Source organism: Chelonia mydas, chromosome 7 (assembly GCF_015237465.2).
Source record: "Chelonia mydas isolate rCheMyd1 chromosome 7, rCheMyd1.pri.v2, whole genome shotgun sequence".
Taxonomy (NCBI): Eukaryota; Metazoa; Chordata; order Testudines; family Cheloniidae; genus Chelonia; species Chelonia mydas.
Window position 1 is genome coordinate 38,743,293 of NC_057853.1, and position 239,145 is coordinate 38,982,437.

Here is a 239,145-nt window from a genome sequence, read left to right on the forward strand (position 1 = left end):
TGCTGTTATGTGTATAAAGAGCTGTGCGGGTAAAACCTCATATAATCAACAGAAAGAGAATCTCTCTGCTTGGACATGAAATCTGTGTTCTGTTTTCAACGAAGAGCCTCCATTGAATACCCACAGCAGTCTAGTCACCACCTTGGTAGTTGCTGAACTCTTGGTAGCCAGTGTATCTGTCCAGTCCAGTAAAACAATCTATTAAAATGGAACATATGGACAAGAAAAGTCAATTATTAGCAAATAGGTCACTTACCTGTTGATGTGTAACACGCTGTACCACTGCTGTACTGTGCTCTTCCAGAGGATCTTTTCTCCAAGGATCTGAAGGCACTTTACAAGCATTAAGGAGGAAATCAAGAAACTGGGGTTAACAAGGGTGGGATCCTATATCTGAGGCTCTCAGCATATCATAATATTAGACCCCATGATGTAGGGAGAGGAGTGGAAATACAGTCTTTTTCACATGTACCATGGTCTCTTCTTTGTTCTCCGTGGACTGCTGTAATAGGCGTAGAAGTTTAGGTGAGTTGTGATGGTATAGGAATTGTGATTATTGCAAAGGCTTTTGAAAATCCTCTTTGGAAAATAAAACCAACCCCCCCAGGCCTTTCAAATTCACCTCTATTTGGCTTTTTTAGATGTCATTGCTTTTCACTATAGTCCTTGTGTTGGACAGAAACTGTGCTTCTGCAATGTAATAAACATGCCAGTCAGTTGATTGAGTTTTTACATGTACAGGTTGGGTATTACTTGATTTGCTCCAGTGTTGTTTGTGCAGAGAAAATTCCAGGCCCAAATGTAAAGGAGGTTGTTGTAAAATTTGGCCCTTTTCTATGCAGTGTTGCTTTAAAATGTTAAGTACCTGAGTGCTCCAGTTTTTATTCTATCCAAAGACAGATGATTAAGATATTCCATTATGACTAAAGCATCATTGCTGGCAAAACAAATTAATTTCTAGTTCTTGTGACACTGCCTCATCTGTCCAGTCCTTCTCTAAGGCAGTTTTGGCCATATTTAGCACCATCAAGTACTCATGACTCACAAATAATTCACCAGATTACTTCAGCCTTAACAATCAAAATAAGCATGAAGATCTGCTATTAACCCTAATATCAACCACTGAAGAGCTTGGAAAAATGACACCTGCTAGATAAGATCTTTATCTGGTGTAAATGCGTGCAGTTCCAAATTTAACTCAATGCTGCTCCACTGATTTCCACAGGCTCAGGATCTAGCCCATAGCAATAAGAAGTTTACTGGCAGGCCCTCTGGAGCTCTTCATGCTTAGAGTAGACTTGGCTCAAACACTAGATCTTACCTTGCCATTATCACTGACCAGTGGAGCACCCTTGTGAAACTCTAACCCTGAGGGCCAAATTCAACCATACTCTTTTAGTCTCATTTTGTTATTTGTTTAATTAGGAAACAAACGGCCAGGACATGCTTGGCAACCTTCAAGCTGTTCTGAGGTAATATGCCACTTAATGTGCATCATCCAGGCAATGCCCTAATTAGGTCCAGGACAGCGGATTTTCAAAGGGAAGCTAGGAAAACAAGGAAACAAATCAGTTTTTCAGCCAGTAATGTGAGCAGTAGTTACAATACACTACACATGTTCCCCTTCCCTGCAAGGAGCATTCTGGGTGATTGGCCATTTTGCATCTTAGGAGAGAATGCGCTTAAAGATTCAACTTACGTTCTTAATTGATTGACGTCAAGAATTTTGAGTGCTGCCTGCTCATATATTCATGTTGTTCATGGCTAGTGACAAGTCTTACTCCATTTGTGACCAGAGACTTAGCGGAAAATCCCTCCACAGCCACAATCAGGAATGTCCCTAAAATAGGAGGAGGAAGGAGTCAGGATAGGACGATCCTATATTCCCTGCATAAACGTGGCTGTAGTCCACAGGGTTTCTTTTTGTCGCTGTGCACAGGAGGAATTTGGAAGGCGAAGGTAGCAGGGGCCACTGGGTCCATTGCTGTTGCTCTGCTATTCTTGTGATGTCTGGGGTGGAAAGGTTTCTTCCTTAATGAGTTTCACAGGACTCCAGTGTGATGGTGCCACCCATAAGGCTTTATGGAAATAAACTTATGAATGTATATATGACATAACTAGAATGAGTTTTATGTGCTACATATGTGGTGTAACATATCTCTGTAAAGGTTATGATCTACTGAATCTATTAATCCTGTTTGTATGCATGTATCATTTTTGTATTCAAAGTTATGAATATTGGCTGCATACGTGTTTGATTCTGAGTAAGTTTTAGTGAAGCGGTTGGTCAGCTTCCTGAGAAAAGACTATTCTCAGTAAGTGCCCAATCAAGAAGCCCTTAAGCCAACAATGAACTTGGAGACAGCAGTCCACATCTGAGCTTTCCCAGGAATGTGGCTTGGCTGGTAAGGAACTCAGTCATGCATGGACATGTGACTTGCCCAGGTGACGCCAAAACTCCATTTTGTAGCTGGACTTTGCATAGGGGAGAGGAGGGGGTCTCCACCCTCAGGAGAAAGTCTATTTAAGTCCCTGGGAGACCCCTCCATTTTGTCTTCAGCTGGCTAAAGAGAGAGCCTCTCCACCCCCAAGGATACCTGAAAGAAACTGGAACAAAGGACAGTAACTCCAGGGGGTGTGAGTGATTACTGGACCCAGACTAGAAGGAGTCTAGTCTGTAAAAGGAAGCTTACTGGGTGAGGATTTTATCTGTATTCAGTTTTATTACTGTACTAGACTTAGACTTGCATGTTTTATTTTATTTTGCTTGGTAATTCACTTTGTTCTGTCTGTTAATACTTGGAACCACTTAAGCGTTATACAGGGTAAAATTGATTTATTTAGGGTTTGGACCCCATTGGGAGTTGGGCATCTGAGTGCTAAAGGCAGGAACACTTCTTAACTTGCTTTCAGTTAAGACTGCAGCTTTGGGGCACATGGTTCAGACCCTTGGTCTGTGTTAGAGCAGACTGACGTGTCTGGCTCAGCAAGACAGGGTGCTGGAGTCCTAAGCTGGCAGGGAAAGCAGGGACAGAAGTAGTCTTGGCACATCAGGTGGCAGCTCCCAGGGGGTTTCCATCACATCCAGTTTATATGGACTGGGGACAGCATTCAAGATTTAGTCCTTGATCAGTTTTATCTTCCAGTGTTTCCAGAGCCAGAAACCTTTGTTTTTAATAGTGATAATCTCAGTTTTTTACAGTGTAATGCCCTGCATCCACAAGGAGCCCCAAAACATTCTTCAAACCATGGGCCCAGTCCTGTAGTTTTTTCACAAAGAAAACTCCTCCTGATGTGAATGTGACATCTTGCTTGAGTAACGACTGCGGATGTGACCCCATAGACCAAACTTTCAAAACTAATTTCACCTTGCAAAATATGTTTGTGTTCAACACAAATGTCAACCAGTCTACAGCAGCGCTACACAACTAACCAGGATAGGAAATGAAGAAGAATCCTGTATTTATTTAGTATTTCTGTCCAACACAGGTAGTGGCATGTAGAAAATAAAACATTTACTACATGGGGTTAATAAAACTCTGGTTTTGTTTGGGTTTTTGTCTATTGCCATCTAGTCTATGGCTGAGAGAGAACACTTCCATAAGATTATGTTGGGAGTTGGTGTGCTGGATTCAGAGCAAATATGTTTTCCTTGAGATTTTACAAATTTCGAGTCAATGTTGGTAACATATAGAAAGTGCTCTGTGTGCATCATTTTAAGCAATAAAAAAGTATGTTGTTTTGATTTGCTGTGATTTTTAGTTTTCATTATTCAGTGCAATTCATTTAGATTGAATTTCAAAGCACTGATGGCCCTGGGATCATCCAGATAAAACCCTTAGTGTGTCTTCTCCAAACCAAGCCTGTCTGCAATGGCAGTGTGGTGTCTTTGACCATCTCTCTGGATATCAACTGGCACTTTGAAAAATAAATTATTTTAATCCTATGCAGTCAAATCTCGATTAAATCCGCTCCATTAAATTAATTTAAAATGCATGACTTTTTATTTTAAAAATTGTATTTTAAAATATGAACTGTCCAAACTCCATGTGTGTGTGTGTGTGTGAGAGTGAGAGGTGGGGGGAACACGCCACACATGAACTTTGCATTCTCTCTGCCGCATCTAAAAAGTATCTTATTTAGTTAGCTCTATGGCACCCATTATCATAATATCTGAGAACCAGATTTTAAAGGTATTTAGGCCCCTAACTCCGGTTGATTTCATTGGAAGTTAGTGGCAAATTTTTAAAAGTATTTAGGTGTCTGAGTGCCTAACAATCTTGAATGTATTTACCCCTGTAAACTAGGGATTTACTGCTATCTCCATTTTACTGATGTGGAACTGAGGTTCAGAGAAACTAAACCCTGGATCCTCGAAGGACCCTAAGTGACTTGACCAAAATCACAGAGGCATTCTGTGGTGGAACAGGGACATAAGCCCCAGTTTCCCAAGTGATATACTAGTGTCCTAACCACTGGACCATCCTTCCATTCAAAGTATCTATATCTACCAAAAGCAGTGTCTACATGCACACTCCTTTCAGTGATGTGTAGAATACATACACTATACCTTCCCCAAGCATGGATATAAGTAGCAGTAGAGTAGATGGGGAGGCACTGCATAGTGAGTAAAGACACACCTGAACCTTGTGGGTATGTACCCCACACAGCTCTGTATTTGCCCAAGCAGTGACTCCCCTCATCTATACTACTGTTTTTAGCCATGTAATGTCCTCCCTCCACAGCTGCCTCCCTGCAGCAGGAGACTTTCCCTGCTGTGGGGACCTGCTGAAGCCTTTCTTCACTGAAGGGAAAGACTCTGGCAGAGGAAGGGCACCGGGAAAAGGCTCCATCAGCTCCCAGCTGCTTCCTCCCTCTCAGAACCTTTCACTGACACATGTATACGCCACAGGGTGGACACAGCCTGTTTTTCACTGTGGCACGTGGATACACATAGGCTAGATGCCACCACAAGTGGCGTGCAGTGTAGGCGTATCCTCAGTCATCACTGAAAGACCACACCTTCTAACAAAATGCTCCAATGACATACAACTCTAAACTGAATGCTGGGGTTTTGCTCAATGTATTTGTTTTCTCCTACAGAATAAAGAATCAGACCCTGCAAAGTAAATGTAAAACATGAAAATATCAGTATCCGCTGTATCATGTTTAAACTAATTTTTGCACAGAAGACCAGCAATACATACATGAATTAAATCTTCAAGAAAAAGATGTCAGTCACTGAAAGGCTCAAACTCATCCCCTTTAGGCTAACAAAGGCCTTTTCAAATCAAATTGAGAATAGAAATTTCAACAAAGGGGGAAAACCGTTATTACTTTATAAAAATCAGTATACCGTAAGTATTTTTATTTAGTCACAAGTCTTCTGCCTTTATGTCTGAAGAAAGGAAGAAATGTCTCATCTTATTGCATTCTAGGATTAGTTTGCTGGGTTGACTCCTGTATAGCTTAGAAAGGCAAAAGTAAGCCAGACAGGACAGAACTGACAAACATACAGTGCAAATGCTTAGAGGATTAGTCACTCTCATTCATGATTCATTTCATGATTTTAAGGAATGGAAGGAGTGAGAGCAGTAGAATGAGGACAGTGGACTTCAGAAAAGCAGACTTTAAGAAACTCAGAGAACTGGTAGGTAAGGCCCCATACGAAGAAAGGGATAAAGGAGTTAAGGAGAGCTGGCAGTTTCTCAAGGAAATAATATTAAAGGCAAAGCTGAAAACTAACCTAATATGAATGAAAGATAGGAAGAATAGTACGAGGTCAATATGATCCCATCAGGAGCTCTTTAATGACCTGAAAATCAAAAAGGCCTCCTACAGAAAGTGGAAACATGGATTCATTGCTACGGAGGAGTACAATAGAATCGTACAGCCATATAGGGACAAAATCAGAAAGGCTAAGGAAGAGAATGAATTACACTAGCAAGGGACATAAAAGGCAACAAGAAGAGGTTCTTTAAATATATTAGGAGCAAGAGAAAGATGAAGGAATGTGTAGGTCTGCTACTTACCAAGGAAGGAGAGCTAATAATGGATGACATCAAGACAGCTGAGGTGTTTAATGATTATTTTGTTTCTGTCTTCACTAAAAAGGTTAATGGTGACCAGATACTCAGCACAATTAGTATTAATAGAAAGGGAAAAGGTTGCTAGCCAAAATAGGGAAAGAATATTTAAATAAGTCAGATGTATTCAAGTCAGCAGGGCCTTAGGAAATCATCCTATGATACTTAAGGAACTAACTGAAACAATTTCAGCATCATTAGCAATTATCTCTGAGAACTCCTGGAGGATAGGTGAGGTCCCAGAGGACTGGAGAAGGGCAAACATAGTATCTATCTTTAAAGAGGGGAACAAAAAGGACCCAGGGATTTATAGACTCTTCAGCTTAACTTCAATACCTGGAAAAATACTGGAACTAATTATTAAACAAAACTATTGTAGACACCTTGAGGCTAAGAAGGTTATAAGGAATAGCCAGATGGATTTGTCAAGAACAGATCATGCTAAACAAATCTAATTGTCTTTGGCAGGGTTACTGGCCTAGTGAATGGGGGAAAGCAGGAGACATGATATATCTTGATTTTTAGTAAGGCTTTTGCACAGTCCCACATGACATTCACATAAGGAACCTAGGGAAATGTGATCCAGATGAAATTACTTTTAGGTGAGTGTACAACTGAAATACCCTACTCAGAGTAGATATCAATGCTTTGCTGTCATACTGGGAGGGTGTATCTAATGAGGTCCCATGGGGTCAGTCCTGGGTCTGGAACCATTCAATATTTTCATAAATTACTTGGAGTGGAGCATATGCTTATAAAATTTCCAGATGCCACCAAGCTTGGAGGGAGTAAGGGGCGTCAGGCACTTTGAAGGACAGAATTAGAATTCAAAATGACCTTGACAAATTAGAGAACTGGTCTGAAATCAGCAAGCTCAAATTCAGTAAAAAAAAGTGCAAAGTATGTTGTTTTATATTCAAGTAATCCACTAGTCTTAATATTAATTCATGGCTAGTAACTTAACAACAGTCTTTATTAGATATGTAGTGATAACCATCTTAATTCAATCAGTCTAACCTAAAACCAACTGCCTGGAGATTCTATCATTCTCTTAAAGCCACAATAACACCATATCTTCTTTCAACTTTTTAGCACAAATTTATTCTTTTATATATTTATCAGAATTATCTTAACTTTCTATAAGTCTTTTAACAGGTCTTATCTGAGGCAATGACTGTCTAATTTCTATATTTGCTGTGTTATTGAATTGGTTCTTATTGCTTAGTGGAATTATGTCATTTTCATTTTCTTGGTGCTTTTGTTGCTGTACTGTATCATTTCTTCTTTCAGCTGAGTCTGGTCTTCCAGGTAACCATTGCAAATGTCTCCACTTTCGTCTATACACTTGACCATTATTAGTCATGATGACGTAAGATTGAGATGCTACCTCTTTTGTTATAGTAGCTTTCTGAACCCAATTTCTACCATTATAGCTTCATGTTCTATCATTCGGTTTCTAATCCTCAATCATGCAATCCTCTATCATGGCTCCGGATGTCACATTCCTTTTTGAAATATTAACTAATGATTTATGCTCTGTTTCTGCCAGTACAGCTCTACTAAATATTAATATAAGTATGATTTTTCTTTTGCCTGCAAAAGGTAATGCCAAAGCATTTTTTTCTGTTTTGAGTGTGCTGACATTCTGTTTTTGACATAGCTCTAGATTCATAAGCAACTGGTTTCCATGGATCACCATACTTTGGTAGTGGAACTGCTCCTATGCCTTGTTTGGAAGATAGTTTTGAACGTATAAATAGAGTTATACTGGCGCTATTTTTAGTAGTTGCTTAAGCTGCTTAAATTCTTGTTGATGTTGACAGTCCCAGTTCCACTGATTATTTTTACAAAGTAGAGCCATTAAATCTGTTGTTTTTTCTGATAGGCTAGGTATGTATTTTCCTATAAAATTAACTATAGCCAAAATTTTCTGTAAAGTTTCCTTTTCTTTTGGATAAACAATGTTATCAGTGGCTTGTATTCATTGTGGATCAATCTGTAATCCTTGACTGGTCAGTATTTCTCCTAAAAACTTTAATTCTTGCACTCTAATAACATTTATTTCTAATTCTGCTTCTTTTGCTCTAGATAATGCTTTAGTTAATCTTATATCACGCTTTTCTAAAGTTCTTCCTCATTATTATATTATCCATGTACACTTGTGTGACATCTATATTTTCAAAAATCTTTTGTATTTCTCTATGAAATACCTCTGGAGCTGAACATAATCCAAAAGGGAATCTTTTAAAACAGTAATGTCCAAAAGATGTGCTAAACGTACATAGCACGTGACTGTCTTGTGCCAGTGGTATTTGCCAAAATCCATTAAAAGCATCTAAAGAAGAAAAGTATTTTGCTCCTATTTGTCCAAATATTTTTCCCTATGAATATTTTAAAATGTTCCTTTTTAACATACTACCTTAAGTCTTTTGGATCTAAACATAACCGTAAGGATCCATCTTTCTTGTTACTATTATTAATGAATTCACCAACTCAGTCAGCTCTTCCACTCTTTTAGTTATATCTAAATTAACTAACCTTTCCAATTTCTTTTGTAGCCTATTTCTTAATAGCTAAGGGTATTTTTCTAGTTGCATGTATAACTGGTTTCTTTGCTTCATTTAACTGTGTTTTATACATTGTATCCACTTCACCAATGCCAGGGCATAACTGTAAATTAACGTTCTGTTTCCAGTGTTTCAGAATTCTGAATAATCTGAAATCTACCAATTAGATTTAGTGATAAACCTATAATAGAAATTCCTTGTCCCTTAACTACTACAAATCTTATGTTTTCTTAATTATCTTTAGCTTACACCTGTAATTCACAAATTACCTATAAGAGGAAGTTACTCACCTTGTGCAGTAACGGTCGTTCTTCGAGATGTGTCACTGTAGGTGTATGTGTGCCCCTGCGCCTCTAATCAGAGATTTTTGGTAGCAGTGTCCCATTGAGCCTGGGCATGTGCCCTCCCTCCCTCCTTGTCTGCCTCAAGGCTATTTAGCACTCCAGGGCGAACCCCCTTCACTTCCTTCTCTACCGCAGAGCCCTATAGAGAACCCCAAAGTAGAGGGGAGGAGGGTGGGTTGTGGAGCACCCATAGGCAAACACATCTCGAAGAACCATCGTTACCGCACAAGATGAGTAACTTCCTCTTCTTCTTTGAGTAGTGTCCCTATTCTTCGTGTAGTGTCCCTATGGGTGCTCCACTGTAGGTGACTCCCAAGCAGTACCCACCACTGGAAGCTGGGACTTCAGAGTGGAGTGTTTTACTACAGAGAGTACCGTGGAGTCGAGGATGATGTCAGCGGCCAAATCTTCAGTGATCGCATAATGTTCTGTGAACGTATGGGCAGAGGCCCAACTTGTTGCTCTATAGATCCCTGAGATAGGGGTATCCTTATGGAATGTGATTGAGGTAGAAACCCACCTCGTGGAGTGCGTATGGACTCTGGACTGGAAGCAAGTTGCTCCCTTGATAAGTGATTAATGCAACTAGAGACCCATTTGGATAGTCTTTTAGCTGATATCACAGAGCTTTTGGATCTTTCTGTGGACAAAAGGAAGAGTTTAGGGGATTTGCTGAAGTCCTTAGTCCTGTCCAAGTAGAATGCTAATGTCCTTCTAATATCTAGCATATGCACAGTTATCTCCCGGTTGTCACAATGTGGTTTTGGGAAAAAACAGGGAGATGGATCTGTTGATTCATATGAAAAGTGCAGAGAAAGTAGGGAGAAACTTGGGATATGGCCTTAGAGTTACTTTGTCGTTTTTTTTTTTTTTTTTTTTTTCAAGAGAGGCCATGAATGATGGATGTGCCATCAGGGCCACTATTTCTCCTATGTGCCTAGCTGAGGTGATGGCAATTAGTAATGCTGTCTTCATGGACAGGTATAAGAGAGAACAAGTTGCCCTGGACTCAGAGGGAGGTCTAGTCAAAGCCCTGAGAACTAGGTTAAAGTCCCAGGCTGGAGCGGGTGGTGTCACATGCGGGAAGAGATTCCCAATGCCCTTAAAGAACCTACACATTAGTGGGTGAGTAAACACCAAGAGGGAAGCTGATTTCACCATGAGATGAACCTTAAGGGAGCTGAGTAAGAGTTTAAAATGTAGTGCAAAATCAGAGGGAGGAAAGATGAGGTTGGATCTGTGTGTGTGGAGTCGCTTGGAGTCGTTTCCATTTTGTAGATAAGTATGTCGAGTGGTCAACTTCTGGTTGTGTTACAACACATCTTTCAGCTTGTCAGAGCATTCTGCCTCTAAGCCTTGGAACTAAGAAGGAGCCAAGCCTGGAGGTGGAGGACCCGCAGGTTGGGATGAAGGGTCAGCCCATTGTTTTGAGAGAGTGGGTGAGGAATGGACTGAAGAGAACCAGGAGGGCATATTGCCATCTGTGTCAGGTAAGGGAGCCAGACTTGTCATGGTCAAGGGGGGCAATCAGAATAACTCTCGCTATGTCTCGTTGAATTTTCAACAGAATCTTGGATAGAGTAGGAAACTGGGAAAAGACATACAAGTAGGCCCTGTCCCGTGGGAAGATGAGGGCAACTGCCAGTGAATGTTTCCCCAGGCCGGCCCTGGAGCAGTAACAAGGACCTTTCTTGTTCCATTAAGTAACAAAGAGATCGATAGTCAGGATTCCCCAAAGGGCGGATATATGTTGAAGCACCTCTGAATTCAGTACACACTCATTGTCATGAGAAAATTGCAATTGAGACTGTCGGCTGTGATGTTCTGTATCCCTGGTAGATAGACAGCTGAGATGAGCACATTGTGATGGGTGCATCAATTCCAAAGTTTGAATGCTGTCTTGTAGAGGGAGGGAGATCTGGCAGCTCCTTAGTGGTTTATACAAAACATACAGGTCACATTAAGTCCATCATGACCTTTGTGTGTTGTTTTTGATGAAAGGCAGAAAGTGTGCACAGGCACTCCTGACAGCCCTTAGCCCCAAAAGAGTGGTATTGAAGGTCATTTCTGTGGAAGGCCATTTGTCTTGAACCTTGTGGTTGTGTAGGTGTGCATATAAGGGAGACGTGTCCCAGGGTGGTGAATGTGGGTAGCAAGAGGAATGCTCTCACTTGTACTGCATCAAGGTTGGTGCTGATAAAGTCTAGTCACTGTACCAGGGTTAGTATGCTGCTACAATGAAGTGAACCTTGGAGACTACCCTGCGTGGAGCAGTCTGTACCTATAATAATCCTGCCCCAAAGGTAAGCAGTAGGAAATCTCCTGTACGGTGGTTGTATTGAGATATGGAAGTAGGTACCCTGTAGGTTCAGGGCTAGAAATCAATCTCCTTGCTTTAGAGCTGGTCCTAACTGCTGTGAAGTAGGGCAAGGTGACTTCTGAGTGGCATGACAGGTATGCAGATTGCACCTGATGCTGTAAGGTATCACTGTTCAGGCCCTCGACCAGCTCATCAAAAGTGCTTATAAGAGGCAGTTTGAGAAGTCACAGACTAGGTGCAGACTGTTCCCACCTTTGAGCCCTGGTCCTCTTACACTGTGGCTCATAACAGCACTTAGATGGTGGGTATTGAGAAGATTGTGACTTGTCATGTGGTTGAGAGGTAGATCTTCTCTTCTGTCCCACAGGGTAGATTCTTAACATGGTCCGAGAATCCTTCAGGATGTGGAGAGAAAATCTGTCTTCTCTGCAAAGAGTTTGGCCCTTCAAACTGGAAGTCTGTAGCTCTTTGGGTAATCTAGAGAGATGTAGCAAAAAAAAAAAAAAAAAAAAAACCCAAAACCAACAGAACCCTCCTCAGTACCACTGTCATGGAGACTGGACAGGCAGCTGTAACAGCTACATCCAGTGCTGTCTCTAGGACCAGTCTGGCTATTAACTGACCATCTCTAAGAATGGTCTGAATCTGTTCTTTTTGTGTTTCCCAGTAATGTTCCAGAAACACACTGGGTTTCCCATAATTAATAAAATTGTATTTGGTCATGACAGTTTGGTGATTTATGACTCTAAACAGTAATGTTGTCTATGATTACGCCATCTTGCCAAGCCTGATCGTACGGAGTTAACTTGGCATCATGTTGCTTGCTTCGTGCATTAACCACATCCACTATGATGGAGTTGGGTTGCGGATGTTGAAAACAAAGTCTGCCTCTTTGGGTAGAGATGCAGGGGTTGGGTTTTTTGGGTTTTTTTTTATGTTTTGTTTTGTTTTTACACTCTGTTGCTGGGTGGTGCGATGGAGGCTGGTGTCTGCCAGATGACTTTGGTAGGATCTAGAATTGCCTCATTAATTGGGAGAATAATTCTGCATGAGAAGGTGGTGCGCAGAATTTCCACTAACTTGTGATGTGTATCTGCCACCTCCTGTAGGGGAATCTGCAGCTCGTCTGCCACCCTCTTGGTAAGATCCAGAAAGTTCTTAAAATCTTCACCTAGTGATGCGGGGTGGGCAGCACAGCCTCATCTGGGAGAGATGAGGAGAAGTGTGCTGGATGGGTAGCTCAGGTGCTCTGGACAGCCAGGCTGTAGCAAACCATCTGGTGGACTCTCCCTGAGACACCGGGGATGGTCGTGACGTGTGTGTACGTCGCCCAAGAATTACAATATGACCTTTGGGGGGGGGGTGAGGGAGGAAGGCGGGTATGGACAGTGGGCTTACCTCAGGGGGCCTGTACCGCGATTGTAGGTTGGATTGATGGAATTTGGGAGGACCCTTGTAGTGTGACAGTGGGCCACAATGAGGGCCAGGGAAATGATCTCCTCCTGGCCAGTGTCAGATTCGTCAGTGGGTAAGGATGGTGCTGACTGGGGTATTGGCAGTATACAGCCCACTGCCAAGAGCGATTCGGGGTCCTGGTACCAAGTAATGGGGATTGTGGTTCTTCCCCAATCATCAGGTCTCCAGGGTACCAGAGTTCATGCAGTACCATGGGTTCATTTGGTACCACAGAGGAGTGTCTGTGGTACATTGTCAGTACCGATAGTTGGGCAGAGCACTCCCTAAATGAGAGTTTTGTTGTGCAGAAAGTACAGAAAGTTTGTTGGTGCCACTCTTTTAGAGATGGTACGGTAATTGGCTCTCCCTGGGTAATGAGGCCACAGGTCTCCAGAGTACCAGAGCAGGTGTGTTACCATGGGCTCAGGTGGTACCACAGAGGAGTGTCTGTAGTATGTTGTCAGTGTCGAAGGTTGGGAAGGTGCAGAACACTTCCTAGGTGGGAGTTTTGTTGCACTTGGTACCAAAGGGTTTTTCTGTGCCACTCTCCTTAGGGGGCGGTATCGTTGCCTGAGAGCCTGACTGTGGAAGCCCCTCGGTGCTGTGGGGACGGTGCGGCAGCAGAGCTCACAGCAGGGGGCCCCTTGTCAGTGCTTCAGAGCTGCTGGGTCGTCCTACCGAGGTGGCTGCACTGGGGAACCCCACTGGCTGGCCAGCTACTTGGAGCCCATGTGTGGGGATCGGTGCTGACATGGCCGCACTGGGGAACCCCTCTGGCTGGCCAGCTACTCGGAGGAGCTCTTTTTACGAGCCTTTCTGGGGGGGGGGGGGTCTGCTGGTGGCTCCCCCCCCCCCCTTCTCTCTCATTCTTCTCCTCTTCGCCACTCGACCCCTTTTGAAGTGAAGGCTCCGGGGATAATCCGGGGTCAGCACCCACTGGAGTCCCCTGCAGACTGAAGTGTTTTCTCCATAGGGAGGAGTTTTAACTTCAGCTCCCAGCTCCTGTGAGGCTGCCCTTTTAGCTGTGGCAGGAAAAGCACTTCTGTGAGGCTCTCCCAGGCACAGTGAGTGTCAGGCCATGACAGGGACTGACTCCTGGCAGGAGAGGCACCGCTTGGAGCGGAGAGAGCCAGGCAAACCCCTGGACAGGGGGTGTCATGCTCTAGCAGGGAGGAATGAAGAGGAACGTCCTCTTTCCTTTTTTTATTTTTAAATAAACTGAAAATAAAAAATGATGAGTCTACTAGATGTGGAGGGGTGGGGGGGATGCTCCCAGACAGGGCAGGAAACTGAAGTTCTTTTCCCCTCTCTCTCTCTCTCTCTTTAATCCAAAGGAACAAAATAAAATAAAATAAACACTAGCCTAACTACTTTTAAGGAGAGCAAAGGTAACAAAACAAACACTACTTATGCTAATGACACAGATAAGGAAGGGACAACTGCTCCTTCTGTCTGAGGCCAAAGGCGGTAGAGACGGAAGTGAGGGGGGTTTGCCCTAGCCTTGAGGCTGACCAGGAGGGAGGGCGGGCACATGCCCGGGCTCAATGGGACACTGCTACCAGAAATCTCCGATTAGAGGCATAGGGACACACCTACAGTACACTACTCGAAGAAGAACAGGATTTTTTTCACCACTGTACAATCATAAATTAGTATGTATTTGTTCCCTTACTAAAGGCTTTACTTTTCGGTATTTTATAATTTCTTCTGAAATTACATTAGTTTGTGCACGAAAACCTATTACATATTAAATAAATGTTCCATCAGTAGACAGTGAAACTGTCCAGTCCTCCTGGTAGTTCAGAGTATTTCAAAATACCCAGAAATAAATTTTCTTCATCTGTAATGACAGCGCTGTTTTTCTTACTCAATATCTTCTCTGAAACTTTTGAATTTTGAACTGAAGGAATATTTCTAATTTTTTTTCAGATGTCTCAGTTTACAGACAGATTTGAATATATGTTGACTATTATCTAGGTTGGTGCCTCCTTCCACATCTACAACATTCTTTCATATGCTCACATATTTTAACTTTCACTGGTTTCCTCTATAGATTTGTTTTTTACTTTTTCTTATTAAGTTCATATTCACATCAGTTTGTTTTCTTTCTAAAATGTACAGTTGTTGTTGATTAAGTTCAGCAGATTGGCAAATTCTTACTGTTTTTTTCCGGATTTAGATCTAGTTCTTCTAACAAAGTCTTTTTCTTACTCTGACACCTTTTTATACCCATCCCAATTTGATCTCTTATCGTTGACTCAGATTTTGGAAATTACGCATCTGACTTCTTATCTTTAGATCTGAAAAATTATTCAAAAGTCTCTTCATCCATTTGATTTCTGGAGTGAAACTGAAATATTTCCAATGTTTCATGTTTCATATTCCTCAAAATGTTTAGAGACAAACTCATTGTCAGCTTGTTCTCTAACATTTAAGCTCAAATGACTTATTTTTTTAAAATGGCAATTTTATTATATATTGCAGGTACTGAAGCAATCTTTTGTTCAACTTCCTCCTTAGTAGATCCTGATGCCCTCAAAATAAATCAAATTCTTGTTTAAACCTTTTCCAATTTTCTGCAGCATTTCTCGGCATTTTTAGAAGTGGAGGAACTCTTAATTGATCCATCTTATTCCATTCAAACTTGTTTTTCACTTCTGAGTAACTTTCACCTCAAGGTTTTTTGTTTTTAACTTCTGGTTCTTTTTATCACTTACCCTAGTTCTGGTACCATGTGTTGTTTTAATATGCAAGTAATTAATTGCTAGTAACTTAACAGTCTTTATTAACATATATACAGAGCATCTTAACTATCAGTTCAACCTAAAAGCAACCGCCTCCTCCCACTGTCAGCTCCCACACTCTGGAGATTCTATTCATTCTCTTAGAGCCACAGTAGCACCATACAAAAGTACTACGCTTGGGAGGGAAAAAATGGGGCATGTTTAGTCTTGAGAAAAGAAGATTGATGGACATGAAAACAGTCTTTAAATAAGTTAAGGGCTCCTAGAAAGAGGTTGGTGATCAATTATCCTCTATGCCCACTGAATCTATGACAAGAATAAGGGAGATTTAGATTAGCTATTTGGAAAAACTTTCTAACTACAAAAGCGCTGAAACAAGGGAGGGTGTGGAATCCTCATCATTGGAGGCGTTTAAGAACAGGTTGGACAAACACCTGTCAGGAATGGCCTAGATATATTTGGTTCTACCTCAGTGCAGGGGGTTGGACTTGATGACGTCTTTAGGGCCCTTCCAACCCTATATTTCTCCGATTCCATAGGACATATTTATTCTAGTTAAAATAGAAGTGTATTTCTCCCATTACCTACAGCAGTGTCTCTCAACCTTTCCATAATATTGTACCCCTTTCAAGAGTCTGATTTGTCTTGTGTACCCCCAAGTTTCACCTCACTTAAAAACTTCAGACACAAAAGTGTCACAGCACACTATTACTGGAAAATTGTTTACTTTTTCATTTCTACCATATAATTATAAAATAATTCAATTGGAATATAAATATTGTACTTACATTTCAGTGTATAGTATACAGAGCAGTATAAACAACTCATTGCCTATGAAACTTTAGTTTGTATTGACTTGACTAGTGCTTTTTATGTAGCCTGTTGTAAAACTATGAAAATATCTAGATGAGTTGATGTAGCCCTTGGAAGAATTCTTAGTATCTCCAAGGGTACACATACCCCTGGTTGAGAACCACTGGCCTACAGGCTTACTCAAAAGGCATTCTCTTCTGTCTCTTTTATGCTTTCTTCAGATTAGTTGTAGGGAAACAAAGGATCATATTTTCAAAAATAGCCTCTAATTTTTCATACTTAATAATTGACATGTGCAGCCACAAATCAAATACGTACGCATCAGAATTCTATTATTTAAGCATGGAAAACTACCAGAAGAAATCTAGTTGGGGCTTAACAGGCCAATATTGAGGGATACTACTTAAAAAATATTGGATTAGCATTTGCATTGGGTTGAGGAAAATTCGGTCATGGGATTTTTCTCTCTAGCCTGTCAAAAGCATTCATGTTCACACTGATCTTGTGTCAAGAGCTGGTGCAGCTGAGCATTGAGGGAAGGAGATTATTGGCATGCCTAAAGACTGAAAAATGGAAAAGGATAAAGGACTAATTTGATCCTAAGGTGAACTGTGTTTTCCTAAGGTGATATTCAAGCTTCTTTCTGGTAAATTTTCGCAGGGAAGAGAGCTGGCCTACTTGTTCTCTTTAGCACTGGTTGAAAAACTGAGACTGGGGAACCTTATTTAGCAATCTGAAGGTATGTTATTTACAGCGGTTTGGAAGACAAATGATTTTTTTTTTGTACACTTGTAATTTTTCATGAACATTACAAATTTTTTAACTCTAAGTTTTTTTCACTGTTGCTATTTCTCAATTTCCCTGCCTTTCCCTCTGTTTTGCCTCCATTTTTTCCTTTTTTTATTTTGCCACAAAAAAGGAGGGGGGAGGGGAGGAGACAAGGGGGAAAACAATGAAAAATGGGAAATGGTGAAGAAACTTGGAGTAGAACTAGTTGTTTTCCTTCTTATCCTCTATCTTGGTGACCATTTTGTTCCTTTGGTGCCACCCAGGCATCACCAGTGTTTCAGAGCCTTTATTCTGGCTTGGTGAATGTCCCCTTTTGTGCCACTGTGCATACACGGGGAGAACAAGAATAGGTGTAAATATTTACTCATTGAACTACCCCCCTAAACTAATGTTTAAATGTGTGTAAAAATTAACCACTTAACTTTTAGCTTACAGGTGAAAGGGTTCTTAGCTGCTTGTTAAAGAATAGGGGGGCTAGATTCTCCTTTTCACTTTGGTAAGCAAAGCAGAACTGAACTAAACGGAATGTGATTGGCGTGAGGTAGGTTAAAGGCCAGCTGGCTCTGTGGCACGCTTCCTTGCCCTCTGGGATGCTGTTGAAGCCCCATGCCAGGGCTCCACAGGATCCAGCCAAGGATGCCCATTCAGGAGCCTGCAGGCCTATGACAGAACCATAATCAAAAAGATTTGCAACATGCAATGGTGTCAAATCCCAGCTACATCCAAAGTTGTGTCATGGCACAAAAGGGCAGGAGTAAACAGTACAAACAAGTACATAGCACACAGCATTAGCCTCCAGCATCTGACAAGCCTTTGGTGCCTCTGAAAATTGAGTATAGCAGAACTAGAGTTTCTTTTGCGTGCTGTATTAATTATAGCAATGTAACTGAAAGGAAACCTGGCTAAATGCACTGCAGCCACATTGGACTCGATCTTGATAATGCTAAACTGTCTTCACTTAGTGTTTAGCCCATCTAAATAATTGTAGCTGTTGTACTAAATTTAAGGCATTGCATAGAGGGATCTTGTGTTCCCAACACAGATTAGATTTTTTTTGTGGCGAATGCTAAAACACCCAGCATTATTTTAGACTTAAAACACAAGCAGTTCAACGATACTCCTGATAACCAAAGATTAGAAGTTCCTAGGGGGCGTCCTGTAGGGAAGAAGTGACCTTATTTGCATTTTCTCATCCAGTTGCTGTCAGGACAGGGAGAGAAAGTTCCTCTGGAAGAACATGGAAATATCACTCTGCTAACTAGCTAGGCTTAAACTAGAACTGCGCTCCTTGCTCATGGGCAATGCAATCCAATCATTACTAAACAATCATAGAATATCAGGGTTGGAAGGGACCTAAGGAGGTCATCTAGTCCAACCCCCTGCTCAAAGCAGGACCAGTCCCCTCAAGGATTGAACTCACAACCCTGGGTTTAGGAGGCCAATGCTCAAACCACTGAGCTATCCCTCCCCCCTAAACAATGCTACCACCTGCCCGAAATGTAACCTTTGCCATGTGATCTTTAATTTAAAGACACTAGGCCACAAAATACCATGAATGAGAATTAGACTTGGTCAAAATTTTTCAAAAGAAACATGTTTTGGAATGGGGGTGGGGGGGAGAGCCATGTTAGCTTGTATCCACAAAAACAACAAGGAGTCCGGTGGCACCTTAAAGACTAAAATTTATTTGGGCATAAGATTTTGTGGGGTTTTTTTTTTACCCACGAAAGCTTATGCCCAAATAAATCTATTAGTCTTTAAGCTGCCACCAGACTCCTTGTTATGTATGGGTTTGGAAGTTGCCTCCACCCTCTCAAATAAGTTCCATGTTCTGATAAAATTGTAAAATAAAGTCATTTTCCTCCTAGTGTTTTTTTTTTTGTTTTGTTTTTTTTTTGTTTTTTTTAAGTAAAAAGGTGAGGGGGAGAAGGCCAGCATTGGAAAAGGGGGGGAAATGAATTAAAAAAAACAGGAGCATGTTAAGACTCCAAAGCAGGGTTATGGTACACTCATAATGAAGCCAGCAGCAGCCTCGCTGTAGGCCTTGCTGGACTAGGACTAATTGGGGAAGTGCACCTTTGTCAGGGAAGGGAATATATGCACCAGCTTTGAAGCAACTGTTTTTCAGAGACCCAGGCAATGGAGGAAAGCCAGTCCTGGGGTTAATCTTCTCCTGCTTCCAGTCTGGGGAGAGAGGTAGCTGCCAGGCCTCTGTGCATCCCAGACAGCATTTTAACATAAAGCTCATGATAGATTTCAGAGTAGTAGCCGTGTTAGTCTGTATCCGCAAAAAGAACAGGAGGACGTGTGGCACCTTAGAGACTAACTAAATACATTTGTTAGTGTCTAAGGTGCCACAAGTACTCCTGTTCTTTTTGCTCATGATAGAATGCTTCATTCCATTACAAATGGCTTTCCCTTTGAAAATACACACAACAAGGATTGCGTAGTAATCACAAGGGTTTAGCTTTTCAAAGCTGCCTAATTTTAGTGGAGCTTGGTTGTCTAAAGCAGCTTTGAAAATCTTAGTCAATATGTATATATTTAAGGCTTTTCCACAGTTTTTACTTGTGTGGCTTTTTTTAAATGCCTAAACAAGACTGATGCACTCAAACTGTTTGTTTCACTGCCACGTTTTTCATTTGGATTTTTTTTTCTGCCTTGTGTTTCAACTTCCTAATGGATCAGCACCCACCATGAGTATTTTGTTGTTGGTTCATTGTCATCTCTGATGTGGTAAACTCCTGAAATGTTGTTGAAATTCACTGCTGCATCACAGCTGGGAGCAATACATTGCTTTTTGTCAGCATCATAAAACATGATTTGGGGTTTTTTATGGCTTGGCAATGGAATAGTGTTTTATTTACAAAGAGGATCGGGTAATGCAAACCTGATACTTACTTTGGTGAATAACTCTTATACAAGTATATACCTTGGGCCAGATTCTCCATTGCCCTGTAATGTCTGTTGCTTAGGCCTTAATACAGCGAAGCATGTGTTAAAGTCCCTCCCTATTCAGCAAAGCACTTCATCCCATTGCCTTCAGTGCTTTGCTTAATCAATGTCTTATGCCTGTCCACTGTGGATACAAAATGCTTCCTATACAAGTTGCAAGGCAGTGGGGATCAGGCCAACTACATTCCCTGAGAATACTTGGGGAAGGGTTATTTATGGTAGTGAGGTTTCTACTAACTACCAGTAAGGCCGGTTCAGATGATATACATGAATGTCAATTTGTAAATTTATATTGTGTGGTTAGCTGTTGAGTATTAACTTAAAGTATTTATTCCAAATAAAAACCAATAATGGGGACAGTTGTGTGCTACTGCTGCTGAAAGAGACCTGAGATAAACGATTGGTTTGGGAGGGGTTATACAACACCTTTACTGCGAGCCTTGGTTATTGTGTAATTACAGGCAAATTATTGACTAATTTATAATTGCGCCATACTGATGGATAAATACACACATACAGAGTGTGGTAACACTAATTTCTTAAAAGTTTGGAATTTGCTTCATGAGATAAGAAAATAAAGCTATCTGAACAAAACTTGTTTTCACCTAGTGCAGGATATAAAAACAGCACATCATTTAATGTATAATATAGCCTTTATTTTTTTTCTAAACTCTTGGAAAGTTACATAACAACCGTGCTTTAATTATGACACCAAGTATAGACATTTAAAATGCATCTTAATTTATAAATATTTTACATTTGGTCCATAGAACAGGTTGCAATTTACTAAATAATACTGTACTCTTTTAAACAGGCTCTGTATATATTTTAGAATATGTATATATTACATATATATTTTTATATAGAGATAGATTTGCTTGGTGTTCAGAGAATTCCTTATTGCAAAAACATATATGATCATACAATAATTTTTCTTCTTTAGGGCAAATACTACAAAAAGATACAGCTATTCACAGTTTACACACAGTAGTTCTACAACACTATTTTTTGTGCTATATGAGATAAGTTTGTACAGAGCTCTGCTAAAGAGCAGGTCTGCCAAACATCTGTCAAAATTGTTTACAATCAAACATTAAATACTGCATTTTTCTTAGAACAACATGGGACTTGATTACATTAAAGAGAAAGTTGGAATTTTTATCCTTTGTCTAACGAAAATCACAATTATCATGTGTATGTATGATGTATGGGTTTTTTTTTCCCCTAAACCCTGAAAACTTACAAGACTTTTGCATTTAGGTATGAATTCAGCTATAGACATTTAGAATGTATCTTAGATTTCAGAATATTTTTACAGTTGACCTACTGTATGAAACAGTTTAGAAGTTACTAAACAATACTTTGTGATTTTATGACATAAGTTGAAATATATGTATATATATATTTTCTACAATAATGTGCTTGACATTCTGAGAATAATACCTTATTGCAAGAACATATGTTTGTCACCTTCAGACAAAAACAACAAAAAAACCCAACGTTCACAGTTAGTTAATATGTTTTTCACATAGTAGTTCTACATAAATTGTGTGCTATCTAACATTGTACGTTGCACAAAAGTTTGCTGAAAAAGCATGTTTCATTGCACAGTTCTGTCACAGTCATTTACAATCAATCATCAAATACTGCATTTTCCATAACTCTTGCCATCCTACTTTTATAGCTGCCAAATAAGAAACACTGAATAGAGCCTGATCTTGCATTCTCTACACAGGAAGAACTTTTATTAGCTTCAGTGGGAGTTTCAGCTGTGTGGGAAATTCAGAGTAATGGAGCTTTTTGTATTATAGCAATAACCTTGTGCCATCATCATTACCACGAACAATATATATATCAATGAAAAAAAATCAAGAAAATAAAAAAAATTGTCTTCAAAGTGCTAGAGCGGTCCACAACCTATAATTTACTTGTTAGTTACAAACTGTGTTGAAAGACCTTTAAACAGACTGAATACCACAGTCCATGATCTAAAGCCCTAAATTAGAATTATAGGGAGATGGTTCAATATTTAAACTATTGTTTTAGTTTCTATTTTGGTAGCAATACGATATTCTTGTTTATGGTGTAATATAAACAGAAACACTACCTGGCTTCAACTATGAATAGTTTGTACTGCTTTAACCTGGGAATCTTAGTAAGAGCTCATAATAGTTTCATATTATTATGTATTTTGCTAAAACATTATAATGAAACATTGTGCTTCTACAATGTGTATCTGAAATTTATAAATATAAAAATAAAATGTTTTTAAAAGATACAGTGTAGTTCACTATAAGACTATATTATGAGTTTGTGGAAGTAAATGCAGAAAGCTGAAGTGTAGATAATGTATTTAGCTAGTATGTAAGAAATTGTTTATACTGTATTTCTATAAATATTAATCGAACATGTATCAGGAATGGTTTATAACATACCTAAACTTAAGTTGCCTGAAAAATAATTAAAAGAACCAAAAAAAGAATAGTGTTTGCTAATACGAATTTCAGGGGCGAACTTTTCATTGGAAATCTATCTGTGTACAAAATTATTTGTCTGTAAAAAAACACTTTCAAATTTAATTGTACTTCCTGCAAAGTCAGAAATAACAGTCTTGGGATTCAGCTGTAAGAAATATTATCATTAAACTACTAAAAATCATCAGCACAAAACATCAAATTGTTATGCTAAAAGATAGATTAAAAATATCCTGCACCTTAGTTTACAAATTCCAAGATAGTTAACTCTTATTGTGAAAAGAATAAAAACATTAACAGTCTGTGGATTGCCAGAAAACATAACACTTCCAACATCTGAGCCCCCCAAATGGTTTGATCGTACCCCCATCAATTCCATTATAGTGGTGATGGTCTTTTTTTTTTCTTTTGGCCACTAGAGGTAGGTAATTATATTCTCAGACATAAATTTGTGGTCATATTCAACCATTTTTTTTTTTGTTTTTCCAGAGTAGCATGTGTACCTTTCCAATACAGAAATTTAGATATATGCCTCTTTGTTTGCAGAGTTGCTTTGCTGGGCCTGGTCCGGACCATTTTCAGGATGAGTAATGTCTTCACTTGGCTGAATCATTACTTGGATGCGCTATTAAAAAAAAAAAAAAAAGTAAGAAGAAGTCACTGAATATTTCTAAACATCTTTCTCTGGCCATTGCTGTTGAGAGAGACAATCCTGTCCATTCCACCTGCTAATGCAAAGGTTTAAATATCTATGCAGTCACATTTGCTAAACATCTTAGTAACGAACACCATTAAAAGTGAGTATTTGGTCTCCTTAATCATGACAGGAATGGGAATTATTTGTAAATGGAATAAGGTGCATTAACACAAAAACTGAAGCACTCAGTTAAGGATTCTTCACTAAAGTGCTTTAGTGGAATTTGGCTTTATCAAGATGAAAAGGGTTTCTGCTACGCAAATCATACTTTTTTGGAAACAAATCTTGTTCCAATTATTGCATAAGATGCAGCCAGACATCAACGTACTTTGATGGTTTTGATTAGCTTTTGACATTGTGTTAAAGAAAACAATGTTTAATATAGGTACATGACAATGAAGATTTTATTCCCCCTGCCACAATGTATGGCTTTAGACTTAACAGAGCTTTAAACAATTTGTAACTTTAAACAATTTGGCTTACATTGTAGATGATTACTATACTTTTTTCCTCCCTTCATGTTTTTATTACTCATGACATATATAAAAAATAAGGTGTCAGATCCTCAGTCACTTCCTGTTGCTCACTTGAAATCATAATCCTGCACTGGTAATGTCAAAGGTCCTGAGTGAGAATTCTTTAGCAAAAGCCTTGCAGGATTGAATCTGTGATCAGCAAGTAATTTTTAGAGCTGGTCAGAAAATGGAATTTCCATTCTGTGGGAAATCCCAACATTTAGACATTTGTTTTCATTCTGCAAAAAAGTGAAAAATAATCTTGACTAGAAAATGTTGACCCTCTACAGAAGTTCACTTAGAGTTTCGGATAAAGGTTAATATAGTTATAACTTTATCTGCGTTGTTTGCCTATCTATAGTTAGCAGTCACACTCTATATTCAGTTACTACTTATAGTTTATAAAGGGTTAATAAATGATGTTTTAAAAATAGCTAATCAAATGTTATAGATTGTTTGAGTCCAATTTATAACTACATACCGTCTACTGCTATTCTTTTAAACATCTATAATGTCATGTCTGTAATCATTTATCAGTCCTTTCTAAATAGAATTTTAAGATAAAGGGTAACCAAGTTGGTGAACTTCTGTCATGGTATCATATAGCATGGCCGAAAAGCAGATCTGCTCCTAAGGTTCTATTTCCATGTAAATATCCCAGTACTAATACTAATTAGGGAAGAGGGATTCCAAAAATATGACACACCACCATCATGGACTCAAAAAATAGAAAGTTTTTCATAGTCTTCCATGAAACATCAGTGAAGCTTTAAGGCTAAGTAAAGTCAAGTGTTTGGGCAGCAGATTTGAGCAATGTGTGAGACATCACTAGTCAATTGAGCTTAGGGTCATCTGTCTTCTTGCAAGGATTGCTGTTTATAAACTGATTTAAGGAATATTCTAGAAAATCTGACATGAATCTGATAAGTTTTGGCTCCTATAGTCATGAGGGGAGGAAACATATATTCCTGCAATTTTGCTGAAGAAATCTTTCTCTGAAACAAGAATCACAATGTGTCTCCGCACAGAAAGATGTAAAGTATGTGCTCAGATAAAATCTATTTGGTGATGACGTTAATAGTTATATAATATATAACATTTTGCCGTTCTATAGCAGCATCTGTCTAATGATCTCAAACAGCTTTAGAAACATTAATGGCATAAGCCTCTCAACACCTCTGTTAAACTGGAAGTGCAGTGGTTAAGAATTCACTTGCAGAATGAAAAAAAGACCTTTATTCAAGTTGTTTAATTGAAAGACTAAACAGTGGTAAAGCATAATTGTATACAATGTACCTGATTTTGGGGGCTATTTCCCTGCTGCCAGAATAACACTGTGGGGCACTGGGCAGACAAGCATAAATTAAAGCAGCCTCCAGGCTGCTCTACCTATGTCAGGGGCCAGAACAGCTTCAAGACTGGGAGAACAAAAAAATGGGCTAAGGCTTCCTTTGCTGCCCCCGCACCTCCCATCCTACACCACAGCTTAACCACACCACTGGATCTGGGACAGTATGTATGGGGATACTTTTGGGTGGTCTCAAGACAGATTTCTCTCTCTCAGGTTCAGAGATTCAGGCCAAAAGGGACCATTATGATCTCTAGTCTGATTTCCTTCATGGCACAAATGATGAAACCTCACCCAGAGATTTTTGCATCAAGCCCATAACTTCTGATTGAGCTATTGCATGTCATTTAGAAAAGTCTCCCATCTTGAGTTAAAAATCTTCAAGTGACTGAGAATCCATCACATCCCTAGGTTTTCACTTTCCTCACTGCTGGAGGATTTTGGCAAGATCTTTCAGAGTGCAAATAATGATATTGCACAAAGCTTCTCTCCCTCCCGTAGGGAGGGGCCCATTTCAAGAGGCAGAGCTGTCACTCAGATCATGGCCTTGTGTGACATCACTATCCCAGGGAAGTTAGGAGCCTATATATCTTTGAGGATCTAGGCCTTTCTAAATACACATTTATGATGTCACCTTCACACATGCTAAAGGAGCTGGGACGGGCAAAACCAAACACTTTGCATTGGCTTATATGTCGCCGTTCAGTGACTTGCTCAAGACAGCAGGAAGTTTGTGGCAAGCCAGGAACAGATCCCAGACCTCCTGGCAAGGGGTTCTGTGCAACATGCACTGGCCTATCCTGCAGCCTTTGCTCATGAGAGTAGTCTCACAAAAATAATAGGGCTACAGCATGTGGACTCCACTTACACCATGCGTGATTTCCAGTCTCATCAAGAGCAGGGATATAGGTAGGGATGAGCAATTTTTAATTCCTTGTGGGAATCATTATCTGTATCAACTTCTGGGGTTTTTTTGTTCTTCAGCAGCAGCCAAGTCCTTCATGCATTACACAGGGAGAATTCTTATTCAACCTCACTGGGAATTTCGCCTGAGGAGAGTCTGCAAGATAAGGCAGCAGAGCCCAGATTTTCCAGTCTGCTAAGGCCTGTTACATCAATGTAACTGATTTGTGCTGTTACATCAATGGGGCAGGAGGGAAGGAGGTGGTGGGTTGGGGTGGGCTGGGGCCTGGGTGAAGCTGAGCACTGCTGTAAGGGCCGTTATGCCAGCACCACAAGTTAGAGCAGGATCCTGCTCTACATTGTGCTGAGGGCAGGCAGCCACAACCATCTCGCTGTAGCCCAGAGCAGGTTGGATGCAGTGGAGAATTTGGGCCCAGGTCTTCAGTAACGTCACAGCCAGAGCATCAGATGGTGTCCATTTGTCTAAAGCCACTAGAGTCAAGGGAGCTATACTGAATTGCTGTTGTGGATCTGGCCCCCCAGATCCCTAGAACTACGTCAGCCTTATCACTGACGTATTGTGCTGCAGCTGCCTACCGTGTTAGGAGTAAATTGCACTTATTGGGCTAACGCTCAGCCATTTTGTTTGCCATCCTCGTACTTCGTAGCTGGCAGGCTTTCAGAGCCGACATTGTTATGGTAGCAAGCTATGTTAATATCTGATGTCTTCAGAAAGCCTAAACTCTGGACAGGAAGAGTAATCATGGTTTCCACGTTCTTCCATTTGCCGCAAAAGGACTGAGCTAAGACAACTGATGCCAAAGCAACTAAGGTCACCAGTCGCATGTCAAGTATCACGGCATGTATAGCTTACAAAGTATAATCATGCACACACAAATAAAAAAAGACTTACCTGTTTTAAGGAGCCTTTTAAGGTAAGAAACATGTATGCCATGTAACCTGGAATCAGCACCATAGACGAGAGAGCCATGAACCAGCCAACCCCTTGGCCCCATTTTGGGAAAACATAACTGCCCATCTTGAGAGGAGTCATTTGCACAGCGCTGAAGATAAACACTCCCTGAAAAAAAAATGGAAAAAAATAGTGAGACGTCGCTGTGACCTACAGTTGTCTCTGTGTTTTCCAAACCACTCTGCTGGACTTACTGGGCTCAATCCTGAGCCTGCCTCCACCCCCATGGAGAGGGGAGGAAAGCAAGGTCGGCAAAAAGTGTCCCCTTACTTCCTGCATGAGCTGCCCGCATCACCAGACCCTGCTTGGGGATGGGGGCCAGCAGCCACTGCTGCAAGGTGGAAGAACCTTAGCTCGGCCTTCTCCACCCCACCCTGTGCCAGCCAGCACTGCTGAGCCACTGCAGAAGGGGCAGTGAACCGAGGCAGGGGAACAGCTGGCATGGGTCACTTCTCCTGTAGAGGTAGGGAGAATTAGGAACTGCATTCTGGCTGAGTCCTGTTTTTGGCCCTGCTCTGTGCTTACTGGGGTTAGATTACAAAACTCCAGTCCACCCCTGTGAGAAGCCAAGAAGCATTAGTTTGAGGAATGGGAGGCATTTAACTGCTATAGACTTTTTACTGTAATACCCTGGAAAATGTTAAACAGTGTAACAGTTACTAAAAGAGATGTGAATCTGCGATGTCCATACTGGCTGCATTGGGCCAAAGTTTGACTTGTGATGACTACTAGCTCATGCCAGAAACCAACAGCCCCCTGTAGCAAGCTGATGCGGAAGTTGTCTGTCTTTGTCTTTGTTTAGTGTCCCTTCAAAAACCTCCCAGGCAGGGTCCAAAGATGCTCCATGACCAGAGACCATGTTCTGGCCTAGGAGTTCAGCTTTGGTCTGCATGTTTCTGTGCATAAACTCCTTGACCTTTTAGCATCCTCAATGCATATTCCCTAGGCAGGTTATCTCTACTCTTAGGAATAGATCCTGGAAGGTATGCATGTGTGGAACTTAGCCAGAAGACAGAACCATGCTTTTGCAGTATATATGATGATATAATTTATGTGTTCTTTCTCTCAAATTATATTAGGCCTTTTTCAAAGTACCTGTCAGAATTTGGCCTATAGGGTTTTAATTAAACACACTTGTTAAAAGAACAGAGCATCCTACAATTAAACAGCTTTGGCACATATTACAGCTGTCGGCCAGGTCAGCTATAACCATTCACTCAGGTCTAAAGCATGGCAGGTAGCATCTTAGTATACCTTCATTTTGGGGCTATGTTGACAGAAACTAACTGAAAAAGAACCAGAGCTTTGGGCCAGCTACTCGCTAGTGTAAAATTTCATTGCTCCATTTAAGTTGATAGAGCTACACTGATTTATACCCACTGAGGATCTGGCCACTTATTGAAGCTATAATTGCGCATACAAAGAAAACAGGTTAGATTTTTTCACAAGTATGGCCAAATTTTGGTGTTTGTGCCTCCAGGGAACTGCTCATTCCCTCTTTTGAAAATTTGTCCCTAGTTCATTCTTATTTCAGTTGCTGTCTATTGTATGCATTGGATTTAGGGGATAGATATATTGCATGGGATTCTTGTCAAGATCTTACTCCTGTTCAGTTACAAGAACTGAGGCAACAGAGTGCAGAGAGAAGAGATCGTGAGTGTGTGTGTGGCAGTTTGGGTGAATGTCCCAACTCAAAAATGTTTTGAAAGATACCATTTCAACATTTTTGCAATAGAAAGTTTGGGGTTTTTTGAGTTGCAATAACTTAGTCTAACTTTCTTTTAATCCTCTGTTTGTTTAAACAGGTCAAAATCAAAGCAAAAACATGTCAATTGACCTGAATTGAATGCTTTTTTGGTTTAGTGGTTCACAACAGTGACATTTTGACTCTCCATCCTAATTTGGGATGAGAGAATTTTTGAAATCTCTACTTCTCACTGGACGGGAAAACAGTTTTCTGTCCAGTTCTAGCGGGAGCACAATCTACTGCCACTTGAGGCTAAAGTGGAGTTGTTGCAGATTTTTGTCTATATCACAGAACAAAATATGGAATGGAAGGCCAGTACCTCCATTCACCAGGTACAATAGGACTGACTTTTGTTGGTAAGCCAGAGAAAAGTTTTCAATATACTGTGTGTGGAATACCATTTGCTTTGTACCACCCTAATGCCATCTTGTATTAATAGAACTTGCACTATCAAGTGATGTCCATATAATCCCCCATTCATCTTGTTGAAAAAAATACCTTTTGATATTTAATGTAGTCATTTTTCTATAAATTCACCAAACACAAAGTCCTTTCTTTCCTAGCCTGCTGCAAGTGGCTAACACAGCATACCTGAGGGGCAATCTTGTTAACTGAATCAAGAAAGAAAGCAAAGCTCACTTTGCTCACAGGGTCAACCTTTATTTGCAAAGGCCACATGTAGAAAGTTTTACCAAAGAGGGAAATGTAAACTGGCAGCTTTTAGATCACATTATCATCACCTGTGAACTCAACATGAATAATGGATTCCCAGAAATAAAGATTTTTACAATAAAAAGCAATTATGCTCCCCTCACTCCTTCCATTGCAATTTATACAGTTTCCCAAACAATGTTTCTTTAATAATTATTTTCAGAGAATTGAGAAGTGGGTCACTGCATTTGGGGAATGGGTGAGTGCAAGGAACACTCAGAGTACTGTGTCAGTTCTCTTTAGTATTGTTGATTTGTTTGGCTGTGGCCTTCAGCTATTACAAATGATTGCTCATTAATCCTTTAATGAGAAAGGCACAAACTTTAACTGTACACATGCCTTATATATGATTCCAGAATCTGAATGCATGCATCTGTATGTGCGCTGTGTCTTCGCACAACCAAGAGCCAGTTTCGGATTCCCTCACTCACGGTGCGTGGTATCTAAGTAATCCCTCTGGTTTCAAATAGGACCACTGGTGAAGTAAGGTGTTTTTATTTCAATGTAAGGATAGCAGAATCTGCCTCTGAATATGTAATAAAGATCTTCTTTCTAAATAGGTTGTGTCCCTGTAGTGGTGGGGTCACCGGCTCCTGCCTGGAAGGGCTTAAAACAGCCCTGGGAGAGGGCTGGGGCAGGGGCAAAACTGGGCTGATTGGGAGGCAGCCTCAGCTGGGGCCATGTCCCAAACAGACCCAGCTGGCCCTATAAAAGCCAGGGAAGCCAGGAGCAGAAGGACTGTCTCTCTAGCCTGTTGAGAGGGAGGGACCTGACTGCTGGGAGTATGCCAAGGTACCTGAGGTGGAGCAGGGCTGGGGGAAGGCAAGAGGAGCTGGGGAGCTCCAGCCCGGAAACCCCCCAGGCTGCAGGCCTACTGGAAGGCCAAATAGGTACTGGGGTTGCAGAGGGCAGCCCAAGGGGTAGGCAGAGGCAGCAAGTCCAAACCCCCCTTGCCTATGATGAGTGGTGCTTACACTGCAGTCGGCCCCAGGGAACAGGGGCTAGGTGATGACTGGCCGTGGCCATAGACTGAGGCAAGGGGGGGTGGAGGGTTGGGGGCCCCCAGAGAGGGGAGACCCAGATCTGTGCGGGGTACTGCAGGTGGCATCACCCTGGTGTGAAAGGGGGAACCGGGGACCAGGAGGGACTCGGGGCCCAGCGGCAAGCAGGACACCAGCCTGCAGAGGGCGCTCCGGAGGCTGGAACGCTAATTCCCCGGACAACCAGCAGGAGGTGCTGCAGGGGTGAGTCCTGCCCCGCCACACATGGTGGAGAATGTGGGCATAGTCGATCCGCCCCTGATACAAGGGGAAAGTGCAAGGACGGCAGGACTATTGCCCAGACATTAACAGTTGAAACAGGGGATGATGGATCCCGGATACACCGGGGTGTTCTATGGTGAGACCCCAGGTACTATCCCCTGGTGTCATCCCCCTGGAGGAAGGGGGCTGATGACCTGCAGGAGGGCCGGGATACCAAGAACAGACTATGAGAGGTGCAATGGGCCCTCCAGGAACTGATGGCCCAGCTCGCGGAGGAACAGCGGGCCCTGGTAAAGCTCCTCTGGAAGGAGTTCAGGAGGAACTGCTGGGGGAGGAGGCCAGTGCCAAGGTCAGGAGGCCTGGCACAGAACAAAGGGCTTGTTATGGCTGTGGCAGGCATAGACATATAAGACAGGACGGTCCCTACTGGGTTGGGGGCAGGGTGCCTCATCCAGACAAGGGACCGCGGCAAGTCCCTCAGGCAGTCCGCTGGGTGAGGGAACCCAGGCGGCTGCAGGTGTGTTGGGCCTGTGGGCTGAGGGGGCACCTATGGCAGGAGTGCTCTGCCCCAAGGAACACAGCCCAGGGCAACCCAGGGAGGGCTGGCCCAGTGAGGGACAAACCAAAGAAGCCGGGGCCTGGGGCAGCAAAGGGGCGGCAAGCCTGCCGGGAACCGGGCCACACAAAGAAGAACTGCCCCCTTGGAGGAGGGCAAACTCAGCTAGAGGCGGACGAGAGAGTGACTGACCAGCCAGTGGGCCACCCACAAGAGGTAGCGAAGGTCGCAACCTGGATGGAAGGGACCCCACAGGAGGGCGGGACCCAGACCATCACCAGGGAGGTCTTCACTCAGGAAACCCAGACAGACTGGGCCAGGACCCAGGTGGGGGTAGAGTAGGTGGCAGCGGGAACCCAGACCTGAAGGAAGAGGGCCTGGGGGACCCTAACCTGCGTGCGTGACTGGAGGCTGCGGCGGAGGCCCGAGCCTGGGAGGCCTTGGAGAAAAAGTGTGCGAGCCTGGAGGGGTGACCCTGGAGGGATAATTTTGGGGAGCCAAGGGCAAGAGGCCCCCCTACCCCCAGGTGTGGGGGTTTTGGGGGGGGTGTAGTGGGGTGGTCACCCACTCCTGCCTGGAAGGGGTTAAAACAGCCCTGGGAGGGGGCTGGGGCAGGGGAAAAGCTGGGCTGATTGAGAGGCAGCCGCAGCTGGGGCCATGCCCCAAACAGACCCAGCTGGCCCTATAAAAGCCAGGGAAGCCAGGAGCAGAAGGACTGTCTCTCTAGCGAGGGAGGGACCTGGCTGCTGGGAGCATGCCAAGATACCTGAGGTGGAGCAGGGCTGGGGGAAGGCTAGAGGAGCTGGGGAGCTCCAGCCCGGAAACCCCCAGGCTGCAGGCCTAGTGGAAGGTCAAATAGGTACTGGGGTTGCAGAGGGCAGCCCAAGGGGTAGGCAGAGGCAGCAAGTCCAAACCCCCCTTGCCTATGATGAGTGGTGCTTACACTGCAGTTGGCCCCAGGGAATGGGGGCGAGGTGATGACTGGCTGTGGCCATAGACTGAGGCGAGGTGGGGGTAGAGGGTTCCCCGGGGAGGGGAGACCCAGATCTGTGCAGGGTACTGCAGGTGGCAGCACCCCAGTGTGAAAGGGGGCACCGGGATCCAGGGCCCAGCAGCAAGTGGGACACACTAGCTTGCAGAGGGTGTTCCGGAGGCTGGAACGCTAATTCCCCGGACCACCAGCAGGAGGCACCACAGTCCCATAACCTCCAATTTATACAAGAAAACCAGATAGCAACATGTTTGTAAAACAGGCATGGACTCCAGTAGCAAACCATTAGCCTCCCAATTTGTAGACTTATTTCTCAATCTAGGCCTTTGATCCAGCTTCTATGCACATACAGCCAAACACTTTATATTAAAGAATGACATTAACATGATGCTATGCTGAAGCTTAAACCTCTCAGCCGCCATGAAATCCCATTTATTTGAAAAGTAACTTTAACTTCATCTTTTGTATTTATGCATTATGCAGTTGTCCACTACATGTTTACATAACATTGACCAATGTGAGCTAGAGGGCTTAAAAGTCTGATTTATATATTTTTGTAATGAGTATAGTGACTTGTTATGAGCAAGCTAATGAAAAATCCTTTTGTAACTTGTAAAACTTTCAGATTAATTGTTTTTATAACAATTGAAATTAAATGTAAATACATTTAAAATTAGTTTACTGTTTCTCCCTACTATATATAATATATGATGCAATACAATTACTTTATTAATAAAGCTAAAAAATGTATTAGATAATTTTGTTAACATATTGGCCATAATCATAAACAAAAGTCATTAATTTGACCAGTAGAAAGGATTTTCTGAACTAGATGAGACTGTTCCATCAAGTCTGTTTTTATCAGTGGCTTCCATGCAGATTCACATTAGTATAACATCTAGCAGAATTTGGACCATTAACTTCAAATGGGACTTCCTGCATGATTCATGTGAAAATGATGTGACATTTGATTAACTATTTCTGCATCTCTACACATTCAACTCAAATTTTTAAATGTTCAGTATGATACTCCAGCATGTGTCTGATTTTAAGCATGAGAGTAGTTTCAATAAAGTCACAAGCTTAACCTCAGATACATGCTAACATATCTTGCTGAAATGGGGTCTAGGCATTTATTAGAGCTGATCAGAAAACGTTTCCTTCCCTTACCTATGAGAAACATCGATAGAAACAAAATTATTTAAGTCAAAACTGTCAGCAGAAATTTTAAACTTTTCATTAAAAAAAGAAAACCCCTAATGCTGAAAGCTTTTGTTTTTTAGCTTTTTGGGTTTCTAATGAAAAATTCCTAGGAAAGTGGACACTCTTTGTCTAAAATTTTCATTTTAGTCAAAACCCCAATTTTCCATTGACCAGCCCTACTGATCATGCCAGGAAAGGTGAAAACATAACTCATACGTACACAAGTGGGCAATGTTTCAAGGTTTTTCTGCCTTATTTTCGTGGGTTCAAATCTCAAATTTAACACTGCATCAACATTATCATTGTGTTGAGTGCCCACAGAGACAATGAGCTTGGAGATGGGAAGGTTGAGCGAGGAACAGAAAAATGGAGGGCTGAGACACTTCTGACGTAAGGAGACACAGCAATGTTCATTACATGTTTTCTCCTCAGTGTAGCTCTCTATTTCCTCCAATTCGGTTTACTGAAACTCTTTCTAGTTAAAGAAATGCTGCAGTTTGCCTCTCTCTGCTTATGTATTTCTCTGAGAGAAATAAATATGGTTCATGCAGTTAAAGCTACATCTATAGTACATGATGCACAGAAACTTGTCTGGATTTGTCAGCAAAGCAGATACCAGCAGCTGATGACTCAATCTGGTGGCACAGTCAACAGAGTTCCATGAAGGAAGTGACTCCGGCTTGCAGCACTTACACATTCTGTTGTCTCTACTTGTAACGCCTGTGAAGGAATATAGTTTACAGGAAGTGGGCACTTTTGGGGCATTCTAGACTTGGAACAGGACAGCTGTATCAAGTTTAACTGTACAGGATTTGCCATCTCCACCATCGAGCTACTCACCAGTTCTGAAAGCATAAACCCTAGAATTCTGCAAGTCATTTGTTTCTTAGACCGATTCCAAAAGATTGGCATTCCAGGAGCCTGATTCTCCTGTCTGTCTCCTCTCTCTTACATTAGTCTTAACTGTCAGGATTTGCATAAATGTGCTAAGATAGCATGACTATATTCTAGCACATATTGAAGTCATTTATATCCTTCATATCACAGTATAACAATTTTGTTCCTTACTGCCACAATGATAGGAGTAAAGAAAGACCAGCAAAGTTTCCACCAGATGCAGGGTCTGTATCCCACCATCTCCTGGATGTTGTCATAAAATCTGTTAACACCTAGAACACAGAAATAAAAAGAAGAAAGAAATTTTTGTCTGACAGATGATGAAACCACAGCTGGTCTGAGATAATAAAGACCCTTTTAATGCACATTCAGTAATGTGGTCAAGGAGCATTTCTCTCAAAGTCTATATAGACTATGGCAAAACTTTGCAGTTAACGGAACAGGAGAAAAAATGCATGCAGATGCCATGAAAAACAGGACTTTTATATATCGTTCTCATTGCACCACATTGAGAAAGGAGGCTATGGGTCAAATCAGTGACGTTGTACCCGTTGCTGCCAGCCGTCAATTTAGCTCCATGAGTATGTTGAAAAGTTTCTTAACATCATTAGGTTGCAATGACAACACTATCACTCAGGTTAGCAAAAACTCTTCAAGCTTTGTTAGAATATAAGAGATTTAGTCTGAGATTTTCTAAAGAAGCCTTCATAATCCCAGGCTCAACTAGTAGGAGAGGGAATGAGAGGGTTCTTTAATGCCTTATACAGACGCATTAATTGCAAACAGCAGTTTTTGTTTACGTGTATGATCTACCACTATTCTGTCATCCTTCAAAAAGTGCAAACCTGCAGATCTGCACATTGTCCGCATCTGGGATACCTAGTGTTACATTTCTTTCTTATTCATATGCTGGATTCATATGGTGCATTGTTCCTTTCCATCCAAACATGGTTTATTCCTATTAAAGACCTCATCCAAAGCCCATTACAAGCAATGGAAAGTCTCCCACTGACTTCTGCGGGTTTTTGATCAAGCCCACAATGCAAATCAAAGTTGCTAAATTGTTCCTGTCTGACACAGAAATGATGACTGTTGCCGTTCTGGCCTGGACATGAGGCATATGGTAGTCAGCAAAGCCCTTACATCAAGATTCATATATGGACATGACCATGTTTGGCATAAGCATGGAACTGGGGCCGCAACCCAATATCAAGCTCGCAAACACCCCGGGCAGACTAGGGTGTACATTTTGTTGCCTTGCTTATGCACGGGCAGCAACTTTTTTTCAGCAAGGCTTTTAATCTTCAAAAGAAAAAAAATTGGGCCAATCTGTTCTGCATTCCTGTGTATCACTCCAGCAACGAAGAAGCAACTAGAGCTGGATCGGAAGAAAACTTCTTCATTCTAACACAGGATTACAAATAAATATGAAGACACACATGTAACACTTTCCTTCCCACAACTGCTGATATTATTCTCTGGGGTGTTTTAGAGAGTCATACACCATAGACCAAATTCCACACTAAGATGTGCATAACCTTCCGGGCTGTAAGGAGGTTGTACTCATGCAAATGAAAGCAAAATCTGGCCCCATATTTAGATAAACAGATTACTGAACAAAATGGGTCTTAATAAGTGAAACTGGCCCCTCTTTTTCACAAAACTTATAGTCTCACTACCCCATGCACCATGAAGAGACAAACATATCACATACCATAGCACCAGGATATAGAGATACACTCAAAGAATACAAGAAACAATAGGCTCATTCCACTTGCAGAGTAGTAATCAAACAGCTTGAACACATAAATTCCACCCTATGAGATACAAGAAACAAATGACTGAAGTGAGCACATTTCACCTGATATTTGTTTTGAAGACAGGTTAAGATTTCTCATTAATATTTTTGTAACTCTCTATTATTATTGGTTTATTTTTATTATGATTACTTTAAATTTGTAGTTTAATTTTCTGAAAAGCTATATAATGCTTAAGATTGTATTGATTGCCTTTTAAGAGATCAGTAGTTATTGAGAACTAGAATAATGTTAACCAATTAGCTTGCATATGTAAATTACAAACTCCTGATTGGCTCTGCATTCAGTAATTTTTCTGAACTAATTTGCAACCAGTCAATTCATAATAATAATAATGATAATAATAATAATAATACATTTTTGTTTCATAGTGTTGTCACTTAAGGATTTCAAAGAGCCTTAGGAGCCTTGGGTGAGATTCCCAACTGCGGTAAATCAGCATAGCTCTATTGACTTCAATCTGCTAATCTTTGCGTCTTGAGCAAATCTTCAGAGGGTAATGATAGTTTTTGTCCAGCTCCACTTTCTGCCCTCTTTAGTATATTTCCTTATAAATATATTAACCTTATAGCCACAGTGGAGGGTTTTTTCCATTCTTCAGCTTCTTAGTGAACTTGAACGAAACGATAAACATTGTAGGTAAGCTTTCAAAATAAAAATCCCTTTATATAAAACTTACCTGAGTAATATTGGACAGTCCTATCAGATAGGAAACAATGCACACAATAGCAATGAAAATTTCTCTTCGATTGCGTAGTAACTTTGGAAATTCATCCACCAAAGCTGTTATGAATCCTTCCACAGTACAGAACTGCAAGTAGAGTTACAGGTTACACACAACACAATGAAGCTGCAGTGTTAGATTTAAAGCAACATTTTCAAAAGCATTCAGCGCTGCCCCCATTGAAGTCAATGGAAAATTCAGTAGGTGCAACCATAGGCCGATGCTGAACACTTCTGAAAATCCCTTTTACTGGTTATTAAAATCTATGCCAAAAAATTATCCTTTTGGCACAACTCTTACAAATTACCATATGCTTCATTATGATCAAGTGTTGTTCTTTTGTGATGGAAGAAGAAGTGCATACAGCCTAAGCAAACAATTGTGCATGTGCTTGATTGGCATTTCTTACATGAAGAACATTAAATATATGCATAAAAGCTTGCCAGACTGGGCACCTCAACTGGAAGGTGAAAAACTCAGGGTTGGGTCCTTATTTGGTGTATATCACCGTAGCTCCATTCAGTCAATGGAATAATGCCAGTCTACACCAGCTGAGGATCTGAAACCCTATGGGGAAACTTAAGAAAAATTACCAACAGAAAGTTATTTCCGTGATGACAACTGAAATCATGCAAGCCTGCTGTATGTGCAGTTACAGTCATTTTTAGAAGTGAAATCACGACTTAGCCAATATTTGCAGTTCTTCTTATAGTGCATGAAATGTTTCATTAATAACTGATGGAGCAGTTAGACAGAAAAAAGAAGAAAGCCTGACAGCCTGTAGACATATCTTGTTTGTAATAATATTAGAGTATCTTCCTCAGCTGTTACAATAGCCTAGAGACAAGCTCTCTCAAGAATATTTTTGACCCAATTAATTTCACAGTAGTTCCCCAGAGTGAATGTTGTGGTTTATAGTTTTTCAGTGAACTCCAGGCTTGACAAAGGAAATAGCAAAAATAAGAATCTTTGGTTTCTTTTCATATCTCTTGGCAAAATGCCTTGCTTTTCTTTTTTGTTTTTAAACACTTCTTGGCAAGGGCTGCAATCAATCAGTTTGGCTATCAGAAAAACACAGATTTTTGTTCTAATTAATTAAAGACTATTGCAGTACTAGTCATATGTAAGCAGTCCTGCAGGTTATGTACCATCAATGCCATATGATTTAATAATCAAATGGAGAATTGTTATTTGCAAAGGTCCCTTACACTGCAACTGTGTGTATGGATCCCTGCATCGATGATGAACTTCAGAATGGCTTTATACAGGGCTCTTCATGCTCGTGACCAGTGGCAGAATCATGGTCTACAAAGGTATTTTGTAAATTAATGGAATTTAGAGAAAATGAAAATACTATCACTCCTTTGGCAATTAAAATATAAACCACCTAGTCCCTTTCTGTGATGGAAATATGTTCTTGCGGCTGTATGAAGTTTTCCAGTTTTTTTAAGCACTCCAAGTCCAGAAAAGATTTTCTCCAAAGTGTGATTCTTTCGCATCTTGTTTTTCAGTGCGGCAGACTGGCAGAACAGCTAAGCTCTATACTGACTATTCATTCCCAGATGAAATTCAAGATTAAGGTTAACATGTATAAAGTTCTTCCTGGTTTAGGCCCCAGTATCTCAGAGACCTGCTTCCTTTCCACACGCTACCATGACAACTGTGCTAGGCTGTCTCTCTTCTGTTTGTCCCTCAGGTGCCAGAGACAAGGTTTCTCCGTAGTAGCCATTTGCCTCTTGAATTCGCACCTATGGGTTATACTTCCAATCCTGCAATTTAGTACATTTAGAATGAGATGCAAGATGGCCTCTTGGTCCATACCTTCAGCTAGTTGCAGGTTCTCGAGTCTCCTTGCACTTGGTCTACTAGCTAGACTTTTCCAGTTATCAATTTAGCTGTTAAGTCAGGCGCTGCGGGGAGTCATAGCGTATATGATTCCTTTGTCAGGAAATATTTGTTGCGTCTAAACCTTTAAACTGTGTGCAAATATTGCCACAGTGATGGACACCTCAGAAATGTTTATAATCAACAATATAAAATTGTTATTAATTAAGGGGGAGGCCCTTTTGTTTGCAGAGTACACATCCTGCATACTGTACCTACTTTTGTTGCAGCCGCTGACTCTGAGGTTTGGAACTAGCAGTTCCTGTGGAAAGGAAAGTGGCTCAGTACCAGTTGCTGGCCTTCAGAAAATCCCAAACCCTTAGGTCCCCTCCCACAGCTGTCTACCCCATTCCACTAGAAGTGGTCCTGTACTCAATGATAGCTTACAGTGTGAAATGCACAGAAAGAGATACTGTATGTCATTAGAAAGACAAGGGAATCACCAATAAAAGATATTTACCTCACTCACCTTGCCTCTCCAATATCCTGGCGCCAACATGGCTACAACAACACTGCATACTGTGTGTCATGTCATACATACTACAGAAAATAATTACCCTTCCTTAGTAAGTATTTTAAAAGAATCAACAGTAAGCAACATTACCTGGCTGTCAATTCCAAGCATAAGCAACATGGAGAAGAACAGAATTGCCCACAATGGAGAGATAGGTAACTGTGTCACGGCTTCTGGATAAGCTAAAAATGCCAGTCCAGGACCTGGTAACAGAAACAAGAGATGGGTTATTAATTGTATATCTTTCTTTTAGCTTTGATACAATGCAACAGGATGGTCAGGGTATTTGCACTCTATGGTACTTCTGTTTTAGGTTTGTTTGTTAGTCTGAAGACTAATGAGGTGCAACTTGGGGTGGCATAGCGAGATCAGGGAAATAATAGAGAGAAAATAGACTCCTCTATAGAGAAAGAAGTGGTACCTCAGGTTCAAACGTTTTAAATTAGATGTAGTTCAAAATGCTGCTCCTAAAAGGCTGCCTTTATGAGTTTCGATACTGCAAATATGCTTGCCTCTCTGGGATAGAATTTGCATCTTCAGGCTCCTTGGTGAACTCTCTCTGCCTTGAACCTACACTCAAACAGCTGGTGATAGCTGTAACAGCCAGAACAGTCCTTAGGAAATGTGGAGACACTTCCCCTCTGATGTATGCAGAATAATAGATAAAAGGAATATAAAAGATAGCTCTGATGGAGATGCAGATTCACTTTCCAGTATTAAGAATAGGACCATTTGCTATTTCATGGAATGATTTCTATTGCAATATACACTACTCTAACATAAGAAGTGTCTTCTGACAGTCGTCAGGGCCAGATGCTTCAGAGAGAATGAACAGAACAGGGTAATTTTGAATGATCCATCCCGTCGTCCAGCACCAGCTTCTGGCAGTTGGAGGTTTAGGGGCACCCGGAGCACAAGGTTGCATTCCTGGCCATGTGGGTAATAGCCACTGATGGACCTATCCTATATGAATTTATCTAATTATTGTTTGAACTCAGTTCACAACATCCCCTGGCAACGAGTTTCACAGGATGACTTCGCACTATGTGAATAAGTACTTCCTTTTGTTAGTTTTAAACCCTCTGCCTATTAATTTTATCTAGTGATGACTAGTTCTTGTGTTATATGAAGGGGTAAGTAGCATTTTCCTATTCACTTTCTCCAAACCATTCATGATTTTATCAACCTCTACCATATTCCCTCTTAAACATCGCTTTTCTAAGATGAATAGTCTGAGTCTTTTTAATCTTTCCTCATATGGAAGGTGTTCCATGCCCCTTATCATTTTCTTTGACCTTCTCTGTACCTTCTCCAATTCTAATATGTCTTTTTTGAGAGGAAGCAACCAGAACTGCACACTGTATTCAAGGTGGGCATACCATGGATTTATATAGTGGCATTAAGATATTTTCTGTTTCATTATCTATTCCTTTCCTAATGGTTCCGAACATTCGGTTCGCTTTTTTGACTGCTGCTGTACATTGAGCAGATGTATTCAGGGAACTATCCACGATGACTCAAAGATCTTCTTGAGTGGTAACAGCTAATTTAGATCCCACCATTTTGTATTTGTAGTTGTGATTATTGTTTCCAATGTGCATTACTTTGCATTTTTCAGCATTGAATTTCAGCTGCTGTTTTGTTGCCCAGTCACCTAGTTTAGGGAGATCCTTCTGTAATATTTCACTTTCAGCTTTGGACTTAACTATCTTGAGTAATTTTGTGTCAACTGCAAATTTTGCCACGTCACTGTTCACTCCTTTGTCCAGATCATTTATGAATACGTAGAACAGCACTGGTCCCAGTATGCTTGGTCTTTTTACTATGAAACACAAGAAGTGGAAGGTGACGGGGGAAATGACCCTTATTAAAAAAGGAAAGACTGTGTTTTTGTTGTCTCAGCACATTGGGAACTAGCTGTTGGTAGGCTGATGGAGAAACTCATAGTAGTCTAAAGTAATCATAGAAATAAAATTGGAGTGCCTCTTCCTCAAGTGGACATCCTAGTTATTAACTGTAAATTCAATATAATCCTTATTCAGTTTTCACAGAAAATAACTACATCTGTGATAACTGGCAGGGACATACTGTAGCTTTTCGAACAGCGAAGCAGCAAACATTAGATATCTGAATGTTATCATCTTCCAAGATGCTTACCTTCCAATGTCCTCATTGCATATACTTCGACCTTTGCTGATCAGCATTATTAATATGATTGGAATGCCTCCCACATGGCAAAAATCCCAGAAAGAGAAATATGCCCTTGCTTTTGCTGTGTTCATGTGCATCAATCAAACACAAAGCAAAGGTTGTGATGGTAGTGTCTTTAAAACTATCACTTCATACTACTTTTTACAAAATGAAACTGGAGCATTTAGAGAAAATGATGTCAGGAATAAATACATCAAGACTCAAAGAGCAAATATTTCAGATGGCAATTTGCAACCCTGTCAGAAAAGATGCGATGAATTATCAAGCCTACATGTTTAAAAAGAATATTAGAGGTGGGCCCAACCCAATATAGCAGATCTGAATTGCTCCATAATTTTGGGTTGTGGATTCTGAACTAGGATCTGCATCCACATTTGGGGGTTGGTTCCTATCTCTGGACCAGACCAAAAATCCCAGCTTGAACTAATGCGCTTATACTATACAGCGTATGAAATCCACATGTGGACCCAAGCTCCTTTCTAATAATGATGATGCTCTATACCTAACAAAAGGGAGCAAATATTATTCATAGCTTAATCCAAATCACAGTCTGATTATATAAAGGAGGATGTGAACCACATTTTTTCCAGTGTTGCTTCATGAGTTGAGGAGCAAAACAGAGTCTGCTTCCAAAATCAAATCCCAGCAGGAACATGGAACTGCCAAACCAGATCTGGCTATTGCACAGCATCTGTAGTGTAATTGTCAAATGAAATATACATAATATTCCAAAAGCCAGAGCCATAGCAAATATCATAAGATGCCTTTCCCAATTTATGTAGCCTATCTCCTGTCGTAAAATCTAAGGAATGCCATCTGGCTGGTATTTTTCATTACTATTTGCATATTCTATTATACCAACAACACTGAGAGAAGTAGCATTACAGCACTATACAAACCAGAGAGTCATGTGCTCTCTGATTCTACAGAAAGGCTCTTTACAAGAGCAGCTGCTGATAATATTGACTAAAATCGAAGTCCAAAGACAGCCATATCATAGTTTCATGATACTGCATATTACTTTTTCAGAATCAAGGAGATGTGAAGCTCTGAATATGTGGAAGAAAAATTTTTTGACAAATAATACGTGGTACCTGTTTTGGATTTTAAGTATTATATCAACATTAGAAGAGTTTACTTCAAGATTAGAAACCAACACAGCTCTCTGAACTAGTCCACTTCTGTCTTAACTCTCTCTCCACTGTCCAAACATCACTGGGTAAAGTAGTATTTTGGACAAAAAAAAAACTCCAAACATAATTATGACACAAAACAAACATTACTAGCCCAGTCATAATCTCTTAGCAGATTAACTGTGATTTACTTAACATAGAGTCCTTTTTTTGTAAACTGGGCTGAAAGTGGGGGGGGGAGGGGGCTAAATTCAGGAAGGTCATTTAATAATTTCCCCATAAGTGTACTGCTGTCATAACTACTCTGTAATTGTGGGTCACTCTGGTATTTGTCTAATATTTTAAAAATGTAAGAACCAAACTGTAAAGAGAGAATGACCCACGCTGAAAACATTCTTGCTGTTTCTGTTTCCTTTCTGCTCATCTCACATCGTAAGGAAGAGCCCACGAGATTTTGCCAAGAGTTGCTAAATGCACCTGTAAGAATACATAGAGTAGCAGATGCACACTACTATTTTTCAGCATGAAGCAGCTACAGCTGTTAGTTTATCAATCAAACTTACTTTAATAAGTTAAAGTGACTAATTATCCTATATAATAAAATTGATGTAATATAAATATTGGACATATATGCATATTAGAGTCCACTGAACAAAAAGAATGGGCGAGCAGAAGTCGAAGAACATCATCGCTATTAGAGTTGTGCTCGTCTGGCTGCTTTTGCTTCATAAAGGTATGAGAGAGCATTTTTGGTTTTAAATCCTATGGATGTGTAACTTCCAAGTTTTGCTTTGAGATTGTTTGAATTCTTGAACCCATGTCTTTCAAAGCAAAAATCTCAGAAAGTGCACACACACACACAAAGGTGAATACTGTAGTCAATTTTAACAGCTGCAGCTACTCAATGAACTGCTTCACTATTTTTTTTAAACCTTCAAGAACCTGACAATTTCAAAGCAAAATTCACTTGATTTTGAGTCAAAACTATGGAAAAACTGACTCATGCAGTTTCAGTGCAAACCCATGAACTGACCCAGGTTTATTCCATAGAGCATCCAAGTCCACTTGAAACTGACAACTACATTCTTACGATCCTCAAAGGACCTCTGAATTAACAGGGAGCTTGTGTGGCAAATTACTTATTACAAGAAAATTATTATTGAACTGGTGTTACGGCATACGCTCAGTACCACCTCTGAAGATACTACAGTTTGGACTAGGGGTGTGTGAATTGCAGCGTGCACCAAAATGCTGCAGAGTGTGGATGCTGTGAACATGAACTGTTTGAAGAGGAGTATGTTAATGCGAACTAGGAACCTTACAGTCACACCTGCAGTCTCCACATGCGGGAGTTAAAGTGCAGAGCTTTGTTGGACATGGCTTTTCACACCCCCATATTCCAAACTGTGGGGCATAGCAGACAAGTCTGAGGACTGCTCTTATTTTGCAGTCGCATTTTCTCTTTTCTATATCTCTGCATCAGAGATTTTTTCACACACACACACACACGCGCACACGCGCACACACACACACACACACACACACACACACACACACACACACACACACACACACACACACACACACACACACACCTCAAGCCAACCAAGTTTCATGAGGTTCCAGGTTTCCTTTCAAACATTTCACAGATATCTGAACAGTATGAGACAAAGCTGGTATTTCTGTTTAAAATAATTCAGTGCATATTAATTAGTATCCCCCCCAAAATAAAAAAATAAATAAAAAGCTAGATATTAAACCATTTAACTTTGTATTAAAGTTTGATTTATAAATGGTTTATAATGGGTTAATAAATGACTAATAGATTTTATGAGCATGTTACAGACATGAATACTTTGTGTTACAGATCCCTATAAGCACATCAATAGAAGGTGTTAGTAATAAGCCATCTATTGACGTATTGGACTGTATGATGACTGATTAGCAATGTATTAAAACATCTATTAACCCTTTGTAAACTATTTATAAATGGAAGTTGACTGCACAGCTTAACACATTAAACTCTCTTACATTTCCTTGACTATAGAAATGGTAGCCATTTGAACAAAGCCTGGAAATTCAGCTGGCTATCATTTCCTGCTTCAATATTCTATATGTAATATCCATGCCAAATGGATCTGATCAGTGTTTTTCTTATCCCTCGTCTATAAAACCATTCTGTGATATTCCCAGAAGGGACAATTATAGGTGGAATAATCAGAACAGAAACAGTCTTCTCCTGTTATATTGTCTGAACTTCCTGCTGACACACCAACGCAGCCTCCTTTCAGGCTGCACTTAATAAAGTCATTGTTAGCTAGCAGTGGGAGTGCAGGAAAAGGATTATTGTGGACATCTTCGAACTCTTGTTGCACTTGTCCTTGTTGAATCTCATCAGATTTCTTTTGGCCCAATCCTCCAATTTGTCTAGGTCACTCTGGACCCTATCCCTACCCTCAAGCTTATCTACCTCTCCCCCGAGTTTAGTGTCATCTGCAAACTTGCTGAGGGTGCAATTAATCCCATCATCCAGATCATTAATAAAGATGAAGAAAACCGGCCCCAGGATTGACCCCTGGGACACTCCGCTTGATACTGGTGCCAACTAGACATCGAGCTCTTGATCACTACCCGTTGAGCCTGACAATTGAGCCAGCTTTCTATCCACCTTATAGTCCATTCATCCAATCCATAATTGTTTAACTTGCTGGCAAGAATACTTTGGGTCACTATCAAAAGCTTTGCTAAAGTCAAGATATATCACATCCACTGCTTTCCCCATATCCACAGAGCCAGTTATCTCATCATAGAAGATAGGTTGGTCAGGCGTGACTTGCCCTTGGTGAATCCATGTTGACTGTTCTTGATCACCTTCCTCTCCTCCAAGTGCTTCAAAATGGATTCATTGAGGACCTGCTCCATGATTTTGCTGAGGACTGAAGTGAGGCTGACCGGTCTTTCTTCCCTTTTTAAAATATGGGCATTATATTTTCCTTTTTCCAATCATCCGGGACCTCCCCCAATCGCCACAAATTTTTAGAGATAATGGCCAATGGCTCTGCAATCACATCAGCCAACTTCCTCAGCACCCTTGCATGCATTAGCTCTGGACCAGCTTTTCTAAATAGTCCTTAACTGGTTCTTTCACCACTGAGGGCTGCTCACCTCCTCCCCATACTGTGTTGCCCGGTGCAGCAGTCTGGGAGCTGACCTTGTCTGTGAAGACCAAGGCAAAAAAAGCATTGAGTACTTCAGCTTTTTCCACATCATGTGTCACTAGGTTGCCTCCCCCATTCAGTAAGGGTCCCATACTTTCCCTGACCTTCTTCTTGTTGCTAACATACCTGTCAAAACCCTTCTTGTTACCCTTCACATCCCTTGCTAGCTGCAACTCCAATCGTTCCTTGGCCTTCCTGATTACACCACTGCATGCTTGAGCAATATTTTTATACTCCTCCCTAGTCATCTGTCCATATTTCCACATATTGTAAGCTTCCTTTTTGAGTTTAAGCTCACCGAAGATTTCACTGTTAAGCCAAGTTGGTCGCCTGCCATATTTGCTATTCTTTCTGCACATCAGGATGGTTTGTTCCTGCACCCTCAATAAGGCTTCTTTAAAATACAGCCAGCTCTCCTGGACTCCTTTCCCCCACATATTAGCCTCCCAGGGGATCCTGCCCATCAGTTCCCTAAGAGAGTCAAAGTCTGCTTTTCTGAAGTTCGGTGTCCGTATTTTGCTACTCTCCTTTCTTCCTTTTGTGAGGAACCTGAACTCAACCATCTCATGGTCACTGCTCCCTAGGTTGCCACCCACTTCTACTTCTCCTACCAATTCTTCCCTATTGTAAGCAGCAGGTCAAGAGGAGCATGGCCCCTAGTTGGTTCCTCCAGCACTTGTACCAGGAAGTTGTCCCCAACACTCTCCAAAAACTTCCTGGATTGTCTGTGCATTGCTGTATTGCTCACCCAGCAGATGTCAGGGTGATTGAAGTCCCCCATTAGAACCAGGGCCTGTGATCTGGAAACTTCAGTTACTTGTCCAAAGAAAGCCTCATCTACCTCATCCTTCTGAAATGGTGGTCTATAGCACACGCCCACCATGACATCACTCTTGTTGTACTCGCCTCTAAACTTAACCCAAAGACTCTCAACAAGCTTTTCTCCAGTTTCATACTGGAGCTCTGAGCAATCATACCACTCTCTTACATAGAATGCAACTCCTCCACTTTTCCTCCCATATCTGTCCTTCCTGAACAGTTTATATCCACAGCACACGTCCAGTCTGAAGGATGGTCTTTTTTCCTCATAATTTCTTGGGAGTAATTATATCCTTGTTACCCTTCATTCCTTATTATTCTGGCCAGGGCCGTCGTTAGGCATATGCAGCATACGCCACTGCTAGGGCACCCAAAAATTTGGGGCACCCGTGGGTCTTAGTGTCCACCTACCCACTTGTTCCTATCCCTGTTCTGACCCTTCCTGCAGGCTCCCAACACAGCTGGCTGCTGCAGCCTGTTGAGTCTTCCTCCAGAGGGGATCTAGTACTTAAAAGTGAAAAAGGCTTCCAGCCTGCCAGACCTATTAGCACAACACTGAAACTGTTAAAGGGCCATTCAAGTGGTAATGAAGCCCTTTAGCAGGCATTTGCCAACCCCCAGGTAGATACTGTCAGTTTCTTAATTTACTGACAAAAACAGTTGTGCATTACTGCAATATTTAGTTTACTCAGAACATGTTAGTCTACAGGACCTTAGTTTAAAATTTGCTTTAAAAATATTTCATTAGTGTGTTGCTGAAGATTACAAAATCACATCTCTAAAAAATCCTTGCATAGATGTTTAGATGCACAATCTAAGTATTCATCTTTAGCCTTAAATGCTTGTACCGTCAGACATAGTTTTTAAAATAAATCCTTTAAAAGACCACCCTTATCTAAAATACACATAGGAGCCCGGGTTGCCGTCGGGCATATGGGCACCGGTTTAATAATACTGCATAGGGCACCATAAATCCTAAGGATGACCCTGATTCTGGCCCCTGATGATTGCCTCTTTTGGTACACACAGGTTGTGCAAATGTTTGGAACAAAAATGGTGAAACCAGCCTGATTTTGTTGGAAACTCAAAGTAGGATCGTGGAAAACTTTCTCAATATCATAAGTTTTCTGAGTGAACCTGAGATGATTCATGGTTTAGCTCCAAACCAGGTGGAAACATGAATATTTCAACTTATCTTCACTTTTATTTTTAGTTCATTGAAATAAACTAAGCAAAATCTCAAAGGTATTTCCAAAGTTCCCTGTTCCATTGCAACTTTCCACCTGTCTCAACACCTGCTAGTTAGTCCTTTCATATGGCCTTTACTGGATAATGTAATCTGTTATAAATCTTGGCGTTAGTACATTGTAAAATTACATTTCAAAATAGGTTAAGGGTTACTACACAATGAAATTCCATTCTTCATTAGACATATTTATCTTAACTGCAAAGCAGCATGGGAGTTTTTCACTCCAGCAAGCCCTATAATCTTTCTTGGACTATCTTAAATGTGAACAAATAATTAAATGGAATTATTGGATAAAATATATATTGCTGCAAACAGACTAATGGATGCCACTGAATTGCTTAAAGAAATAGGTTGCCTACCTGATGCTGCAACATCTTCAAGAGGCCTCTTTGTGACATTAGCCATGAATCCAACAATAGAGAAGATAACAAAGCCAGCAAACATACTTGTGCATGAATTTATGCAGCACACTACGATGGAATCCCTGAAACAAAGACAGAGGTACATTAGACTAATAAACAAAGTAATATTGATTACCTTCCAGGATTTCTATTATCCTCATTGAGAGATGGTCTTATGGTTAAGGCACTTGACTGGGGACTCAGCACTTCTGGATTCAGTTTTTTGACATACTTTCTCTGTGACCTTGGACAAGTCACATAATTTCTCTGGGCCTCAATTCCCTATTAGTAAAATGGGGATATTACTACTTTGGTCTTTTCTATTTAGATTCTTTGATCTTAGGACCCAGAAATGTTTCTTGCTACGTATTTGTACAGCCCCCAGCACAGTGAGGCCCTGATCTCAGTAGGGATGTCTAAGTCCTACTATAATACATATAACAATACATTTACCTGTAAACATTGTTGTGGAAAGGGTTGTAACTTCCAAGAGCAATCAGTGAACCAAGACCCAAACCATAGGAGAAAAAAATCTGAGTGGCAGCATCGAGCCAGACCTAATTGGAGAAAGCAAATTTTTTTTACTATGTGTAGATGTACACTTTGGTGGCTGCTTAGGTACTTTGTTAATGGTGAGCAATTAGCACTGAACTTTGGTTTACAAGGATTAAATGTTTACCTCAGAATCAGAAAGCTTACTGAAGTTAGGAGTGATATAGAATAAAATGCCTTCCTTTGCTCCAGGCAGTGTCACTCCACGGAAGAACAGGATAACCAGCATGATGTATGGATAAGTAGCAGAGAAATATACCACCTAATAGAAAGAAACAAGGAATTGTAAGCATGGAGTTAGAATGGGCTCTTTGCATTAACTTTCAGTAGCTTTAGCTATCTGCTTCACAAAAATACAGTGATAGGAACCCAGATTTGTTTTTCAATCTGCAATACTGGGCAAGGGTCAAATTTGGTGGGGAAGTGACGGTATACTGCTCTTTATTCCCATACACCAGGTCCAGAATCCTCTACTTACCAAATGTAAATAACATCCCCCTCCAACTGCTCTGCCACCTGCTCTTAGGGCCAGAGGCTGGGGAGAGGGCAGGGTTGCCCCTGAGGCACTGGTTCACACTGCTCTTGTCCTCATTGCTGGCAGTGTGAGCACCAGCACTGCCATGCAGAGCTCAGCCTGGAGGAGAGCACCATATGCCTCTGTTCTTCCCATCCCGTGAGCTCTATCCCTGCTAGCAGGGATCTGCTCCTACATCAGGCAGAGGGGAGAGGTGGAAGACATTTGTTGGTGACAGAATTGCCCTGCAGTGGATCTTGACATCATCTGGCTTCCAAAAGCCCTGGGATAGATTGTTGGGAAGACAGGCCACAAAAATGGATTAGCTGCCTCCTTGGAAAGTATGAAAGGAGGAGGAGAAGGGAAATTCTGGATTGCAGCCATTTTCTTTGAACAGGCTAAATCCAACTATCAGCTTAACCTGAAAGTGGAGCCTGGCTCTTACTGACCAGTAAGAAGGCCTTCAGTTGGCCACATCAAAGTTTATGTGCGAAGTTCACTTAAGTGCAGTATGGTAACATCACTAGAGTGGAGTCTGAATCTGACAACTATACTATGGCTATGTCTTCACTACCGCTGGATCGATGCACCAGGGGTTGATTTAGCAGGTCTAGCGAACACCCGCTAAATTGATGGCAGAGCGCTCTCCAGTCAACCCCGGTACTCCACCTCGAACAAGAAGAGTAAGGTAAGTCAATGGGAGAGTGTCTCCCGTTGACCCAGCGCTGTTTAGACACTGCAGTAAGTCAACCTAAGCTACGTCGACCTAGGCTGACTTACCACAGTAGCGTAGACATAGCCTTAGTTCTCTCTTCAGATAAGTGACAAATCGTTTGCATGTTGTCATCAGTCTATATGAAGGGAGCAGACATACACTTAGCAGTCACTAAATTAGCTCCTTTCAGTTATGTGTATTTTGCTGCCTAATGATAGTGTTTTATATCTTATTGGTGTGCCAAATCCTGGTCCCCTGCACAAAGGCCAATGTCCTATGTGGGGACTGATGGTGTAGAATCCTGCACCCCAACCCAGCAGTAGGCTGCAGCTGCTGCTACAGACAGTGAGCTGCAGCAGCACATACCTCCATGGCACTTCTTCCCGGGACTTGCTAATTTGGGGAGGTGTTTTTTAGTCACAGAAGAGGTAGTGGGCACAACATAAGAACACGGTGAAGCCCAAGGGTCTATGCTAAATGCTGTTCCCAGTCCCAGGCCATCCCCAGGGAAGTAGGGAGGGAGTAGTCTTTACCTTCCCTGAAGCACAATGACAGCAATTTTGACTGGCCCCAGCAAGGACTGTGCAAGGGGGAAAGGCTCTTTGTACCTCTTCCAACCCAGCGTCAGCTGCATAAAGGCCAGGCCTCAGAATTATACTGTAGCTACATTTCAAATTCATGTAGTTAATGTACAGTGAATGTAGTTTTTGGTAAATACACTGAAATTATATTACTATCACCAGCGGATATTCATAGTATAGGTACATAGTAATGAGAATACAGGAGTGTTGGAAAGTGTAAGTCCTCGTGGCAGAGTTAAGGTTTAACATAAGGACTTAATGGTCTAGTATGGGATTTATAAGTATTAATGGTCATAGAAGACCCTGAATGAGAATTTCAAAACTGTTGCATGTTTCAGGGTTTTTTTTTTTGCCTGATTCTCATGTATTCTAAGGCTGTTTTAGCCTGCCCTGGCAGGCTAAAGGGGCCTCAAACTGGATGTTACCAACCTGCTCCCCTTTACACTGCCATTGTGGTGCAAAGAAGCCTTAGGGTAGCTAAGAATCAAGTCCTTAAACTATAACCTCCCCCCCACCACACACACACACAGCTGCTTCATTAAGTGGGCACTTACTTGTTGATCCAAAGTATGAAGTTGTGAATTTCTTCTTATGCACAGGATTTTGTGCAAAGTACAGGTGACAGGTACAGGTAGATTACTAAACATATTGGGCCAGATTCACCAACTGTGGTGCAGGGAGGTGTACATCACATCTACATCCATTTTACATGGTTTTAAATTGACGCATTTTTCGTGAAGCTTTCCATTATTTTTGTATGGACATTTTTAGTCATTGTTTGCAGTGTTGTAGCTGTGTTGGTTCCAGGAGATGAGTGGGCAACTGCCCACTTCATTTTAAGTGGAGTTCTACAACATGTGTGTGTGAACTCTTATGCTGAACAATCTGTCCCATTTTGTATATAGCTTGGACACTCTATTGCCTTCTCCAGAGCTGAGGAAGAGCTCTGTGAAGCTTGAAAGCTTGCCCCTTTCACAAATAGAGGTTGATGCTACAAAAGATATTCCCTCACCCATCTGGTGTCTCTCTCTCATTGTTAGTAATTATCAAGTAATTTTTGAATAATTATCAAAACCCTTCATACACTGTTACAAAGAGATCCAAGGGTGAAAAAATAGAAGATTTTATACTTTATAGTAAGGCAGCATTCAATATCTCAGAGGCATTTTCCAGCAAGATGGCTGTCACTAGTACATCTTACCTTATGAATTTTCAGAATACTTGGTTGAGCAAAATAGGCACAGTTTCAATTTAAAAGCATGTACAACAGTTCTAAATCTTACCTTTCCTGTCCAGCCTACCCCCTTCCAGATGCAAAAATACACTAGAATCCAGGCAATTGCCAGTGTAATCGCTAATGGCCATCGGATTTGCCCTGGCTTTTCCAATCCATCTGTCATTTGGTGCATGTTGCGTCTAGAATCAGCAAAAAGAATGGTGCATTTGACAACTGCTTATTCCAAAGTGAGTATGTATATGTATTATAACAAGCTGAACTATGCATATGCACACAAATGATGTATAGAGAGATTCTGCTCTGCTTACTCCCAAAATTCGACCACAGCACTTGTCATGTTGGTGGTATTTGCTATACTGTAATTGGAGAAACAGTACTCTGTGTTCCATGAGTTTCCACAGTGTCTCCAAGGAAGAGTCTATTTAAAAAGAAAAAATATGAGTCAAACTACTGACAATGTTTTACAAGTAAGAATTACCTCAGTTATATCCTCTGACTAGGAATGACAGCTGACTCGAAAACTAATGTAGGTTGAGTTCTGCACTGCACGTATGTCCCTGGGGGAATGCCTGCCATAAAAGTTATTTTTCTTCTCTATTATATGAATCAAATGTAAAAATGTTTCCTCCTTTCTTCACCATATCAGCCAAAAATGTTTCAGAATCAGCTATGCCTCTCACAATGTGAGAGTGTATTGACAGTTCTTTAAGCTACGGCTGCTCTGGAGAGGACCTCAAGAGTCATTGTTACATTAAAGGTAATGAAATGTGACTATTGTTGAGCACACCATTTCCAAAGGTTTCAGTTTTCCTCTCAGACTGAGGAGGAGAGATGTTTACAGGAACTTGAACTACAGCTGATATTTTCCAGTGGTATTTTATACAACAGTGTTCCTTACTTTAAGAATTGATATTTTGATAAAAACCAGAATCCAATGACTGAATATCTGTGCAAGTAATTTTGGACAATGTTGATCTCAATAAAATATATACCCTGTTGATAGTCATACTTTTGGAAGCCAATGATTTTATATATTATTGCAGACTACTGCACGTTACAGCATACAGAGTGAGTTTATCAGAGACTTCACGGGAATTGAAAATCAAAATACTCCAATTTAGACCCCAATCCTACACTCCCAGCATATACCAGACTACCAACAACTTTGTCTTATGAAGAACATGTTATGTAAAATCCAGAAAATGTTATGTGCAAATAGAATATAGTCACAAACAAACAAACTTGGTTCTTTAGGAGGGCCAATTGCCCAGAGCTGAAAGCAATCTTGAGCAGAATTGAGTGGGAGGAAAAAATAAAAGTGTGAATGATACTTGGGAATTGTTTGAGAACGCTTTAAGAAAATGTTTAAGAAAGCTGAAAGGTATCAATGACAAAAAAAATCTATGGCCAGTAAGGTTAAGGAAAATAGGAAGAAATTCTTTAAATGCATCATCAACAAACAAAATCCTAACATTGGTATTGAATCATAGTCTCACAGAACCATAGGGTTAAGAAGGGACTTTAAGGTTCATGCAGTCTAACCCCCTGCCAAGACGTAGGATTTGTTGTGTCTAAACCATCCAAGACAGATGGCTATCCAGCCTCTTTTTGAAAACCTCCAGTGAAGGAACTTCCATGACTTCCCTAGACAGTCTGTTCCATTGTCCTATTGGTTTTACAGTTAGGAAGTTTTTCCTGAGATTTAATCTAAATCTACAATGCTATAATTTGAACCCATTGCCTCTTGTCCTGCCCTCTGCAGTAAGAGAGAACAATTTTTCTCCATCTTTCTAATGGCAGCCTTTCAAGTATATTAAGATTGCTATCATGTCCCCTCTTAATCTCTTTTCCAAACTAACCATACCCAGTTTCTCCAGCCTTTGCTCATATGGCTTGCACTCCACCATTTTGATCATACTTGTCACTCACCTCTGGATCCTTTCCAGTTTCTCTAAGTCTTTTTTATACAGCGGTGACCAAAACTGGACACAGTACTCCATCTGAGGCCTAACCAGCGCCAAGTAGAGTGGTACTATCACCTCTGGTGACTTGAATGTTATGCCTCTGTTACTGCAACCCAAAATTGCATTTAATTTTTTTTGCAACAGCATTGCACTGATGACTCATGTTGAGGTTGTGACCCACCACAACTTCCAGTTATCCCACATTCTGTATTTGTGCATTTGGTTTATCTTCCCTAAGTGTAGCACCTTACATTTGTCTTTGTTGAATTTCATTTTGTTGTTTATAGCCCAGTTCTCCAATTTATCAAGATCCCTTTCAATTTTATTTCTATCCTCCAAAATGTTTGCAACCTCCCCTAGCTTTGTGCCATTTGCAAATTTGATCAGTATACTCTCTATTCCTACATCCAGGTCATTAATAAAGATGTTAAATAACACTGGACCCAGAACAGATCTCTGTGGAACCCCACTTGAGACCTCCCTCCTATCTGACATCATTCCATTAATAGTTACTCTTTGTTTGTAGCTGTATAACTAATTATGTATCCACTTAATGGTAGTTCCGCTGAGCCCCCATTTTTTCAGCTTACTTATGAGAATGTCACCTGGGACTGTGTCAAAAGTCTTGCTAAAGTCCAGGTATATTATATCCACTGCATTCCCCCTATCACCAAACCAGTTACCTTGTCAAAGAAGGCAATCAAGCTGATTTGGCATGATTTGTTCTTGTTAAATCCATGCTGGCTGCTAGTGATCACCCCTTCATCCTCCAAGTGTTTGCAACTGGAATCTTTTATACATTGCTCTAGTAGGTTCCCAGGTATCAAGGTCAATATTATATTTGTTCAATATTAGATAATGATGGTACAATTGTCAATCATGAGTGAAAAAAGCAGAAGTTTTCAATAAATATTTATGTTCTGTATTTGTAAAGAAGCAGGATGATGTATTCATATCTTACAGCGATAAGGAAATACTTTCTATTCCATTAATAACTGGAAAGGACGTTAAACAGAAACTATTAAAGTCAAACCTTTTAAAATCAACAGGACACCCAAGAGTATTAAAAGAATTGGCTGAGGGGCTCTCTGAATCACTAAAATTGATTGTTAATAAATCCTGGAACACTGCGAAAGTTCCAGAGGACTGGAAAAAAACTTCATGTTGCACAAATATTTTAAAAGAGTTAATGGGATCACCTAGGACATTATAGGCTGGTTGGTCTGACATAAATGCTGGGCAAGATCATGAAAAGACTGATATGGGATGCAAGCAGTAAAGAAATAAAGGATGGTGAAGAAACAAATTTGATGCCTTTTGAGATTACAGTTTTGATTGATAAAGGCTGCTGTATTGACTTAACAGACTTAGACTTTTGTGAAGCATTTGACTTAGTCCCATAAAAAATCAGTACTACACAAAATCAGTATAGTGCAAATTAAATGGCTCAACAACTGGTTAGCTAATAAAAAGAACAGGAGCATAAGCTTTCTTGGGCTACAGCCCACTTCATCGGATTCATAGAATGGAACATATAGTAAGATATACACATTCCATTCTATGCATCCGATGAAGTGGGCTGTAGCCCACGAAAGCTTGTGCTCTAATAAATTTGTTAGTCTCTAAGGTGCCACATGTACTCCTGTTCTTTTTGCGGATACAGACTAACACGGCTGCTACTCTGAAACCTGGTTAGCTGATATATCTCAAAGTAATTACTGTATAAATAAACGGAGAATTATCCTATGGGGTGTTTCTAGTGGGATTCTACAGGAACCTGTTCTTGACTCAATGCTATTCAATATCTTTATCAATAATCTGCAAGAAAATATAAAATCATTTCTAGTAAAATTTGCAGATCACACAAAAAATGGTGGAGAGGTAAATAATGATGAGGACAGGTCAGTTACACATACTGATCTGGACTGTTTGGTCAAGTACACCTTTGTCTGAACAATGTGCACTTTAATACAGCTAAATGCCAGTCATATATCTAGCAACAAAGAACTTGCGTCACACTTACAGGATGGGAGACAATATTCTGAAATGGAGTGACACTGAAAAGAACTTAGGGATAATGGTAGATAGCCAACTGGACAAGTAGGTAAGAGAACACACACAATCTCTGGATGCATAAGAGGAGGAATTTCAAGTAGGAGTAGAGAGGTCGTATTATCTCTGTATACAGCATTACCAAGGCCATTATTGAAATATCGTGTCCAGTTCTTAAGTCCCTATTTCAAAAATAATGTTGAAAAACTGGAAAGGGTTCAACAAAAGAGCTGCAAGAATTATTCAAGGTCTGGAAAATATGCCTCATAGTGAGACACTCAAGAACCTCATTTTATTTAGTTTAGCCAAGAGAAGGTTAAGAGGTAATTTGATTATGATCTACACGTACCTACATGGGGAAGACATTTCTGATATTAGATGTAACAGAAAAAGCATAACAAGATCCAGTGGTTGGAAGCTGAAGCTAGACCAATTCAGACTAATAATAAGGCCCAATTTTTTTTTTTCAGTGGTGAGGGTAACTGACCATTGGAACAACTCACTTAGGAATGCTCAAATAAATTGGTTAGTCTCTAAGGTGCCACAAGTACTCCTTTTCTTTTTGGTGGATTCTCTGTCACTTGCAGTCTTTAAATCAAGACAAAAAGATATGTTATAGCTGAAACAGACATTATGAGTTTGATGCAGAAATTACTGAGTGACGTTCTATGGCCTGTGTTATAGAAGAGCTCAGACTAGATGACCATAATTGTCCCTTCTGGCCTTAAATCTATGAATCATGAAAACACCTTAAGTCCCTAACTAATGAGGTTGTCCAGAAACAAGATGCAAGTTCTGATGGAGTCTGTATTCATTTCAATTTAGTGTGTTTGGAAAGTGGCTTTACCAAATTATTTTTTCTACCCATTTTTTAAAATTTATAGAAAACAAAAGTTTCTTAAATATGAACTATAGAAAATAACGAGAAGCAAAGTAAAGCTTCCTTAGAAAAGCCAAGTCAAAAGAGACTAATGAAAGCTGCATTCAGAATTTCCATTGTGGCATGCACAATACTGAACAACAAAACATCAACAAACTGAGCCAGATTCTTGGCTCTGCCATGGCTCCTTTCAGACACTTCAGTGGCACAAATTAGTCATACAGCTGGTTTAACTGATCTTCTTAAGTTTCCCCCTATATAGATGATTCCTGGGTAGTACAGAACCATGCTTCCTGGGCCTCCGCATTGGTGGGGGGCATGGTTGGAGTACCACTGCACTTTGGCAATCCGTGGCTTCCAAAGGACCTCTCTGGAGTTACAGACTGCCTTGAGGCTGCTCTAAAATGCACTGAGGGGAACTGAACCAATCTCAGGACTGGGGAACCACAAAGGTGCAGAGAAGCTATCTTTGTCCTCCCCCACCCAGTTTTCTGCTGAACAGAGCTTGGCCAGCCCAGAGAATCTGGGCCTCTATCTTATAACAACATGGCAGCATAGAGAAAAATATTTCTAAAGAGGAGTTGTTGTTCTGTGCTGACCAAGTGCTACATTGTTGTTTGTTTCTTTCTTTCTGTTTGGGGGAGGAGGGTGGAGCATCTTTGTAAATAAGGAACACAAGATCAGACCTGTTTTACCCATACTTGCTCTCATGAGAACTAAATGGAAGGCATCTCATACAATCTATAGATCACACATATGGGTGAAATACCACTTAAATTTCTATGAAATTCCATTCAGCATATAGTGGAAGAGAATGAAGATGGATTTAGACTGCGCTCTACAAGAAGTGTGTTGTCCTCAGGCAAAACTCTCATTCATTTTAATAGGAGTTTTTATTGGGTAATAACTTCATAAAAACTGCATGATTGGGTCCAGTTGTACAGCAATGGTGCTTAATACATTATTAATAATAAATATGAAATTAATAAGTCCAAAATTTCAATGGGCCAACTGTAGTTCCAGTTATAATAGACTTTTATTTTAGTGATATTGTTTGTTGACAAAAACAATACTCAACTTTAGAGCTCATTTAAATTTTTCAACTGCAATATTTTTCTGATGAAAAATAGGGTTTCGTTGAACACAATATTTTGCACAAAAATGTCTTTTGACAACATTTTTGGTCTCTAGACAGCATTTTGACAACACTTTTGAAATTTTGAAATGAAACAAAAACTTATGTCAAACTGAAATTTGTTTTGTTTCAGTTTTTGAAAACCAAAAACATTTTGAATTTCCTTTTCCCCGATTTTTCTGCCTTCTTTTTCCCCACTAAGTGCAACAAAATGAATAATGTCTAAAGTTTTTTTCTCCATCACTTTTTCTACTGTATCTTTTCAAAACTTTGTTAACATTGGAAAAGTTACAGAGTGGCAAAAGGAAAAATGAAACAATGCAACATTGTCACTTTAACTTTTCCAAAATGTGAGAAGTTTTGAAAAATTACAGAATAAAAAAGGAGAAAAGGGAAGAGAAAAAAAGAGGTGGGTGTCTAAGGGACCCTAGACCTCATTCATTCCATACAATCATGATTGAAAATAGAGAGAAAAAATCTGAAATTCCCATATTTTGGAAATTTTTGGCTTTTATTAAAACTGAATCCAAATGAAATTTTCACTGAGTTTCATTTTGTAATTTTTTGAATGAAAAACTGTGAATAAATTTTTTTCATTCTAAATTTTTTTGGGGAAAAAGGGAGTTTTTGTGTACTTTGTTTATGTTTTTTAAACTTTCTCTACTTAAATAAAAGAGATTCCATTCAATTTAGTTCTCAAAAAGATTATTTTTTAAATCCACAATGATGTTTACAAGGAGGTGGATTGGATTAAGCGGCTATCAGCAACAAGTTTTTGCTTCTTCTATTAAAACAAAAGTAAACACACACTTACAGTAGTAAATGAATTATATAGGTAATATATGGCCCAAGAAATAATCACAATGTAGTAAATATTTAGCCAAAAGGACAGGACAGCAGCTGCTAACCCCACACCTGCAGGAAAACAAAACAAAACACAGTGAATATTAAAGATTTTTCTACTATTCTTGGCAATGTTTTTAACAACATCAGCACTAATACAAATGGTGGCATACAAAGGGGAAACATCATACGCAGAACAATTACATTGTATTGATTTATTGATCATGCACCAGCTGAAACTCTAGAATTAACATTATAACAAGTGGACACTAATTTTGGGTGATTCATGTTTTGGGTGCCCATATTGAGACACCTGATTCCTGATTTTGTGACATGATAAACACTTGCAGCTTCTATTGACTTCCACTGGAGTTGTGGTGCTTAGCACTTCTGAAAATAACAAAAACAAACATCTCCTAGGTCCCTCTAATTGGCACCCAAAACTAGTGGGTAATTTTGAAAAATGAGGCCCAGTTGTATGTGCAGTACTATGTTTCAATACATATGAAAAGACTTCCAACCCACAACCCCACACACTCTATCACACTGCTTCCTCAAGTAAGTCACCACACCTCAACCTGGTACCTCAGAAAATGCCTGTGGACACAGAATGAGTATCCCGCAGCAGCCAGCAAACTCAGGCTGTGTCGGACCAAAGGCAGGGAGCAGAGTTGTGGGCTATCCACTGAGAATGCCCCACCCTCAGCTCCCCACGGGAACCCCTTGCGGGACTGTATAACATTCAAGCTGATCTCAGAGGTACATGGGACCCAAAGCATAAAAGACAGTCGACCAAAGTCAGTACTTTGAATTGTGCCTGGAGAAGATCTGGTGTACACTGTAGAGCACAGATGTAATGTGTTATCTGGGAAAGACCATTATGTAAGCTGTAACCTGCATCACCTGAATTTTCCAAGATGCTCTCCGGCTGTAGTCCTATTGCAGTAATCCAGACAAGAGGGGGACAAGGTGGGAGTAAGTACAGGGAAAGTCACACACACAGATGACAATGCAGGAAAGCTAAAACGTGTACTGTAGTGTGGAGCAGAACTAACTTTTGAATACATATTTGAAACTTATTTCATTTCAGGTTTCACTACTAACCCAAAGCCCTCACTCTGGGTGCTCTGGTTTCATTTACAACCAAGACAAAACTCACAGTTTCTCATTGTTGGCATCTCAAACCAGGAAAAACTAAGAAGTTTGGACTAAGTTTTGCTCTGAGGTTCAAACTTAAAGTTATTCTATTGGGGCCTCTAGGCATTATTGTAATACAAGTAATAATATTAATAAATAATAGGGGCTGAAAACCCATATGACCCAGGATAAAAGGAGGTTGTCTGACACGGCTATGAACTGAAACCATTATGTTTTATACCTCCTCCACATAGTACTATTCAAAACAATCTTTACTATTCTATATTTTGTCAGAAATATAAAATTTATAAGACTAAGTAAAACATTTATTCTGAGATTTTCAGAACTACTCAAGAAATTTTGATTCCCAACTTCTATTAATTTTACTGGAATCAGTGTCTAAATCCTTTAGATGACTTTGAAAGTTTCAGCCCCACTTCAGAAAATCAGATGTTTCTTTAAAAAAAATGAGCAAAGTAAAAATGAAGGAACATTGTTATCTGCTCTGTAAGTGCTTTGAACAGCTTCTGTGACCTAGAAGTATCAGAACGGTAGATATTAATACAAATCTCATATTGTACCTTTAAACATTGGAGCAAGCTTCCAGACTCCAAGGCCTCCTACAGATGTGAACTGACCAAGGGAACATTCCAAAAGAAATAGTGGAACTCCAGCAAAAATTAAAGTAAGGAAATATGGAATCAGGAACGCTCCTAAAAGGAATACAGTAAGTGGTCCATTACAGTGAAAAGCCATCTTAAATCTACATTTTTATGAAGAGTCCAATACTTCCATAGCTATTATACAGCAGATTTTTTTTCATTTTTATTTTGATTATTCAAAATTGCTAACATGCATGAATGCCTTTCTGAACAACTAGTAGCCCTAAGAGGTAGAAAGTCAAGGAGAAAAGGACTTCACCTAATATAATTTGGATTGCTTGCTTTTAAAATAGTTCAGGTGGCACAAAGGGGAAGGAAAGTAGCTGGATCTGGCTGGATGAGAGTTACCCTGCCATGGGGAAGCTCACAGTTGGTGTAACCAGCCCTCGCACCATCTCCCCACAAATTCGGCCCAGGTGTAGTGGGTGAGGAGGCGGCACTGCAATGTGCTCCAGCTATGATTAATTAAAGTTGCTAGGCCCCAGGCTGCTCTGACCTCCACAGGCCCCACAGCAGTGAAATCCACCCTGAGAATCAAGGAGCTATAACCAGTTCCTTGATGGCACCCTTCCTGCAACACCAAGCAAACAATTTTCTTATTTTTATTGATGGAAAAAAGATTAGCAACAACTTATACTTTAATGTTAAAATGAACATTTTGTGGGGCATTCTAGTCTAAATATATACTGCAGGCTACAAGCATAAAATAAAATGTGTACCTCCACCATTCTTGCCACAAAGGTATGGAAATCGCCACACATTCCCCAAGCCAATGGCATAACCCACACAGGACATAAGAAAGTCAAATCTTCCTTTCCAGGTGTCTCGGTCTGGAATATCTGTTTTCTTCTTCTGTACTTTCACTACCAACGTTTTAGGCTTGTCATTGGTGATGGAAGCATCACTAAGTTCAGTGGAGATTTGTCCATCTGCAACTTTCGTTCCATTCGTTGCCATGTCTCTGGGTTTAGCTGGAGAGGCTCTGGCAGGCAGACGAGAAATTTCAGCACCAGTCCACGTGGACAGCAGCTTTGCGGCTTTTGATTACCCAACTAGGGGTGTAAGAGTTTGGCAAAATAAAAAAATGCTGGAATGGTTTGTGATCCAATCAAAAATCCCAGAATCAGCTTTTTTATTAATCTGTAAGACATAAGATCAAAACAGAATTCAGAGGTGCTTCTACTGTAACCTCTTGTTTGAAGCCTGATCCAAAGCTGATGAGACGATGTCCATTGATTTAATACCCTTTAAATTGAGGCCTTTCCTTATGAAAGCTACTTTTGCTGTATGTTTTATCTAAGGGCTTGATCCTGCCTTATGGGAGGTTTGGTGTTGACTCAATGGTAGCAGGATCAAAGATAAAATAGTGAGAGAGAAAACATGAAACTACATAGTCAGCTTCAGATCTCATGCTTCTCTAAACATGCATTAAACAATTCCAATAGCACAGCATAACATTTTTCAGAAAGTGATGGTACACACTGACTTTATCTTATGCTCCAAGAAAACAGCAGAGTGGTGGCAACAGTCATGAAAATTAAACAAAGGCTCTTCACACATCCCAAGTAATGCCCGTGCTTTAATAAAGATTAGGAATATTTTTGTCAGCTAGAATTTGGAGCACTTTCACCTGCAGAAAATAGGAGTTTAACATCAATTTACAGGTTGGTCAGGGACCCAGCATTTCCATATTCCAGTGCATAATTTTGCTCATAGGCATAAATTGCTGCTTTAAGAGTTTAAAAGAGGAATGTTTTCATTGTTCAAATTTTAACAAATCAGTGACATTGTACATTTACATGTTAAAGATTTATTCCCATGATAATTGCAGGTTCTCTTTATTTGCAGGGAGCCATCATGACTATCCCAGTGTTATTTTCTACAGATAATTGGGGCCCTCTTATTATTAAGATGATGCATTTATAACAGCACCTTTGATCCAGGAGACTCCCAAAGGAATTTGCAAATAGTAGGCTACATTGAACCACAAGGCTCAACCCTTAAAGGCTGAAGTAAAGTAAGGCACACACTTACATATTCTTACAATTAACGGCTAGCATACAGAGCGCAGATGATTCACTCCACCTTGTAATTTAAGGTAACAGGCTATAATGATCACACCATCCTTGCCCTGTATTTTCTGGTATGGGTTACACCCTTGGGCCTTTTAAACAGCATTTGCTAGTACTGAATTAATCATTCTGCACAGCTTTACCATGTCCATGTTACTCTTTTGTGGCCTCGGTACACACAAGACAAGCAGCAGAAAATAGGCATGACTGTACTATAAATAACTTGTGACATCTCCTGCAAAGTGCTAAGCATCTGCAATTCTTATTGACTTCAATGCACCAGTCCCCCTTCATTTTCCATCCAGGTTCCCCCCAGCCAACCCATGGCTTGGACCTTACCACCCACCCCCTCATAAGAGGGTTAAGGTGAGCTATAAGAATGAGGTGGGATTGGCTCTCTGCCGTACCAATCATAGGTGTCCCCAACCCACCTCCTCTGTTCCGTTCCTTTATCCAGCACCTCCTTTTAAGTCCTTTACCAGGCTATTTATCTGGTCACTGGATGCCTTCCCTATGAAGTACCTGCACTGGACTTCTGCCCCTCATTTACAAAATAAGTTGTGACATATAGCCTACCACCTTTTCTTTTTACCAGAAAAGGTCCTCCCTGACACCAGCTGTGGGGAAGGTGAAAAAACCTCACTCCACCGCAGCCAATCTAGTGGTGTGAGAAAAATTCCTTCCCAGCCCCACCTAAAAAGGAGCGACTAGCACAATGCCCACAGGAGGTCCTAACCCAACCTGGTATTCGCCACCTCTAGGGGAGGGAGGGTGGGTGCTGCCTTGCCTGCGTGCGGAAAAAGGGGCTTCCAACACCCAGGGCTTGCACCTTTATAGCCTTCTGACCTCACATTCCTGGGGGGGGAGGGGAAGTCAGCGCTGCAAAGCTGACCACCATTCACCTTTTGCAGCGGTTTCTGACCTCATTTCTCTCCTCTCCCCCCACACACACCATAAAGCAATGCTGCCTTCCCTTGACAAGCCCAGATAACGTTCCCCCCTCTTTAAGTGTCGTGTGGTCATTTCTTCCATCACAAATTCACACAACTTTATCATTGCAGAATGACTGCTTGGGAGTGCGTGGCTTCTCAGATTCATTCTTTATGGTTTCCATGCACATGGCTTTTTTGGGTTTTATTATCCACATAGAGAAAGAAGAAAACTGCCTGTGCCAGTCAATAGAAAAAAAATCAGAAGAGACACTTTGGGCTTATCAACCTGAACATTTGTTTTAAAACTTTCACTTTAAAATAGCAATTATCTGTGCTGTGGATACAATGGTCCAAATTCCCCCTTCGATAGCTCACGTGAAGTCAGGGGAGTGATTCATTTGGCCCAGTATTCCCTGATTCTGGCAAAAAAGAATTGTTGGGGGCTAGTTAAATACACACAAATGGTAAAATATTCACCCTACTCCATTATTTTGTAGGATTAAGGTTGAGATTTTCCCAGGAGCCTTTATGGAGAAAGGTGTCCAAATCTGTGCCCATCTCCCTTAGGCTGAAATTTTCAAAGGAACTCAAGTGAGTTGGAAAGTCTGTCTCAGGACAATGGGATGGTTTTCTGAATATGGGTGTGATGCTTATGACAATAAGGAATCAAAGGTTCAACTACAGTCAACCACAGTGTGGGAAGATGCTAAGCAACCTTAAGCTGAGCAAGCTTGGGAACCCAGTTCAACCAATGCACTTCAGTCCTGACCTATAACAACTTGTGTCATTGTTCCAGTCTGCGACCACGATGGCTGAGATGGGTGTGATTTGCCTTTTGTGCCCCTCAAAGAGTTCTTTGGATGCCATTTGAACGACCTGCATTGTGACCACATTCCTGAAGCATGGCTATTAGAGAGTTTAGCACAAATTGCAGCCAAGGTAATGTAAATAAATCGGGGAGGGGAGGGACAGGAAAGAGGGAGTGCACTATTTTGCCACTTAATTAACAAAGGCATTAAATCCCCTTCTCCAAAGCTGCAAAGAGCTGTATTTCAAGGGTGCAAGAACTGGCCTCATACAACTCAAGCACACAGTGATATCAGCAACGTCTGTTACAAATAGTACCCAAAATCTAGACGGTAGGATATGGAACCAATATGCTCTAGGAATTATTTTGGGGAAGATCTGTAGCCGGTGTTATACAAGAATCAGATCAGATTATCACAATGGTTCCTTTTGACCTTGGAATCTATGAAACTGAAACACATACACGGGCATATGAAAAACCAAAGTTACCTTTTAATGAACAAGCCCTCTATGTCAAGGATTCCATTAGCTTCACCCCATACTGTCCACTGTGTCTCTCACTGGAGTGTAACAGCTCCTAGGTCCCGGCTCAAGGCCATGTTCTAGCAGCTTAGCTCTATGAAATTCTAAAGAAACATTGCCTTACACACACTCATGCACACAGTTGGCCTGATCTAACTTTCATTGCCTCTTTCTATTGACTTGAGTGGTAGCCGAATTAAGCCTATTGTGAAAGCTTTTGCTAGAATTCTATTTCTACTGGTGAACTATGTTCAAAGGATAGGTTTCAGAGTAGCAGCACACCATGTGTAAGCAACATACCAAAGTAGACTTGGTGCATGAAACTGGGATTGCTGAATCTATTCAAATTGGTCACCTCCCATACCGTGATATCCACAAGCAAGATCCTCTTAGGGCCAAAATATCATAGCGTCATTTACTGCCTGCATAAGTGACCTCTTTACTATGCAATACACATATGCAAAATATGATGCTATACTGCATGTACTATTTTACCACACACATTCATTTGGGCCAGACTTTGAAAGGTCCTTAAGTGCCTAAAGATGAAGATAGGGACCTAGTGGGATTTTCAGGAGTCCTCAACTCCTATCAATAGCACTTCTGAAAATCCTCCTAGGTTCCTATCTGCATGTTAAGCACCTAGATACCTTTGAACATCTGGCCCTTTGTGGAACTCCTGGTAACGGATGTGATAATATTCATTTTTAAACATTAGGTAGAATAATAGGTAGCACTTTGGACCAAATTTTCAAGTGCAATTGCATTGGATGACCCTGAAAAAACAACAAGAATACACTTGTATGCTATATGCTCACCTGTAATTGTGAATGCTTTGTAAGTACACTGTAACTACATCTTCTTACAGATTACTGGGTAACTGCATATTGGACTAAATGTCCATGTTGTCTGTGTATGAGCAATATTTAATCACCCAAAATAAAATAAAATAAAATCCGCTGTTGTGTACCATATGTTTTTCAATCTATAATGTGACAAAGTTCTTGCTCTACCTTGGTGGGTCTTGCGCTTATTGATGGATTTGCTCGCCTTGGAGCTTCACGGCAGCCCTCAGCTTGGCCATTTTTCTGAACCCACAGTCCAGGTCGACTCCTCCTGTCTGACCAGGAGTTGGGAGGATTTGGGGGGAACCCAGGCCCGCCCTCTACTCTGGGTTCCAGCCCAGGGCCCTGTGGAATGCAGCTGTCTAGAGTGCCTCCTGGAACAGCTGTGCGACAGCTACAACTCCTTGGGCTACTTCCCCATGGCCTCCTCCCAAGACCTTCTTTATCCTCACCATAGGACTTTCCTCCTGGTGTCTGATAATGCTTGTGCATCTCAGTCCTCCAACAGTCCGCGTTCTCACTCTCAGCTCCTAGTGCCTCTTGCTCCCAGCTCCTCACACGCACACCACAAACTGAAGTCAGCTCCTTTTTAAAACCCCAGGTGCCCTGATTAGCCTGCCTTAATTGATTCTAGCAGCTTCTTGATTGGCTGCAGGTGTTCTAATCAGCCTGTCTTAATTGTCTCCAGAAGGTTCCTGATTGTTCTGGAACCTTCCCTGTTACCTTACCCAGGGAAAAGGGACCTACTTAGCCTGGGGCTAATGTATCTGCCTTCTATTACTCGCCTATACCATCTGGCCCGACCCTGTCACAATATCTATGATTTCTGTAGGAGTTATGTAAAGACAAGCAAACAATCATGAAACATCTTTGGAATATCTCTAAACATTTCCATGCATAATAGTCCAGACCCTTTGCTAGTATAAATAGGTGTCAGTTTTTTGGGTAGAGCTGTGCCTATTTACACTAACAGAAGTTCTAGCATTCTGTATTGTTTGATGGACTACATGATTTACATTTCCTACTACAAATCTTGGAACTTCTCACAGCCACCAGTAGTGAAGGAAATGCAGTTGAATGTGCAAGTCTCAGTAGGCAGGTACTTAGATTTGTAATGCTCTATTCCTGAATGCCCATTCTTTTGAATTCGTTTGGGGGGCAAAATTCAAACAGTAGACTGGTCTTGCTAAATGGACATTTTTTAAAAAATTAGCCTATTGTGTACTAAAGTTATTCGCCTTGCAACCTGCCATCCAGTTTAGAGGAGAGGCATAAATGTGCATTTTAGGTATCATATCTGACACTAACCACCTAAGTAATCACTAAGGGCTATTTCAAATCTAAGGCTCCAACACTGTAAGGAACTCCCTGACACATGGACCCCTGCAGCTATGCAGAGTCCCACTGAATTCAATGGGGGTTCAGCAGTGTGGAACTCCTTTGGGCCAAAACCAAAACCAAAAATGGATGTTGGTGACGAGGTTTTGCAGGTCTTGTGGTTAATTAAAACTCCCTGCAGGTTATTCTGTGGGACAGCCACACTTCCTACCCACAATTGGCCTGCCTCTGACCTTTCAAGACAGCTCTATTATGGGTTTCGGAATAAGTTAGCTTCAATTTACTTGCATTTACTTGATTGGGTTTGCCACAGCTCTTGTGAGCTCTCAGCTGGGGATCTGATGCTGGCACAGATGTAGCATTAAGGATTGGTTTTGTCATGGCAATGCTGGGTTCCACAAAGCCATTTTATGAAATAAACAAAATAGGGGGAAAAACAGTAAGCAGCAGTACTGAAAACTGTGATTTCTGTGTGCTGACACCAGAGAGAAAATCAGGGGCTGCATTCTGCTTTAAGCAGCAAAATGATGAACCAAAAAAAGGAAAGAATATTTCTTTTTCCTGTTTTTGGTTCAGATTTTTCAATCATCTTCTTTCAAGCAGCAGTACAATAATTACACACATGGAAAACCTCCCTTTCCATTAGAAAAATCTAAGCTGGGACTATGCAAGACTTCCTGATATTTGTTTTGGCCAGCAAGTAAAACACAAAGTTGATGCACTGAAAGTTAAACCTGTAGCCAAATCAATGTTGAGACCCTGTGGGTGGCCAAGTGACTGAAGGTGAAGAGGTGGCTTAGATCAAATTGATTTAAAATGTATAAAAGAAAATGTTAAAAGAAAGATATATGCAGTTTGGAGCTTCACAATATCCCCAAATCTTTCCCTCTTTCTCCCCAAGCTGCAAGAGAGTCTTATCTCAGACTATTCCATCTCTCTAGTGCTCCCAGCAGAAGGGAACGGGAGGCTACCATCTCATGTTTGAGCATATACTTACAAGATTCTTATTTGTACTTCCCCCTCTTATCACCCCGTAACAGATGTTGCCCCAAACCTACCCTGCTTAGCATCTATAAAATGAGCACATAGTCATGGCTGACCTCATGGCTGACCAATGGAGGAGATCTAAAATAGCTGGAACCTTTTTCCAAGGGCCCGCGGCCCTTTCTTTCCTGTTTCCCCTTTTGGTGCTTAATGTTCAGATTGAGATAAAGTAATTGCCACAATTCAGGAAGATTTTGCTTTGGAGAAAAGGACTAGCTATGGAAGACACTCATCTGGATTATCATTTATTAATTACATTCCAACTGATCTGATGTTGAATAAACCTGATTATTTGGATAAGTTACCATTGTATTACAAATGGTTGAATCCATATTATCAGTATAGTATTAGTTGTGTGTATTACACTAGCACCTAGAGGTCTCAACCAAGATCAGGGACCCACTGTGCCAGGCCCCATGTAGACAGAGAGGATTCCTGCTCCAGACAGGTTACAGTCTAAGCAGACAAGATAGACAAAGGGAAGGAGGGTCTTTCCACATCCATTAAGGACTTGTCTACACTGGCCCTTTTCAGTGCTGCAACTTTCTTGCTCAGAGGTGTGAAAAAACACCCCCCTGAGTGCAGCAAGTTTCAGCATGGTAAAGCGCCAGTGTAGACAGTGCACCAGTGCTGGTAGCCGCGCTCCCAGCGCCGGTAGCTCTTCCTCCCCTTGAAGGTGGGTTTTTTAGAGCACTGGGAGAGTGTTCTCCCAGAGGTCTCTCCCAGCGCTATGCCACAATGACACAAGCCACGTTGCTAGTGAAGATGTGCCCTTAGTAGGTTAGTGAGAGGGCTGGAATTACAACACAGGTTCTTTGAGTCCCAGTCCAGTGCTCTATCCACTTGACTACACTGCCTTGCTACAGTCCTTCTAGGACTTCATGGTATTTCTGACATGCATGATGCAGTAGGTATAAAAGATTCTTTATTATTTGCATTGTGGAAACACATAGAGGCCGCAATCAAACACCAGGGTGGTCTTAGGCACCGTACAGACACAAGGAAAAGAAGATCCCTGCCCCATAGGGTGTACCATCTAGGTAAGCTTAGAAATAATAGTTTTTTCTGCATTATTTACTTTTCAGCCAGATAAATCACATGATGCTCTTTCTGTTCCTTGAAAAGATAGGTGCTAAAGTACTTCTAGAGCAAATACTCATTCATGCAAGTGCGAGGGTAGGTTTTAGCAAGTGCAGCTTTGAAATTTATTTTCCATGAGCGTTCATGGAAGAAGAACTTCAGCCACTCGAATGGAAAGCACATGTAAAAGGGTGTGAGCAAATTCATTTCAAAATTTGAAAAAATATTCACAGAAAATGTGTTGGTTTATTTACCCATGTCGCCTTTGAGTATGTAAAGCAGAAAGAAGCACTTAAACAAACCTCTTACCGAAGTCACAGGGCTATTAGTTTTGGATTAAAACTTGGCCATAAGATTCTGGAGAACAGATTTGCAAAACTTTTCTCACAGCTCACGCCGTTCTGCTGCACAGTAAGGGTAGGGAAAGCCTCAGGGAGACAGTGAGACTCCACACCCATTGTGCTCTGCAGTAGCTCTCCCTTACTTTGTGCTGTGGAGGGAAGATTTGGGGCAAGAGAGAGAGAGAGTGTGTGTGTGGCGAATGGGTTTATCATTATATGCATTCACTAGCCAAAAGCCATAGCACAGCAGGACCAAAGAGATTGTTGCAGGTGCCATCTGTTGGAATAATAAGAAGTAAAACTAAGGTCCTGAGTGCTTATTGCATTATAAATCCCATGGAATTTTTCTGGTAGGGGTGATAACTTGGTACCCTAGCTCCACTTCAGTTGGCTAATTACTCTGTGCTTACCTAAAATTCCCCCTGCAGTTTCAGTTGGAGAACAGTCATGTGTTTAGTGTTTTGGATATCCCGATACTGAAACGAGCTTACATATAGGTCAGTCATTTTTATTTCTCTGATGATGCCAATGGCCATAGCTGCCTTATACATTTCTTTTTAGAATATGGCTTTTGCAAGCTCGTTGCCTGGTTCAGGAAGGCCCCTGCTTTAGCCATTGCAACCAGTGACTGCTCGAGGATAGAAGTGCTCTGTCCCAGGGGCAGTTCCAGGAAGGATTCTGGCTGACCCCACAGAGGCATATGCACTCATCCACCCACACAGCAGCAGACAGTACCCAGAAGCACAGCAAGCCCACTCTGCTAGGCAGACAGAAAGGGAGAGATGGCCCGAAGGCTCCAGCAGCAGCACCTCCAGTGGATGGAGGGAGAGGGAGCCCAGAGGACATCAGAGCAGCTGCTGTGCTGATCAGGGAGAGGCTGAGGAGAGAGAACCCCTAAGGCTTGGAAAGGAGAAGCTTCAAGCAAAGACTCCTTGCAGAATCAGAGTAGTTAGGGCAATTCCTGCAAGCCACTAGAGAGGGATTTGCTATACGGAGCTAGACTGCTGCATGCCAGCACTCCCTTTTGTTGAGTCCTTTTTTGAGTCTGCAGGGAGCCTGCAGTCTTCACAGCCTAGCAGATACAAGATGGGAAAGAACTGACCCATCCTGCAGCCTCTGTGGGAAACCAGCCCACCAGGCCATTGCCCAGTAGCTCAGTCTGGTACTGTAATAGTGATCACATTACAGCAATGAATGAGCTTAGAGTCACAATGCTAATAAAAACTGTGCACCATCTACTGCTGTGTGTGAATCTCCTAAATCCCGGATATAAAATACTGCCTTAAATTAAACTGGGATATAAAACACTCTGCCTCCTTTTCTCACAACACACTGATCAGACCTCCAGGTTTTTGGTTTGTTTGAGATCTAGGAGCATTCCTCATTTGCCAAAGTGTAAAATTATTCTTTTTGCATCAGTTTATTGCTTTAGACAATAACCAGAATAATTAAAAAATAAACCGAAAAGACTGACTATTGTGTATCACTTATTTCTTTAATATTGTGCACTGTGTACAGTATATCGCTGATGGATATGTTTTACATTGGAAAATGAACCGCTAGCAATTATCAATATTTTATGGAATGTAAGTTATTTTAGTGAAGATGATAAATTACTTGTATAAACAAGAATTCCTTTACCACTAATTACTACTTTTAATTACAAAAGAGTTGAAATTCTGAATACACATATTATTTACAGGCAGGTCATAGGTTTCCTATTAAGGTTTCCTGACAATTCCCATTATAAGACACTGTTTTCATTTGCTTATAATTTTGTTGATTTTAGCCACTTAAGATGAATTTTTCTCCATACTAGGTGTCTGCCTGACTCTCTGTTCTCAGTGACAGTGCCTGGCTTAGAGCAGCTGAGATCAGCCATTATAAGGAAAGTCCTTCTGACTCTTTGTAGCCCCGAGCAGTTGCTCTGTGGGGATGGTGCATGTGTTTGTCTGGACTCACAAAGGAGCTATGAGGGGATGGAGCATGCTCATTTGCTCTGTGGGGATGGCTTATGTGTAATCCCACCACACACAGTAGCTATGAGAGGATGGTCAGGTCAGCACTAGGGGCCGTGAGAGCCACAAGCATGCTCAGCGAGGACAGAATCTTCTGAGATTTTAGTTGCTAAGCTCCAACACATCTCTACTGAATTGCAACTTTTAAAAGGCTTCTGACTTGGCCAAATGTGGGCAGATTTTCATGGGCATGGCAAAAGGCACATCCCTGATACAAAGGCCACCTTCCTGCCAAATTTCAGCTCCCTTCTCCTGAGCACAGGGGTGACAAAAATCACCAGAATTTTTTATCATAGGCAAAATAATGTAATTTTTATTAGCCTCTTTCTTAGAAACATTTTGACTTAAATTTTCCAAACAAATTTCATCTGTGCTCTCACTGACTCCTTTGCTAGCACCTCAGGGAGGAAGAGGAGGAAGCTGCCTGATTTGACTGCAGAGGGGACAGAAGCCAGACACGGGGAGGAGGGAAAGGAGTAGATTGGGACAAGAAGTCTGGTGAGATTGGAACTGGGATCGGGAGAGCAAGGGGAGATTGGGAGTCAGTTGGCTGAGAAGAGGGAAACACTGAAATCAAATGAGGAGGTGGAGGGGGGAGACTGGAACTGGCCGAACAAGGAAACTGGGACAAGGAACCAGTGGGAAGGGAACAGCGGTAGTGGGAGAAGGATTTGACAAGGAGTTTGGGTGCAGGGGGACAACAGTGGGTGGCTTGGCAAAGAGAATGGGACAAGGAGACAGCAAGGCGGGAGATTGGGACATAATGCTGGGAAGGGAGTGAAGGGGGCAGGAGACTGAGATTAGATAAGGAGCCCAGGGAGGGAGACTATGACTGGAAGCCAGTGTAGGGGAATAGAGAGACATTTTGCATGATGATCCCGGGGCGGGGGGGGGGGTGGAACTGGGGCTAATTAGTGAGGATACTGGCGGTAGGTATGGAGAGGGAGAGATTGGGACTCTGGCAACAAGCCCAGAATGGAAAACTAGGACTGGAACTGGGGTGAGAAGCCTGAAGAAGTGGAGACTGGGACTAGGTAGGCAAGGAGCATGGGATTGAGACAGGGAGCCTGGGGTGGTGAAGAGACAGGACTGACTCAGGAACAGGTTGGAGGGGATGGGACAGAGGGGTCAAGCTTGTGAGGAACAGGCAGAAGAATGTATGCTCACTAGAGCACACTCCCCTCTAGAACCTGGAATGGAACCATTCCTCTGTGCAACCAACTCCCTGTCAAAGTGTGTCTCTCATCCCCCTCTGATGCTGGTCTACATAGAGGATGACAACCTACTACTGCTGTCAGTTACTCCGTTAGCTCAAGTGGCAGAATTCGGTGCAGTGGATCTAAAGAGTCCAGCTAGAGTTGGTTGGAAAAATTCCAACTAAAGATTTTTACATCAAACTTTGGTGATTTGTTAAAAATCAAAAGTGTTTCATGGAGATGGTTGGATTTTGACAAAGTTCTCACAGAAACCAGGCATTTTTCAAAACATGCCTATCAGGTAGAAGACTGCCTAGTTACCTACCAGCTCACCCACCTGGATCCTTGGCATTATGTGTCTGCCTCTGAGTCAGGGACTGTAGGGCTTAAATGGTCTGTGGCAGCCTGCAAGGTGGACTGTCCCAGAGCCATGGCTCCATTCCCTTTCACAAAGAATTTTGAAATTTGTAGTTTTTATTCCAAATCAGAATGAAACCACATCCCAAAATATTGAAATTCTCCACCAAACCAAATTACCATTCTCCACCCAGCTCTAGTTCCAACCCTGCTAATGAGTGTCATTATGATGAAATTTGTTTTTTTCTGTTTGCTTTTTTAGAAACCAAGGAAATCACATACACACAAAACTTATGTTAAAAGAACATTGTTAAGGTTGCAAAGTCAAGCACAAAAAATTAGGAAATGCCAGAATTAAGGTTGCCTGTGCAATCTTAATTCAGCCCTCTTGCACTTATGCACTATGACAGAGTCTTTAATTGCATTGTCACATAGTATTTTTTCCACTGGGCCCCTGCCACATTCAGTGCATGGAATGGAACTGCTATGGGGAATCAATCCAGGCTGCGTAGTAAAGGAAGTTGTTGCCCTGTAGTATCCCTGCCTCATTTGGTGCAAAAGTTGGAAGGTGTATGGTGAATGAGGCAGGGGACTGCAAGAAGCAAAAGGTCAGTCTGATGGTTAAGGCATGTGAATGCTGCCCTGGAGAACTGGATTCTACCCCTGCCTCTAGCACAGAGTTCCTATGTGGTGCTAGGCGAGTCACTTAAGCGTAGGTGCTGGAACTAGGGGCGCTGCCGCACCCGCAGTCTTGAAGCGGTTTCCATCATATACAGGGTTTACAGTTTGGTTCAATGGCTCTCAGCACCCCTGCACTTAAGCCAACATTTTCACAGCTGGTCACTAACTGCATGTTCCTCATTGCCTGGGTGATCAGTCTGATACCCTGAAGTGTGATGAGCTCAATATTCTCGACTGTACCTGAAGACAGTGGGAGCTGGGCTCTGAACATGTGAAGTGCTATATAATGGTAAGTTCTCTGAAAAATCAGTCATAAGCATCTCAAGTTGGGCACCCAAAATTAGTGTGAACTTTTTACTGATGTGAGTTCTGCACCTGTAAAATGGGAATAATACCACCCTCTCCCCTCATAGAGGTGTTGTGAAGATAAGGTAATTAACATTTGTGAAGCACTTGGAGACTGAGTGATGAGCACCATAGAAAAGCCCATGAGATAATGAATTCTGTCTTCATAGTAGAGTGTGAATGGTGTGCAGTAAATAAGGTCTGGGGCCACACATCGAACAATGAGGATAGTACAAAATATTGAATAGCTGTTCATTTAGTGAGCACCATGCACCCTGTGTACTGAATGAAGCAGGGTGTTTGTGAAAAAATAGTATGTGATCACATAATTAAAGACTAATGCATACACAGGGCTGTGGGGGTATATTAAGGTTCCACATGCAACCTTAATTCTGGAACTTCCAGATCATGGCCTGGCCTGCATTTTGGCATAAGGGAGCGAAGGTGGTATAAGGTGAATGTGCACAGAAACAGACTCTGCAGAGCCACGATATTGTTGCATCATAGAAGTGAGTGAAAGGGGGCAGGAAGGGGTGGAGCCCTGCCTCCATCCCACCCCACCCAATGCACCTACTAGCAAAGTTATGCCATTGCATCAGCATCACATCGCATCAGCATATGCAGAGATGGATATAGACCTGGTCACACTTTGCTCCCTCCCCAGAGCAGCTGAGAGACGAGGAGATTCTGACTTCCCGAGCAGCAGAACAACGCTAATTGGTGACCCAACCCTTCATTTTTATCTAGTCAGTTTATTTCTTTTTAATGTACTGTAGCGGGGTAGACACCCGCTCCTGCCCTGAGGGGCTTAGAACAGTCCAGGAGAGGGCTGTGGCTGGGGCAAGCAGCCCAGGCTGAGTAGGGAAGTAGGCCCTCCTTGCCAGTGATGAGTGGCTTTTACACTGCAGTCTGCCCCAGTGAGTGGGGGCTAGTTGGTGACTGGCAGTAGCCTTACACTGAGGCAAGGTGGGGATAGTGGGTGCGGGGGAGACCTGGAGAGACAGTGGGTGTACTGCCAGGCGGCAGTCACCCAGGAGACAAGGGGCACTGGGTCCGGGAGGGATGCGGGGCCAGTGGTAAGGCAGACCGCTGGCCTGCAGAGGGTGCTCCGGAGCCTGGTGAGCTAATTCCCAATGAAGGCCAGCAGGAGGCGCCGCAGGGGTGAGCCCACTCCCTTCCATGTAGCTATCAGACTACTTTGCAGAGCTGTGTTCTGGATATGATTAGCAGGCCTTTAAGCATGAGCAGAGCTATAAAGCTGACAAGTTTTCACAGAGTAGTGCCAAAATGAAAATATATAGCACCATACCAATTCAATAACCTCCATCCTTCTAAATGCAATTCTGTTGTGTCAGAAGCACTTTGCAGAAACTGTCACTTTTCAGTGACTTACAGCTCTATGAATAAAATGTATTTTGTGCTGAAACTTGATGTTGTGCATCATTGCAAGGAGCAGCACATCCCGCTAATGGTGTAGCAGCAGTGGCTGCTATACATGCTCCTCTAGCACTCAAAGCCACAATCTAGCCCTAGGGTTGCCAAGCATCCAGTTTTCAACTGGAATGGCAGGTTGAAAAGGGACCCTGGTGGCTCCGATTGGCACCGCTGACTGGGCCGTTAAAAGTGTGGTTGGCGGCACAGCAAGGGCCCGGGGCTAAGGCAGGCTCCCTGCCTGCCCTAGCTCCGCACGGCTCCTGGAAGCGGCCACCTGATCCCTGTGGCCCGTAGGTGCATGGGCAACTCTGCACACTGCCCATGCCCCAAGTGCCGGCTCCGCAGCTCCCATTGGCCAGGAACCGCAACCAATGGGAGCTGCAGGGGCACCGCTTGCAGGCACGAGGGCAGCCACAGCGTGCAGAGCCTCAGTGATGCCCTCCACATCCCGACCCTCTGCCACATCCCGACCCCCTGCCCCAGCCCAGAGCCCCCTCCTGTACCCCAAACCCTTCATCCCTGGCCCTACCCCAGAGCCCACAGCCCCAGCTGAAGCCCTCATCCCCCCGCACACTAATCCCCTGTACGGAGCCCTCTCCTGTACCCTGAACCCCTCATTTGTGGTCCCACACGGAGTCTGCACTCCCAGCCCAGAGCCTATAGCCCCCTGAACCCCAACCTCATGCCCCAACCTCAGAGAAAGGGTGGGGCCTCATGGAAGGGGCGGGGCAGGTGTGTTCATTTTTGTGTGATTAGGAAGTTGTCAACCCTATCTAGCCCATAGGATCTCATTCAAACTATTGTGCCCAATGGAAAATTCACAAGGTTCTCCCTGTGTGCCATCCTGTAAAAACTATGAATTACATTGAAATTACATGGGCCGAATTCAGACAGGTACAAGTGGACATAATGCAAATTTGGTGCTATATTTTCAGTATTGCCAATCTAGAGTTTAAAAATGAGTCAGGATTCAAAAATATCACGAGACTGACTTAAAAATTATGAGATTTTTTAAAACGGTATTTTGGGTTTTTATTTGTCTTCTCATTGTTGAGCCTTTAGGACCCACTTGGGCTACGTTTTCAAGATTCTCTGTAACCAGGAGAGCTAGAAACATACTTTTTCTACAAACCTAAAGCTGAGCTTTTCCCTAATCACAGCACAGGAATTCAGGCTTCAAGAAAAATACCAAATATCATGAGAACTGGCAATACTGCACTTCTGAGCCAAATGATGGGAGTAGCCATCTTGCTGAATGGCGTTATTATTTACAAGTTGAGATTCTGGCTGCACATTCATGCCTCCCTGGCCATTTCCAACTTTTAAACGTGGAGATATTTGGTTTTGTAATTTTAATCTAAGAGAGTGGCCTCAGATGACTTAAGGGAGAATGTTACCTTCATCAATTCCTTATTCATAAATATGCAGGTTTTCAGCCTCGTAATAACACGGGTGGTATCAAATAGAACCTAACAACCTACTGCTGTCATCTGCTCAAAAGCCCTGGAAACACTATGGGCCCAAATCTTGCTACCATGCAGTTGAGTAACTTTTACTCCCCCATGAGCACTGATAGGGGAAGGATAGGCAAATGGTTAGGGACCTAGCGTGGGAGAGCAGCTTTCAATTCCCTGTTCTGCCACAGACTTCCCATGTGACTTTGGGCAAGCCATTTAGTCTCACTGTGCCTCAGTTCCCATGTGCTAAATGGGAATAACAGCATTGCCCTACCTCATGGAGGTGTTAGGATAAACATATTAAAGTCTCCTGTGCTCAGATACCATGGTAATGGAGTCTATACAATACAATAGATAGATTGCAGGAAGTCCATACTTAGCAGTATATGGAATAAGGTCATTTTCCTTACAGAAAATATTTTGCCAGTAACACACTGCTAACAGTTACTGATCATGCACTTGTTCAAAATAAAACTGCCTTCAAGTAAATTCACTGTCTCTTAGTTGACAGGATCTAAAATTGTTTACAATGTGGTTGTAGCCATGCTGGTCCCAGATATTAGAGAGACAAAGGGGGGGTGAGGTAATATCTTTTCTTGTACCAATGTCTGTCGGTCAAAGAGACAAGCTTTCGAGCTTCACAGAGGTCACCTGGTCTCTCTCAGAATCTAACATTGGAATTTACATAATTACTTACCCTGATAAACATATCCGTACACATTTTCTTGGCTAACATTTGAACTTCCAAGCACAGATGACCAGAGTTTCCCCACACCAGAGGCCCCATACTGAACGTGACTGGTTTGTGGAAGAAATTAACACAAACATATCTAACTTTTACCCCACAATACACATGTAAAGGAACATGAAAATGAACGCATCGCTTAGTCAGTGAGCAACCAGCTACGCACGTGTATTTTAGGTTATTTGATAAAGGCCCTGATCCAGCAAAGTATGTAAGTATAGGAGCAGTGACACTAAGTCAAAAGTTAAGCATGTGCTTGAGTATTTTGCTGGACCAGTGCTGTAAAGGCTAGAGGTATGCTCAGCAGGTAAAACTGGAGTAGCTCCGTGAATTTCAACTGAGCTACATCAAATTACACCAACTGAAGATTTGGGCCATGAGTGATTTTATAATATAAAAAAGAGACAGCATGTGAAGAATGAAGACAAAAATCAAAGGGACTGAACAGGAGCAGAAAGTTCAAGGTTTACAGCTATCAGACTGTGCATTTGGTACAATGGTTTTGTACTTGCATTTTGGTTTGATTTTGTTCTTTGCGTGTTTTTATTAAAAGAGGGCTTTCCTGATTCAGTGGGGTGCAAATTGTGCATTCAATACCCAGAAACATAATTTTGTTCCTTAATATTAAGTGATATAGCTGGTAGGATTGAATGTGGTTTTTCAAGTTTGTGGCCCTGGTCCTGCAATGAGTTGTGTGGGGCTCCATCTGGGTGCAGGAGTCTGCTCATGGCAGGGCTCCTTGCAAGAACAGGGTCCATCTCATTAGGTGCCGCCCACTGCTGGGTGAAAAGAATGGCAACCCTAGGAACAGACAAGTGGAAGAACCTTGTGGCCTACTGGGATCCATTTGGGCACAGTAATAATTCAAACCAGTCTATTTCTATGTGGTTTTCACATCTGCCAGCAGACGGCAGACAACAAAAGTGGCGATGAAATGGAGATTATGTACCATGAAAATGGGTACAGGTGAGTCACATCATATACGCATTTAACTTACGTGAATTCAACTACACGCGCTCGGCACACAAAAAAAAGAAAAATAACAAGATACCTGTAAATGGTGTGGGCTATTCCATCCACCATTCCACTCAATGAGCGTATGCTCCGGAGTGAGCACGAGATAGGAAACATGAATCTGCTGTTCCCTCAGTCAGTCTCAGTTCCTGCGTGCCTCTCATAGCGTGAGCATCTCACCGCGCTGAGTGTGATTCTAGTGTTTAAAGAGACGTATTTTTTGTTCAACATGGCCTCTAAATGCAAGCCAACTACTTCATCTGGTGCTCAACCAAAGAAACAGCGATCTGTTCCAACGCTGGAGGAAAAAGTGGCTGTGTTGGACTTATTGAGAGATGGTATGTCGGTCTCCAACGTGGCACGTAAATATGGCCGCAACGAATCTAGCATCTGTGCCATCAAGATTCGAGAGAGAGAAATTCATCAAGCCGTGGCATCAAGTGCTCCAATAACTGCAAAGGTGATGAGGCAAGTGCGTGATAAGACTTTAGTGAAGACTGAAAAGGCATTGAACTTATGGCTGGAAGACATGAACCGTAAACGTGTGCCTATCGATGGCAACACGTTGTGGGAAAAGGCTCTTAGCCTCTACGCGCTGTTCAAACCTCCCACCGAAGAGGGACAGCCTTCTGATGAGAAGGAATTCAAAGCCAGCCAAGGTTGGCTTAACAGTGTTAGGAACCGCTTCAACCTCAAAAACGTGCAGACTACTGGTGAAGCTGCATCTGCCAATGAAGAATGATTTAATTTCTGAATACGATCCCCCTATGGAACGAAGCCTCAAAATCACACGTAGTATTACGGACGATTTGAGACCATATCAAGAAATGTTTGAGCAGCTCAAGAGCCAACAGCAACAGTTGCCGATCATCATGTTTTTCAAGGAAAAACAACCAGTAGCAAATGAGCCTACGCAATCAACTTCTCAAGCTGAACCAGAAACTATCACTTCGTCTACGACTCGCTCTCCATCACCCAAGCTCTCCGTCACCTCCGTCTCCTGGATCGACATCAAGCCCTGACGACACCCTGTAATTACCCCCCTGTAATTAAAAATACAGTACTGTAAAATTATATTTTGCATATGTACTCTTTATTATATACTGTATATTATTGTATACATTATACATTTATACGTTTATACATATTACTGTACAGAGTTGTATACACAAAACCATGTACAGTATACTGTACTTTATGGGCGATTTAAGGGATTTTCAAGGGTAATTTTGACTATACATGATTTTAGCATTACGCAATGACTTTAGAACCTAGCCCCTGCGTAAGATGAGACTTTTTAAAGACTGCCCACATTCCACCATGAACTCAATGGAGAGATCAAAGTGCAAATGCATCTCCTACATCTCTATCATCCTACAGGGTGTTCTGCCCCTTCCCCTTCTTACTCAAACTTCTCCCTTGTACCTTTTTAGGCTCTAAGCTTTTGGGCACAAAGACAATGTCCTCCTCTCTACTTACACAGTGCCTAGCACACACGAACCCTCCCCCCCATTCTTGACTGGAGACTTTGGGTGCTACCAATATAAATAAGAAACAGTCCATATAAATGTTGAAACATTAATGTGTTTTAGCTGCCTGTAATTTATCTTTCATGCAATTGTGAGAGTCTGTTTCTGACCTTCCACCCATTCTTTACTGAGATGTGATTATCTGACGTTTCCCCCTTTCATTTAAACCACCACTTAGAAGAAATCCAGAACAGCTGAAATAATGATAGCATACTGTCAAGTCATTTTGGTTTCCTAAGACTCACTTCTACAGCTACTACTAACTACAACGTAAAAATCAATTGCAATGATTCATAAACAGGGATGCACTGGAATGGAGGCTTACAGGCCCAGTTCTGCAAAAATCTGTGTTCCCTCAACTCCCATTGAATTCAGTGTGCACTGGGTCAGCCCCTATGGGAGGAATGAGTTTTCCTGGACAGGAAGTGGTAGTTCTCAACAGCTCTGGGGCTTGGTCCTACAATCCTTTTTTCAAGCCAGGCTTCCATTGGCTTTAGTGAGAGTTGAGGTAAGGGCTGGGCTTTGAGTTTGAGAAATGACATAGATTAAAAAGACTGCTTTTCTAATTTTATGTCGTATGGATGCAGATCGAAACTTCCCTGAAGCTGACAGCATTTAGAAAGGAGGGGGTGGGGCAGGCTTGGTTGATGATAATCTCTATTTCCTAGCCTATCAACTGACACCAGCTGCTGTTAAAGTAGCTTGTTCCAAATGCTTCTAATGTGTTATTTGGCATGTATAAATTTTAGATCCCAGCTTATCATTTTAAATAGCCCTATTTGCTGAACATTACGAAGACCAAGCCTTTGCATTATGCTCTCATGCTTCATCCATGTCATTATGTTTTATATTCCATACAAAAAGCAGGTTATAGGCACACATTACCACATATGGCTTCTTTTGGAGAAACCAGAAGGGATATGCCCTCAAACAAAATAAATTTTGATGGTTACCTTTTCAGCTACTACTTCAAGTTAAAGTCAAATTTCTTTCTATTTTATTTTCTTTGATCCTCAGGCTTCAATCCAGACCTCCAGGTTTAAATGGGATTTCGTTTTGAAATGAAAGCAGTTTAACTGGGAGCAAGAAATTCCCCATACCCTGTCAAATCATGAATTTAAAACTATGTGCTACTGAAGTGTCTAGAAATCTATAAAACTTTCTGGCTTGAAGTGATAAGGACAAACAATCAGTAAGCTTGTTCTGGAAGTAAGAGATAAACTGAACAATTTGCTTTCTTCTTGCTTCAAAAAGTAGAAGCTCAAGATAAGTTTACAAATTTTGAAAGTGGTCAATAGGTGAAAAGTGGTCATCTTTTTCTTTGAGTGGTGCCTGAATTTCATTACTCTACTGACAAAGCAAGGTATGTGTTTCTCCCCTTCTCAGTTATTAAAAGCCTGCAGCATACTTCTTGTGAAAGAAATTATGGGCCAAATTCTACTCTCAGTTACACCACTGTCACTCCAAAGTGACATTACATTACCGAGTATTTTATTGGGTGGCAGTACAGTCTGTATTATATCTCTTAAAGGAGATTATCTATCTCAGGTCAATTCCTCGAGGTGTTGCTCAGTTATTATCGATGGCAGTTTTGCCCAAATATCAGTTTCATAGCTGTACAGTAGCCTCAGCAAAGTTTTTGTTAATTGGGACATCAAATACTTCCCACCCCCAAAGTAATTTGTCATTTTCATTAAGCAAAGAGTGAGGTGACTCCTTTAATAAAAAGAACAAAGAATTGCTGACATACTACTTAGAATAAAAAGCAGTAATCTACAATATTTGCAAAATAAAATAAAACCACTTCATTTACTATTCTGTAGCTAGCGGGTAAAAGTTTCCCATCGTATGAGGGTATGAATGAAAAGTTATTTTATATATTTAATTTTATTTATTTTATACATTCCTTTATAAAATACCTCTGTGCAAATACAAGAATTAATATCATCACACATGGCAAACAGATACGGCCATAAAGTTCAATAACTCCAACTCCCACTTTTCCTTCTAAACCATCAATGAAACTGGTAGCAACAAAGAAACAAAGATAAGGACTTTATCCAGTGAGCACTGACACATCCATGAGAACACAACAGTTCTGAGCTGATGGCTTGAATGCGGCAACTCAATCGGCCACATTTTGTCAATTTAACTTGAATAAGCAACACGTGCTTGCATGCTGGTAGCCTCTGCAGCAGCCATACAAGTGCAGCTAGAGGCTGCATCCCCAAAACTAATCCCACCCTTGCTGAGCACAGTCCCCAAACCCCAAGCTGGTGATGCTGCTCAGTACCATGTAGACCCAATGCCCACTTTGGGGGAACATAATTTAGGCCCACAAACAGACTATGGGGGTCAAAGTCAAAGGCTCATAACCCTAGGAAAACTAGATGTACTATCTGGGCAAATGAAGTGTCAGGTTTCCTGTTCACCAGACCAGGTCAACAGCGTTAACTGAATGACAATCATAGCGGCTTGAGTGGTCTCAGTGGTAAGTGGAGATGGCCTGAGCACAGCACTGGAATGGAGATGCTATTCAGATGGGAAGGGGCAGGACAAGGGGAAGGGCCTAGATCTGACTGAGGTCAGCTACATAAACAATGGCTTGGAGAACATGGTGGGACTGGGGAGAAGTGCACTACAAAGCTTCGGTTTCAATGCACTATCCATCTGTGCTCTGATCTCAGGTCTGTCCATTCAAAGGCAGTATTTTTTGCCAGGGAGGTAAGCAGATGCTGCAAGAAACATTTTGATTTTTAAGAGGCAGAATAATATTTGCAATTTACAGGCCAAAGTCAGATGGTTTGAAGCAAGAGAGAGAAGGCTTTGTTTGGCCTTTTCTACATGGAAAAGGTTTTTTTGTATAATCCAGGGTATTAAATTGAACCAACATAGTTATATTGGTATAATCCCTTTTGGCGCATTTTGATTCTAGTATAAGGCCAAGCCTACATGAAAAACTTTTGCTGGTATATCAACATTCGTTAGAGGTGTAATTTTTGTCACTTCTATACTGGAAAAAGCTCTAGTGTAGACACATAGCATAAAGTGCTTTTGATGGTATAGTTTACTGTATAAACTATGCTGGCAAAAATCACATTTTTGGCAGTACAAGCGTCATTGACACAAAGAGTGTGTCAGCATAGCCATGCCAGCAAACCTTTTCTAGCATAGACCTGGCCTAAGAGTGCCTTATAGTTTAGCTAATGTTGGTTGCTTTAAGCTAACCCACAAAATAACCTCTCATGTCCATGCATCCCCACTGACTTTAGCCTGTAACTTGCAAACAGTTATCTCGGTATGACTATATTGGTATAACTGGTAAAACTTTCCTGTGTAGACAAATCCTCACTTGCGGTTGTTGCATAACACAGTTTGATTTCATTTTGGGAAAGAGATGGCCTCTTCTCTGCTCCTTTTTAACAACCTTGTAGTTGCAAGGTTAGCTGTGTTTGCCAACGGCCAGGAAGTTTAATTTGCTAATTTGTCCTTGATTGGCAAGCTAATTATTTTAAATGCAGGTGTATGAAAACTACTCAAAAATATTTGAAAAATATCTGGAACACAGGACACCCAGCTGGGTTTTCTGGATTAAAAATAAATAAATATATCCATCATCCTGAATCAAATGAAGTCTGATGAAATCAAATGATGGGGAAGTCTGCACATGTGTAGAGTCAAAAGCTGATCCCCTTCCGAGAGCGTGACTTTAATAACAATTAAATTAACAATAACAATAACAAAATACATCTCCTATCATCTCCCCAAGCAGAGGGTTCTTGAGAACCACTCAGCCCACACCCTAGATGCTCTTTCTTTAGATAGCTGCTCCAATTTCCCTTACATCTAGGTGGGGCTATAAACCACCTGCCTCTGAATCAGCAGAACCTACTTAGCCCTTTTCCAGAAGGATCAATACCTGTCAGTGGTTACCTCTAAAATTACTCTTAAGTATCATGAAATCCACAACAAATGAGACTACAAATGTGGGTGGAATTTTCAGAAGAGCTTAGGTGACTTTCAGTGGGACTTGTGCTCCCAAATCACTCAGGCACTTTTGAAAATCCCACCCTTAACCACCAGTGCATCTGCCTTTCAGGGTATATTGCTCATGGTGGAAATACTATTCTCGTTATCCTTAGCACTGCAGTGGTACCAAGTGGATCTTAATCAAAACAAGCCCATGCCAATTTATATAGCAAAGCACACTCCAGGAGCTGGTGAAGAGGTATATGAGTGGTCCAACTGTAGATGCTTTCCATCCTTAATTAGCGCCTTGAAATGTGACCAAAGACATGTTTGGGAACACAGTCCCTTAGGAACCAGCAGCAACAGCAGGCAGCACTTAACTGAAGATTGTGCTAGTGCTGCTTTGTAGGATTAGACTGAGGCTTCAGACCAGATGGCCATTATCCATAATGTTGCTCAGGTATTAGAATTTTCGCTTACATTTGAAATAAGTTATGACAGTCTCGATTCTGACTCACCCTCTCCGACTGGTGGCATTAGTGGCATTGTCATTTATATTAAACTAAATGGGCGATGGACGTACTGAAAAGAAGAGAATACAAGTGAGAAACACTGGCACAATAATCCATAACAGAACAAATGGAATGCCGAGAAATAAACGTCCTCAGGCAACCATGAAAGCAACAATATTCCATTTTAATTTACTTGAGAAAATGAGATCACAGTCTGGAAAGTGGGACAACCACATTTTCTTGCCAGGCAACCACATTTGTATTCTTAGCTGCCTGTGGATATTAGATGAGAAATATTATTCCTCAGCCTCCCTCCAGCACCTCAAAGTTATTTAACCTGTGGTTGCAGCTATTTCTCCTGCTCTCCTTCTGGCCAACCACAGCTTGATTTGGAGACATTCAAACACATTGTTAATTGAATCCTTCTGCAAGAGTGACTCATGACAAAATGCTACTAGTAATAGCTCACCCAGCAGGCTAGTGGCAAAGCCAAGAACGGAACCCAGTTCTTTTGAGTCCCAGGCCAGCACTCTATTCACTAGGCAATGTGGGTCTGCCTACCTTCAAGTAAAACTTCTTGATTGATTCTATTGGGAGTTTTGCCTAAGGACTACAGAACTGGGCCCTTTGCTTGCATCTGATGAGCTAGTGTATAATTGTGTTCAAGTACCTTACCTCTTCCTATTGCTTTATAAAATTACACGTGTTGTGTTGCTGGAAGATTAAACAATAATTCTGTTAAAGGGCTGGTTTTCTCTCTGTGTACAAGTTGCATGTGTATTTATTATGTGCTATTAAGTCTGATGTTATTAAAAAGGTATAAAAATGTCATTTATGATGTACACTCTACAACCTTTGAGATTATTCATCATTTCCTGCCAAATTAATATGTTTTGTCAATGGCTCATTTCATTTTTAGGGAACTAGCTCAGGGATCTGATCTTTAGACTTGGGATAATTCTGAAGAATTCAAGATCTCTGTGAAAACCAAACAACTTGAACATCCCTCTTTTTATGAGCTTTCAGTTTTTGCCCAATGAAGGGCTACATAATTGCCTGCAATTGCAGTTCCAACTACAGCGAACCATATGCAGCAGCTCTCCCATGGAAACATTTAGAGCTAAAACTTAATTAGCCTCCCTGATTAAATGGCAGTTCATAACCATTACTTCTTTCAACTATGGAGTGCAGTTTCCCTTGAATACTCTTCTTTCCAGGATAAATGAAGACCATTCATCACGAAGAAGTTAGAAGAACAGGTTCCCAGCCTCATTTAAAATCTTCTGCACAGAACTTCCATTCCTGAGCTTTGTCTCACTGACTCTCTGCAAGACAGTATACTACAGATCACAAACATCACTGTTATACCTGAATAGGGAACTTCAGTACTTGAAAAGGTCTCCCACAGACAACGCAATTTCAAATGGCTACTATGTAAAAAAATGAGTAACTAAACCCCAAAGTATCTATGTTCCTGAAACCCAATGTACTCCCACTCTTTCCTATGCTTGCTTAGTACTGCTAAAATAATCATGACAAAGAAGATTATCTCTTTATTGGAACAACTGGGATTATGGCAGCCCTCAGGAACTCTGAATTGGAAGGATGAAGTTAAGCAAAAGTAGCAGTAACCTTAAGGGGTAAGACCAGATTTTTAAAAGTTTTTAGGCACTTAAAGATGCAAATAGGTGCCTTGTGCAATTTTTCAAAAGCATGTAAGCACCTACCTCCCACCAGTGGGACCTCTTTGGAATACTTAACTCATAATGAGTTGGTGCTTTTGAAAATCCCACTAGGCATTTATCTGCATCTTTAGCACTTAAATACCTTTAAAGTCTGACCCAAAATCACCACTTCAAGGTTTTTGTTTGTGCCTTTATGACTCTTAAAGGGTATACAGATTAATTCTAATTTAGTATTAACTGGATCACTCCCATAGCTAACCCTCATGGATATGATGATAGCACTTTTCTAGATAATGCCTCTTCATGCGGTTTAACTGTTCTTATTTTCTAATTTAGCATTAAAATGTGAATTTTAATTTAAAATAAAAATATAGAAGGATTAATCTATGATCGCATGAGTGAATACTGTAAATGTGAACAAAATTTAAACTAAAAATCACTAACAGTAAAGCAATGGATAGGACATCACAACCTATTCAGTTCCATGATGCCATATTCCAGCTGGTGACATAAGAACATAAGAATGGCCATACTGTGTCAGACCAAAGGTCCATCTAGCCCAGTATCCTGTCTTCCAACAGTGGCCAATGCCAGGTGTCCCAGAGGCAATGAACAGAACAGTAATCATCAAGTGATCCATTCTCTGTTGCCTATTCCCAGCTTCTGGCAAACAGAGGATAGGGACACCACCCCGTCCATCCTGGCTAACAGCCTATCGTCCATGAATTTATTTAGTTCTTTTTTGAACCCTGTTATAGTCTTGGCCTTCACATCATCCTGTGGCAAACAGTTCCACAGGTTGACTGTGCATTGTGTGAAGAAATACTTCCTTTTGTTTGTTTTAAACCTGATGCCTATTAATTTCATTTGGTGACCTCTAGTTCTTGTGTTATGAGAAGGAGTAAAAACACTTCCTTATTTACTTTCTCCACATCAGTCATGATTTTATAGACCTCAATCATATCTCCCCTTACTGGTCTCTTTAGCAAGCTAAAAAGTCCCAGTCTTATTAATCTCTCCTCATATGGCAACTGTTCCATACCCCTAATAGTTTTTGTTGCCCTTTTCTGAACCTTTTCCAATTCCAATACATCTTTTTTGAGATGTGGCGACCATAACTGCATGCAGTGTTCAAGATGTGGGCATACCATGGATTTATATAGCGGCAATACGATATTGTCTGTATTATCATCTCTCTCTTTCTTAATGATTCCCAACGTTCTGTTAGCTTTTTTGTCTGCCGCTGCTCACTGAGTGGATGTTTTCAGAGAACTATCCACAATGACTCCAAGATCTCTTTCTTGAGTGGTAACAGCTAATTTAGACCCCATCATTTTATATATACCGTATATCATATGTACCTGCCAGCAAACCTTTAGACAGAGCTGCAATGTGGGCAGCAGCTCTCCTGATTTTAATCACCTACAGAAAGGCTGCTAAGCATTACAGTCCCATTCACATAGCTTGTTTGGAGTCCACAGATCTGACTGGCACTTTTAGAATCTCAGGTAGTGCAAACAGAACAATGATGACAGAAGGAATCCCCAAGAATAGCTGACAACTCTCATGATATTTCGTGTTTTTCTTAAAACTTCAGCTCCTGTGACGACATTCAGCGGGGGGAAAAGGTAAGTTTCTAGCCGTCATGGCTGCGGAGAAAAGCTTGGAATCATAAACCTTAAAGCTCAGACGTCAGAGAGCAAGTTTCCCAAACTCCTCTCCCCAACAGTAGGCGAGAGTAAATCTTGCTCAGAAGAGGGGGAAGGAGGAACAAAGAGAGTGGGACGAATGTGGTGCATCCACACAGAATTCCCCAGCAACAGTAAGACATCATCACATTCATAAGCAACATTCTGGTGAATCCTGGTGGGACGGGTTGTTGCGGAGGTCTTGGGGGCACAGGAGGAGAGGAGTACTGGGGGGCGGGGGTTGGAAGAAGGTGTTTATTTCTGAGGACATGTTGGAAGTTCAGAGGAGCCAAGGGGTTGGGGACAGGAAGAGGAATGAGCGTGTTATGGGGGACGAGGAAACATTCTGGGAGCTAGAGGAGGAACAGTTCTATAAGGACACAGTGCAGGAGGGCTATTACACAGTATACTGGGGCCAAACAGGAGTGTGCTAGGATATATGATAGAGGAGGAGGTATTATAGGAGGAGTGGGAGTTTTTTGGGGAGGAGTGGGAGTTTTTTGGGGGGGCAGAATGAAGCAGAGGGGCTCGTGAAGGATAGTTTTGTAGGGGGAGTTAAAGGATTTTTGGACAGCCAAGCAGAAAGGCTACTTCTGTAGCTAGCTAGTGACTGGGACACCAGCTCAGGACAATTAAGTCCTTATACATTTAAACTTTTAAGCACTCCATCAACTTAGCTCTGAGCTGCCTTCCCAGCCCCTGGCCAGGCACTGAATAAGCATCTCTGTCCAGGCTCCAGATGACAGCCAAGCAACAGAGGCTCAGTGGGGGACTCCAGGAGAGAGTTTCCCTGCCTTCTCCAACCCACCCAGGCTTCCTATGTCTTTCTGGAGGGGAATGTTGAGAGCCAGAGAGGATTAGAGACTGCAGCAGGATCTCCCTTGCCTAGGAACAAGGCTGTACTTGAGGGCTGCAGCCTGGTCTATGAGGAAGAGGGAACCCCTATGCTATGCGAGAAGTCCAGCTGCAGTACAACTCTTTCAGTTTACACTACTTGAACTCCCCTCCTCCCTGCAGCCCCTACTCCTTCTTGAGCTCAATTCTGCTAATCAGCCCTTATTCCCTATTGGGGAAGGGAGGTTCCAGGGAGAAGGAGATAAGGCATCTGGGTGTGTCAAGGAGGGAGCAGGAGAAGGCAGCAGAATCAGATGCATCTCTCAACATTCACACATTTGCCCTCCTCTCCCAGCCCATCATGCCTGCCCTCATCCCCACTGGACTCTCAAGAACAAGGTGTGTCACACATGTCAAGGTTTGCAGAGGTCCATCTGTGCGGCCGGATGGACTGAGGTGGGAGGCAGTGGAAGCACTGTGGACAGCAGGGACAGAGGGTATAGAGGAGGTGGCAGGAAATAAGAGGATTTAGGGGAGGAGCCAAATGCCCACGAGCAGGTGTCAAAGGGGAATCAGGCTTTAGGGGTTGGTGGAAGTCTTCAAGTGTCAAGACCACACAGCTGACTCCTTAGCTTGCCTGCCTGCCCGCCCATGCAAGTGAAAATCATTCAGTTTTCAAATCCTGATACCATGAGGAATTTTTGGTTTTGAAGTACAAAGCCGGGTGTGTGTGTGTGTGTGTGTGTGCGCGTGTGGATTTGCCATACAACAGGATTCTGGCTGCCACCCTAGTAAGTGCAGCGCATCTTTGAGTTTGCAGGCTTATTACTAACACAAAACAACAAAGGAAAATTATACTACGGCAATATTCTTTCATCATGCTGAAATATTATCCTGGGAGAAGTGAAATATCTGTGTGCCAAGGATGAATACTTCTTAATTTGACAATAGTCTAGAATACTAGCCAGAATGCTAGAATAGTGTCAGATGGGATGTAAAGGAGGGGTAATTATGAAATTTAGCATTTAAAATCCCATCTGGATGGATTTTACAGTCAAAATGTCTTCTGGGATTTGGCCAGGCCTGCCCACATTGGGCCCACAAAAGCCTGCAGGTCAAATTTACATAAGTGCAATTGCTTATTTACATAAATTTGAATATCCACTGCCTGTTGGGAACCAAAGTATTTTTTTTCTCCACATCTTCAGGGGCAGATGGCCTGTTTCCCCTGCAGCAACTTCACAGCAAGCTCTGCTCCCTTCCCCACTCCATCTCTTCCTCTTAGAGTCCCCATCACCGTCTCTCACCCCATTTCTCTCGCTGTTCCTCCTCCCCTGAGATCTCTGAGCCTCACTCAAAGCTCCCACTTGTGTCCCACTGTAATTTATATATATATAAAAATAAACAATCAAGAACAATGTGCTTCCTTACTATATTACTCTGAACAGCAGGGGCAGGGGGAGTCTCCTCTTCACAGCCTACATGGACAGGACTCATCTCTCTATTGCTCCCATTCTATTCAATGTCACTGTTTCTATTTGCATCCCTGAAGTCCTGATATTTTTTGGAGGGAGGCCTAAGGTATCTCACAAGAGCCTGAGGTTAGGAATGTGTGTGTTTGGGTAGAAAATGTGCAATGCCTCATTTATGATTTTAGTATAATTTCCGCTACTTGGCAGTGGCACACAGGACTGCTTGCTTGATATTAGAACCTCTGGGACAACATAAAGTACTAATTACATAGCCTCATTGTTGATCACCCCTTTTGATTTTCAGACATAATTTATCCAAACTGCTTCAAAGCCAAACTGTCTAATATACTTCTCCCTAGGAATTCCAGCACACGCATTATTACACATAGATACTGCTTTATACGCTGGGTGGATTCTTTCTGAGACCATATTCCTCACAAAAAGTCCATCTTTTGGATGAGATCCAAAAGTAACATCACAATAATCTGTGGCCATAAAAGATCCCTTGGCATTTTTCTAGAGTTAACCCCAGACCCCTGGCCAATTCCAACTCAGGTAATTATATTCTGTCTACTTAAATTTACCCTGTGCTGTTAAGCAGCTGTTGTAATCTCAAGATATGACTGCTGTTGTATCCTGGTTACTGGAAACTCCTAAATCAAAGCACTGAGACTTAATATTGAGTAACATAATTATGAGCTTTATTGCTCATGTCTACACTACATTAGTAAGAGCTTTGTGAATACCTAACTCTTTTCTGGCTGGGTCTAGTAGAAATCATGAGATGAATTCTCTACAGCCACACTTTCCCCACAAAACCTTGATCAGGAACCTTCAGGGCATGTCTGTAGTACATTACAATTGGCTTTCAGTGCTGCATAAAATCATCCTTATCTCCCTCTCTCACAAGGGTGTAGAATATTTAGTTACTATAGAAGTCCATGACAATAAACATATTTTATTACAAGAAATAATTCCAAAGAGAGGTAATTGTTCCAAACCAGGTAAGAATTTATTTTTTCTTTTCTTTTGTTTTCTGGTTCTATTGGGAAGTGGGTCACCACATTTGGGGGCAAAGGAAAAGCAAAATATTGAACTACACCAGCGATCAGGCTGCTTAGTTCTGCTTCATTACAAAGCAGCTTATTTTGCAAACAAACAAATAAGAGAAATAAGGATCGACGACTACAAAGACAACTAGAAAATGTTTTGCAGATGACAAAATCATTCTGCATTTGTCTCAATACCCACTAACTCCATGCAGCTTGGAAATGAGGGATGCATTTATGCTTTGAAAAGTGACTGTAAAAATGGCATCTGGGATTCCATTTTCATTGTGCCTGATTTGCCTTTGCTCAGTTTACCAGTAAAAAAGAATGGTTTTCATACCAGCAGCCTTGCAAATGCATCCTAGGATCTGAAAACAAAGCCGTGTTCATTCTGGCTCATGTATCCTCATCAAGGCTAGGAATCTGTAATACTGTCTGCATTTGTCATGGACTTTTGTGATTTTTGCAATTTAAAAGCAGATTGATGGATGTTCCATAGTGTGTAGAACTGCATTACCTTACTTAAAAAAAAAAGTTTCCAGCCTATACGGCTATTTAGACAATCTTTCAAACATGAATCAAGTGTAAGTGATACAATGCTGTCTTCCCAAGTCCTACCAGTCTGCAGAGCTTCGGCAGAGCATTCCATAGTCTATGTGAAGTATGCATTTTCCCAATATGAATGAAGGTTTGTGCTAATTTTTATTAATTCTGAAACACAATTTTGTTTCTGATGCAGCAAAATACTTAAGCCCTAATTCAGGAAAGTGGCTAAGCACTTCTTTAAGTTAATTAAATTCAATTAGTCTTTCACTTAAAGTCAGCTTTGATTTAAGCCAATAGGATTTAAGCACATTTTTAAAGTTAAGTAAATGCTTCAAGTTTTACTTTACTGAATGGGCCCAGACACCAGATGGCTGCTCTGGTGATTAAGGCACTGGATTGTGTCTCAGAACATCTTGGTTCAACAGATCTCCCTGTCACAGGCCTACAAGCAGAGACTTGCTTTCTGGGCCGGTCACCATTTCTGTATCTGAGTTGCCATTTGTAAAATGGGGATAATAATTCGTCTTTATTATTTCTGGTACTGTAACCCCTAGGATCCTCAGCCATAGACCAGGACCCCACTGTGCTAGGCACTGTATAAACACAAAGGCAATCACTGCTTCCCACCACCCTTTGTTGGTCTTATTTATAAGATACAAATACTATAATAATATATATTTTTAATGCCCTGTGATTTGTTTTGTTCAGCTATGATTCTGGTTTTTTCCAACTTTCTGCTATGACACCGCTGTGCATCTTCCAATACTTTGACATGACAAACCACCTTATGTGTAATAATGGCACTGAAACCATGAAAGTCATAGATTTGAAGCTGGGTTAGTTAATGATTCTGCAAATGATATTCCAATCAAAAAATAATCCAGCTCACTCTCCCAAATTTATATTAGCTCTGTAGTGAAAACAGGAGTAAAATAGTCAATAAAGCAAGCAATGTTGTTGTAGCTGTGTTGGTCCCAGGATATTAGAGGGACAAGATGGGTGAGGTAATATCTTTTATTGGACCAACTTTGGTTGGTGAAAGAGACAAGCTTTTGAGCTACACAGAGCTCTTCTTCAGGTAAAGCAAGCAGGCATGGTTCAGAATTCCCATTGGAAGCTGATCTGGTCAGTAAGAAAAGATCCTTTTTAAATCAGTTGCTTTTCTACCCATATTTTAACCATAGCCGCACTACAAAAAAGGAATATATATAAAAAAGGAAAAGCACACGTGCTGTGCAATAAACCGACCTAGACTGAATCAGAACCCGCAACCTTCAGATTCCTCCCTTCTCTCTAATGGAGGGAACAAGATTAGCCTAGGAGCCTGGTAAAATCAAGAAATTGCTTAATTTCTGTGTGTGTGTGTAGCGGGAGGGGGGGTGTTTAAAGGGTGATATTATAGAAGATCTCTAGCAGAATCATACATATTCAGAAACCAGAAATCAATTTAAAGGAAGAGACAGCGACTAGAAGGAGCAGTGTTCTGGTTACCTTCATAGTAAGTTGCACAAAGTTCTGAGGTGTTACAGTAACAACGAGTAGGTCAGTGACAACATTTATGTCACAGTTTCATGTTAATTGCACCTGTTTTCAACTTCCGTGGTCCACTAACACTCACTTAAAGGATTCCAGCTCCCAGATGTCGCCTCTCTTGGACAGAGATCAATGTCACTCCCTTCTGACCAGGGTCTTAAGGCTGCTCAGCTCCCTGGATTTACACTCTGATATCCGCAGCAAGCCAGACTGCCTAAACAGGCCAGTACCTGCACTTTGTTAGCTCTTTGAAGCCTAGGACCAGTGTACTGCCTGCAATTACACATTACCACAAGCTTCTCCTAAACAAGCATTACAGAGAAACATATTAAAACAATACAAGTTCCTACACACATGCTATAACGCTCACTAAAGGTCACCCTAACTCTAGCCTAGGGCTCTGGTAGGTGTTAGTCATTCAAAACTTGTTTTATCCCTGTGGTTACAAGTCCATCTGTCTTAGATCCAGAATGAGAACACAGGCTGAGCAGATCAGTCATTTCTTTAATCAGCTTGGGCCTTTGATCTTGGCCTTCTGCAGGTAACCAGCAGACAATGACCATCTCCCCAAGGCATAGCTTCAAAAGGCTGGGTTTTCACATAACCAGAGGTGAGGAATTTTCATTAACCACTCCCTAGGGAATCTCCTGGAAATCCATTTAACATTTATTGTCCCCCAAATCCATCTTGTCTGGCACATTTTCAATATAGTCTTTTGAAATCCCAGTTCTAACATTAGTCACCTGTCCCCACCCCACCGAAAGATTGCCTACAATCCTAGCCCACAATAATACATAAACTTAACAAAATACGATCTTTCAATGATACTGTAGGAATGCCATATCCATCACATTACGGTAGCAATAAGCAGATCAGTGATAACATTTCCTGACAAAATCCCAGCACCCAAGATACAGCTAGGACAGGTGGCCCTACTTGGCATGCCTCAACTGAATTTTTGTGAGTGGTGAGGGCAGAAAGAGGATAGCTTATGTTCCAGCCCCAAAGACCTTACACTCTGAGCATTAGATGGGATGCTAGTGAGGGGAACAGGGGTGTAGCGATGAGTTGAGGAAGGATAAAGATTACAGAAATATGACGACACAGAAACTCAGTATATGCACATGCACATCTTCATGGGTCAGTAAATTTTGTTTGTTTTATAAAAATTATGAGAACAAAACTGTAATATAGTGAACATAATTGACTCACCTATTGTGGGTACTTAATTAAGCCTTATAACAGCACAGTGACGCAAGCAAGATAGCATTATTCTGTCTATACAATTGGAAAAATGAGAAACAGATTTTAAGTGATCTTACCAAAGACACACAGCAAGGCAATGTCAGAATCACCATAGTGCTTTCCACAGTATGCATCCGATGAAGTGAGCTGTAGCTCACGAAAGCTTATGCTCAAATAAATTGGTTAGTCTCTAAGGTGCCACAAGTACTCCTTTTCATAGTGCTTAAGTTTCCTGGTTTCCACAATTAAGGTAAACCCACTGGACCTACTCAAGAATCTTAATTCAATAGGTTTTTAAACCAACAAAAGCCGTGACATTCAGTATTAAGCTATGATGCTGGCAGTCCAAGTGCCAGCTCATGCCAAGGCCCTGGGCCTTACTGAACACTGTAAGTTCACATGTGTTAGTATTGGTGAAATAGATATTAGAGTTATAAGAACATATTTAATGTTTAGACTTTATGGAACGCTTATAGGATGCTGCATATATTAATCCTACTTATAATATCTGTATCCTGGGTTATAAGGTAGTGTTTAAATGTTTGCTCTGTAACTATAAAAATATTTGCTAAGACTGTAAATTCCCCATAGTCAGGGGAAAAGCATTACCAAGTGTGAGATGCTAGTTTACAAGAGGTGTTGTCTCCTCCCCAACAAAAGAAGCTCTACAGACATCAGACCAGCCATTGTGGACAAAAGACTTTTCTGATTGCTTCTCCCACACTCCTGAAGAAAGTAAGTGCACAAGCCCATATCCCCTCACAGCTTGAATGCTGAGGGAAGGGAACAAAAATGTCTGTTAAGGGGAAATTGTTACCTTTATGCTGTCTGCACTCTGAGGAGCAAAGATTCCTAAACATAAACAAGAGATTCCCAAGCTGCTTGGCTTGAGTTAGCCATAAAGGACATAAAACTTGCTTATTATAGAAGCTTCTATTACCTTTTGAACTTAAGATTGTAACTCATTTCTGTGTATGTTTACTTGCTTTAACCATGCAAATAACTTCTCATTTCTTTTTCCTAGTTAATAAACCTTTAGTTAGTTTGTCACAGGGCTGGTTACAAGCGCTGTCTTTGGTCTGAGATCAGAGTACAATTGACCTGGGGTAAGTAACTGGTCCTTTGGGACTGGGAGTAACCTGAATAATATTGTCATTTTTGGTGTGAGGGACCATCTATCACAGAGGCAGGCTTGCCTGGGTGGCGTGATAGATCAGAGTACCCCAGGGAAATGTCTGTGGCTCCCTATTAAGGCTGTTATGGTGCTTTAGGAGTTCACATTTGTTACTTGGTTGGTGAAATCTAAGTATAGAACACACAACCAGTTTGTGGTTCATGCTGTGTTTCTTGACCGTCCGCCCTGAGGTTGGCACTCATGGTCATGAGCCACTCCAGACCGCGTGACATAAGGTTTCCAGCAAGATTTTACCCCTCCCACATATATATTACACATACACTGAAGCCTAAATTCATGTGTTAGTGCACAACCCAGCACAGAAACAGAGGGGAGCTGGCTAGCAACTCTGATCCTGGAGTTGCTGTATAATAGCCAGGACATAGGAATGCCCTATAAATGCCACCTTCTATTCCCTCCTATCCTTGGCATGCCCCCTGCATGAGATGTGGGCAAAGAATCAGACAGCAGGCAGAAGTATTCCTCTTTAGAGCCATTTTGCATCCATTATTCCAGTGCAGAGGTGAATTCCTCCCCTACAGCAAAACTAGAAATGTTCCACTTAATAGAGAAAGTGATAACCTAGACTCAGGAAGCCTGGATTCTGCTCTCAGTTATATATCCACATCCTCAATTCATACTGATGGTCTTACCAATGATTCTGGATGCCTTGCATGGCCTAACCAAGGGAAAAATTTAGTCCAGTGAGTCTGTAATTTATAAAGTGACCTATTCTGAATCACAATATTGCTCCTGCAAATCCTCCAGCCCAAGCCGTCTGAAGGAAATATGATCTCTTCTTTGCAAGTGGAATTAACGCTGGAAGGGAAAGGATTTTTAAGCCTAATACTTGTCCCAAGATGACAATGTCCCACACTAAAGTGCTGGGCCCATGTTCATTGGTGGCATGAGCAGATACAACTCCTTTGATTTCAATGAAGAGACTCAACTCCACAGATACCAATGGAATTACACCTGCTTATGCCACTGGGAAGCTTGGCTCCTTGCCAAACAATTAACATTTTAAAAGCAATTGCTACACCTGCGCATCCCTGTGAATATAGGACATAAAAGATAAAAAGGAATCCATTTCTTCCTTTCATTTTCTTTGGTCTTTTCCTCATTCCAATCTCAAGGTTGATCCAAGCTACAGAATTAAGAATGTTACATTGATACCTATTTATCTGTATTTACTTTTTCACCAGTGATTTACTTTCTGAAATATATCCTTCCCCACACCCAAGTAAAAATTCTACTTCTGAACATCTCTTTGGTTGTGATTGATTTCCTGTGTCTTCTCTTCATAGGGAAGCTCTTATCACACTGTAAAATATTGCAAGCAGGAAAGATACATTAGCTTTTACGAGGCAGTGCCTTCCCAAGACAGCAAACATTAAGCCTGAGATAAAGATACCCTTGAATTAATGCATAGAAAGCATTATATAAAAGTGGTCCCAAATGGCTGAACATGGTAAAAAATATAAATGGAGAAAACAAGCAGATTTGCTTGGCTAATGCGTATCAGCTACTTTGTGTGCAGTGCATGTTACACATCTTATATGACTGTTCTTTCCTTCCCTAATTTATCATCTGACTAAAGCCATCGATCAGTATAACAGAGCCAGCGAAGATTCACTACCATCCATTAAAATTAATTGTGCAAATTAAGGGCCTGATCCTATTAAGGGCAGTGCATCCACAAATTCCACTGAGGGCACTCAGCACGTTGCAAGATTGACTTGGAACGGACACTGACTGATCAGAACAAGTTTATATAAAACCTAAGACCAAAGGAAATGTTTCCGTGATAGATCTACTTATTTAAATCCATTAAAAATGTAAACAGGTAATGTACTCCTGAGGGAATTCTGCACACACAAAAATAAAAATTGTGCATATGATATTTAAAAATTCTGCAAAATTCTGCATATTTTAATCGTCAATAAATAAACATGGAAAAGCAGGCAAATAATAAAATCAGCTCAGGCATTACTTGTAACAGAGGGGCTCATACTGCCCTCCACTTCTCTGAATGGAGTGTAGCAAAACAGTGCTGATGTATCCTGAGGAGAAGGGACAAGGGCCAGGCTCACTGCATGCTCTCTCCTTCTCTCTACCCCACAATAGCCCTTACATCTTTATTTAATGACAGGTTTCAGAGTAGCAGCCGTGTTAGTCTGTATCCACAAAAAGAACAGGAGTACTTGTGGCACCTTGTGGATACAGACTAACACGGCTGCTACTCGGAAACCTGTCATTCTGCAAGGCACTGAATTTAGCCGTATGGAATGGAAATCCATCAACTTCATGAAAATACTTGTACAGATACAGACAAACATCATCTTCCTTTCCAAATGCAAACAGATGGACATCATACCAAAAAGACTAAAAGGTATAAATTTGTTAGTCTCTAAGGTGCCACAAGTACTCCTGTTCTTTTTATCTTTACTTAAGTAGTTTTAACAGTCCTAGAATGACAAGGGAAGAAGCCACTGTCAGCAGTTTTGTGCCCTTCCCCCGGTGTCTCCAGGCAATGGCTAGCACAGTAGTTATCTATGCCTACCTCACTACTGGCTGAACAAGTAGTAATTCAAGACCTAACTTACATTGTCCCCATTCTGAAGGGGACTTTGCTCAGGTATAAGGTGTCAGGAGAGAGCAGTGGCCAGAGGAGGCCAAGTGGGGATGCGGATTCTCCTCCCAGTGGATTCCCATGATATATGGTGTGGGGAAGCCGTACACCCTGTCTCTTTTGCATTCTCAATAGTCCCTCTCACCTGAAGGGATTTCAAGGGAACTATGATGTGTGTTATGGAGTTTGAGCCCCCCAAACCCTCTCCCATGGTTATAATCTGGCCATGGCTAAGTGAATCTGTTGTTCACATCTGTGTGTTTTAACCTGACACTCTCTCTGGGAATTTCTTTAGTGCATCTTAGGCTTTAATAACCACTGCCATCTTGGGGAGAGGTGTGGGACATGCACTGGTGCAAGTGGTTGGAGATATTCTGCCCAAATGCTTCCTGGTCCCTAAACGGGTTGTAAGCCAGTGGGCAAACTCACCAGTTAGAAAAGTAGAACAAAACTCCCAGCTCAAGACCCTTTCCTCCACAGTGGCTTTATTTTCCAACAGAAGTTCCATAATAAGAGCAAATAAATGGAAAATAACCATCTATGGTTTTCCAAGCTTCCACTAGCTGGAAGGGGAGAGACCCACACTACACATCGCCGACTAGGGACCTCTGCTACCACTGCCTCAGAAGCAGGAAACCTTGTATCTGGTTTCCTGCAGTGTATGTGATTAGGCACATGTGATCGACCTACAACTACAGCTCCCAGTTTAAAGGGCCCAAGGGCCATTAACAGGTGCACTGGCATATGTGTATTTCCCACCCAGCCCCCCAAAAAATCAAATGCCCTGTTACCAGAGTATGTGCAAGAGCAGAATCTGCTACACACTTTAACAAGGTCTAGCTTGACTCCCCACAGTATCAGCCTAAGACTACTGGTTAGTATAGAAGATTACGAGGTGAGGGACTCATCCAGCCACACTCCCTCCAGTATTCCTTGTAGTGCTGGTACTCCCACAACTTTCTCTCAGGGAGCTCACTCAGGGACTCTGGCTGTTTTCTGCACAGCTGCCCCTACACCTCCCTGATGCAACCAAGCAAAACAAGTAAAAATATGGCCTTCTGTAGGATTGTACTACATAGTGAGAGCCCAGTGCTGCATTCTTTGCACACACAAACAACCAAAGAATTTTCAGCTATGATGGGGACACAGGTCCATTAAGAAAATAATTGCAAGCAGTAACTCATATCACAAAGGCCAATGAGCTTCCATCACATGGTGGTAAATCAGGATCAGACTGGAATCAGTAACTACACATGAAAAGGTTCTACCTCCCATTACCAATCCTTGAAAACAGTCAGTCCCCAGTCTCTCTCTTCTCGGATTTTAAAAACAAATCCCCGCATCTTGTCTGCTTGGTCTCAGGAAATTTTCAAGAGTGACATCTCTCATTTAGACACATGACAACTTTTCAGATCCTGAGTTTGAACAGGGCCTCAACTTGACCTTCAGTTTTGCGCCTTCCATTTTGCAGATATAAATGACAGACACAGATTTGTGTCTGCAGTTTTATGAATGCTTAAGTGAAGCCTTTTGGATATAACTACTAACTATATCTCTGTTCCTCCACAGAGATGCTGGGGCAAACAGGTAGTTTAAAAAAAACAAAACAAAACAAAAAAACCCTAAAAGTGAAAAACATAAATTTTACTGAAAGTGTCACAGTGCTGAAAAATATAAATTTAATGCCAAGTAATGTTCTTTTTGCTCACGATTAACTCTTTGTTTGAGAAGGTCACCCATCAACATTTCTGATGAATTCCCAATACATTCTACAGCAGTACTAGGTGTTGAGAAAACCCTACTGATTGCAGCACAGATCTATAAAGGCCTACCTACTTATATGGATCCCCATTCTACCTTGATCTCGGTTTTATCATGTTGTTGGAAAAGGACACTCATTACTAAGCAATATTCCTCTGTGAGGACACTAACATTAGTGCAATGATCCTCCCACTTTATGTTGAGGATTTTCTGAAGAAAGAGCTGGTGCTGGTGTTCCAAGTTTTTCAGGTATTTTCTATGTGTCACCCAAGTCTCACAACCATAGAGGAGAGTTGGGATTACCACAGCTTTATAAACTAAAAGTCTAGTATGTGTTCTGATATTGTGGTTGTTGAACACCCGGTGAGACAGTCTGCCAAAGCCAAGGCTAGCACAGCAAATTCTGTGCTGGATTTCAACCTCTATGTCTCCCCTCTGTGAAAGATGGCTGCCAAGACAGGCAAAGTGTTCTACATTTTCCAGTTCTTCTTTGTCGATGTAGATCTTCCTTGCTGGGTCTGATGATTGACTGGGGACTGGCTGGTGGAGAACTTTTGTTTTGCTGATTTTCAGAGTTAGCCCTAGGCTTTTGTAAGCTTCAGAGAAGCAATTACGGGATCTTTGTAGATCCTCCTTTGAGTGTGCAACCACAGCACAATCATCTGCACATTGGAGTTCAGTTATTGTTGCTGATATTAATATCTGCTGTCATACACAACCTCCTTCACAAACAGATGTAGGATGGAAATCTGAGCCTCAATTTTAAATACTAAGAAAGAGAAAGAAGGAGCTCTGTAATATGTTCCATTAGCCATGTCTCAGCCTCCTCTTCCTGTTCTGGGAACAAATCAGATAATTGAAAGGTCTGAAGGTTTGTCTAAATTGTGTTTCAATTTTGTCCGTGTATCTCCAAATATTTTTTATTTATGTCAAACCAGACGTCCACTGAGATTGTGATAATTTATCATCTGTCAAGTCCCTCTGAATCCCTCTTTGATTGTTTTGTAAACTTAATGCCACTCTAGAATCTCTTGTTGTGTAAAATAATCTTCAATAGTCTTCATGGTAAGTGCAAATTTTAATATACTTGTAGTAATCAAAAGCAAAGACACAGCCTTCCTTAAGAGTTCCACTGAGGCCACTGTAAAGCGAAGCAATAATCCTCTTTTTCAGTCAACCAACCATGAAGAGAAGATGAAGTTCCACTATGTGCTCTGCACACTCTCTTTAAATCCCAAGGAGAAAGCAACAACACTTAACACACTCAGATACCAGGGGCCTTAGATTATTGACCTAAGTAGTATTCTTAGCTTTTCCTTTTATTTATGTTTGAGAAAATGGCAAAACAAAACAAAAAACCATGACACACCTGACATACTTTTCGACTGTATTTTTAGATGGCTTCTTCAGTAACTTGGACACAGTGGCCCAGATTCTCAGCTGGTGAAAATCAGTGTTGCTCCATTGATTTGCGTGGAACAATGCTACCTTACAGCAGCTAAGAATCTGGCCTACTGTTCTGTGGTTTTCTCTTCGGATGGATGAATGCATTTTTCCATGTTTGGTTGCTTGTACCTATTGTCAGGTCATTCTTTTGTGTTCAACCAACCGTTTTGCTTCTGATTCTCTTCGTTCTTTCTTTAATTTTCCTTCAACTCCATCATTTGGAGCATCCAGCAGTGGAACTGCAAGTTTAAATCTGTCTGGGAACAGTGTCAATCATTTCTTTAAATTGCTCATTTTGTGCTACATTGACAATGTTGTTAGTATAAAAGAAGATTGCAACTTTTTTATCTTTGCCTTTCACTTGCTTTCATGGCATAATCTCCTGCCCATCCTTGTCTTTTTTTTCCCGGGGTCTTGACAACAAATGGAGTGTACTCCTGAATGAAGCTGACATTGAAGTATGGCTGGAAGAAGCATTTAAATTATCACTGGGGCTACATTTCAATAACAACAATGGCTTGAAAATGTCTAACTTTTGGGATCATCAAACTCAAAGCTCTTGAACATCACTAGAAAAGTTTCATTCAGTGACACATTTGATCTTGAAGAATGCAAAGACACTGATTTTCTGCATCTTTTGAGAGGATCACCTGTACTTTTTATTTAACTCTTGACAGTGTTTACATTTTACTTCAGAAAGTGCATGTTTGTATTGGTTCAGTTCCGTCACTTGATTCTTACAACTTTAGGTATGTTACGCAAATGTATACACAGATGTATGGGAATCCCTAAACTCTGATCTCCCTTTTTGCGGTATTTATTAGCAACTTTCACGTTCACACCATTAGACTGACAAACAACCACTGTGGATTCATCACAGTGAAGACTGAAAAACAAGATGGTCAGATAAGCTTTACAAAGACCTGCAAGATCAGATGTCATCCCTACTTTCCACAAGTTTCTAGATTCAAGCCCCCTCAATAGTTTACAATTGCAGGGCTCTTCAGTATACTCACAATACGCAGCTTCTGTGGTTATCAAATGCATCTGGCTCTCTTCAACATTTAATCAGCCATAAGGACCACTTATTGCTTCATATATTTCAATATTGTAAATGTCATCCCCTATGACATAATAAATATACTAATGGCCAGTTTGTGTCTGGCCCCAGTGCTGATGAGCATGGTAGGATGAAGAGGACACAAAGATCAAAGACAACAGCAGTCCCCATTCTCAAGGTAGTACAGAGACTACTCCCTCCTAACAGTAAGGGGGCAGGGTGGAAGCAGGCTTATGGCCTCACATCTCTTCCCACCAGGCTATGGAGCTGGGTGTCAGCACATCAGGGAGAAGGCTGCCAACTGTGCCAAAAATACTGGTGTATACAATGTCAAGATCCTCCATGTATTCCATAAATGCATAGGGGGGAATTCACCCTTCTGACCCCAGTTGGCTGTGCTGATTTTCTGTAGTTTTGAGAGAGAGAGAGAGTGTGCACACACATACACACCACAAGCAAAGGCCTTCCTAGAGCATGTTGTCGTATTTCATACCAGTTGAAGTAAACAGCTCAGTCTTCAAATTATTCAGGTTTTCTCATTCGACATCATTAGACTGGGTACTAGGTGAGCTGCTAGAATACAGTTGGAATGACTCTGCCCCAAATGAATATATGGCTTTCATTTGCAATGTTAGCTGCAAATCTTGGGAAGGAATGGCCTATAAAGGGTGGATCAAGCCAGAAAGCAACATCAGGAAACAGAAAAACGTGCTGCTAACTTAGCACTGTCACTAATTCAGATACAGATGCTAAATGTTAGAAAGGAAGCGGAACAATAGTGGCTCATGCTCTAGAGGTGATAAGGAAGTGACAAGAGTTAACTGTGCCATTACCAGATGTCAATGCCAAGCTAATAAGACATGGTACTGTGTTGTTCCTATGACTGACCCCTATTTCCATTTGGGTTCACAGACTTTGTTAAGCTATATATCACAAATGCCATCTTATTTCAGCCTGTTAGTTCGTTTTCCTCCTGGCAAAGGAATCATTTGTCTTCTGGGCCTTGAACCAAAGAATCTAGTTGCTGGACCCACTGCTAAATGGAAAGCCAATGACTCTTTTAGCAATTTTTATCTTATGGATGCCTAAACTTTCTAATCAAAGCAACCAGCTTAAGCAGTGTAAAACATAATATTGGGAAAATATCTAAAGGTAAGAAAAGATACAAACTACACTGTGTGTTCACTGAAAATTATACAGATATGTGGTTAAGAGCCGGACTTCTTACACGGGGCCTGATTCTCCACTCACTGACACAAGCGGTCTCATTAACTTCAATGAGACTGCTTATGTGAGTAAGTACTCCTCAAAATGAGTATGAGATGTAGGTCTTGGCCAATATGTGTATAATTGTGAATGCATTAGAAACTTGTTTTTTACTCAAGCAGAACATCCATGGACTTCAATGTTCTAATTTCAACATAAATTCTGCATAAGAAGAGACTATCAGAATTTGGCCCTTAGTGGGATATACAGTCATAGATACATGACAACCATCAGTTCCAATGGTTGTGAACTCTGCAAAAGGAATGGTAATCGTAATGGTTCTACTTAAACACAGTAGGTTCTGAAAGCATCAGATCCTTGTAAGTCTTTGAAATAGAGTACAAACACAAAAGGTTATCCTTCACGAGAATATCTTATGATGGGTCACAGGATCCAAAACAATGTAACAGTGCCTCAAACTATGGTCTCTTCATTCAGAATTAAACAATAGAAAGAATTTGATCAGACATTTAATATCAAGCAAAAACAGATTCTAGGTGTGTGAAAATATTGCTGCCCAAAATCCAACAACTTCAAATAGACTTATAAAAGATACCAAGCGGGTTTTTTTTTTAAGTTTAATCTATTTTATTAGGAGTTTCATAAGTCAGCAATGAAATTAACTAGGCACTTTGCTAGTTAGCAATGGAAGGATTTAAGAACAGGGATAATAGCAAAAGGAAGAATTGAATTCACAGAGTCTGAGCACTGCATTTTAAATTACTTATACTAATGAACTAACTTACACAACCCTGCAAGTAATTATTGGAGATAACTAACATTTCCAAATCTATCCTCTCCAGCAGTCATCTCAAACTGATAATATTCAATAAGTAATCAAAACAAAGAACCCCGATATTCATATCTGTGCAGGGTTGATGCCATAAACCATAAATTCAATTTCAACGTTATAGCTATACTTCTGAGAGTGAAAAATTACATTCAAACAATGCCAGAGTCCCTAAACTGCATGCAACTGACCAAAAGATTTATAAGATGCACAGTGTCAAATGCTGCCTTAAAAAGTCAAGCTATAAAGAACAAGGTAATGTTTAATTCAAATCTATGACTGGTAAAGGCAAGTAAGTGTATAGTTTACCACACTCTCCCAGGGGTTCAGCACTGGGAGGGCAGATTAATTTGCATTCAGATTCCCTAGGATGCCCTGAATCAGTCAATGTCCTGAACAAGACCAGTCCCTGGCAAGCATTACCCAATCTTGGGCAACAGTGGACCCCCTGATAGAACGAGGCTTAAAGGCACATTGTGGTGTTGTGACTCCCATGGGGAAGATTTTATTCCTCCAGGGTCGTGAGGGAACGAATCTGACCAACAGAGCTCATGGGCCCAATTCTCATCTGATGTAACTAAGTGTAGCTTCAGTGACTCCAATGGAGCCTTGCTGATTTACACCTCCAGAGGAGCTGGTCCTATGTGTCTTTTTTTTTGCCAGCTATTACCTTTTCTTAATTTAGGACCCAGAAATCGCTGAACATGGAACTTTTAGTGAAACAAGTCATTTTTTAAAATAAAATTCAGACACTTTTTGATAAAATCATCAATATTGTGAAAAAGGGCCACTGATGAATTCTTTCCTGAGTGAATGATCCATCTGGGCAAAGGCCTTTTGATATTGTGATAAATGTGAATGTCAAGCATTAAACAAACTAAATTAAAAAAAGACTAAAACAAAACTAAACTTGGCCAAACAGGATTTGTTAAACCAGAAGTTCCATTGATTTTGGCTCCCTCTTTAGCTTTTGAATCATTTGTGAACCTGTCCTGTTAGCTGTGAACGTTTTCATTGTGTATGCAAATGTTCACCAAATATATTGAATGAATATAGTAACCTGTCAAACAAATTCTAATCTGGCCAAGCCTAGACGAGAGTACACCAATAATGATACAAAGAGGACGAACACTGAGGAATGAGGACAATGTAGAACACATCTGGATGACAAGATGCTTTGCTAAATATCATGGGCCTGATCACACACCCACAGAAGTCAATGGCAGAATTACCATTGGCTTCAATTGCACAGAATCAGCCTAGAAGTGCCACCTGAAGTGGCTTCCTGGGGGCTAAGGCTCATATCCACAATAGTACTTAGGCACCTAACTCCCACCTGAATTAAATACCTTTGAGGATCTGGTCTAGGTGTACAGGTTAATGATTTTAGTTTATTTCACCACTGAACACCTGGGCCAAATTCTGATCTGTTGGAGCTCACAGACAAAGTGGAGTTTGGTGGTCTCAAACTAGTTTTCATTTGTGCACCTCAGAAACCACCACATAATTTGGTATCTCTAGGGATCTGCTCAAAAGAAGCCCAGGACTCTAAGTGTAGGGTTAATCCAGATCAAGAGCCATGTGGGGAAGCAGGCACAGTCCTGCTAATAGTGGGTGAAATTTATACTCGCTCACAAGGCTATGCACCACTTACATCCCGCTTGAGCCCCATTTTGAGGATTTAAATGGGACAGAAGTGCCTTGTGCTGTCACTCGGCACATAGGAGAATGTCCTTCAGTAGATGCGTTGTTTTAGCCAACACTGTTAGCCCCTTGTTTTCAGGAGTATTGTATTCCCACACTATTTTTCCAACGTGAATTAGAGGACTAAAAAGAGTCACTGTGAATACTGATGATGAAATATCATTTAACTCAATTAGAAAAAGCCCACGGTAATTATAGAATCATATCTGGTATAAACTACCCTTATAATAATGCCCAACGAAAACAAAAAAAATCAAGCCAAAACAAAATACAGTTAGTTTACAAGGTACTCTAGATTCAGAGATGTTTTGGATGCAGTTAGTCTGCTTAGTAAACCACAATTACTTCGTAGCTGGAACATGCATTTTAAAATACAACATTTATATGAATACTCAAAACTCTTGCAATCAATATGCAGCACAGATCTCTTCACTACAGCAGGTACATTATCTTGTATGGCACATGCCCGGTTACCAAGGCAACCAGTATCCTTCAACCAACTCTATTATTATGGCTATTACAGACTTTTAGAATCTCTGGTGTCGAAGCCATCACTCAGGGCTACTTTGTGTTAATAACCCTCAAGGATAGATGCAAGCGGAAAAGGAAAAAATACAGAAAACTCTGCTTTGCTGATAAACAGTATTAGAAGCCAGAGGTGGCCTGGGAAATTAAATTCAATCAGCTAAGGGGAAGCAACTCTTATATAACAATCTTTATTAAGTCAGACAAATGTAGTGACAGTTCATTGCAGACATTCAATGCTGAAGATGAATCACTGTCTCAGTAAATCTGATGGTGGAGAATGGCTATGGTACGAATTATATGAAAGATAAAAATCTTTCTGCTAATCTGTAGCATTGCAATATTAACTTCTCATTACTGCAGATATCAAACATGCCTATGAAAAAGGATTGAAGTAAGCTATAAATGTATCAACAAAATGAAGGAAGAAAATTATTTTGATTTTACCTTTTCATGTTGTCTATTGAATTTGGAGAGTTTTGATGTGCTACTATCAAATTTATTATCTTTACAGTGTAATCTGAATTTGATTAATATAAATTGTCCCAGAATACTTTGGGAAAGCATTCTATATCAATAATTGCCCAGGCCATTTTCGTATATAAGCATTTCCACATCAAAGCATTCCTGCAACCTCATTATGCTCTGTACAGCTTAATACAAAGCCTCCCTGAGCCACCAACCAGGGAATTTCAGGCAGAAAATAAGTAACCTAATTTATTAAAACAACCCTTGCCAAATCATCCAATAAGTTGCTAGCTAGAAAATGTGAACTACATGCTGGGCAGGGTAGGAAGGATGATGCTTTGAAAGCAGTGTTTTGTGGGCTCTATGAAAAGCTCAGACGCCCTCTACACTAGGAAATTTACCGATTGCAGACAAAAAGGTTTCTGACCTTGTGCAGAATATTACTGATCCCTACTTACCCTTAACTTGTGCTCAGCACTGTTTCAGAAACCATGGTTATACTGAACTAGTTCTGAACATAATTTGTCCTTGACTATGCTGGCTTCATCTAGCACCAGTTGTCAGCAAAAGGCAAAATGCCTACTGTGAGCCACAGAGTCATTCTGCAGAGTTAACACATCATTGAGATGAACAGAATCACTCCACACCTCTCTCAAGATCCATTACCCCCATAGGGCCATAGAAGAACCAGGGTGGTTCCTGGAGAGTGTGGGGACAGGACTTGGAGAGCTCACGCATCAGATGCACAAGCATAGTGCCCTGTGGAGTCCAGCTCCATAGGGGATCCCTGTGCACTCCTTAAGTAGCAGCTGGGTAGTGGCTCCACTCATGCAATATGGACTATTGTATGCTCAAGTTGGAGTTACAATTTGGACTTTAAGCAGTTCACGACTGCCTACTGTTTGAGGCTGGTTGGCTGCAGATACATGAAGACAGCACTACACTGGGGTCACATTTGGAAGGTTTTCTTTCCATTGCCTACATGAAAGTTCAAATACTCCAGAGGTTGACGTGAAACTTGCCTATGCACCCTTGGCCAGTGAGTTTGTTAAGCACTGAGAAAAGTCAACAGAAAAATCACTTCATATGTTCACCAAAAACATTAACATCATACATTTCTGACCCAATTATCAGTCAGACTTGAGCTTGGCCTCCCTTGCTGCCCATATTTTTTGCTGTCCATATTTTAGTTAACAGGAGGCAATCTACTGCTTAGTCTGCTAAGCACCCAGTTTCAGGCACAAATCTGGTACATAGCTGTCCAAGTGCTAGATATGTGGCAACAATTAACTGCAGGCAAAATGTCTGCATTGCAACAGGAATTAGGCCACCATGTGAGCCATATAAACTTAAAACATCTTTAAAGTTTGCACTGAAAGCTCACCCTGTCCTTCAATTTTAGGGCCTGATTCCAAACTCCTTACTCATACAAAACTCCTAGTGAAATCAACAGGCCAAAGTTTGCTCTTAAGTTACACCAATATAGTCCAGAGCAAAATTTGGCCTGGAGTAAGAACTTAGGGCAATATTGTGCCTAACCGTTACAAAAGTAAACAATGAGAGGTAGAGGTTACAAAGAGCTTCCTGATCACCCCTACACAGGCCATGTAAGAGCTGAGCAAAATTCCAGCCTCTGTGCCAGTGGGGATACTCAGAATGCTCCCTCTCTGTGCTACTGGGGGTGCAAAGTATTGCTAAGGGGTTGGGGAAGGGTTGCACCAGATGACTGGCCACCCAAAGGGGAGTAAACTAGTATACTGTACTCCACAAAGAGACAATAATGGTTGCACAGGCTTTGTGCATTCAGAAGTGCCCCAAAGAAGAATGGCTCGTGAGTTATCCTTTACTGTGGGATGTGTGCACTCTGAACAGTCAAGCCCTTAAAGAATCTGGCCTGAGTAAATACTGCTATCATTCATTTAAAAAATTTAAATATTTAAAAACATTAATAGCTGTAGCTTGTTTATTTTGTTGAACTAATAGTGGCTTTATACATAAGATTAGCATTAACAACAGCATTAATACTAAATTAAATTAGGATTCAGAATATCTTAACCTTTTTCACTCTACTGAAAAGGAGGACCATATCAAGTGAATAACACACACATACTACTTGAGGGTCCATCCCCCCACTATCCTTCTAGTTATATAAACAAATAATTTAGATAATAAAATGTTCATTTTAGTTTCCGCAGGTTTCGGGATTATACATATTTTCCCCAGATACATATTCATCAAAGCAACCCCCTCTGGTCATTCGGAATTATTTAAAATTATAATTAAAAGCATTCATCTGATTGTATCTACCCCTTGCTGGTGTTTATAACATTTACTCTTACACAAGGCTGCAAAGCCTCTGCATGTTTTCAGTAATGTCTGTGCTGATCATCCGTACAGTAGGAGGAATCTGTGCATCTCTGCCATGCTGAATGTCTCCTCAGGCTTTCAATGGCCTGAAAAGAAATTCAGGAAAAGAAAAACATACCAAACAGTGTTCTCTTGCTGTTGACCAAAGATGGAGGCCATGCTTTTAAACCCTAAAATGTTTCCAACGTCCAGGATTAGCGTCTCAACTTCACTATAAACATTCGGAAAGAAAATAAAGTCACTTGGTGGAAAAATGAGATTATAGTAGTGAAAAATTTAAAAGACATGCCAGACAGATACCATCCCCCTGTAGGCAGCATATCATTTATGAGCCTGACGCTATACGCCCACTTTAGCCAGAAAAATCTAGTTAGCTAATAACAGTCCCAAGATTCTGATTTGTAAGGACATCTTACTACATCTCTCTGACCCGGCAAGTATCAATTCTGAGTTCTAAAGACACTTAAATTGCAATAGAAATATAAAATTCCACACACCACATAAAAACAGTACACTTTTACATGGCATATATCAAGATTCCTTCCCCACTCTGAAATCTAGGGTACAGATGTGGGGACCTGCATGAAAACCCCCTAAGCTTATTTTTACCAGCTTAGGTTAAAACTTCCCCAGGGTACAAACTATTTTTCCTTTTGTCCCTGGACTTTATTGCTGTCACCATCAAGCGTCTCACAAATATAACCGGGAAAGAGCCCGCTTGGAAACGTCTTTCCCCACCAAAATCCCCCCAAGCCATGCACCTCCTTTCCTGGGGAAGGCTTGATAAAAATCCTCACCAATTTGCATAGGTGAACACAGACCCAAACTCTTGGATCTTAAGAACAATGAAAAAGCAATCAGGTTCTTAAAAGAAGAATTTTAATTGAAGAAAAAAGTAAAAGAATCACCTCTGTAAAATCAGGATGGTAAATACCTTACAGGGTAATCAGATTCAAAACATAGAGAATCCCTCTAGGCAAAACCTTAAGTTACAGAAAGACACAAAAACCGGAATATACATTCCATTCAGCACAACTTATTTTATCAGCCATTTAAACAAAACAGAATCAAACGCACATCTAACTAGATTGCTTATTAATCCTTTACAGGAGTTCTGACCTGCATTCCTGCTCTGGTCCCAGCAAAAGAAAAACATAGACAGAGAGAACCCTTTGTTTCCCCCTCACCCCAGCTTTGAAAGTATCTTGTCTCCTCATTGGTCATTTTGGTCAGGTGCCAGCGAGGTTATCTTTAGCTTCTTAACCCTTTACAGGTGAAAGGGTTTTTTCCTCTGGCCAGGAAGGATTTAAAGGTGGTTAGCCTTCCCTTTATATTTATGACACGCCCCCCAAATCACAGATAGGGTGAAACACTGGCTGTGATTCTTCCTGGAGCTCTAGGAGAAAACAGAGTTAATAAGACACATGCACCTCTAAATATACTACCAAGTATATAAAGACTAACAATATTTTCCACATCTCAAGGACCATTTTAACCAGTTGATTCTAGGAAACTTTCATGGGAGAGTGCATCAGCCACTTTGTTAGAAGCTCCTGAGATGTGTTGGATGTCGAAATCAAAATCTTGGAGAACTAAACTCCACCGAATAAGTTTTTTGTTATTTCCCATGGCTGTATGAAGCCACTGTAGCGCAGCATGGTTGGTTTGCAGGTGGAAACACCGTCCCCAAATGTATGGGCGTAGCTTTTCCAGAGCATAGACAATAGCGTAACATTCTTTTTCACTGACTGACCAGTTGCTTTCCCTCTCAGACAGCTTCTTGCTGAGAAACCCTACAGGGTGGAATTCTTGATCCGGTCCTTTCTGCATTAAAACTGCTCCCACACCATGCTTGGATGCATCTGTGATTACTAGGAACGGTTTGTCAAAGTCTGGGGCCCTTAGTACAGGGTCAGAAATGAGTGTCGCTTTAAGCTGGTTAAAGGCCTTCTGATACTCTTCAGTCCACTGAACGGCATTTGGCTGTTTCTTTTTGGTTAGGTCTGTCAGTGGGGCGGCGACTCGGTTGTATTGCGGTACAAATCGCCTGTAATATACGGCCAAACCAAAGAAGGATTGGACCTGTTTCTTTGACTTTGGGACAGGCCACTTTTGGATAGCATCCACTTTGGCCTGTAGGGGGTTGATAGTTCCTTGACCCACCTGGTGTCCAAGGTAAGTCACTCTGCTTAGGCCTGTTTGACACTTCTTAGCCTTAACAATTAGTCCTGCCTCCCTTATGCGCTCAAAGACTTTTTGTAGATGTTTCAGGTGTTCTGCCCAGGAATCCGAAAATATGGCCACATCGTCAAGGTAGGTGACTGCATATTCTCCTAATCCCGCTAGGAGACCATCTACAAGTCTTTGGAAGGTGGCAGGTGCATTCCGCAGCCCGAAAGGGAGTACATTAAATTCATACAGCCCGACATGTGTGGTGAAGTCTGACCTTTCCTTGGCAGATTCATCTAGCGGTACCTGCCAGTACCCCTTGGTTAAGTCCAAGGTAGAGATGAACTGGGCCCGTCCCAGTTTCTCTAATAGTTCACCTGTGCGTGGCATTGGATAGTTGTCTGGGCGAGTTACAGCATTTAGTTTACGGTAGTCCACGCAAAAACATATCTCCCCATCTGGTTTGGGAACTAGAACCACTGGAGATGCCCATGCACTGCCAGAGAGGCGGACTACACCCATCTGTAACATATCGTGGATCTCCCATTCTATTGCAGTTTTAGTTTGAGGAGACACCCGGTAAAGTTGGACTTTAATTGGGCGAGCATTACCTGTGTCAATGGAGTGGTATGCCCGTTCAGTCAGTCCTGGGGTAGCTGGGAATGTCGGCGCGTAGCTAGCGCACAGCTCCTTGATCTGCTGTCGCTGCATACGCCCAAGGGTCATGGAGAGGTTCACCTTTTCCACGCCACCAGCACTTTCCCCTTCATAGTAGACACCTTCAGGCCACTCAGCGTCATCTCCTCCCTGGGCTGTAAACTGACAAACCTTTAATTCTCTGGAATAAAAGAGCTTTAGAGAATTAATATGGTACAACTTAGGCTTTCGGTTTGAGGTGGGGAATGCTATGAGATAATTAACAGCTCCCAGGCGCTCCTGGACGGTGAATGGCCCTTCCCATGACGCTTCCATTTTATGGGCCTCGAGTGCCTTTAAGACCATGACCTGGTCCCCTACTTTGAAGGGACGCTCTCTGGCATGTTTATCATACCAGGCTTTTTGCTCTTTTTGAGCATCATTTAGGTTTTCTTTAGCAAGGAATAAAGAGGTTTGGAGGGTGTTTTGTAGGATGGTTACAAAGTCCAGAATGTTAGTTCCTAGAGAAGGTGTAAACCCCTCCCATTGCTGCTTCACCAATTGTAATGGCCCCTTAACCTCGCGGCCATATACAAGTTCAAATGGTGAAAACCCTAAACTGGGATGTGGTACAGCTCTGTAGGCAAGAGCAACTGCTGCAACACTAGGTCCCAATCATTGGAGTGCTCATTTACTAATTTACGTATCATGGCCCCCAAAGTCCCATTAAATTTCTCCACCAGGCCATTTGTTTGATGATGTTAAGGGGTGGCAACCCAGTGATTCACCCCATGAGCTTCCCAAAGGCTTTCCAAAGTTCCTGCCAGGAAATTAGTTCCTGCATCTGTGAGGATGTCAGAGGGCCAACCTACTGTGGCAAAAATGTCTGCTAGTGCCTGGCATACACTTTTAGCCCTGGTGTTGCTCAGAGCTACTGCTTCTGGCCATCGGGTGGCAAAATCCATGAAAGTCAGTATGTACTGCTTTCCTCTGGGTGTCTTTTTCGGAAAAGGACCCAGAATATCCACAGCTACTCACAGAAATGGACCTTCAATGATGGGGAGTGGCTGGAGAGGGGCTTTGACCTCGTCTTGGGGTTTTCCCACTCTTTGGCATACTTCACAAGACCGGACATAGGTAGAAACATCCTTGCCCATTCCCTCCCAGTGGAATGACCCCCCGAAACGGTCTTTGGTCCTGTTCACCCCAGCATGGCCACTAGGATGATCGTGGGCTAAGCACAAGAGCTTGACCCGGTACTTAGTTGGAACTACCAACTGTCTCTGAGGATGCCAGTCTTCCTGGTGTCCACCAGAAAGAGTTTCCTTGTACAAAAGTCCTCTTTCTACAACAAACCTGGATCGATTAGAAGAGCTGAGAGGCGGTGGGTTGCTCCGTGCCACCATCCAAGCTCTCTGGAGGCATTCATCTGCTTTCTGTTCGGTCTGGAACTGTTCCCTTGATGCTGGAGACATCAGTTCCTCATTGGATTGTGGACCTAGGCTTGGTCCCTCTGGAAGCGATGTAGGGGATGGGGCTGTTTCTGTTGACTGTGAACCGCTCTCCGCTGGTGCACTACGTTGGGTTTCAGGCTCGAGCTGAGCCTCTTGTGTAGGGTTATGGCCTGCTGCTGGTGCAGGTTCGGTGGGGCCCTCTGGTGTTGGGGTTGCAAGTACTGGATTCAGTGTTGGCAATGGGTCTGGTGCTGGTTGTTCTGTCGGTTCCAGTTCTGGGACTGGCTCTGTCTGGGTCTCTGGGACTGGATCCACTACTGCTGTTACAGATGCTGGCATGGTGTCCGGTTCCATCATCTCTGACCGGGTCCTGGTAGAAGTTTCCGGAACAGAGTTAGGCGTGACGGCTTGCCTAGCCTGGCTGTGGGTGACCATTCCCACCCTCTTGGCTAGCTTCACATGATTGGCCAAGTCTTCCCCCAACAGCATGGGGATGGGATAATCATCATATACTGCAAAAGACCACGTTCCTGACCAGCCCTTGTACTGGACAGGCAATTTGGCTGTAGGCAAACTGAAAGAGTTAGACTTGAAGGGTTGAATTGTCACTTGGATCTCTGGGTCAATTAAAGTGGGGTCCACTAAGGAAGCATGGATAGCCGACACTTGCACTCTGGTGTCCTTCACGTGGTGACCTTCTTCCCGCTCACACTCACAGTTTCCCTATGCTCCAAGGGTATCTGGGAGGTATCTGGGCCTGAAGACCTCTGGTGTGATTCCGGTGCAATGAACTGTAATCTGTTGGGGTTCTTGGGGCAGTTGGCCTATACATGCCCCGGCTCACTACATTTAAAACATCGTCCAGCTGACGGATCACTGGGGCAAGGTGGGTTGCTGGAGAACCGTGTGGCAGGACGATAAGGTGTCTGGAGTATTCCTTGGTGTGTAGTTGGGGCCTCGGGCTGCCCCGGGTAGTAGGGGGTGGTCTGAGGGTTTCCCTTCCAAGTGCGACCAGGGTTGTTCCTCTCTCCTCCCTCCACCTGTTTTGTTCCGGCTTGCCCCACCTCTCTGGCGGTCTGGGACTGCTTGTATTGATCAGCATAAGAAGCAAGACTTTCTGCAGAGTCCATTTCCTTATCCCATAAACACTTTTATTTCCTCCTTGGACATATTCAGGAATTGCTCCTGAGCTATCAAATCATGCATTCCGTTAAAGCTAGTGACACCCCTTCCTTGGACCCATTTATCTAACAGATCCTTCATCTGGTTTAGATAAGCCACATTACTTAGTCCAGGCCCTCTCTTAAGGGTTCAAAATTTTACTCTGTACGTTTCAGATGTAATTTGAAATTGCTTTAAAACCAAATCCTTGAACTTATTATAGTCAGAAGCCTCATCAATAAGCATCTTATTGAATATGTCCAGAGCTCTTCCAGTCAATTTTGCGACCAATGTGGTCATCTTGTGAGTTTCAGGAATTTTATGGAGAATGCACAGTCTCTCAAAGGCGAGAAAATATTCAGCAATATCACTGGATTCATTATACTGTGGACACAGTCGCTCCCATTTGTGGATTGTTGGGGAAGGATTGTTAGGGTTATCCAGTAGATTCTGCTCAGCCCTTACCTTCTCCATCTCCAGTGCATGCTTCCTCTCTTTTTCCTTCTCCTCTATTTCTTTTTCCCTTGCCTCCATAGCTCTCCTGTGGGCAGTCTCTAGGGCTTTTTCTGCCTCTTTCACTGCCTCCAGTCTGGTTAACTCCAATTTGTGTTGTGCCTTGGTTTCTGTCATGTTAGCCTCTCTGTTTTTAACTAACTTTACACCCGAGAGTTAGAAATAAAACAAAACAAACAAAACAAACAAAAAAACTTGGCTTGTCAAATATATATATATATATGTTGTGCTGTAACCGGATACCTATGTTCTCTGATAGTGATTGCCAGCCTACAGAAAAATCCTAACCCCCCCACCCCCCCAAAACCAACACTTTTGTCTCCAGGCAAATAGACAGAAAACCCGTCTAGTTGCTCTTAGGTTAAAAAAAAAAATCAACTTCAGGTCTGTGAAGACTTGTGAATTTCCCTGCAGGAGGTTAACTACCCTGCCTATAAGTAGAGAAAACTCCAGCTCACAAAAGACAATTCCCTTTTGTCTCTGCTCTGGCTCCCAAGCAGAGACAAAAACTCTAACTGCTTTCAGCTTAAAACCTGCTTTCCAGCAACCCAAAGGAAAAAAAATATTTTCTTCTAAAAAATCTGTGCTTCTGGTTCAAAAAAATCTCAAATTGATGTCAAAATGATTTCAAGTTAATCCCACCGCTCTGCCACCATGTCAAGGTTCCTTCCCCACTCTGAACTCTAGGGTACAGATGTGGGGACCTGCATGAAAACCCCCTAAGCTTATTTTTACCAGTTTAGGTTAAAACTTCCCCAGGGTACAAACTATTTTTCCTTTTGTCCCTGTATTTTATTGCTGCCACCACCAAGCGTCTCACAAATATAACCGGGAAAGAGTCTGCTTGGAAACGTCTTTCCCCACCAAAATCCTCCCAAACCCTACACTCCCTTTCCTGGGGAAGGCTTGATAAAAATCCTCACCAATTTGCATAGGTGAACACAGACCCAAACTCTTGGATCTTAAGAACAATGAAAAAGCAATCAGGTTCTTAAAAGAAGAATTTTAATTGAAGAAAAAAGTAAAAGAATCACCTCTGTAAAATCAGGATGGTAAATACCTTACAGGGTAATCAGATTCAAAACATAGAGAATCCCTCTAGGCAAAACCTTAAGTTACAGAAAGACACAAAAACCGGAATATACATTCCATTCAGCACAACTTATTTTATCAGCCATTTAAACAAAACAGAATCAAACGCACATCTAACTAGATTGCTTATTAATCCTTTACAGGAGTTCTGACCTGCATTCCTGCTCTAGTCCCAGCAAAAGAAAAACAGACAGAGAGAACCCTTTGTTTCCCCCTCACCCCAGCTTTGAAAGTATCTTGTCTCCTCATTGGTCATTTTGGTCAGGTGCCAGCGAGGTTATCTTTAGCTTCTTAACCCTTTACAGGTGAAAGGGTTTTTTCCTCTGGCCAGGAGGGATTTAAAGGTGGTTAGCCTTCCCTTTATATTTATGACAGCATATATTCAGAAAACACATATCTGAAAAGAGGTTCACATCTTGGGGTCAGTTGTGTCACTTTATTTAATGAACAGAGATGAATAAGTAAATGGAAGTTTTGCTTGCACAAGGAATGCAGGATCAGCCCTTGTGATAGAAAATCTTATATTTCTATTTTCTCCCTTAAATGCAACAAAGAAATGGAATGTAACAGACATACAGTCTGTCTGAAAAGGTATATTTACTTTTTAAAATGAAACTTCAAGCAAATAGGTTTCTGACATGTACTCTTGCCTCCGATTCAATATTCAACCATTCCAAAAGAGGCTCTTCTTCCTTTTTACTGTGCACAGTTTTGCTTTTGTCACTTAGTTTATGGAGCTATATAATTAACTATTATATATAGACTGGTCAGACACTGCAAAGGCAAAATGAAATTAATAGATTTTTCTATTTAAAAAAAATCTTTACTCCCTTCCTTATGTATCCTTCTTATAATATTTGCTGTGTTTTTAAGAAGTGGTGTAAAAAAAGAAAGGTAAAAACTTGACCAGATTTCCCCATATATTAAATATTTTTCATAAAATATGATAATAAAAATCATATAGCTTAAAAGTACAGATGTCGGGCTTGATTTGAATTATGGTATATCTTTAGATCTGATGGATCATTCAAATTTATATTCATTAACCTATTTTTAAACAAGGATAATTCTATAGCTTAGGTTACAGTCAGGCGTAAGTAACAGTGTGAAGGCTATAAAAATAAATAACTGGATTTCTTGCTAATAAAATTGTGAGAGTAAAAGTTAAACATTTATTCACTATTTGAAGTGACTAAAAATATATTGTAGTGTTTTTAATTCATTGTCCAGCAACGGATATTCTTTTTGAGATGCAATTCGGTGCCTGGAAATGATTTCAGAACAATAAACATGGAAATGAGTCTCTGGCTTATTGAGATTTAAATCTTAAAGTTAGATTGTCAAAACCTACATCTGAATCTATGTAGTGGATAATGCCCACTCAAGTCAGGTAGAAATATGGTTTTGATTTATTTACTCTATTTCCATGAACAACATTTGCACATCTGGATTTCTTAAGAGCAAGACAAATATTCCATTTACAAAATGCTGAAGTGAATACTGTAAGTGGTTTAGTAGCACTATTTGCAATATTTGCCTTTTACCACAGAATCTACACCTTCTGTGCATTCCAGGTTTCCAAATGAAAATACATCTGACGGGTTTTGTATTGCAGAACTATGAGTGAACCAGTATGAAAGCAGAATTATAGCTAAAACCTGCAGTGTCTCTTCATGTTAAAAGCTGATCACACTGGCAGTGTGAGAAATTGGAACAGAAACATAAAGAGATCAGAATTTAAATTGTCGGACTATGTTGGGCCTATTACCCTGGGCTAAATCCAAAGTATTGACACGAAAGCTAATGAAGTTACTCCAGGTATTACTGTTACTGAGCAGTATTTAGTCCCTGGCTTGCAGATTACACAGTTACCACTGCCGATACTGTCAGCATCCTCATTTTCACAAGCTTGTGTATTTGCCTAATTTTAAATAATTGTTAAAATCATTACAAATTCATTTTGCATAACCACAGAATATCCCTACAAAATGCTAGTGTTTCTTTGCAATCTCACACATTTCATTGCTAACACTACTGTTTACAAATTGATGTTTGAACTTCTTGGTACTTTGAATTTGTGAAGGAAAAAACCGAAAATAATTTTTTAAATCATTTTCAGCACTAGTAAATTTAGGACCAAATCCTGAAAGAAAACGTCCCCTGAAGTTAACAGAAGTTTTGCATCAATTAGTCAAGTTGATTTGCTCCCTTATCTAAGGAGACATCATAACTTTTTGTTTATCTGAAAGAAACACACTTCTAAAGTGTGGCTACACATTTTGTTCCTATTAAGTGAACCAGTAAAAACAGTGTGAAGAAGTCTCATGTTCTATGATGAATTCCTTTATAAAATAAACATGGAAAAATACTAAAAGATGTTTTAGGAACAGTAGTAACCTATTCAATGTCTAAATTTATTCTGATTTAGAGCCTAAAACAAAAATGGAAAACAAACATAAAATTTGCTGCCTATTCATATCCTTTGCAGATTAAGATAATTCTTTAGAGAGCAAATGGAACAGAATATTTCAGTCACTGTGCTGTTTTTACTTTTGAAATGTATTAATTTGTGTTAACTATCAGACATAACATAGATACAGTAACTGTTGATTTGCATCAAGTTCTGCTTTACATCCTTTTGTATTTTTACATAATATAATACAAAAACTGCACATCTTGTTTACTATCATTAAATCAGTACAATGACAAGACATGACTGCCTCATTTTCATTTTCTTCAACAATTGCCACAACTGACCTTGTTTTTCCAAAATGAAAATGTTCATTGTTCTTCTCTGTTTGGCCAAGTCGGTGCGGTCATCTCATGTTCAAGAAGGTCATTATTGCAGTAACAGTCTCTAGTAGAAAGCATTCAGAAAAGGTTCTGAGATGCTTGGCTTTCCATATTTTATATAACCAAATATGTCACTGCATTACAGCATAACCATGTAAATGTCATTGGTGATCATCTAAAATTCAGTCAGAAGGCATAGATGTTTCACAAAGTCCAAACCCATCTTTTGTTTTCAATGTACAATGCAGGCACAAGCTAGAAGATTCACAGCATGTGGCCAATCCTGAGAGGAGAGTGAAAAGAAATTTCCATGGAATATTATCAAATCAGGATTCTCTCTAACACTAGGATTCTATCGTTTGTTTGTCATACTTGAGTCATTCTAGAACAGGTTTACAGCTCATGAAAATTCATTATTTCATGCAAGATGGGTGCAGACAGGCTTATGGGATTTATTTAGAAATGTATCTGGCACCAATAACGTGTGGGTGCCTACCATTTATGGATTCAATTATAAAACAACCATCCCCCTTGCTTGTTAACAATGCCCATGCTCAATCACTACTCAACAGTTCCTAATACAACACTGGTGAACTACAGAAGTTGACAGGCCTGATGATGTAAGATTTCTGTGTCTTAAGTAAGTAAGTTGATATCATTAATTCAACTCAACACCAGCTCTTGCATTGAGATTAGCCTGCCCATGGTTATTAAATCATTGGCTTCTTTTGAAATGTAGTTCCAGGATATTCACCGAACTTGGTGGTTGTCTTTGAGAATCAAAGATGAGAGCAGTAACTGCAATCGCCAGGATGGTGCTTGTAAGAGGTTGGCTTCATTCTTTAACTCCTTCCAAACCCCAATAAAGAACCAACAGCAACATGAAGACCACCTCTTTTCCCTGTCTTTCATCATGCACAATACTTTATAAAGAGAGAGATAAAGCAAAATTTACGCACACACACAAATGAAATAAAAGCCTTCCAAGTTTATTAAGAACAGTTCACTTAACCTGATGGCTGAATCTCAGAATTATTTCAAATTTATCATATACAATTAATGATTAAGATAAAAGAGTGTATAAAATAAGCTGCATGTGATTTATCTTATACTTATAGAATTCTATAAATATTCATAGATCTGTGCAAAAATACCCAAGCTGCTCTATAAACCAGCAGCCTACCCCAGCCATCATTTAAATGACATGTCTTTCCTTTTAAAACCCTTGCTTTAGTGTAATAAACATGATACCAAAATTTTGTACTAAAAATTAAAAATTGTAGCAGATTACCTTATGAAAAACAATGAAGTTTTCTTACAAGAATTTAAATTAAAGAACAATTCCATTATAAACAGGGCTTACTATAATCAGAATTACAATGTTCACACAATAATGCACTGAAAGAATTTAGGATTGTTGCTCTGCTTCTCAATAAACCGAGTTTCATTAAATCTAAGCTTATGATAGGAGAATTCTGCTGTATTAATACAACTGTATCAGAGTTTCAGCTATTTTAATTAGAGTTTATAGTTATCAACATAGAAAACTAACATTGCAATTATCATCAGATTATACCCAGTTACAGTTATGGCTAATATTTTGGTTTGATTGGTAGTTTTTTGGGGGGAAAAAGCTTTCAAATATATTTGTGCTTAATGATCAACATTTGCCAACCTGGGTGCCTAAACTTAGGTATCCAAACATAAATAAAAGTGGCCTGATTTTCAGAAGTGCTGAACTTCCACAAATCCAAGTGAAGTGAGTGTAAACTGAATATGCTCAGCACCTTTGAAAATCAAGTCACCTTTGCTTAGGTGCCTAAACATGGATTTAGCAGCACCAAGTTTGAAAATATTGGTCAATGTCTCCACTTCTAGATACATGATTAAACCTCAAATGGGGAGAACGTAAGTCCTTAAATTCTAAGTCGACCAGGATCAGTCCATTGCTCCTTCATGTCCCACCCTGGCTTCCAAAAAGAAATGTCTTTTTTGCTGGAACTCAGTGTTATTCACTGGAATTTGCCATGCAGGTCAGGCAATCCCCTGAAGGGAAGGGAGAATTTTAAGACATGCATATCAAATCTCATTACTGTTCTTTTATGATAATCAATCAAATGAAGGATGTGATGATGTCATTATGACATCATCTACTTAGGGATTAAAAATTCATCGCTTCTTAGCAATTGAACCTGTCCAATAGAGAACAAAGAAAGCACTGGAAGAGGTTATGATCTGCTCCATTTACTGTAGGATAAACTAATCATTTCCTTCAATTGTGAAGTCCTGAAAAACAAGGCATGTGGTAGTTTAATTCTACCTGTTGTTTCAAATAATAAGATAGTTCTATTTTTTCTATACCTTATGTCAATCCAACTGCTTTCTTATTAGCTATTTGAGAAAAAACAAGTAACAAATTTGTTCCTTTCCTGGTATTTTCTTTTGTTTTTTTTGTCAATTTCCAAACATCTAATGCCCCCAAACCTTTTTTCTACAGATGAGCGGCATCTGCCTCTAAGGAAAAAGCTCATGAGCTGCATACAAAGATAATCTTTTTTTTTTTTTAAGAAAGAAATCTTTATTTTAAAATAAACCCCAATAATCTCATACTTCTGAAGTCAAGTGGCCCTAAGTCCAACAGCAGAAAAGTAGAAATTACACTAGCTATATTAATTCTAATAAAATAGGCTAGAAACATCCATTCTACAAGGCTCTGATATCTGTAGAGATTCTGTGAAGCTTCTTTCTTCCTTAAAAGAAAAGAAAAAAAGCTTTGTTCATGAAAAAGAAATTTGTCATGCTATTTCTGGTGGCTATTTCTGGGCATCCAAAAAGGGTTACATGCCCGGAATCTATGCCTGACCTGATTTTCTTTAAAGTTCACTCATCTCTATTGAGAACATAGATTTAAATAAGTTCAGATGCAGCTAAGCAAAGAAAATAAGTGAATTGAAATTACAAGTCTTGAAAACACATTAACAAGCTATAAATATGTTACTAAGCTCTCTCTATGTTTTCAAATCAGTGTGTTTTTTAATTACAGACCAAAACTGAAGCACAATCATGTTGATTTAAAATGTTATTTCATCTTCTGCAAAAATACTTTTAGTAAGACGCTGGGAAAATTTAATGTCAGCATATCTAGAGTGTCATTGGGTGAGGGTTGCATGTTTTCCAGATACAAATGATTCAGATAATATCCAAAGAACGCTCAACTTACTCTTGAAAAAAACTTTGCTCTTCATTTTTGTTCAATAGATTTCTTTATAAAACAGTTCAATATTGTAGCTTGTTAAAAAGTTCTAAACAATGACTAATTTATTTTTTTAAATGAACATAGTTCACCTATTTTTGTCCAAGAACTGTTTCATACATAACAAAGGACTGACAATACACAAGTTATATATCTCTAGATGTTTTCTTGTATGTTAAATGTATTTTTTTAAAACAAAATCTTATTTCCAGCACTTTCACTGTGCACATTGTTCATTCAACTCAATATGTTCATGAACTTCAGTTGATGGTGTTAATGTTTGAAAAGAGTGAACTGTGTCTGTTTAACAATCTCTTTAGAATCCAGATGCAGACTGCTCTGTCAACCATTCCCATAGCATCTCATTTGAAATGTGTGTCTTCATAGAACATTTGTCACATCCCAATGCATTGTTTAGAGAAAAATATTCCAACCACCACTATCTAAGTCTCCAATACGGCCTCACCATCCTTTCTCAAACAATAAAAAAACAACTCAAACAAAAATAAAAAGGTGAAGAGCATCAGAACCATCAATGCCTATTTTTTTTGTAAACAGGTGAACTATCATGTTCATTAAATAAAAGTGATATAAACAGTAGCTCTTTAGTGTAAGAGTCTGATATTTTAGTCATTCAAGTTAACAACACTTATTTGTTTCATGTTGACACTTTTTTTCTCTCTTCACCCTGTCTACTTCAATAGAACAAAGATTTCATGTTAACAAGAAGTCAGTGTTTAGCTCAGTGAATAACAAAATGAGGAACAGAGAGAACTGATTCAGTTCTTGCTAGGGCCTTAAGAGTGCCTGTACCTAATTACTTCTGCAATCCAAAATGTATAGGTAAAATCAGGTTAGGCTGGGGTTAACCACCTTCAAGCAGTCACCCTCTGGGGAGAAAATTGGGAACAGGAATGACTTTACACTGGCATTAGGCAAATTCCTGTTCATTGACCTTCATTACCAAAGCTCTTGGCATCTAGGAGCATCTCAAGCATTCTGTGCCACTGTTGATAACATTGTGGAGGAAAACAACATGACAGGGTGCAAATAGGGAGAAAATAGGAAATGTTCAGCAAATAGCTCAGCAAGAAGACAAATCTATGTGATAGGCTGACATGCAGCATTCTTAACAGGTGTTTGGTGGTTGCTTTACATACATATAATACATAATTTATGCATGTGCAGCAAAGGTAGTTATTAACTCTAAATCTATAACCTGATCTTTTAAATGAGGGAATAGTCCCCTAAGATTTGATATAATGAAATCTAAGATTATAGCTACTAACAGGATCACAGTTTCAATTCCACCTTAGTTGCCTTTTTATACTAGCCAAGAGTCTTAGATTCCCTTTTTGCAACTGTCCACAATTTGATATTGTTGGATATAAGCCCCTCTCTCTCTAAGATGTAGCTACCTGCAGTTACATTATAAGTGTTATTTATAGATGGGAATAGAAACTGAGCTTGATATTTAGTTCACCCTGTAGAAAATCCTAAATTTTAAGCAAAGCCATTTTTTTGCACATCTCACAAAGCATTAAAATAGCTTGTGAACCAAACTTTTAGAAACATCTCACCCGTTACATGCTAGAAACACTGGATGTGTTTTCAAAAATTCTGCATTTTCAGAACTGCACAAGCAAACAAAGATCATTCCCAAGACATCATACGCCCCACAAGGTACCACAGGGTGTAAAGAAACTTCAGGCAAGTGGCACAGACATAGAGATCTCGCTCCAGCCTCGCTGACACAGAGCTGGCCTGAGAGCAGGTTCAAGCGAGAGGCATGAGCAGGACAGGTAGATGCCACAGGTAGAGGCTGTTCTCGGGGCAGGACCGCCGGGTCCCCGTGCATTACAAAGTGCCAGTAACGGGCTCGCTGGGGGTTTGTCGTCACCGGAGAGACCCGTGAGTGTAACCGACCCAACCAACACCCCAAATCCCGACGCTTCTCCGTCCACCCGCCCCCGGCGCCAGCCAAGCACCCCGGGACGGCTGGGCGCGGAGAAAGCGCCAAGCAGCAGCTCTCGGTGGGGCAGCTGCTGCGGGACCGCACGCACCTACCTGCCGGGCTCCCGAGGAGGCTGCTGCCGCGGCCGCCGCTGCTGGCGGATGTGCCGGAGCCCGCCCGCGCTGCTCGCCCTGCCCGACAGGACTGTTCATGGAAAGCTCGGCGCCGGCTGCACACTCCGGGCTCTGGCTCGCCCTCCCCGCGCAGCACGCGCGAGCCCACCCGGAGGAGGGGAGCCGGGCCGAGCGGCCCCGCCCCCACCGCCTGGGTCCTGCACCTGGGTGCGGGGGGCCGGCCCCCGTCACCTCGCCCGGGGGCCCCGCGCCGCCGGGCCGGAGCTTGGCCCCCTTCCGAGAACCGGGGGGCGGGTCGCTAGGACAGCCCCCGGCCCGGCCTCGCAGGGACCCCGCACCAGGCACGCGTGCCCCGGGGCAGCAGGCCCCGGCGCAGGGGCAGCGGCGCTGTGGGGAGAGGGAGATGGGGAAACGGGGGGGGGGCGCTGGGCGGGGTGAGAAGGAGATTCAGCAGGTGCAGATGAGAGACAGCAGCAAAGCGGGGGCAGCGAAGCTGCTTGTGTGGGGGCAGGCGCTGAGGGTGATTGTGGGAGCGGGGTAAATGAGCAGCTCAGGGGGCGGGGGGGAGTGCCCCCATCCCCCCAAACGCACTGAGGAGGTGACGGGCCAAGTGGAGGAGAGGCCGGTGGGCGAGGACTGTAGGCTAGACTGGGCACAGGGGAAAAGGTTCTGCTATGGTTTGAGAGATGTCCCCCTTTCCACCAGGAGAGACCATGGGCAGTATGGAGATTTGCTGTCTCCACAGCAGACTCTTCCCAGGCAAGAGCAGCCCTGGAGAGGTGGCTGGTAGACTGAGGGGGTTCTAGCTGGTGGCGGGATCCAGGTCTAGCTCGCTGGAAGGGTCTGGAGCACAGCTACCTCTGACCCCCTCCTGTGGTGCCAACAAGCCCAGAGCAATCATATTTTTATGTTTATTCCCCCCTCCACCCCCCACTGTTCCTCAGACTTTTTTGTCAACTGCTGGAAATGGCCCACCTTGATTGTCACTACAGAAGGTCCCCCTGCTCTCCTGGTGGTAGTAGCTCACCTTAAGTGATCACTCGCCTTACAGTGTGTATGGTCACCCATTGTTTCATGTTCTCTATGTATATAAATCTCCACACTGTATTTTCCACGGCATACATCCGATGAAGTGAGCTGTAGCTCACGAAAGCTTATGCTCAAATAAATTTGTTAGTCTCTAAGGTGCCACAAGTACTCCTTTTCTTTTTGCGAATACAGACTAACACAGCTGCTACTCTGAAACCTGTCATATTTTTCATGGCATCTGTATAGTTATAACTAATGTTTACTTTGTACTGAGAATTAAAAAAAAAAAAAAAAAGCCACAAACCCCCAAACCCCCTGCCTGTTATTCATGCTCTGCAGTCCCCCTGCCGAAGGCCTTCACACAGTTTTTCCAGCTCATGAAAATTTCCTAATTTCAAATTTTTTCCCCATCCTGCATTAGGACAAAAAGATGAATTCTTATAAAATTTTTTTAAAAATTGTGATTCATTAAAGTCGTTTTGATCAATTGAAACATTTTTTGTTTGTTTGTTTTTTTTACTAGTTAGCTTAAATTTCTAAATGAAAAGTTGGTCCAAACCCCACAACCAAAATTTTTCATTTAAAAATATCAAAACAAGACCTCTCCACAATTTAAAAAAATATTCTTTCCAACCTTTTTTGGAGTTGAAAAATTCATTGATGCTGACAGTTTTCACAAAAAGTTTCAGTTTCAACAAATCAGCATTTCCCAATGATAAAACGTTTTACTGAAAAATTCCTAACCAGCTCTATTTATAAGGCATGTATAAATGCATAAAGTGGTGGTAAGTCACTGATGTAGTACCTGATAGTATCAAAAACACATTCTTCCTTGTCAGAAATGTCTGAGTTAAAAGCCAAAATGTTCTGCTATGTAACTGAATTTCACAAACTGCAGTTAGACTATAGCTATTTGTGAGAAGTGACATCTAGAAAAAAAAATGTGTTGACTCCCGAAGGGTCTATTTGAAATGAGTGGAAGATGTGACAACTAGTAACAGGATTTCAGCAAGAGAAATGGAGGACATCTTCCAGGGGTTTTTCCAAGATAAGTCAGTTTGTGTTATTTCAGATAGGGTCCTACTTTTGCTAATCTTTGGGAAAGCTGCTTTCTTTCTGCAGCTGTGTCAGCTTTGTTTTTGACCAAGCTGCCAAAATAGGCACATTTTAATGAGTACCTCAACCATGATTTCTCTATTCTGCTGATCCTTCAAAAAGAAGCAAGCAAGCAATTGAAGTGTGTGTCTAAACATCATAGAGGTGTTTACTCACCATTTACTATATGATGGTATTTTCTGATCCTCTGAATTCAGCGCTAAGAAAATGTAGGGTAAATAGCATACCAGATTAATGCCGTAGTGCTGGAAGAAGTTACTAACATGGTAGCCTCTTTCAATACCTTTAATCACTGGTGCTGAATGCTTCTTGTGTTGCAACCTGTCAAGAGAGAGATGAAGGTTTGGGAAACTAGTCAAAATGCAGTGATGGAGATACTACCAACCATGGGGCCATATACACTAAAGTTCTTACAGTGGGCCAAAATCTGCCTTGAAGTATGTATGAGTAATTCCTATTGATTTCAGAAAGTATCACCTGCAATTATCGGAGGACAGAATACTGAATGATAAGACCATGGGAGTTTTGCATGAATAAGTACTGAGTAAGGGCTTCAGTATATGGCCCTAATCCCTCTTCCCCTCCCCATACACATTTCTACAGTGACATAAAATGAATTTTTAGTTTTCTTGAGCAAGTAGTTTTACTACCCCCCCCAAAAAAAGTATGGCAGATACTGTGTTTGTAAAGTATTTAGCCTGTCCAGGGCAGCAACCTTCTTTTACTGGGCTTACACACTGGATCCCTGATCCTGACTGTGTCCTCTTGGCACAACCATCATACACCTAACTTGTTATGGATGCTACTGGGAAAAAATAATGTTAATATGCTTTAGAAGGACTTCTAAAGAGGAAGACATTCATGCATGTCAGTTCTAGTCATGAACTTCCTTGACATTTGCTGGAAAGGACAGCAAATGTATCCATACATTAGCTCGGCTCTTCAAGACCATATAGCCGCAAGATTGGATTATTATTGCTAATTTAGGCCATTGATTGATGTGGAGTCAACTGCTTCTTACCTTAGAAGAATAGTGAATTAGTCTCCATTTTTATATGTTTACATTCCACAGCCTTCTCAGTACATTTACTGGAGGAAGGTGGGGGAAGTAAAAGAAATTTGATCTGGAGGTGGTGTCTTCGCAAAATGTTTTTTGTCCATATCTATTGGATTCCAATAGCAATTCAGAGGGCTGATTAGACCTACAAGGTAGACAGGTCTCAAACCATTAAGACTTTAGATACCTTTGGGCATATCAGCCAGCAACTGCTTCCCTCTATGGGTCCTTTAAGGAGACACAAAGGCCAAATTCTCTGCTCGTGTAAATTGGTGCAACTGCATTGAAGCCAGTGGAGAAATGCCTGTTTACACCAGAAGAGATTGTGGTCCAGAACATTTAATTCAGTTTTTCCAGAGCAGATCTCTCCTTTTATAGGAGTTCGTGGGAGATTCAGCCCACATGAATTCTTACCACCACTCAGCACCCTTCAGTCTCAAAAGTGAAATATCCCTTGATCTTATTACAGCCTATCCAAAAGAAAGACACGAAGATGGCATGCTCAAGCTAGCCTCAGTGGAACAGTGGTTGGCTGCTGTCTGGAGGAGCCTTTTGTATGTCAAGAGTAATACCTTCAACATTGCTCTGTCTAAACTGTTAACATTCAAAATTGAGACCTTTGTTTCTAGCAGTCATCCCTGGTCCTCCTTTCTACTAGGCTATGTGAAGCTCTCTTAAGAGGGTTAGTGTTTGAGCTCTACAACAGTGTTTCTTCACTACAGAGCTTCTCCATCTTTCTCCACAACACAGGAGGGGATTGCTTGGGCTGTAATTAGATGGCATGTAGGGCCCTATTCCCCTCCTGAGGGATTAAAGTAATTCCCATTGCAGTGGAAGAGTAAGTCCCATATGTTATATGCTGATGCTCAGGGCATCATTGCAATGTTCTGAAGGTCAAACAATGTTCACAGTGCCTTCTAACATGAATCAGTGATATACAATCTGTAACAACTGAAGAGAAACTAATATCCATTGCATTATTGTAGATTTGTCAGTAAAAGGAAGACTGCATGCCTTTTTCCTATATTCTTGTTCCTTAATGGATTCCCCAAAGCAGAAGGCATAGGTGGGTGGATTGATAGGCTATTGTTTGTCCTATCCCTGGGCAACAAATCCACCCAGCATTTGTGAACCATCTGGCCATAATCTATCTTCTAAACGTTTTTTTTTCCCCCTCTCCGTAGACTCTCAAGACTTTTGGAGAATCAGTGTTTAAAACATGTTCAAACAGCAATGTAAACACTGATGTTCAAGACTAGGGAACGTAGATAGAGGGGCTCTCATAAAATTGCCTAGTTATTATGATACACAAGTAGTTATGCATGGGCTGACAGATTGCTCAGAATCATCAGTGACTTGCTTATGAGTTTTGATCTAGTAACTATGTTAACTGAATGTTTAATATTGTTGCCAATTAATTGTGGGTGTTCATGTTGTGAGTAATAATCGGATTGTCCTGCTATTCTCTAATAGGCTGTCTTCCTTTCTAGGTGGTCTCAGATGATATTAATATTTTAGTTGATGTCTACTTCCTCTACTTATTATACCAGGGAACTAACAACACTGGTTTGTTGACATATTTGTTACTTCAGGGGCATATAGGGTCAGATTCTTCCATGGATCAGAACCTTACTCCATGGCTAGCCCAATTGCCTTGTGTGGTTCTAGGCTGAATTCAAGCTATTCTGGTTGACTTTGTTTTTTTTTATTAATTTGGGAGCATATTCTGATAATCTTACTCAAGCTGAGTGGTCCTTTACTCCTTGAACAGTTTTAACAGCCAATAGCTGAATTCTAGTTATTCTCAGCAGATCCCCTGCAGAAACCTTCAGAATATGCAAGGCACAAAGGTGGCTATAACAGTGTAAATGTCTCCACCACCACCCCTCATGACCCAGGATGGTGCTGCAGGCACTCTCCCTCAGTTTCTCTGAGGTTCCTGGAAAGAGTCTACTCACAGCAAAAGTCTAATAAAATATTGTCCCTCAGTGGAGAGAGAATTTATTCAACAGTTAAGCTCCCAGAGTGAGCCCCCTTTCACTCAGCTGTAAATTCAAGTTAAACAGCCCTTCTTCCTGGGACTATGTAGTTCCAGTCCTGCCTTCCCTGATAGCAAGTTCACCCCTTTAGACCAGAGTTTCACAGTCCTCCTTCTGGGACTGCCTCCTTTCAGTCCTGGCCTTCCTTGGCTTACAAATTCACTGCTTTATACCAGGGTTTTACAGCTGTCCTTACTAGGGACTATGGCCTGGACCCACAAAGGACATAGGCATTGAAACAAAGTGTCATAGCTCCTAACTTTTAGGACACTTAAAAAAAATCACAGAAACACTGTGATCCACAAAGCCTGAGTTAGGCACCAAGGCTCACTATACAATGAATAGGGAGAGACAGGTGATTTAGAATGCGAGCCACAAAGCCAGCATGCTAGGCAGGGAGCCATCTAAGCTAACCAGTGGGAGATGCTGACAAGAAGAGTGTGTGTTAAGTCCCTCCCCTCTCACAGAGATAGGCAGGGAGGCACCTGGTGTTACTTAGCAAGCCATGAACAGGAACCCATTATGTGGAGTCAGCCAACTTAGGCACCTAGGCAGTGTCTTGTGGGACTGATCTCATTAATGATCTGGAGGATGGTATGGACTGCACCCTCAGCAAGTTTTCATAGGACATTAAACTTGGAGGAGTGGTAGATATGCTGGAGGGTAGGGATAGGATACAGAGGGACCTTGACAATTAGAGGACTGGGCCAAAAGAAATCTGATGAGGTTCAACAAAGACAAGTGCAGAGTCCTGCACTTAAGACGGAAGAATCCCATGCACCTCTACAGGCTGGGAACTGAATGGCTAGGCAGCAGTTCTGCAGAAAAGGACCTAGGGGTTACAGTGGACAAGAAGATGGATATGAGTCAACAGTGTGCCCTTGTTGCCAAGAAGGCTAACGGCATTTTGGGATGTATAAGTAGGGGCATTGCCAGCAGATTGAGGGACGTGATCGTTCTCCTCTGTTCGACATTGGTGAGGCCTCATCTAGAGTACTGTGTCCAATTTTGGGCCCCAGGCTACAAGAAGGTTGTGGAAAAATTGGAAAGTGTCCAGGGGGGGCAAAAAAAAATTATTAGGGAACTGGAACACATGACTTATGAGGAGAGGCTGAGGGAACTGGGACTGTTTAGTCTGCAGAAGAGAAGAATGAGGGGGGATTTGATAGCTGCTTTCAACTCCCTGAAAGGGGATTCCAAAAAGGATGGATCTAGACTGTTCAGTGGTAGCAGATGACAGAACGAGGAGTAATCGTCTCAAGTTGCAGTGGGGGAGGTTTAGGTTGGATATTAGGAAAAACTTTTTCACTAGAAGGATGGTGAAGCACTGGAATGCGTTACCTAGGGAGGTGGTGGAATCTCCTTCCTTTGAGATTTTTAAGGCCAGGCTTGACAAAGCCCTGGCTGGGACGATTTAGTTGGGGATTGGTCCTGCTTTGAGCAGGGGGTTGGACTAGATGACCTCCTGAGGTTCCTTCTAACCCTGATATTCTATGAATGGGTCAGGTGCCAGCCTCACACTACACAAAATGGCTGGAGGAGGAAGAGATGGCAGTGGCAACCACCCTATAAAACTTTTAGCCCAGAGATAGGAGCACTCACCTGGAATATAGGAGAGACAGGTTCAATTCTCCCCTCTGCCTAGAACAGATTCAACAGGAGAGAGTGAGGGAGCCCCACATCAGAATATTCCATAGTTCAGTAGCGAGAGCACTGCCATGAAGGGTGTGGGAGATACATGTTCAAATCCTTTCCCTTCCTCTGGCAGATAATGAAAACTCTTACTTAGAGACCTTGAAAGAAATTATATTGCAGCAAAACAAGAAATAAGTATGTTACATAGGGTTGCAAAAAAAAAAAAGAGAGCTCACAGCAATCATCCAGGGAGAAGATAGTCCTCACCCATTGAAACACCCAAGAGTTATGTGGGAGGAAAACTGAGTTTTTATCTCCTTGCTGAGCTTTCCTGAATGATGTAGGAATGCAGCAGGGTTCATCCTCATGCAGAAGACCTGATGGTTCCGTCCCAGAAACCATAGCTCTCACAGGATCTGCTGGAGGCACAGGGTCTTTGCACTGGTTCCCTACTCCAGCTCCTTAGTAGAACAGCTCTATTGGAACTGCATTGCCAGGAACTTTCCATCTGGTTGCTGATCCAGAATCTCCATATAAGCAGGAGAGTTAGGATGGATTTCCCAGGGTAGGGTAGGAGGCATGAAAAAAGCTAATATGACAGGAAGCTGCATGAACTTTTCTGCACTGATCCCAGAGAGGGAACCACACAGATCTCACCCACTCCTGTCCCTGGATGATGCCAAGATGATGGCTAACCTCCTTTTCCCTGTGGGACAAGGGCGATTTGGATATGGATAAGACTCAGTCTTCACTCCCCAGGGATTTATTTTCACTCTGTTCATTTAAACAGAGTATGCAGTAATGTGCATTTAACGTAAAATGTTCCTGGGCACTAAGCAATACAAAGAGGGAAATATGTTAGAATGCTCTTTGCACCAACACTACTGATACTCTCAAGATCTGTGACAGTTCCATTGTGGAAGCTGAAAATCGGTTTAAACTGGAAGCTGTTAGCTGTAGGCCTAAAGGAAAAAAACAGTTGTTTTGTTAAGTACAAAGCAAACTAGTACTTGTGAATACAGTGGCATCAAGGGATTTGATAGCAGCCAACACACCACTTTTAATACTGTTAAACACTACAAGCTACAGCATTACATTTTTAACAGTTCTCTACACAACATGATCGAATGATCAAAGCAACAATCTGTTTCCCCTAATTGTGAACTGTGCAAACAGCGCCAGCATGCAGTTTGACACAAAATAAACTGCTGGAAACAGAAAACTAACTCCTTTGACAAACAGATGGGAATCATGCTTCCATAAACAACTGAATATTTGGATCAGGCCTCTGTGGCTGTATTTCTAGAAACAACTAGCCATGGTTTCCAACAACATAGTTGCATGTCAAGGCTTTGAGCCACAACAATATGGACTATACCTCAATAGATCTCAGCTCAGCAGAATTAAATCTGGTCAGTACTAGGACAGAAGCTATGAAAACAGGTGCTACACTATGTGGTGCTAATAATTCAACAGGTGGTCCTGAATCCCTACCCCAGGCTGAGGGGAGGTGTGCCAGCTAAGTCAAGATCCTGACCACCTGCATTCATTCAAAATCCCATGGCAATTCTTTTCCCAAGCATGGGGGTTCTATCTCATGTCCTCCTGCCCAATGTGGGTTATAGTATTCCACCTGTCTACATATCCCATCATTTCTACTGGATTTGGCATTTTTCATCACCTGCTGCCCTACCTTGCTGCATAGTTTATTCTGTTTTGATAAGCAGCTGCTGTGTTCCTCCCCAGAGGTGTCTGCATTTCAGTGACTGAAGAAAGGAGACACAGATTTGAACATGATTGTATGAATATAATTAAGAGCAACATTTGGCCAACTTTTTGTAAAGAGCTTTTCGAACCCTTGGGATGAAAGACACTATTATAAGTAATTTGTTTTTAATTATCTTGTGATTAAAAACAGCATGAATATGGGTCACCCTTGTAGCTATTGTCTTTCCCCCTCTGAAGCACAGTGACACAGGGTCACACTGTAAAGAAATCTTTACATCAGTTAAACTTGGTTTTTGACTTGGAAATATTGAGAAGTTATAATTTAATGTGGTGTTTCCTAGGCCTTATTTTATTCAAGCACAAAATGGGAAAGCTGGAAAGATACCCAGCGGCCCCTATCCCCATTACTCATTCAATTGGTGCCAAAGGTGGTTGCAGTACATTACTGGCTCAGTAACTGAATAGAGATTGAACTGAAATTAGACTTTGGTCAGAGGATTCTTAAAGCATAAATCATGATGTGATGACCGACCAGCTTCATCTCAGCAGCACTTTATATTATTTGACCTCTTTTCCCCACTCTACACCATAGGCTGAATTTGTAAGGGACACAGTACATACGAGTATGGGAACAGGGCAGGAAGAGTGCTAATTTGGAGGACAGCTGGATGAACCTCCCCTCCCTTTGAACCCACTGGAGTTTTGAGGATTACTGCAGCCCTAAGTTCCTCCTGAAAGTTCCTCATTTGGACCACCTGTGCTGTGAAGCCTAGCTTTGGTGGACACTACTGGAACCCAGGTTTGGTTTGAATAGATTAACAAATATTTGGGGCCTGAGCAAATCCCACTGAAGTCAATAGAAAGCCACCCACCAACTTCAGTGGGCTTTGGATCAGGTCCCTAATGATAATTGCATTGGAGCCCAACAATGATGGATGCTACTGGAGCCAGCATTCGGCCTTAATAGATTATAACAAATAATCTAATGATTATCACAATAGCTCTTTTTGCATTTCTATAGCATAAAAGTGCATTCATAATGTTTCATTACATTTTCACATCCCAGAAAGAGAGAGTTGGCTAGAGTTTTAAAAAATAACTCACAACAGTCTTGGCTCTCCCTTAAGGAGAGCTATTTGACTTTAATATGTGGAAGGGAAAGAGAAATTATTGTATATAGAAATGTATGAGCAATGCTAACTATAGCAGAGACAAGAAGAGATGCAAGAATATCATCATCGTGAGATCAGAGTCTCAAACAATGGCGACTAGAGAGTATCCAGGGACTATTAAGAGATTTGCATGCTGAGGAAGCAGCAAGAGACTGCTCTGTCAAGCGCACTGGCTAGGAACATGATGGCAAAGCTAAAATTAGCAGTTTGTCTATTTCCTGTCTGTCATCAAAATAGGTTCTCAAAGCAGACGATCCCTTTCCCAACTCCACTCTGGTGAAAACCATCCAGATGTGCTTACCACAAAAACAGACCTTTGCGGATAGGGAAAATCAATCCATAAGAACTGGATAAAGAAATTATTGTCAAAAGCAAATATTACCATTTACAATCACTATGTAAAAACCCAGTGCCAAATTCACCACAGGGTCAACTGCGGCTTTGTGGAACAGTGTGTAGTGCTTCCACTCTTCCCGAAGATCAGTAACAGAATGTGACTCAAAGGTTCCCCCATTCCAAAGGGGGTGTACCCTCTGCCAGCCATATACATAGTGGGACATACATCCCCCAGCATAACTACACAGATGTCACAGAGAAGGCACTCAGATCCTACAGTGACAGGGAGCAGTATAAAGCCCCCAGATAGATGTACTGGCTGGCACAGAGACAAGGGTCCACCCATTCCCCACTCCTATCTAATTTGGATATGGATAGAGCCCTTTTTAATGTTTTTAATAAAGTAAATACTAATGGAAACTGTGTGATCATGGGAGACTTTAACTTCCCAGATATAGACTGGAGGACGAGTGCTAGTAATAATAATAGGGCTCAGATTTTCCTAGATGCGATAGCTGATGGATTCCTTCAGCAAGTAGTTGCTGAACCGACTAGAGGGGATGCCATTTTAGATTTGGTCTTGGTGAGTAATGAGGACCTCATAGAGGAAATGGTTGTAGGGGATAATCTTGGCTCAAGTGATCATGAGCTAATTCAGTTCAAACTGAATGGAAGGATTAACAAAAATAAATCTGCGACTAGGGTTTTTGATTTCAAAAGGGCTGACTTTCAAAAATTAAGGAAATTAGTTAGGGAAGTGGATTGGACTGAAGAATTTATGGGTTTAAAGGTAGAGCAGGCCTGGGATTATTTTAAATTAAAGCTGCAGAAGCTATCGGAAGCCTGCATCCCAAGAAAGGGGAAAAAATTCATAGGCAGGAGTTGTAGACCAAGCTGGATGAGCAAGCATCTTAGAGAGGTAATTAAGAAAAAGCAGAAAGCATATAGGGAGTGGAAGAAGGGAGGGATCAGTAAGGCAAGCTACCTTATTGAGGTCAGAATATGTAGGGATAAAGTGAGACAGGCTAAAAGTCAAGTAGAGTTGGACCTTGCAAAGGGAATTAAAACCAATAGTAAAAGGTTCTATAGTCATATAAATAGGAAGAAAACAAAGAAAGAGGAAGTGGGACCGCTAAAAACTGAGGATGGAGTGGAGGTCAAGGATAATCTAGGCATGGCCCAATATCTAAACAAATACTTTGCCTCAGTCTTTAATAAGACTAAAGAGGATCTTAGGGATAATGGTAGCATGATAAATGGGAATGAGGATATGGAGGTAGACATCACCATATCTGAGGTAGAAGCGAAACTCAAACAGCTTAATGGGACTAAATCGGGGGGCCCAGATAATCTTCATCCAAGAATATTAAAGGAATTGGCACAAGAAATTGCAAGCCCATTAGCAAGAATTTTTAATGAATCTGTAAACTCAGGGGTTGTACCGTATGATTGGAGAATTGCTAACATAGTTCCTATTTTTAAGAAAGGGAAAAAAAGTGATCCAAGTAATTATAGGCCTGTTAGTTTGACATCTGTAGTATGCAAGGTCTTGGAAAAAATTTTGAAGGAGAAGGTAGTTAAGGTCATTGAAGTCAATGGTAAATGGGACAAAATACAACATGGTTTTACAAAAGGTAGATCGTGCCAAACCAACCTGATCTCCTTCTTTGAGAAAGTAACAGATTTTTTAGATAAAGGAAACGCAGTGGATCTAATTTACTTAGATTTTAGTAAGGCGTTTGATACGGTGCCACATGGGGAATTATTAGTTAAATTGGATAAGATGGGCATCAATAGGAAAATTGAAAGGTGGATAGGGAATTGGTTAAAGGGGAGACTACAACGGGTCCTACTGAAAGGTGAACTGTCAAGTTGGAGGGAGGTTACCAGTGGAGTTCCTCAGGGATCGGTTTTGGGACCAATCTTATTTAATCTTTTTATTACTGACCTGGGCACAAAAAGTGGGAGTGTGCTAATAAAGTTTGCAGATGATACAAAACTGGGAGGTATTGCTAATTTAGAGAAGGATAGGGATACCCTACAGGAGGATCTGGATGACCTTGTAAACTGGAGTAATAGGAATAGGATGAAATTTAATAGTGAGAAGTGTAAGGTCATGCATTTAGGGATTAATAACAAGAATTTTAGTTATAAGCTAGGGACGCATCAACTAGAAGTAACGGAGGAGGAAAAGGACCTTGGAGTATTGGTTGATCATAGGATGACTATGAGCTGCCAATGTGATATGGCTGTGAAAAAAGCTAATGTCGTCTTGGGATGCATCAGGAGAGGTATTTCCAGTAGGGATAAGGAGGTCTTAGTACCGTTATATAAGGCACTGGTGAGACCTCACCTGGAGTACTGTGTGCAGTTCTGGTCTCCCATGTTTAAGAAGGATGAATTCAAACTGGAACAGGTACAGAGAAGGGCTACTAGGATGATCCGAGGAATGGAAAACTTGTCTTATGAAAGGAGACTCAGGGAGCTTGGCTTGTTTAGCCTAACTAAAAGAAGGTTGAGGGGAGATATGATTGCTCTCTATAAATATATCAGAGGGATAAATACCAGAGAGGGAGAGGAATTATTTAAACTCAGTACCAATGTGGACACAAGAACAAATGGATATAAACTGGCCACTAGGAAATTTAGATTAGAAATTAGACGAAGGTTTCTAACCATCAGAAGAGTGAAGTTTTGGAATAGCCTTCCGAGGGAAGTAGTGGGGGCAAAAGATCTATCTTGCTTTAAGATTAAACTTGATAAGTTTATGGAGGAGATGGTATGATGGGATAACATGGCTTTGGTAATTAAATATCATGGTAAATAGGCCCAATGGCCTGTGATGGGTTTTAGATGGGGTAAGATCCAAGTTACCCGGGAAAGAATTTTCTGTAATATCTGGCTGATGAATCTTGCCCATATGCTCAGGGTTTAGCTGATCGCCATATTTGGGGTCGGGAAGGAATTTTCCTCCAGGGCAGATTGGAAGAGGCCCTGGGGGTTTTTCGCCTTCCTCTGTAGCATGGGGCACGGATCACTTGCTGGAGGATTCTCTGCTCCTTGAGGTCTTTGAACTACAATTTGAGGACTTCAATAGCACAGATATAGGTGTGAGGTTTTTTTGTGGGAGTGGTGGGTGAAATTCTGTGGCCTGCGTTGTGCAGGAGGTCAGACTAGATGATCATAATGGTCCCTTCTGACCTAAATATCTATGAATCTATGAATCCTTCACCTGCAGTCCCTGTCCACCTGCACAGGGAGGGGTGTAGCAGCTCCCCAAAAGCCATTCCCTCTCCATACTGCTATTCACCTTCTGGATGGTCAGTACAAAAGGAATAATAGGGGGCACCTTTTGCTTTACTCTGCTTCCTAGACACACAGGATGGGCTGTTATCTGCTCCACAGAGTATACCTCCATTGACTGAAGTGGACTTACCCCAGAATTTCATTTGGCCCATTGTGAAAGGCATGTTCCACTCCCATCCCCACTCCTTGCAGCCCAGTGGTGGCACTATAGGTGTGTCCTACCATGGCTTCCACCCCTCTCCCCAACTGGGGTATCAGTAAGTTCAGTTTGAAGGATCTGTGAAGGGAAGTCAAAATAAACCTAATAGCAGGTCCCTTTAACAAGGTCTCAGAGAAGGTGCATTTGTTATGCAGTTCATAAGGCCCTTACCTCAGGATCCTGGTTCAGAGCTTCCAAACTTAGAGAGGGCTGAAATCAAAGATTCCAATCTCCTCGGCATTGCCAACCCCAAGTGTTCAAAAATCATGTGACTGGCTTTAAAATGATGAGATTATGTACAAATAACAGGTTTGGTGTTTTTTTATTTCCTTTCTATTTTTTGAACCGGTAGGGTGCACTGGGGTCACATTTTGAAGCTTTCTCTACAGTCACAAGGGCTAGAAACTTACCTTTTCTTCAGGAATGAAAGCTGAAATCATCACATCTCCACTTGACTTCAGGAGCTGGGGCCTTAACAATAATTATCATGAGACTCATGACAAAATAATGAGAGTTAGCAACACTGTCTCCTCAAGCTAATCTCCTAGCATCAGAAGGCTCACCACCCCCTTACAGCCTGCATGGCTACTAGTCTCCTCTCTTGCACAAGAGCTTGTTCCTATTTAAATAGCCCGAGGACAGGGACGGGGTTGATTACCCTTGATTACCTCAGGCTGTCTAGCTTGTAAGCACCAGTCAGTCCATTAAAGGGGTAGCACACTCCTTCAGACCCATGTACTGTACTTCATTCAACTGTATTGCAAATTCTCCTATTTCCCTTTTTCAAAAGGTCAGCTTTGTAATTGATTATTTCACTTTCTAATAGCTTGGAAAAAAACCCCGGGAGAAGCTGGTTTTGGTTCATTGATCATTGTGCTCTTGGGTGTTATTGGATCATGTTAATGGCAGATCTGCTGAAAAATCCACTTCCTCAATTTACCAAGATTCTTATACTGTTTAATTGAATAAAACCCATTTATGTCTTGCTGTTTTGAATCTATATGAGTATATGTGAGTCTATATGAATTCAGTGCATAACCATTAGCATCAGTAAGAGTCCCACATTCACACAGTGTGAAATTTACCCTTGCGCAGATACCTAGCACACTTAAATCTCACATAAGCTCTCAAATGAATTTAAATGGGATGTAAGTGATGCATAAGCTTTGTTCTGCCCTTCAGAGAAGGAATGAATTTCACTCAGTCAGAGAAAAGTACATCTCTGAATATGAGTGCTTCTGCCCTATGCAATTGAGCCCTAAATATTTTGTAGCTTTCCATACCAATAACCAGTATATGCCTGATGTGTAACCATCTTCCATGTCAGGTTTTCCTCTGGATGTCAGACATCAAGAACACAAACATCACTGCCAGAGGAAGGAGGGCAGGAGATCTTCTTTCAATGAATTGTTTCAGAGTAACAGCCATGTTAGTCTGTATTCGCAAAAAGAAAAGGAGTACTCGTGGCACCTTAGAGACTAACCAATTTATTTGAGCATAAGCTTTCGTGAGCTACAGCGCACTTCATCGGATGCATAAAGTAAGAATATCCAGAACTGTAACAGTTAATACAAAAAAAAGTTTTGGAAGGTATAAAAAACTCAGAATTCAGGGTTTACACTGACCTTGAATATTAGGCAATAAAATTAGTCCTTCTTGGGAGGCAGATTATCCCACTGTGACACCAGGGTACAATCTAGACTAATGAGTAGCTATGTCACCCCTGCACTGTGACCTGGGGTGCCCTTTACAATGCCTTCCTGTTCACAGACAGCCTCTAGCATGTCTGTGTGTGTGCGCTGCAGCCAGCCAGCCACACTGTGGCTCTTACCAGCCTTAAAATTACTGCAGTGTGACCCCAATTCACTCCCAATCCTAGATTTTCCCCCAGAAATGTATGTCCTGTACTGCCCAGCCCTCTCAGTGACAGTACAAATATATTGTCTCTTATTCCTTGAATGGGATAATGTGCACACAACTTGTTACCCAAAACTGAATTACCCAGACACTTCAACTTGAACACATTGATTATAGTTAGTAAACTTGTTTTATCTAAAGAGAGAGATTTGAAGTCACTACAAGTAATGAGGCATAAGTTAGAAATGATTACAAGAAAAATAAAAAGTAAATGCTTACTGGTGCCTAATTTAACAAATTATATTAGATTCACAGCTAAGTTTTCTCACCACATGCTTCCAGCAGTCTTACTGACCAAACTCTTTAGGTCAGGGCCCCTCCCGCAGAGTTCATTGTCTGCTTCCTTTGTCTCTTCAGGCACAGGGAATGTGATGGGCAGAGATAGAGAGGGGTGCTTTGGGGTGTTTCTCCCTCCTTTTTATACTTTCAGTCCCTCTCTTGAGAAACATTTCCAGGTGAGAACCAGAAGCCAAAGATTCTATGTGGAAGGATATTTCCTGAGTTTTTTTTCACCTGTTTGAACTTCCTTTGTCTTCCGTTCCTGCTTAATGACTCTGTTTACTGCTTAAATGTAAATTAAGGCAAGCACATATTCCTTTGTTTAGGAAAGACCTTGTGATAAATATAAAGGAAAGGGTAAACCCCTTTAAAATCCCTCCTGGCCAGAGGAAAAATCCTCTCACCTGTAAAGGGTTAAGAAGCTAGAGGTAACCTCGCTGGCACCTGACCAAAATGACCAATGAGGAGACAAGATACTTTCAAAAGCTGGGAGGAGGGAGAGAAACAAAAGGTCTGTGTCTGTCTGTATGCTGCTTTTGCTGGGGATAGACCAGGAACGGAGTCTTAGAACTTTAGTAAGTAATCTAGCTAGGTATGTGTTAGATTATGATTTCTTTAAATGGCTGAGAAAAGAACTGTGCTGAATAGAATGACTATTCCTGTCTGTGTGTCTTTTTTGTAACTTAAGGTTTTGCCTAGAGGGATTCTCAATGTTTTGAATCGAATTACCCTGTAAGGTATCTACCATCCTGATTTTACAGAGGGGATTTCTTTACTTCTATTAAAAGTCTTCTTGTAAAAAACTGAATGCTGTTTCATTGTTCTCAGATCCAAGGGTTTCGGTCTGTGGTCACCTATGCAAATTGGTGAGGATTTTTACCAAACCTTCCCCAGGAAGTGGGGTACAAGGGTTGGGAGGATTTTGGGGGGAAAGATGTGTCCAAACTACGTTTCCCAGTAAACCCAGTTAGAGTTTGGTGGTGGCAGTGGAGATCCAGGGACAAAGGATAAAATTAATTTGTACCTTGGGGAAGTTTTAACCTAAGCTGGTGAAAGTGAGCTTAGGAGGTTTTCATGCAGGTCCCCACATCTGTACCCTAGAGTTCAGAGTGGGAGAGGAACCTTGACAGACCTGTTTGCCAGAAGCTGGGAATGGGTGACAGGGGATCACTTGATGATTACCTGTTCTGTTCATTCCCTCTAAAGCACGTGGCATTGGCCACTGTCAGAAGACAGGATACTGGCCTAGATGGACCATTGGTCTGACGCAGTATGGCCGTTCTTATGTTCTTTGTATGCCAACTTTTATTTCGGCAGCTCTGTGGGGTTTGGAACATGTATTAACACCACCATACAGGGGAATCTTACAACTTCACATGCAATGTTGCCAAATGTACTTGATTACTGACCAGCAAATCATGGTCAGCAAAAATGATACTTTACAAGGCATACTTTGTACAAAGATTCTTACAATAGTGTGCACAGCATGAACACAGGGGTATACTGTCACACTTACATCTGCCTATTATAGGGTTCTTGCACCTTTCTCTGAAGCATCTGGTACTGGCCACTTTCAGAGAAGGGATATTGGACTAGATGAACTGTGGGTCTGATCCAGGCTGGAAATTCCCATGTTCTAGTTTCAAGACAAATGCTGGGTAAAAAAGCAAGTGTATTTTCAAATTTCCTTAACTTCTTCGCTTATTAAAACAAAACCTCTTGGTGTAGTTAGCACCATTTTGCTCTTTGTTAGCATTTTGTGTTTCCTTGTCAGGTTTTCCTGCACTAGTGCAGTGCTGCAATGTTGAGGCTGCAAATGCTGCAAGGGAGCATTCAAAGACAAATAATATGGTTTTCAGTATTTTTTAAAAAAATACCCTGACACCCTTTTAATATTTGTTTTTCTGATATATTTAATCTGAAAAAAATCTAAATTACATCAGAGGGTAAACGCCAGAGAGGGAGAAGAGCTATGGTAGCTGAAGGATAAGTTGGCACAAGAACAAAGCGGGGGTAAACTGGTCATGAATAAATTTAGGTTGGAAATTAGAAGAAGGTTTCTAACCATCGAGGAGTGAGGTTGTGCAAGAACCTCTGAGTTGGAGTAATGAGGGCAAACTTAACTAGTTTTAAGATGTAACTTGCTAAATTTACAAATGGGATTATAAAACAGGATTGCTGATAGCAGGGGACTGGACTGGGTGACCCCATGTAGTCCCATTGACTAGAGGGCCCATCTAGGGGGTCCCAGCTAGACCCATGTCCTGTGTAACATACATTTTGGATTGATAGGCTATTTTCAAAACCTCCTGAGGGATTTGAAATCCTAATTCCCGTTAATTTCAATGGGCACTGAGCTTTGCAAATCTCATTCATATGCTCTGACATTGTCCCTCTTTAAATTGCCCAGAAGGCTTACATTTCATGGCTGAGCATGTCTTGCTCATTTCTCAGCCTTAGCACCCTAACACGGTAAATGTCGAAAGGCGGTGTGGAATGCCTCCTTCTGAGCCAATACCCAGCTTTGTGTTTTGGGAACTCTGCTGTGGGAGGTGTCATTCACATACAGCAAAGACTAAGAACCTGACCAATTATGGTCAGTGTGTTTTCCTTTCCATTGCTCTTTTCACCAGAGAAAGAATGTTAAGCTCCAGCATTCTGGCCAAACTCCAGTTTGGGTAATTACATGCGGTCTACCTATATATTCCCTGAAGCTATGATTGTTCTTCAGTTCCTGCCCTAAAATCTTGTGTGGTCAAGAGCTTTGCTAGCTATAGGCACATGAGGCAGCTGCTACAGCAGCAGCTGCCCAAGGTGGTGGATTTCTGGGAGAAGAAATTTTTTTAAAATGCTCAAACAACAAAATTTATTATTGTCTACATGGCTCTGCAGATGGATCTATGGGGGTATGAATTGCAGGTCACACTAACTGCTCCATGTAGTCCCCTGCTGGCATGAATTAAAAAGTACCTAGTTCACACTGATGTAGTCCACAGGACTGTGTTAACGTACAGTAGGTACCCTTTAGTTTGCACCAGCAAGGTCTTCATGGAGCATTGAGAATGCTACACATTAGAGTGCTCTGCAGTTCAGAGCCCTGTAGACAGCCTGTGGCACTAATGGAAGTGTGATGGGGAGGTAACACAGTGAAGTTTTGCCTGGAGCAGCAGATTGCCTTGAGTGGCCTCTGTGCATAGGGTTGCTTTATCATATTGAATAGTTGTTTCATTTCACCCCCAGGTTTGGCTGTCTGGCTGCAGTGGATAAAGTGATTCATATATGTATTGGAAGTAGATTATAAACCACTCTGGGATTCTTCAAGATGAGAAGTCTTATCGATAAGGTATTCATTACTCAGGGCCGGATTGCTCCCTCCTGAGTAAAATCCCAGAAGAGAAGGCTACAAAAGAGTAAATAGCCTGGCAGATCTCAGATCTGTATATTCCATGCACACAGTTTATTATGCCTGGGTGCCAAACAACGATCAGTTAGTTACTAATACATGTGTTAAATTGGAAAATATTCTTCATGCAACATAGGAGCTATGTCCAGGGCCTTTCATCAGAGGAGCATGAAACAAACGAACAGATTAGCCACACCTGCACATATGAATTTTGAGATTATCAGAGCAGCGCATGCCTTTAGTCTTTTAGCGCTAATACAGTATTGTTCTATTTCAATCTAAGGTTGTCAATACTATTAGAAACTGCATTCCAATACGGCACACCATGAAAAAACTATGCATGTAGTTTTAGTAAAACAACAACATATAAGACAGACTCCCTCAATGTAAGTCTTTAGAAATGACTCACCAAGCTGATCTGCATTATGAACTGATTCTAGGAAACAGGCAATATGAAGTAAAAATCTGAACAAATACACCCACCAATTAAGACGTATTAATGTGATTAAGTTGCAATATTAATGAGACGAAAATAGTATCTTGCCCTTAGAAAATATCACACAGATTGATGGATGAGATAAGATTGACATGAGAGGAAGTCCTGCCCTGTCAGTGCCATTGGAAAGCTCCCCCCACCCCCCTTAACTGGCAATGATGAAGTCACAGGAAATGACACTACTTATTAGATGCTGAAGAAGGGATTTGGGCCATATACTAAATCCTATTGACTCCCTTCTTGGGTAAGGCAGGCCTTCCTATTGGGGGTCGGAGGTCAAAAGGTGATAAGCCACTCCCCAGAGGGTAAAATTTTAGAGCATAACACCATTTCCTGTAACATCATCATTGCCAGTTAAGGTGGGACTTCTGATGGCACTGAGGGGGGTGGGACTTCTTGTTAAAGGGGAACTTTCTTTGAACACTTCCAGTGAAGGGCAGGATTGCCTGTCATCCTTATCTCACCCATCAATCTTCATGACGTTTGCTGGTTGCAAGATACTGCTGATCAAAAGGGATTATACAAAAACAATAATTTCACCAAATTGTCATTCCCAGCTAGTCAAAGGGAGAAGGCTAGAACCGATAAGGAAATGCCTTCTATACAGCTTAATTCACAACACTAATTACATTCCTTTAAGCTTTGCTGAGTTGCTGTGAATTTAGTCAATACTTATTTTTAAATACCTTTTTTTAAATCAACATCTCCCTAAACAAACATGCTAAACCAGTGCAAGAGGAAGGATTATCTTGTGGTTAGAAACAGTAGCATTAGCAATTCCATATGGACTCCAGGAAGCTGGACCAAAATCCTGAAGCAAAGACCGTGGATTAAGCTTTATAATTAACTAGATAGGAAAAACTAATAATACAATCAGTACAATAGTCCCAGTGTTATTTTGAAAAGCAAGCCAATGGTTTTCACACTGCCTCTACATTTTCATTGTTTAATGTATCATGGTGTAACTGGGTTCACTCACCGCTTTAGCGCCTTCTTGTGGCCGATATGGGAATTAGCTTTGGTATCCAGTGCGCCCCCTCCAATGGTGCTCTGCCCATCACCTCTTCTGCTCCTGGACTCATGTCCCTCCAAGGACCATGGTATCCTCTTCAGTGACACAGCCCTCTGGCTGTGCCATACTTGATGTTCCACAGGTGTAGCTAATTATCTGAGGTGCAAGGCCCCTAGTGCTCACTAAAGGGAAGGACAAATAACACGATCTTAATGTTCGATTCTGAGAGCAGTAAGACTCTTCATGGACAGTTGGCATGCCCAGGAGGAGCTCACTGCAGGATCAGAGCCTTAGGCAGGTATAGTGTTGGCAGATATCAAGTAAGCCTCCTCCCCACAGCTCTGTCATACATGTCACACTCCTGTTATTCCAATTCTCATTCCATTTTACGAATAGGGAGGTTTCATCTTATGTACAAAAGGGGCATTGGGATGAGAGTAAGTCAATTTTCTCTTAAGATCTAATGTGGACATGGACTTCAGACTAGGATACGTATTTTGTAAGATCAGCTGATACTAGGTGAAGGAAGAGTGTTAACAGTAGACTACTAGATCTTGCTGCAGTATGCTGCTCTGTGTTAAAAAACTGTCTTTACCATTCAGCTGAGGCAGAGAAGAAAATATCCAAAAACATTTTAAATGTTAAAAGAAAAAATAAGTTACAGTAGATGTTAAATTGCACTGCCTTCTAATGGTGTTTCCCATGCACTTGCTAATACAAGGAATGGAGGAAATCAACAGGGGATCCTTACCCTGTAATTTACTAATGGCTGCACACCGGAGTACTGCAGCATTTTGGAAAAGAAAGAACAACCTGCTTTGACATCCTGACTCAGGAGCAAGTTGGTGGTACAGAAAATGTATACACACAGAGCAAGAAGTCAAGTATACAGAGAGTTGGTATGAAATCTCAGAAAAGCCAGGCACAAAGCAGCTGCAATATCTCAGACTAACTTCCTTTTCTGGGCATGGAGCACAGTTGAATTTGCTAAGCAATCAGCACAAATGCACAGTAGACATCTCCAGGGGATGGTAGCACCTGCCTTTTCCTTGCTCTTCTGACTTCGCTCTGCTTAGCCATCTGTAGAAATGCACCTTCCAGGTCTACCAACTTTTTTGTCCTGTATAAACCTATAATATATCTAAACACATCACTAAACACCTTGGTTGTGCTCCTGTGCAATGGAATATGCAAGTACTATCTAAGCAACTTTATCGGCACCCCCCCCCCCCCACTATTAGAGTTCAAGTCCCACGCAAGCACCTCCAAGCTAGCGTCCAAGTCTCATGTGAGCAACAACACATGGCAGCATTCGGGTCTAAAAAAAACATGCAGCACATTGTAGCGTCTGACTTTTTGACTGGCTTAAGGGATAACACCCAGCCATACAGCTAGTCAGCTTGGGTTTAAAGGTGCATCCTAACTTATCTCCTGCCACCAGGATCAGTTGAACAGGAGTCAGCTCTTCCCCCGTCCTCCAGACCCTATTTCTTTAACTGTCTCCACAAACACATGCACCAATTCAGAATGCATTGCTTATTCTCTCCCTCACCCACTGCAGGGCTCCGTCCCAAGAAATTTACAGGGCATAGGAGTTTGTGACAGATGGAGGAGAGAGGTCAGTAACTGAATCTAGGGGTCCCAAACAATTGTCTTCACAGGCATCCCCATGTTTGTCTAAACTGGTCTTGATCACGGCTGCGCTTTATACTCGACTTGTCCCTGCAGCTGGCCATGTCTCCCTGTATTGTGGTGTTCTCTACTTGGGTGAATACAGAGCATCATTCTTTCATCACCAGTGAGTATTTGGCCTCATCTAAACTACTCATGTGACACTACATGATAGTAAGAGAAATGTGGCAGTGGGCACATATTTTAACATATGCCAATTATTTTGCTGTACTGAATATATAGTAAATTCAAGTTTTAAACACTATTATAATTCTTAATTAACCAATAAACAACCCAGCAACTTAATCTGCATCCATTCTTCTTCTTATCTGAACCACATTAATAGTGCACTAGTTATGATGCAAATTGTCTTAGTATGATGCATAACAGTAGGCCAAGACTTTTGAAAGTGACTCAAGATTTTTGGTGCCCAACTTTAGAAAACTTAAAGTGGCCTGATTTTCAGAAAGTGCTGAGCACCAACTTTCTAAATTCAGGCTCCTTTAAAGCATCTCAAGTTGAACACCCAAAGTCACTATTCACTTGTGAAAATCTTGGCCACGGTATTTTAGAAAAGGCAGCAAAAAGACAGTTGATCTATGTAGCATATGGGTTTGAAATAATGCTTCTAAAATTCCCTATTACTGGTCTGATGGCCTTTTAAAGGTTTAGATTCAAAACTGGTCTTGCAAATTATTTGGAGAAGTCAAAAGAGCTGCTTGTTAGAAATTATGCATGTTTGGGAAATCTACATGAAATTCTATAAATCAATAATTTGAAAATAGTGCTCATTAAGGCATCTGCCCATATAAAGATAATCTCTCATTTGCTGTCATAAGAGAAATAGTTTTTCTTAAAATGCCCCTAATGTCCTGAAGATATGACCTAGCTTGAAACAGAGGGCTGATAATATTTACTAGCTGTTTACATGAAGGAAAATAAACCAAAAAATAACCATAGACATTTGCTTTGGATTCCAAACTGCTTTCAGCCTTTGTGGATTTGGAACTAAATTTCTCACACACCACCACTTTCTTTGAACAACAATGAAAACAAAACTAAAAGTGAACAGTGTGATCCTATTCTATAATCCTAGTCCTGGAAGCCAAATATTTGAGGACTAAACCTGTCCTCAGATATGCACATGTGTATCTCAAACAATAATTAATTGTATTTTTTTTTAAAGGAGGAACAGGAATGCACAGAAGCCAATGGTACATATCCACTGTCACACAGACCTTGCAACTACACTTGCTTCTTTGAAAGAACGAGTGGGTGGGACTGGAGGCCTGATTCTCATTGATGCTAAGGGCCCTTTACTCCAGGAATGCAAAGGGATCTCAAAGTGGGTCGTAAAGTAGGTAATAATTTATTGATACCTAACTTTTCTACAGTGCATGTCATCAATAGATCTCAAGGCACTTTACAATCTATATGTAATGTTCTAGCTTCTGGGAGTTTTGTAGGTAGAAGAATTGTAGGTGTGGTTCCTAAATCTCTTGTTTCTCTTGCTATATTCATTTTTCCAGTAGCTTCTCCCAGTTATTCTGCTCTTCATCAGCCTCAAAAGCAACAGTTGGCAAATTTTACTGCTTTCTGACAAGATTAAATAATGCTAAGCACCTGCTCCTCTTGTTTACTGTCTGCAGGAGTTTATTACCACTTCATGAATGGACTCAGGATCCGTATTGCATGATTAATGGATGATGTCTAACACACACCGCTCAGATTCCTAGTCCAATAAAATAAAAATGAAGGATCATATTTAATATCCTATTTAAAAAAAACCCCAAACCAGCCATCTTTGTCTCATGTTTGCATATTAACAGAAACTAATTCAGAGAGGGGTGAGTTTATGTCATAGGCTATAGGAATTAATGGTATTTTTTCTCTCTCTTTTGGGGGGTGATTTTCAAAAGCACTCAGTACTCACCACACACTTTTCATGTCGATGGGAGTTTTAGCATTATCTTCAATGGGAGCAGCATTAGGCCAAAGAGTGCTTTTGAAAACGATTCTTGGGTTTGGCATTCCTCCCTAGTAGATCAGTGTGAAATCTCCTTCCCTTTGCACAGCCAGGACTCATGGTCCTCAGTACAGCTGGTTGGGAATTTTTCTCTAAACCATTTATTCACCAAAAATGCCTATTCGTCAAAAATGAAACTGTTCATGAAACAAGCGACAAAACTTCCAACTCAAATTTTCCAACTCACAGTTTATTCGATGAGGAACATATTAATTTTCCACACTACCAAAAGTAGAGGATGATCTTTGGAAACCCTAAAGACACTTGAATAAGGAAAGTGTTTGGGAGACGTACGTAGGTAAGCTGGAAATGTTTCCAAATCCCAGTTAGCGCAAGATGCTGAAATAAATATTTTCCCTTGTGCCTAAGCGTGTACTGTTTAGATTGTGGGTCATGGCAATTTGAAGTGTCAAAATGGGATTTTTAGGTTTAATAGTTAAGAAGCATGAAAAGCTATTTTCCATCATAATGAAACATACAGCCATTCTCAGAGCTGTGTTGGGCATGGACCCATGTCAGGTGGCTGTTACTGCTGGAGATAAACTGTGGTGGTGGGACCATGAGGCATCTGGTGTCACCAAAGATTGTGAAATACTCCTCGACTGTATGAGTAGGGCTGTATATCACCCCTAGTGCCACCCAAGATCCCCTGTGAAGTAGCCCAGGAGGGAGAGTTATTCCCCGTAGGCTCAGCGAGTGAAGCCTGCTAAGAATGGCCTAGATATTAATTCCACAACCACAATGCATCAAAGCAATGCACCTGCTATTTTATCATTATCCATATTAGCTACCTTCTACTTGCCTCCATATTGATTAGCTATCTTTGGGAAACGAGGCTGGTGCTGGAGGGGTTTGGCTAGAACTGGTTATTATTGCTTTTTTCTTCCATTTGGACAGAAATGTGTGTGAGGAAAAAACCCAACAAATGCTTTTTGAAAAAATGTGGTCATGGTTGATAGTGTCTGCGCTGCTTGTCAGATGCCTGTGATTACATGTCCAGGTGACTTAGAGCTTAGAAACAAGGATGTAAATTAGCTGGCAGATAAGGAATGTGTAAAGCAAAGCAAAATGTCAGAACAGCAAGCCATGAGGACAGGAGCAGAAAGAAAAGGGTTATGGTATGTGGTGCTAACATGTCATGAGGGAAAGCAGCAAACAAAAACTGGGGAATATTAAAATACTTAAAATTATCATAGTAAGGAAATATCATTTGGAGGAGTGGAGACAGAATCATAAGACAATAATAAAGAGTGATTATACAGAACTGACAGGCACTGTCATAGGAAACAATAGCAATCAGCAGCATTGCTGCAGAGATGTTTTAATAATGCAAAGGTCATGGTTATATTAGAGGTACATTATGTATTACACTGGCCAACTGGTCTTGGAAAACTTCCTAACAATGTTGTTTTGGCAATATTATCAAAGTCAGGATGAATGCATAAGCTCGTCCGATGCCTGCACTTACCTGATCCTGAGGATAGGCTACTTCTGATTATAATGAATATTGTATAGAGATGCTTCATGTTCCAGATGCTTCATACAACAGCATTGCATTTCTTCCTTTGAGGGACCTCCTCTTTACTAGCATACCCTGGAAAATTTACAAGAATACAGCTGAATAATATATACCTAAATGCTGGGTGAAAACAGTTTACAAGGGTGAAAATCCCTAATGGAGCAAGCACAGATAAATTAATTTGCTGCAAATTACATTTTTTTTGAGCTTTTCACTTAAAACATATGCTGAAGACAAAGGTGGGATTTTTCAAAGCCCCTGAGAGGTCCTGATGCCCAATTCCTACTAAAATTAATGGAAACTATTATCCAAATCTCCTATACAGTTTTGAAAATCTCAGCCAAAGTCGATCACATCATAAAGTAATGAAGTTAGCAATATTTCTTATTTTTCTCTGTTTTCTTGTTTACTCCTTGATTCGTCCTTTTTAATATTTGTTTAGGTGCCTATATGCCACTGGCATTCCAGGAGTTTGAAAAGAATTCAGATCCCCATTAATATATCATATTTAAACCATGCTATTAAAATACTAAAAGCAGCTCAATGAGCAGGGAGGAAGTATTTCTGAAATAGGAGGCTTTTAAAGTTCTGTTTCAAACAGGGCAGGTCTGGGGTCCTTACGTCTCAAGGCCAGCATTCCTCAGGCTCAGTGCTATGGAGGTGTAGATCTGAATGAAACTCTCAGTTCTCAGGGTCCTAGGACTTCCGATATTAGGAAGTGAAGCAGTACATACCAGCAGGAGCCAAAACTCTTGAAGGTGTTTACCACTCAGAACCTGCCCCGGTGCTGAGAGTCTTCCAAAGCAGTACTTCCATTAAAGTTGATAAGAGTGCTGAGTGCAACTCTATGGCAGGATCAGGCATAATTATAAGCTGCTCAGTTAGTAACTAAACTACAACAAGCTGGGCTACAGGAACCTGCCAGTCACCACTTTTCCAATGACTCGTGTTGAGCCATCTTTTGGGATAATTTAGGAAACATTTTCCTTAAGATGTTTCTCTCCCTATGGGCTATTCTTATGAAAAAGTGTAGCTTCTTCCTTACATGCTAAGAGTGGGTAAGCCCTTGGCAGGCACTAGATTTACATTACCAGACCTGATTGCCTACGCCGTACTGGGAATGAACATGGAATACTACACAGAGGGGAACTGGCTTCTCAGAATGCCATGGCTGACCTATCATTAGACATGCAGAGCTGCCAGGAAGCAGCCAACAAATCATGAGCAATAGCCCCTCTCTGAGTGTGAGCAGTCCATTGAAACCACCACGGACAAAATTGCCCTTCGGGGAGGGAGAATGGACATGTGTGAGCTGCAAAACTCATTTTTAGTTTTAACAAGCATTTTAAAAAGTTCTGTCAAGGAAGAGAATGTAGACTCTTCCCCCAGAGATGGGCACCATATATTCACTAATTATAGATAAAACTAAAAAATGAACTTTCATGTTATTCTTGTTAACTACTTCATATAATCAGTATTTATGTCTGCAACCACTGGGCCAAGTTTCTCTGGCAGCAGGAGATCTGCTTGAGAGGACAGTGGAATTTGGCTCTTAGAGATGGGATTTATGAACCTGTAGAAAGAAGGATTTTAAATCAGTATGCATCTTTGTTTCATGTTTGTGTACCAGGGCTTTTCCTTAATAACCTTAATAAAGGGGGAGGCTTTAGAGCATCTACACCAGAAATTCTTTCAGTTTTCCTACATCAGATCAACTTGGGACATTCCTAGAAGACATTATTTTCTTCTGAAATTTTTTTCTTGTAATACAAATCATATCTAATGTCTAGTATCTCATGAAAACACCTAATCTTAATTTTGGGCTGGTATTCTTTCTATTACTGTTCTACTAGAAGCGGTTAGCAGGATGTTCAATAGTGCTCTAGAGAGTTTTATTGGTTCATTTCCTTTTCTAAACCTAGTCTGATGTTGTCAGCATTGCCTTGCAGTTCTTCAGAAAAATGTGCATACAGCGTACCAGGTATTTGGGTTTTTTTGAGCGAGAAATCTGATTCTCTTCGTTTCCTTATACAGTCAACATTAAGAGATAATGAAAGACTTGATGCCTGTATTAGATTAACAATTGAACTATTTAAGGAAAGGTGGAGGAAGCAGGAGTAAGTGACTGAAATGAAATCTTCGAGCTATATGCTTACTGTAACCACTATGCTCTACTGTCTCATCTCTGTTCTCATTTCTTCTCTTGGGGGGGTCTATAATGCCCTAATTCATTGCCTATGTAAGGGAATAATTGGACATGTCAACTCTTATGCATACCTTCACTTACAGTGCAGGGGTAGAGCATGCTTGCCCTTGTGTGGCCATTTGAGGCCTCTCTGCATGGCCCAGGTAAGGATTGCCCAGAATCTCAGCCTCTGCATTTGGGGAACAAACAGCTGCTGCTAGTGAGTAGGGCTGCCTTCCCCACCCTCACACAAATCCTTAGAAGCAACTGGTCAGACCATATCTCCAACCCATTCCCTAGGAGAGGCTCCCAGAGCTGGCCCGTCACACAGGAGGAGGAGAGGAGAGTACACTCTACCTTTTAAATGGGTTTAGTAAGTTATTCTCCCCTTCAACGCAATGGGGACATCCATCCAGCAAAGCCCACATGGCTCCTGATGCTGCCTCTGGAGTGCTCTGCCTCAGGGAAAATTATTTGGTGGCCTCAGAGTGTGGCCACCAACTCTAGCTGGTGGCTGCTCTCACCTTTTTTCCTAAAATACTTCATTAGCTTCAGGAAAAACAAATAAATATGCACACATACACGTCCAAATCATATTTATTTATTGCTAGCTAGTAAGTCTGCTGAGAAAAGTAATATTAACAAACATACAAGTATAACTTTTCACAGCAGACTTACTCAGCTCTGGCAAGCCTGGGGGCAAATTAAGCCCTGGATGGGTGGTCAGGGGAGGCACCAGGGGGCCGGAGCCTGAAGCCTCATGGCCTGGGGATGGGCCCTGAATCCACGTGGATGGAGCCCGGTGCTGGAGCCAAAAGCCCCGTTGCCAGAGCCTGCCACCCCAGAGGTGAAGCTCAGAGCCTGAGCCCTGTTAGGATATAGATATTCAGGCCTGTCTGTAAAGGCCTGTACTCTAAGAATTTAGGTGTATTCTTATCACTTGGCTAGTTAGGGGTATAAAAGAGAGAATCAAAATCACTGTCTGCCGGTGTAAGGGCCTTCTCTCACTGTGACAGGCTCAGGCCCTGGTCTTAGGCTAAGGCCTCTGGCTAAGCAGCAGAGGCAGCCATAAGCTGGGAAGCAACCGGTCACAGCCTCACATTCCAAACTGGTCACAGTGAAAGAAGGTGCTATTGGGCTGTTAGGAATACAATCCTGTCCTGATAATGCCTATCGCCTCCAGAGAAAGGGAAGTGCCTAGAAAACGTAAAAGGAAACTTAGTTTGATAGCATCCTGTCTGGCAAGAACTCACTTATCAATACTGGGATGTGAAATCCTCACTTCTGTATTGTTTTGTCATTATAGTTCCCACTTTGCTATTGTTTGTCTGTATAATCTCTGTCTGGTTCTGTGATTGTTCCTGTCTGCTGTATAATTAATTTTGCTGGGTGTAAACTAATTAAGGTGGTGGGATATAATTGGTTACATAAGCATGTTACAATATGTTAGGATTGGTTAGTTAAATTTCAGGAAAATGATTGGTTAAGGTATAGTAAGCAGAACTCAAGTTTTAGTATATAGTCTGCAGTCAATAGGGAAGTGGGTGGGTGAAATGGGAACAGGGAATGGGGGTAAGCAAATTGGAATCATGTTTTGCTAAAGGGGGAAATGGGAACAGGGAATGGGAGTGGGGAAATTGGAATTATGTTTGGCTAAGGGCAGGAATGGGAACAGGGACACCGGTGTTAGGCTCTGTGGTGTCAGAGCTGGGAAGGGGGACACTAAGGAAGGAAACTGGAATCATGCTTGCTGGAAGTTCACCCCAATAAATATCGAATTGTTTGCACCTTTGGACTTCGGGTATTGTTGCTCTCTGTTCATGCGAGAAGGACCAGGGAAGTAAGTGGGTGAAGGAATAAGCCCCCTAACAAGCCCCACCGCCTCTGGGAAGGTGGGGAACTCCCCGGCTGCCTGCTCCTCCAGTTGTGCCCCAGGTGTCTCCAGAGGGGGGCAGGGCCCAACCCCTGCTGGCAGCCTCAGCAACCAACACCAAGATGGTGCATCCAGGAGCAACAGGGAGGGGAGGGGCCGCTGCTTTGCTCCCCGCTCCCCTCCCTCCCCCAGCCCAGAAGGCTGTGGCCGCAAGAAAAGACCCTGGTGGTCGCATGCGGCCATGGTGGCCACATTTGAGAAACACTGCTCTACGCCGTCCTTTACAACAGACTGTACCTAACGGGATTAGTGACTAACACAGCTCGTTGAGCTTTAATTAGACTGGGACAAAATTTAACTTTCACTGAATCTAATGAAACGTTTCACCACCGTTCAATTGGATGATGTTTCTGAAACACCCCCCCCCCCCGCTTAATCCAAAAGAAAGCACCCCCTTTAGGGTGGGAGAACATGTGAGCACCGAGAATGCGTATAACTGAGCACCATGCAGTACAGCTGGGAGGAACAAGGAAAGAAGCCCAGGAAGGCCAACAAGAGAGGCAGCGCTCAAGTCAGTACCAACATAGGAGGGTAAAGCATAGCCTCCAGCCAAGCTAGAATCACAGTGCCTTGGCCATATCATTATCGCACAATGCAGTGAAGTAGCACAACAGACAGAACAACACCTTTATTATCTCTTTAGCACCTGGTCCTGAGAGATGCTGAGTATTCACAAATCCCATTGAACTCATCAGGATTTGAGGGTGCCCAGAACCTTTCAGGACCTAGCTTTTAGCATGGCAGGTAATGGCAGCTACTGCAGGAATCAGCAGCAGTGCCCAAAATGACAATGCTGTTGCAGGAGCCAGACTAACCAGGGAGGAATGAAGAATGCCAGGGCCCCTTACAGCTTCCAAGAAAAGAGCAATTCCTACAGCAGTCAGAGTAACAGCCGTGTTAGTCTGTATTCACAAAAAGAAAAGGAGTACTTGTGGCACCTTAGAGACTAACCAATTTATTTGAGCATAAGCTTTCGTGAGCTACAGCTCACTTCATCGGATGCTTCACTTCACATCGATGAAGTGAGCTGTAGCTCACGAAAGCTTATGCTCAAATAAATTGGTTAGTCTCTAAGGTGCCACAAGTACTCCTTTTCTTCTTCCTACAGCAGTGTAATATATATGGTAATGTTGGGTGAACAATAAGGGAAAGTCAGATGACAGTCTCACAGCTTTAGTAAGCAGGAAGACAAACTGAATGCCCACTCTCTTGACAGTCTATTAACACGGGAAAAAATTGTAAACACAATGGAATTGAAGAAAACCAACCAATCAGAGTATAGATAAGTTACATGCTGAGGTGAGCTACCAGGTCTTGGGCAGCGGCACAGACTGCTGTTATAGTATGCAGAATCAAAAACAAAGTAAAAACAAACAGGTATCGGTTGGGGTCCCTTCCAGTGCACAATTAGAAGCTGAATAAGTAGGTATTTTGGTCCCTTTGAAGGCTTGAGCTATCAGACCCCAGGAAAAAAATAAAATGACCTTAGAGTTTTCTATAATCTTTAGTCACAAAATCAGAATCCAACATACAAATGGACTGAGCTGAAAAAAAGCCTGTAACAGCCTCCACTTTGCCAGTGGAAGCCTGTAGCTGACAGATGAGATGATGAGACACAAAGCCTCATTCCCACTCTAAGTTTTGTCTATTAAAGAAATTTGGGTTGCATTTCTTTCACGCTTAGCAACGTGCAACAATAGAACCACACGGTCGAGTGTCCTTACGATAACCAATGCTGGGTACTTCGGAGGAAAGGGTAAAAGCCCCATAAATGAAACCAATAGTGCAGCATTGTATCTGACCCCAGCTGATGATTAGTCTATCTTCTAAAATTCATTGATAGCCCTTTTAATTTTTATCCTGCCGGGATGTTTTCCGTGTTCACTAATTATAAATCCTTATTTGAAAGCATTTGTCTCCATAATATCCTGTGGCTGTAAGGATTTCCCACACTAATGCCTCTGCCATATCTACTTTTTTTCTTCATTCCAAACTGAAAAGTCCTAGTCTGTTTAGTCTCTCCCTTTATGGGAGCTAACATGCCTCTCTAATCATTTGGGTACCTTTTTTCTGGACCTCCCCCATTTTTGCTAATGAAATGGCCTAAATTACAATGCAGTAGTCCAAAGATATGCTGCTGATTTATATAATGAAACTGAAATATTTTCCATCCCCTTCTTAATGTAGCCTACCCTCTAATCTGTTTCTTTGACCATTACTGCACATTGCGTAAACATCTTCACTGAGTTATCCACAACAACTTTTTCCAGAGTTGACAGCAAATTCAGATTGTCCTTAGCCTAGTGCGCATTCACCATGCTCCTCCTGTTTAAGAAAGACCCTTTGGTACACAAGTTAGATGAGCCAGTACTTGATACAGGAAAATAACTGACAAAAGGAAAGCGTTTGCTGAAGATTCCATTTTCCTCACTCATCTCCTTTAAGGAGGTTCTTGTGGTGTGTGTGTTAAGAACTTGATCCAAAGCCTTTCCATTTAATCCAAAATCGTTATCGTTACTAGAGTTGGTTGGAGACAGATCAACAAAACCATTTTCTGCTGGAATATGCAGTTCAGTTGAAATCAAAATGCTTTGAGAACTGGGTCAATTTTTCAATTTTGTTTTGGAAGAAGAATGGGGGAAAACATTTGGTCAGTGCTGAAGTGTCCCATTTTGACATGTTCAGAACAAAACATTTCCATTTTGAAATGACTTTTCATTTTGAATGTTTAAATTTTTGTTATGTTTTATAATGCAAAATACAAGAAGTCAGAATTGAAAGAAAACATTTCAATCAACCGAAAACAGAATTTATATATACATTTTTTGAATGTTCCTTTTTGGAGAATTTTGAAATTTTTGGTTTTTGCTCAGATTGAGAATAAAGCCAAATGTCAGTAGTCATGTGAGCCTTCGTGAAACAGGACTTCCATCCACTGCACAGCTCTAATTGTTCCCTTCTCTCTCAGTGGGAGAGTCTCCTGTCACCGTCTCTTCGGGCATGTCTACACTCGCCATTTAAAGCGGAAAATGTCCCTTTTTTGCGCAAAAAATGTGGGAATGTCTACACTTGCCAATGACTTTTTGCAGTGAAACTCAGAAGTTTCACCGCAAAAAGAAAACCACCTCCACGAGAGGCATACAGCTCTTACTGGTGATGCTTTTGCAGTGATGTGCAAGTGAACACACGTTCTTCCTGTTTACAGCTTTTAGCATCTGCAGGATATCCCATAGTGCCTAGGTGACCACTCTGGCCAGCAGCTCTGCTACTCTGATGCCAGATAATCCAGACATCCACCCCTCCCCCTGTAAAGTCCAGGAACTTTGAAACTCCCCTTCCTGTTTTCTTGGCAAGTGCTCACTTATCATCAGGTGACAATGCCTGCTCCAGGGAGCAAATGATCCCTTGCCCTCTGGAGCAATGCTGAGCTACTGGAGCTGATCAGTGTTTGGAGAGAGGAGGCTGTGCAGGTACCCAGGATGCCCCACGATCACCCCCCCTTTGCACAAGACCTACAGTCAAAATGGAGAGAGCTGCACTGTGGGATAGCTGCCCTCAGTGCGATGGAAGTGCTGCAAATGTAAACACACCCTGATGCCTGTGGAAGTGAGTGAGTACACAAACCAGTGCTTTTCTTTCACTGGTTCACTATCACCGTTGAAACTGACAGTGGGAAAACTCTGCAAGTGTAGCCTTAGGCTATGCCTACACTACTGTGGTAAGTTGACCTGCGCTATGCAACTCCAGCTATGTGAATAACGTAGCTGGAATCGACGTACCTTAGGTTGAGTCACCGTGGGGTCTACACCGTGGGGGGTTGACAGGAGAAACTCTCCAGTCAACTTACCTTACTCTTCTCATTAGGGGGTAGAGTACAGAGGTCGACTGGAGAGCAATATGCTATTGATTTGGCGGGTCTTCACTAGACCTGCTAAATCGACTGCTGGTGGATTGAACTCAGAGCATCGATCCCAGCTGTAACGTAGATGTAGCCTTAGACTTAAACTCCTTTATACATACCCCTTTGCTGAACACTGTAATGGAATACACAAGCCAGGGCCAAGCTTAAGGTGAATAACACTGACTCTTCTAATGGGAGGAGGGGGCGGTGACCAAGTAGCACTTTGGGAGGCATAATCCTCACCAATCTGTAATGCAGGACCCATGCAGGGAGATCAGAATGACCTTGGAGAGACTCACCCTACAGATGAAAAAGAAACATTAAGCCTTGAATTTTGACATTACCAACGTCTCTGTTTACAATTTTTGACACAATGAACCAGATTAATCTCTGCTGTAACTCCACGAAATGGAGACAATCAGGTATCCACCTGGCCTCTTTGTGCTTTGAAGATATTGAAAGACAGCAGGAAGACAAGGGAAGTCATAAGTAGACGAAAGGAAAGGATACCTAGACGAAAGGAAAGGATACCTGTTTGTTTCTTGTTTAGTTCAGTAACACTTATTTGAACTTACCATTCAAAGACAGAGAGAGAGGAGGGTTGTTGTAATGCGGAACTGTCCTGCAGCAGTGGATGCTGTGTTTGAAATGGGACTGGGAAGTGAGGGGATGTTTACACTGTAGCAGGATGCTGTTTATACTGTGGCAGGACAGTGGGGATGCTGTTTTTATAGGGGCAGGATGCTGCCTTTGTAGCGGTGTGACACTCTTGGTAACAGGCGCGTGCTGAGAGTTGACACCCGCTGAGACATCCCAGCTGCCAAGTGGTTTTGTTGTTGTTCTTATTCTTTGCAGTGAGCCATGGAGGGAGAAGGCCTAACCTTTTGTTCCAGTTATATATCTTGCATTTCATGTTGTTTTGTTTTATGGTTAACAAATTGCTGGCATCTGGAGTCACTCCAGGGCCAAGGACTGCTGTGATGTTTCCATCAGTGCTCCTCTTCCTCTTTGCATAATAATACAAGCCCCAAATTCTGCATCCCTAAATGCTGTGTCTTACAGTCATAAACTGTGATTATTTTATGTCCTAGCCAGTCCTCTGCTTCTTTAATTTATTTTGCCATATGTATGATATATTGACCAGTTATTCTACTAAGTTCTATCACTTCAGAAGCTTTGTTTCAGTTTTGTCTGCAAAAGTATGTTATCGGAGAGTTCAAAAGCACAGAAGGAAGACATCCACTTTGCCCATGTTGAGTCATTATATTACCACATAGCACTCACCAAGCTTAAGCCATTCTGTACCATTCATTATATCAAGACATATGATGGCCTTTTCTTGGTACTCATCAGTACAGTAACCTCTGTGAGCTAGGAAAATATAATCCATATTGAACAGATGGGGAAACTGAGGCACAGAGCGATTAAGAGACATGTCCAAGGTCAGTCAGAACATCTGTGGCAGAGGTAGGAATTGACTGTAAGTTTTCTGAGTCCCCGTTCAGTGTCTTACTCAGAAGACCATCCATCTGTCCCCACTAGCATCAGCTCACAATGAGTTATTTTACTTGATCCACTATGACATTCAAGGCAGAATCATCACTTAGTAACATGAGCCCACTAACACCTAGCTACGTACTCAGCCTCTTTATTTTCTCATCTATCTGGCTCAAAACCTTCACGTAGGAGAAATGACCACATAATTCATTTTAAAATAATGAGCTCCTCCGGTCAGATAGAGTGCATGTGTATTTTCAGAATGTAATTAACATTTTTAGTATCATGGAATTAGATTTAAAAAGACAGAAAACTATTCATTACATTTACATTGTTTAGAGCCAGAGAGTTGGCTGCAAACACTAAGCGCTGAGCACACTTGGGAAAGGAGAACAAGGAAACCTCTTCGTCTCCCCACTCCCAGAACCCTTTTTATGCAAGACTGGCCTTGGCAAAGTATAGCATGGCCTTAGTGGCACTGTTAATTGTGCTGGCTAATAAGGCTCACAGTGGATGTTCTGGTAGTCAGGGATTGCCAAAGTATAGGGATGCCCTGGCTATGCTCCCTTTCTCCCAGCCATGCTGGGGGTAAAAAGGAGGTGGTGACCATGTGCCACTGGAGACTCACCTCCATGGGTAGCATCCTCCACTGGCCAGATCTTCTGGGCTCAAGTGTTCTTTGTGCCAATGGACCTGCCCATTGCAGACAAAACAGACCTGAGACCCAGGTCAATAACCACCAGGAAGTGAATTTATCCTTCTCCTGACACCTATTGTACCTAGTCCCAGAGTGTGTCAAAGCACTGGGGCTGATTGAAAGAAGAGGCTAACTAAGCAAAGTAATGATTTTTAATTTCACTGAGAACATGTAAAATACAGGCCCTTGGAGCTAAATTCTCCTTGCAGCTGACCTGGTGCAATGGAGAGAAGGATTTTGCCCTTAGTATGAAGGGAAGGTATTAGTTCTGCCCATTAATTCCTTTGGAAAGAAGAACTCATAAGACCTTTCACATTGACAAACTGATGCATGACAACTTTATGCCTTTAGCAGTTAGAGCTGGGTTTTAATAAGGAAATCCAGCACTTTGATTTTTCTTCATTTTAATAGCAGGTATTAATTTCAGTTTGAGGGATTGGGGGGTATGTGCAGTATTTACAGTGCATAGTAAATCAAATCTGTTCTAAATATGAGACAAAGAGGTGGGGCTTAGCTACTACTGTCCCCAGTTTGGTACTGGTCGCAGAGACAGCTAATCCAGGTGGCTCCAACCAATGGAACATTTTCCAGTGAGAGATCAGGCAGCATGCACTACACCTAGACCCTGTCAGTGGTATTTACAGGTGTGCTCTCCTAAAGGCACCGTCCACTACAGATATTTCCAAACCCAAAACTGTTCATCAAAGAGATCAGGCCACAGGACTCTGCTGCTTCTTACTCCATTTCCCTCGCCTTTACATTTCACCTGCAATTCTGAATCAGCTCTTCCACTCGCCACCTGTCACTCTCAGTGATACAATTAGAGCTGTGTGAATAATGCATTTTTCAGTTCACTAGCAATTCCAAATCATAAATAAATAGAATTGATTTCAGGTCAACTCAAAACCTAATTTTTCAAAATTTTTAGTGAGTCAAAAAGTTTTTAAAAAAATTGTTCAGCAAAATGTTGTTTCTTTTTTAAGTTTTCTAAAAAAAATAAAAGTGAGGTAATTTCAAAACAAAGGCCATTTTGAATCAAGAAGTTGAATTTTTTTTTGAAATGTTGAAATGAAATATTTTGACTCCCCCCCACTCCCCGGAACAATTTGCCAAAATTGACACAAATTCGCAAAATGTTTTGAGGGACCCAAATCTGCATTTTTCATTAAAAATAAAAGGTTTGGTCGTAAAATTTTGCCCAGCACAATTTACTGGCAGAAATGCTTGCAAAGTGAATTTCATACCAAAGCATTTGAACGTTTTCTGTGTCAGGAAACAGATATAATACCATGAGATTTAGGATACTGGTTAAGTGGTAACTAGACCATTGTCTACACTCTACAAGTATCTATATGGGAAGAACTTTCTGATAATGGAGGGCTCTGTAATACAGCAAAGGCAAAGCAAGATCCAAAGACTGGATCTAAAGCTAGACAAAGTCATGCTAGAAATAAGATGCAATTTTTTTTTTAACCGTGAGGATAATTAACCATTGGAACAATTTATCTAGCTCTGTGGCACATTTTCTGTAAACTGAAGTTTTTAAATTGAGACAGGATGTTTTTCTAAAAGACGTGCTCTAGTTCAGATAGAAGTTATGGGCTTGATGCAAGAATTATGGTGTGAATGTCTCTGGCCTATGGTATGCAGGACTTCAGACTGGAAGCACAATGGAGTCCTGGTCCATGACCAGGTGCTACCGTAATACAAATAAACCATCATAATGGTCCATACTGTTCATAAAATCTATTACTACAATAATGTAACACCACTCATTAGAATTTTCACAATCAATCCATAGAACAAAAGAAGTGAAAAGATATTTTGTCAAATTCTGAGAACAAGAAATTGTGATCTGCTCATGGTTGCATCAAGTCTATTCAATGATTCACATACACGCCACCCCAAAAATGGCAGGCACAGAAATTAACTCCTTCCCCTCCAAAACAAACAAACAAAAAACGGATAATGCACCAGGGCCAATGGGGCAAATTTTCAGCCATGGTTTGTTTGTGTGACCATTTTTGTGCGTTCATTTTGGCACCAATCTGTTCACAACACATGGTCACCCATTTGTGCAAAATAGATGTGCGTCCACAAGCAGTTTTGTTCACAGAAACACAAACCAGAGCTGCAACTGTGGCCATAACTTTATCAAGCAAGTCTTCAAACAGAATTTCCCCAAACTGGGTCTTTATCATTTGTAATATTTTTTTTAAATTGCACCTTATAATGAATGCCTTGGGTTTGGGATAGCAAGTCCTTTCTGGTTTCATCGGCTTATGAATGACAAACATTTTTGCCAGAATACTGAAATAGTGACAGATGGCAAGTAAATGAGGGATAAACTAACCTGCTAAATAATATGACATGAAATTTAGCGATTAAATTCCCATCTGGAATGCCTTTACACTTAACTTCGGGGGGTTGGGTCTGACTTTACACAATGTGCTGCACATTTCAGAGTCTGCAATGTGATTTCAAGCACTTGGCAATGGACTAAGGCACACATGACTGCTCGCCTGATATTAGAACCTCAGGGACCACATAAGGTAGCAATTACATATCCTCACAGGGTGCTCATTGCTTTTGGGTTTTAGGCACTATTACTGCAGGAAGCTGAACAGCCATGCTGCCTAAGAGATGTCTCCTGAAGAATATCAACACTAGTATTATTCTTCCATCCTGATTCCAGTGTTTCTTGGCATTTCACATCTTGATTACATTTTCATTTACTGTAGGTGATTTAAATCTATTTTATGACCATCTTAAAACTACACAGGTTCTAGTTAGTTTTCTCATGAATCTGTAATACAGCATGCGGATGCTAATAAACCTGATAGACACAAAGGTTGACATATGCATTGTGTTTTATAGCTTGTAAGAAGATTAACATCCAGTGCTGTTTATTTCAAGGAGAAGCAGCATTCTCCAGCGGTTAGGGCAGGTAACTGGATTCCTAGTTGGATTCCTTTCCTGACTCTGCCACAGAGTAACTCTATGACTGCAGACATGTCACTTGACCTCTCTGTGCCACCATTCCCCACCTCTAAAATGTCGTTTATAAAACCCAGTTTTGTAAAGCATCATGTGTATGCAAGACGATAACCACTGCGTGTATTCTGGCCGTAACCAACAACATACATAATTTCCTAAAACAAACAGCATTGGCCAGCTTCCTTGTGCAACCATGCAGCAAGCACACAGCTGTGAGAAAAAGCAGAGTCTGTCAAGAAGCAGGTGAAATGGGAGCCAAGATAAAAGTCACTATAAAGGTAAATGGAGTGATATAGCAAAAGTCATGCATTGTAGGGTTCTCCTAAACTGGAATCCTGGTTTAAAAGTCTTGTACCTTAAAGCAACATATTAATAATCACTAATGGGTTTGGACTTTGCCAGTATCATCATATATTAGACTTCTTCTGACTTCTTCATCTGTATCCACATCCTAATATGTGTGCTGCTTCAACCCACCAGTTAAAGATTCTTGCCACTGAAGACGCAACATATTTTGGCCCAGGCCTTCTGGGAGCACTCATTTTTGTAGCCTCTGCAGTGGTGGGAAAGAGTACAAAGCATGTAGGAGCACTGATTCAGAACCACTTTAAAGAGGTTTGTGTGGTTGACTGTGCTCCTTTTCTTATGGTCCAGTGCTGCAGGCAAAACTTCTGTTGAAGCCTGGTGGAGAGTCACAAGGAGCTACTGACACACAAAAAGTTTGGCAGGAGAAGGGAGGGAGTTGGAGCCGATAGCTGAATGTATCCAAATTTTAGGAGAGGTGAGGATTTGTATCAAAGGATGAACAGAGATTCAAGCTAGTTTTATTTTTCAGGCTGCTCTGCCATATCTAGTAAATATAGTAATAATAGAACAAGACATACATAAATCAGCCATGATTAAGGTGGCCTGAAAAATTTCTTACAAAATTCCCATGTTAGCAACATGTACTGAATATACCCAATAGCCAGGATCAGAGGGTTCACTCAATACTCCAGTCATTGGCTCGGGCCCAGGTCTGGTTTCTTTGCATGCAATGTGATAGGAACAGCCAACAGTGCTGGTGCTGGAAAACTGGATCAGGCTTATAGACCAGTAAAGTCAATGGGAGCCTTTTCATAGACTTCAATGAACTTTGGATCAGACAATAGGGCCCTGATCTATCAATCAAATGAAACCACGGGACTACTCATGGTAGTAAAGTTTAGCATGTGCATAAGTGTTTGCAGGATGAGAGTCTATGTGATGGACACAGTTTGAGCACAGGACTGGGAGCCAGGAACTCCTGAGTTTCTAAATCCAGCATTGACATGGTCCCCAATCTGTGCCTCATTTTCGTCATTTGCACAATGAGGGTAACATCATCTAACATACATCAGCAGGGCTTTGTGAAGACTGAGCTCATGAGGCCTCTGACTCACACAGTGTGCATTAGGAGTAAGTCCATTGAAATCAGTGGAGTTAAATGAGCATACAATATGTGAAGGCAAGAAGAGAAACACTCCCTGAGCTTCTAAAGCAAGTACAAAATATTCTTATATTTAAGGTATTACCCCTGCAATTGCTAATTACTAGTGCTACTACTGAGGGGCAGGATGATTTGTTTTAGAGAATTTTGAAGTTCTAAATATTTTATATATCAACATTTGATTGCTCAGCTCCTTCACATTCTTATAAACTAGTATGGGTCTTCTGATGGGAACGTTATGGAGCCATTCTGTTTAGATCCCCCAGTATTTTCATTAACCAATGACACTAGCTTTTCCACGAGCACTTTACTTGTCATAGGGGCACACTGTTTAGAGAATGATCTTGGTATGTGTTATTTAACACACCTTGTGTCTTACTAATGCTTAGCTTAGACAGCTGTCCTTGCAACTAAAAGGTTGAAAAATCAAACAATACTTATTGTGGACTGGAATCCAATGAAGAAAAGTGTGTTTTAATAACTGAATTATATTACTCCAATCAGCCCGTAAATTGTGTTTATTTTCCAGGGTGTAAATTTATGTAGTACTCAAAAAGGTTGCTTTTCATATTGACATAGTTGGTTCAGAAGAACCAGAGTTATTTTGTTAAACATCAGCTCAAATACAACTGTTAGGAAAGGTATTATAGGATCCTATTATAAGTCAAGAATGTGCTTTAGAAATAATTTATTTTCTAAATATAATTGGCTTAACATTAGTTTATACCCAAAATGTTACATGATCAATTATTACAGATAAGTGCATTATCTTAAATAGGATTTTGTCTTGCACCATTGAACCATATGTTTCCAATGTGGCCTTGTACACAGATAGATACATTTGCATAGACAAATGCACCTAATCTGGAAACTCTTGACAAGATGTAGAATTATCTTAATTGTTATTAATAATAGTGAGGGGCTAACAAGTGGTGAGCAGCTCCAACAAGATAACACGGCACCTCCTCTTACACAGTAATTTTATATACAATACTGTGATCATGAAAATGAAACTCTACCGCACACTTAAGCTGGCTATTGTGTGATCACCCAGCAGAGGATTCCACTGAAGGGCTAATGGCCATAAACCTCATTACCTGCTTGTATCTCAGGTAACCCTCAAAAACAGAACACATGCCCTCCAAGTACAACCACAATGGAATATCTGTATTTGCCACAGCATGCCCAGAAGTGTCACTATCAGCAGAAAGAGCATCCAAAAGCCTGGTTATGCAAATTGTTACTTTTGATTAGTTCTTACTCAGGTGAATACTCCCAGTCATTGGATCTACCAGCCTGATTAAAAACTACATGTGAGAGCAAGTGTTTGCAGGTTCCGGCCCCTTGTCAGACGTTTTCTTTAATAAGGTCAGTAATTCATAACTGTCTCTGAAAAGATACTAGGCTCTAGGTTCTCTTCTGCTCAGTGCATGTGCAGGGAGGGGGTGCCAGACTGCCAGCTCCCTGATTTGGGTCGCTAGTTTGCAGCAGCCTCAGCATAAGAGCAAACAGCCTAGAGGCTGATCTAACATACACCATGCCTTCTACTCACACTCTTCTTCCCTGAACATGCCCCCACCCCACAATACACTCAGCAAGGGTGTAGAGGCCATTGGTGCAGGAGATAGCTCTACCATCTTTGTTGGCTAAGAACTCTCTTGTGCCAATGGCATTCTGTGCTGACCCCTGGGGGCAGAACTTGGTTCTCTATTTGCTTAGAAATACCAACTTTGTCCGCGGTAGTAAATGGAAATCTCATGTTTGTTTTCCACAAATCAATATATTTTACTAATAATTTTAGGATAATAAAGCTGCTCTGTTGAGTGAATACAGCAGACTCCTTCACATCATGGAGTTCAAATTATTGACAAATAGAGTCCTACACCATTAGGTAATGTCTGCACAGCAAAAGCTGTGCACGGGCTAGCCTACCTAGCCACCTTGAATCCAGCTGGCCCGGGTAACAATAGCAATGAAGAGATCTCGGCACAGGCTTCGCTGTGTGCTGTACAAGCCCAGCACAGCTTGCTAATTTGCTCTGATGCCTGTGCTGTGCTGTCTTCACTGCTCCTGTTTCCTGAGCCAGCTGGGGTTTGCTAGTCCATGCACAGACCCATAGAGAGGCAGTGTAGTCCAATGTATTGAACACAGGACTGGAAGTCAGGAGCTATTCAGGCTGAGCTAATTGCATCTAGCCACACAAGCAAGTCTTTGAGACTCAGCTTTATAACTGGTTTCAGAGTAACAGCCGTGTTAGTCTGTATTCGCAAAAAGAAAAGGAATATTTTAAATAAATTGGTTAGTCTCTAAGGTGCCACAAATACTCCTTAGCTTTATAACTGTAAAATAAGGGTTATAATACTTGTTTTCCTCTCTCCTGCCAGGAGCGGGGAGACTGAGGAGTACAGGCCTTCATTAGTTAAATGTCCGTAAAGTGCTTCAAAGCTGCAAAAAGATGCTTCCTAAGTGCTAAGTCTTATTGTTATAAATGGGGATGAATAAAGTTATTAATGGGATGTTTGATTTCCTCAGTCAGCTCCAATAGCGAGCGTAACATAAGATTGATAAGCTCCCGCAAAACAACTGACTAAGTGTCCCATCCTAATTAACTCCAATGTACACCTGCTGCTGAGCCCCAGGAAAGGGTCAAACACAGTTCCTTGCTGTGGTGAATGTAGCCTGCTTTGCTCATGCATCAAATAAGCCCCATTGATTCCTGTTTATTCTCACTGGGGACATTTGGTGATTTGTGCTGCGTGTAATTGTCTAATCACTATTAAATACTTTGGGTGTCAACTGGCATGGATCTAATGACTCCAAGAGTCCTCGGCCAGTTTACAGAAGCCAAGGAGCTGGCCCTGGATCTCAAAGCCTAAAACACAAAAGTTTATTCAAATGTTGTTTCTTTCGGGGGAAATTCCTCCCGTGCAGAAAGCCAGTGAAAGGTCTGTGCACAACTAAGGCACTTAATTCCACCCATAAGAAGCCTATCATCCTCCATCTAATTCCTGACTGCTCTAAATAAGTGAGTCAGTAGCAGTGCACTGCTTTCACCTACGTGTCCTCCAGCAAGTCACTTTGCTTGTCTATTTCTTCCCACCCACCCCCTTTAAAATGGGAGTAATATTGTGACTATTGCACAGAGCGGTTGAGAGGGTTAATCAGTTAATACTTTATAGAGCACGGTGAGATCCCCAAATGAAAGTGGGGTTGTTTGTATTATAATTAGCAGCATGTGCTCCATTTGGAAACAAAGAGTTGATTGGCTGGTGCCTCACTGTGGTGAAAAAAGCAAATTGCCGCTTTGTAACTGTTTATGGGCTGGTACCTTCTGTTCGCTCCTTCAGTGGCTTCCAGAAATTCTGTTAAAATGAAACAAGCCACATTTCCATTTAAATCACTATTTTACCACACAAGTTCAACAAAGAAAATAACTACATCAATTGACAATAAGCAGAGATTTAATTGCTGTGAGCACTGGTTTCTTAATAGATATAAGTGGCCTTCCATTTGCTGTTTAGGTGACAGGACTGTGGAATTCAAGTTGACCTACTAACTGTAAGTGAAATCAGAACATTAACACTTTCATAGAATTATAACACTTTTGCCCAATGACTTGCAGCCTGATACATTGTTTGATTAGCTGAAAATTCCAGGACAATTTTTTTAAGGAGAGAGACTATAGTTCTCTATGTTTAAATGAAAATTGTTTTTTTTTTCCTAAAAGATATGCTCTGGGAATTATTTTGGGGAAGTTCTATGGCCTGTGTAATGCAGGAGATCAGACTTCTGGCCTTAGAATTTATGGGGAAAATGTCATTGTTATCTTGGTCATAAAATGGAGCTCTTTTCTGTAATGCATACAGTTACAAGGAGGACTTCAGAGTATAAAATAATGTGTTAGATAGAATAAGTGGAAAAAAGTGCCATGGAATTCATATAACTTGCGTATTAGTAAGCAAATGCCCATCTAGCGTACAGCATATTATATACAAAGAAGAATAAAGGAGAAAGATCATCATCAAGAGGACTCAGAATATGGATTTTGCCACTTGCAGAGAACCCGTGACTGAATGGTAGATGAACATAATTAAAGGATTCTTTTAGAAATGTAGTTACGTATTTAATTTACTGCTTACCTTAGATATGTGTTTTTGTCCCACAGAGGAACAATGCTTGTAGAGTTTGGTAATATAGCACCACTCACATAAAACATTTCCCCAATTGTTTCAGAATGGAACTACTATTTTAAAATAAAAGTGCAGGGCAAGGAGGAAAAATGTAATATTATAAAGAAGTCCAATTACAGATCAAACAACAGACAAGATTCCAAAGGCAGCTGCAGTGGGGTCTCTATACCACTGAAGATGTGTTCAGTATTTATTAACACATACAGCTGTTGGTAACATCTTGCCTCTTTGAATTTCACCATTCTTGGATTTATTTGGGCTGTGCTTTTGGGCCTTCTTCTTGGCTCCAGGATCTGACTTCAGGCCTCAGTTTAGCAAGGGACTTAAGTACATGTCAGTCTTTAATGGACTACTCATATGCTCAAAAGTAGGTAAGTACTTAAGCATCTTCCTGAATCGGGGCCTCAATTATTTGAATGATCTTGTTTCAGGAATGTTATTGACACAAGTGAGCACTGGTCAGCGGGCCACCTGAAAGAGTTAATTCTTGCATTACCTTTCAAGTCACCCTGGGGTACTTCAGTACTATACAAAATCTTTCTCTCTCTTTTGTCTGCTGGTGTTTGTCACTGAACTCTAGAGCATGTGAGCAGCACATATCATAAACTTGTATGATTAGTCTTACATTTCTTTTTCCCTTGCCCAATTTCATAACTTTCTCAGTGGAGGTTTCCTTCTATTTTCAGAGGGGCGGCTGACTGATGTCTGTAAGCTTAAGTATTTTTTTATTCTTATGGTACTCAGAACTGAGACAGACACCATGCTTCCTGTTCCTACTTGTGTCATTAGCTATCACACACAGTTTTCAGATTGCGTGAAGTATACAATACAGTGCTGCAGTGAATGCTGGGGTTTGTTACGGAGTTTCCAACAGTGCCTAAGTGACTTAGGAGCATAACTTTCTTTAAAAGTCATATGTGTCCCTAAGTCACTTCTAATAATAGCTATTATATTAGCTTTTATAACAGCATAATAGGGCAAATCCACACCCCAGCACTAGTATCTTGGCTGGGTGCTAGGGAGATCCATAGGGGAGAGGGATCAATTATTACAATGATGAGAGCTATAGAAATCCCTCAGATAGACACAATGAGAAAAAGAAGGAATTCTCCTCCTGATACCTCGGTCTGGCAGAGGAGTTACTATGCTGAGGCTTCTCCATCCCACTGACTAGCGCAGACCTAACTCATTCCTGCCCCTCTCCAGATATGCCGTCTGATGAATTTACTGCTCAGCGAACCCGCACTGAACCGAGCTCTGTGCCGCATTGGGGTGTACACCACCAACACTGTTTGGGCAAATCACATTCCCAGCTTGTGCAGGGGAAAGATCCCTGCACACACCTCCCAGGTTGCAGTGCAGGATTTACCCCAATGTGCACAATTAACAGAATGCATCCCAATCTGAATCAAACAGGGCAACTGCTTGCATTGGGTCTAGCTATTTGGATTTGAGTTAGGAATTTCCTTAACAAAAACCTAGTTCTGGAATTATTATTTAAATAAAAAGCTCTAATCCTTCAATATGAAAACATTCCCCCCTCCCCCCACTGGTTCCTCCATCTCCAGAATCAATATGAAGGCAACGATTTTTGTGGCTTTGTTGTCATGGAAACCATTTCTCCAGTCTGATATGCCTTAAAGGGTTTTCAGACCTCTTCTTGTCAGCAATTATCATTCTGTCCTACATGCCGAATATTCTGCCTTTTAATTTCATGCTGTGAACCTTACTCCATTTGTGAATGAAGTCTGCCTGAATACAGCCAAAACAAAATGCCAGACCGCTCTAGTCAGACCACTGAAATAAAAGGTACACACACTCCTTCCTCTGAGTAAATACTGAACCAAATGGCCCAGAACGGTGGCAAGAGGCCTCATGCTGCTGCAGGTGCTGTCTTCCAGATAAGACGTAAAACTGCAGACCCTGACATACTTGGAGTACTGTGAGTAAAGAACATTTGTTAGCTACTACTTCTACTTGCATTTTCTTTCTCTTCCTGTCCTATGGTTTGTTGTTGTTGCTGTACTACAGAGAAAGGCTGGTTTTGAGTTTAAGGCACAGGATTAGGGTCCCGAGCCAACAAGGATTACGCACATAAACAAAGGCGGCAGAATCTGGCCCAGGAATCGGGAGATCTGCATTCTGGGAAAAAGACTTCTTGGGTGACCTTGGGTAAGTCTCTGAGCTTCTCTGTGCCTCAGTTTCTCCCCATATCACCTGGGGATAATACTTTACATAGCTACCTAACAGAGATGTTAAAGGTAGAGCTGGACAAATAATGGCTTTTTTTGGTTTGTTGACTATTTAGAAAAGTAAAGAAAAATATCATTTCAGGGCAATTAAAACATTTAGTTTTGAATAAATCCACGTTGACCATTTTCAGACATGTTTGGTTTTGTTAAAAATAAAACGAAAGAAATTTTGAAATGAAAAGTTCTTTCAAACTGAAAAAATCAAAATATTTTGATTTTTGTAAGCATTGGTTTTTGCTTGTTTGTTTTCTAAACAAACAATTCAGTGACACTGACATGAATTCGTTAAATATTTCAATGTTACTGAATTTGCATTTTTGCCAAAATTTGCCCAAAATAACTTCAGCCAAAAAATCCACTCAGTTCTAGTTGAGAGGCTGAGACAATGTGAAACACTGTGACATCAGATGGAACGTTTTATTTAGATGTCAGTGTGTTATTAGCTATTATTGGTATTATAATATTGCAGTGCATTAAGCAGCTGTCATGTCAGAGGTAACTGTACATTTTATTGGTAGTTGGTATGATTCCTTTTTAAGCCATAGGGCCAAATTCAGAGGTAATGTGGCAGGTGCTAAAGGATTTAGGAGCACAAGTGTCATTGAAAGTGTCAGTAGGACTTTTGCAAGTTTCCCTATAAATGGCAGTAAACATCAGAAAGGCAGCTCACAGCAGCGTAAGTCAATGTAAGCGGGTATTAGTTACGTATCAAGAGGGCAAAAATAAGAGTTATTACTAGAAAAAGTAACCAGCAGGAGGATATAAGAAGTTGCCAGATGTTGTAAGATGAAATGGGGAAGGGGGAAGAGGGCTGCTTTATCTTTTAGTCTCCTTTGGTTTCTTTTCATGCTAATGCCCCACTTTCCCTCAAGACTAACCTACTAATTATCAATACTAATTTACATACAGATGAATCTGGTAAAATGCATTATCTTCCAACATGACAGGTGCCATATACATGCAATATAAATGCAAGAAGATTCCTTTATTACCTCATTAGTAATGTGTGCCTGACAGGTTGTGGATTCAAAGAGCTTGTCTGATAGAAAAATATATTGTGTACATTGCATATTACACTGAGAACTTTGTTGTACAGCAGTGACCATATAAGAAAATGAACAGTGACTTTTAATTCTTTCCCTTTTTGCTTAGATTGCATAATTGTCAATTACATTTTTCTATAGCTTGTCCAGTAATTGGCAGCATACACCAGTCTAAACTTATGTGTTCCTGTGAACAGAACTGATGTTTGAGGAACAAAATACCTGATTATTCAATGTGCTTTTGCTCCACACTCCCGGAGGAAACTCATACACACATTGGTAGTTTCTGTGTAATTAAAAGTCAGCTAATAAGGCCAGCTCTGTAATTTGTGTCTCCTTTTTTAAGTTGAAGTCAAACTGTCAAAAATGCCTAATTGATTTAGGAGCCTAAATCTCATTGAAGGTCAATTACATAAGTAACTTTTGAAAATAGATCTTAGGGGTTTTGAAAAATTTACCCTGGCTCTTTGCTATACAGTACAAGTTAATCAAACAGGCATGGCTAACCAAAGGGAGGGTAGCAGAGTGTGAACAGGGAATGAGCAAGCTAGCATTTCTATTGAATAGACACTATTTCATTTCACCAGGATGTCTTTTAAAGCTCCCAATGATGCTTTTTAATTTTAAAATGTCAGATTAGGCACCTCTCTTTTTTCCAATGAGTGCCTTGATTTACAGAATGGTTTTATAATCAGAAATCCTATACTTTTATATAAACATTGATCACTGTACATCCCCAAAGCTGGATTCCCATTGAAGAACCTTTTACAGTCCCATGTTACTATTTGGTATCATGAAGATGCCTATTCTCCTAGGCCTGGGAGGCCATTTACCACAGTAAGTGATGGCCCTAGCTGCTAAGTCCCAATTCAGCAAACCATCCTTATCCAGAAAAGCACGTAACCATGTGTTTGTCTTGAAGTACATGCTTAACTCCCACTGAGGTGCTTAAGTTCATTCCTGAATGGGGATGGATTGAAGCATGTGCCTAAGGGCTTTGCTGAATCAGTGCCCTAGCGACTAGAGCCCTACAAGAGGATGCTACTACAGTATTCCTATTACTGTCCCACAGCAAATGCTGCTTTTAAAATGATTACTAGTGCTCAGTTCCTGTCCCACCAAGAAGCAGGTTTCTCATAAATTCCCATGTAATTAAACAGTGTTTTTAATTTAACAGAAAAGAAAATTAGCTTTTCCTTAAAGGTAATTGCCAATGAGTAATGGCTGGTTTGAAAGCTATCTAAGCTGCAATGTTTCTCATGGATGAAAGAGTGGCACCGACAGCATTCCACACACCCGGTCCCTAGCAGCACTGAGCAAAAGCCATGGGGCTTCACAAAACTGGGCAGCTATGGCTGATGTCGGTGAATGCTGGGATGATTGGGGATTCTGGGTTACATGGGTGGTGCTAGATTGGTGCTAGAAGGTGGTTGGGGTGGATGGTTAGGTGGTTGGGTGCCAGGATATCTGGAGTACTGTTGCTGGGTGCCTAGGAGGATGAGAAAGAAGATGGCAATCAGCTGGGCACAGGACAGGTAGAGGAGCTTGAGGCCAGTACTGTGCCCTCCTCTGCAGTGCTTCCATCAGTACTGTGCCCTGCCTCTGCCTCCTCTGCTCTGCTGCTGTCTCCTCCTCCCCTGGCTGCCTGCAGAGCAGGCACTGCAATGGGGAGAAGTAGCCACAGGGCCATTCTTGCAGCCCAGCCTGATGCAGGAGGATTCAGCTGGGCTGTGGGGAGGCAAGATGCATTGTCAGATGAATGAGTGTCAGGCAAGATACATGAAACTCTGCTGCTGTGAAACCATCCTAGAGAGAAGCCTACAGCACTCCCTGAGCAGCAGCTGGAATCCTTCCTATCATATCCTTCTCCTGAGGATGAGATAGACAAACACCGCTGTAATTTACAGACAACAAGGACTCAGGAAACCTTGTTGTTAGGACAATTCACCATTTGGTGAGTGCCTCAGATATACCCGCAGTGCAAGATGTGGGACAGAATAATGCGCACCTTAATGTGAAAGATTCATCGCTTGATAATCCACCATTTCATGCTTATGTTGGGAATATCGTACATCTGCTCTCCATGAATTTCAGATAACTACATGCAGCAGATGGATTTTGGAAGTTCATCCCTACAGGATGAATTCCACTGGGTATTCAAATTCCTTTAAAAAATACTAAGTCCAAGGCTCCAGGAATGTAATTTGAGAGTCCCAGAGGGGGAGTATTACACTGCACTACATACCATGTACTGATAACCGAAGCCTGATTCCCTTTAGCCTGCATTCACATCACTGCACAGGGAGGGCATTCTGAGCGAGTAGCATTTGCATTGGTGTAAACAATTGCCTGAAACGCAACTGAATGGGGAACTGGGCCCATGAATGCAGTACTCCAGCAGAGCAATGTTGGTGGAGGGGGATGGTAGTTTTGATTTTTTGCAGAGACTGCTGCTAGCATCTAAAAACATACATTATTCCACTTAGGACCCAGTAACTAGAGTCGATGGGAGTTTCACCCATGTTGGATGCATGATAGGCCCTTATTTATGCTATGCATGTGGCCTTCAGATAGCAGGGCAAATAGAATAGCTCAGTTAAAGCATTGACTGCAACAACAGTCCCTAAGGTGATGACGGAAACACTCGCAAGCCACGATCTTTTGGAGTTATTGGCAAGTGCTAGTTAGTATTTTTTAATTTTTTGGCTGTTGGTGCCTTTTTCTCCCATTTGTTTAAAAAATAGTGTTACTTGTGGAAAACTCGTAGGCCCCGGTCCTACAAACCCTTTGTGCCTGTACTTCTCTTTACAGACAGGAACAGTGCCCTTGACTTCAACAGAACTCACTGCATCCATGCATATGCATTGGTGTTTGCAAGAGCAGGGCTTGAGTCTCTTTAAAGTGAAATCTCTCTCTGTACTTTTATTAATTTTGTTCATTTCTTACATTTCTTATGACACAAAAATCAACAAAGCTTTTCCAGTGTATTATGTTGTTCCCCTCCTGCTGTGGGATGGCCTGCCCTTGCAGCAGAAGAATGAACCACTGCATTCTCCAGTGCTGACAGTACATATATCACAAGTTTCCTCATGGAAGAGACCAGGCGGGGGAGGTAATATCTTTCATTGTACCAACATCTGTTGAGAGACAAGCTTTCAAGCTTACCCAGAGCTATTAACTCACCCTTCTGGTCTTGCTAATACCCTGACACCAACAGAGTTACAACAACTCCGCGTATAATTTTTCTCACTGACAGTCTGATGGCTTTTGTGTACCATGCCTTTAGGGAATTACATTCTGCCTTCCCAAATTTCTGCTGTGCTTTCAGCTGCATTGGAAGTTTTTCCCTCCCGCTCTTAAAACAGTTGCTTGACATTGACAGGCATTATTAAATAGCTGCTGTATTCCATCCCGGTCATGGGTGAAGTATTCCCTTTTCATATCATCATTATTTATAGTGCCTAAGGTATGCATAATCCCTCCGTAAAATTGTAAAAAAGCCTTGAGGCCTGCTAAAAGGTGTATCATCAATGTCTATTTAAAACAATAAGAAGTCACTCTGGAGGACATTTGTACCCAAGACTGATACCTTTTTATAGGAGGTCATTTTGGGCCAAAACTACATGATAATCCCCTAATTAATGCTTTGATAGGAAAGAAAAGATCCTTGAAGTTGCTATGAGCTGGACAGTACTTTAATTGTATAAAAAACATGGCCCCAAAATATAGAAAATCAGGAATTTCCCATTAATTAATTTATTTATTATAATAAATAAGGTTGACGTTCTCCCCTATGTTTTTTTCTCTGAATGCTTAAAACACATTTCATGTCCCCTTGCATGGAACTAATTATAGGAATGGGGCTTTAATTATGCACAAGAGTTTGGGGTTTCTTTGGTTTCAAACTCTGATTTATTTTCAATCTAATTTCTTCGTACTTCGCTTGAGAGAATGGGCCTGATTGGATCTCCCTTACAGTGATATAAATGAGGAATTACTCCATTGAAGTTCATAGAGATACACTGGTATAAAACCAGTGTGAGATCTACATGGGGCCCATTAACTTCCCCACTAGCTTCATCTCTCTGAGACTTACAGACAATGAGAGCAAGAAAACTTAGGATAGATTAAAGGTTAGCCTCTGGATCAGTATATGACCGCTAGGTTATGGAATGCTTTGAAATACAAACACTGTCATGAGAGATATAAAACATGCCACTTCCCAGGAGGAAAAGGAGAGGAGATGGCAAACATAGGTGGCTAGTGCTCCACAGAGAAGATAAAGTCTGTGTGGCTCACATCCCCTGTTATTTTCAGGGAGAGGATGATTACAATTTGCATTCTGCTCAGCCAACATCTGCTGCCAGCACTGTTCAATAGTCCTTGTATTTACTTTGTATTTTACCTCTGAATGTTGCTTGATGACATTTCCTTCCCAAAGCCTTGCAGTAGCGAATCCATTCCCAAGCCAAGAAGTATGCTGACTTGTAGCTTTTGAATCTACCCCTCACACAGCTAGTGTCAGATCATTTCCTTGGGCAGGCACCCTTGCATCATCATGCTCATGGAACTGATACCTCTGCCTATGTGGGGTTCTCTAGGTCAGAAAATATATTCACCTGCATGTCATGCTGTCCGGAGTAGTTCATGACCGAGAATGCCAGCCTCAGGGCAGACTGTGAAGAAGCAGGGCAGAGAACCCAAACTGATGGTGTGTTCTATAATTAGATGTCATCAACCCAAATACAAGTGTGAACTCCTAAATTAGATGGTGAAGGAACAGGCCTAGAGACAGCGGAACCAGCACTATCCACCAAGCTGGTCAGAAAAGGAAGGCACATTTGGAAATCAACCTAGCAATGTCCTGGCCAAGGGCCCATTTCCCCTCTTTCCCCAGCCTTCTCCTCCAAAGGGCTCCCTGTCCCAGGATTGGGCCTCACCCCTGGAGGGCATCAGCCCTTGGGGAACACTGTGGCCACTGGCTGCTCCCCCTAAACTAGGTTGTGCATGTGGGATTCCATTGCATTTGGCTGGACGCTGCTCCAGGGAACCAACACCAGTGATGGTGCCCAGGCACAGGGCTCTCTTAAGCCTCTGAACTAAGGGGAAAGCACAAGTGCTGGGTCCTCCATGCTCAGTTTCTCTTGTTAGGAACAAAAGGATTCCTAGAAAGGGTGTCGGTCCACTACTAAATGGAAATGGCAGAACTCTCAATAAAATGCAGATAAGGCAGATGTGTTGAATAAATATTTCTGTCTTGTATTTGGGGAAAAGCCAGCTGATGAAAAAGTTTCAATTCCAACAGTCCCTCAGGAGGTTGTTAAACAAGAGCTACTCTAAGTTAGACATTTTAAAATCAACATCCAAAAGTTTTAAAAGAGCCAGCTGGGGAACTCTCTGGACCATTCACGCTGATTCCCAATAAGTCTTTGAAGACTTGAAAATTCCAGAGGACTGAAGGAAAGCCAATATTGGTCCAATATTTAAAAAGGGTAAACAAGGTGACCTGGGTCATCATGGGCCTGTCAGTCTGACATTGATCCAGGGGAAAATAATGAAATGGCTGATACTAGACTCTATTAAAAAGGAATTAAAGAAAGTGATATAATTAATGACAAATCACATGGCTTTATAGAACACAGATCTTGTCAAACTATTTTTTTGGCTGATAGAGGTAATATTGTTTATTTAATATAGTGAGACTCCTGTAAGATATTTGACTTGGTACCACTTGACATTTTGATTAAGAAACTAGAATGATAGAAAAATCAACACCGTGCATATTATGTGGATTAAAAACTGATTAATCGAAAGGCCTTAAGATGTAATTGCAAACAAATGCCATGAAGCCCCTCTCTTCCCCCTCTTCCACACTTCCTGACTAGTGCATGGTAACAACTTGAGTTAGTGGAGAAGAGCACATATTGTAGGTTTACATGAATAAAATACTTTGAGATCCTCCAGGACATAAAGGTGTTCTATAGATTCAAGGCTGTGTGTTTTGTTGTTCTTTTAAATGGTGATTGATATATTTCCATTGAAATAGTCTTATTTCCATTCAAACTGCATTTTTGTTGGTCTAATCTGTGGACATAAATTTTGCATTTTCTGTTGGCAGCTGAAGACATGTTCCCGGGGACTAATCTATGTTCTTCCCTCATTTACTTAAACTAGCAGCAGATTCTGGAATGTTGAGATCAAATCTCTGCTTCTAGGGCAAGGGGCCGAGAAGCCGGGCAAGGGGCCGAGAAGCCAGGCAAGGCCGCTGGAGCTTTTGTTTTTGTGCATTGTTTTCTATACCCACCCTTAATACTTCTTGCTTGCATAGGGTAATTAGATACAGATGTTGTTTGTTTATCCATTTGCCTTTTATTTTTTGCTCAGTATGTTCTGATGAACTTCCTTTTGTTAGTCACATTTTCTCAGTCATTAAGCATCAGTTTCCAAGCTAGCCTGGAATTTATTTACTTACACACTCAAACACAAATGAAGAAATGTAGAAAGAGCTTCCTTGCACACCTTTCCAGGAGTGCAAGTGATTTCACCTTATGATTGTTTGGTATTTATGCTGCTGCCGAGAACCGAGATATTGAGGTTACACAGGAGCACACTGCTACTGAAATGCCCAGTGACCTCTGTTCCTCAGACATTTTCAATCACAGGGCACCACAATGGATAGGAAAGTTAGGTCAGTTGAAGTATACAACAAAAATCAATAATGAATAATGCTCTGGGATTACTGGACTAGTGTCTGGCCAACCACTCCAGCTGCATTGCATGGCTCATGAAGTGCAAAGAAGCCAAAAAGACTCCCTAATGTGGCAGCGGAGGATTTGTCCACATTAGGGAGCTCTCTGCTGCTGCACAGCCAGTGTAGATGACTGTACACAAACACCCTCCTTACTCCACCCAAGCATAGGGGGCATGTCAGGGAAGGAAGGGATTGTAGACAACAGAGCAAACTGTCCCTTGGTAATCCATGGCTGACATACTAGTCCCTGGGTGGCAGGTACAAGCAGGGGTGTCTTAGAGCAGCCCTGAGGGTTTGGGGTGGGTCTAGATACCATGCCTCTCACAGGACAAGTTTTACAAGCACTAAGGGTTGATACAAAGCTTACGGAATTCTATGCAAATCAATGGGCACTGGATCAAGCCCTTAGCAACTCTATTAGAAAAAGGGCACCATCAAATTACTTCAAACACTGGAAGCTGAACAGAGGAGATGTAATGTAATCTATGTGTATATGTTGTAGATCTCTATTGGTGACTGGGTTTTGTTCCTCACACCACAAAGCAAGTGGTCGTCCAACAAATATAGGCTGGGAGACAATCCTTGCAGTCATTGGTTACAGGCAGTACTGAAAAAGAGTGATGGGTGTACAGACACTGGAACATCGTAGATAAACTAGCTGCAAACATTTAATATCATGTGAGTGTTTGATTTCCTTTACGAACAGTGGCTGGAAATGGGAAGAATACAAAGGTTCTACCCACTCAAAGGAAATCAGCTGGCAGGCAAATATTGTGATACTTGAAAGGAAGAGCAGAAAAAAGCAGGAGGCTGCATTTCAGAAAGAATAACAACTGGTTGAAAAGGCTGCATTTTTTTTTTTTTTGGCTAATGTAAACAGCACACTGTGTATGAAGAAGATAGTAGGAATCTGTACGCAAACCTGCAGCATGGCTAAGTGCAAGCACATGTAGTAACAGATTCAATTTAACTATGGCTGCCACGCTTTGGCAGCAGCAGGCAACTATGTGGAATGCTAAATAGCAAAGCAAAGAGTTTATGAAAAGGAAAATTCAAAAGGACAGAACAAATTGCAGCTTGATGAGGAAGGACATGATGGGGTAAACTTTCCATTAGCAAAAATGGGAACTGCTTGTCTAAATCTGCACACACTGAGCCAGAAGTGTCTAAGGAAAGAAATGCTATTAATAATCGTGTTTTCCCAGAAGAGGTAAATACACTGAGGTGGGAAAAAACAGTTAAAAAGAAAAGTCAAAAGAAAACCTGCTTAATTTCCTGTGTGACATATTCTTCCAAAAGAAGAGAAAGCCTCAAAAGACAGGAGAAGAATCTTGAACTGTAAATCTAAGTAAGGAAAACTTGTTAGCCTAATGATTCAAATCATCCACTTGCTGGAAAATTCTGATGTACAAGACAAAACAAAAAAGACTTCACTCTTATGAAACAGAACTTACTTTAAACATGTTTCAACTGGATAGTGCACCAACAGCACACCCCATTTGTGAGCTAGCACATCATTTGGCTTGCAAATGGTTCATTAGAGTAGTGGCAAAGAGATGCAAAAGAAGTGGCATTCAGCACTGTGCAATGGTTTAAAGCTATGCTGGGAATAGCTAGCACCCTATGTTGCTAAAACAAAGCTCAGCAAGGGCACTTGAAGTCCTGTTTAAGGCCCTGATTCAGGAAAGCATCTCTATTCAGCACAGTGCTTAAGCACATGCTTAAAGTTAAGCATATGCTTAAGTACTATCCTGAATCTGGGCCTAATTCTACCACAATGGGGTAGCACACTGGCAAAAGCACACTGTAGATGGAGCAAAACTGGGTTAGACTATGGCTTTAATTTCTCCAATAAAGTTACATATATAGAATCATTGAATTCCTTTGTGAAATCTGACTTGGTCTTTGTTTCTTTCAGTACACAAGAATCTATGGCTTTGTCTCTATTCGCTTATCTCTATGCATGTTCCTTTTGGAGATTCCCCAAACTACTATATCTCCTTTCTCCATCCCTTATCCTAGGGTGGTTCAAATACGGTGTATTTATAAAGAGTGAATAATAGGTTAATGTGCTACTTTGTGTTCCCTTTAGTGTCACTCACTATTACATGTGACTGTTATTATTGTTAGCAACCTAATACGGTTCAGGTCAATGAGCCATTTAGTGAAAGCCAGTTTTCCCATTTGCTGAATCAATGAATTAGTCTCCACCATTTAGCGCTCCTTGTTTGCGTTGGAAGCATGCCGGTTCGGGATCCAGGTCCTGACAGTTTCTTTGGCATATGTATTTTATGGCTTAGAAAACATATTCCAGTGAGAAGTGCATTTAAGATATCCAGGCAATACTGTTATAACTGTCAAATACCATTCAGTATCCTGGGAAATTTTGCTTGCTGATCCAAGCTGGTTCTCCATCTAGAAAACTTCTCAAACTACCATGCAAAGTCATTTTATAATTAATATCCAATATATGCCTTCTCCTCAATTCAACTCTCCTCCATTTTTGCCCCTTGCGCTTCTCCTTTCCCTAGGACACTCCTTCCCTTTCTTCTGCTTCTCTGCCTCACCAGTGGAAATACAACTTATTTTAAATGAGTCTGGGGGGAGGGAGGGGAAGAACATTCCTTAATATCAGTTTTAGAGGAAATCTTCAAAAATGTTTTGTTTTTTTTTAAAAGGGCTCTTACTGATAAATTATCGAAAGAATTCTCCACACTGAAGGTTAATACCAGCTTGGTGTCAAGGGGAAGGAGAAAAGTCTATTATATTAAATAAACTCTTGGGAAATATCGAACAGCCAAATTGCCACACATGAATTTTTTTTTCCAAGCTAGACAGAAGCTGATATTTGAGAATTCTGAAGTGGCATTGCTGGACTCCCAACTGGAATCAGATTTAAAAATTTTGAATCATCTCTCTCTCTCATAAAGACATCAAACACTTACAAAATGTTTTGACCTACAGGCTGGAGCTGTAGTGTCCCCAGTGTCTTACCAACCCATCCAGTCACAGGGTGTATTATTGGTGGGACCTTTTTATTAAAATAATTTGTTTTTATTGCCAAAAAACCTGACCTTTATTTTAAGTGGTTTAAATTCACCAAGTCTAAAGGTAATCTCCCTGAATTCCTCTTTAATTCCCAGTTAAACATTATGGGCTAATAGCAGTAAGGTAGAGAGTACATATCTGCAATTGAGAGTAAAACACATTACAGAGCTGTGATAATTATCAAAAAATCAAGCATATTAAACCTAATCTAGTCAGAGTTAAGGTCAAAATTAAAATAAATCCAAACATGTTAGGGTATGAAAATGCTATATTAAGGCACTCAAACATCTTTAACTTCACCCTATATCTTTTAAGTCATATTAGCTTTGCTTTTTGGTTCTCTTTTCATATTTCCCTTCCCTCCTCACTACAGGACCAGCCATCTGCATATTCATCTTCCCAGTAATTTTAATACAAGGAGTACCAAAAGTGAAACAATTTCAAGCTAACTTAAATAAACAAGACTAACATCAACTCTCTGCCCTCCCCCTCCATTTCTCCCCTCCCGCCAAAAAACCCCAAAACAAAAAACCCACTAGGAGTGTCTTTATCCTCTGGGGTATGAATAAGATTTTGTCTGATCTATTATCCTGAAAGACATAAAAATTTGGCCCTATATGTCTTAACATGCTTATTTTGTCTACATTTAATGCCAAATTTGTAAATTATTTTTACAAGGTATTTAGGTATCTAGTGGGATTTTCACAAATGCCTAGGTGCCTAACTGCCATTGAAATCTGTCTTATTCTTCTTTATGCTTAATTCTGGAGAATGAGAAATGAGATAAGAAGTCAAAAAAAATGAGACACTGCCCTAAACTTTCCCTGGATTTGGTTTCTATCTTTCACAAAAAGCTTCCCATTCTGTATTTGTAACTCACTGCAACTTGTCAGAAATCCTACTGCAAGTACCCAAGAAGCAGTGAAATGTAGATTGAGTGAAACAAAACAATTTGTTTCATATGCATTGACTTATACCCAGAGTTTCATGGATTACATTCACCTATCCATCCTGCATATCACTGCACTGCAGACATATGGACCTCTGTCTCCTCTCCACATATACTTCTAGTTCCAGACCTTCCACACACCCACACATTTGTTCTACATGCCCTACAGACTCACTGTTGCACCCGATGCCATCTATAGACCCCGGAGTTAAAGTAGACAGGAATGGAGGGGTAAAAGAGAAGAGAAAACAGATTCCCCCTTCTCTGGTAAAAGCCTTGGCTGCTGTGGTATGAAACCCACCCCTCCTCCTGCTTTAAACTCTGGACAAACCCTATACCCATCCCCATGTTTTCTGGACCATGTATTCCATACCCCTCTTCAGATCCTCTCTGCAAACGTCCTATGCATGAAAATGGCAAGGGGAAATGTCCTGCCTGTCCCATGTCACCATGTCAAATCTCTGCTAAAGGCCTGTTTCTTATCATAGAATATCAGGGTTGGAAGGAGGTGATCATCGAGTCCAACCCCCTTCTCAAAGCAGGACCAATCCCCAACTAAATCATCCCAGCCAGGGCTTTGTCAAGCCTGACCTTAAAAATATCTAAGGAAGGAGATCCCACCACCTCCCTAGGTAACGCATTCCAGTGTTTCACCACCCTCCTAATGAAAAAGTTTTTCCTAATATCCAACCTAAACCTCCCCCACTGCAACTTGAGACCATTACTCCTTGTTCTGTCATCAGCTACCACTGAGAACAGTCTAGATCATCCTCTTTGGAACCCCCTTTCAGGTAGTTGAAAGCAGCTATCAAATCCCCCCTCATTCTTCTCTTCTGCAGACTAAACAATCCCAGTTCCCTCAGCCTCTCCTCATAAGTCATGTGTTCCAGACCCCTAATTATTTTTGTTGCCCTCCGCTGGATTCTTTCCAATTTTTCCACATCCTTCGTGTAGTGTGGGGCCCAAAACTGGACACAGTACTCAAGATGAGGCCTCACCAATGTCGAATAGAGGGTAACGATCACATCCCTCGATCTGCTGGCAATGCCCCTACATATACATCCCAAAATGCCATTGGCCTTCTTGGCAACAAGGGCACACTGTTATGTGATATCCATAAGAAGGCAACTGGGTATAAATTATGGGGGAGAATTATAACAAACAAAGGGTGGGGGCAAAACCCAAAGCTTTTGCCATTCTGGATTTTCCTGTATATCCTATCTACAGCTGGTTGGAAAACACTCATTTCTTCCACAGAAAATTGAGAGGAAAAAATCCTAAAACATTTTTCATTTTGGTTGAAACATAGAGTGAAAAACGTTAAATTTTTCAGCTGAAAAACAAAACATTTTCAATTTTCTGTCAAAATTCAGTTTTCTGACAAAAAAGTGACTTTTTTCAAGCAAAGCAGGTATTTTCTATAATTTTGATTTTGCTGAAAGCCCAACTTTCTGCCAAGAAAAAAAGTTGATGAAAAACCAGCCCTAATCTTGTCTTCTGTGTCTTTTACGTACATTTTCTGGAGCAAGGCTATGTTTATTCTGTAGCATTGTAGAGCTCTACCCCAATGATGCTAAGCAAACGCTTAATCCTTAAGACAAAAATGATCCTCCAGCATGTATATCCCTCTCTGCAGACCCTGCAGCTACCCACAGACTTCTTCACCCATTTGCAAATCAAGAACTACATGCCACTTTGAAGAAGCTATCATGTGTCAAAATGTTAAGTCTAGTGCAAGGGTAGAGAAAAAATGATGGCACTCATCTGACATAAGAACAAGCTTTGGGACACAGATACGTCAGCTATTAGCAGCAGCCATTTCTTATTGGAGGGTACTCACACACACACACACCCTTAAACAATGTCTGCGTTTTTGACTTATCTGTGAATTCACTGAGTTACTTGCTTCATTATTTCCAACATCATACCAGTTAAAGGTTGTGTGCCCACTTGATTTAGAACGTGGATGTTGGCAAGTTCTGTGAGACTCTCCCCTCACAAACGATCTAGCCAGGAGCTACCCTTCCCACCACTATGATGGTAGTTAGAGGGGCGAAATTAGCACTGAGCTGGAATGGACTATCACTGCTTCCGGCAGCAGGACTGAGGCAGGCCTTGAAAGCTCTAGGCATGACTACCAATCTTTTCTGGATATACTGTATTGTTGGTACAAAAAAAAAATCACTGTAAATTACTCGAGAGATAGAAAAATTCCTGCTTTCTTATGGCTATTATTTTCTTACCATTACCTATGCTCTATCCGGAGGTTTGTATGGGGTAGGGATGTGGAGAAGTAAGCAAGAAATGACTACACATTTCCCATTATTTAGACGCAAGACAGAAACAGGGTGCCCAAGTAAAATGAAGGTTTTGGGCTCCCCATGCACAAGGCTATATCGTCTGACCATTGTGCCCCCCACCCCACAAGGTGGGATGCCATATTGAAATGCCTGCACAAAGGGAGTATGTGTACATTTAGCTCAAGTCACTGTGTGTCTCTAAAGCCCTGTGCTACTATAAGCAGTTACCTTTCATTTAATCCTAGAAACTGCCGTCCTAGATGTACTCTTGTTCAGCCTGTGTGTGTCTGGGGTGGGGAGGCAGGAATTCACACTGGCGAATAACGTCCCCTTCGTTGTTTTTGTTTTAAATGTTTGTTCCATAATTCATCCAGTTTTTGAGTTACACGTAAAATCAACATCCTGGCCACCTGCTGTCTGCAAACATCCCTGGGAACTTTTAGTAAGTGCAGGTTCCAAACTGACTGTGCTAGCCCAAATGCCAGCATAGGGTCCCAGTGCTGCAACAGGCTCCACAGAATGGACACCTGGCACCCACACAGACCCCTCCCCTTCTAAAAGGCTCTGTGCGGGTGCAGGGATCCATCCATGTGGAATCCATTGAAGGGTGAGGACCTTTATTAGCGATAACTGAAATCCTGATTCCATTGCATGGGCCTATCTAGCTTCCCCCTGAAGTTTCAGTGCAATATAGTATTCTTCTGCACATCTTGTCCCAAACGATCAAGCAGTGTTTCTTTGCACTGAAAACCATCTGCTGCTATGGACCTGGATGCATTTCAGCAGAAAGTGAAGTGTCATGTATAGATGTCATAGTAACATCTATCGCACAGCTGGGTGCCTTAATACCCCAAGCTAACATTTGTAATGAATGCACATTGAGAGGCTCAGATAAAAGGTGGGGTGGAAATGTAAAGTATTAGTTGTTATATTCAAACCAGCTTTTAAAATTAGATCAGTTTTAGCAATTAAAAAGTTACAAATCAGACTGGAATCTAATTTTGCAATAAAAAAAAGATGAACTTGGACTGAGGGCTTTTACTCTAATTTTCATAGCTGAGCTAAAAACCCTTGTTTATGAAGGAAATTCTGGCAGTCAGAGCGTGTGCATGTGTGTGGCACCAAAAATGCATTTGATTTGACACTTGCTTTAAGTTGTTGAATGTCCCTAACTGGCACTGAATTCAAGAGGGGGTTAAAAATGCTCAGCAGCACCATGCAGAATGCAGCCCTCTGTCACTACACCACAGAGCTAGAAGCCCCATTGCTCATACACAGAGCTCTCACATTTTCTTCTTCAAAGTGGTGAGAGACTAAATTCTAGACCAAAAGGGCCAGTGGCACTGGGGTGAGATGAGATGCGACTGGCAGAGTGACAGTGATCACTAATGGGCAGCCAAGTGGAAGAGTAAAAGCACACAGGAATATTAGAAGCACGAGACTTTGGTTTTAATTGGGAGGGGAAGCAAAGGGCAATTCTGATGCTCAAGGCAGCCTCTGTTGATGAATACAACTAAGCCTGCAATTTAAGTTCTAGTTTAAAGCCAAAACATGCATTTTTGCAGGGTTTATTGTATCTAATATGGTGCCACAGAAAAGTTGGACTGGGATTTCCAGTGACACTAGGCTGCTAAATCAAGGGGCAGGGGAAGAGGCAGCAGGGAAATATTACTCTGCTTTTTTGTGGTGAGGATGCTCTGTTTGATGTCTGGTGCTTCTGCTCCTCACCAGTATGTTTCATAGGATCTGCCCATCATTTGTGCTCTTCAATACAATAATATTGTACGTCCCAGCCCACTCTTAAAACCAAACCAAAAACACTTAAAGTGTTAGGCTTCCTCTCTCCATCTCCACAACCATTTGTGTGTGTGCTCTGCTGAGGACTGAAAGGGTTATTAATGGAGTTAGGGTGTAGAGCTGGGACCTAGAACTCATGAGTAAAATTCCCATCCCCACAGGTGGCTTTCTATATGAACTTCGCTGCCCCCATTTGCCCATTTGTAAAATGTATAGTCTACTGCTTCACCAGAGGGACATGAATGTATGTAAGGTGCTTTGACATCTTTGGCTGAAAAAAAGAATCACTCCATAATTGTAAATTATTGTGAGAATTAGAATGAAAGTATTCAGAAATCATGTGAGTTCAAAACTTTCTTCTTCTCCAGCATCTGCCAGCGAGAGCCAACCCAGGAAAGAGAGTGGGAGACAAAGACATAACTAATTCATCGGAGACAGTAACTTCTATACGCCAACCAAAGTATTAAGCAGCAGCAAGTTAGGGCAAGAGACAAATATTCTACCCTGTGTGGTAGAAAGTTATCCATCATGCTTGAGATACCATACCTTGGTTAGCTGAGATCAGAATAAGGGAGTAGGAAAGAGACCATTATGGATACAAGATAGGAAGTGCTGGGAGCAAGCCAGCACTGGTTAGAACAGGGCAGCCAGAGGTTGGAACAAGCTTTGGAAGCAAGTTCTATTAGGTCTTACAGTGCGAGCAATGACCCTTTGCATAGATGTGAGAGATGGGCAATGCCTCTTAAGTCACCCCAAGGTGGCTCTCTACAGCAATGCTCTCAAGTCTATTTCAAACATCTCAAATGATGTCCGATTCCACCACCACATGCGACTCCCATGGAGCCAGTTAGTCTAGAGAGACTCCAAAAAGTCCTGTACTGATTTAGTACAGAAGAGATGTTCTGTGAGTAACCATTGCTTGTTGTGGTAAGACAATCAGCAACATATCGAGAGCTTCTTGCCTCCATGAGATGTACTATCCTACAGAGGTCCCCAGTCACAGTAGAGAGCTTGGTAGGTCTGCTATCAAAAGGGAAACATCTGAGAATCCCAAATATATTTTAGATCTGGGCCAAATACTGAATTTGTCACACACCACAGTGGAGCTACGGTTTCATGCAAGTGTGCCCAGTGATATTACTAAGATGTATGGCACAGCTGACACTCATCAGTTAAAGGGTCATCAGAAGATCCTAGATAGTTCCATGAATTACCTAGATTCAGCTGTGATGCTCAAAAGTTACATACATCATTTCCAGTAAAAGGAGTAACTTCCAGCAACTCTAGTTCACAGTTTCACCTATTAACTGCCTGGCATTATCTATGGATAAAAGACTTCTAACCAAAGTCAGTTCTTCATGTGTGCCAGGCTTGGTAGTTCATTGCCTCGGTGTCTCTGGGCTTGGGGCGTCAATTATGAAAGTAAAAAAATTTGCTTCAGCCCCGGTACCTCTTTCATCTCTCAAGAGAGAGAGGACTATTTTATACAGTATGGGCCCAATCCAGTTCCTAATCAAGGATTCCCATTGACTTCAGTGGAATAGAATTGTCCCTATAAGCCATATGTACATCAGTAAGTTAAACTTTTCAGACTGTCAACTTCTGAAGAGTGGATCCAAGTGCAAATTCTTTTCCAATAGTACTGCTGGTGGTTTGTTCCATACTACTGGGATTGCATCCACTCTGAGAATGGGGCTCATGTTTCCTCTGGAGCCATAGGAAGTACTGAACACATGCTTGTGGAAGACACGGCATGGAGGCGAGGTCTAAGTACAGAGGTGATTTCTGTAAGGATGATTGTGATGTTACACTCCATATTCTTTATGGAAATATGCTTATAATATGAATATGGCATAACAGATATACTTTATGCAAGATGGGTCTTTTAAGGTATCATTGGAAAGGTTATGATTTACTGAATGTGATTATCCAATTTGTATGCATGTATCATTTCTGTATCTAAAGAATATGGACTATGTAACAATTACAACTGGGTGTGTATAGGGAAGACACCCACCAGACGATAGGCCATCAGATTTGATAGACCATCAGGAAGGATCAACAAGACCATGAATCTCTCTCCCTCCTCGGAGGCATCCGGGGACATCACCGTGACACTACTAGGTCAGGTGGTCTTGTCACCTGATACTAAACATTATCTGGGACTTCTTGTAACTTTCCACTGAAAGGGAAGAGGGGGTCAAGTTTGGAAAACAAAAGATTTACATAAGGTGGGAATCCTATTTAAGGGTGCGGAGAAAGGAAAACAGGACTCCTCCTCTCCATGGCCTGTCTGCCCAAGAAGAAAGGCTGCAAAAGACACCTGAAGGGATGGCAAGGGTGGAGTCCAGACTGAGACAGCGGTCCAGTCTGAAAAGAAATATAACTGGAACTCTAAACCACAGAAACTTTGCAACCTACCTAAAATAACATTTAGGGTAAGAAATTATATTTTGGAACCTGTTTCTTAAGTATATTGAGCTTAGCTTGTGTATTTTGTTTTGTTTGCTCAGTAATCTGCTTTGTTCTGTCCTTTATCACTTATACTCACTTAAAATTCACGTTTTATAGTTAATACACTTATTTCTTGTTTATAACATAACCCCGTGTGTACAGTTCATAATTGGGGGTGAGTGGGTAAGAGGCTGTGTGTACCTTCCTCCACATTGAGGGAGGAGGTGGATTTCATAATATATCTTTGGGTCTGCACTCCAAGAGAGGTGGGCACCTGTGTACTGGGGCAAGTCCCTTAAGCTGAGCCTTCCCAGAACTGATCTCAGCGTCTGTTTTGTTCTGCAGTTGGGTGTGACCCTGCCTGTGTGTGTGCGTGCACTGGAGGAGGCTTAATAGCTTGGCTCAGCAAGACAGGTAAAAAGGGTGCCCAGGCTGGCATAACTGACAGGGTCAGTGGTATCTCAGCACATCAGGTGACATCCTAAGGGGGCAATTTGTCACAATGATGATTATTAATTACTGGGTATTTTGGTAGGGGTCCAAGAGCCCAAAGACTGCACCCCGCTGTACAAACATAAATCAATGAGGAGGGAGACATTAGCAAGGTTAATGTTTGGGATGCATTGATATAAGCTCCTTTCAGAAGGGCAAATAGTGGTGAAAAGGCCACCCACAAGAAATTAAGTCCCAGATGAAGGGCTATCACCTAGCAATAAAAGTAGAGCCCCAGTAAAAGTGGGGTAGGATTGAGTCTACTACTATACACACAGCATAAGGCAAAAGGGCAAAGAAAAAGAGCTGAGCATTAAGTAGATACACAGGTGTAATGGCATGAAATATTAACAACATGCATCAACTTCACACGTATTAAAGCATACCTCCAGGTGCATACCCCAGTTCAACAGTGATGCCACTCAGGCACAGCCCTGCACTGGGTGCTGTAAGGAGCTGCAGTCCTGCCTGGCACACGCGGAGCATATCCATCGGTACACCCTTAACCGGGCGTAACTTAATTCCTGCTGTACCTTGGCTGCTCCACAGGCGGGTGCTGAGGGGGACTGAGCAGGATAATACCTACTCACCACCCCCGAGGTGGCACTGCCCGCTGCAAGGATAGTAGGAAAGGAGCAGCCTCTGTGCTGCCTTGTGCACAGGAACTGCAATTGTGCCTGCCCCTTATGTAAGCTGTACAAGGATTATGTAAGGGCCATGTACACTCTGATCCCTTAGTAAAATGGAGTTACTACATAAAACAGCAAATACGGTAACTTCTGAAAATCACTAGAGTCAGCACCATGTATGCTTCATGAAGGGTAAGTGGATATTTTCTTGCCCACCCACAGGCAAGCTATGATTTTAGAACCTATGAAGTGTGTTTACGCCAAATATTATTGAGTAATTCTTGCTTTTCTTTACCACATGCTTGTAATGCTGTGCTCCCTCATCCTTAGATCCAGGATTGCACAGATTGGGAATGCTTGGGAGACGTGGGAAGTCTGGGGGCATGTGTATGTGTTTAAGTTAAATAGCAGGGCATCTAACAAATCCAGTCCCATGTTATTGGAAAACCACCACAGGAAACTCCAGATGTGACTGGAATTTACATACTCGGAAGGAGAGCTAGTAATGTAGGTGCAGAAGAGGAGTTATTCAAAAAATCCCACGGTGACATTTTTCTTTTTTTGCAAAAAGCGGGTGTTCACCCCAGTGTCCTACCCAGCTTCCAGCCTGAATAATTACATTCCTACCCAGCTAAGTCTCCTGCTATTTCAATTGGATGGTGTAAGTGTTACTCTGTTCTGAATGGTTCTCAGCAGACCTCTGGATGAATGGGGATATGTACATATCAATTATTACTGCTGTGGTTATCAGAGGGCTTGTTCTGAGGCTAAAGACTCTGCAGGGTAATGGACTGTTAATAAGCGAGTGGGTGCACATAATTTGAAGCAGAGAGTTGCAGGGCTCTGGGGATAAAATAGGGTGGATGTGGAGCTGTATAATCCAAACAGAAGTCAAACAAAATATTATTGCTCTCTGCTGAAGGCCTCCTTGAATGGCCAGGTTTTCAGTAAGTGCTCACCGTGGAGAATGGTATAATCCTAAATGCTCTCTCTCTTCAGCAGTGACTGAATTTGGTAGCTCACAGAGGAGAAAGTCAGCAATGTGAACATAGCCATGGATTATAGCGCATAAAGTACAAAGGAAGGACTGGGCTAGGAAGATAAATCAGGGTGTTATAAAACTTGGATAACGCTTTTTAAAGTAGTGGTCTGGAACTCCATTAAGGCTCGGACAGCTGAGAAGTCACCTGATTAAATTGTCAAATGGTCACACTATTAAAGAGCAAGGGGCTTGATTGCCAAGTTAGTTTGTGTACAATTTGACAGTTTCCATGACAGTGCATGTAAATTGGGGAATGATACATGCAGATACCCAGTCAGACATTTACATCTCACCTATGTCATCTTAACTTCTCCAGCAAAACTGCCTCCTATTGGTAGTTTGAAGAGAAAGGTGGATGGGTATAAAAGATGAGCCACCATCTCATCCATAGACACTCTCTAGGCACACTGTGTGAGGCTGAAGGGGTTCTGTGAGTGTTCTGTGGCTAAAGAGAAATAGGCTGCAGAACTGACAGTAATGTGAATGCTTACTACTGATATAGCTCGTTTCCTCCAAAGATCTCAAAACACATTAACAAAGAGGGCAAGGACTATCGCTATTTTAGGGTGGGTAAACTGAGACACAAGCAAGTGAGGCGGTCTCCCCAATGTCTTACAGCAAGTCAGTGGCTGAGCCAAGAACAGAACCAAGTCTTCTGATGCCTAGTCCCACTGCCATGTGCACTGGACTCCACTGCCTCCAAGGGCTCTTTTATAGATAATGACAAAAGATGAATCCTTGCTAAGATTTGAGTCAATCACCATGACTCTCTGAGATCTGGACCAAACACAAACTGGGACAAAAGGTCCTATTAAGCCAGTACTGATAGTAAAAGGGGAAATGGCTCCAATTCTTATTTTCCCTGGAGCTGTAATGGTACCATTGCCATGTGGAAATCTAAATTAGCCACTGGACCAAATTACACTCATATGCACAATTACACTGACTGCAGTGAGGTTTCAAGTGTGTAACAGTAAACAGAATTTCTTGTTTTCTCTCCCTCCCCAGCTTAGACCATAGTGCATGCTTAGCTAGCTATTTGCACTTGCTGACAGAGTGATTTCCAAGCAGGCATCACTTGAAGAGAAAAGAAACCTGGAGATTTCCATGTTAAACTATGCTTTAAATTAGGAATACAGCTAGTTGTCCAAGAGAACACAAAGGCGACGACAGACACAAATATTACCTTGTCCTGGCCAGCTAACCTCTCTCAGCCATAGTAACTGTTCTGTAATATATTGGTCTGAATGGTGCACACAGCTGTACTAGCAACAAGGACAAATGTCTGAAAAAAGAAAACAAACACAACACGATCGCGCTGGATAAAAATGCAACTGACACCACATGAAGCTAATCACCCACTGCAGCTGTTGTGCCTTGGAAGAAAACCAAATGAAGAGTTCTCTTAAGAGGCCTTTTGTTGTCATTTTCCTTCTAATGTTAACCTGCTTTTGAAAGCAGGGGGCATTTTCGGTCAATCACATTAGAAAAGTCCTGAACGTGGTTTGACACGAAAAAAATTGCCAACTACATTTTGAGTGAACTAAGAATGGGCCTGTTAAAAAAAATCAGGCATGCAAGTGTGTGTGCAAGATGGGTACCTAATTTGCAGGCATAATTGTGATTGCACATGCAAATTGAATCATTGCTGCTGCAGATAGCTGATTTTAGCTGTAGGCATGCACAGCTGCCTGGTTTGTGCGGTCACAATAACTGTATTGATATTTTCAACAAACCCTGTGCACCTCCAACTCCCACACAGCTGCACACCTATGCCCTGAATCTCTTCTTGCTTCTACATTTTACTCCATTGACTTTACTGTAAATACTCCTGATTTACAACTAAGTCAGTGAGAGGAGAATCAGGTCCCTGAAATTAAAAACAAAACCCCCACACCACAGAAACAGGCCCGCAATATAGGAGCAGTTTGAAAAAAAAAATGGAGTCCAGGACAATTCACCAGGAAAATAAAGCCCTTTTTCTTGATCTACCTAAGATCCAAATAGTTTGGATCCTATGGATCCATAAGATCCATCCAGTAGTTTTCTTTACCAAAATTAAAAAGAGCAAATAGGCAGCCAGTTCTTACAAAAGGTGATGCTCATTCTATTTCTAGAGTGACCCTTTAAAACAGTGCAGTCTCAGGACCATAGGCATGAAACAGCAGTGCACTGGTCTTTTCAGATTCTTTGTGATATGGTCACATACGCACTTCTGTTTCGCACAGAGATTGTGCCCTCTACTTATGCCATAGCAATGATATTTGTTGTTTGATGGTATGCGTTATACGATGATACTGTGTTGCTCTTAAGTCGGATTTCTCTGGAGTCATTAGGAATCTCCCCTAGCACCACTGTCAGAGAAATCCATTCTGCAACATAGTTAAAGTGATATCAACACTAAAATTCCTCTTACTCTCCATTAGGAGCACTGATGGGAGGAAACAGAACACACTATATTATTTAATACCTTTCAGACCCAGTAAACTGCTAATTAGTGGAGGGCAGATTAATAGTTCTCATGAATACTGAATTACTGTAAAGTTGCTTTGGGTCAGCAAATTCTCTAGTTAACCTGACACAGAAAACCAGACTTCAATACCAGTAGATTAGACTTTAACAGAATCCATTTCTATGGCATCAGCTTAATACTCCTCCTTCCCCAATAAAACTTTTTATATTTGCTGTTTTGTAGGTAAAATGGATTTGTTTACATTAAATTCAAGAAATTATCTCGGGTGGGGGAGGAGAAAAATAAACTTTCCTTCAGTGGTTTTATCTGGTGGTTAAAAGTTTAGGAGTCAGATTTTTCTGAGGCCGCTTCATGTCTTCTGGGCATAATTTCACATCGATCAATAATTCTACCCATGTTTTTGCATCCAGTGTAAATTGTGGGTTCAAGTAGTAGGGAGATATGTAACTGCCTAATGCACAAGTTAGGTACCTTTAGGAATCAAGTATGGATGGGATATAGGCTTCCACAGATCACCATGAGCACCATAATTGCACCTGCAACACTACACAGCAAAATGAAAACTTTTCTTGTTTTTATTGACAATTTTCTGAGCACTCAGATGATAGAGCAAAGGGTGCTGATAAATGCAGAGATCAGTGAGACAGCTAAGATTGGATAAAACTGTGACCTCGTAGTTTGGTAGTGACTTCCTTAGATAATATCTCCCATCTAATAGATGTGTGGACTGAGTTTTGAAGAACTTCAGACATTTGCCCAGTTCAATCAATCAAGGAAGTCATCATCTGAGGTGGGATTAGTTCCCGCCTCCTAGCACTGTGCCTAACCCATTAGACCGCATTTTCTGTCATATTTCCAACGGTCAGATCCTCATCTAACAATCCAGCCTGAGGATGGGGCAGTGCATATCTGGGCTGCCCCAAGAGAGGTGTTGCTCCCTTGCTTTAGAGGGGTAGTGAACTGGGTCAGGCTGTTCACTTCCCTGATCACCGTGCCAGCTCTAGGGGGCGAGTTGGCACATTTTGGGGGAAGGGGAGGGAGGCAGAACAGAAAATGTGCTTGCTCCCTACCCCAACCCTGTCCCTCAGAGCAGCAGCTGTTCTCCCCTCCTATGCAGGTTCTGGCGATGAGGGTAAGCTGTGCAGGCTAGGAAGAAGATGCTGACAGCCCTTGGCTCCCCGGTCAGGGCTCACAATTGAGCCCATTGCAGTTAGGAAAGATCCACATGAAATCATGCCGTGGCTTTATGGATTTTTGCTTTCAAGTTACTCAGTAGATATAGGATATAGCAGAGGAAACATCCACAAAGTCAAACCGAGTAACCAACAGGACTCATGTTGGAAATGTAAAATCATTTCTATTTGCACCTATCTAACAGATGCACCCAGGGCAGCGTGTTAACGGGTCTTTAGATACTGATCATGACGTTAAATCACACACAGTGCACAGGTTACAGACACATTCAGCCACACTGGTTAGCACCACAGTTGGAATTGCTGCTGCTTTGCAAGTGGTTTGTTAAATTCTGTCCACCCGGGTCTGAGAGAGATAGATTTGCATCTGTTTAGTAGAGGCAGTACCTTACAGAAGCTGACTCATGGGTGGGGTAAAATGTACAGGGGGAAGAGCAGGAGGAGGAAAGCAACAGTGTAGGTGAGTGAACCAGGTGCCCATGTTGCAGGTTTTATTGCACAGAGGAGATCAGCTAGTGTAGGCTTGAAACTCAGCTTGTTTGCAGGGCCAGATGTAAAGAACAAGAGGACTGTGTGGGCTTCCCTCCCCTGTGAAAATTATGCAGATGACAGTCGATTTGAAAATGAAAACACAAGCAAACCTAGAAGACAGATTAAACCCCCAGCTCCCGCAACAACCCACATGCAGCTTAACAAATCAAACTGCCAGCTAGCTCTGGAGCTGCCTTTTCTGGGGTTAATTGCTTGCCCCCTAACAAAACTTTTATTAGCCACTGTTAACTAAGCACTGCAGAATCACTTATTTCCTAGACAGACTCAGCTAACTAGTGATGGCTGGTCAGCGACCTGTGTGAAGTGAACTGGTGATGGCAGTTGCATGCCAAACAGACATATGTCCACATCACTGCTGGATTTATGAACTGGCACCCTGGCTAGCCATCTGCATAGAGAAGCCAGAGACAGAGAGGCCTGAGGGGGCATACAGATGAGCTACTCCACCACCCTTAATACATGGCTCAAGTTGAGGCATGCTGGGTGGGGTACGTCCCAAGATCTTGTTGCACTTCTTGGACTAAATACAGGCAATCCTGAAGTCCTGTCTCAGATAAAACTCACTGAAGCCAGTGGAAGTTCTCCCTCGAGTAAGGACTGAGTCCCAGAGCCTGCAGTTAGTTCTGCATGGGCAGACTCCTGTGCCCCACATGGAGCCCCACTGAGTTCACTGGGGCTCTGCCTGAATGCAGGGACGAATCTGTGCAGTGTCAATTCCAAGCGTGGAGCTTTGACCCAATACTGTTAGTTATTTCTACTGTGCCATGTGAGCTCAGTGGATAAACATGAGGACTTCAGCCTGCTGGGCTGTTGTTCCAGGACTTTTCCTAAACACTCCATTCACTGTTAAAGAGGAAGAGGGGCTATTTCCTGAAACCTTGTCAACTGATACATGAAAACTAATTTTTATAAAAAACTTAGTGACTGATAAATTAACTGAAAACAACATAAGTCCAGCACAAATCACTCTGTAGAATGGATGGGAGTGATTGGTATAAATTGATCTATGAATTGGGGAGAGTGGCATAAATCAGAGACAACATCAAACCCTGCTACTAGTGGAAAGTAACCATTCAACCCACATAGAAAGTAGAAGAGAAAACAGACATCGTTCCTTACTTCATTCCCATGTAGCTAAATACCGTTAACTTCTGACATACTGGTATTTCACTCAGAAGTGTCACAGTGAGATCAGTATTTCAGGTACTCACGTATTTCTGGTTTTCGCTAACAAATAGCATTTTGCAATAACACAGTAGGATTCAGTTTTGCAGGTTACCTGGATATTCTCATTAATAAGGGGAAAATATCCTCTGAAAACATTCAACAATGCTCCTGAATACAAATTATTTCATGAACATGTAAATCCTGCCTCAGTGTGACACTTTGCTTGCCTGGAAAACACTGATAGACTAAAGAAATTAAACTCCATCAAGGATGATGAAAATTTAATTTAATATTTTTCTAGCATTAAAGAGGGAAGCCTGAATTTTAATAGCCATATAACATGCTTCAATACATAGTTCAACCAAAATATCCATAATGTTCAAACAAACTTGGACAAATACTTTGCAAAATAAAACGAAGGAGCTGAGGGTATGTCTACACTATGAAATTAGGTCGAATTTATAGAAGTTGGTTTTTTAGAAATCGGTTTTATATATTCGATTGTGTGTCCCCCCACAGAAAATGCTTTAAGTGCATTAACTCGGCGGAGTGCTTCCACAGTACTGAGGCAAGCGTCGACTTCCGGAGTGTTGCACTGTGGGTAGCTATCCCACAGTTCCCGCAGTCTCCACTGCCCATTGGAATTCTGGGTTGAGATCCCAATGCCTGATTGTGTAAAAAACATTGTCGCGGGTGGTTCTGGGTACATGTAATCAGGCCCTCCCTCCCTCCCGCTGTGAAAGCAACAGCAGACAATCATTTTGCACCTTTTTTCCTGAGTTACCTGTGCAGACGCCATACCATGGCAAGCATGGAGCCCGCTCAGCTCACGGTCACCGTATGTCTCCTGGGTGCTGGCAGACACGGTACTGCATTGCTACACAGCAGCAGCAACCCATTGCTCTGTGGCAGCAGACTGTGCAATAGGACTGGTAGCCATCATTGTTGTGTCCGAGGTGCTCCTGGTCGCCTCTGTGAGGTCGATCAGGAGCACCTGGGCAGACATGGGCGCAGGGACTAAATATGGAGTGACTCAACCAGGTCATTCTCTTTAGTCCTGCAGTCAGTCCTATTGAACCATCTTATGTATGAGCAGGCAGGTGATTCAGATGGCTAGCAGTCCTATTGTATCATCTTATGCTGGGCAGGCAAGAGATGAGGATGGCTACCAGTCCTATTGTACCATCTTCTGCCGAGCAGCCATGAGATGTGGATGGCTTGCAGTCCTGCACCATCTGCTGCCAGCCAAAGATGTAAAAGATAGATGGAGTGGATCAAAACAAGAAATAGACTAGATTTGTTTTGTACTTATTTGCTTCCCCCACCCCCCGCCATCTAGGGGACTCATTCCTCTGGGTCACACTGCAATCACTCACAGAGAAGGTGCAGCAAGGTAAATCTAGCCATGTAGCAATCAGAGGCCAGACAAACCTGCTTGTTCCAAAAAGAACAATTACTTAGGTGCACCCTTTCTTATTGGAACCCTCCGTGAAGTCCTGCCTGAACTACTCCTTGATGTAAAGCCACCCGCTTTGTTGATTTTAATTCCCTGTATGCCAACCCTGTAAGCCATGTCATCAGTCGCCCCTCCCTCCCTCAGAGCAATGGCAGACAATCATTCCGCGCCTTTTTTCTGTGCGGACACCATACCACAGCAAGCAAGGAGCCCACTCAGCTCACTTTGGCAATTAGAAGCACATTAAACACCACACGCATTATCCAGCAGTATATGCAGCTCCAGAACCTGGCAAAGCGATACCGGACGAGTAGGCGACATCAGCGCGGTGACTTGAGTGATGAGGACATGGAAACAGACTTCTCTGAAAGCATGGGCCCTGCCAATGCAGGCATCATGGTGCTAATGGGGCAGGTTGAATCGGTGGAACACCGATTCTGGCCTCGGGAAACAAGCGCAGAGTGGTGGGACCGCATAGTGTTGCAGGTCTGGGACGATTCCCAGTGGCTGCGAAACTTTCGCATGCGTAAGGGCACTTTCATGGAACTTTGTGACTTCCTTTCCCCTGCCCCGAAGTGCATGAATACCAAGATGGGAGCAGCCCGCACAGTTGAGAAGCGAGTGGTAATAGCCCTGTGGAAGCTTGCAACGCCAGACAGCTACCGGTCAGTCAGGAATCAATTTGGAGTAGGCAAATCTACTGTGGGGGCTGCTGTGATGCAACTAGCCCACGCAATCAAAGATCTGCTGATATCAAGGGTAGTGACCCTGGGAAATGTGCAGGTCATAGTGGATGGCTTTGCTGCAATGGGATTCCCTAATTGTGGTGGGGTCATAGACGGAACCCATATCCCTATCTTGGCACCGGAGCACCAAGCCGGCGAGTACATAATCCGCAAGGGGTACTTTTCAATAGTGCTGCAAGCTCTGGTGGATCACAAGGGACATTTCACTAACATCAACGTGGGATGGCCGGGAAAGGTACATGACGCTCGCATCTTCAGGAACTCTGGTCTGTTTCAAAAGCTGCAGGAAGGGACTTTATTCCCAGACCAGAAAATAACCGTTGGGGATGTTGAAATGCCTATAGTTATCCTTGGGGACCCAACCTACCCCTTAATGCCATGGCTCATGAAGCCATACACAGGCAGCCTGGACAGTAGTCAGGAGGTGTTCAACTACAAGCTGAGCAAGTGCAGAATGGTGGTAGAATGTGCATTTGGACATTTAAAAGTGCGCTGGCGCAGTTTACTGACTCGGTTAGACCTCAGCGAAACCAATATTCCCACTGTTATTACTACTTGCTGTGCGCTCCACAATATCTGTGAGAGTAAGGGGGAGACATTTATGGCGGGGTGGGAGCTTGAGGCAAATCACCTGGCTGCTGGTTACGCGCAGCCAGACACCAGGGTGGTTAGAAAAGCACAGGAGGGCGCGGTGCACATCAGAGAAGCTTTGAAAACCAGTTTCATGACTGGACAGGCTACGGTGTGAAAGTTCTGTTTGTTTCTCCTTGATGAAACCCCCTGCCCCTTGGTTCACCCTACTTCCCTGTAAGCTAACCACCCTCCCCTCCTCCCTTCGATCACCGCTTGCAGAGGCAATAAAGTCATTGTTGCTTCACATTCATGCATTCTTTATTCATTCATCACACAAATAGGGGGATGACTACCAAGGTAGCCCAGGAGGGGTGGTGGAGGAGGGAAGAACAATGCCACACAGCACTTTAAAAGTTTACAACTTGAAAACTTATTGAATGCCAGCCTTCTGTTTTTTGGGCAATCCTCTGTGGTGGAGTGGCTGGGTGGCCGGAGGCCCCCCCGCCACGTTCTTGGGCGTCTGGGTGAGGAGGCTATGGAACTTGGGGAGGAGGGTGGTTGGTTACACAGGGGCTGTAGCGGCAGTCTGTGCTCCAGCTGCCTTTGCTACAGCTCAGCCATACACTGGAGCATATTGGTTTGATCCTTCAGCAGCCTAGGCATTGAATCCTGCCTCCTCTCATCACGCTGCCGCCACATTTGAGCTTCAGCCCTGTCTTCAGCCCGTCACTTACTCTCTTCAGCCCGCCATCTCTCCTCCCGGTTATTTTGTGCTTTCCTGCACTTTGACATTGTCTGCCTCCACGCATTCGTCTGTGCTCTGTCAGTGTGGACGGACAGCATGAGCTCAGAGAACATTTCATCACAAGTGCGTTTTTTTCTCTTTCTAATCTTCACTAGCCTCTGGGAAGGAGAAGATCCTGTGATCATTGAAACACATGCAGCTGGTGGAGAAAAAAAAAGGGACAGTGGTATTCACGGTAAACCTTGCTGTTAACATTACATACATAGCACATGTGCTTTCGTTACAAGGTCGCATTTTGCCTCCCCCCACCACATGGCTAACCCCTCCCCCTCTCCCTGTGGCTAATAGCGGGGAACATTTCTGTTCAGCCACAGGCAAACAGCCCAGCAAGAGCGGGCACCTCTTAGTGTCCCCTGAAGAAAAGCACCCTATTTCAACCAGGTGACCATGAATGATATCACTCTCCTGAGGATAACAGAGAGAGATAAAGAACGGATGTTGTTTGAATGCCAGCAAACATACACTGCAATGCTTTGTTGTACAATGATTCCCGAGTACATGCTACTGGCCTGGAGTGGTAAAGTGTCCTACCATGGTGGATGGAATAAGGCTGCTCTCCCCAGAAACCTTTTGCAAAGGCTTTGGGAGTACATCCAGGAGAGCCCGAATGCCAGGGCAAATTATTCATTACACATGCTTGCTTTTAAACCATGTATAGTATTTTAAAAGGTACACTCACCGGAGGTCCCTTCTCCACCTGCCGGGTCCAGGAGGCAGCCTTGGGTGGGTTCGGGGGGTACTGGCTCCAGGTCCAAGGTGAGAAACAGTTCCTGGCTGTCGGGAAAACCGGTTTCTCTGCTTGCTTGCTTTGAGCTATCTTCCTCATCCCCAAAACCTGCTTCCGTGTTGCCTCCATCTCCATTGAAGGAGTCAAACAACACGGCTGGGGTAGTGGTGGCTGAACCCCCTAAAATGGCATGCAGCTCATCATAGAAGTGGCATATTTGGGTCTCTGACCCGGAGCAGCCATTTGCCTCTCTGGTTTTGTGGTAGGCTTGCCTCAACTCCTTAAATTTCATGCGGCACTGCTTCGGGGCCCTGTTATGGCCTCTGTCCTTCATGCCCTGGGAGATTCTGACAAATGTTTTGGCATTTTGAAAACTGGAATAGACTTCTTATAGCACGGATTCCTCTGCCCATACAGCGATCAGATCCCGTACCTCCCGTTCGGTCCATGCTGGAGCTCTTTTGTGATTCTGGGACTCCATCATGCTCACCTCTGCTGATGAGCTCTGCATGGTCACCTGCAGCTTGCCACGCTGGCCAAACAGGAAATGGAAATTCAAAAGTTCGCGGGCCTTTTCCTGTCTACCTGGCCAGTGCATCTGGGTTGACAGTGCTGTCCAGAGCGGTCACAATGGAGCACTCTGAGATAGCTCCTGGAGGCCAATACAGTCTAATTGTGTCCACAGTACCCCAAATTCAACCTGGCAAGGCCGATTTAAGCACTAATTCACTTGTCAGGGGTGGAGTAAGGAAATGGATTTTAAGAGCCCTTTAAGTCGAAAAAAAGGGCTTCATCGTGTGGACGGGTGCAGGTTTACATCGATTTAACGCTGCTAAATTCAACCTAAACTCCTAGCGTAGACCAGGGCTGAGTGAACTTTGCCAGTTTCGCTCCACACACAGATACTGACTAACAGGAGACAGTTCGGCCTAGAGTTTGAAGCAATTGCCTTTGATCCTGCAGTACACCTAGTACTTTGTCAGGCATCCAGCACTCAGGGCAACCCCATTTGGGTAGGCTCAGTCATAGCCTGAATCATATGGCTCTGCAGAGCAGTTCCACTTTAAGCAGACTGAAATTCCACCACACTGCCAAGTCCTGCTTTAACTGTTGGCAGGGAAGACCATTCGGCTCCCGCATATGCTTCAGGACCTTTAGGAGCAGCTAATGTGGCCCCAGATTATACAGGTATTATAATCAGTACCCTGCCTCCCGTCTCATTCTTTCCTCACATAATTACAATCAGGTAGCTTGCAAAGCACAAGACAGGGATAAACTGCACAATTATCCAATGGAGAAAGAGAAGCTAAATTCCTAACTGGTCTATGTACTTGTGGATTATTTCTGACCTCACAGATGTTTGCATCTCCTTCCAGTTTAGTGCCATCTGCAGATTTCTTTAACTCCTTGTTCACTCCCTCTTGTAGATTATTAATGAAGAAATTGAACAGCAAATAGAAATGGTTGCTAGAATTGGAAGGAACTTCAGGTAATGCCCATCACAAAGTCAGTGACTGATAAAGCAAAGGGATGGATTTCTTAATCTGCTGCAAACCAAGTTGAGCCTTGCCTACAATGGAAAATTAATCCAGATTAACTAAAACGTATGAATTTAAACCAGATTTGGCCCCTATGTAGACACTCATTCATAATAAAAGTGGCTGTTGTTCTGTTTAGTTCAATCCTAAATGGATTAAGATAAATCAATTTAGACAAGGGCTTAATCTTGTTTAACTAATCCGGTATAATTATTCTGGTATAGTAAAGCTGGTACATTTCCTCACATCAACAAGGCCTGAGAAACGTAGTCTAAACTACCTAAACCTTCAGTGGAAAATAGATGATTAGGTAGTAACATGGTTGCCCTATCTCCGGGTGAGCAGGTAATTCTAAACATATCACATTTTTTCATAACTATATTAACCTCTGTAGATTAGGAATTTGTCACACAAAGTGAATGCTGTGAAATCAGGGGAAGTGATACTGAAGCACCACTGACCTAGGAATAGGCCTGAGACAATAGTCTGCAGCAAAAACTTTTCAGTATCTGGAGAATAAACACACATTAACATTTTCAGAGTAGCAGCCGTGTTAGTCTCTGTCGTGGCACCTTAGAGACTAAGGTGCCACAAACACTCCTTTTCTTTTTGCAGACATTAACATTGTTGTTTTTATTTCAAGGAATGTGTTATTAGAGAGAGTGCTCAACTGATGGTAGCAAAATAGACGATTTACATTACTGTAAATACCTTGAAGCATTTGCCACTCTTGTGCTCAGAGCTTGTAATAGGTCATGGGAAAGTAATGCACCACAAAGCATAATGTTAGCATGAAAGGAAAGGCCTCTGCATGCAAGACTTTTTTTTTTTTAAATATGATTTTTTTTTCTTTTCTGTTTTTTCTGGGTTGTTTTCCTAGATTAAAATGTAACTATATTGTGAGCACAAATGTTCTGGAGAAAGAGCTAGCAAGCTAGGGGTGGTACTGTGATCAAGCTAATTAATTAAGCAGGATGCACCACTGCTGCCACATTTCTTGCAAAACAGAAACTCCTAATGGCATAAAGGCAGTTTCTTACACACAAATCTCCAAACCATGCAAGATTGTCACTGATGGGCACGTGCCCCCTAATGTCAGGGAATTCTGGCTAGTCCTCTTTTAACTTTAAAACGAATGGTAACTGACTGGTGATCTATCACAGCAGCTTCCCTCTTGCTTCTACTTCCAGCTTTTGTGATGGCTTGCCTACCTTACCTCTAGCCTGGGCCCTAGGCTACCTGCATTATAGTCAGGTGTGTATGTGCCAATCTACAGAGGTGTTCAGGGGCGCTGTAAACTCCATAGTTGCTGGCAATAGGTGCTCGTAAAGAAGAGTCTAGTGGGATTTTCCCAAGTGCCTAGGTGCCTAACTCCCACGGGAGTTTAATGAGATTTAGGGAGAATGGCACCTGGGTGCTTTTGAAATTCCTATCAGGCTCCTAGCTGCATCTTAGGTACCTAAATACCTTAGTAAATCTAGCCCTAAATCTCTCGAATCCTGTGCAGTTGATAGCAGAGAATGAAAGGCTGCTATGCTGCTGTGTGAAGTTAAAGTTGGGGGAGGAACCCTCCTAACACCTCCTGTGCACTTGCCCCTTTGCTCTCAAGGGAACAGACTGCAGGCGCACTGGAAGCTGGGTGGAGAACAGGCATGCCAGAGGAGACAGGGCCTTCAGGGCAAAACTCATTGTGTGAGGCAGTGCTAAGCTACATGCTCCGGGACCTATTCCACCTAGGAGACAGAGGGGACGTGGTGACCAAACAGCAGGGTTTCCATTAATACAGAATCAGGTCCCCTGGGATCCTGTGGCCTGCTCATTACTTTTTATCTTATGCTTCTACATGTGCAACATCCCGTACTTGAATGGTGGAGGATAAAGTCCCAAGTGGTTCAGCAGAGGACTTAGTCTGCATATTGGTACCACCGCTTGAGAACAGTAGCATTTGTAGCCATTGCATTAGCAAAGCATGAAAATTCAACTTCAGCATACGTGGTAGATCACAAAACCTCCCTTTTGCGGGCATGTTATATTGAATTATTTTAAAATTCTAAAACAAGAATGCATTTGTCTGGAAATCATGTGGCACTAGAGATTTTCAAAAAGCTGAGCATGCAGCACCTCCCAGGAGACAAGTATGGCCAATGTACTAACTTTTTTGAAAACTTGCTCATTATTTACATGCCTTTATAGGAGCAGCATTCCTTTGGAAATCTAGCCCTAATGTGAGTGCTGAGCTTGTTTACAAAGCTGGAGCCTAGGGCTCAATTCTCCATTACTCTGTACTGTATGCAGTCCACTACCACTATGAAGAGTAGGTGTCAAACACTACCCTTCTGCTATAGCAATGTATTACACTCACCTTGTACCAGTGTAAGTCACTGTATGAGGTGCAGAGCAACAATGAATGAGTCCCATATTGTACATGCAGGATGCAGCGCGGGCTAGATCGTTACATTAGACTATTACATAAGTCACAGGTGATTTAACATTCTGAAGATCTCATAGAACATTGTAATGCTGCTAATTAGAGAGGGCAATTGTTAATGTTCCTTGTTCCTTGTCTTGGTCAACAGGTTTTCATGTGGCTGCTGGAAAGTGAAAATCCAGTTTATCAATGAAATCTTCACACTGGAACTCTTCATTTAAGCTGTGGTAATTCATCACCTTAGTGCAATAGCCTTCCTGGGGATGGCTGGGACTCAAACTGCAGGCAACAGTAGTGCCAAGAGAGGCAATAACAGTCCCTTTATACTTGCTATTTCAAGCTTTAATTTTTGACAGGGTTAACAGTATTTCCCTCTTCCTGGCAGCATTTGAACCTGGTTTGGTGTTAGACTGAAGATGAACAGATGTTCTTGTTTCTGTCCCATCCTGTTTGTTTTAACTGTAAACTCTCTTTATTGAGGTTTGTGTGATACACTAAGCATGGGGCGCGGACAAAGTTTAAAGTGCTAAGTTAAAAATACAAAGTGTAATGGCAGGTTTCCCTTTAATAATATACAAGTTGTTTATACTGAGAGAGAGAACTTTAAAGCCAAAACATCTGGAACAATGAACAGAGTTAACATCATAGCATGGGACTTTCTTAATCAAATAAGCTCTTCCTGCTTCAAGAACGTTTCAACTACAGTTCATGTGTGTTCGGGGGGAATGAATCCTGCTGATTAAATCTGAAATCAGAGCAACGTAATGTCAGGGCAGGAGGGATGTGTGTCAGAAAATCCCTAAGGGAAAAGTAGTCGCAGCTTTTCAGCACCTCCTACAGTGGGAATTTTATTGTGCCCCTTTTTGCTACATTGCAATAAGTAAAGCAGCCTCTTAGAAAGTAAGACCTCAGAGCCCAATCCAGCAAAGCTTGTGCATAAATTTAAGTATGCACATAGCCCCACTGGAGTTGAGCACTTTGCTAGGTCAGGGCTGCAGTGCAAGGTTTCTACAGGTAGGCCACGTAAGGTGAAGCCTGCGTGTAATACATCGTGACAAATGTTAAACAAAATCATAAGTATGCCCTGGAAGGCAGGGGGATATTTTTCATCTTCAGAGCCCTACGTGCAGTACCTGTACTTTTTCTTTGCAAACCTGTATGTCATCACTTGCAAACTGACTTGGCCCATTATGCATCCTATTAATTCCATAGGATCGGCAATTGTATTTTTCACTTTCTATAATCAAAAGCACAGATAGGGCACTGAAAATTAATACAAGAGCTATATATATATATATATAATATATACACATACACACACATACATTTACACACACACATATACTTGCTATTCTCAGCTGGCTTCAGTCATATGGTAATTTTACTTTTTGTGAAAAGATTGGGCCAGGAGCCTTAAAGGCCAATTGAAATAGAAGATTTTTCCAGTTGATAAATTACCACAGAAATTTTCTTTTACATTCATTTAAATTAAAGTGTAATAGGAAAAGAATTTTGTATGGTTTGTTTTCTTAATCTTGCTGACCAGAAAGGTCACTTTGATGAAAGCTCTTTGCATAAAACTTGTAGTTCAGTAGCGTCGTATGATGTATATGTGGATTTGTTGCATTGTGTTTAGTTTAGCTCTCTCTTTGGCCTGCTTTTAGCCTTGCAATGCAACATCTTAAAGGAAAAGAAAATGTAAATGTCGTCTCTAAATTACACAGGGTCACCGGTGACCCTTGTTGATAGAAATTATTTATGAAGCAGTTAAGATGAGAAGTCAATCATCATAACTTATATTGATGCACAAAAGGTTAAAACAGCAAGCAAAAATGCAGAGGCATGAGACAAGTGGACATGCCATATTTGTGGTGAAAGCCATATTGAGGGCATATGTGCAACAATCCAAACCATCTCTGGGATGAAGAAATTACTGCCTTCACTTGGGCACAAAAAGCCCTTCCAGAGCTGGATAAAAATGAACTGGAGAGATAGAAAAATGTAAATTTCCAGGATCAATACAATTAGGCATAAAAACCAGCATTCAGAACAGAGTTGTTTGTTTCATAGCTATGCATGTTAATCAACTGGTGAGATACTGCAAAGAGCTAGTCACTTGATGTGACAAGCTGCTGTAGACCAAACCAAACAGGCTAAATTCTCTGCCAGGCAGAAGAATATGACTACTGCTACTTTTAGGAGATTGAGATATCTGTTTTGGAAGAGCTACTAAGAGTGTATTAGTCAAAACGCTTATGCATCATATTTTCTTTAAACTTTACTACTAAAGAAAACCTTTAAGAAACAAAATTCCTTGTGACTGGATACTTTCGCTTCACCTCTGAACGGCTGTAAAACTTTCATGTATATTTAAAAAATATGCTGCACTGATTACTAGCTCTAAAACTCCTATCAATGTGTGACCCTCAAAAAGGTATAATTATAAGGAACCCCAAAGCTTATTAAAAGCATTTCCAAATTTTCCTGGAGCTCTTTGGTCTGCATATCTCATAGGAACAGACTTATGGTGTTTGGTTTGGTTCTTGTTCTGGGGGGAAGATCCTAGCTGCTGTACATTTCATCCAAAATGGTTTACTTGGACCAGATTTTGATTCATTTACAGTAGTACAAATATGGGGTAACTGACTTCAATTGAGTTTGTCTGCAATTACACCCATGTGTTAGCAACACCAGAATCTGGCACTTAGTATTTAGTGAGTTTAGTTCTATATCAAATAATATTTTGCAGTCCTAATTACATTGAAAATTATACAACTACACAGTAGTTTAGAATTACTAATACAGCATTTCATGGTAAATTGGTATATATAATTTGAGTCACCAAATTATAGTGTTGATAAAATAGACTAAGTTCTGTGCAAGGTATATTAAATATCAGCCAACTTTCAGTCCAAAGTGAAGTTTTCTTAGTCATCCATGCAGCATCTTGCACCATTCAATGAGGCAAAAGGCTGCATAAATAGCCTCAGAAAAAACAGCAAAGTGTGGTCTAAAGCAGTGGTTTTCAACCAGGGATACACGTATCTCCGGGGGCAGGTAGAGGTTGTCCAGCAGGTATATTAACTCATCTAGCTATTTGCCTAATTTTACAACAGGCTACATAAAAAGCACTAGCGAAGTCAGTACAAACTAAAATTTGATACTGTGTGGTATTTAGATGTTGCTTGTAATTATTAGAATTGGGAGCACTGGCTTTTGGGAGTCTGAAAGGACAGGAAACAGGAAGGAGGGGGGAGGAGTTGAAGAGGCTGGGGGAGAGCTACTGAGGGTGCAGCAGCAGCTTGGAAAAGAGGTTTCCACTTTAAAAAATAAAGTCCTGTTGAAGTTTGTTAGTACCTTGCCTGGCCACTACAACATTTTGGCAACGAGGATGGATCTTCTGCCTCTGAACCCACCTGCACCCTTGCTACAAAGCCCAGGTGAGCCTCCAATTGCTTTTACTGCCTGGATCCATATGTTTGAGACTTATCTGCTTGCAATCAGTGCTACAGAGATTTCTGAAGTAAGAAAGCATGCTCTGCTAATCCAGTGCCTTGGAGCAAAAGGACAGCATATATTTTACACTTTTCCCCTTGCAGATGATAAATATGAGACTGCACTCACTGCATTAAAGAACCTTTTTGTACCAAAAGTGAATGTAGTAGCTAATTGCTACAGATTTCGCCAGCGTGAGCAGAAACCAGGGGAGACTATAATGTAGTATATTGCTTCCCTGAGGAGTCTGATTGTAACTTGTGACTTTGGGAATATGGCAGATGAGATGATTAGAGACCAGCTCATTGAGAAAACAACCATGCTTCGTGTAAGAGAACGTTTACTTCTAGAACCACAACTTCCACGAGAAAAAGCAATAACCATTGCTACCCAGATTGAGTCAGCTACAGCTGAAGCCAAAATAATGAGCATGGATACAGGAGGCACAGTCCAAGCTGTGATTCCTTTGCAGAAAAGTTTCAGAGTAGCAGCCGTGTTAGTCTGTATCCGCAAAAAGAAAAGGAGTACTTGTTGCACCTTAGAGACTAACAAATTTATTTGAGCATAAGCTTTCGTGAGCTACAGCTCACTTCTTCGGATGCATGCAGTGGAAAATAAAGTGGAAAGATTTTATATACACAGAGAACATGAAACAATAGGTGTTACCATACAGACTGTAACAAGAGTGATAAGGTAAGGTGAGCTATTACCAGCAGGAGAGCGGGGGGACCTTTTGTAGTGATAATCAAGATGGCCATTTCCAGCAGTTGACAAGAACGTGTGAGGAACAGTAGGGGGGGAAATAAACAAGGGGAAATAGTTTTACTTTGTGTAATGACACATCCACTCCCAGTCTTTATTCAAGCCTAAGTTAATTGTATCCAGTTTGCAAACTAATTCCAATTCAGCAGTCTCTCATTGGAGTCTGTTTTTGAAGTTTTTTTGTTGAAGAATTGCCACTTTTAGGTCTTTTTGGTCACTCGATTACAGACCTAAAATCACTACTGCACATATTCCAGAACAGATAAAGTGCATGGTAAATGTTTCCGCCATATCCTCAGGCAAACCACACTCTATTCAGCTAATGTTGGAAGCTGGCTCAGCAGTATCTATACTACCTGATTCCATCTATCTGCATTACTTTAAAGATATGCCTCTTACTGAACCCAAACTTCACTTGGTGTGCTATTTGAAAAAACATAGTCCAGACGTGGCTGCTTGTCAGTAATAGTTACTTTTGGTGATTATTGTGTAACTGCAGAGTTCTACACTGTTCACAAAGGCACTCCTATCCTTGGCAGAGATTTATTGGCTGCTTTAAATCTCAGGGTAGTTAATGGACGAATTGATCTTCATCAGCAAAGCACTCTTGCAGTACACACACCTGTTTCAGCTGGGACCCAACACCAGGTTGAGGAGAAACTTGGCTGTACTTATGGGTTTCTGCATAAAGTTAAAATGCAGAATAATGTGATGCCTGTACAACAGAAATTACGGTTCTTACCATTTTCAGTCAGGGAAGCTGTTTCAGAGGAACTTAGAAAACTTGTTCAAAAGGACATTATTGAAGAGATCGACTCCTCGGAATGGGTTTCACCTATAGTAATGACTCAGAAGAAGGGTGGAGGCATTCGCCCTTGTGTGGACGTAAGGGAGCCAAATAAAGCTATTGTGATTGACAGCCATCCTCTTCCTCACATAGAAGAAGTATTTGCAGAACTCCGTGGAGCAAAGATGTTTTCTACTCTTGATTTGCAGAGCGCATACCACCAGGTTATAGCAGATACCTCACAGCTTTTATTACACATGAGGGATTATTCCGTTTTAAATGTGTTCCATACGGTCTCGCATCAGCCCCAAGTGCCTTCCAAAAATGATGTAATTGATTTGAAGAATCAACATGGAGTTCAGTGCTATTTGGATGATATTATCGTGTTTGGAAATACTTCGGAGCAGCATGACAACAACCTGCAGTCTGTACTAACTGCATCACCACAGCAGGCCTCCAGCTCAATAGGTCCAAATGCAAATGTAGACAAACTGAACTCTCCTTTCTGGGGCATACAATTTCACAGGCTGGACTAAAACCTGATCTTGCTTATATCCTGGCAATTTCAAATGCTCCTCCTCCAATGATTTGCAAACCTTACATTCCTTCTTGGGTCTTACCTCCTGATATGTAAAATTCATTCCCAATTATGCTTCTGTCATTGAACCATTATGAGAATTACTACGGGGAAGTTCAACCTTAGTGTGGACAATGGATGCACAAGCTAGTTTCGAAACGGTGGAAGACATAGTCCAGTACTTGCACTATTCAGTCCTGCATTGCCCACAATTGTAACTACTGATGCTTCTGATTAAGGAGTTGGGGCTGTCCTCACACAACTTCATGAGGACAACACAGAGAGGACTGTTGCATTTGCTTCAAGGACACTAAGTAATGCAGAGAGAAAATATTCTACAGTCAAAAAAGAAGCACTTGCTTGTGTCTGGGCTACTGAAAAATGGACAACTTACCTGTGGGGCCACACGTTCAAGTTGCACACAGACCACAGCCCTTTGACGACGTTGCTTACCATGAAAGGACTGGGAAGAGCAGGATATCGTATTGTTAGATGGTCTGCAAGACTACTCTCTTTCAATTATGAACTGGAATATAAGCCTGGAAACCAAAATGTGGTAGCAGATTGCCTCTCTCGCCTGCCTTTGCCTTCACCAGATGGTCCACCAGAGGATGAGGATGTAGTAGTTGCACTTATTACAAGCACTCTTACTTCAGTTACAAGAGAACAATTTCAAGCTGCTTGTTCAGTGAGTCCAATTCAATAAAAACTACAGGAATTTCTGGCAAAGAGATGGCCCAGTAACCCTAAAAATCTTGATCCAATTTTGCTGCCTTATTTTAGAGTTCGGGATGCACTTTCTTTGCTCGATGGCTGTGTGCTACGAGGTACACACCGGCTACTTGTGCCAGAATTACAGTCAAAACTCATACACCTGGCACACGATACTCATCAAGCAATTGTCAGAACCAAACAACGACTACGGGATCTGTATTGGTGGCCAGGGATGGACTCTCAAACTGAAGCACTCATAAAATCCTGTGTCACTTGCCAAATGCATGATAAGACAGCAGTGACATATACCCCGCCATTACAGCCTGTTCCTCTTCCTGAATCTGCATGGGAAAAAGTGGCAATTGACATTGTAGGACCCTTTAATACTGCTCCAATTGACTGTCGTTATGCCATCACCTTAATAGACTATTTCAGTAAATGGCCTGAAGTAGCGTTTACATCGCAAATCTCTTCTGCTACAGTAATTAAGTTCCTCTCCAGTTTTTAGCAGGGAAGGTAACCCCAAAGAACTGGTTTCAGATAATGGTAGTCAATTTACTTCCCTGGAGTTTGAAACTTTTCTAGCAGAGAGGAACATTTTACACAGAAGGTCATCCCTTTAAAGGTTTGCACTTTAAAAAATAAATTCCTGTTGAAGTTTGTTAGTACCTTGCCTGGCCAGTACAACATACAGACAATGACTTGTTTATTATTTCTCTATATACTATACACTGAAATGTAAGTACAATATTTATATTCCAATAGATTTATTTTATAATTATATAGTAAAAATGAGAAAGTCAAAAAATTTTCAGTAATAGAGTACTATGACACTTCTGTATTTTTATGTCTGATTTGATAAGCAAGTAGTTTTTAAGTGAGGTGAAAGTTGGGGTAAACAAGAAAAGGAAGTCTCCTGAAAGAGGTACAGTAGTCTGGAAAGGTTGAGAACCACTGTCTAGAGACACTGGCAGAGCAACTACAAGCATGATATTTACATAAAGCGTGTGGTCATATAGCTCAGGCCTTGATCCTGCAATGAACTCCATCTTTGCAGAGCTCTGAACATTGCAACACTGGGACTTGAGAGAGTTCTGTGTGTACTTGAAATTTTACACTTCGACAGAAAGTGATCCTGTCATAAATATAAAGGGAAGGGTAATCACCTTTAAAATCCCTCCTGGCCAGAGGAAAAATCCTTTCACCTGTAAAGTGTTAAGAAGCTAAAGGTAACCTTGCTGGCACCTGACCAAAATGACCAATGAGGAGACAAGATACTTTCAAAAGCTGGGAGGAGGGAGAAAAACAAAGGGTCTGTGTCTGTCTGTGTGATGCTTTTGCCGGGGACAGAACAGGAATGGAGTCTTAGAACTTAGTAAGTAATCTAGCTAGGTATGTGTTAGATTATGATTTCTTGAAATGGCTGAGAAAATAGCTGTGCTGAATAGAATGAATATTCCTGTCTGTGTGTCTTTTTGTAACATAAGGTTTTGCCTAGAGGGATTCTCTGTGTTTTGAATCTAATTACCCTGTAAGGTATTTACCATCCTGATTTTACAGAGGTGATTCTTTTTACTGTTTCTTCTATTAAAATGTTTCTTTTCAAGAACTGAATGTTTTTTCATTGTTCTAAGATCCAAAGGTTTGGGTCTGTGGTCACCTATGCAAATTGGTGAGGATTTTTACCAAACCTTCCTGAGGAAGTGGGGTGCAAGGGTTGGGAGGATTTTGGGGGGAAAGACGTTTCCAAACGACGCTTTCCAAATAAAAATAAGCCCAGATAAATGTTTGCTGGTGGCAGTGGAAGTCCAAGGGCAAAGGATAAAATAGTTTGTACCTTGGGGAAGTTTTAACCTAAGCTGGTAAAAGTAAGTTTAGGAGGTTTTCATGCAGGTCCCCACATCTGTACCCTAGAGTTCAGAGTGGGGAAGGAACCTTGACAGATCCTAATTTCAGTTCAAACAAAATACAGGTGATCAAAGAAACAATAAAATACAAACAGCACTCAAATATTAATGCAAACAGATACTTTATCCAGTGATTTCAAGGGGAATAAATATATAATCTCACTATGTTTAAAGTGGCTCATTTGGAAATATGGTGTTTTTCAGAATGAATATACAGTGGAATATATCCACCTTTCCCCTTTAAATCTTCAGACATTACAAATGGGTAATCTGCACACGCTGGATAATGCTTACAAAGGGCCTTGACTTCCTCAACTCGAATCCAAACTCTTAAGGAAATGAATTATATAAAATATCCTATGAAGGTGGTCAGAGATGATAGCTTAGTGGTACTTGAGGGATATTTATAGAATATAAATAGAATTTATAGAATACTTCCTATTCAGCAATTTACAGAGATGGTTCTTGTAGAGAGTTTGGTTTCATTTGTAGTCATGCCAGGTTGTTATCTTAGTAGAAACAATGCCTCATATGTCTAGCTTAGCTGCCCCAATAATAAAACTTAAAATTTGTTGCAAACAATACTGCTTCTGTAAAATGTTGCATTTAAACTTCAGAGGTGACCTTGGGAGCACAGCCTCCCTCTTTGTTATCGGCAGCAGAATGGCTGTGCAGAATTAGAAAGCGTCCAAGAAGAACTAAGGAGGACTTTATGTGTGAGGATAAAGGGCCTTAGGATCAGGGCCATACACACAGATGTGTCTCTTTCCTCATTCTTGACCTGCAGCAGCAGGATTCTGACCATTACAGTTGGCCATGTGGACCTATTCTTCTGAGGCAAATTTTCACATAGTAAATGAAACTCTAAGACCACGTGCAACTTTCATTGAAGGCCCAGTATCTAATTTGTAAGAATGAAGGAATTTGATTGTGGGCAGCTATGATAACAAAGCTATGATGCACTCCACCACAGAGAAAAAGAAGAATTGAAGGAGTGGCAGGACAGCAAGAAGAGAGACCGAAAGGAGAACGTGGCGCACCAGAAAGAAGCCATGGAGCAGCTCTTAACAGTTATGGAGCGCCAAGCAGACACGCTGCAGGCGATACCAACACTTCAAACCTAGCAGTTTTGTGCCCACCCTCCTCTGCAGCCTCTCCTGCAAAAAACTTTTTCCCATGCGTTCCCCCCTCACACCGCCAACACACTATTATCAACCTCCTGGCTCCAGTCTCTACTCGCAGCATTCCACTCCTCCCCCCTCACAGTCCAGCAGTGTGGACTCCCACTACCCACTGCACTCAACACCCATCCCTCTGCAGTTTGGCCCTGCTGAAGTCCAGCACCCGCTGCATCGTACTCCAAAGGAGAAAGTTGGGTATGATCCCTGGACATACACAAATCTGTAGCTGTCCCGGGACCCCGCCTTCTCTTGATACCTTCCCTTCCCCCATACTCCTCCCTGCTGCTGATTTTTTTGGTTTGACTCTCTCCTCTGGTTGTCTTTCAATAAAAGAATTGTGTTTGTTTGAAAGCAATCTTTATTCTATTAAATGAAAGCAAAAAGGAGCACTGCAAAGCAACATACAATGATGTTAAGGTCCCTTCTTGCATCATGTGCACCAATCACCTCCTAGCATTATCTCTGAAAACTCATGGCGATCGGGGGAAGTCCCGGACAACTGGAAAAAGGCTAATGTAGTGCCCATCTTTAAAAAAGGGAAGGAGGAGGATCCTGGGAACTACAGGCCAGTCAGCCTCACCTCAGTCCCTGGAAAAATCATGGAGCAGGTCCTCAAGGAATCAATTCTGAAGCACTTAGACGAGAGGAAAGTGATCAGGAACAGTCAGCATGGATTCACCAAGGGCAAGTCATGCCTGACTAATCTAATTGCCTTCTAAGACGAGATAACTGGTTCTGTGGATGAAGGGAAAGCAGTGGACGTGTTGTTCCTTGACTTTAGCAAAGCTTTTGACACTGTCTCCCACAGTATTCTTGCCAGCAAGTTAAAGAAGTATGGGCTGGATGAATGGACTATAAGGTAGATAGAAAGCTGGCTAGATTGTTGGACTCAACGGTTACTGATCAATGGCTCCATGTCTAGTTGGCAGCCGGTATCAAGTGGAGTGCCCCAAGGGTCGGTCCTGGGGCCAGTTTTGTTCAATATCTTCAATATCAATATCAAATGATCTGGAGGATGGTGTGGATTGCACCCTCAGCAAGTCTGCAGATGATACTAAACTGGGAGGAGAGGTAGATATGCTGGAGGGTAGGGATAGGATACAGAGGGACCTAGACAAATTGGAGGATTGGGCCAAAAGAAATCTGATGAGGTTCAACAAGGACAAGTGCAGAGTCCTGCACTTAGGACGGAAGAATCCCATGCACCGCTACAGACTAGGGACCGAATGGCTCGGCAGCAGTTCTGCAGAAAAGGACCTAGGGGTTACAGTGGACGAGAAGCTGGATATGAGTCAACAGTGTGCCCTTGTTGCCAAGAAGGCCAATGGCATTTTGGGATGTATAAGTAGGGGCACTGCCAGCAGATCAAGGGACGTGATCGTTCCCCTCTATTCGACACTGGTGAGGCCTCATCTGGAGTACTGTGTCCAATTTTGGGCCCCACACTATAAGAAGGATGTGGAAAAATTGGAAAGAGTCCAGCAGAGGGCAACAAAAATGATTAGGGGACTGGAACACATGAGTTATGAGGACAGGCTGAGGGAACTGGGGATGTTTAGTCTACGGAAGAGAAGAATGAGGGGGGATTTGATAGCTGCTTTCAACTACCTGAAAGGGGGTTCCAAAGAGGATGGCTCTAGACTGTTCTCAGTGGTAGCAGATGACAGAACAAGGAGTAATGGTCTCAAGTTGCAGTAGGGAAAACTTTTTCACTAGAAGGGTGGTGAAACACTGGAATGCGTTACCTAGGGAGGTGGTGGAATCTCCTTCCTTAGAAGTTTTTAAGGTCAGGCTTGACAAAGCCCTGGCTGGGATGATTTAATTGGGGATCGGTCCTGCTTTGAGCAGGGGGTTGGACTAGATGCCCTCCTGAGGTCCCTTCCAACCCTGATATTCTATGATTCTATGAAGCATTGCAACAAATATTAGTGGCTTTCAGCTTCAAATTGCTGCTTCAAAGCATCCCTGATTCTTTTGGCCCCGCGCTATGCCCCTCTAATAGCCCTGGTCTCTGACTGTTCAAACTCAGCCTCCAGGTGCTGAGCTTCTGCGGTCCAGCCCTGAGTGAAGCTTTCACCCTTCCCTTCACAAATATTATGGAGTGTAAAGCACGCAGCTATAAGCATAGGAATATTGTCATCGGGCAAGTCCAGCTTCCCATACAGGCATCCCCAGTGGGCTTTTAAATGGCCAAATGCACACTCCAGTCATTCTGCAGTTGCTCAGCTTGCTGTTGTCAAGTTTTCCCGCGTATGGCTTCATGAGCCATGGCATTAAGGGGCAGGCGAGGTCTCCCAGGATCACAATGGGCATTTCTACTTCCCCTATGGTGATCTTCTGGTCAGGGAAGAAAGTCCCTGCTTGCAGCTTCTTGAACAGGTCACTGTTCTGAAAGATGCGTGCGTCATTCACCTTTCCCGACCAGCCTGCGTTAATGTCTGTGAAACGCCCACAGTGATCCACAAGTGCCTGGAGAACCATTGAGAAATACCCCCTTGCAATTAATGAACTCGGTGACTAAGTGATCTGGTGCCAGAGTTGGAATGTGCATGCCATCGGTCGCCCCTCCACAGTTAAAGAAACCCAATCGTGCAAAGCCATCCACAATGTCACGCACATTGCCCAAAGTCACGGTCTTTCGGAGAAGGATGTGATTAATGGCCCTGCACACTTTCATCAGCACAACTCCAACGGTTGACTTTCCCACTCTGAACTGGTTAGTGACCGATCGGTAGCAGCTTGGAGTAGCCAGCTTCCACAGTGCAATCGCCAAGCGCTTCTCCAGCAACAGGACAGCTCTCATTCTCGTGTCCTTGCGCCATAGGGCTGGGGCGAGCTCATCACACAGTCCCATGAATGTGGCTTTCCTCATGTGAAAGTTCTGCAGTCACTGCTCGTCATCCCAGACATGCATCACAATGTGATCCCACCACTCAGTGCTTGTTTCCCGAGCCCAAAAGTGGCGTTCCACTGTGGTTAGCACCTCCATGAATGCCACAAGCAATCTCGTGTCATAGCTACTATGTGCGGCGAGATCAACATCGCACTTCTCTTGACTTTGTAGTTTAAGGAATAACTCCACTGCCACTCACGTAAGTCACATAGCTTGCTTTGTTCAGAGGTGGTGGAATAAGCTATACCAATAAAAGCACAGGTTTGCCAATATAAGCTACCTCCACATCCCAAGCACTTTGCTGGTATTGAATACTGGTTTTCCTATACTGGCAAAGCACTCCTAGTGTACGCATGGCCTCAGTGGAGGCCTGTAGGTGCTACCATAATAATAATTACTACAAATTAATCATACTATTGCTTCCAGGAGCTGAGCCTCTCTGCCCTTTGTGCAATGCAGAGACCCCTAGCCATAACTGCTTTAAAGGGAAGACAGAGAGCTGAGTGATGGTGAGGATACTACAGCCACCTTTCCTCTCCCTAAGCAAAGTTGTGAGGTTTGCTATGGGCATACAGCAGAAGGGATCGTTTGTTCAATACACTTAGGACATTTTCTACACAGCACCCACATTTCAAGTTTAAATACTCTAACATTTCTCTCTTTTTTTTTTTAATTAAATAAAGAGGGAGATTGTTTCTCAGTGAGAGGAGGACAGCATGGCCTGGAGCAGATGCTCTCCAAGCAGCCCTGTCAATACACTTCAGCCCTGACTTGCAACACACCTGCTCCATGTGTCTCTTTCCTTCCATTTGGCTTTTCCAGAAATTAATTGCAGAAAGAAATTGCAAAGATTATGAGAACATTGGCAAATGGACAGCAAATGAACTCAAAAAACTTGAACAAAGGACTACACACAGGAAGTTTGTGGTTAAATCTGTAAAACTGAAGGCCAAAGTTATAACTAAATTAGATAAGTTAACAGAAGGTAGGTCCATCAATGGCTGTTAGCCAAGATGGCTGGGGATGCAACCCCATGTTGGAGGTTTACTTTCCCTAAATCTCCAACTGCCAGAAGCTGGGACAGGACCACAGGGGATGGATCACTTGAAATTGTCCTGTTCTGTTCATTCCCTCTGAAGCATCTGGCACTGGCCACTATCAGAAAAAAACAACAGGGCTGGATGGACCATTGGTCTGATCCAGTATAGTCGTTCCTATGTCATGACAACTCACATGCTCTTAAAGAGAGTCACTATCACTTTAGCATCTTTCCATTGCTCTGTTTTATGCACTGTGGAAGTGACAACTTGGTAGTTTACAGATGTCCTAGGTCAGGTGCTAATATTGCAGATGCTATTTAGAGCATCTTGTAGATCTACACATTCCTATACAATGCCCTGCTATACCCTTATGTCCTTGAATAATTAGTTTTGTATAATAGCATGAAGGACCAAGCTTTGCATCAGACCCCTGATTCCACATGGAGTTCCCTGACTTCCACGACACTACATAGGTTTAGGGTGTCCATGTGAGTAAATTCTGATGCAGCACCATAGCCCATGGTTGTAATTTGGCCAAGACACCAGGTCTCGTAAATTGGTATCAGGTTGGAAGTTAACACAGAGGGCATATATATGCCTAACGTACCATGGTATGTATTTTATTTGACAGGATAATATTATAGCTGCTATCTCAGCAAAGCTAACCTTCCTTTGGTGATGTCAGTGCAACTAAATGATTGGGCCCAGACCAAAAAGGTATTTAGGTTCCTAACACTCATTGATTTCAAGGGGAATTAGGAGCCTCAATATCTTTGTGGATCTGGGCTCTGCTGCCTTTTCACCACCGAGGGAGCTGAAGCTGTGAAGGCAAGGATCCCAATGTTAATTAGGTAAAGTTTTTTGTGATTGGTGGGAGGATGAAATGAACACAAGGTCATTTGTTCCATTTACTGTTCCTTTTACACAATTTTAAATGTTTCTCTATTACTCAAAGGCCTGTAAGAGGGGGAACATTGTTATCTGGTTTATTCCAAGCAGACTCAAGCAATAGTCAGCAGGAGGAAAAGAAAGAAAACCCCATTGTCTAATTATTAAAGCCGTTCACCAAGCTTGGAAGATGTCAGTTTTCTTAAACAGCCTTCATTGTAACAGCAGTGCTATAATTAGGGGGTTCCTATAAGAATCAGAAAGGAAGACAATCACAGATGTTAGTGATGAAAAAGTCCTAGGAGATTATCTAGTTCGTCTACCAGATCTCCTCACGAAGGGCCTCAAACTGCCTAGAACAGTGATTGGAATAGAGGAGTATACATGCAAGCAAAGAGGTATAGAAGCCAGAAGGACCTTGGCGAAGAGAAGAGAACATTCACTTGGAACCCAGTCAACCTCCCTGCCCCCTCCTCAACCACTGAAATCAATGGGTGGTTTTCCTTGGGCTCCAAAGAGAGTTGAATCTAGTCCAAAGAGACATTGGATCAAATTCACCACTGGTGAAAGAAGCAGCAATTCCACTGAACTCAAAGTGGCACCCACTTACACCAGTGGTGGATTTCCCCCAGTCTTGGGAGCAAAGGAAAGAGAATTACATAAGTAGTGAAAACGAGACAACGAGGCAAAGATCATCACTACAGCATTCATCTTTGAGATAAGTCCCCACCTCTCACCAGCTCTTGGGATTTTATCAAGAGTGTGCTGACGTTTGGTGATTCTTAAAACCTCAGCTCCTGGAATCGTCACTGTGAGAGAATGTCAGTTTTCATTTTTAAAAAGTAGATTGCTAGCCCTCATAGTTGCAAAGAGGAAAATATGAACCTTAAAGATTCCACCTTCAAAAGTGAAATACTAATTTGAGGGGTTTAATGAGGGGTCTTATTTTTAAGACATTCACATTTTTGGAGGGGCCTTAGTCATGATTTTTAAATGCTTGTGGTTGGCAATTCTGGTCCCCTTTGGCTGGATGCACCACCTGAGAAAATCTAATTTTTCACAGCACATAAGTGATCAATTGAATTAGAGAAGCACATTTTTTTAATTTCAAAAGGAAATTTAATCTAAATGAAACAAAGTTTGTAATCCTATTTCCACACGATACTATGTTTATGAAGACTTCTGCTTCAAGTGAAGACCCTCTTTCCAGCACTCTGCACACTGGATTATAGTAATCTGTGTACTCTCAGAAGTGGAGATTCTTCCGATTTGCATTATAAAATACACCTGATCTTCTAAAGAATACACCCATGCAAATACATATTTAGGCCATTAAGGCGTTAGACTGGGATTCAGGAGGTCTGGGTTCAGTTTCCAGCTCTGCCAAAGACTCCGTCTGACCTTGGCCAAGTGGCTTCATTTAACAGGGATAATACTCCTGTCTGTATTTTTGCCTATCTTGTATTTTTAGATGAAGTTCTTGGGGGCGCGTTGGGGGTGGGGGGAGTTTCTTACTATGTGTATGGACAGCACTCAGCACAACTGGCCTCTTCATACTCCCATAACACAAGTACTAAATATAAATTTGTGCGCCTCTGGATGTTTATGAAAGTGTTTTATTCTTAGATCCAGAATCCAAGATCCAGAGTCACAGATTACTTTCCAAAAGAAAAAAGAATCCCATGGAGAAAAAAAGTTATCCCATGGAGGAAAGCAAATATTGACTTGAAGACATTTCATAAGAACTAACCATGATTTGGAATCATGTTTTTACAATATCCCAGAACTTTGTTCTCTGCCTTTGGAGCAAATGTTTACACAAATAATATGATGATCTGGGAACAGCATAAAATGCTCCCAATGTGATACTCCAGAAGAAGGAGTACTCTTCTACATTTTTGTATGTACCTCCAACTTGGGAGGGTTTCTTTACACTTGAAACCGACTCATGTATGATTTAATGAAGATTCATTGTACACAAGGCAATATGCGGGAAAGTATTTAGCTTTTTAATTGGAAGATGACTTCTCTCTAAGCACCTGGGGCAGGATTCCATGCTGACTTTCTCAGAGAAGCAGTCCAGAAGACAGTGAAGGTAGATGGGGAGTTGCACCCTTCTGATCCTGCACTGCTCTGGGGGCTGGAGTGGCCTCTGGTATAACTTAGAGATGGGGTTGTCTGATGAGCAACCGAACTGCACAAGATTTCCACAGCATTTGCCCCCAACAAGCCCATTCCTGGCAAATTCCCCAACCCCAGGGCTTAAGAGGAGTCCCCAAAGGTCAGCACAGAAAGGCTGAGCCAAGAGTTGAATGCTATCCAGTAGACCATCCTCCTTGGGCAGGGGCTAAAGCACGGGCCGCAAACTCAAATGACCACGAGGGCCACATGAGGACTAGTACATTGGCCCAAGGGCCGCACCACTGACCACCCCACCCCCCGCTGCCCCGGCCCTACCCCCACTCCACCCTTCTGTGAGGCCCCACACCTGCCCCACCTCTTCCCACCCCTTCCCTGCCCCCATTCCAACCCCGACCCTGAAATTGCTTTGAGGTAGGGGTCAAAGTAAGTTAGAGGACTTACTGGTACGCCGGAGTCCTGAGCAGGGGGCGTGGCCTCAACCGGAAGAGGTGTGGTCTTAACCGGAAGAGGCCAGGCCTTACATCCCCGGGGTCTTTAAATCTTGATTTAAAGGGCCAAGGCTCCAGCTGCAGTAGTGGCGGCTGGGAGCTCGGCACCCTTTAAATCACCCCCGAGCTACCAGCTGTGGAGGCGGCTGGGAACCCCAGGGCTTGGGGATGATTTAAAGGGCCCAGGGCTCCAGCTACCACTACCGCAGCGGAGCCCCGGGCCCTTTAAATCACTGAGGAGCCCTGGGGGCTCCTGGCTGCCACCACTACCCCGGGGCTCTGGGCTCTGGCAGAGCTTTAAAGGGCCTGGGGCTCCACTGTGGTAGTGGCTGCCAGAGCCCCGAGCCCTTTAAATCCCCACCTGAGCCCTGCTGCCCGAGCCCTGGGGTAGCGGCGGCCGGGCTCCATCGGGGATTTACCGCCCTGACCCTTTAAATCCATTCCGGAGCCCCGCCGCTGCTACCCCAGGGCTTTAAATTGCTGTCTGGGAAAGCCGGTCCCAGTACGGCGCACCAGCTCTTACCGGCTTACTTTCACCTCTGCTTTGAGGCCAACCAAATGATTACCACCACAAATTAAGTCACTTTCACAAGCTCATGCCGCACAGGAGGCTCAGGCCTGCTGGTTTCAGTTACATGAGTGCAGTTTTCTCAGCATGTACCTCATCTACAGCAATATCCCAGCTCCAAGTGTATAGTTCTGAGCACACACTCTCCTAGCCACATAAACCTCTTTACACCTAGATGCTGTGGCCAAGATTTTCCAAAGCAACCTGCAATTTTGCATTCCTCAGCTAGGACCCCTTAAAGGAGGCTGATTTTCAGAGGATGAGGGCTCACTTTGAATACCAGGCCATTGTAAGCTGGGCACCCCCAAAAAAAAGATCACATTGAAAATCTTAGCCTGAGATATTAACAAGCAACTCAAAGGTGATTTAAGTTTACCATATCTTACACACATGCATGATCCATCTTACCTGAGATGCAGTCATAGGCCAATATGACAGAACACCTGCTCCTGACCAGTGCTGCCTGAAGATAATTAGCCTTCAATTTTCACTTGTTACATTTCCACCTGCCCCTTCTTGCAGATCTCAGAATTTGCAGTTTGGTCACATAGCTTGCTTTGAACCCTACCCACCTCCCACACACACCAGGGAAAGCAGTAATTCTGCTAAATAATTAACTCTTCACTTGCTAGCCTTTTCATTTGTGGTGTCTCAGCTAGATTTAGACCACTACAGAACACAGCATATGAAGTAAGCATTGCTGAAGGTACATGGAGCTTTTCCATGACCCTTTCATGATACTCCTTGGTGCCTTTGGAATGTACAGGGGTACCTTCTGCATTACCAGAACACGCTATACTCTGTAGCTCTTCGAAGTGGCAAATCAGCACAAGGGCTTCAGAGATGCAAACACAGCCATCGTACAAATTACAAGAACCACTACCTTGACATTGTAGAAAAATGAATTCATATTCATCTCTCTCAAAGTGGTAAAGACTATTGGGCCCATTATGCACTGATTATAATATGCTACAGTGAAGGGTTTTTTTTTTATTATTTAAGACAATGATTACCTTGAGTTTGACAGTTTCTAACTTCATTAGAAGTCACAGATGCTGGCATCATTATTCTGATTAGTTACCTTGAATTGCTTTTTAAAAAGAGAATCATCATCAGGGATCCATCATCAGAAGAAGGAAGTGGCTCCTTGTAGCAGAGCCAGATTTAGAAAACAAACTGGAGCATGAAATGGGGGGTGAGAGAGAGACAGGGCATCGGATGCTGGAGAGGAGATGATCCCACCTTCCTGAAACTGTTAAATAGAGGCTATTACATTGAAAGGCAGGAAATGGTGGAGCAGCTGGAGCAAGTAACTGCTAATAGATGCTAATGCTTAGCAAGCCAAATGATCCTGTAGCTGCAGAGAAGGATTTATTTATGGTAAATTACCCCTCCTGCTTTCAAAGCCCTCCAACTGGCAGGTGGCTTTAGGGCCACAATAGCACAAGCTGGTGATGTGTGCAATTCGTGTGCATTCTGCCCACTAAGGATAAAGATGATTCTAAGCTCTGGCATTTGTTAATGTTTGTAGGTTGATGTTTTGTCACCTGTGCCTCTGTAGTGAGGAATCAGGAAATCTGTGGAAAGCCAGGACAGAGAAATGTAGGAGGGATGTGGATGCCTCAAGGGAGGCAGGGCAGTGCACTGTGCTGTCAGTAGCAAAGCCATTCTCCCCACCTTGGAGTTTAATTGCTTTGTCCTTGCATTCAAGGGCCCACTCGACCATGCTCTCTGGCTTCTTCCTGTAGTATGCTGTGGTACTGTTCTGTAAAATTAGTCATGCACAAATCACCAGAGGGCCTCCCAATGTAAGGGGTCTCTCACATGATGCAGGCACACTCAGGGCCCGCAGGCTCAGAGGGCTGGGAAGTTAGAAGCGTAAATATCTCTGTGGATCTGGGTCAGGCTCTGTATCTAATAAAGGGACTTGTGGTTTAAACTCCATATCCCTGGTCTCACTCTGGGTACCTGAAGTACAGAGGCAGCAGTGCACTCACAAAGACGATACTCTTGGCTGCATGAGTGTGCTAAAAGGCTGACCCTTCCACTCCACTAAAGTTGCTGGTGCCAGCCTGCCTCCGCTCCCCCGATTTGTCTCCTGCTCTTACTCCCGTGGATGGGATTTGGCTTAAGGACAGGCATGGAAGAAGGAAACGCAGGGGTGTTAATGCTGGCAGCGTTGGCAGAATGAAGAGGGTAGGGGATTATTCACATAAGTGATAAGTTACAGGCCAGAGCAGAGCTATGTAGGGTTTAAAAAGACTTGATTCTCATTGGTCTAAAGCTCATTTATGCCACCCTGGTGATTCAAAGTGTTTGTAAAGGCAAAACTGCCCACTGGTGAATACCCAACATAGAAGCTTCCCAGGATGGTCATGACCAGGCATAGCCAGCTCTATCCCATTCTCCTCTCCCTTTGCACTCCCTGGGGACACATATGACCTGAGTGCCCTTGTGCTCCCGCAACTGTGGGCTGCTGCAATGGTCCCCAAAGGATTCTAGACAGCCGAGTATAAATTAGAGCTGCTCCAGTTTATGCCAGGGGCTTTGCAGGACCATTTCTGCACTACAGGTAGCTTGGCCTGAATGGAGAATTTGACCCAATAGTTTTAAACCGGATGCAGGGGAAACAGTAAGCAATAGAGAGGCACAAAAAGGGTGTGCTCTGAGCATTGGGCATGGATTATAATCCTACTGGCCATGTTTTTATATGGGGCCGTAGTGGTGATGGTGGTAATTGACGTGGCAGATGAATATAGCATGGACCAGTGTTTGTATTGTTGGGAAAGAAAGGAAGGATCAGATTTTGCATAAATTGTGGAGGAAGAAGCTGCAAGATTTGGACATGGAGGAGACAAAGAGAATATGTCCACATAGCAAAAGCTGTGCATGGGCTAACCTACCTGAGTTAGCTTGAATCCAGCTGGCCTGCCGAATGCTAGCAGTGAAGACAGCACGGCGTGGGCATCAGAGGAGGCTAGTGATCCATGTATGTACTCAGAGTCTGTGCCAGGCTTGTATTACCCACACTGAAGCCTGTGCTGTGCTGTCTTTGTCCCTATTGTTAGCCATGGTAGCTGGATGCAAGCTTGGGTCGGCTAGCTGCTGCACAGTTTTGACTGGGTAGACATACCCAAAGATGACCGCTCGGTGGTGAGCCTGGGAAGGTAGTAGGCTTACCAAGTGTGACATGAAGGGGGGTAGTGGAGAAGGTGCAGGAGACCGTTAATTGGCCCAGCATAGCCACTTATTCATCTCTGTGGTAGGTATTTATGCCACCCTGACAATGCAGTGGGGATGGGGGAGTTGTGTCAATACTTTAAGAGTGATCTAAAGAGAGAAAATAAAAAGTTATGGCTGTAAGCACCTTTCATAGCTATTTATGTCACAGTGAATTACAGTGGTTGACTACCCACCTGCTGGGTGTGAAATAAGAACGGTCGACCTTTAACCTTGACCATAGCACTGCTGTCATTGAGATTGAAATACACAGAAAAGATGTCCATAAAGACAGGAAACTCATTAAGCACATTGTTAAATAATGTGGCAGGTTTCAGAGTAACAGCCATGTTAGTCTGTATTCGCAAAAAGAAAAAGAGTACTTGTGGCACCTTAGAGACTAACCAATTTATTCTCTAAGGTGCCATAAGTACTCTTTTTCTTTTTGCGAATACAGACTAACACGGCTGTTACTCTGAAACCTGCCACATTATTTAACATTGTGCTTACTGAGTTTCCTGTCTTTACGGACATCTTTTCTGTGTATTTCAATCTCAACGACAGCAGTGCTATGGTCGAGATTAAAGGTCGACCGTTCTTATTTCACACCCAGGTTAAATAATGTGAACAACCATCCTACATGAGCTATGGCTTTGCCTCTCAGAGCAGCCAATCAAAGAGCAATATAGCATTCAGCCTCTGTTCTCTGGCTGATAGCTCCTCTCCACATAGTTCTCGTCCTCCATATGCAGAGAGATGAGAAGAACAGGAAGAGCTAAGTGTTTGACTCTTACTGTAGTTCTCTGAGAATACATCCCGATTCTGCACCCTGCAGCCCTCTAACACTGGGGCTGGCTCAGAGCACATTCAGCCCTCAGTGTAAGGGCTGCTCTAACTTGCATCCACCTACCCACAACTCCTGTGGAAGAGGCGACTCACTGCTGTGCAACCCTCTCAGCTGGTTATGGCATAGCAGGCTCTTTCTCAAGTGGCCCCTGCCGATTGCTGCTTCCGCCTGGCAGTGTTCTTCCTCTTCTCCTGACTTGGCCCTCTGTAGATCACACTTTAGTCCCATCCCTTCTAGGGTAAAAGAAAGTCCAACACAACCAAGCATCCAATCAGTCTACCACCCTCAATTCTGGGCCCAGTGGCCCATGCACCATTTTCCTCAGGGCTTCCAGTAACTTATATTCTCTTCTCAGGGGTTTCATGCCACCCTACCAGGGGCTGGTAGGGGGTTCCCAGGGCTGCTATCTACACTGGGTTCTAGTCCTAGGACAGGAAATCAAGGTTCACTCTGCTTGTCTCCTTGCTACCACCTCCATGGGCTTCTTCCTATTAAAACCTTCCCTGGGTGTTCTCCTCACCTGGCAAGAGCCTTCCTGTTCCCTACAGCTCCGTTCATCCCTCACCATCAGGAGAGTAACAGCAAAGTTTCTCCCTACAGCCCCTCTGCTCCAAACCCCCAGTCTCTCCCAGCTGGGTTTCACCTTGAATTAGGCCTGGCCAACTCTCCCAGGTGCAACCAGGTGGGTTAATTCACCTCTTTCACCATGTGTGGTTAGGCATCCCATCACAGCCGCGAAGAGCTGTTCCAGCATTCAGTGTCAGCCAGGGTCCAGTGGGACTCCGGCAAAACCTGTATGCCAGTGGGTGCAGGAGATTAGGTGGCATAGAGCTACAACAGCTCTATACCAGTCAGAAATTGCCACTACATGGGTAGAATCCTGAGGGGGAGCCAGACCTAGATTTCCAGTTGCTTTGCACCACCGGAGCAGACTCAGGAATAGGGTCCATACATTCTTAGGCCAGACTCCCATGGACCTAACATTTTAAGCTGTTAAACCCAGTAGAGTGCAACAAAAATTGAAGCCTATGGGTCAAGTGTTGCTAGTGGGTCCATAAATGCAAACCCCTATTAGCCGCAAACGATGTACTTTCAAAAGGCAACTCCTTTTCAGCCACGTGGCTCACTTTACATTTCTTTTTAAACTGACTTCGTTTCAGCTTCCAATGTTCAGCTTCATTATCCTTCCTTAGCAGCAACCCCAATCATCTATTATCAAACATATTCCAGAGAAGCAGCCTCAATAACCTTCCCATCAAGACATCTATTAATTCTAGCAATTTGGTTTCAGCCTCTATTATACAGTGTTGTGGAGTTAGTTTTCCCAGTGAGCTCACATATACATCTGTAGTCCTCAATCAATTTCATTTTATCTTCTACCTCCCTAGTCAACCTATGTTAGATTTACATGTTTATTTTATTTTATTTTTGGCAGCTCCCTCTTAATGTTCTGCCTCCACTCAAGTCACACAGTTTATATTTTCCTGTATTTCACACATCACATTTCTGTATCTCAGTTTAAATTACATCAATATTTTGTATACTGGTAGCACCTAAAAGTCCCCAAGCAAAATTTGAGCCCCAGTGCATTAGGCACTGTACAAAGAGAGCAGTTAACAGTCCTTGCCTCAGAGAGCTTAGAATCCAACAGACCTGTCAGATAAAATGTGGCAGGGGAAGTGGAGGCACAGAAAGGCAAAACCTCTTGCCAAGGATTATACAGCTGCTAAGTGGGAACAGAACCCATGTCTCCTGACTCACAGTCCACTGTCCCATCTGCTAGGCCCCGCTACATCTCATCTATACACATCAAAAACCTGATGTTAACACATCATCATTAAGGCTACGATCTAGTCACGGGTATTTTTAGTAAAAGTCATGGACAGGTCACGGGCAATAAACAAAAATTCATGGCCTGTGACCTGTCTATGACTTTTACTATAAATACCCCTGACTAAATTTGGGGGGGGCGGCAGGGAAGGGTGCTGCTGCTGCGGGGGGCATGCCCGAGAGAGGGTTGCTGGGGGGGAGGGGGCAGGACCAGCGGGACCAGCTGCCAGGGGCCCTGGAGCTGCTGCGGCCACCCTGGGAACCGCTGCTCAGGTGGTCACTAGGGCCAGCAGCCAGTGTGGCTGTCCACGGGGCCAGCTGCTTTGGTGGCTCTGGGGTCAGCCACACTGGCTGGTGCAGAAGTCATGGAGGTCACGGAAAGTCACAGAATCTGTGACTTCCATGACCTCCGTGATAGACACAGAGCCTAATCCTTATTAAGGTTGCAAAGTCAAGCACTGAAAAGTAAGGAAATACCAGAGTTAAGGCAGCTTGGGCAAATGATATTCCAGACATTGCCTTGGACCGAAATACAATTTTTTTAGTTTTTTGTTTCGGTGAAGGGGGATTCAGGAAAGATTACAACCCATATTCAGTGGAGACCCCATCTGAAAGAAATCTTTCCTGAAACCCCTATTCTGGCCTTCAAACAACTCCCCAACCTCATCATCAGAAGCAAACTCCCCACAGACCAGGACATACCTACTCAAAAGCAGCACCAGACCCTGCTAGTACAACAGATGTAAAACCTGCAGACATCTCTCCACTGCTACAGTCAGGGCTGTCCTTAGGTTTTTGCAGCATACACAGCTGCATAGGGCACCATGAAATTTGGGGCCCCAAATTGCCCCAAATTTTATGGTGCCCTAGGCAGCTGCGTACTGCATACGCTGCAGCACCAGCCCCAGCCCTATCCCTTGGCCAGCCCCCGCCCCCCCGAGGGCTGCGCCCACTGCAAGGGGCAGGTCCGTCCCTAGAGGGGCGTGGGGCCCCAGACAACTCCCTCCGCCCCACCTCTTACCCTTCCCCCTGCTCCGCCCCCATTCCACCTCTTCCCCCAGCGACCCTGCACTCACCGGCAGTGGCAGGAAGCAGAGCAACCCGGCTCCAGCCCGCTCTACTCCGCCAGCTCCCGGCCGCGTTGCTCCGCTTCCTGCCGCTACCAGTAGTGCGGCAGGGGGGACCCCTTCCCCCAAGCCCTGTTCCCTGAGCGACATGGCTGAGGCTGGGGCAAGGGAAGCGGAGCGGGCTGCTCCCGGTCCCCCACTAATCCCCTGGGCCACTCTGGGCCTGTGAGGCCCCCAAAAGTGCCCCCTCACAGCTCCTGCCTCCCAGACCCGGGGGGGGGGGGGGGGAGGGAAGGGCTGGGGCCCCACACAGCCCTCCCGTGGCGGCGGGCGGGGCTGCGTAGGGCACCCAAATGGCTAGGGATGGCCCTGGCTACATTGATCATCACTCCACCACAACATACCTTTCAAGATCCATGGATCCTACACATGCCTATCACAACATGTGGTGTACCTCATCCAGTGCACTAAATGCTCCAACAACTACTACGCGGGTGAAACCAGACAATCACTACGCTTTCAAATGAACTCACACAGCAATGATAAAAGACAAAAAAACACCCTATCACCTGTGGGTGAACACTTTCACAAAGTAATCACTCTAAGTCCTCATTTTCAAAGGAAACCTGCACAAAACACTTTCAAAACACAAGACTGGGAGCTTAAATTCATAACTCTGCTAGACACTAAAAGTCATGGACTGAACAGAAATACTGGATTTATGGCTTATTACAACAGCCTGTAACCCACTTCCCCTCCTCCCCCTTTTTTTTGTCCTATAACTGCAGAGGTAGTAATGAGCCACTCAACCTTGAATAGTCCCTTAGAATATGTGCTAACTAACTATGCTAAACTATCTGTTCCACCTTGCATTTTCCTGTGACACCTGGAGTACCTTTCCCAGAGCTGAAGGAGAGCTCTGTGTAGCTCAAAAGCTGGTCTCTCCCATCAACAGAAGTTGATCCAATAAAAGATATTATCTCGCCCATGTTGTCTCGCTAATTGTCCCAGTGGTGATTTGTGATAAGAGGCAGTGTAGCCTAGTCTTGATATTAGCAAGTCCTCATTCAGAAATATTGACCAGAATTGCGCTAATTCTCCTAGTAAACATATAGTTAGTATGTCTCTGGTTTATTCACCTATCAGAAGGGTTCATGTGAATCACTGGTAGAGGTATATAAGCCATATCCTCCCCTACCGTGTTCCATGTATATCAGAAATAAAGGGCCCGATCCACCATTGTCCTTCACCATGTGCAGTAATTTGCACTAGCACATATTCAGCATGGATTGCTATTGCTCTGCAGTTGCTTTTCACCTACATTTTGCACTGGTGTAAATGACTTCATGCAGAGGTAAGGAGCCAAGCCCCAGAAAACATGTGCTCCTATAACTTCAGTGGTGTGATGCCAGTTTACGTATGCTGAGGATCTGGCCCATCTCATGTCATTCTCTATCATTGTGACTGATATACACATAGGGCCAGATCTCCAGCCATTGTAAATCATTATTGTCCCACAGACTTCCATGGACAATGGAGCCATGGCTCCATGGAGCCACAATGATTTATCTAGCTGAGACTTTAACAGCATCTATCTGATCCAGACATTTCAGGCCAGAGGTTAAACCCACTGGCATAAGTGCATTCAGAATCAGGCCCATAGCTTCCATATGGAAAGTATTATATACTATGTGATCCCTAAAAAATTCAAAATATGTTCAGCTAAACTGATGATCCTAATGCCCTTTAAAATCCCAAGGGCATTTATTTAGTAAGAAAGAATTACTGGAAGCAAAGGAAAGAAACATCTTTGAAATCACAGCACAAAATTCATCCAGAAAATTAGATCAACAGCTAAATGCACGGATGTGCAAATTCTCAAGTGGTCTACTTGATTACAAGTGTCAATAGCATCAAAGTTCAATAGACTATTAATAGATTGCAAAAGTTCCAAATATTCATTGCTGCAGCTGACTATATTAGGATGCCATGCCAAAAGCTGAACAATTCGAATCAGAGTACTTTAGATTTCAGGGGAGGGATAGCTCAGTGGTTTGAGCATTGGCCTGCTAAACCCAGGGTTGTGAGTTCAATCCTTGAGAGGGCCATTTGGGGCAAAAATTGGGGATTGGTCCTGCTTTGAGCAGTGGGGCAAAAATTAGGGATTGGTCCTGTTTTGACCAGGGGGTTGGACTAGATGACGTCCTGAGGTCCCTTCCAACCCTGGTATTCTAATGAAAGAGAAATGTTTTCAATGAATACAGAATACCTGTTCTGAAAAAGGAATAGTATTAAGGCACAGAATCTCTGCATCAGTGGAGCTATATCAATTTAGGGGGGAAGGATAGCAGTGGGGCAAAAACTGGGGATTGGTCCTGCTTTGAGCAGGGGGTTGGACTAGATGACCTCCTGAGGTCCCTTCCAACCCTGATATTCTATAATTTCTATAAAAAAGGAATAAATAGGAAGATACACACACACACACAAAAATAAAAGGATCCTGAAAAAGATAATCTTGGTAAATACTACACCATTCCACTGGGTTCAACTGATATGAGACACAGAACTAATACTTTAAAAACCAAAGCAAGTGCGTTAATCTCTCATCTGGCTGAATGAAAGACACTACTCAGCACACTGGCCACTCTGGATTTGATAACTCTAAGGACTCAAAAATAAAAATGGGATCAAAGTATATGTTTGAAATACACACACTAAAATAAGAGGTGACATCCTCAGTTAGGCTTTCTTCAGGCTGCAGAAAAAAAATAGAAAAAGGTTAATTTCAAGGTTAGAACTAACCTTGTTCTATTTTTTTCCAAAGCCCAAAGCGGAGCTTATGGCCAACATGTCACCTCTAATCTTCTTTACTATCCACACTGTTGGTTTTGTATTAACCTTTTCTCTTAAGTTTTGCAGTCAGAATTCTAATGCAGAGTGGATTGTGTTACTGTGTTAAGCAGCTTGGGCTTGATTTTTTTAATCATTAGTCAACCAGGCATAGAGAGTTGCAAATGTTAATGACAATATTATCACCCACTTACCTGCAAGTGATAAAGAAACAAACACAAATAAAAAACAGAGGGAGTCACAGCAGATTTGCACTGATGAACCACTTCGGTCATTAGTGAAAAGCAGAGATTAGGACAGTAGTGGAGAGAGTGGGCATGACTGTACTTCACAGGGAATAAATAACCTAGGGTACAGTAATTGTGGGCCATGTATCTGAAATGTAAATGCTGTACCACATAACTGCATTTTCATACAGCTGGTCTTCAGTCTAAAGGAAACATCTGGAGATCAAGAAGTCCTTCAAGTTACAAATATACAAGGAAGGAGAATTGTTTTGGAACTTGATAACAAGTTGTTCATTGATCATACATCTATTACAATAAAGTTACAGCTTGTTGCTGATGGCTAAATTCAGAAGCCCTTACTCAGAAAACTCCCTCTGAATTCAAGATTGATCTTCTGTGGGATTTTCCTGAGTAGAGACTGATTAAATAGTGAGTAAAGATCTCAGGATTTGGCCTGGGAATTTACTATGCAATTGCAAACTTATTACAGTGCATACTACAGAGTTTACAGTCATTTTGCTACTGGTGAATAAGATGGATTGAACTTCAGCCCTCAACTCTAAGATTCAGAATAGATCCATTTATTATTAAATTAAGCTACCCTCCTCAGCTGCCCCTCCTCCTTTCTTCCCTCACTGGTCCAAGACTGAGTTTATTCCAGTCATCTCAGCATATTTCACTCTCCACACCACTTCCCTACCTTCCCAAGAGGTTTTCTGCATTCAGTAAGGATTTCCGCAGAGTCCAGGATTCTTTGGATAGGATGACATAACAATGTGGCTATTTGAGAAACCTAGGGGATGTAAAAAGAACAGGAGTACTTGTAGCACCTTAGAGAGACTAGCAAATTTATTTGAGCATAAGCTTTTGTGGGCTAAAGCCCACTTCATCAGATGCATTCAGTAGAAAATACAGTGGGAAGATATATAGATAAAAACACACAGAGAACATGAAAAAATGGGGGCTGCCATACCAACTCTAACAAAAATAATCAATTAAGGTGGGCTATTATCAGCAGGAGAAAAAAATCTTTTGTAGTGATAATCAGGATGGCCCATTTCAAACAGCTGACAAGAAGGTGTAACAGTATTTCCCCATGCTAATTTTCCCCCTGCTGTTACTCACACCTTCTTGTCAACTGTTTGAATGGGCCATCCTGATTATCATTACTAAAGTTTTTTTCTCCTGCTGATAATAGCCCACCTTAATCAATTAGTTTCATTAGAGTAGGTATGGCAACCCTCATTTTTTCATGTTCTCTGTGTTTATATATTTATATATATATATATACACACACACACACACACACTATATATATACACTATTTATATTTATTTTCATGTTCTCTGTATCTATCTATCTTCCTACTGTATTTTCCACTGCATGCTTCTGATGAAGTGGGCTTTAGCCCACAAAAGCTTATGCTCAAATAAATTTATTAGTCTCTAAGGGTATGTCTTCACTACCTGCTGGATCGGCAGGCAGCAATCGATCCAGTGGGGATTGATTTATCGTGTCTAGTCTAGACATGATAAATCGACCCGAGCGCTCTCCCATTGACTCCTGTACTCCAGCGCCACGAGAGGCACAGGCAGAGTCAACAGGGGAGTGGCAGTGGTCGACTCACCGCGGTGAAGACACCACAGTAAGTTGATCTAAGTATGTCAACTTCAGCTACATTATTGACATAGCTGAAGTTTCATAACTTAGATCGATTCCCCTCCCCCCCCGCCCCCAGAAGACTAGGGCTAAGGTGCCACAAGTACTCCTCGTTTGTTTTGTTGATACAGACTAACACGGCTACCACTCTGAAACCTAGGGGATGTAGGCATGCTGGGATTTTGGAAGCGTTGGTGAATAGTTTATTGATGCTGAATGATTGCACCAGGGGTAGAAGATGGTGATGCCTGGAGGAGGCTCTTCCCAGACAGAAGTTTCGAAGGATGAATGAAGGTGCACAGCAGAGTCTGCCTGCACTAGAGTAGATGCATGAGAGTGTAGAGCAGGGAAGGATGTCTACTGCATTCGGAGAATATGGAGAAGATGGCTGGGCAGAGCAGGGTTTGTACTGATGGGGAGAAGATGGTAGGTGAGAGCTATGTGTGGTATATGATTCTAGTACAGTACCTTAACTTCTGACCCAGCTGGCCAGTCTGTCCCTGCTCATGGCTGCAACCCGTCTAAGTACATTGGCGCAAATGTAGGAGTGCTTTAGTGAAGACCCTCCTACCCGAAGGGGACAGCTTTTCCTGTTGGAGTAGTTAATCCATCTCCCTGAGAGGCAGTAGCTGTGTTGGCAGGAGAAGCTCTCCCGTTGTCATAATGCTGTCTACAAAGGGGGTTAGGTCAGTGTAACTATGTCCAGAGCCCTAAGCGATGTAGTTATACCAATATAGGTCTGTAGTGTAGACCTGGCCTAAGAACTTAAAGATTTCAGGAACTGTCCCACTGTATGTCACCTACGGCTGCATATACACGCTGCATGTTCATGTTAGATATGTTGGTAAACCACTATGTCTGTTGCCTATGTCTGTTTTTTATATCATTCACAGACTTTCCCTCCACCACACCTCATTCATAATGCTGACATAAGAACAGTTAGGTGGTCAGCTTTTAAAAAAGCATTTGCCATTGAACCTTTAGGTATGGCAATATTGTCTTTAACATTCATCACGTCATTTTACATTATGTCATATGGCAGGGCATGCGGTGTCCTATGATGACTCTATACAATACAGCTCTAATGACATAATGCAATGTTTCACATTAGAAATGTACTGCAATATAGTGCAAAATGAGATAAATAGTTAGAGATTCAAGTCATTGCCTTCATTACTCTTTCTATGGTGGCCCACACGAGATGCAGACTGTACTGCAGATTATTTACTTCAGTCCTTTGTTAATTATTGTGTTTTATGAGGAAGTCAAGAAGAATTCTATTTTGCAAATGCTTCTCATAGCTCCCAGGCCAGGGTATATAAATATAGTCTGCAGACAAAAAACCTAGAGGGCAAAACTGTCAAAAGCAGCATCACTACACTGCTACTAATGTAGCCATGCAAGGGGATTGCCCAGAAGCATATCTGGGCCTCTGTGTGCTGCTGAAGGATTTTATCTTGTGCAATATAATTGAGTGAGAAAAAAGATGAAGGTCAGAAAAGAACAATATCTCTAGCTACCTAACATCATTCCCATCTTGTACAGAAACCGTTTCCTTGCTGTTCTCATGCAGTCCTATGGCAAGGCTCTAGTTTGCAGTGGGGATGTGCAGAACTGCTGGTAGATCAGCATAAATGAGCTACTGCATCTCAAGACATAGCAGGCTGGATTCTCCTCTTACTTACAGGGGTGTAAATCAAAAATAGCTCTGTTGAGGTCAATGGGAGGAGAATCAGGCCCAGGGAATTCATCTACCCACACCTAGTTTTACCACATATGCACCAGAGAGATGCCACCAATGGATACAGTTGATTTGAACCCTCTCTTCAGTGACCCTGGAAGGATCTATTCAGTTAAAGGAGTTTCCTGGCAATGTAAGCTAAAGCTGCTCCTTTATATTTTTAGAAGGAAAAGGTTTTAAAGATTTTCTTAAAGTTATTAGGGACTGGATGGCTCCAGGTCTTCATAACAGGCAACAAGATTCTTCAAACCTGTTAGAGTAGTGGTTCTCAAACTTTTTTTTTTGCGGATCACTTGGAAATTGCTGAGGGTCTTGGCAAACCACCTAATGATCTTTCCAAATGTTAGCTAACTATTGTAAAGCACTTGGGATAAAAGCCCTTTATATATAAAAAAACTTAATAAACATTATTTGTTCTACAAATAGAAGCACACAACTCAAATTTTAATATCAATAGTCTTATCTTTTTAATGCGATGGATGTGCCCTCTCTCCCACACCGCAGCAGCCCCCGAGCTGGGGCTAGGAAGGAGGGGGGTCTCTCCCCCGCTACAGCAGCCACAGAGCTGAGGCTGGGAAGGAGGGCCATCTCTCCCCGGCAGCCCTGCAGCTGGGGAAAATCACCTCTTTCTCTGGCCACTGGAGCCCTGCATATCCCAAATTCCCCCCACCCCCTCTTCTCACCCCGCTGCCCCCTCCCACCTACCCCTAATTCCCCCCAAGGCCACCACCTCATATGTGCATCTTCTCCAGGGTCCAGGCACCTAATTAGTGGAGCCATGCCTGCGCAACTCCACTAATGAGGTGGGTGGCCCTTCATTCTCTGGTGTGCAGCCGCCCAGGCACACACTTAGAGGGAACTGTCTGCGGGCCATCTGAATGGAGCTCGTGGACCACAGTTTGAGACTCTGTGTTAGAGAATGGCTCAAGTCGAGGATAGGTTGACAGTGACTGAAAGTTCTCAACAATTAATGGATCTTCCAAGTGAAATGGATTGTTACAGTTCAATTAATAGCAGACAGGTGTCTCCAACTGAAGACTAGCATTGAAACTGGCATTATATTGGCAGTTTCATTAAAGACACCAAGGCTCAAATAGAATTCTGTTTCCATGCCTCTCCCCTTAGAGGTGGGCACTCAACTCAGGGTGGAGGGATGGGGAAATTTCAATCACAGCAGCCCATGGAGAGATGGTTCAGTGGATAAATAAATGGCTTCAATCTTCTAGCTTGTCAAATTAACACGTCCACCAATTTCATGATCTCTTCAGAAATGAGGATTGCTGGGTTTCAACCACTACACTATTTAAAATACATATGAACGAAGGACAAATAGCTACAGCCTACAGCTAAAACTACATTGCACTGTAACCAAACAGGGCATATTTGCATTGAATACTGTCCTGAACCAACCATACAAATAGCCACAGCACATAATTCCTACAGCCTCTGTTTGTGTACCCAGTCTTGCAACATGCCAAGAGGTAACAGTGTCACAATGAATACCTGAAGAAGCTACACTGAAAACATGCTTTTCACTGAGTTACAACCACATTGCACCAATTACCCAGATTATGTCCCAAACTACATGTTAAGATGCTGGACCAAAAGCAGCAGTGTGTCATTTATAACATTTACCTGGGTATCTACCATGTGTCACTGATCAGCAATTTTCCTGTTTTCCTCATGGGAAATATGTAAAGAAAGCAAGCAGGGAGCTTGAATCCAACCTCCCTTCTATCAGTGTAAATCAGAAGTAACTCCACTGAGCTCAGTGGAGTCAGGGAGTAGGGAGAGGAGAGCGAGGCC

The 239,145-nt window shown here is 42.0% G+C and overlaps 1 protein-coding gene across 6 annotated transcripts; it reads right to left on the reverse strand.

The window, feature by feature from the left end:
- Positions 1-20,707: 20,707 nt before the first annotated feature.
- SLC6A1 (solute carrier family 6 member 1) lies at positions 20,708-151,247 on the reverse strand. 6 transcript variants are annotated; one of them, XM_043551357.1, is made up of 17 exons: positions 151,124-151,247; positions 145,926-146,140; positions 119,858-120,176; positions 61,312-61,732; positions 60,512-60,643; positions 58,765-58,865; positions 52,228-52,337; positions 51,966-52,098; positions 49,000-49,134; positions 48,774-48,877; positions 48,279-48,403; positions 39,380-39,492; positions 36,847-36,978; positions 36,065-36,167; positions 34,522-34,622; positions 26,924-27,091; positions 20,708-23,172 (listed from the first exon to the last, which is right to left on the reverse strand). In XM_043551357.1, the coding sequence occupies exons 4-17, from the start codon at positions 61,547-61,549 to the stop codon at positions 23,068-23,070; spliced, it is 1,800 nt and encodes a 599-aa protein (XP_043407292.1). In that variant the 5' UTR covers positions 61,550-61,732; positions 119,858-120,176; positions 145,926-146,140; positions 151,124-151,247; the 3' UTR covers positions 20,708-23,067. The 6 variants fall into 6 exon arrangements, with proteins under 6 accessions (XP_043407292.1, XP_043407291.1, XP_037761370.1 ...); XM_043551356.1 differs by lacking the exons at positions 145,926-146,140; positions 151,124-151,247 and adding exons at positions 120,648-120,816; positions 125,214-125,365; XM_037905442.2 differs by lacking the exons at positions 145,926-146,140; positions 151,124-151,247 and adding an exon at positions 125,214-125,400.
- Between the last annotated feature and the right edge of the window lie 87,898 nt (positions 151,248-239,145).

Excerpts from the sequence above, each read along its gene's own strand:
- SLC6A1 (XM_043551357.1), bottom strand. The coding sequence starts at position 61,549 with ATGGCAACGAATGGAACGAAAGTTGCAGATGGACAAATCTCCACTGAA. Across the intron at positions 58,866-60,511 it reads GCTTGCTCCAATGTTTAAAG|GTGTGGGGTTAGCAGCTGCT; the intron begins GTACAATATGAG and ends GTTTTCCTGCAG. Across the intron at positions 34,623-36,064 it reads CTCTATATCCTGGTGCTATG|GTGTTAACAGATTTTATGAC; the intron begins GTATGTGATATG and ends TCTGTGTTCTAG.